Consider the following 219595-nt stretch of genomic DNA (forward strand, 5'->3'; position numbering starts at 1 on the left):
GTTTAGAAAATTCCCAGTTTATTCCCGTTAATTCCCATGGAAAGTGTCCATCTTATTTTCACACTTTTAATCAAACTTCAAGAAATGCAACTATTACAGCTGACATTATTATGAAAAAAAAGATAACTATGTTTGCCTTTAGAAATTGCAATTGCATCATATACTAGGAGTTTTGGCCCTAACATTAGTACACCACAAAACAAAAATACTTGGTCAAAGTTAAAACCACGTGGAGCTCACGCAGATTGCTCAAATGAAATCAAATGAGAAAATTTGGATCAGGTTTTGCTACCATGTTATCTGGCAAGTACATGCAACTTTATATGCCATATTGTTATGGTTTACCCCACAACTAACAGGGATACAATTATTTTAAATAATGAGCCCACACTGATAATCTTTTTTCAATGACAAGAAATGGATCTGATATGCACCATGCCAGATATCACAATTATTTTATTAACCTACATTATTGTTATTTTGATAAAAGGAATAAACATCTGATATCCTTAGGTATTATGTGCCGGGATAACACTAGGCCCTACATTTACAGTATGTTTTGTTTACTGCTAAATCAGAAGCACACTATGTCACATAAATCCATTAAAATACGGGTTTTGTGTCACAGAAGCCATTATGAGTTTGCAAATCAAGACAATAGGACAACACTTAGAAGACTGAAGGTAAGGTGGCAATCATTATGACACACATGTATAATAGTCTCATCCGTCAATAAACAACATCACTTGTTGCAAATTTGCAGGGCATAAACAGAAATCCTACAAAGGGAAACCAACAACCATTTCAGTCCTTATTCAAAATACTCAAAAACGAGTTGATACCAAATCAACAGAAAAAAACAACAAACATGTAAACAGAAGCTGCATCAATAAAAGAAACGGCCCTGCAGACACTAAGGAGCCTCACAGATTGTTCATAAATGCATTGAACAATAAAGATGCAAGACATAAACATAAACATAAACATATTAGCATCTTATCTTGTGGAAGTGAAGTCGTGATTCCCCCAGAGCCTGGAAAGAACCAGCAGGTAAGCCTCCACATCAGAGGCCGACAGGTGGTGCGAGAGGCGGCTGAGTATGAGGCGTTGTTGACGGGCAGAGGAGTGGACTTGCAGCGGGTGTAAATTGGATTCATTTCTCCGTAAAATTGTCGGACTAATAACGACTTATTTTCTACGAAATGATACATGTGAACCCGAATGTTTGCGGGCCAAACAGGCCGGCGGTGAACGAGCAGTTTAAATATCCCGCCTGATTAGAAAGGGTGCGTTTGATTTACGTTGCAGGGACAGCTAGATGTCAGCGTGGGAGTTTAACATCAAAAGACGATATAGGAAGAATGCATGAATGGAGTGGTTGCTTTTATATCATTTGTGGAGATGAAGGATATTCCTTATGGTTATTGATTATTTCTATTTTTTCTATTCTATTCTAACTGTCGTTTTCATAAGATGCAAAATACTATTAATATAATAGCCTACAAAAATAATAACTTACATGTAAATGTGTGTTCTATTCTCTTGTATCTGTATCCTTCTAATTAAGGTTTTACTTTAATGTGTTATGTTTATGTATCTTATTTTATCTCGACTGATTTTGAGAATCAATTCAATTAAACCCATATGTTACTGTTTTATTGCCTCATAAAATTGAACCCCTTTTTTTTTAAGTAACATGTGAAGTTTATTGTGATTTTTTTTTACGATTTCAGAGCAATCACATTTTTATTTCCCAATCCTTTAGTTAAGCAGCCCAGAGTTCGTGTTGCCACCCTTGTGATTTCAGACAGCTGCAGCATCCAGATACACACTGGATGCTATTTGTGGGAAGTGTTGTGCCAGAGGTGAGATGCCAGGAGAAGTTAATAACAGCTGAACCTGTCACTGCCAATTACAAAAAACAAAGAGGGGTGGGGTTCCAGGGATGGGCACAGTAGCACATCACGTAGGCAGATACGGGGGCACCGATGGCCACTTTGGACCCCACAGGCTGCACACGTCTGAGCAGACACTCAGGAATGGACAAGCTTAGAGGACAGATTAAGGAATCAAATAGCTGAGGTGTCACAGAGCTGTACCAGTATGTCATTAAACTTCTACCAGTGGCATGTCAAACAAGCACTCAGGTGTATACTTTGTGGCTCTGCCAACAATATTTCTCTCAAGGATAGTCCCTTCCTTGACAACACAGAGCTTAACGCCTCTTCATATGTTATTTGCAGACCCTACTGTCAATGTCATTATTATTTTAGTATTTTGCCAAAACAAATTAATTATTGTTTAGATTTTAAATTCTTTAGCATCCTAAAACCCCTTCCTTCCATTTTTTTTGTGACAGTTTTCATTATTTGTAAACTTATAATTGTTGTTAATTTACATTGTACTTATATGTCCTTATCTGTTCAACTAAAAAAACATAAAGACAATTTTAAAAAAGCGTTTCTACCAGTGAAACTTGTACTATCACTAAAGAAATAATGCTAAGTGGCACTTGGTTTTGGCACAGTTTTTTTCACATGAATATATATTAACTCATCATGAAGAACACTACTCTGATGTATTGATGTTTGTAACAAAGGACATTAGTCAACTCCTTGAAAATAACCTAAATGATTCATAGTGATGTCATAAGAGTTACAAATCTGGATTATGCAAATGAAGTTTACAAAAATGAGGGTGCCAGCGTTTTCTAAAGCCTTTTATTTTATTTTATTAATTCAATATTTCTATATTCTTTTTGGATTAATAGAAGAACCGATAACATAGACACGGAACGATACAGAAACAGAGAGAGAGGAGTGATATTATTACATTCGAATCATTTAATCTTAAAGAACTGTCTGTCTATACTTCCTTACTGAGTTGCTCTTATCATTAATCACTCTTCTGCTACGTAACCAGAAACAGGTAGCGTTTTGCTCAATAAATCACATTTCATTTTCACTGACATATAATTGAGCTGACAATTGTATCCAAAGCAACTTACAATAGACAGGTTATTCAATTCAATTACCCAAATGATTGTGAGTGCCTTTATAGCCCAAGGTGCCGCCAAGACAGATGGGTTTTTCAGTTCCTGACAGAAGACATGTAGACCTTCTGTCCTGATATCAATAGGGAGCTGTGGCGCAGTGGGATAGTGTGCTGATCCTCGGATCAGGGGAGAGTAGGTTTGAGTCCCACTGCAGTCAGCATGTTGTCCCTGGGCAAGACACGTCACCCCAATTGCTCCTGTAGGGATTGTCCACAGTATGGAATGCATGTAAGTCACAATGGATAAAAGTGTCTAATAAGTGTCATGTAATGTAAAAATTCTGCCATTTTGAAGCCAGAATAGGGCGAACTGGGTTCTGCTCTCAGTGAGAGACGATTGGCAGATGCCGAACAAAGTGCACATGCTGGAGTTTATGGTTTAACCATGTACTGATGTAGATCTCATCTCAGGTGAATGAGGAGGAACTGCATGAATTAAAGCTGCTGGAAACCCTATACATTTGTGTTTCTCAGCTTCGCAGCTTGCAAAACTAAATACGATTTTTAAAAAGTAGCATTTCAATGCCCACAAATATATAACTGATGCACTCAATGATTACATCCATCGGACTCTACGGATGTGAAAAGAGGACCTACAGTACAACACTTATTTGAAAAGAAGATAGGTACATTTGAAATGTAAAATGCATCATAGAAAAGAATCAAACAGGAGATACAGACACTGATAGGGTTTTTTGAAACACTGTAGGACACTGCTAGACTGCAAAAGTCACAGTGGTTTGGACACATCACAAGAACAGATAGATCCCTAGCACAGTGCAGTTGAGGAAAGAAGAGGTGCGGGAAGGCCAAGGGGAGAATTACGAAAGATTGTGATGTTCTGTGAAGGCTGGTGATGTGATGAAAGTGTCCCAAGAACCCTTGGACCACGGGAATGACCCAGGCCTCGCCGGTTGCTGAATCAAATTTCCGAAGTGGCCAAACGGTTGTACTACTAACTTATGTTTCACTGACATGATGCAATTGGGCTTCGTGGATGCAGAAGACTGCTGGATGATACTATGATGGGTATTTTTGTTGTTGAGATCCAGGCCATTTTGGCTTCATGCACCACTTAGCAACACCCAGAGGTTGTAGACCAGTCAGGTTACTGCTATAGCTATTGGGCAAAAAATAGGACCATAAAGTAAAACCCTTTCAATTTGCAGCCACAAGATAACAGAGCTATATTTGTCAAGATTGCAGAAACAAAACATGCAATTGCTTATTAGTCCGCTTTTAATGAGCCTCATTTGATCATTTGAGCTCTGTGTGTCCGGCCAGGATGTTGGAGGCTCGGGCGGGGAACAGGCTCTATCAATCCTGCTGCCACACATTTCATTCAATAATTTCATAATGTGCAGTAATCTGATGTTCTCTTGAGTTTTGCGAGCCATCCATGCTCCACGTCAGGAGGGGCCCCATCGTGTGTGTGTGCAGGAATGTGCCTGCTAAAATGAAAAACATGAATTTTCCATTGAGGAGTTGGAGAACTTCTATAGGAGCTCCCTGCATGTATAGATAGAGAGGCAGCTTTCTGGGGAGCATTTTCCTGAGGGCACCGTATAGTTTCCACCTGATGGTGGGCAGGTTCGCATGTTACAAAGTTCCTCAGTTTCCCTCCACTCTCCCCGCCCCCCTCTGTGGTTGTTTTGTGGCGTTGTAGACATGAGCAGGAAACATTTGTTGTGCACAGGATGCCCCCTAAACGCACCGCTCCCACTCGGCTAATAACTTTAACACTTCTTCTTCCCCTTTGCACACAAACGGGACATGTTCACTTCCTCTTTGGTCGGTCACTTCCTGTGTGGTGGGAAGGCACCACGTTCTCAGTGTGTGTGGTCAGACTCGTAGTTAGCCTCTCCCCAGGGACAAGACACACGGAGTGGTTCTGTTTTTATTTGACTTTTTTCATTCCTTAAATTGGTGCAAAGCATGTACTTATTAATAACCATTGGGAAGGTCTCCACATATTTACCCTCGACTCTTACTAACTATGCTCCAAAATGTTGTCTAACCTTCTCAAAGATTTAGTCTCTGAACATGTATAAATTACAGTTGAAACATTTACATTTGTTTTGGTTATATTCATTGTCATTTTTATTATGTTCTAAACTAATTGTGTAATTTTTTACATTATTTGATGGCCTGATTTAATTTAACTTATATATTTTGGCGTATTCTGTATTTTTATTGTATTTTTGAATAGTTTTTTTATGCTCTATAAATAAATACATTATTATTTGTATTATTATTTGTGTGGTACATTTCCTGTCCCTGCCTATAATGATTATCAAGGCAGTTTTATGAAGAAAAAAGGAAATAAAACATTTCTACTACGCATTGAATACTTACTTTATGTTTTAATGGTTAATCTAATTATTTGCACTTAAATGGCTTAATCATTCAAGTGCACCCAACTGTCCATGCAGCCTGTTGCTCCTTCTAGATGTTTACTATTTTCAACTTTTAGTTTTCTTAATTGAACTTTCCATATTTTTCTGTAAGTAATACCCATACATGTTGTCCTATTGTTTCTGTGTCTAAGACGCCATGTCCCAGTATAGGACATTTATGCTTGAACTTATTATTCTATAAAGATATGTATGTATTTATTTATGAACTACTAACTACGTGTAGTACTATTGTGTTTCATTATGGTCTTTAATGTATGTGTATAACTTGAATTAAAAACCTGTGGTGCATATTACATAGTTTTTGAAGAGCTGCAAAACATCACTTTTTTTAACACTTTTTTTAATGCCGACTCTTATCATTTACACAATGTGCACAAAAATAATTCATAAAGGAAGTAATAACAGGGGAAGGAAGCATGTGAGCTACTGTACGTGACTCCAGAACTACAATATTCTGGGAATTCTCTCTCTATCACACTACCCAAACAAGAAAAGCATCTACACAAATCTTAGTCACACTCATTGTTGTTTTTCAGATTAACGTATAAATAAGCAGCTTTATGAAACATGAATTATTGGAACTGTGTGTGTGTGTGTGTGTGTGTGTGTGTGTGTGTGTGTGTGTGTGTGTGTGTGTGTGTGTGTGTGTGTGTGTGTGTGTGTGTGTGTGTGTGTGTGTGTGTGTGTGTGTGTGTGTGTGTGTCAGCATGAGGTGTGGATGCTGATGAGCAGGGGCCAGTCAGAAGGAAGCACCCCCCTCCCCTCGATCCCATCCTCACACAGGCCCCCACTTTCTACAGAGAGGAGCAGGAAAAACAGCATAAACACTACTGGAATGGGGGGGAGGCGGGAAAAGGAGGAGGAGGGGTGGTTTACAGGATGTTGTTTGAGTTTCAGATCCTGTTTTCATCCCTTTTCCCAAGGAGCGACTATAACGCAGGTGCACCAACAGCCCCCCCCCCCCCTCCACCTTAACGCCAGCCCCCTTACTTCAAAGCCTCATCCATATTCCCGCCCCCCTTTTGACCAAATAAGTACAGATCTTCCCCCAGTTTTTTGTTGTCATTTTTTCCTGAGGACGGAGGGATCAGAGATTTTTTGAGGATGTTTTTTGTTTTATGTAGCACTTTCCCTCTGTTAAAGGGGACATGCTTTAATGTTCAGAAAGCTCTTTATTTTTCTCATACTGTCTGTGCTGCAGCACGTCTTTTCCCCCTCTGTCTGAAACCAGAGCCCAGTCTGCTTTGATTGGTTGGGCGGCTCTTTTGTGATCGGTCAACTGCATACAGATGTCCAGCCCCTTGGCCTATCACATACAATATGTTTGAACGCTACCCAAAAGAAGCTTGAGTGTTACATATTGATGTCACTATGTAACGGAATTAAACAAACTAGTCCAATGGAGGTATTTCAGACAGGGGTGTTGTGTGTCTCCGGATGGGATTTTAGCATTTGCAGAACATGTAAATGCACAAAAACCTATATAATACTGGGAAAGGGAAAACAGAAAAAGCACAACAAGGCCCCTTGAACAGAATAAAAACATCGAACTATCAGTCACACAGTTTGACACTGAGTGGCTTTTCTTTTCACTGCCTGTTGCTTACTGTTAGCTCCAGAGGTGAAACATGCATTAAGGCCCCACATATCTGCAGGAGCTCTTTTTTTCCACCTTACTATAACAACATAAAAGACATTCTGCTGCTGGAAATGACAGGAAGTAATTACTGCTTTGGGTTACTTGGAAACATAAATGTCAAAGGTCTAATGAATAGAAAAACTCCCCGCTCGTGTCCCGAATCCATTGCCGAAACTCACCTCCCCCCCGAAAAAAAAAAAAAAACTCAGGGGCTGCATTTCATTATAAATCATTTTCCAGTTTTTAAGTGTGCTTCTGAGAAAAGTTTCCATGAGATCATCAGCTGTCAGTATGGGGAGCCAGTCTTAGCTTATATTCTGAAATTCAAACCAGCAGCAGCAGGATGGCAGGCGTGCAGCGAGGAGGCTCCCTCTGGTAAAGACGTACCAATGCTACAAAACCGGCAACATGAATACTTTATGAAATGTCTAAGTGACTTGATGACATTTTTTTTTTTATAAATATGAAATTTCAGTTGGGAACAACTCAAGAGGCGTAGGGGGGAAAAAGAGTTTAAGAGGAAGTCACAGCAGCAGGAAAGCAACACATCCCAGAGTAAATGTTTATTGAATTAACAGGTGTGGCTGCTGTTTGTTAATACAGGCCCAATCTGTAATCCAAACATCAAAAACCGAAACTGAAGCTCTTTCTTTAATTTGTGAGTGGGTGCGAAACTGAAAAATGTTTTCTCTGTTGAAGGAAGTCAACACACATTTTGGTGGTTCAAAGTTCAATAGTGATAGTTAGCCAAAAATCTAGACATATTTCCGTGTAAAAGCTACAAAAAGAAATGCAGTAAAATCGTTGAATGGGTAATACACACAGTTATAAGCAGCCAATCTAGCTGGCGCCATGGAGCAGTTGGGGGTTCGGTGCCTTACTCAAGGGCGCCTCGGCAGGCCCAGGAGTGGAGGTGAACCAGGAGGTGAACTGGTTCAAGTCTCTACAGACTGAACCACTTCCCCCCTAAGGCCTTCAATGTCCATTTTTTAATCGCAGAAATATTCTTTTAATTGCTCACAGTTTTGATATATATATATATATATATATATATATATATATATTTATATCTGTGTAATATTATTTGCTATATTTATATATAATTAAGTAGTTTTCGGGATGGTGTACTGTATGTGGATTCACTTAAAATAAGCTACATAGTGTAACAATAAGCAAATATATTCAGTGGTCAGTGGTCGACAGTAAATAAATACATTTACTTGAAGGAAATTGGAGATTGTTTGGACAGCTCGACTGAGTGCGCATTCAAAGTCATCATGAAAAGGGTGTTTACCACTGTTAACAGTATTAATAATGACTAATTACATCAAAGCTGGTCCGTGGAACGACGGACCAGCTTTTCACTCTCGCAAGGATGCTGGAGGGGGCCTGGGAGTACGCTCATCCGGTCTACATGTGCTCAGGGCCATCCAATCTCTGTACTCTCAAAGCGAGAGCTGTGTCCGGGTCCTCGGCAGCACGTCGGACCGATTTCCGGTGAGGGTTGGCCGCAGCCAGGGCTGCGCTTTGTCACCAATCCTGTTTGTGATATTCATGGACAGGATTTCGAGGCGTAGTCGTGGGGGAGGGGGTTTGCAGTTCGGTGGGCTAAGGATTGCACCACTGCTTTTTGCAGATGATGTGGTCCTAATGGCTTCATCGGTCTGTGACCTTCAGCACTCACTGGATCGGTTCGCGGCCGAGTGTGAAGCGGCTGGGATGAGGATCAGCACCTCCAAATCTGAGGCCATGGTTCTCAGCAGGAAACCAATGGATTGTCCACTCCAGGTAGGGAATGAAGCCTTACCCCAAGTGAAGTATCAAGTATCTCGGGGTCTTGTTCTCGAGTGAGAGAACAATGGAGCGTGAGATGGGCCGGAGAATCGGAGCAGCGGGAGCGGTACTGCAGTCGCTTTACCGCACAGTTGTGACGAAAAGAGAGCTGAGTCAGAAGGCAAAGCTCTCTGTCTACCGGGCCATCTTCGTTCCTACCCTCACCTATGGTCATGAAGGATGGGTCATGTCCGAAAGAACGAGATCGCGGATACAAGCGGCCGAAATGGGATTTCTCCGCAGGGTGGCTGGCATCTCCCTTAGGGATAAGGTGAGAAGTTCAGTCATCTGGGAGGGACTCGGAGTAGAACCGCTGATCCTTCGCGTTGAAAGGAGCCAGTTGAGGTGGTTCGGGCACCTAGTGAGGATGCCACCTGGGGAGGTGTTCCAGGCACGTCCAGCTGGGAAGAGCCCGAGGGGTAGACCTAGGACCAGGTGGAGGGATTATATCTCTTCGCTGGCCTGGGAGCGCCTTGGAATCCCCCAGTCAGAGCTGGTTGATGTGGCCAGGGAAAGGAAAGTTTGGGGCTCTCTGCTGGAGCTGTTACCTCTGCGACCCTGACGGAAAAGCGGGAGAAGATGGATGGATGGATAATTACATTAACCGATTCTGTCAGGACGTTTTGGAAAACTGTAGCTTGAAGATTCTCGATCGAGGATGAGACATAAAGAGCAAATATGAGGGTTTGCAAAGTTAGCCGCTGTATTAAGGACCTTAAGCCTCTTTTCACTCTCATTATACCTATAACTGATGCAATAAATTAAGGTCAATAAGCTTTCATAGGATATAACAGTTATCAGGAGCAACAGGCTGCATGCACAGTTCGGCGCACTTCAAAATGAATGATTAAGCCATTTAAGTGCAAAGGGCTCTGCAGTAAAGGAAGGGGAAGCTCAAATGACGTTAAAGGGATCAAGGAGAAAACACATTGTTGAAGCAGAAAAAAGAGCCAGTTGTGGGGTTATTAAAAATAAACACAACATCTCCCGATCCCTGACCTTCGCCTTGAGAGGTGGTCTGATTTGCCTGAAGTGTACAGATTTTATATTACTCTCTCAGAAGGCAGGATAGGGGTTTTCCAAACTGTACTTTGCTCCCTGAAGTCTGAGAGATGGTCCTGAAAGGAAGGAAGACGTTGTGTGGTACAGCATAGATCTAAAAATATCCCCCTCCAGACATCTGAGTCTAAGAATTTACTTCAGAGGAGGAGGGATGTGCGTCAAAACATACTGTGTGTCAGGGCAGGTGGTGTGTGAGAAACCAAGGGTAACAGGTAGTTTGCTTTGTCGGGGGGTCCAATCACATTGTTTAGGTTTTCTTTGGTTTGTTTTGCTTTTCCGAGCCACCCCATCCTCTCATCTTGCATGTGTTTGTCAGAGTTCGCAGGAGATTCTGTGTTTTTATTTTCTTCTTTTCTACACGCAATATCCTCACTGTATGTGCGCGGAAGTTCAAAGGGTCCAGTTCCCAGCCCTGAAGAACAGCGCTTGAGGGATGCAACGCTACGTGACATTTCTCTGGCCTCCAAAGAAAATTTTACGACCCAAACACACTCGTCCCTAGCCAGTAAAAACCCAGAACAAAAACCCAGCAACCTATTTTGTGATATGCAGAACCGAACACATCTAAACGCTTAGAATAAATTAGGTCAAATTTGTGTCATTTACATAAGAAAATCATTTACATGACTACATTTCAACGTGTTCGTGGACCCTGTCACAAGTAAACATGTCACTTAAATGCTGTTGAAAAGACAGAATTTATTTTAAACAAAAATGTTGCCTGATTTTTTACTTCTGCAACAAATTATTGCCAACTTAGTAAGAAAAAAACCTGCTGTTTTTGGCATGATATTGAATCATAGGTTCAGACATCATTCTCTGCAGTTGTCGGATGAAACGTTGTGATATTCTTTAAAAATATGTAACGTCTCCACAGAATAAACCATGAGGTCTATCTTAATCTTAAGACTTGATCCATGTAATTAGTGTTCCAAGAATATGTCTGGACCTCATGAAGGACCTCATGAGTTCTGTCATTTGGAGACGTAGTTGGAAGTTCTTTGAAAGCAATTCGGCTTCACAAAAAAAAAGACTGCAACAACAGAACAGACACGGACCTTGTTGTGTAAAAATACCTCTTTTTTATTGAATTTCCATCATTACAATTGCACATAATCAGTTTGAGCAATCTAAAATATTTATAGAAATTCATTGAGCATCTTAATGAACAGTCATCAGTCTTTAGCAGAGGCTTTAGAGATGTGTAAATATACTGAGAACTTCACTTTACATGGGGCAAGCAGCTGTAGCCACAGTACCCCTTTCCCCAACCCCACCCGACAGCAACAAAAGACCCTCTTCCACGTACAGTAGCATCTCTGGATAACGGATTATTGTGGCAAACTAGCCCGGATAACCCCGGATAAAAGAGCACAACACCGCAACATCATAAGTCACATACAGCTGTGTGTACCAGCAGTTTACCACCTGCGACAGAGAGACAGAAAGCTCCACGGCTTACGAGTCGTTGTATTCGAGAACGCTCCAAGCAAGAATAGACGGGTAAAACTAAGCGTTCAAGAAACCTCAGCACGGTTCACGCACAAACGACAGATTTACACCGGATATGATCTGGCAGAACACGATCTTTAAAGGGCTGTAAGTGATGCAAGGACTTTTTTAGATATTTCTGAATTCATCTGGTGACATATTTTGAGGATGAGGAAGAAGCTACATTTCCTTTGATTCTCTCTAAATCTCAAACGTGTCTGGGACTTCCACTGATGAGGTGTCTTGTTCCAGTAAAAAGCCTCCCGCCGACTGGATGTTACCAATGCATCATCAAAAAATACGACCCCATTTACCTCAGAGGTTAAGAGCAGCATGATGGCGGGATGTGACAATAATCGCCCGCAACGGAAAGTTCCCATTCGGACGTCCTGCCCCTGCTAACCCCCAACTACAGATGTTTACTAAGCAGGTGAGCATAAATAGACTCACAGGCGGGAATTCCCGCATGCAAGCAGACATGTGAATGCTCACACAGAACATGTAAAAAAGTCTGAGACAAAAAATGATGCAGGTTTTGAAGAAGGAGGGGGGATATGCCTTTTTGATCCTGTGAATGATGTAACTTGCTTCATTATCTTACCGGAGAGCAACAACAGGGTAAAGATAGTGCTGCCCTCACACACTCTCACACACACACACACACACACACACACACACACACACACACACACACACACACACACACACACACACACACACACACACACACACACACACACACACACACACACACACACACACACACACACACGACATGTGATAAGACTTTCGTCATTACTCTACAATGACTGAGTCAACTGTGAACAGAAGTGCTTTTTGCTGTCAAAAACATCAGAATCTTTTACTTGCATCTCTTTAAAACACCTTGCTGAAACCGAAACAATGTCTACCTACACTGCAACTTTTTTATAATCCAAATGACAGTAACACATGTGCAATGTGACTATGTGATATGGCTCCTGTGTACAGTGCAAACAATCACAGCAACATGCAGTGTGTCCCAGAGAGGAAATAAAAGACCAAAACAGAGTTTAAGCATCACTCACAAAGATGGAAAAAGTGTTTAAACCACAGAAAAGCATTGTCAGGAACTTAATAGACCTAAACATACTACACATCGAAAACAACGCTACAAGACCATGCAGGTGATGATATTCTACAGGTGGGATATCAAGGGAATCTGGACTAAATCATGTTGCTTATTTAGCAGCAGGAGGGCTGCAAACACTGTCCCCCTCCTCAAAATGTACCATCTCCAAGTAAGCCCTCACTTTTCTATTTCGGCTCTTTGGTCATGCTTGCAAAAATTGTAATTGGAACAAAAAGGACACTGCTCATCATGAGATCCTCAAGGGTTCAACAGGGTCTTTTCCAGGGAAAATAACTGATCAGGACAGACCAGTGACAGGCCTTGCTGAGGAAACTGTGACTTTAATTTGTCTAATTTCATCATGTAATAAAGGCCAATTACAGATCTCAACAGTATATCCCTATTTTTGGCATAAAAACATACTCATGAGGAGCCTGTAGTGTTCCCAAAATAATAACTATCTGACAGAATGCCACCTATCTTCTGACTCAGCTTCATTACTAAACAAAGGAAAGTGGCAAAATGTTCAAATTGCTCAACCACATCCACCGTGTCATGGGCATGGTGTGATGAAAAGTTTGGTAACCTTGATAGGGGAACTTATGGAAGAGGATGAGTTCTTAGAACAGCAAATCTTTGTGAGGGACATGAGCCAAGCAGGGAGAATATATTGGTGTGAGAGGTGAAAGGAAAGTTTGTCTGATACAAAACAGGAAACTACCTGGTGAACGCATTTAAACGACAGAGCGGGCTGAACTGGACTGAGGACACAAATTTGAATGGCGACAGAAAACAGAATTACATTTTTGAATAAACATAAAAGTGCTAAATGCGGAACTGAACCTTTGGGTACAACTTTGTTTAGTTTGCTAAAGGCCCAATGTGCAATCGTTTTATGTGTCGCATTTACTGCGTATGAAAATTGTGCCGATAGTATGTACTGGTATTTGATTTTATGATAATGAAAAGGATAAGTATTTAAATAATAGCCGTATTTCCTGCTGTGACTGTCAATGTACATATAGTATGGTAAACAACCTTTTAACAGCATCAGAAAACAATTAAAGTTGCTCTGATCAATATCTTTTATTTGTGACCCAAGAAAATTCTAGGTCAACCGAAGCTGTTTCGCATTTTAGCTTCTTTTAGCTCTTTGTTTTGGTTTTGCCCAACAACTTCACTGTTTCAAATCAGTGTCGTAGACCGACTGTGGCAAAATTAAAAAATACCATCTGCTTGCTCTTACACTAAGCAGCAAAAATGAAATGTAAGCTGGTAAACGTAGTGGAACATTATGCCGAAAAAGAGAGAGTTTGTGAAGACCAAAACAAAGTTTGGAAACACAACCAAATCTTAACAACTTTAACTTTAAAACTTATCAAATTATAAAGGCTGATAAAATGACAATAATGAAACTTATTTTGCTGTAAAGTGACCATAAAAACATTAATTAATGCAGTTTACATAGCTTGTGTCCCACGTTTCTACTGGAACATTTGTTTTCCATTTGGGGATGTCATTTTCTAATTAGAATTAAAAACAGTATATAAAACCCCTGTTTATTTTAACACTGTTGAACTGCCATGTTTTCAAGGTCCCTGATTTATGATATCTCTGAAAATGACCACGGCGACTAAGACAATTCTGAGCTTGTTTTTGAATTCCAATCAATTAAGTCCCATTTTCACCCATAAATAGAGCCTTTAAGCAATAACCAAACAACGTTGTGCTAAGCTCAGCAAGAAATGGACAGGAGACATAAAAACACCAATGCACAAAACATCAAGGGATAACCGAGTAACAAAATATTTATAGGCAAGAAGATTATCCAACTGTTACAATACCCTGCCATCCAGTTGCTTACAGTATTTAAAGTTTCCCACTTTGTCATCACATTACAACAACTACACGCTGAGCTTTGTGTAGGCAGTCCGACGCTTCCTGCCATCAGACACCACCATGAGAAACAAGGCAACAACAGATAGGAGTAAAGAGAAACACTGACGAGAAACGCAAAATAACAAAAGCAAACAGGAAGTGGAATTATGATGCCATGTGAAGAGGGAGGATATGATGGGAGAGGCTGAGATCCTTGCACCATCCCTATTAAAACTTCCTATTTTCCAAGTTGTTGTTTTTTAAAGAGAGGCACATAGAAGGATTGCAAATTACATTTAAATAGCATTTACGTGTTTGAGCCAAGAAGAACACGACGAAAACAAACACACAAGAGAAGTCTCCAAAGAATCGCTCAAGTTCCCGGAGGGAAAACAGCAGTTGTAATAAATAAGAGAAACTGCAGTAAATATATCTGGGGACAAAACCCTTGGATCTAAATAATAAAAATAATTAATATAATAGTAATAATAGTAATAATATCCAGTTCTTTTCATGTTGAACATGGAGTGGAGAGGGTTGTGATTGGCTCAGTACAGAAAACAAGGAGAAAATGGGCAATATTCTCCCACAACTGACCACAATGTCAACACACACCTCCCATATAAATCACTTTTAAATGTGTGACTAAAGTAGGGCTGCATGATTTAGCGGATTTCCAGAATTTCGCCTCGTACAGGATCTCATTTCACTCACAATGTCTTAGCATTAGCAGGGGCGTTAGCTGCATCAAGCTAAGTGCTGCTATAGTTTTCAATAAACTCATTTCCAGTAGGGGCTACTTTACAAATGTTTCAACACGTAAAGAGTCAGAATTAATCAAGTGAATGTGTTAAACCAAGTTTTTAACCTTTTTTTTTTTACATACATTTGGAAAAACTGAGTGTTTCAGATATTAGCACAATTATCACATGCTAATGCCTTGCTAGCATCAAGGCGCTTCAACAAAGGACAAAATGAAGGAAAACGACGCAACAATTCTGCCCCCTGGACACAAAATCATAAATAACAGGAGCATAAGGTACAACGAAACTGCAGACGAAACATTTAAATACAATTTTATCCTCAAAATAATGAGAGTAAATCCTTATACCAACCTAAAAAATTGCTAATTTACCCAAAATCGTGCAGCCCTACAAACACACACATATCACGCACCAGATCACACACACACACTTGCACACACACATACACAGCCAGAGTCTAAAACATGTAGTATTTGTAATCTAGGGAAAGCAGTTGAAGTGCAGTACCTATTTCGGGCCTTGAAGCAAAGGCCGCACATCTGCATATTTCCAACGGACTCTGCAACTGTTCCTCCTCTATTCCCCCAGGGATATATTCTGTACATGCAGTCAATTAATAAACCGATGCAACACTTGCTTTGAGTATACAAACATTTAGATTATACATAGATAGCATTATATCATTCATCTTTTTTTTATATAATCTGCACCTCTTTTCACTTCTGTTTTTAGCAAAAAGACTGTATGAGCACTGGGGTTGCACAAATCTAACCATAGAGGGAGTTTTTTCGCATACCGATATCTTAAATAATTCCAGATTATGTGTGAGGAACCCATCTCCCCCATCCCTCCCGTGTCAGGTATTGAACAGAGGACATGGTGGGGGCAAACTCCTCTCTCGAGTCAGCGTCTCCCTCTGATACTCCGTCTGGCTGTTTCTGGAGGGAAGGGAGAGAGCAGGCTGCAGGTAACAGGGGCTGCGATTGGTGCTTTTTGTTTGTTTGTATTTCTTCTTCTTATTAACAGTTCTTCCCTTCCTTCTGTGCAAGTGTGACCACTCAGTCCCCCAAGATGATTTTCACAAAGCTAGCTACGTCGGTTTCTTTTGCCTCGTGGGAGGTGAAGAAGGGATGTTTCTGAGGAGGAAAAGGACAATAATTAAAGTAGGAAAAAAAAGTGCTTTTATTTTCACTGATTCACTGTAATTGAAATTATTACAATATGATGAGGTTCTAGTAGGCCTGGATATCTATGCAGCTCCACAATAATTAATTCAAAGTGGTATTCCCACTCTAAATTAGTTTGACAAATATTGTCCCTCCTAAATCATTAAATGTTGCAATAGCATGTATATTTTTCTAAGTGTGTAGCCCCTTATTAAGAATCAATTGCATACACATATGAGAACTGATGCGTATGTATGAAGCATCACAGCTTATTTACTCATTCACGAGATGAGGGAGGAAATGTTGATCCTAGTGCACCCTCCAGTGTCTGATGAACAGAATTACATGTTGCATGCATCTGCTAAAACAGCAGAATCAAAACAATGTAACAACAGACATAACAAATACAACACTCACCATGAGTTCTGTGTAAGTTGGCCGCTCTTTTGAAACTTTCTTTAAGCTGGAGAGGAAAAAAAGAATCATTAAACACAATAAATGTATCAATAAAAAATAAACACATCCATGCATTAAACCAACTATTTCGCCTTTTCATCCCCAAAGGAATACTTTATTCCCAAAATGATCTTTAGTGTATCAATGTTCACTCTTTGGTACCTGAAAGGTTGAACAAAAGTATGTTCAAGGTCAAATAAATCAGAAAAAGAGGAAAAGTCAATGGCAGAATAAGGACAGAAATTTAACAAAAAATAATTTTACAAACTCACACACAACTCGTGCAGTGAAATAAAACCCTCATTTATCCAGTAGTATGCTAACCACTTCCCAAACACATGTATTTTAACTCAAACGTTGTAAACATCTGGACACATACTGTTGATGCGACACCTATTTCAATGACAGAAAATCTGTGTTTAAAATAGAGGCATGGGAGAAAACGAACTTTTATTCAGTATTTCAAATTACTTTTAAAAAGTTACATTTAGGGGTGAAACACTCCTCATACTGTGGAGAAAGGATGTAAGAAATTTCTCAAAACAATGTGGATGTCAGGACAAAAAAAATGTGTACAGCCACAAGATGAGCACCTGCTTTGGAAAGGTATTACAGTTAGATTAAAAACAGTCACCAGGGGATCAAACCAGGCAGCAACAAACAAGATCAATGTTAGTGTTTATAATGTGTGATTTGTGTATCCAAGGCCAATCAGCTTGGTTCTACACACATTTCTATCTGATTTAATGAGGCTTTGTTGTACGGCAAAGTGATTCTGCCCGGCAGCCTTGTGTGTAAGAAAAACTATATGGAACTAAACGTTTTATGGCTAGACAAACACGGAGAGAAAAAGCCGTACCACAGAGAGGAGAAGTCCACAAAATCGGGGGAGAACTGATCTGCAGGAAGCTGGGGCGAGGGTTCCTCTACCACCTGCTTCAGCTGCTGGAAGGGCGTGCCCCACGAGTCGTACGGGAAGCGCAGGATGGCGAGTTCGATCTGAAACAGACGATCATCTCACTGAGAACATGAGCCGTACGAGAACAGCAATATTCTGGTTTTTGGTCTTAGCAAATCAGGTTTGATGGGAACCTGAGAGATCCCACTATTCCTCATAGTAAGTAAATCTAACATTATCAATTGAGAGAAACTGTCATTTTCTGTCATTACAATATTTATCCTTATATCATCAAACAGACCTCCAGTTTTTTTTATAGAAAGACAGACGCAACCATACCGATACAACTTTTTTTCCCATCCATTTAAAAAATAATAATAATTATTATTAACAGTGGTGAATTAATTCTTACATTTTGTGAAAGAGTAATTGAGTAGAAAACCAATTATTAACAATTTTGATAATCCACTAACCTTTAATGTATCTAGCAAAAAAATAAATACTTTCTGGTTCCAGCTTCTATGTGAGGATTTCTCAGTAAAGTAAATATATTCAAGTGTTGAGAGACATTTATCACGAGCATTATAAATGAAATTCTATACTCTTAAAATTAAAAATGCAAATATCTTCAAGTGTAGCAATCAGAAAAACATGACGATGGTGTTCCTAAAAATGTCACACAGTTTATTTGAGTTTTTATCCTGGTTGTGTTTTTCAGATATAATTGGAGACATGAATGTTAGTTTGCATGTGCATCAGATGAACGCACTAATTACTATAATCAGTTTTACGCTTCCCTCAGTTATTTATCTATCAACTGAATCCAATGTTTTGGCATTTACTTTGGACTCACAGCAGTCCTGTATTTTTAGGATATTTCTATATGCAAGATGAATTTGATGTTTGTGTTATTTTGAATGCCATTCATTTCATAATTATTTTTGTTTGTGTGCTGATTGTGCGGAGCTTTCTCGGTGGCCATATTATTATTCAGGTTTCTAAAATCAGTCTGCATGTGAATCCACTCAGGGACTCACAATACGTTTCACTGTTTCACAATTTTACAAGTTTCTCTTATGTTCTCAGGGAGTAACATATGCTGCAAAATCACCGTAAGTGTATTCTATTCAACACATTGGTTTCTGTTGAGCCTAGTTTGGAAGATTTCTTGAAATGAAGTCATAAAAACTTCCATTATTTATAATAACACTGCTCACCCTGAAATCTGAACTGTTCCTTCACCTCTGTCATTTAAAAGCTCTTCTCCTCTGCCCACCAAACACTTAGCACTCTTATTGCCATTCAAACGAGACCTGTGCCGGAACATTCTCTGCTACTAATCAGTCTGAGAAGCAGAGAGGAGGTTAAATGATGGGGAATAGATTGCTGAATCCAAAAAAGTCTCTGATCTGCGTTTGAAATGTGCAAATGAGAAGCTATGATTTAACAACTCGTAATAAAACGTCTAGACATTCCTGGAGCCATGCCTCTTAGAACGAGATTTATCTTTTATTATGAATAATTGACTTTTATACATTTAGAAAAAGTGAGATGGAGGAAGAGTAGAGAAATGAAAAGTAATAAGAGCCGGATTACCATGGTGATTCCCAGACTCCAGATGTCAGATTTGACGCTGTAGCCCTTCTGGTTGGTCTCAGGGTTGATCCTCTCCGGCTGCGGGACAGAGGGGAGGAATGATGATGTCACGTATGGCAGCGGTTGTCAGGGACGACCTGCACGCTTCCCTGCCATCCTGACCTTCTTGTACACACACAGACCGCGATGTTCCCTCAGCGTTAACCTGCCCTAAAAGCCACTCAGCCAACCAGCAGCAGAGCGGGTTAAAATGTAACCTTGCCCAATAACTGTGCGGATAATGAGAGACTGAGAGGGGGACTCTTCACCATCTACTCCTGAGGCTAGTCTCAGTTATTGAAAGGTGTTTATGATCTCCTGGAGTCAGATCAAATCTCACAAAATCCCGCCAAAGTTAGGACTTTTACAAATAAAGGATTTCTGATTCTGATGTGCCAATAAGGCTTTTTTTCTGCACTACAAGATACTGTCATTTCATGTATTATCTATAAAAAAGACTTTAAATGAAATAAATAGCATTTTATTCTGCTGAAGCTAATAGATATTTTTGGCTTATCTGGTTTAGCACTTTTTACTTTTGTTGTCATTTTTCTTGACTTGCTGGTAAAGTATTAAATAACATCTATTATAATCTCTGTAATTTAGATGCCTACAGTCAAGCTAGCAGCATCATTAGCAGACCACTGACTGATCATCTTTCAGGTTGATATGTTGAGAAAAACAACAAAACATTTCGACGATTTTTGACATCCATTTTCAACACATGAAATATGATTCAATCACATCATAAACTATCGCTTAGTTCTTGCCTCTGCGGAAGAAATTATTCACCTAAGAAAATGGTTAAAATTGCATGTTTGTGCCCTTCTCGATCATCACTTTATTAAATAGTGTGTGCTTTGAGTTTAGTACTTCAGTCCATATTATATTTGATTAAATATATGGAGCTTTGCCTAGGGCTGGTCCCCTTTGTACCCAATAACCACACCTTTACAAGATCAGGTAGCCAGAGCTCAGGTGAGGCTGCAGGGCAAACCATGAGCAGAAGAAGACTCTATGAGGGCAATGAGTGTGAACCAGAACAATAAAGATGCAGTCAGTGGTAGAAAGTACCTAAGCATATTTACTCAAGTACTGCACTTAAGTACGTTTTTGAGGTAAAGCTACTTTAGATTTCCGTTTTCTGCTGCTTTATACTTCAACTCCACTATATTTTGGCAGCAAATATTGTATTTTCTATGCCACTACATGTTTTTGACAACATTAGTCATCGTTTTTAAATGAACATTTAATTAACTTAACTTTAATGAATACGTTATGATGTACCATTATAAAGACCTGTCAGAATACAATGTTATTGATCTGTTATTGAATGAGTTATCATCTTTACCAGCAGCAAAAGTAAAATGATTAACACATTGATGCATTGTCAATTATAAACCAGTTATCAAATATGTATTACTAAACATTACTTGTATCAGGGTATTTTTACACTGAGTTTTTACTACTTTTACTTAAGGAAAATATCTGAGAAATTCTTCCCCCACTGGTTGAAGGCGGAAAAGATATTAAATAATCAGAAATCCACTCCAGGACGAGCTTCAGATTCTGCTGCTGATTTTGTGTAGGTAAAATTGAGCTTCAGGTTTTTCCTTTCTCTCTCTCTTCTTACCGCCATGTAGGGTTTGCAGCCGGCGTCCATGGTTTTGGCCACAGAGTCCACCAGGTAGCCGCTGATGCCGAAGTCGCACATCTTCACCTGGCCCTGCGTGTTGATCAGTACGTTGGAGGGCTTCACATCTGCAACAACACGGCAGACAGCAGCTTTAGTTGAACGTCTGCCACTTATAAAGAAGTCACACTTTGCTTGTGTTATATTTGTCATTTGTGGTTGCATCACATAAGGCTGTGATGCAACATGAGTCACACAGCAGTCATGGCGAGGAGCAGAGGTTTGACACAGGAAGCATTACTATTTGAAGAAGCATCATTTTAACTTTGCATATAACTGTGTGCTTGCAAGTTTAAACAACTCGGCTTCAAATAATGTGTTTTTGATCTTTGCTGAACATGTTTAAGTGATGCTTTACAGTTTAGGATTTTTTTTCTATCGCTCGAGGTAGCCATATTTTAATTTATAATGTACACCAGGCATAAGAATGAAGCCAAACTGTTTATTATGACCACAACAAAGTCCCTACAGAGGAACCCTCCCTCCATAAGTAGCTTTTACCATTCTGAAAAACGGGATTGTTATAAATGTTTCAAGATATTAAGAATCTTTTAAATGCATTGTGAACTGTACCTGTAGTTTTATTCAAAAATGTTTGTATGTTTTATGTAAAAGAAAATCAACCCTGCCTTCACAGTTTATGTTATCTTAGTGTTCGAGGATTACACAGTTTGAAAGGTAAATAATTTATAACTGGGGGCCTGTTTTCGTACGTTTATCCATTATTTTTATCAGTTATGATATTGTTGTGCTAACCAAGCTGCGTTAGGTGCACGATGACGGTGAATAAAAAGACAATTTTGGTTTTGATGCTGGGAGCAAAGATTTCTGGAAACGACATGGATGTGCTGATAGGTATCCAAAAATAAAGCTGTGAGCCAGAAAACAAAAGCAATGGGCTGAAAGATTTGAAAGATCTGCAGCTTTTAATGGAAATTAATTTGAAGTCTGAAGTACTCAAAGTCAATGATAATGCAAATAACGCAGGCTTGATGTTCACGGTAATGGATCGAATGACTCCTGCTAAGAGTCTGCTAATTTTAGCATCATGTGAAAATGAATGGAAACCAATGGCTGCCTGAAAGATCAGATAAAAGAGTTTCATAATTATATAACCCAGCACTATATGTGACTCTACACTAATGGGCTAAAACATGACTGACATGTTCTTTTAATGGAGTGAAGAAAAGGAAAGAAAGCCTCTCATTGCAGTGGAGTGATGTAGCATCTCAGTAGTGGATATCGACACAGCCTCTAAGAGGTTTAAAGGCTCTCCACTCGGGCTCTTACCTCTGTGTATGACTTGCAGATTGCTGTGCAGATGCTCCAACGCTTTTACTATCTGTAATTACAAAGTCCATTAATGAGCAAATGACAGTAACATCTGTCACTAAGCTGAGCATTTACAGGAAGTCAGGCATGAATTGTGCTTCAAACTCACGGAGACGGCGATCTTTCCCAGGATGTCCTCCGGGATGGTCATGCCCCTCTCGATCACCTGCTTGTAGAACTTGTCGAGGGAGGTGTCCATCAGCTCCATGCAGATCCAGACATCGCCCTGCAGACAAACGTGGAAAGGGATGAGGAAAACAAAACACCAGGACGCATTCCAGACAGACGGACAGGAAGCCACGCATTTTCCAGTGTTTACAGTCACAGCAAGGAAATCCTGAACATCCACTCACCGTTGCAGGAAGTATTATTTATATATTATTTTAAAGCAGGTTTTTCTATTTATTTATTTTATTCGACACAGCCCTATAGTGAAGCCTCTCATCAGACTAGTTGTCTCCTACAGGTGCAGCCTTGTAAGTGGTTTCCATCTCTACACCGCTCAGCCATAACTTTATGACCCCTGACAGGTGAAGTAAAAAACAGTGATTATCTTTTTACAATAGCCCCTTTCAGTGTATGAGATATGTTAGGCAGCAAGTGAACACTTTGTCCTCAAAGTTGATGTGTTAGAAGGAGGAAAATGGGCAAGCGTAAGGATGTGAGTGACTTTGACAAGAGCCAAATTCTGTTATAAACGACTGGTTCAGAGCATCTCCAAAACTGCAGCTCTTTTGGGGTGTTCCAAGTCTGCAGTGGTCAGTTCCTACCAAAAGTAGTCCAAGGAAGGAAAACCAGTGAACCGACGACAGGCTTAATGATGATGGTGGGGAGGGAAGGCTAGCCCGTGTGGTTCGATCCAACAGAAGAGCTTTTGTAGCTCAAATTGCTGAAACAGATAATGCTGGTTCTGTTAGAAAGGTTTCAGAACACGCAGAGCATCGCAGTTTGTTGCGTATGGGGCTGCGTAACCACAGAGCGGTCAGGGTGCCCATGATAACCCCTTCATGGAGATGGTATTCCCTAATGGCAGTGGCCTCTTTCAGCAGGATTATCCGTCCTGCCACACTGCAGAGATGGTTCAGGAATGGTTTGAGGAACACGACAACCAGTTCAAGGTGTTGTCTTGACCTCCAAATTCCCCTGATCTCAGTCCATTGAGCATCTGTGGGATGTGCTGGATAAACAAGTCCGATCCATGCAGGCCCTACATTGTAACTTACAGGTCTTAAAGGATCTGCTGCTAACACCCTGGAGCCAGAAACCACAGCACACCTTCAGAGGTCTAGTGGAGTCCATGCCTCGACGGGTCAGGGCTGTTTTGGCCGCAAAAGGGGGACCTACATAATATTAGAGAGGTGGTCATAATGTTATGGCTGATCGGTGTACATTACCTCTCTGAACAGTGCTCCGTAGAAGGTCACGGTGTAGAAACAGTCCACTGTCCTCATGGAGATGTCCAGGTCCATGAGCAGCCTCTTCTGCTCCTGAGTGTTCACTGTGGCCCGGATCCGCTGAGGACAGGAAGTATAACAGCTCAGAACAACAAGGGCAACACACAATCCTCATTTAGTGTCTATCAACGCTTTATTTTGTTCTTCGTTTTACAACAGATATTTATTTCTTTGTTTGTTCCTGTTTCTGTTAGAAAGTCAATTGAACAGATTGGAGAGGCAGTAATTTCGATGTAAGTTCATATGAATATGGCTTTAAATGCACAATGTGACTTGATGTGAAATGTTTTCATTCAAAACCCGACAAAAAAAACTGTTTGGTGGTGCGGGGAAGTGGTGTGGGATTATGGGAAGTGATGTTTTCACCACCATGCCTTCATTGCAGTCAGTGTGTCCTAGTTATGATTCATTCAATGTTCATCATTCAGGAAGTTTATAATAGCACCCGAATTATCCACAGAGGTGGCCTTTACTCCAAAAGTAATTGACCCGGTGATTAAAACCCATAAAGACCCTTAATAAAGGACTTTGAGGTTTAAATTAGTGTTTCTTCAATGCAGTTTGGCTGCCGTTAACAGCTTACTTGTCTGATAACCAAAAATCCAGATGCGCAAAGACTAACATCCTTTTAACGGTTAAATAATTAGTTAAAAAACCATGAATTTTTAAAAGTAAATGTTGTACAAATGTGGCTAAAAAGAGGATAAAAGGTAAATAAATGACCATTTCTGGCAGACAACAAGCTGAAAAATGCACAATGGAGACTTTGATTTAATACGATTATTTGAGATGATATAAGTCAACAAAAAATATAACTAGGTCAAGTCGTTTTCAGACATTTTTATGCAGAAATGTTACATGTTATAACTTTAGTTCCTCCATGTTGTTTCTGCAAACTGTAAAGCCCCGAGACAATTGTGTTTACTGATATTGGGGTAAATTAATCAAATTTGATTTTAACATTATTTTATTCATATACCACCTAAAGTGTGAAAGCACTTGTGGAAATGCAGCGACCCCTCACCTTCACAGCCATGATCAGGCCACTGGGCACGTGCCTCATCTTCTCCACCGCGCCGTACGCTCCCCGGCCCAGCTCGCAGATCTGCTCCAGGTCATCTGCCTTCACCTCGAAGTTCTATGGACACGACAGAAGAACAAGGCCGGGTGAGAAGGGGACATGAACACTTGAAGGACACTTTGAGAATTAAAGAAATATTAAAAATGTAAAATGAATGAGGCTTTGATTATAGAGATTAAAAAAGACAGTATCCGTCATCTAGTTTCAGTTGTTGAAAGTGAAATATAAGTTCTGTACTTCAGTAAAAACGTAAGGTACCTTCTTCCCTTTAGTAGTGTCATGCTAACTTTATGAATCAGAAGTAAACACTTTGTTTGTCCTGCAGCTTTAGTTACAGGTTTTCATCCCCTTCGTGTCTGGTGAAAGCCTCTCCAGATGTGTTCATTTTGAATGTTTTCAATTAACTGAATGATGAAGTGTTTCTGTATTTGTTGAGAAAATTGTCCTTCTTCTTTGGCCAAAAAAACTATTCAAAAAGCCTCGTGGAAAAGTAGGAAAAGCATCGTACATAGTTTAAAAACAACTCATAAAAGTGTACTCTTTAATGTAAAATAAAAAAGATAAATCAAGTGACGCTCTTATAGAATACGAGGCATGACTGTAGATTAAACTAACAGTATGTAAAGGAGTGAAATACTCGCAACCTAACAAATTCAGAGTGGAAACATGCATCACACTGATGCAGCCGTAATATAAATCCAGGAACATCATGTAAACATCATCAATACAATTAAATCAGATTCAAGTTTACTTTTAAAATATATTTTTTTCTTATTTCTTTCAGACTTCTTCTTAAAAAGGACATATTATGCTCATTTTCAGGTTCATATTTGTATTCATGGAGTGTGTGGGAGAGAAACTCTGGGATTTTAGCCTTTGCAAACCATTAACATGCACAAAAACCTCTACAACACACTACAGGAAAGAGAAAACCGAGAAACATTATAAGGTGCTTTAAAACCCGTTTTCGAATGCAGTGATTTTACTTGTGACAGTGGTGTCAGGTGTTTTACTGAAGTTAATGATTGGAATACTTATTCAACCACCAGCTTCCTACATTATGTAAATATTTGAAGTTTGAATCCTTAAATGACCCCGAGCAGCAAGACGAGTCCTTCATTTCTTTTACATTATTCAGGCGAACACCAGAAATCTTTCACTTTGACTTCTGGCCAAACACGAGCACAGAAAAACAGGCACCTCTGCCAATGGAAAATTCCACTTATTTGATGAGTTTAAAATAAATATTTTTACTGCCCGACGGGCAATAAAACACATTCCAGTCTCCCCACAATCAGAAGTGTTCAATTCGGCTCTAATGTTCACCCAGGCATTCTTTACGGCTAACAAACCCACACTGGGAGAGGAAGAAAAGTAAACAGGGATGAGTTATATAAGAGATAAAGGTAGGAGAGAAAATGTATAAACCTGGAATGGGATTAGGAAAGGAGCAAAGATGAAATACGTATGAAAAAGGAATCAAATTACCTTCTCTCCGATAGTTACACAAGCTTTGGAATCCAAATCTCTTGGGGGTCTGAAACACACAAAGATATTTTATATTATGACCAGGTTATATTTGACTTCTGAGAAAGCAACATCACAGTGAAGCAAGAAGTAAATGTTAGAAAAATCTCAAACAGGATGATAAATATCTGTTGGCCTTACAGATGAAAATGTAAATGTCTCCACGGTACTGAGGTAGAAGTATGAGCAGCCTAAGTGGATGAACTCAAACTAAACTGTATATCATAAATCAATTAAATTGTTCTTCCATCAGAGTTAAAAAATGATTTATAAAGGCGAATAAATGCAACAAAATACATAAATGCTGTATAATTTAAAAAATGATATAAAAAAACCAAATAATTTAAATAATATTGATCGGATTAAACACAAAGAAAAACAAAATTAAAATTGTAAGGAATAATTAAAAAATAATAAAAAAACTATTCAAAAATCATTTAAAATATATGTTTTATATAAAATAAATAATACAAATAAAAAAATACTTGGGATATAAATTAAATTTGCATTTAAAATATGAATCAAATAAAACTAACAAATGTTATTATTTTAGCTAACAAGGTGAGTAATAAACACAATATTCATACAGATAGTGAAGAGTGTGAAATGTGGATCTTGAATTGAATTATAAAAAAATTAATTGAAAAAAAAATCTGTTTAAAACTCAATTAAAACAAATACTTACAAAAACTTCACAAAAGACCCTTCATTTTAAAATGAAATAGATAAATAAAAAATAAAAGAATAAAAGAATTATAAACATATTAAACACATTCACTTACATTTAAAAGATATATAAAACAATGATAATTCAAAAATGTGAATGTAATGGAAGCACAGAGTGCAATACAGCTGAAAGTCTGACTCTGACACTTCATATGAATTTAGCCTGGAACCAAAACGCCTCTGCTGCTGCAGGTTTCTCAATGAAGATGATTCACTTTGAGACATTTTAGTTTTTCTGTTGCTCTGCAAACAGCTGCAGCCTCGTGTTAACAAGAGTGAGGAGAGGATGTTCATGAAGGAAAAACCAGAAGTAAAAATGTTGTTGAAACTGTGCAAATGTCAGGGGTGTGATGTGAAGATACTAATACTCATTCACGTTTGTGATCCAGTTACAATAAGCTGATGACAATAAACCATGATTTAATTTCCTTTTCTCTTTTGACTGCAGTTCATCAGATAATGATTTCACACACTCAGCAGCTTGGTTACTAGGTTTAATTTTGTGTGTAATTGAAAACAAGAGGAGATATCACAAATCGTGACTGTTAAGGAAAGAGTCTTACACTGCTGTGGGAGGAGGCTGCTCAAACACCTCCTTGGGGAGCTTGAGCTGCGGCTTCCTCTTACCTGAAAACACACAAAGCAGAACATCATTAGAAAACAATGGCTAGAGATAAAAACGTATTAACCGTGTACAGAGATGTTACTGTTTATTCCACGGTAATATCTCATGGTTTGTAGTTCTTCATTGATTGGTCTAGCATGTAATCATCCTTAACTGATTTTTAGGAAAAGATTCTTAGTTTCAGTTATTATTGTCAATAAAGCACTAATGATTATTGATTTTTAAGATGAATCAAGAGCTTGTTTTTTTCTATTGATCATTTATTCAGTAAAATGTGATAAAAGTGTGAAAATTCCAAAACCCATAGATATTCAGTTAGATGATAATTATAGAGGGGGGGGGAATGATGATGGTAACAGTTAGGCTGTCAAAAATAATGACTAAAGTGAACAAATATAAAGTATCTGGCCATGGCCTCAGTATTTTTACGTTATAAACTCATTTTACAATTAATATGGACATGACCTCAATATTTTCTGGTTAACGACTCACCGGAATATTATAGACATGATTGTTTAAGTTTTTGTACAAAATATCGTCCTAGATCATTTTTACGTTTTCCACAATTGTACGATTAATCAAAATCCCAAAAATAATTTGGACATTATCAACATCTCGTACCATATATGGACATGACATGCATTTTTTTTAAAGTATGAATGTCACCGACATTTTATCCAAAATGATGCCATGCCTACCTGATTAAATACAATGAATCAATAATTGAAATTTTGCCAATTCATTTTATGTTGACAAATCGACTAATGGTTTATGCTCAATGCAGGTCAGTTAATAAAAACGCTTGACTAAATCTGAATCCTCAAAACAATAATTTTGCAAATCTGAATCCATTTGATTGCCATATTGAATCACCAATTAAACCCTCTTAAATAACAAAAGTGATGCATTAGGCAATTTTGGGTTACGTACATTGCCCAAGGATACATTGACAATTAGTATGCAGGAGCTGGAATCAAACCCGCAACCTTCCAATTGTTAGACAACCACACTACTCACAGCCACAGTCGGAATTGTGTCAATAAAATGTTATAGGATAGCCAAAAATGCCCACAACAACTTCCAAGATCCCAAAACTGATGCTGCATTCAACTTTGCTTTCCGGACCAACATTTCCAAACATCAAAATATTGACCTTTATATTATGCAAGACAACGAAATGCAATATTTAAGAAGCAGGAATCTGGACAAATGTAATCTTAATTGCTTTAGAAACATTTGCTGTCAATGTTTCACCCCAGCACTAATACAAACCCTTTTACATGACATATCTGTGTGTTAAGCACCTTCAATGTGGTATTTGCACCAACTTCTGTGAAAGTCTGAGAGGGAAGTAATACCAGAAAAAGAGGACTGTCTCCGGAGAGGAGAGGACGGTCTCGCTGGCAGCAGAGCACACCACAAGATGAAAGCATACTTAGCTTCTTAACATAGCTCTGGACGAGAGATCAGTTGATCAGAGTTCATCCTGGTCCACCTATTACTCTTGTTCTCCCTCCAGCAGCAGCAGCAGCAGCAGCAGCAGAGAGACGTCTGTAAACCCCTTAATGGGATTTTTGTTTATCAATTTCCAGACAAGCTGCTACGACTGAAATGAGGACTAAATCTATTTTAAGATTCCAGAAACTTCAATGGAACCTTATAGTGAGTCAGTGCAAGTACTTCTGCTGAATAACTGATGACATGTATCTGCCAAAAACACGCTGCTTTTGTCCGGAGCCAACAGCAGATATCCGGCTCTTTAAAAAACTCCCACTGATGCAAAATGACTCAAACTTCCTGCAGCCATCACTCCAAATGCTTCATTTCTATCACATCCAGGCTAAGATTTCTACATTTCCTGTTGATATAGCAACTGCAATAGAAGCTTTATATCATCTTCGACACTTACGGTTGGATGCAGTAAGTGACTCCAGATCCTAAATGAATGAAACAGGCGCTGAAAGCAAGAAGAAGAGAATGAGGAGGAAGAGGTCTGGCAGATAGGATGTGCTTGCTCCATCTGGAGGTGCAGCACTGTTGGTTTAATAGGAAGACGCCTTGTTATCCTGGCGTCACAGGTTCCTTAGGGTGTGACTGTGTGTGTGTGTGTGTGTGTGTGTGTGTGTGTGTGTGTGTGTGTGTGTGTGGCTGCCTTGTCTCTGCTCAGCATCTGGCTCAAACCTCCTCAGACCGGGTTGAGCTGCTATAAGCCTGTCAGAGTTGTTTTGTTCTGAGAAAAGGTGCCTCTGATGTTTTCTATGTGAACAAATGACTGATTCACTATGCTTTGAGGTAATGTTTCAAAATCACCCCACTGTGTACCGCCCTATGATGTTAAAGGTGTGTATTTGAAGGTGTGTCTTTTTCAAAAGTAGGCTACAACTCTATGAACAAATACCTGTTTTTTCTCACATTGTTGACTTGCTATGTGATATTGGTTGTGGATGAATCGGTCAGTTCAAGCTGACAGGTGTATATTTGTATTTTGTGATACTACTGTGACATGTTCACATGCTTTAATATTCAAAAAGTGCTTTATTTTTCCCATACTGCCTGTGCTGCAGCACCTCTTTTCACCATGGATGTATGGAGAGAGCGTTGGAGGCGGGACCCAGTTCGTTCTTATGGGAGTTGCTCAGTAGCGCCTGTAGCTCAAAATGGAGTAGATTTTAAAAAGTATCTGTTATTTTTGCCCATAGCGCAAGGGCAATTAAGGTCTCCGTAAGCCCCACCTCCGATCTCCTGCTCTTGGCTCAGTCATATGAATAGAGAGAGAAAATAATTCTGGATTCAGCTTTTAGCGCTTTTCACAACTTATAGACCCCAATGATTTAAATAAGGGCTATAAAAGTGTTTGTACTGGGTAGTTGATTTTGCTTAAAAAATAAAGTATACACTGATTTACAGACATCTATTTCCCAATGTAAGTCAATGACATATTGTCTTTTTGGGCCCAACGACGTCACAAACTAGAATGTAAGTGTAGTACCGCTGTGTGGCCACTACGTACATATGCATCAAAGCCGCACTTCCTTGGGGCTTGGTTTTCACCCTCTGTCAAAAACAAAAGTCGGGTCTGCTCTGATTGGTTAGCTGGCTGGCTCTGCTGTGATTGGTCAACTCATTTAACATGTGTCCAAAATGTGTTGGAAGACTAGCCAACAGAAGCGCGTTAAGGGAGTAAACAAAGGAGTCCAATGGAGGCGTTTCAGGCAGAGGGTGGGGGAGGGGGGTGTGTGGGAGAGAAACTCCTTCTGGAGAGAACACAGGGATTATAGGCTTTGCAGACCATTTACATGCACAAAAACCTATATAATACACTACAGGAAAGCAAAAACCCTAAAAGGCATTATAGGGCCCCTTTAAAAAACTGTCACATGGTGGTTCCATAGTGTACTGGTTTGTTCATAAAGTGCAGGGTGTGTCGCTGCCGTGCTATGCGGCCCTCCACCAGTGGCCTCTTGCTGGCTGCCTCCTGGTCTTCACTTTCCAAAGCAGCTTTGTTGCACTAAAATGTCAGTTTGAGCCCCTCCTACACGCATTTACACAGACAACAATAGTAACTGGAAACCAACTCTGTTCTAACAATGAGAAGCAAAAAAACACTCAGAGATAGAAAGAGCACCTGCACGACCCTCTCAATGTGTTATAGAACGTTATGTTTCATCTGCATCAGTGAACTGGAATGATGCTGATTGACTGCTGATCGAAGATTACACACCGATAATGACACATCAGCAACAAGCTAACATCTGCCCATATCTGCCTCTATAGGCCCAGCTATAATTTACAAATCTCCCTTTAAAATCCGAACCAAACCGCATTAAACCAAGCGGATTACTTAGATCAGTATTTCCCATTGCCTTGAATTCACCCTGAAATCACACGTTGGTATGTTGCCTATGGTTTTGGAGCTTTGAGTTTTAGCATTTTGTGTTTTTTTATGAACCTTAATTGATCAAGACATTTTTAAGTACTTAAAATGAAGTTGTGATTAACTTTGATGTGATGGAAAACAAAGACACTCAATGGGATAAAGATGCAAGTCTAAAACACGGATTACACCCAAACACGATTTATGAAACCTGTCAATCATTTATGTTACTCTAGTGTGACCAATTTAACATCTTGTTTGTATTGGAGAAGGCACTAAACTCTCAATTGAGACTACCCCTTTTTCAATTTTCTCATAGACTTCCATACAATCGGATTCTTTTTGTAAGCAGTGGAGTTGACCCCTACTGGTCTCAAAAAAAAAAACCTTTATGGCACTTGGCAATCGATTGTACATGAGCTGACAGCTTTCACTTTCACATAAGTATTGAAACTATAACAGTACTACTAAACGAGTGCTAAGAGGAAAAAGACACACTGAAGGAGATAACTAACGAAGAAACTCAGGGTATGTGTAGGCCCCAAAAGACAGCTGCTAGCCTGCTGCTAAAAGCTTCTTAGCTTACAGGAGTAATTGGAAACAAACCAGCTCCACACCCCAATACGTATCACTTCCTCTTGGCTCACAGTTTTACTTTCCTCCCGTATTTCATTTGAATCTTATTTATGATTTATGACTGACAAACACATCCTCTTTGGCAGAAGTAACTACAGCTTCCAAATGCAGAGAACGGATCAATAAATACTTTGCATTGCATTAACTAGACGGGAAACTTTATCAGATGATTAACCTCAAACAATGCCGGAACAGAAGCTTCATTGTGTGATTACAAAAGAAGCGACAGCATCCTTTTTTCTTTCTCCACAAGCACTGACTGGAGAATCTTCTGCTTTACAGACGCTCAGATCATGAGACAAGATGCAGCATGCTCCTGACAGATTTATTCTCAAACCTAAGCATGCATATTAACATGCACAACGCTTTTCAGTCCAATTTAATATAGCCTACAAACAGGCGAGACACAGCGTGAATCATGTGGGCTGCAGTCACAGATTTGTATGTAAAATCAGGATGACATGCAACTCATGTACAGTGACATGTCTCAGCTAAAGGAGGACACAGTGCCAGAAAAACCTGCTGACCCACAGAAAGAACAGGACAGAATGAGAAGAGCGAACAGAGGTGTAAGAATGAGAGAGGGGTGGGGGGCGGTGGATTATGTAATCGATGTGGTTGCATGCATGTGCTCTGCTTTGTACAGTAGCAAATAGAAGCGGTGCAGGGATGACATATTTTTATAGGCCAATCCCTGGACAAAAAACAATGCGATTTCTCCACAAGATTTTGGAATATTGTCAAAAATAAGATCTATGGAAAACGAACCTGTTTGGTAAATGCAGGTTTTGTTCAGCCGGATAATCTCCACGTCTACCATACTTTCATAATTTTCAGAAAATCTAAATCGCCAGAAGCAAAATGCTAACGTTATGCTAAAAAAGAAGAACAGACGAGCACAGTAGTGTCGCACGACTTCAACGTCAAGCCGTGAATGTCATAGAACAAAACGTGATCTGTCTCTTAACTTTGTGTCAACCACAGACCTTATTTCGAGCTATTTTCCAAAATCCTACGGAAAAATCCCATTGCCTCTGAGACGAGGGAATCAGAAGTGGTAAGATGCTAACTCACTTCAGGGTTTTAGGACTCGTTCCTGCACCACTCTATTTATACCTAATATATACCTAATGTCAAAGAAGCAATTAAGCTGAAACAATACTCCAGTCCTGTGGGTTGACAGAGAAGTTTGATGATTAATCATTTGAGTCAATATTTGAGTAGAAAAAGCCAGCATATTACTGGTTTTGACTTATCACTTGGAAATATTAGACTGAATCTATTTATCTCGTTATAGGTTAATTTGATTTTAGGGGCAGTGCACATTAATTTAAAAATTCCATCTGTATTTGGGATTTGGTCACATTTTGAACAATTTTCTGACATGTATAGGCTAAATTATTATTACTTAGTTAAAAAACATTGGTATTATAAAAGAAGATGTTGCAGCTGGTCCCTTTTAAAGCAACAACTTTCAACATTCGAAGAAATTTGTAATTTTATCAATGTAATGGTCTGTGTCATATGCTCTATGTTCCAGTGTAAACACAGCTTGCCAGAAGTCTTCATAACTAGATATTTTTATCCAGTTTCAAGCTCCACTTTTGAAGACACTTTTTAGATCTTTATCTTTTTTCATTTTATATTTTATAATACAACCCCTCCAATTACAGTCGTTGCAGGGGTTGTACATGATTCAGGGTTTGTTGAGACTTCAATACATTTCCATCCAAAGATCATCACGATTGGTCCATCACTGACTTGATGATTCAATATTATATGCTAAAACACTGCAACATGGTCAAAAATGTGAAGCAATTTATCTTGCCGACTAGGCCTAGAAACCTGATGGATTGACTGAACGGCCACTGTACATATGGTCAGTTTCTTTTACAGAGAAGAAGACCTATGTGGACCATTCAGCTCGTTGTTAAAACCGCCTGAATAATGAACAATAAAGGATTCCTAAGTGGAAGGCAGCTGACTGCGATGACAGCGAGTGGTGGTTAAGACAACACCTCCCATGATCCCACGCTACTTCACGTCACTGTCTTCTGTTATTGCTGCAGTTGAGAGATCCCTAGTGGCAGATAATTACATGTTGTGTGTTTAACTACTTGTTGGCTTAACCTGTACCACTGCACATTCATTTCTTTGCGTAAAAAGTACAATGTTTCCCTTCTGACAGGCGGCAGTAATGCTATTAGTTAACTTAAAATGAAAATACTACTACTAAATACTCAAGCTGTAATAAGATATGTTAAATGTTCCTATTTACTTTCCACCAAGCTGACTAGGAAACATCTAAAAATATCCCATTTCAGAAGATCTGCAGCTTATGTTGCATAACTCAGATAAACAATTCCTTCCTTTATTCTTGCTGAGCTCAGCATCCAACTTGCATACTGTGGCAGGCAGGCAGTGTGGGTTAATTAAAAGCAGCAGTACATATCAGTCCCAGTGATTTGCAGCACATGAGCGGGAGTATGTGGTGAAATGCCAGAGTGAGGCCACAGGAGATGGGTGTCTGTCTATGTTCCCAGTTTCTGCCACACCCGATACGAGCACGCATTCAGCCTCGTCATGTTTATGATCAGTGAAAGGGAAAAATATAATGCTGACAGGAACGGTTTGCAATGCAGTGTGCAGAAAAAAGTGTGTGGAGTATGAGGGCAGATGAAGGCTGGCCTGCTTGATAATGAGCCCTAGATCACGGGAACACACGGCGTCCGCTGCTAACCCACACATGCACTCTGGTTGGAATTCCAACAATGCCAAGAGTTTCTCAATGGAATTCCACAGAGCTAGAGGAAGACAGATCAATCGCAGGCGGTGGGAAGGCAGTGACACAGGGAAGGACAGGAACAAACAGCAGGACAGAAGGAAGGGGGTGGGGTGGTAGCAGAAAAGACATTTGAAAATAACACCAGCCGGAGCTGCTATGGCAGTTTGTTAGATACTCTATACTTCCAAAGATGGCATCTCCTTTAGGCTACAGCTGTCAGAAGCTCCTTTGGGAATCATGTCGTCACTGGCTCACGCTACACTTCCACGGCACTCGGCTCAACTTTAATGAGACTCGCAGAAAGCAGGGATTGAATTAGCATACAGGTCGGCACACAGCAAAAAACGCTGCTTTCACTGAACAAATCCAGAGAAAATACCGGAGAACGCCGTGGCACAAACATGACAAATACTGAGAGGAATAAACAAAAAGATTCTTCTGATTTCTGTCTTAGATCTGCATTTTTTCAAACGGCAGGCAGTGGCACAATTCCACAGGTTGCAAAAAGTCCAATTATATAGAAGTCTATGAGAAAATTACCAGACTCTTCCTTTATTTATTACCTCAGTAAACATTGTAAACATCATGTAATGGTTGTATCTGCTTGTTTCGACTCTTCTTCCGTAAAGTATGATGTTGATTTACTAAATTATTGTCCTTAATGTAGTATTAGAAACAACAAAAAAGGATATGCTTGAGGACATGTGTCTTGTCTGCTTTGTGAATTGTCTTTGCTTTTGTCTTGACCCTATCCCAGTTAAAAGAAACATTTCTGTTGCTGTGGATGTCTTTTTCAGTGTTTGACTGTACTTCACCCTCTTGTGTCATTTGAACAAGGCCAAGGCCTAAATAAAAAATGCAAGGCTTCAAAACGGTGTAAGTCAAATGTCAGAGAGCTTTATAGGAACATTTGTTTCAGACTGAAAGCCAAATATTTCATGAAATGTTCTTCTGATTGTCAAATGTAACTACACAAGACCTCAGAATCTTGCACCACCTGTACCACAACCCTGTACAGACGGCAGCAATCTGAGCTGGATACAGATTGTCTATCCAGCTCTCGCCTGTAAATAATAGCTTGACATGTTTTTTTTGGCAGCATGTCTACACGTCTAATGAGAGCCAATGTGAACTCCCAGTCAAATTCGCTTTATGTGTCAACATTGTTGGTCAATAATGGTGATTCTGATACTGAAACCAATGTAAATGAGACCATGTTCAGCGTAATGAAAACACTGAAGATATTGTACTGCTCAACTGAATTACTGCCAAGTAGAAAACAACATTTAAACATTGCTGTGGCTGAAAGAGCACCCAGGTCACTTTTCTGCAGAAGTCTTAAGGGTTGTGCAATACTGGCAATAAGGTAGAAGCCTCATACAAACCCTGCCCCATTAATAGACAGGCTACATAATGTACAAGGTTCATAGAGTTTCTACCAGTGAGAAACCGAGTTAAGTGACTCTTTGCACTCATGACTGTCAACAAATAGTCCTTCAACCGCAAATCACTCATAACAGTGAGTCACTGAGAACACAGACATTAGCACAAATTATACATTGTGTAGCTATGCGAGGGTGTGTGTAAGGTATACTGTATATCGTCTGCTGCTTGAGTACACACAGACAACAGGGGAGACACCCAATATAGCACAAACTGATAACCACTATAGATGAAGGAAGCAATGCTGTGCGATTAGCTGATTGTAAAAAAAAAAGTTAAAGGGGCCCTATGATGCTCATATTCAGGTTCATATTTGTATTTTGTGTCTCTCCTGTGACATGTCTCCATGCTTTAATGTTCAAAAAGCTCTTTATGTTTCTCATACTGCCTGTATGCTGCAGCATCTCTTTTCTCCCTCTGTCTGAAACCAGAGCCCAGTCTGCTCTGACTGGTTAGCTGGCCGGCTCTGTCATGATTGATCAACTCCTTAGAGATGTCCTGCCCCTTAGCCTATCACGTACAATGTGTTGGAGTGCTAGACAATAGAAGCGCGAGTGGTAAATAGTGATGCCACTATGTTACAGAAGTAAGCAAAGGAGTCCGATGGAGGCATTTCAGGCAGTGGGGGAGTGTTTGGGAGAGAAACCCCAAAATATTTTTTAGCCTTTGCAGACCATTTACATGCACAAAAACCTATACAACACACTACAGGAATGTGTGGCGTCTTAAAAGTACTTTATCAGGTAAATGCAAAATAAATCATAGTTTTTCTGACTTTAATAAATTGATCGGTTGATCAAAAAGGAGAAAAATTGGTACCATATAAACCCACATGCCGATACAATGTCATTATTTTCTTTACTACCACAGCTCTTAATAAGTTGTTTTATGCAACACCAGAACAAAAACATAAAGGACACAGGTGCAAAAACTGCTGACTGTTGGGTGAAGTCAGCATGGAGGTTGCTCTCACATAATAACCGCAAATTCTACCCAAAGGAAAAAGCAGCTGTTGCAGCCACTTTGGTATATAACTATCCACATGTGGCGAGAAATGTTGGAGAAGAATGCATGCAACTTTACTGTAGTGCAAATATACGTTTTCCAGAGAATGTTAAATCAATCTTTCCCTAAATCAGAACCGGGAGAAAGAGAAGATTTGCAGGATGGAGTTACACTGGTGAGAAACGATGTGCATGCATCAAGCAATTACACAGCTTAAATCTATGTTTTCATCCGTCTTCAATAAATACAATTATTTGCATGCATTATTTTGCAGTGCAAGGCTGTGCAACAACCCTTCCTTCCCCTATTCTCATCCAGTGTCAACAGTGACGTATAGGAACCTGCTTATATCACGATCCGATAAGAGGTTACTCCAGGCCGAACAGAGACCTGGATTTGTGTGTCTGTTATTATCAGAAAAAAAAGGAAGTCACAGTAACATCTCACACCTCTGCCTGCATGCAAAGCTGAAAAAAACAGGAATTTGTTTAAAATGTCCTAAAAAATGTATTTCAGAGAGGTTGCTGCAGTCTGAATGCATGCATGCTTACTCAGTGGAAAAGAGAAGTACAGTTAGTGGATCAGGTGAACAATGCTCTGAACAATTCAACTGTTATTGCAGCAAAAAAAAGCCACTTCAGGCCTGGAATCGGTCCAACAATTGTCCAGTTGAAACAGCAAATTTAGTATCTGTGCAGCTGAAAACGCAGCCTCCATTTGCATGACAAACGGGACATTTGTGAGCGGGTTGGAGGGCCGGCGAGGCTGCAGGGGGACACGAGCTGGGAGGGCTGCTGTCACACTGCCACCGGCCAGCCGAGCACACTACCGCAACTCAGCACAGCGCACAATGGTGAGGGCCAAAACGCTCCAGCCCTAACAGGGCAGCGCTCGAGACGCAAGAGTTTACACGCATCTCTAAGCCAAATTGTATGAGAATTGAAGGAAACCAGCAGCAAGGCGATGGGATTTTTGCTCCGTCCGTTATGATTTCAATAAAACGCAGGGACACGGTGCTTATTTTAGCTTTGCAGATTTGTACTCATTTCCTTTAGGAGCTGCAAGTTATACTACACTATTGTACAGTCTGCGAAGGGCTGCTTTTTTTGGTACCAACCAACATGTGTTCACTATACTGAGATTTATAAACTGTGTAAGGTTGCCAGGTTTCTGAGCAAGTTTAAATGTTCTTTGATCAGATAATTTGGTAGATAGGTTTGCCAATTGAAAGCTATCTTTATGGAGTTCTTGTACCATTCCTTATGTTCTGAGATTTCAATTTGGGGATAAATAAAGGTCTAACTACGAACTAAAACCAATTCTATAGTGTTGTTTATAACTACAATGGGTTACAGGGATTTTCCTCGAGATATATAAGTGTTCTTCAGGTAACAATTTGTTAATCATAATACATACGTTGATTTCTTTCTTCCGTTAAAACATCAACCACCAGGAAAAATGTTGAAAAACCCATTTTCCAGCCTAAATTCTATGATTCTTCATTCAAAACCATACAAAACTGAAAAAGCAGCAAATCCTCACAGTGTAAAAGCTGGGATGCCAAATGTTTGGCACATTTCTTTCATACTTTTATACTTAAAGGCTATTTTTTTAAATGCCAAAACACATATTCGTCACACTTTCCTTAAGCCCAAGGCAATGACATCAGATTTTTGTTTAATAAACTTAAAGAAATGACTCCATTAATCATCGCATAGCAGCAGAACCATTAATTGGGCTGGAGTTGACTGACAAAAGTAATTTTATTTCCAGAGCCATTTTGTTTTTCATACCACAAAAAGCCAAGATCAAACTTAATGTAGTAAAAAATCTGCCATTTAACCAATACTCCTTTCAGATATTTATCTTTGTGTGTGGCATTTTCTGCACCGTACATCAATGAACAGAAGCCTACTTCTGCTCTAAGGAAAGTCCCAAACCAACTCATTCATCGACAAATGGAAAAAAAAACATGTCTGTGCATTATTCATCATCCTGAACCGGCTGCAACAAGACAGTTCCTGTGTGTGTGTGTGTGTGTGTGTGTGTGTGTGTGTGTGTGTGTGTGTGTGTGTGTGTGTGTGTGTGTGTGTGTGTGTGTGTGTCTGTGTGTGTGTGTGTGTGTGTGTGTAGGTGGGTGGGTGGACAATTGACTGTAACAGATAAACAATGCGAGCCTCTGACCATCGGGGGCTCTCTCTGCTACCTGTTCACATCCTGTACAGCCTCAGATTGTGCATGCGTGTGTGTGTGTTCTGCATGTTGTGCAATGAACCAGCCTCAGTTTGGACTTCTTGGAAAACACAGTACAGGGAGGAGAAAAACGCCTGAGCTGCTTTCACTGCAGCTGTTTTTCTCTCTGCGTGCTGCATTCACTGATGTTCTGTAAGAGACCTCAGGCTGCAGGTACTCCACAGCTGTTGATAAAGTCGGGGTCAAAGTGTGGCAGCCATGCTTTCATATGAATGCTAAAGGAAACAGCCTACCATCACGCACACAGGGGTTGGACATATCCAGTTGCCAGGACAGAATGCTTGGAGACTTGTTTTCTAATAGCCTAAAGAAGCCCCCTGCACTTGAACTCACCACCACTTCAATGCTTACAACAGACAGGCTTGGGGATTACATATGAAATTACGTAATCAGGATAGAAAAAAATTATTTTATGTATTCCCATACATAAAATAAGTAATCAGATTACTGTTACATAAAAAAAAAAGGTATTTCAAGCAGGATTACATCTAAAAATGTTTATATGATAGGTGGACATACTGGACATTTCCAATGCAGTTGGACATACTGGACATTTCAAATGCAGTTGGTAAACACACCAAAAATTCTATGTTTAATTAAAATATTAAACTAAATCAGCATTTGTTTACTATTCTTTAGGCCTATCCTATAAGAGGAGACATTTCCGTCCCTAAATATCTTATTTTCTACATCCTACATTATTCAGTTGTTTGACATAATACGCTTGAGTAAAAATTCATATTATTGATATTTATTTTATCTTGTATTTATTTCCAGTGCATTTAATATTACGGAAAGTAAACATTACTTTTATATTTGTAATACTCAGATAAGGTTGCATTTGTTTTTACAGGTAACTATTTTTTGTAATGCATTACATTTAAAATAAAATAAAGTTACCCTCCCAACCCTGGCAACAGATACTATTCTTAGATTTTAATTTTCTCTCAAATTGTTCTGTTGTCTTACATAATACGCTTAAGTAAAAAACACCTTGTTGTTATTTATTTTCTCTTTTATTTATTTGCATTGCATTTGATATTGGAAGTAATCCAAAAGGAATGGAAATAAATCATTACTTTTATATTTTGATACTCAGATTAGTTTACCCCGATTACATTTTTTAAACATTAACTAATATGTTACAGATTACATTTGTAAAGTTCCCTTCCCAACCCTGGCAACAGATTCTATTCTTAGATTTAAATTTTCTGTCCCATAAGCAGGAACAAATCAACACCTAATAAACAAACTTGACCATTGACAGCTGCAGGTTGTAACGTCACTGCACAGAAACATGCATATTTACTGCCCTGCACGCGATACTGCTTTCAGTATTTACCTTGAGCAATGGTCACAAGCCATGCATCAAGTCGTGCAGAGTTTCATTATAAAGAGTTGCACTGTCCTTGTCTGTCTCGTGACTATTAAAAGGCGCCCTGTGCACAACATCCCTGCTAACATCGTCAATGTGAGTGAGTACACACAGCATCGTCTTACCAGGAACTGTGCAAAGGGGAAGATCTTTAAACAGGAAATGCAACTGACCCTTTCTAAAGCCATGTAACTTTAAAATGCACCGGCCGTGCTCGAGCTGCAGCGGTTGCATGTTGCAAATCGTGCAGCCGTGATTGCATGTCGCACAGTATTGCACAGATCGGTTTCATATTCTTACCTCCCTTTGGCTGAGACATTTCCCCTTTGCTTTGATGAGGGGGAGGGGAAGCACAAAAGACTTTGCCTTCTTTCTCACTCCCTCCCTCCATCGCCCTCGCAATGGAGCTTCAGCGGCTTGCTTTTGCAACAAGGATGCAAAATACAAGCCTCGATCTTCATGCACTTGGAGCCTTTTTGCGTCCGGAGCGTGCGTGTCCGTGCAAAGAGCGGTGGTATAATTGCACAGCCCTCGCAGGCGTCGGGAAAAGAGGTAATTTTTGCAATTGCACTGCAAAGAATTCTCCGCAGCACTTACATGATGGGCCAAGGCTGGCAGCTGAAAGCTCCTAACTTGGATCAGTGCGAGCCCCTGCGAGAGAACGTTCTTCCTGCTTGGAGCGCAAAGGATAATGGGAAATGGAGTCCAGAGCGTTTAGTGAGCGGCCACATCTCTGCAGGATTTGACTAGCGTGTAACGAGGGTAAAAAGAAGCAATGTGTTGTGTTAATAATACCATTAACTAAAGTAATGCACTTTAATTGAAAATGGTATCAGGTAAATATAATGAGATAAATATATGATACATCAAGATCTTATTGTATTTTAAAGACATTTTAGGATTTCTACACTTATATTAACACCATGTATTAAAGAATAACATGTGAAATCAGGCTATGAATGATAAAAAAAAAACAAGTCATGTGTAAAAACATCCAGAATATGGATGATTTTATGCTGAGAAAAAAAGAACTTTGAGAGAACTAATTAATTACCAATAAAGCTACAAGTCTTCTGATATGGTATGTTATGTTGTATTGACTACTATGCTAATTAGTCAATCTAACACTTACATCCAGCACATTTAGGGTACATCTACATAAGCAAATAGAATAAGTTAATAAAATAAACGACTAAATTTGTGTCTGGGAAGTTCTTTTCCTACTACTCAATCTGTTTGTGTACGGGTTTAATCTTACAATGCATAACATGTTATAAATAAGATTTAAAATATATTGCCTGTCTGCAGTTGTTCCTTATCTGATCGAGAGTACAGGGTATCACATGTTGTACTCTCTTAAAATTGACATGACTTAAATGAAATGTAATATTTTTGCATCTGGTGTTGAGGTGACGATTACATGAAAACACAGGGAAAATAGTCCGTTTACTTTCAAAGTTCAGTAAAAATCTTTATTATCAGGTAACATTGATTAATGCAAAAGTGAAACTAAGCAATTACTTTAATGAATGAATGGACTAATGACAAGGTACTCTGACAGCTACAGTACTCTGGTGTGAAGGCATATATGAGTAGTTTTATAAATACATCAAAAGTAAAAACGGGCCTGTTGGAGCACCTGATGTTCACCACGATTACTTTTGGTGCCCAGAAAGCAGGGATTTAGTGATTATTTTGAAATCACCAAACAGGTGCGTTCAGGGTGATGAATGACAACTGTGAACCCTGAATTGTAAATTAATCATAATAGCACCAATATTAAAAAAATAATACAAATAAAATGTAACAGGAACAGAAGAGCAAACATTAAAGATACAGCTGGTGATATTGCATATTTTTCTTTTGGACAACAAATTCCATGAAAAGATCAAAACTGAAAGTTTTTTGTTGGTTTACAGCACCAAGAACCTTAGTTCTACTCATTTAGTTTGTTGGACTGAAAACTCATGTCTGTACTAATATTGGAATAATAGAATAAAAGAAATAAGAAATATATAGAAACACTTTGTAATGCCCTAAAACAGTGGGGCAACAAACCTCAACCGGGAATAGTGCATTTGTTGGGTCTATTTTTATTAGCGGTTTGATCCATATTTGGTGTTCTGGTGAGTAATTGGGGCAGCAAGAAGTGGATGTGGGCTTTAGTCAAAATGTACTAAAGTGAGTGTGGCTCATTGATGTGTTTTTGATCAGACTTAGATTAATGAGATTTTGAAAATAAAGAAAAACACCAAACTTATCCTTTGAAACATGTTCCATTGTTTAAAATGCTCTCAAGCAGTAGGACATAACGCTTTGGTGCATTAATTGCCCAATGAAACAGCAATAACATGACCCAAGACAAATGATCCAAACATAACACACAAAGAGGTTTCAGATCCCCACGATGTGATATGAGTGAGATGTTGCTTCACATGGTTGGATTGTGTTTGGTAGAGGGTCAGTTCTTGCTGGTTATGAGGGTTTGGTACAGAGGCTTCACCACAATATGGAGGAAGAGGGAGCTGTCGATTAGGTAGTCAGACGTCCGGCGGTACAGGTCGGCCTCGGCCAGGAAATCCCCGTTTTCTTCCGTGCTCTGGTGGAAGTTGTAGACGTGTTTCACCACCACCTTCCCCTGCTGCTGAGCCATCACAATCACCGTCTTCTGGAAGTTAACCCCAGCAAATTCTGCGCTGGATGTGGCCGGCGTAATGATGATGCGAGGGCGCCCTCCCTCTACACGTGTCGGCTGCATTGCGCCTGACTCCGTGTACATCGGCCTCATGCTGAGGGGTAACCAGCGTGGCGAGAACAGGGCATTCCAGGTCACCCTCTTACTGGAGTCATGACCGCTGGGCCCCAGCTGTGTCTGGAAGCTGGTGCTTCGGTCGTCTCTTGAGGGGTTGTTGATGATCCAGGGCGAGCCCCAAACTGGCGACATGTAGTTCCTCGGCATGAAGAGGCTGCAGTTCACATCGAAGTACTTGGCCATTTGCATTGGCGACGCGGAGTGAAACTGGTAGGACATGTAGAGCAGGTCGCGCACTGACTCCTGATAGCGAGCCAAAATGGCTGACTGGGTCTGCAGGCGGAAGAGCTCTCGTGGCGGCATCATGGCGTAACGCACCGCTCTCAAAGCATTCTCAGCTGTCAGACCATCCGGCTCATTCTGAATAATCCAGGCCTCCAGCCCGGCAAAGAGCTCCATCTCGCTTTGCAGGATCAGATCAGAGCGCTGAAGCAGGGACATGAGTAACTGGCTGCTGATGGTCACCCACTCTCCGCTCTGCAACACCGACGATAGGTTCCACGCCATAAACTGAAGGCAACTGTCCCTCAGAGCCAAGTCCCCGGCCTGCACAGCGTACTCATACCAGCCTGCCACATGGCCTGAGGTGGATTCCCGGGCCAGATTCTGGGTCATGTACTGGGTGATGCCCTGCTGGAGGCCTGTCACTTGGTACTTAGTGGCCAGCTTGTGTAAAGGTGTGGCCTGGTCCAGACGCATTGAAATCTCTCCGCAATACAGATACCTGCTCAGAGAGAGGAAGAAGCTTATGAATCAACATCAGAATGAGACTATTTAACCTAAAACAGCTCATTTGGAAATGTTTTAGCCACAGCGAGACCCACTATTCTTGGAATGCAACAGCTACAACAAGCCAAAGAACACAACCTAGCACATATCATCACATGCTAATATGCTAGCAAACAGTTGCATTTCTACATATCCAGAAGGTCAAGCAACTTCATCATCCAAATTCAGCTGTTTAAGTTTTCCTGATGCATGTAAAGCCCCTTCCACACATTGAGTATAACCCTAAAATTATCTAGACACGGTGATAAGAGTCCAATATTTAATCTCTTTTAGCTCTGTTTTGGTCTCAACCAACTCCTGGGAATTAAGTGTGGTTATATAGCTGCTAAATGCTAACTTTGTCTAGGATTTGGTAGGTAGTGTCCAGTGGGTTTATGATAGCTTCTTTGCTAAAAACAAACTGCTTGCCGCTTCTGCAGACAAAACAAAACTGTTTTTGTGATGTTAAACCCAAATCAAAGAGCTAAATGCTGCAGAAAAGACCTACAGCTGCAAAGATAGTCATACTTCTTAGTTTGATTAACTGTTTTTATGAAAATATATAGAGTGCAGCTTTAGCGAATTGTGTTTCTCTCAGACTGAATTCCAGCAAGCAATCTCACAGCGTCCTCCTCTTCATAAAGTTACCTTTGACACTTCTTGAAATTAGGTGAAAAGGTGAATTTCTTTTTTGTTGTTGCAATATGAATGCAGTCTCAGTCTCAGTCTCAGTGTGGCAGATATCATGTCCACTGTATTTCAGGTTTGAGTCATTTAGTCATTAGCATTTCAGATAAAAATAGATTGTTTTATTGATTGCTCCTGCAGCACAGGCTCCTCAATGTCTTACTGCTACACCATAGGAGCTGCTATTGAACAACCCAGCAGTTCCCTGATTGGTCAATTCGTTTTATGTTAGACTCATTGATTGTTTGTCTCGTTGAATGAAGGGCTGCAGTTGCAAATTTCATTCCTCTAGAGGGCATAATGACTCAATCAAACTGGGTTAAGCAGGGGGTGGAGGTGACTCTCACATAGTCTGACATACTGAAATGAAATTTGTCCCCACCTTATGAACTTATCAAACACAGCCGCACAGTCGGAGCTCTCTTTCAGGACCAGCGTGCTGCTGTTGCGGCTCAGCAGGATCTCCTCGAACACGGGGCTCTGCAGGGACAGCACCAGCGAGTGGGCTTGGATCACTTTCACCTCGTCCGCGCTGGGAGTCTCCACCCGGAGCGACAGGTCACTGCCGTTCCCCTGAATCAGCAGCGCCTCCAGACGCTGCACCAGGGTCAGGGAGTGGCTGATGGTGTCTCCACCGCCACCTTTGCCATCCGGGTTCATGTCAACTTTCAGCATGCCTGGTTGAGGGGGAACGAAGGAGGAAGGAATAGAGTTATAAGATTGGAAACCAAGTAGGATTACAGTTCCAAAACAGAATACTTTAATGCACTATTACCCTATTGTGTTTTGGGGGTTTTCCCTTCTCCTGTATTGTGCTATAGGTTTTGTTCAAGGTTTCAAGGTTTCAAGGTTGTCATTGGTCATATGCACAGCATATACAACGTATATGTTGGCAATGAAAATCTTATGTCCCATGCTCCTCCAACAACTCATCATACATGGTGCAAATAAGATAAATAAAACAGTGCAAAATGAGAGAAGAATATTTACAATATCAACAATAAAGATTTGAGGATGTGAAATATATACATATGTGGAATACATTGAGAGTATTTAAACACTTTACACTGTTGAATGAGGAGGTATGGACAGATGCATATATTATGTATAACAGATGTATATGGCAGATTTAAAAGGTCTGCAAAGGCTAAAAGAGAGTTTCTCTCCCACACACTACACCCCTGCCTGAATTCCTTTACTTCAGTAACATAGTGACATCACTATGTAACAATCACACTTCTATTGACTAGTGCTGCAACACATTGTACGTGATAGGCTAAGGGACGGGATATCTCTAAGCGGATGACCAAGTATAACAGGCCAGCTAACCAATCAGAGCAGACTGCGCTCTGGTTTCAGACAGAGTGTGAAAAGAGGTGCTGCAGCACAGACAGGATGAGAAAAATAAAGAGCTTTTTGAACAAGTCACAGAAGAGGGACAAAATATTAATGTGAACCTGAGAATGTGCATGTCCTCATTTTCAAATTGTGTTTTGCAAGTGTTTACACATTTTGTATATGAATATGCTAATATACAAATATAATTACTTTGGCTTAAAGATTAACTAAATTCATTTTACATTTAGCTTCAAGTTATTAACAATAACTGACTTATTGAAATAACTTTGAATTACATTTTTCTTCATTTATCATTTTATATTTTATAAGCATTTTAAATAAAGGTAGCCTGAGCATTCAGATTATTATTGCTAATGACTTATTTTGCATTTGTTGTGAATATGTTAAATGCACAACTGTAACTTGGAAGTTTAAGTTTTATTGGAGCGTGCAGGAGTTGCAAGCCAGTTATAAATTGGAGCAACAGTAGGGCAGTATCACCCAATACCATGCCATTGATCAGTCCAGCTGCACTGTCTGGATAATGAGGCATTGTGGGTCACGTTTAATTAAAGCTTTGTTGTAGCTCACCCCCTCTCCTCCACCTCCTCTCCCCTGCACATTGCACTCTAACTGCCGGGATCAGATTCATGGTTTGTATTAGCAAAGTGTGATTCCTCATCTTTCACGTCCTTTCACTTTGATAAAAACATGACATAAACTCAGTTTTGGGCAACTAGTAAAAGGTTCATATTTGTCTGTCTGCTTTTACGTGTCAATAACCTGAGGTTACCTTATTAGGGATTATGCAGAATTATTTGAGAAAGAATTAATGGTCAATTTCACTGTTACATTTTGTTAAAAGCCCTACCCATAAGTGGTATATTTAAGAAAAATATTGGACATTTTAATTTTAGATTAAAAAACCTTGCACTGCTCTCCCAAAAACAGTCAGGCCCTCCCTTCCTGACCCACTTTCCTTCCAGTTTCATTTTCATATTATTTCAAGTCACCATATATCATAAACAAAATGCAGGTCTGTTGCCTCTATCCATTCTTTTAAATCAAGGCTTCAGACTTGGCGTTATATATGATAATGCCCACAGCTGCTAACACTAGGATGGGTCAAATGCAGAAACGTAAATGTTCCCGCTGTTGGACGAAAAAAGTCATTCTGATGTTTTATTTCTTATCTTTTCTGGCTGATTAGTATGTATATGGTCATCAGTGGTGTGTGGTCTTTTCCGCTTTGTTTGTCTTGTTGCTGTTGATGATTTGATGTGAAGCACTTAGATTTATCTGTTTGAAATAAAAAATGTTATCCAATAAGTGCAATAAACCATAAAGATTCAAACTCAGAATAACAAGAAACGTGCTGATATATTTGCTTTAAACAAACCAGACCATTGTTAAGTGCATTAATTCAACTCTTTGGTGCTACTATTTTGTGTTGAATTGAAATACATGTGGTGTATTTGAACCTGCCCTACATTTGCATTCCTTTAGCAGAAAGAATTCCCCAAAATAGTCATAGTTGGTGTAAAACAACTTCTTCAAATGCTCCACTGAAAATAAACCACATTACTATTCATATGACATGAGTACATCCGCTATTACTATTATTAGTTTAAATGACACATCAAACATTCATTTGCAATGCTGCCTCTGGCCTACACACCCAGACTCACCTCTTCTGCTACACTCAGTAAGTCTTTGTGTAGCAGAATATTAAAATGAAGCATAACTAGATCAGACTGCACATTATTCCTCCTGTTATTGATGTTGGAGCATCTATGGCCCTAACTCACCTGCAGCAGCTGCTCCCATGTGCAGACAGAGAGCCAAAAACAGCATCCCAGCCTGGATCTGAACACCTTGTTGCACCATCGTCTTCTTCCGTCCGTGCCCACTGTGCGTCTGGATTTTGGTCCACTCTGCCGTGGAGGGTGTGGGGGTCTGAGTCTGAAAGTGGGACAGGGGGTTCTCCTCGCTACATCCGGCCTGCCACACACACACAGAACCTCATCGATCGAAACAGGCCTAGGTTGTTTCCATGGCTACCACTTTGATTCTGACTTTCCTATCCTTGGGTATTAATGCCTGCTGCATGTCATTGATCTGATGAGGGTGCCGCAGCGGGGGGGCTCAGTTTGATGTTGAGAGTTTGATTGAGTAGAACATTATTTGATGTACACATAACGCTTTGAGCTGTGGCGAACAGTACTGACGCTTAATAATGAACAAGTTCCTATTTCTTTTACTGCATTGAGAGGAGCCTATTTAGTTTTTCCTTGGCAATAAAGATATTCTGATTCTGTAATTCCATTTCCCCTGCTTAATGCTATGAAAATATTCAATTAACTTCACTACATTAATGTGTAACTATGTGAGTTTGATCATTTATACAACATCCAGAATGATTAACAAATTATCTATCCTTCGTTGTTATAAGTAAGGTCTTCTTTATGGGTTATTTTCATAAGCTGACAGCAGGGCGCTAAATAAGCACAATATACTGTATGTCAGCCTCGTTTGAGTTAAGTTTCTCTTCTTTTCACAGACGGATAAATCAGTCTTATCCCATGACGAAGGTACAGGTACCTAGTGAAAATAATGACAATTTAAAAGTACTTATTAGTCGATTAACAAAAAGTGTCTTCACACCGAAAACACAAATACATAATCCTAAGGACTCTCTTATACCAACTGATACAATCGCAGCCTCATCAGGCAGTATTTGAGGGGTATTTAACCACACGTGAAGAACCATTAATTAACATTTCTTCTATGTGCAATTTTTTATTCAATCAATCAAATATTGAACACAATAATTATGGCTCCTATAGTTACACTATATTTAACAACTGACTATAGAGCATGTACAAAAAATCTTCACCCAAAACTGTGTAACACCCTATTTAGAAAACGTTATTCCAACCTATAACCTCAAGTCTTACTCTTATTTTTGATTTAATTACACAAAATAAAACCACATTTTTGAGTTTAAGAAAGGCACAATTGAGGTTTAAAGCAACATATCTTGATGGATTACTACAGACTATTGGTACTGGTATATTGTTGTGGTTATTAGATAAAATAAGATTCAGAAATAAACACATTTGGAAACGGGTCAATTTCACACAAGGATAATGAAAGGTTATATAATCAATGTTTGGGCCACTTGCTTTTGATGCTTTATGTATCCTTTGATGCCAATCCTTTCATTCTTGTTCAAACTAAAATGTTGTGCGCTGGATATGGTGCAGAGTATTTCTACCCTGTAGGATTACAAATGTAGTTGACTAAATATCACGAGTATTTATTCCACCTCTATGGACTACCACTGTTTAGAAGTCAGACTGTACTTACAGACATGTTAAGTGTGTCAGTGTGTTCACCCAGTTCAGACCATGTGCGTGACACAGCAACACAAGCAATTTATTCACAGCTTCAGGCTACAGCACGCTTCATTATGGGGGGGTTTAGTCATACGATCAATATTCCTCGCTAATTTATTTGGGCTTAGATCCTCCTGTTTCTTTAGGGAAATATGCCTCACAAATAAAGATTTAAGCTCTGTTCTAGAAGAAGGGTCAGCGAGAATGACCCTCAAATTGATATCTGTGCTGCTTAAGTTCACGATCCGCTTTAGTGGGGCCATGTGTTTTAGTGTTGTTGACCCCGCCTGTGAGTATGGATCCCATCTGTGTCAGAGTCGATGGTGATCCCAAAGAATGAGTTCCCCATCCCAGTCTGACATAAAGGATATGTGTGTCTGGGTGCTGGCCAACCGGTCAACAGTTGCCGTTCAATGTGTTCTTTTAACATACACGCCCCCTTTTATATTTCTGTACGCAGTTTACCCTATAAATTTAACTTGAAAAAGAAAAGAAGACATTTTCCAACCAAGTTAAAAGTGACTTTATGGATAAAATAATCGGTTATTTGGATAAAATAATTTGTAATTTGAACCTTTGACCTCTTCATTCTTTAAGAATTCGTTCATCATAGTTTTAGTTTTTTGGGTCCATGTTTCCTATGACATTTCAATTTTGTTTGCCATAGGATTTGTAGTTTCACCTACAAAGCCATCAACAACCTTGCCCCCCCCTACCTCAGTGACCTCATCCAACAGCATATGCCTACCCGTCGCCTCAGGTCTGCTGACGCTAACATACTACACCCCCATCAGGACACAGCTCCGGACCTGGGGTGACAGGGCCTTCGCTGCAGCCTCCCCCTCCCTCTGGAACTCCCTTCCCAGTTATATCCGATAGCCAACACTCCCAATCCTTCAAGAAATCTCTCAAAACTCCCTTATTCACTCTAGCTTTCAATCTATAATCAACACCCCCAATTTTACTTGGCACTTAGGGCTTTTGTTTATGTTGTTTTGGTTCTGATTTTATGTAAAGCGTCTGTGAGCATTAGGAAAGCGCTATACAAATCCTATGTATTATTATGACATCAAGAGTGTAACTTTGTTCTACTCAGGAAGTAGTCCCTATAGAAATGGAGATTATGGAAATTCAATGTTTTTTTTCTGGACAACAATGCCTAATGTACAGAGAATAATACTCTTCTTTACCAACCATTTACCGCCTGAGATACTAGCTGTATTTACATGTCATGTCCACTAAAGGGCAGACAAGCTGCATCTCACCAGCCGTCAGGAACCAAGCACTGAACATTTTTCAGATGATACGGTTGAACTTTTTGAAACAATATCGTCATTTTATATTGCAAAAGTAACAAAAGTGAAATTACATGAAATGTTGACACTACAATACAACTCAAGGATTTGTAAAGAGAAGCTAAACCAGTGAACATAAACATTAAGGATTTGACTGAAAAGTCACATTGAGTTGGGTTAAATCAGGTGTTATATATGCAGTACATCAACATGTGAAAATGGGTGGGATATGCAAATGAAAAAATATTAAAACACACACGGCAGAGTTTTTGTCTTCACCATTACACATTTACTGTCCAAGTTTTAATTTTTAAACAGTAATGAGAAATAATAAGCAAGAGAATACTTCAGTGTTTCCATGAACAAGCTCACCATTTTGCTACAACAATGCAAAAGTGTAGTAGTGTAGTAATCTTCTTATACCCATGACTATCTAAAAAAAGACATTACATTGCAGTTTATTGTTAAAAATGACCCTTTTACCCATTATGTGATTAATTTAATCCAGCACATTCTTCCAAAAGCAAGTTATCTGCAGACACCCCCACATCCTGACACTTTAGTATCTTTATCTCTGATGAGCTTAAGCCTCAGTGATAATGTGTGATTTGGTTGGTACAGTGGATTGAATACTGAGAGTTCATTCTTTAAGTTAGCAGCGGCAGAGTTGACCCACTGAGGTCATTATGTAGGCATTAGTGCTTGTTTGTTTAACTCAAATAAGTCAGGCACTGCTTTGGAATGATTTGAACAAATAGTAGAAAAAACAAGACAACAAGACGACCAGTAGATAATGGCAGTCGGGCCAGGTGCTTTTTATGTTCATTTTAAAACAAAATGTAATGTCTTGCATTAGAGCTCTGGGTAAAGATTGAAACACATACACAATAAAAAAACATATATGGTACCAAGAGAAAGAAAAATGTAAGTTCTAACTTTTATAAACATTTAAAATCCTTCTTTTCAGGTGCAAAGTTTATACCCAAAGAGGACATATTATGTTCATGTTCAGGTCCATATTTGCCTGCCTGCGCTACAGCACTCTGTCTCTAACCAGAGCCCAGTCTGCTCTGATTGGTTAGCTGGCCAGCTCATGTGTGGACAATGTCCCTACCCTCAGCATATCACTTACAATGTGTTGGAGCACTAGCCAATACAATGGTGAGTGTTACAAATAGTCAAATATAATGTCACTATGTTACAGGAGTAAACAAAGGAGTCCAATAGAGGCGTTTCAGACAGGAGGAGGGAGTGTGTGGAAGAGAACTCCGTCAGAAAGGAACTTTGGGAATTTAGGCTTTGCAGAACATTTACGTAGAGAAAGTGAAATCCCTAAAAAGCATAATAGGGCCCCTTTAAAAAATAAATAGTTTTCATGAAACCCTCTTTAACAATTATTTTGTAAACAGAGTTTACCTAAAACTAAAACCCTAATAAGTTCACACATCATAAATATTGAACATTTTTCTAGCAGGATTAGCTGCCAAAGAGAGAGCATGAAATGCTGCTGAGTGCAGATAAAGTGACAGAGTTTGTCTGAGAGCTGCTCATGTTACGGCCAGTGAGACTCTTATTGTGTGAAAGCTGCACAGAGGGACAGTTTGGAGGTTTTGGAAGGCGTCCAGGCTGAGGTGACCTCAGCATCAGTTTATCTCCCTGCAGCAGCTCCATTAGCTCTTCCTCTCTCTCGCTTTGCCTCATCCAGCTGCAGAAGAATCTGTTTTTCAGTTGGGGGTGTTTGTAAAGGTGCGAGCTGAATGGTTAGAAATCGGCTATAAATCTGACCTGCGAATAGACCCTGGGGGCGTGAAATTGACTCCATGATTTATCTATCCTGCAAAGAGATGCTCATTTACGACAAACTGGTAAGATAATCAGACGCAGCATCCAACTTAGCACGTTTACTCAAATATGGTGAATGTTAGTGGAATAGTCATTTCAGTTCTGGGCTACAGACTTTTTTTAAGGAAAGCTAAAAAGGGCCCTATTTAGCTTTTTGGGGGTTTCCCTCTCCTGTAGTTTGTTAAGTTTTTGTGGATGTAAATGGTCTGCAAAGTCTTCATTCCCAAAGTTCCCTCTAAAGTGAGTTTCTCTCACACATACTCCCCACCACCCCCATCCTGAAACCCCTCTAAAGGACTACTTTACTTCGGTAACATAAATACATCACTATGTAACACCCACGCTTCTATTAGCTAACGCTCAAACACATTGTACGTGATAGGCTAAGGGGCGGGACATCTATAAGCTGTTGGGCAGACTGGGCTCTGGATTCAGACAGAGGGTGAAAAAGGTGCTACTGCACAGGCAGTATGAGGAAATAAGACATTTAAAAGCACAAAAAACTAATATAAACCTAAAAGTGCTTTCAGTTATTGAAGTTGTATGCTGTACAAGCTGTCTCACTGACATGCTTGGGTAATAAGGTGACTTCCTCCCGTCTATCAAAGGACGTTTGATTTGTGCTGATCATGGTGATGAATATTAACCTGCGGCATCAAATTCTTGAAGCAAAATCAATTAAGCTTAATCCTCAGTAACCAGCCTGATTTATTCCCCCTGCGTCATCAGCCTCTAATCAAACAGCTCTGATTGATCGCAAGTCATGTCTTTGCATGATCGTTGCACTGAGGTTTGTTATTTTGCCAGACTGACCCCCTGCTGCAGTGCAGTAAGGGGTTTTATGCTGCATGTCAAATAAACATTTAAAATGGTATGCAGCGGCAGGGGGCGGGAAGCCAAATTGGATCGCGGCGAGCTCACCCTGGCCCCAGGTTTCGGTTTGTCAACAGACTGAGCTGATGGATGACTTAGTTCTTCAAATCTGCTCCTTTAATGCACTGTTTGCTTTGCAGCTTGGCTATCTCAACAATTTGAAATCGTGCAATGTGGTCTCTCAAAGGGTTTAGCTAAATCAAGGACACATTTGTCTTGTTCAACCTGTTCAAGATCAACTGATCTCAGTATTTCTCCTGCTTGTGTGTTTTCAACTGCTGTTATACATGCTGCTGCTGGGTGCTCTAATTCTGTGTACCCTGCTTTGTGTGTGTGTTTCTGATTATGTTTTGGTCACGTCCTGGGGCCCACTTACAATTTGGGTACAAAAAAAGCCTGGTCCCCACAAGGTAACTGCTTTGTTAATGACTAATGACCCTAATGGGATGAATATAAGTCAATTCACATTCTTCCTGTGTGTGTGTGTGTGTGTGTGTGTGTGTGTGTGTGTGTGTGTGTGTGTGTGTGTGTGTGTGTGTGTGTGTGTGTGTGTGTGTGTGTGTGTGTGTGTGTGTGTGTGTGTGTGTGTGTGTGTGTTAGTATAATCCCAGTGAGACCCCAATGAGGCTAATGCCGACCTCAGCGCACACAAACACTGTGTCCACATTCCATGTTATATACAATATGTTAAAAATGGACACTGTTCTGTAAAAGGACTGTGAAATCAATTGTTTAGAAAACAGCGACAGGCAGATGCAAACTTCATGAATACGTTTGATACACTGACAACTGAAATTGACTTTAACCAAATGTATTATGTCAACAGATTTCACATAGCTGTATTAGGTTAGTTGAAAGCAATAATGTTAAGATTAAATAAAAAGTATTAGTTAATTTAATTAATGTTAGCGTTTCAGTTTTTTCAGTGTCGTTTTTGAGATTTGAACAGTGTTTTTTTATGGAATGTAATTACTCTTTTTGCATTGCTTTGAGGGACAGTATTGTGTGACAATCACTGGCTTAATACAGTCAAGCACTTTAGCTTGCATATTGACTGTTTATGCACTTACTTACAATATATTGAATCTTGGGATGACTGATGTATGGACTAAAATATTACTACTTAATTTAGTATAGACAGTCATGGTCCCCCTAGTGGATGCCTACTAATTTAGGTGATATTCTGACATTACATCTCACCCTCCATGTGAAAAATATAACTTATCCAGTTAAAAACCCCAACAGCAAATTTGATTTAGACGTTCATGGTTCCCCTGGGATTGATCTTGATGACTTCAGTGATATTCTGAATTTTCCACTGAAGCCACTAGGGGGTTGCCGTTTGTAGTTGAAGTGAAATGCTTCGATTTAGAACAGACACTACACAACTATTGCCAGACATTACTAGATGAGTGAGACAAATGCAAGTTAAATGAACCACTAACAACTACAAACTATTGTGTATATTTACCTGGAACCTTTTGGATACTTTTCCATTTTCTCATTTGTTTTCAAAACCACAAGCACAAAATATAATAATATGTCATTAATTCAAGCTCATAGAGTTTTGGCCCATGCATATAGAACAAAGTCTATGTCAGTAAAAAAGTAAAGGAACAAAAGTTATATTATTACCTCTTACTACAATTCATCAAAGTGCATGGATATCTTTGGAAAACAAATGCTACAATTTGACATTTAGTACTTATTACATATAATGCTTATGCCTAGTATGGAATTTGGGAACATTAATCTGCATTCTGAAAGCTTTGTTTTTATGTATTTTGACTCTTTTCCAGGATATGAACTGGAACCACCACTTTGTTTCCCTTATCTGACTTTATATTGGTTTCCATCAGTATTTCCCTTTCTCCTCTTGGTACTCTCCTCTTTTTCATATTCTTCCTCATTTCATTCACCTATTCCCATCCACAGATCAACCCCTCCCTCTCTCCCGCTCCTCGCCCTCCCCACATTGTCACTCCCCTCTACCTCCTTCTCCTCTCTCCCTCCACTCACTCGTTGCAGTGATGAACCAGCTGCTTGGACTCCACTTCTCCTCCTCTTCCTCCTCCTCCCCTTCTCCGTCCTCCTCCACGTCTCCTCAGTGGGTGTCCAGCAGTGATGTCGGGGACTCTGTAGCAGCATCTGGGGGAAGGACAGAGCAGAGGAACCCCTCGGGCTGTAAACCAGGTGGAAAGCCGCTGTGAAAACTGGATGTGAAGGTAAGACTGTGAGAGTGACTCTAGAAAGCCAAAGACCCTCTTTCCATTCACTGTTTATGCACAAATGTCTGATCTGCTCTGTTGTAAAAGATGAAATGTTTCTGTTTCTTGTGCAATCAGCGCTGTTACACATCATTTACGTCAAGAATGGTGCAAGGTACAGTCTTGTTATAAAGTTATTTAGGGAAGCAGGGAGTCTGGACATTCTCACTTCCAATTGTTTAATAATGGACATTGTCTTGAACTCTGTCTTTTATATTGGCAGCATTTATTTCTCTCAAGTGTTTTCTTGTTATTTGACCGCCAGTGAAAGTCACATTTGTCATAGTATTAGCCTGTAATTTCTGCCAAATGCACTTCTGGATTATGTCTTCCTAACGAGGATCTTGGCCTTATGGATGAAGAAATGTCTTTGAAGCAAGATTCTAGAATTGCCACATTTAGATACATGAAAAACCTGTCACCCAGCTTCCAAAATAAAAGCAAAAGTATCTCCTACTTCCTTGGTAAACAACAATAATGCATCCCTCCTTGCTCCGATGTGAAACACTGATCTGTTTGCTGTATTGCCACGCTTGCAGCACCCTTTATCTCCCCAGCGCTGTTGTTTCAGGTGCACGGTCCCTTGATGAATTATTAAGAGGACTCAGTTGAGCATAGATACAGTTCAGCCTAGCTTCCTGGGCACTGAACCCCCTGCAGAGCCCCGTCCCATGGCCTCCGGCTGCGTCTAAACCCTGGGAAGAATCTTAATCAGAAACATACCTCGGCCTCTGATCTGCACAGAGCGGTCGCTCAGCTGTCCTGGTTAAAGGGACAGTTCTCATGTTTTGTATGAGGAACTTATCCGTTGTCAGTGTATTACCTACAGTAGATGGAGGATGGAACAGCCTAACTTTGGAGAAACAGGCAGGAGTTATCACATTAAAGATTAGCAGAATAATATTCAATATTTAAGCATCCAATTCAAACTCACTTTGACGGTGATGAAGAAGGAAGGACTGCTGCCAGCACAGCTCAGAGTAGAACAACAGTAGTGGCATCATATGAATAATAAGTTTGCTCCTCAGCTTCTCAGATAACAATGGTAAATGCTAAGTACCGGGACAAGGAGCAGTGTGTGTTTATCTTACAGTAAGTGCCTCCAGGGAACAATGTAATCAGAAGTGTTTATGAAGTTTTTATATCGAGTCTTTAAATACGGAGGTTAGTCTGGAAGTCAGGTTAGGGGTTTTATTTTGGGACAAGGCTAACAGGTTTATAGTAAAATGTGCAATGATATTGGATTAGATTCAACTTTATTGTCATTGTACAGTACAAGTACTTAGGACAATGAAATGTAGTTAGCATCTAAGCAAAAGGTGCAGAGTTTGTTCAAGTATAATATAAATATATATATATACACACGTGACAGATATAAACAAACTGACTGTATTTACAGTATGAACATTTAACAGCAATATATAAATTGGAAACACTATAAATCGGGTATAATAATATACAGTATATTACAGACACTATCCACATAATAAATATCAACCAGTATTGATGTTTTAAATAATATGAGGTCACATATTGTTATTGTTTCAGCTGTCCTTGTTTTTTTGCAGGACTTCCGTTTGTATTTTACTTAACTTGGCTATTGGAATTTATAGATTATTTCTTAGATAGGTTTTTTTTAATATTTGATGTCTAGTGCTTAATTGTGTGTTTTGCTTGTTGTCCTTTGGATTAATCAGTCAAGCAATGCTGCTGAGGAAAAGGGAAGTGGAAATACATATCTGAGCCACCTAAAAAAAACATCAGTGTTGCTTACATCGCTAAGTAGATGTGTTTTTGTGTACATTTGGTTATTGCAGGTTCACCAAATTCACACATAAATACTGTAAATAGTCGAATCAACAGTACAACAGCAACTCTTGTATTCTGCAAGTACTGTTGGTAATAAACTGAATATGGATCATTTCCTCATACAACCCAACTAAAAAGATCCAAACTATCCTATTAGAATCTATGTTGTTAAAGGGGGAGTCTTCAGAGGATTCTTCCTGCTGACACTCCACTGCAGCAGTACGATACTATTGCCATGTCAAGTCCCTAATTTCCCTTGAGAAAGAAGACTTTAGTGGACTTAATCAAACACCTCTGCTCCTTTCCCACTTAGAATCTGTAGCACCCAGGGGACTGAACATGGCGATTAGTCTGCACAGGAAACTTCCCCGAGAATAAAGTGTGATGAAGAGTAAGTAGAGGAGACGGATAACTCTCCCAGCTTCAAGATCTCATTTGCACTTTCAGGATTAAGGAGGACCTCTACCGGTATTAAAGAAGTGGCTGCAGGAATATTGATTGTTCAGTGTAATTACTGCTCCCTTCTGCTGTGTTTTTGCTGGCAACCTCACAACCTTCTCATTCATAATGGTCATCTTTCTTACCCCTGGTCCACAGATGAGGCCTGCGAAGAAGCATTTCCTATTTCTGAAAGAGGCAGCGCTATCCTCCCTTTCAGGTCTGCAGAAGCCATTTTTAGCAGTCGTGTTAGAGGCTCATTTTAGTTTCTTCAGACTAGGCTTTTATATTTACTTCCTATTCAATCCTTGCACAACTGCCTATTTACTTGCTGCAGTAGTGATTTATAAATAAAAACCGGAACAATTTACCGTGACTTAAGGACACTGAATTTTTTCTTTTTACTCTTTTCTGACACTTTAAACAACTGACCACGACTATTTTAGTGCATTTCCAAGCTGTCTATAAGGACATTTTGAACTTGTAACACATTAATGCTTTTTTTTTTAAACTGCAGAGCACTTAAGCATAAACTCACACTGTAGAAAACATGGGTAAAGATGTGCGTTCTTCTCTAAGGTCAAACATTGTATACATGTCTGCTCTAAACCTCCTATGGGAATAGCACTCCTATTAATACTGTATAGGATATCGTATCTCAGCACATGTGATGTTGTTACGTAACCAAGAGTGAAATATGAGAATGTCTTACAGGTAAAAAAAAAAAGGCAGTAAAAGGCACAATAATAATAGAAAATGAATAATAACAATAAGTTCCATATGGAATCAGATGCTGCACAATCTAGGTTCATATTGTTTTCCAAATTCTGAAGAAGTGTAATTTGTATGGACTTGAAAGAAAAACAGCTCTACAGATTCATTCAAGTATAGCACATGAATTGGTATTCTCTCCCACCTTATGTTACAATAATGTTAAAGAAAACATATGAAGAATTTTGTCGGACTACAACATCTACTGTACTCTGTCTGATGTCCTTTAGCTAACCCTACACATTTTAGCATCAACATCTTAGTTTTTTGTTCAGCAAAATACTATCTTTCGACAGCAGTTCATTTCAAATTATTGAATTGCATTCAGAAGCTTTTTCTTGAGCTATCATTCTTTTTACATGACCCTTGTCAGCAGATGGAACTTTCCCAAATTACATAGTCCTTGATTTTTCTCCTGAGCAGTTCATCAACTTCTTTGCTGGCCAACAAGTTGAGATGATTTTTTTTACCGAACTTACGGTTTTTCTGAAGTTAAGAATGATCTTTCAAATTGACATTTTCATTTGAAAAGAATAAGAAATTGTTAAATTGCTCAGAAAAATGTATTTTTGTACATCTGCAATTCCATGACAGATATGTAAACTCAATCATAAGTTAACAATCATAACCTCGGGTCAAATCATTTCCATAAAGTTCACATTTTTATTTTATTATTATTTTCTTTACACATGCTTATACAACAACAGGCATATCAAATAAAACCATTTCATTCCACAGTTAACATTGGCATGATTTTTAAAGAAGAAAGACAAACCAAAACTGAATTTCAGACATTTCAGACCAGCTAAGACCTTCAGGTCTGGTGACGTCAATCAAGGAGCCAGATTTAGCAGTTGTTAGATGAGATGTGATTGTCTCCTGTGACAGATCTCCCACTCTTGTCTGCCTACTCTAACATGTGACGACAACAATGCATCATTCTTCCTGATCTCACTTCCCCCTCATTCACAAATATACATCATAAACACCATTAGGCAGTTGTTTGCTAACTAATGGCCTGAGTATTCCAGTTTCTCCAAATAATCCTGAGGCAGTTTGAATAACATTGCCCTTTCTCACTTCAACACAACAGCATACTCAAATTTGCTTTCCTGCTATTTTATTGTAAAATCAAACCAGCCAAACACTAGGATATTTTTCAATTTTATGATCACATTCCAGCTTAAAGTCGTAAAATGCTGCAGTCATATAATCACATGCAGGGATTTTGCACAAACAGCCTTTACTATCACAGTGTTTAAATATGACCAACTGTTAGAAGTAGTGATTGCCCTGCTCACATCATGAGGTCAGCTTCACCGATTGGGTGTTTCGTGGCTCCACGATGATGTTGACGTTGGTTAAGCATCCACAAATGGTGTGCCAGTGAAAGCTTAAGAGATAACACAGTCCAAATACGGCTTAATGGATGAGTGAAGTAAATTAGGAGAGTAGGAAGAGTAGAGAGACACAGAGAAAAACAGGATGGATGGCACCCTGGTGAAAAGGTTGGACAGGGAGACCGTATGATAATGACTCTAGGGAGAAGGAGGGTGACAGGGTCATCGCTGTCAGCCCATCTGTTGTTGTGCACCTGCAGTTTAATTGACTGAGTCCAAATTTTCCCACTTTTTGTTTGCCACAGTTGTCATGAAAAACAGCAACAGCTCTGTAAAGCAAACATGAATCACGCCACTCATAGTCAAATACAAGCTTCAGTAATATAAAGCAGGTCATCCTCTGCAAAGGTTTGATACTTGATATTGTTGGGTAAATAGTATTATAAAGATTGAAAAGCAGCTTCTGATATGATTGGGCCCTACACTACGTTCACACAGTATACAGCACACTAGGTATGTCTATATGTTGATATATTCCTTATACAAGTTTGACCTCTTGACAATTGAATTGATATTCATTTTATTTACGTAAATGAAACTTTATCTAAAGACAAGGAGTATTTTAGAGACTAACAGTCACTTTATTTGATTTGATTTATGGAGCTGAAGTTAGAGCTGCAACAATAACAATAAATCAATTAATCCATCATCAAATATTTTGATAATCAATAATATTTTTTCAAACAGAAATGTTAAACCATTTCTTGGTTGCGGCTTCTCAACTGAGAATGAGGGGATTAGAGGGTTCTTGAAAGAAAAAACACCAAAGTAAAGACAAAAAAAAAAGGTTTTGGGAAACTGAAGATCCTTTTTATTGTTCTGATTTAGTTTTGGACCAAAACCTTACTTGATGTTTAAATATATATTTCAGAAAAAAATATCTTAGTCTGTCTTTTGTTGAGACTTGATTTCTAAGACATAAAGATAAAAACATATTCGTTGTGAACTCAGAATATTATATTTTCAATCCTTCAAAAAGTCTATTTCTTGTACCCAAATCTTAATTTAAATGAATGTTAGTATGAAAAAGCAATTGTGTCTTTCTTTACCTTCTGACGGTGTGCTAACTGCAGATTAAAACACAAATTTCACATACTGTATATGTTGTTTAATGTTTGATAAAGGCTCAGTACAAAAACAGTTGTGTTTTTAACAAACAAACTGGAGGAGAAAAAGTGTATTTGTTGGCGACTATTTTCAGCGGCAGAATAATCCAGAACTAGTGCTCTAGTTAGGATTTCATTGACACAAAATGTATAAACCTATCATACAGTACCCTCCAGAATTATTGGCACCCCTTTGGTAAAAATGAGCAAAACAAGTTGAAAAAAATGTCTTTATTGTTTTTCCTCATTTTATTTCATTCAAAATATGAACAAAAATCGAACCTTTTTACTGAAGTTATTTTTTTTATTATGTTGACTTTAAATAAATACTTTTCTCCAAAACATGTGTGCCACTATTATCGGCATCCCTTCATTTAATATTTTGTGCAGCCTCCTTTAGCCAGGATTACAGCTCTGAGTCTCCTCCTGTAAGGCCTGATGAGGTTGGTGAACACATGACACGGGATCTGAGACCAATCTTCCACACCGAATGTCTCCAGGTCCTTCATATTCCGAGGTTGACGCTTGTGGACTCTCCTCTTCAGCTCCTCCCACACATTTTCAATGGGATTTAGGTCTGGGGACAGTGTTGTCCATGGCAAAGTATTTTTTTCTGTGGTAAGTAAACCATTTTTGAGTAGATTTTGAGGTGTGCTTCGGATCGTTGTCCTGCTGGAAGGTCCAACCATCGCCCATCTTAAGCTTCCGAGCAGAAGCTGTCATATTTTCATTTAATATCTGCTGGTATTTGATAAATTCCATGATACCATGAACCCTAACAAGATGTCCAGGGCCTTTGGATGAAAAACAGCCCAACAACATCAAAGATCCACCACCTTCACAGTGGGTATGAGGTGCTTTTCTGTGTGGCTATCTTTCTGTCTACGCCAAACCCACCTTTGACATTTGTTGTCAAAAAGCTCTATTTTGGTCTCATCTGTCCATATAACCAGGGGTGCACATAACTCTTTCAGTGAGTTACTCAGGTGAGTACCAGGAGATGGTGTTTGGTACTCACCCCATATGTAGCGTGGTCTTAATAAGTGCAGTCTTCCTCACTGTCCTCCTCAGTGTCGCCCCCACTGTCCTCTGATTCAGCTTCCTGCATGGTAGATGATGATGATGCTGCAGATGCACCTCCCTGTCCTTGGTTGAGCCTCCAATTAACTGTCTCCATCCACAGGTCAACAGCTTGCTTTGGGTCAAATGTCTCTGTGGTCTGCTTTGACAGGTGAATGTGCATCAGGGCTGAGAGACGAGCATGTGACAGACGGGATCTGTACTTGGTTTTTATTATGTTGAGATGTGAGAATCCCCTCTCACAAGCTGCACTGCTTAAAGGCAGTGTAAGAGACAGCTTAACCACCTTGTTGATGTTAGAGTAAGCATCTGGGTTACTTGTATTTACTATTTGGACCAAGTCATACACAGAAGAGGCTCCCAGGCGTTTTCCTGCCTGCTTTAAGCGCATCCATTCTGTCACAGTGGTGTCTTTGTCAAGTGCAAGGTGGCCTCATATTTCTTGAGAATGCTGCAAACTGTTGTGTTTCCAAAACTGTGGAGGTCTTGCAGTGGCTCAGTCAGTAGGGGCTTGGACTGGGAATCGTAGGGTCGCCGGTTCAAGTCCCCGAACAGACTTGAAATATGGAAAGTGGACTGCTACTTGGAGAGGTCCCAGTTCACCTCCTAGGCCCTGCTGTGGTGCCCTTGAGCAAGGCACCGGACACCTCCAATCCCCCCTCCCCATTGCTCCCCGGGCGCTGCACGATAGCTGCCCACTGCTCCTAGTACTAGGATGGGTTAAATGCAGAGGACCAATTTCACTGTGTGTGCTCTGCTGTGTGCATGCATGTGACAAATAAAGAGGGTTTCATCATCCGATTCTTCTATCTATCTATTTCCTGAGGCCATGTTGAAGGATCAAATACTAAGAAATGATCACATGACTTGAGGGAGTCGTATCTGATTTCAAACTCTTGAATTAACCCCCTGAGTAAGTTTGTCTTGTCTCTGTCAGCATCAGCATTAGAAACAGTGTGTGCCCTGTGGCCTGCTCCATCAAGTAGAAGTGTGAACTGTCCAATGGCCACCATGAGTTCATCCTTACATTCTCCAATGGTCAGCTTTTCCTTCTGAGACCTAATGGATGTGGTCTTCAAAATGTTGCCAATGTCAAGCATGTTTGACAGAAAGCACTGAAATGGTCTGTGCAGATATGCTGCAAGTCACTGTTATCACTCGCTAGCCAGTTGCATTTTACTGGCTGGCAATAGTCTTGATATTTTTAACAGTGTTTCATGCCTCCATGCAGACCATCTGATATTATGAAACTTACCCAGTTTCACAAAGGAGATCCCATTTTCTTCACACAGCTTCTTCAGTGCAACAGGTTTTTTTGCTCCACCTTTTTGTAAATAAAACTGTAGCAGCTTGACCACAGAGTGATTAAATGTCTCACAGTAAGGAACGTTGCGATCAGCTGATTTTGCACAATTCTCCAGTGTGTGTGCGGTGCACAGAATGTGCACAAGGGAGTCTCCAACAGCAGCAAGTTGCCGGAGTTTTGGCACAACGCCGTTGTACACACCGACGTTGACAGCAGCCCCGTCTGTGCACACAGCGACCAACTTTGTTGTCCAGCCATCCAAGCCTGTGTCCTGGAAAAGTCTCACAAGTCCCTCTGTTATGGCCTGCGCGGTTCGGTCAGCACCCAGTTCAATCAGTCCAATAAAGTCCGAGGTAAACTCTCCGTTGCTGGACACAGACACAATGTAAACGATTTCCTGCTCAGTTTTTGTGATGTCCTCAGATCCATCAAAAAGCAGCCCCTAAAAATCAGACTGCAACTTGGCTCGTAACTCCCCACTGATGGTGAGCGATGCTCTGCATGATCCGTGTGCCCCCTTCACGTGAATGATATGCACCTCCGACATTTACTCCTAGCCGCTTCAGTAAAGGAACATCCTCAGAATAGGAGGACATGGGACATGCGTGTTTAGCTTTATGGAAGGCGAGGAGAAAAATATTAAACAGAGCTTGCCGCTGTTCTTCATTCAGCTTGTCTCGCCATCTGGCAAGTGGGCGACTGGACATTTCGCCTTGGCTAGCTTGTTTATTAGCAATGGCTTGGATCACATTCATGTGCTCCTTGCTCTTTTCATGTTTGTCAAATAAAGGATGGTTGAAATTCTTTGAGCCTTTATAAAAACGCACCTGTTTTGTCTGCTAGATGTGGATGTGAGCGGCAAATCTTGCACCACATTTCAGTGCGTTCATCGTTAGCTTCAAGCCAATGCACATCTTGGAGCCACTTTTCAGAAAAAAAGTCTTATTTTCTTCGGCTCTGGCTCCAGTTTGCGTTTCTTTGTAGGTGGCAAAAAGCCAAAGAAGCTGCTTAATGTCTGTTGCTTTTTGGACATCTCTGACAGTAGTTGACAAGGAACATGTGCAAGGTTAGATAAGATCGATCAAGTACGCAAAGGCGTGTAGTAACACAGACTGGCATTACGCATTCCTGATTGTTGTCGCACATGCGTACCTGCGTACCAGTTATGTGCAACCCTGCATATAACCCTGTCCCATTCGAAGTCCCAGTTACATTTGGCGATGCAATGGTTTTTTCCTGGCAACCCTCCCAAACAACTTGTGGTGATGTAGGTGACGTCTGATGGTCGTTTTGGAGACTTTCTGACCCCAAGACTCAACTGACCTCTGCAATTCTCCTCCTGTGATCCTTGGAGATACTTTTGCCAGTGAACCATCCTCCTCACGGTGTGTGGTGTCAATGTACACACACATCCTCTTCCAGGCTGATTCTTAACCTCTCCTGTTGCTTGATGCTTCTTGATTATGCCCTGATAGTGGAACTGTTTCAAGACTTTCTTATATCCTTATCCTAATTTGAGCAGCTCAGCAAGTTTTTTCGCAGATCATCACTGTGTTCTCTGGTCTTTCTCATAGTGATGAATGACAAAGGGAATTTTGGCCTGCGTCACCTCATATTTATACCCCAGTGAAAAAGGAAGTCATGGTTGACCTCTTAAGAGTTTCTAATCAAACAGGTGAACCTAAAAATGTAAGTTATGACTGGAAATATACTTCAGTTAGATCTTAATCAAATGATTTTGATGGCACACATGTTATGGAGAGAAATATTTATATAAAGTCCACATTTGTTTTTCTTTTAATAATTTTACTTCAGTGAAAAGGTTAGATTTTTGTTAATATTTTGAATGACATATTATGAGTAAAACAATAAAGACAGTTTTTGCATCTTCTTTTGCTTATTTTTACTAAAAGGGTGCCAATAATTCTGGAGGGCACTATAGGGTACTATAGTTTAGGTTATCATGGGATTTATTGAGAATAGGTAAACTACAGAAGATCAAAATTATTAGTCAGTTTTCTCTTGATTCCTGCTTTTCTAATTAAAACACTAACTCTGAGTCTGTGTTTCTTCTTATTTCCCAGGGGAAGCGCCAAGGTCATGATCGACTGGCCCAATGTGACAGCGTCCAGCCAACAGGAGCTGGGCCTGAAACCTGAGGATCTGCAGAAGTCCAAATGTGTCCTGGGTTTCATCCCTGTCATCTACTACAGCATTCTGCTTTGTGTGGGAGTACCAGGTATGTCTTAGTGACAAATGTTTGCATGTTTGTCACCCAAATGAAAGACAATTATTTTTTTCTTATACCTAGTGGTTAATATGCAATGGTTTAAATGTTGTATTTAATTGATGCACTACATGATTGTTAAAGTTGCATTTGCACTGAATCACAATCCCAGTACAGTTCAAATTGCTGCATTGATATCTATTTATAACAGTGGGAACTGCAGAGGACAGAAGTAATCAATACACAAGTGAGTTGGAGGTACATTACAGAGCTGTAACAGACCGGTGACACTGTTGTGGCACATGACGAAGCATGAATGGCTCTTTTCACAGGTTACACAAATCTAATCATCTTGCAATCAGTGTGTTTGAGTTTATGAGTATTCATCTATTTGTCCATCCCTCCCTCCGGCCATGTCTCCTTGGAATGTATCTGCTTCAAAAGGTTATCACCTGATTTAAGTGGAAATAAATGTCACATTGATGGACAGCGTTCACCTCGGCATTTTTCTCATTACTGTGCTTCATCCACAAGTCGTTGGTGGTAATTTGGTATTGAACCAGCAGAGATTTAGACCAAGTGGTTATCAAAAAAAGCAGACGTGTCACCAGACCGTTTGGATGAGTTACTTAATTGTTCCCAAAGGAAAATAAATAGAAAGGCCAAAGGGCAAGAGTCAACAGCTGTATGCCTGAAGGGGTCTTAAAAGAAGGGTGATTTTACAGATGCTACACTGAAAATATCCTGCTGACAACATGTAAAAAACACATGCTGTGTAAAAAAGATATTGTGTGACAACAGTACTGCTGTGGATGCATAACCTTTAAATTGATTAACTAACCTGCTATGCCTACCACACATTTCAAATGACAAAAATCGTGTTATAAGAACGTATCATTTTTAAGAAAGAAGTCGGGGATTTGCAACAACTTCTCAACAGAGCTATACAAGCCAACCTAGCACAAGCTAGCAGAATACTAGCCACCGCAAATTTGGCTACATTTATTACGTTTCCTGTTTCGTAAAATTTGAGATAACTTAAGAAAGACAAAAAAGCTAAACTTCAGTTTTAAAACTTCAGGTTTCATGCTACTATCCACAGCTAACTTTGTTTGCACTTATTAAGTTTCCTGTTTTGTGAAATTTGCATTCACTTCTTAACAGAGCTAAAAACTGATTCTAGCTAGCATGCTACTAGTCACAGCTAACCTTGGCTACATTAAATACCTTACCAGGAGTTGAAAATAAAAATGTTGAGCACTTCATTTAGTTAGTATACATATAGTTAAGATATTTTAGCATAAGCGGAAAATGGCATTCTATTTGTTTTAATTGTTTTCCTACATCTCATTTTCTTGGCATAACTTTTCCATTATGTCTGTTTCTTTCAGTCAACATCCTCACAGCCGTGGCTTTATCCAGGCTAGCATCCCGCACTAAGAAAGCTCTGTACTACTACCTTTTGGCCGTGACTGCGTCAGACATTCTCTCCCAACTCTTCATCATCTTCGTCGGCTTCCTGCTTGAGACAGCAGTTTTTCACCGAGACGTCCCCATACTTCTGCTTCACTCGGTCAGCGCTGCGGAGTTTGCCGCAAACCACGCCTCCATCTGGTCCACCGTGCCCCTCACCGTGGACCGATATGTGGCGCTGTGCCACCCCCTCCTCCACCGCCAGATCAGCTACCCGGCCCGGGCCAGAAAGATAATAGGGGTGGTCCTCCTGTTATCCCTCGTATCGGGCGTGCCCTTTTTTTGGTGGTCGGACATGTGGAGGAATAGCAACTCTCCCACAGCCCTGGACACCGTCCTCATATGGATGCATGTAACTATAATCTACTTCCTGCCCTGCAGCATCTTCTTGGTGCTGAACTCTTTGATAATCCACAAATTGAGGGTGAGGCAAAGGCAGCAGCCATGCCAGGAGGAGGGTGGGTCAAAGATTGCGTCTCCTCGGCTACTTGGAAAAACTACTGCCATGCTGCTGGCCATAACGTCTGTGTTCTCTGTGCTGTGGGCCCCCAGGACAGTGGTGGTCATCTACCATCTGTATGTGTCCTCGGTTCACAGAGACTGGCGCGTCCACCTGGCCTACGACCTGTCCAACATGCTGGCCATGCTCAACACAGCAGTTAACTTCTTCCTCTACTGCTTTGTCAGTAAGCCTTTCCGTGGAGCCGTGCGGGATGTCTTGCTGCTCAGGGGGGGCCCACTTTATCCTCAGAGAGCTCTTCCTCATCCGCAGGCCCCCACCAATGCCTCCATCTCATCTCTGTACAGTGGGAACAACAAGCGTTCACAGCGAGACTTCACCCCCTTGTCACCTCGCAGAGCCAGAAAGCCCTCATGACCCCCGTGCCCCCTTCTCTTAATTCAAAACACCCATCATCCCACGGTCCCCGAGCACTTCTGACCCCAGAGACGTACACTGCATTCCAGCTACGACCGTGGACAGCTGCCAGTCAGCCCGGAGCTTTCTAAAAGGGCCTAAAATGAGCTCACAAGAAGTATGTTTTTTGTATTGTGTCACGGGCTGTTGTTTTTCCATGTAAATCAGATAACATGACAGCACATTTGTTTTTGTTTTTCAGAAGAATTTGATTTGTGGTATTTCTTTCCATACAAGGTAGTAATGTGATTTTTTTTATATTGTTACAATAATGCTGAAAAGAATTACGGCTTGTTTTCCTTGGGGTTAATTCAATAGCTGGATCCATGATAAGGACACAGCATAGAAAAATGGGAGGAAGGAAAGTGATTATTTGCATTCTGCTACAGTAATTGTAATCCGTTCTACCCCACATTAATCATGTAAAGTGGTTGGTTTTAATCTACTTAAATTGCCCTTCTACAATATCCACTCTGGAAGCAGCTAACAGGGAGGAATAAGAGTTTTTAATTTGAACTGGCTGCTATTTTTTTGCAGTTGTGTAAAGATGCTAAATGTCCAAAAGACAATCCGCCCTGCTGAGCATTGCCAATCGAGCAAAGAAATAGCACTCCGCCTCTGCAGCGCGCTCCCAGGCACAAAAACCCCAGCTGCTAAGCCGTCTGTTTATTTTTCATGAAATGCAACTGGATGGAGCCTTAAATGAAAGCTTGCTGTTTAAGCGGCAGGAGTGAAGACCCTGCTCTTCAAACAGCCCCTGCGCTACATCCCCAACATTTCCTCAGCTCTGGCTAAACAAACCACAGATTAGCCTGATGGTCTGCACAAACACACACATGAGCTCACAAGAAGGTACACACACAGTCATGCATGTACTTCCTCACACACACTGACGTCAGCTTGTACATTTCCATTGGCTTCAACGGGACTTTCATGTAATCGTCGCAATTTGATGAAGTTTGATGTTGTATCAGTGTTGTGAAAATATAACAGATCTGCACTTAAGCTTCTAACAGCTACTTTGCATATGTGATTTTTAGGTTTTGGACAAACTAACTATATATTTTTAATTAAGCAAACTTTTATTCAGATTTCTCATTGAGCAAAACCTTGTTCTGTCAACTGGGCTTCTAATGGTATCTCAGTAAAGATGTTGAGCAATTTCTCTATAGTCCTATAAATGCCACTAAATTAACTCCTGTTTTTACATGGAGCAGCCTCATTTTGAACTAGATCAAACCAGGAACTGAGCGTAATTGGTATATAATGTATAGAAAATAGACCATTTACATACTGTGGAGTCCAGTTGTTGTACATTTTTAGTTGTGTTGGTATCTGGCATCGTAAAGATTGTCTTACACTGAACTTTATAGGCACGATATCTAATTTTCTGCCTACTTAGGGTCTCATTCAAAACATTAACAAAAGTGTTTGAGGTATTGTGGATTATGGTTTTTCTTACAAATATTGCCTTCAGTGTTCAGAAGGTTTGTAACTGGAGCCGAGTTATTGGCAGAGCTCTCCTCCTGCCCGTGATTACACTCGGTAAACATGTTGAGCGAAGCGTTTTCATGTGCAAAATCAGTGTTTCCCCAGCTCTGCTCTCTGCAGAAAAAGAACGTCCGAGGGGTCTGTGAGCTGAGTTGCCACTAATGTTTGCTCAGCTTGTTTCTCTGAGAATTTAAGGTCCAGTCATCCAATGACTAAGATCCTTCATCCGGTTACAAAATATTGTAGAAAACGACTAAGTGTATTGCAAAAATGTGTTATGATATGTATGATAGCTTCTGGACAGACTACCACAACATTTACAGATGCTGAAAGGAGATATAACACTTCAGTCAGTATAAACAAGACACACAGTAAGCTTGAAAAAAACTGCTGATTTTTCAAGGTTTGAAATTGTTTGAAACTTTCCAAATTTGAAAGTTGTTAACCCCAGCAGCAAATGATCACTCATCTCTGAAGTAATAACAAAAAAGCTGTAATGTTCAACATATTTGCAATCGTTAGTTTTATAGATCTTCAAAGCTTTTTCTATTTCATGGAGATCTTTCTGAATTATCTCATACATGTTTTAATGCTTCACTCAACAATGCAGTCTCCAGTACAGTATATACATACATCTCCCTGACCACCCATTCAGGTTCAAAGTTTCCGATGTAAGCCATCTGCGTGCTCCCATTCCTTTACAGTCCTCATTGTGTTTACTGTAACGGTGAGAGACACTGTGTCCGTTCCCCTGTGCGTTAGTCTCTCATGTCGCCCCGCCGTTGTCCCACACTGAGTTCTGAGAGTCCGTACGCAGATGTAGATGCAGATGGTTACTTTGAAGATGTTTCCTGCTGCCTGACAACAGCAGAGGGGTGTGTGAGAGAGCGTGTAGTGACGGCGACCTTACACTGGTTAAAACACTGGGGGTCAGAATAAACAGTTAGGACCGTAATATGATGCTAAGATGCAAGAGCAGGCTTTGATTAAACTTTAATGGAGCTGAGATGCAGCATCTACAGAGCTGTCATGAGGCAGAGTAAGGGAAGACACTAAAGGTTAATAGTGTGGAAAACTAAACTAATAGATAAAATAATGAAGCATCTCCAGAGTTGATTACTTGATTTTGTAATACATGTTTTCTGAAATATTATGTTTAATTATGAAAACAACCTTTCGGTTATGAAATATGTGTTAATTTGCCTTCATTTCCACAACAGTTAACATAATAAGGCTACACTTGATGTTGACTTTAATGAAATGTATTATGTCTACACAATTCACTTAACTGTATTGTAGCTTAGTTGAAAGCAATAACACTAAATAAAGTTGAACTTAGTATTCATTGCTTACCTCAATATGTTTGCTTTCAACTAATTTAATACAGTTTTGTGAGGTCTGTTGACATATGACATTTAATTAAAGTCAACGTTTCAGTTTTTCCATATGAATCATATAACAGCAATCCCCCTAGCTAAAAATCTTCAAAAGATAAATAAAACTGGAACGTTTGATAGTGCCACAGAGTTTAAGAAAAACAACTTATTCTAGGAAAACTACAAGATACACATAAAACTACAAGATACACATAAATATGGTAAAACTAATTATATAACAGATATCATTATTACACTTCCCACTTGATTACTTACAGTGAGATAACTTTCGTTTTGCATGTTGTGTAAATCTTCAGACATCAAAAGATAAACTTGGTAAAATAAACCCCTTATTGGAATTATTGATGTTTTCTTTCCCCTATTCCGAAAGAAACCATGTTATGGAAGCAAAACAGCTCACAATTGTTGTTTGTTTTGGCCTGTAGCCTTTCCTAGAAGAGCAGGTAAACCCCTCTGGCCACACGTCCCCTGTCTGCCTGCCACCTGTCCTTTGTGCCTGTTTAAACAACTGCTTCTGTCTCCTGACTGTTTCTATTCAGTCTGCCTGCAGCTCAGCAGGTGTCAGGAGGCATAAAAATGAAAAGACAGAGCACCACAGAGAGTGACAAGTGTACTATCAGATGCAATGTCTCGATACAGAAAGTGCATACCCTATGGACAGTTAAAGAAACTAAAAGATGTCTTGGATGTTGCTTTTTCTAGAAAATGGAAAACACAAGTCGTGGCTCAAACATGCATATTTCTTGATTTGTTTGGGTTTACTACATGAGCAGATTACGCATTCATCTTTACTTATGTGCATTTACAGAATGATCAATTGTATCATATTCATCCACTGAAAGGGTTTCTGGCTTAAGCTATTTCTTCAAAATGTATTTTCTAGCTGCAACACTCAAAATTCCAAATAAGTATTTTGTTTTAATGTTCTTGGATGTTCATTGTTAAAGTCCTAAAAAGGAGTGTGTCCAAGTTAAAAGTACTTTTTGTTCAAATAGTGACTGAGTTGTAAGATTTCTCAGCAGGTGTGAAAAAGTGAGGGTTGATAACTGCCATTGAAATGTACAATATTTTGGTAAGTAATTGAATGCAACAGTTCCGAACATTTCATGTGAATAATGTCTGAACTCTTCAAAAACATGAAAGCACTGCTTGTTTGTTCAGTAAGTTTAAAGTTTCGCTTTTAACATGGAACATCTGTTTCTCTTGATGTACAGACAGAAAAGCCTCTTGTGTCCCTGCTCCAGTGATAAAGGTTAAAAGTCTTGTTCTCCTGCATGTTGTTGAAGTGGCTTCATGTGCATTGTTTACATTATTTCTTTTGGCACACATGTAACCGTCATGCAGAATGATCCTGTCTGTAAGCACTGAGAAGAGTTTTATATGGGGGGGGGGGAATAAATGTTTAACATGGGATTGGTCCAGTTTATTTTGTACAAGCCCAGAGACTTTGTACATTAGGTGGGTCTGTTATGGTGTGTGGATTTTAAAATATCAAAAAAGGAAGAAATGTACATCTGCAGATTCACAGCCGAGTATAGGAGTGGAAATAAATCATCTTAAAGCACATTTATGTAGAGACACAACATATTTTTATTTTATTTTATTTGCACACACACTGCATACAAATATATATAAAATAAAAGACTGAAGACATTATGGAACCTTATTCAAAGGACCACCCCTTAATTTGAGGAGGAACACATTATATCAAAAATCGGACTAGGCTTTGAACATTTGTAGAACAAAAACAATTTAATATAATGAGAAAGAAAAGTACACAAAATCTGTAGACAAATATCCAGTAAAAAAGTCCTCCTATACATTTTAGGGAAAACTAATAGTAGCAAAATTGGAAAGGGGGTCTTCACTTAGATAAAAGAAAAAGAAACAAAACATTTTTGAATAAGAAGCACACCAACAAAAAAACAATCAGTAGACAAATCACCAATACAAATTAAGAAAGGCATTATGAAAATGATTTCTAGAAAAAGAAAAGGAATATAATTACAGTTTAAAATGTATTGAACCTCATGAAGTACAGTCAAGCTGCTGGCCACTTTGAAGATGATCATCTGCCTACTGAAGGAATTCAGGAACTCGCCTACTGAACTGAAGAAGTTGCTTAATGAGGATTGTTGGAGAAAAAGCCAAGAACCTTTATTTAAAAGTGAAAACAAATGAACAGATAATGCGAAGCCCTGAGATTAATGATTTAGCCCTTGCAGAGTAACAGAATGAAGGACTGACTGCCTCTCTAATGTGTCTCTGGGGTTTTGGTTCAAGGAGACGGTGATTCGGTCAATAAGAAATCAGCCTTAAAGACCCCCCTAAGTGACGTAATGAAGGATGGGTTCAAGGATGAGATGTGGTGGAGGTCAGACTTGGAGCCTGCAGTGACAGCTGACACTGATCTATATCTGGAAACAGACAACTCAAAATTGACCACCACAAGGATCCCGATGAATAAAAACCATCCCCTGTTGTTGGAGGACTTAATTACAAAGAACGGAGAGCTAAAAACCTGATGTCCCATCACTGAGAGCCGTATGGAGGAGCTGAAGAGAGAAAATGAATGTCCGAACAAGAAGCGGTCCATTCTGCAGAGGTCAGCCCGAGGCCTCACCGAGGGAAATGAAGCAGGAATAATCAGCTCTTGAGCAACAAGTGTGAGTGAGAGTAAACTGGAGGAGCATATAAAGAGCAGGGGGAGCTTTACTGTGGGTGGACTGTTCCTTTAATCATTAACTAGAACCCCATATGCACCAATATATTCACTTCTCACTTAATTTCAGGAAAATAATTCCTTATAATCCTGACTTTATGGTGGATACGATTCGGAATTAAAGACTTATATATATCCAGTTTTCAGCGGGAAATCTCAAACATAATGATTTAATGGACTGACTTCCAATTAGCCACAAATGGCACTATACTATTAATTTATGCTTTTATTTTCATATTTTTGCAACTTGATTTTCTTGTTCTAATATTTCCTAAAGATAAAACATTTAAACACTAGAAAAACAGATTGATGGAATACAGAATCCCAAAAAATATTAACAATATTTAGAGTGCACCTAATGTATCTCCTCTGTTTAGAATTGTGATCTTTACAAAAACTAACTTAGTATTAACTTTGGCTGTAAAAGCATGCCTAATGAGGTATGTACTGTGCAAGACATTTTTATTGTACAACAATCTCTCATGACATGGAGTAAAGTGTATTTATAGTATGTAGGATTTAGATTCTACATTAACACTGTTTGCTGCCACCTTCCTGTGGCTCAACCTCTCTAAACTGCTGCTGACTGTACACACATTCCACCACTAGGTGTCAGTACACCACCTAAACACTTTACATTCTGCTTTAATCAGGTCTGTTTCTGACATAAAGGTCACGTGCCAAGTTAATTTGATATTTTTAAAAAACACTGCAAGATTATTTAAGAAAGAAATCATAAAAAAAGTAGTCGTATTAGATATTGAGTGATGGCAGTACATCCATACATTGCAGTGTGAGTGCGTGCGTGAGTGCACGTGCATGCGTGTGTGTGTGCGTGAGTGAGAGTGAGTGTGTGTGTTTGTGTTTGTGTGAGAGAGAGAAAGAGAGAGAAACCATCACAGGAGTCAGTTCGCTAGAAAACGCTCGTGAAGGATTCTTTATCCTGTATTCTAATTTGTATTGGAATAAAGTGAGCTTTGCAAGTGCCAGGTTCGTGAAGAGTTCCACGAGATTTACCGAAGACTGGAAACTTTTTAGTTGACTTCTCTTTTTTTTTCTACTCTCGATGATTTACCGTCCACTGTGCTGTGGCAGCCGGTGGAGCAGGTGAAGCGTTTCAGAGACCAACAGCCAATAACTCAGCGGTGAAGTCTTCACAAAGGTAGTTACAAATGTATAAACCAGACCCTAGTGTGTTGAATTTTGAAATAAGGCTAATTACATCGTTTAGAGTTGTAAGATTTTGATGTTTACAAAACCAGTTTTTCTATTCAGTGTAACATACTATAGGTTCATATTTCATATTGTTTTTACACGAGGTTAAAGTCAATGGTACTGTCCCTGTGAACAGCCTAAAGTGTGCTACTATTCATATTTTAAACGTACAAAAACGTCTTATTCATATCGATATGAGAACAGGTCTGCTGTAGGCTAAATAGTGACGGGCTTGTAGCACAGGTATTCATTATAACACGACTGTTAAAGGTGATATTTATTTTATTTATTTGTGTTAGTTCTCGATAAACATTACTCAAGCTGAGCTTAAAAAGAATATAAGATAGAAAATATTATAGACAAGGTAGACATATTGACAATGACAACAAACCCAAGTGAGTCATTCCTTCCAGGGCTGGACAGCACTTATAGAAAACCCTGGGTAAAGTTTTAGCTGTGAGCTCCCCCAACACCACATTTTATAGGACATTTAGGGCAAGCAAACAATGAAAGCAACATTTTGACACCAGAAATGACTTATAACATTACACTTAGAATATTTTTGTTCCAGTGGTTCACATTGGTAAATATCCCATGGTAAACTTTGGAACCTCGGGGGGTCTGTTGTCCCCAAAAGCATTTTGTTGATGTCTTTTGTTGTCATTCAACACATTTAAGCTGTTGATGGGAAAACATTCTCACCTGAAGTTCCATTTAGTAGCTGTTGATGAGCTTACATCACATCACATTATCAATGGGTGGAGTTTGCCTAGTGATCATGGAATTGTAGATTCTCATTGAATTTGGCTCAGAAGCTTTGATCAGCAATTTAACAAAGCCATGATAATTGGACAAATGCTTCCTGCTGATGACGCCCATGTGATAAGATTGAAAGTTCCGGAAATGCTATGGACCTTTTGGTGAGTTAGTTTTGTTTCAGAGATTATGAAAGATCTTGATATAGTAGAGATAAATACATGATGGATAACATAGTGGAGATTCATTGTTTTTTTTAAATGTTCTGTTTGGAGCTTGATAGAGTATTTAAGGAATCGGGGGTTTCCCTTTCTTTGATTTATCTCTGTACAAAGTTTGTATGGAAAGACAAAACAAAAAAAGTTCTACCAGCCGGGAGTCTTTGTCTCTTACTGGAATGAAAATGTGCCTTGTGTTCCTACTTTGAGTATTCAGAAATCGCACACATGCCACAAAACAGTTGGTCCTTGAGCTTTCCATGGTAACGAAGGTAAAAATATCATTGACGTGTTAATATAGTGTCATCACAGGCCTCGGTTACTCAGTTCATGAAAAGTGACTTGAATTCTGTGTGTGTGATTAGAAGTCACACCCTAAAGTTAAAACAAACATCATTTATTAGTCTACAAAAGAACTGCCAGACCTCTTAAAGCCACTTTGAATGACCAACCAAATCATTAAAAGGTTAAAACCTTGTTCCAGAAAGATCCTTTTTGTCATTGAGTCACAGAAATGAGGAAGACTGAACAACCGCCAATAGAAGTTAATCGATCTGGCTGAGAGACTGTCCTCAGTTCAGAGTAATTTAATCTGACGGGGGCAAAAAGAACCAGCCAGACACAGCAAAAAGCAAAAACAGGCACTCTGGAGATGTTCATCACAAAGCAGATACATTTTCACTCTGATTTTATGTGTTTAAAATAATCATAAAAAGTACCAATGATTTCAATTTGATATGAGTAGTGTTACTAAAGCTGCATCCATTGCTCTTAAGGTTTAATGAACTTTCACCTATTGATCCAGGTCCAATCGCAATGCACAGAAACAATATTTGTTCGCAGATCCATCTAATGATTAACGTCAAAGTAAGGGAAAAGTCCATAGTTGGACATTCAGCTTTCTGGTTATTTTTAGTTCTGAAAAACTGTCAAATCATTTATTATGACAGATGTTCTATTTACACATCCTGACAAAGCTTTGAATCACATGTGCTGAAGTGTGTAAACTAACTCACGTTGGTGTAATATTTGCTTAATTGGGTGTAGACAACAGTTTCCTAATCCAGTATTGGTGACGAATTTGAGTCCTTGTTAATACTCAACAATCCACATAAGACGTGTTTCAGGCTCTCCCTGTTTGTCCTTCTGAATAGGTGCTGGCAGGATCACAGAACAACCCATCCAAACTAAATTCTGGTCTTTACAAGTAGCCATGGCTGCCAACAACACCCCTAACGGTTGTGGCCCAAATGTGGACTCCCTCTATTACAACTTGTGTGACCTTAATGCTGTGTGGGGCATCGTACTGGAGGCCTTCGCGGCAGCTGGCATTGTCTTCTCCATTGTGCTTTTCATCGCGCTGCTGGCCACCATACCCTTTACGAAAGACAAGAACCGCAAGATCTCTGTGGGCCTCCACGCCTGGTTCCTGGTCTTCACGATGGGTCTCTTCTGCCTGACCTTCGCCTTCATTGTAGGAAAGGATTTTTCAACCTGCGCCTCCCGGAGGTTCCTCTTCGGGGTGTTGTTTGGCGGCTGCTTCGCCTGCCTCCTGATGCAGAGCGTTAGGCTGAACATCCTCGCCAGGCGGAACACTGGGCCCAGGGCTTGGGCCTTGTGTCTGGGGGCAGTGGCGTTGTGGCTGGTGGAGGTGGTCATCAACACAGAGTGGCTCATCATCACAGTAGTGCGCCACCCACAGGGGCCACTCAACGACACATTGGAAACCAGCAGAGCCACGGCTATTCCTTGCAACATCGCCAACGAGGACTTCGTCATGGCGCTGATCTACGTGATGACCCTGATCCTGGCTGTGGTGGTGGCAAGCCTGGCCATCATGGCGGGTAAACACAATCAGTGGAAGAAAGACGGCGCCTTTATCATTCTAACCAGCCTGATCTCCGTGGGGATTTGGGTGGCTTGGATCGTCATGTACATCTACGGGAATGAGAGGAGAGGGGGGCCCACATGGGATGACCCCACCTTGGCCATTGCCTTGGTGGCAAATGGATGGGCCTTCGTCATCCTGTACTCCATCCCTGACATATGCAGTTTGGCCAGTCATGATGACAGCCAGCAAACCTTCGGAGACGATCTGTACCCCAACAGAGGAGTCGGCTACGAGACCATTCTGAAGGAGCAGGGCTCCCAGAACATGTTCATGGAAAATAAAGCTTTCTCTATGGACGAGCCCAACCAAGGTGTGTACCCTGCTGATGTTTCAATTCTGAGGATCAAATGCTGTTTATTTCATCTTTCAGATATTTTTATAGGCTTTACACGAGACTTTGAAATGTTTTTGTCCATTTCCTATTTAAACTTTAGCTAGTTAGGGTTATCGGTTTTTGTTGATATATCATTACAATACTTACAAAACTCAATACACACTTATAAGTAGCAGAAATTTGACTGCACTATTAAACTCTTCTACAGAATCATGATTTTATTAACTGTACTTCTAAAAAGACATTTCTGAATGCTTGAAATTAAATCCATAATTTAAAATGAATTCTAGATCTGGACACACCAACTTATAGAAATATTGCGTCCTGTTTTTCTTTTTCTTTCTTGTTATAGCATCACTATTGCCTCACCAAAGCTCAACTTTAGAAATTTTAGGGTTAAAAGCACCCAGACATAAACTTTGCATGTGACATATTAGTCACACAGCTACCTCCCTAACTAAATAGCAATCATACCGATAACTCAATAAAATGTTTGCTGGGCAAACGACTAAGAACATGGATTTAGTTTCTGTCCTTTGACTGAATGACCTCAAACGTTTTAGCCCCTTAAAAACATCAGGAACCATTTTCCCTCAAAAAGGTTGTTTTGCATCTACGTGATGACCCCACACAATTTGATATCCTGAGCCGAGCAGGATGATGTTGCAGTAAAAAACGCCACAAAGATCAGAACATAAGTCTGCAGCTCTTAGGCAGAGAGCGCTGATCATCAGGGCTGGTTGTGGAGTCACTGGATTATCATAGAGGATGAGGTAGATGGTGTAAAGTGGCTGCTAATGTCACTAGCTTGTGTCACTGTGGTCTAGAGGTGGAAAGCCACTAGGAAAACGAATTGTTGCCATGTCATCTTGTGAGATCAACACAGAAGAAGAGCGATTTTTCGAGTTAAAAAAGGCCCTATGTATTTTCGGCAAGGTATATATTTAACAACCTAATCTGTATTGTTTATTTTACCAATCATCAAGCTGACGTAGTGTATTGCCATTTATGTAAGGTAAGTGTAAGGGACTTTTTCTAACTATAATTTCAGGGGGAAAATCTCACTTTTACTATATCACATATCTTAATCACTTATAGCATTTGGAGTTGATTTAAAGATTCAGATTTTATGCTTAACATGAGTCAAAAAAATCTTCTAAGCTTCAATTTGCCACCTTTTTAGAACTGTTACAAACTGTATTTTTGACATATCATCTAAAGAGTTTTTTCCATAAAAGTACAATTTTGTTTTTGTTTATATTTTCTTTCCCTATTTCTCCTCTCAGCTTTGCTATACTCCCTCACTTAATCCGGAAGCAAACCATCTTTTTACACCTTATTGGATCCAAAGATTATTTTTCACATATTGATGAAGTCTAAATGTTGTTTGCACAGCTGTTGTGTGATAAGAAAATGCTTTACAAAGCAGCATCATTCGACTTCATCCTCTCCCTTATTATAGATAACTTCCTTCTATGTATCATTAGCCATGATTTAAAAAATCTAAAATAGTCATCAGTAGCGGGAATGGAAAATGTGACCAACCATATGTACACATTGCATTCCCAGTCATGTATTCAGAGTGTCTGAATCATTCCTGTTAATGAGCGTCTAGTATCTAACTGCATCCCTAACCACTGTATCACACGCAAACACTCCCTCTGATTCCCACCAGAACCATCACGCCTTGTGTTTGTATAGCGTCCACGGCAACGGAGGTGTGGCACCAGTTTCATCCTGGGGAAAACATTTGATTTGAACAAAGTCATCTCTCACATCAATCTCTTTCCTAAGGATGCAAGCACAAAAGAGATTATGGACAGATGCATTATGGTCTGTTGATTAAGTGCTTTGTATCTTTAGGGGTTGTAATATAAAGAGATGTTTGCTAGGGAAAGATAGCATTTAAGAGGTCGAGAGATATCACTCAGAGGGCTTGATATGTGACAAGATTATAGCGTTTGTTGTCTCTTTGCATTACAGGGTCCAAGCCTGTGTCTCCGTACAGCGGCTACACAGGTCAGGTGCGTGGGTCAGTGTACCAGCCCACTGAGCTGGCCATTATCAGCAAAGGAGGTGGAATTGTAAGTACACACAACCTTGTGATTTGCTTACAGAGAAACTCATTTGAATGTGGCATAAATAGCGTTGAGGCTGTAGAGTAGCTTGTTAACTTAAACTGTATGTCCTATGTTAGGTAAGTATTAATGAAATGAAGAACATTTGAAAGGGGCACTTTCATAAACCGCAGAAGGGTCAATGTTAATGGAGTTCTGAACGTTTTCAGCTGAATGCCTAAAATAAGGCCTGTGGTAAACTCAAGCTTAAATAGTTTACATTTTGTAATACGACATGAAATACGTCAGTGAATACTACACTCATGAATGTCTAAGGTTTTATTTGTTTTAGAAATTGTGGCTGTGAACGACTAGATAGGACAACTAAACGCCATCATGCAGAATATTAGCCACCTTTAGCGACTGCGCAGCCATGCGACTGTAATGTTATTTGTTTATAGCCTCACTTGAGCTTTGAACTTCTTGAGATTGCATTTACGCTTCAAAAATCATTATAACAGTGTTAATAACTGGAGACTATCCTGCTGAACAAAACATGTGTTCCCATTGCTTTTTGGCAAGGGAGCCCTTGCCATATTAACTTCTGTATCATCCTACAAAAATGTCATCACTACAGCATTTTACTTACTTACTTTATAGGTTCACAAAACATATTTGACAGGTAGTGGAAAAAAGGTTAAGGATTATATTTAACAAGTACAAATGTCAATTAAAGATGTGTTGTTAAAGTTGTGCTCATAACCAGAGGAATGTTTTAAATGTATACTTTTTCTCCAAATTTCACTCACTGGTCACCCATAAAACCTTGTGCTTCACCTAATGGTGAGCCATTCTTCGATGATTTTGTGTACGCCGATCAATGTAGTAGTAAGACACTACAGCATTAAAGCAATAGTGATTAGAGAACAAACAAAACAACGTTTTCTCTTACAAAAATGCAAGGAAGCAATATTCAGGCAGGCAAACAGAGTACAAGAGCGCTAGGCTTACTCCAAATCCAGGAAACAGAGGATAAGGTACAAAAAAACACAGGATGCTGGTACAGACAGGCTCAGATAGAAATGCTGTGATGCTGAGGGGTTCGGCACAAAGACAATCTAGCAGCATACTGGTAAATATACTAGGGAGCTGATTAGGGAATGGGGAGCAGGCGAGTGGGGAGATGAGCAGGTGATGGGAATCTGCTGAGAGTAGGGCAGGCAAAGGGGGAGCGGCCAGGTCCGAAATGTCAGCAGAGTGAAAACATTAACAAGCAAAACTGAAACGGAATAATATAAGTATAAACAAGTTAAGTCAAAACCATGAGGTAAATAGTGACAGACAGTAAACAACTTTCAGGTGCTTCATATCACAGATCAACAAGCTGCTTTACCTAACTGTGCTCTGAGGAGTGGTTTACAATGGGTTACCAATTGTCAAAATCATGTGTTTGCACACCACGCAGAAATGTAGTTTGAGAAAATAAAGTTTTGAGGGTTTTATTATAAACCATATGCTATACCATGTGGTATGTACTTTGCTTGAAGGAACAGTTTGACAGGCTTAATAACAGTAAGTTGGGATAGGCAATGCATTATCCAGCACAACATAGACAAGAACAGGAAGGAGAGGTATTATAAAATGATTTGAAGTTGAAGTTGAGGTTGGAGATACTTGTACACAGTGAGTATATTATCTACAGAAGATGGCTGTCAGCACGACCCCATTTTGGAGAAACACGCAGGAATACCAACACCGAAGCTAAGCAACAGTATTGTGGACGGGGTCAGCAGCAATATGCATTTTGGACAGTTAAAACTTAAATCAATATCATAGCAAAACACTATAGAACCTTTGGCTTTACCTTGTTGTCAGATAACCCTTTCCAGTGAGGAACTGAAGCGGTTGTCTTTGCTCTATTCAAGCCAACTCTTTGAATAAAATAGAACAGTAATGGATAACAGTTATCTTTGCAGAACATGGAAGTCGGGGGTGTTACGCTGGCTCAATCAATAGTATTGTTTGTGTTTTTGTATGACTTTGGATTTACCAAAGTAACCAAACAATCTAACTTATTGAGGCAGTGGTAGAATGGCATCGCCTTTGTTCTGCATGGTTAAATGATCCCTTATATTCAATGGACCCCGGTGGCAATGGTGAGAGTAATGATGGATGAAACATCTTTATACTGTCAGCTCGGTAAAAACAGTACACATTTTATAAATATAGCACGTCATAATTTGTGTTGCTTATGCCTGAAAGCTATGAATCGCTTTGCTTCTGTGCCGGTACTCCTGTCTGCTTCTCTCAACTGGAGTAATACACCTCAGTAACTGGCTCAGTACACCTTTTTTTGTGGAGGTCTTTCCAAAAAGCAGCTTCCTTCCCTTCCTCATTCCTCAATGTTTCTGTCATGGCCCTTGTTGTGCAGCACCCTCCGGACGTGTCCTATGACATGATCATCCCCAGAGCTTCAGCCAGCTCTGCAGCCAACAGTGGGAGCAGCACCCCCTCGACCCGTGCTGAGAGCGGGAGCACTGCACACACAAACGGAAATAGCGTACGTCGTGCCCTGAACCCCCTACGCCTCTCTTAGTTTCTCCTTATCAACTCGCTCACCTCCAGATGCTTTCTGTTCCCCTGCGTCTGTGCATGTCCACTTCTCAGTATCCATAGCAACTTCTCCTACAAGTTCACTATGAATCACCTCTTTGTCTGCGGTTTCTTTTCTCTTACCTTGTGGAGCTCACTCTCTTAAGCCCTCTTTTCTTTTACCTCATCTGCTCAATATGCTACTTGGACTACATGTACTTTTCTATCTGTTTCCTGACTGCAATGCAAGACACATGTTGGTTAAAAGTCACATTTGATTTGACATGTTTTGCACTTACTGGTCATATTGCAATGTTTGTGTCTCTGTACATACTATTTTACTATTTACTATTTTTTTTACGGTCTGTTTATTTATATTTAAAGCTGAAAAGCTACATTTTGAGTTTTAAACCCTCAACATAATACTTTAAGGTGGCTCTGAGGTAGTATCTTATTTCCAGAGGACAGCTGTAGTAAATTTTAAGCAGATTCCAATGTCCCAGATTTATACTTTTTAGATATATTTGAATAGATAACTCAGAATTATTACAGCTGATGTTATGTTTTAAGCTATCCACACACGGAGGACCGACATATTTAGCCAAATCTTTCTTAAAGAATTAATCAAACATAACAATGAACATGGATACTTTTTTCCCCACCAAACTCACCATTCCATGTATAAAAAACAATAAAGCTTTACTATATATATCTGTATATGAAAAAATATATGTATTATTTTCACTTTTTTACATCATTAAAATGGAAGAATACGGTGATTTTGGTATAGATCAGAAATTAGATTTATATCTACTCAAACAAAAAACGACTAAAATATGATGTTACCGTTGCCAAAGGAATTTCAAAATAAAAGTGTTTCTAAAAAGAATGTTGATGTTTTCTCTTTGAATCAACGATAATGGATCACTGATCTTTGAATTAATATGTTCATTCAGACCAATAGATCGTTTCACAGCTAGTGTTGATACAAAGGGAAACTACATTTTTTGCTAAATTAGTAATAATTATAAATGTGCAACATCAATACAGGACACTTTGATATCAGACCCTTTGTATCCACTGTGACTTGTTTGACTCCAAGCTGCTGTACTCAAGCTTTTCAGAGCCAACTAAATAATACTGTACACTGGTTTTCAGTGGCCTTGTCATTTGAATCTCATAATGCTGCTGTTTGATTAACAACCGTTTCTCCTTCCTTCGGCAGGGAAATGGTCTGCAGAGGACGTCCCAGTGGTGAACACTCCCAATAACCCTTGAGAATAACTTGAGTTCATGTCTTTTAATTTGTACCTGTTGGCTGTATTTATGCCATTCTCCATGGTTCCCTAAGCTGGTTCTAAGCGGAACCCTCAGCCCAAACATGTGGCAAAAACGCTGCCTCATCCCCACTGATGGAAAACAGCTTATATTGACAGTTTTTTTCCCATGAGCCACGGTGTCAGAAGTATAGAGCTTCATTTGAAAGTCAAAGCGAGGGGATGAAGCAAAACAAAGACTTTTTGCAATCGTCGCCTTTCACTGGGACTGGACTGTAAGCTCTCTGCTGGAGCCAATCACACAGATAAAGAGTGACGGGGCTGACGATGCTAATATGATATCCACACACACACACACACACACACACACACACACACACACACACACACACACACACACACACACACACACACACACACACACACACACACACACACACACACACACACACACACACACACACACACACACACGCACACACACACACACACACACTTTAGGAATGTCACTGTAGCAGCACCAGTAAAACCATCTTCACTCATATTTAACATATTCTGCACATGTGAGTTGACTTATAGGATCCAATATCTTTTTTTGAGCCTCTATTTGTGAATATTGTTAATAAGGACACATAAAATTGAGCTTCTGGTGTTGGATTAATGCAAATATGTTATTAGTATGTCAATGATACTACACTGCATGAAAGCATTGTATGAATATGTGTATTTAATACTATTTATAGCACCGCTGTGTGCTATCTAATTATTATAGCTCACTTTAATAATCAAACAATCATGTCAATAGAGAGCCATAAACACGCCTGGGATTAGCTTGTTTCACCTGCTTATTATGCTTAACGTATTTTCATAAAAACATGATATTTTTATCTCCATAAATAAATCTATCTAATACATTACAGTACATACAGTTTGAGGACCTTCTCACAGAGATAGTGGGTTAGCCTTTAATAAACATATAGGTAGTTCTTAGCTACAGAAGTATAAAAGCTCCATGGGATTTGTAGTTCTTGAATGTTATATATCCAAAAGCTTTATCCATACTCATTTCCTGCTCACTATATGTAATCCACAGAATGGTGAGATTTGTTATACCCATATGGGACTCAAGTGGTCCTACAATGCATCATAAGGAGTAGTGTACAATCTATGGTCCCTAACTTAAAGCTAACTAGCTTAATGCAAGAGCTGCAATGATAAGTCTTGAAATGAGTAAATTCACAAAATAATTGCCAAATGTTTTGAAAAGGAATTAACCTTTAAAGTAATTATTTATGCAAAATTGTAGAAAATGCTGTTTTCAGCCTCTCAAATATGGAGATTTGCTGCTTTTTTATTTTTGGACTGATAAAACAAGACATTACCTTGGAATTTAGTCTTTACAATCTCGGAGCGATGGCTTCTCTGTGCTGACTTTTTTATGGTTCCTTCACACTTTGTAAGAAGACACAATTGTTGTTGATGGGAATGATATCACACAGGTGACGGACCTTCAGATTTTTAATTATTGTAATTGATCCTAATGTTGTGTTTTTCTACCAAAGCCACCATGTGAAATCTCTTCAATATACATCAAATAAAATGTCACATGTCAAGTTATGAAAAGTCTGTTTTCTCATCAAAATGTGTATCAGGAGATGAATAGGGCAGTCAGAGAGTGACTAAGATTTACTTTTATATTGCTATACTACGGATAATACTAGTTTGTCACGTGTAATGGAGCAAGGTAAAGCCAAGCATAGGAGAAAGGACTGTATAACAGAAATTATCTTCAGCTGTGGCTTGGTCCAGCCAAGGCAAGGAAAATACAAAAGAACTTCCTGAACACGACAAACGAGAACCCAACAAAGACTAAACACAAAAGCAAGACTGAAACACGAGTAGAACTAATGAGGGGATGAAGTGCAGGTGTGCAGAAGGGCAGGTTAATTGCAGGGCTAATGAGGAACAGGTGGAACCAATAATGCAATCAAAAGAGGTGGGGAAATACACAGAGACAGGAAGTAAAGTCAGGCATGATATAGGGGAAGAACACTTCTCATAATAAAACAGGAAACAGATTCCAAACTGGGATCATTATATAGTTAGCATTTGATGAGGATGTTAAGGATTAAACATCCCCTAAAGAAGTGCAAAAAAGGATAAACATGCAAAAAGTCCTGCTGCAGACAAACGTTTGATACCCTCTCTTACATGTATTTTGCTTGGAATTGTTGTATTTATCTATTTGAATACCTTCCACCCTTTGTTATTTAATCCACGTGTATCATGTCTGGCGGAGGTTGGGTGTTGGGAGAGGATTAACAGCAGCCAAACAAATTCAATGAGGTTCATCAACTGGTGCAAACACATTTATTGATCCAACCTCATTGACATCCGAAGGCTGAGTTCATCAAAGTCATCAGAGGAGGCAGGAATAATTGATTATGGTTCCAGTTATCTGTTTCCCACAATGTCAAACTGTCTTCAGCTAGAGAGAAAGACACTGCAGCATGCTTTATTTTAACCTCTTACATCCCCTAACTCCAACACTGAAGGGGAAGACCACAGCGTCACATATCAAGAATATACTGTATTGTTTCTTGTCATCAAACTGCCTCTCAGAGTGTCTGTTTTATAAGGTTGGAGTACACTGTATAAGCTTTTAAAATGTCAGAAGCCAGCTCCCCAAGTCCCATTACTGAGAGGCTCTTAAAGGTGGACCATTACCCGCAGCATTGTATATCCAACTGATGTCTCATGTACAAAATGTGCAAGGGATATTTCCACAAATAGTTATAAAATGTTAAAAACATTACAATTTTACTAGTGATAAACTTCTGGACAGAACAATCTTGACTGAAACGATGTGAACATTATCAAGCGCTTAAAGGTGAACGTTTTGAAAAAGGTCTTGGTACACTTGGTTAGGAGGTAGTTAGCTTAGCAGAAAGACAGCTAGCATGGTTCAGGATAAGTAAAAGCGCAAAGATCCTTCTTCCAGAGGGGGCTGACATGCATAATGGTGTTTGCTGTAAACTGAGAAGTACAATTACAATGTGGAGAAACAGAGTAGCAATATTAAGGAAATACAATTTTAAGAATCATATAGCTTGTTATAAAGTGTAAATATGTTGACAATGAGGGCACATTTTTAAACATTCAGAAACCTCCAAGAGCTGTTAGGTTGACATCATATCATAATAATAACTATGAATGCTTCTTTCTCATCAGACTGACTTTTGTTGTGTTTATTACTCAAATGTATCAGAATGACCTGCAGTTTTACAACATTACATTACATTCATGCTAACAGTTGACAATTGAATACTACCAAAATGTATGTTGAGAATAAAAAAGACAGTAGAAAGAAAACTAAACATGATTGTACATCATAAAGAAATAGATCATTAGGACTCTTATCTATACACACATGCACCCCTGCATTTATACTCCTACATGCATAAAAACATGTGTACGAATGCAACCATAGGGCTTTGGCTCAGGAGGTTGATGGTGGTCTTCCAATTTGCACTCTGTGGTTTGAGTCCCATCAACTTTTTGACTGCTGTCAAAAAGTTGATGCATCCTTGGGAAAGATATTTAATTCAAAATTGCTCCCGATGGCAAGGCCAACAGTGTGAGAGGTGTGTGAATGTTAGTTCCCTTGAGCAGGTGGCATGCCTCTGTGAACGTGTGAAGATGCTGACTTTTATATGTACAAACGCTTTGAGGGTCACAAAGACTGGAAATATAAATGCAGTCCATTAATCACAAACACACTCACAGGGGAAATAAACACAAACAGAAAAAAAAGTTATCCATATTTTTGTTACATTCATGATCGGCTGCTACGAGGCCTTTTGTCTCTTTTGTCATGCATCCCTCTGAAACACTCACACACACAGACTCAGATCTGGCCTCCACTTCCCCTGCTCATATTTCATGTGTCTTTATTGACCTGGCTCTGCTGCTTGCTGCTGTGGTCATGAGGTTGTTCTGTGATTTATAAGCGCTCCAACTGCTGTGGCCTGATAACCTCCAACTCTCCTGAGGAGGTGCACCGAGGTCACATCCAGATCTATTTTAGGCTCTGCAGGCCCTGCTATCACATGTGTTTTATCAGTGATTCTGTATTTAACATGATGGCTGTAGCAGAACAAAACCACTGCTGAGGGCCAGATAAGACATTTGAAAAGATAAATGGAAAATGCATCAACATATGCTTTGTCTTTTTCACCTTCTATGTCCAGCTACTACTGTGATAATGTCATGTTACTAAAGCTCCAACCTCTATATATTACAGAGGATACCAGGAGCAGGAGTAATAGATCAGGTTTGCAAGGGGAAAAGAAGACATGCAGCTCTTTATTTTAGGCCTCATCATTATACTCCTCGCTTCAATCGTAGCCAAGTGCTCATGACTGTTTGATGGAGTTGCAGAAAATGCATGATGACTGTCTCCTTATAGTGCCTAAAACATGGTACATAGTGCCTGTCGCAGCAGTCCTGAGTCGTGGATCCTGAGTAGGGGCTGTGCCTGTCGCTGCGGTCCTGCCTGATGTTCACCTTACTACTTCTTTGATGGGACTCCGTAGGACGAATAAAGGGATTCTGATTCTGATTCTGATGGCTCCCTCAGGAGTTGTTGACATCCAGCTCGATTGATCTTCTTCTGATTTATAGACACATGCATTCTCCAGCATTTGGACTACCTATGTTGTAAATGTATTACCTTTTTAGTTTACACACAACATCTACTTCACGTCTGTCCGTCCTGGGAGAGGGATCCCTCCTCTGTTGCTCTCGCCGAGGTTTCTTCCATTCTCCCCTGTTAACTGTGAGGGTTTCTTTGGAAGTTTTGCTTTGTTCGATGTGAGTGGCAAAGGACAGAGGTGTCGTGTTTGTATTCCGTACAAACTGAGACAAATGTTTGTTTAGCAAGCATAAATGGTTTTTTTTCTATGGTTAATCCTTTTGTGTTAAGACTATTGCAATCAGTTCATAAAACTTTTTAAAAAACTCCATCACTTAAAAACACACAAATGCCATCATTTGCAACTTGGCCTTTATTGGCACACAGTCGACTAAAGAAGATCGTAAAAATGTTACCCCTAAGTACTGAATTCAGAATTATTTTTTTAACAATTGTGTTCATATTGTGAGATATCAAAAGATTCACACTTCAAACCAAACCATTCAGAAACCTGTGACATCTCTGTCCCTGTATGAGCCTATCCCAGCAGGCAGAAGAAGCTGTGGGAGGCTGAGGCTGAGTGTCCAGGGGGAACAGCAGCTCCAGCAGAGTCTCACTGAGCGCTAATTGCTGCTGGAAGCCAGCGCCTGCATCCTGCTGATAGTGCATGTATCCCAGGCAGCCAGCGCTTTGTCCAATTAGTCAGTGACACGCACACAAACACAGAGTGCAGTCGTGCTCGGGAATATACTGCAGAGAGCCGTCTGAAGAAAATGACCAGAGAAAAAGCATTTGATAATGGCACTCAGGTTCTCTCCACATAGAGGGCATAATGTAAAAACCCAGAGGCTGCTTACTGAGTGAAAGCCAGTGTCATGTGGTGAGACAAAACAGTCCCCACACAGAGCAATGCAAAAGCAAGTAACATAACGTCATATATTTTGCCTATTTTTATATTGTTGCTCTGTGAAATGAAAATATTCCATTGCCTGTCCTGCATTCAAGATTTGCTTTAGTAAAAGAACACAGGTTTTATGATTAAATGATGGTGAGAGCAGAAAACAAAGGTGCAAATTTGTTACAACAGCCCAAAACATTTCATAAGCATAAGACGATTTGTTTGATTTTAGGATGAAACTCTGCAAAAACAAAAGTAAAAACACTGTGTGAAGCTCAAAACACAACAGAAAGGGGACACTAAAAGGTGATGCACACAACTGACATGCACTGCTGGTCCCCTGATGCATGTAAGTCAAATACTTATTTAGCTACGTTAGCTCTGTTTTGGTCTCTAATAACCTTTGTTTGTATTGCTTTGACAAACAACATACAAAATATTCCATTACCTGTCATGCATCAAAAAATTAGTACAATTACAAAAGTATTAGAAGTCAAATCATTCAATTATGTTTATAGCTATTGTTAATATGTACGGTTCTTTAATGTGATCAGCATTTCAACGTTACAGCAACAATGCATCATATTTTCTGTGACTACATTTATCTCTTTGTTTACTCCCGGCAGGGCATTGACCCTGAACAACATAGTTGGCAGGCAGACCGGAGCCCTGAGCTCTGACACTTCACAGCCACATCTCTGTCCAAAACAACACCCACCAACTCCCATGCAAAACACCAGAGGCTCAACACACTGCGGCGCAACACATTGCAGCCATCGATGAGTTCACATCGGAAGCCAAAGCACACACTCACAGCACTTTATTGTTTAATGCTCTTTATTTGTTGTTTTTTTGTAATAATTACTTTTGCTACAGAAAAAAAAAGACAAATGACAACCTCCTTGACCCCAACATACTCAAAAATACAATAGAACATTTTTAATGAAATAAAACAAATTAAACATGAATCTTGACGTCTAATCATTTTTATTACAATTAGAATACTATTTATTATTATTATTATTATAACTATTATAAGACCCAACTAAAATCTGTTATTATTATTATTAGATATTTAGGTCAATAGGTCACAAAAAGGGGAAGGAATAAACAAAAACATACAAATTAAATTAGATTTTGTTTAGGTAATATCTTACAGTATATTTTGGGATTCTTTGTGTATTTTTGTTTTGTGTATGCTTTCCCACATAACATAAAACAGTATCTAGATTTCTAATCCTGTTATTTATTATAACAACTTTTCTGGTTCTTTTTGCCCATCCTATGATGCACGTTTTATGATTCTCAGAGAGTAAACCGACCTGTTGTTCATTAACAGCTTTACATCCTGCTGCTAACTTACAGAGCTGCTTCTCACTCACAGTGTAGGTGTTTAGTGAGTGAGGTGTTTATATCCAGGGCCGCTGATTGGCCAGTGCACCTTTACTTCTCATGGCAGGAACACGTTGTGCATTCAAGCCCCTTCATTTAGAGTCAATCAGCTAACGCAGACCTTCATGTGACCTCGCAAACTGAGGAATGATTTACCAGCAGCTTGACCTGGACTGTACTCAGAGTAAACACTGATGGAATTCACCAAATGGTTTGGCTAGAACATTCATTTTCATGCCATGCAAAATACATGTTCTTACAGGTTGGAGAGGTGCCATGGCCCACAGGTTGAAGCCACTGATGTACTCTGGAGTTTTACCTGGAACCCTTCTCTGCTCATTTGTACTTAATTGGACTCTTCCTCTGTTGACTCTCTCTTGTTTGCCTCGTTACTGACACATCCTCTGAGGGAGAAGCCTTTGCTGTGTTGTGGACGTCATTACAATGATAATTTTCTACTGTGTGAATCTAATCATGCTGTGTTAAACCTTCAAACACTAAAAGTTGTGTGGGGTTTGAAGTAGGAATACTCAGTTTATTATAAAAATAAATATATCAGCTTTAAATTCAAATGTACTGCCATTCCCCACTTCCCTCTGCGAGTGGTTTGGTTTGAAAAAAACAATAGTGCTCTAGGAGGAGATCCAGGTGATAAAGTGGGAGGGTGTTACCTTTGTTGGTTATTGTCTAATGTTGCACGACCCAAGAAAAAATTGTGACATCACAAAGTGGCCAACATCTGATCAGCTGATTTTCAGACAGGTTTTTATAGCGATGGTTCAGGACAAAGAGAGAGAGAATATTTTAATCCTGAAACTTTCCAAATCTCCTAACACAGAGGGGGGACACAAATGTATGCATAAAAGACATAAAGAAGTGGATTTTGCCTAATAGGTGACCTTTAAGGGAAACTCAAATGCCCGGCTCTGACCCAGTTCTCTCTATACATCCATGGACGTCATCCATAGGTTTGTGAAATTAGGTTTATAAAGCCTTGAGTTTGGCATTTTTGCCTTTGCAGTTTGTTTCTTTGTCACCAGAAATGACAGGTCATTGTGAAGCGAATGTCTAACTCTAAGATAACAAGTATTACAACTAAAATGTTACAACTTATGTTCATGGAATTAAACCTCAATGAAAAGGTTAAAGTTAAAAAATGGATAACAACACATTAGCGACCTGTCTAGTCTACAAGTAAGCTAGGCCCTAAAGCATATTACGTTTATCATCGATTTTACTCTAAATTGAACCATAATTTAGTAAATGACCATCATGCTGCATTGAACAAGACCTGAAACCAGCTATAGAGACAGTGAACTCTTCATGAAATGGTTATACGGTTTGTAAATCAAGAAGAATAGAAGTAGTTCTATTTTTTCATAGACTTCTATACAATCAGAGTTATTTCTGCAACCATATGCTGGCCATTTAAAAGTATGCATCAGTGTGACTACTGAGAACTGGAGTTTGCCTTTTAGTTAAAACATTTGATATTTCTGTGGTATGAATGGAATAGCAATTGGCAAGTTATTATTTTAAAAAAATGTTCATATCAGCAGTGCAACATTTACAAAATGCTTGCCATTAACAATGTTTACACATATACATCTGTTTTTCTGTTGATTACTAAATATATATATATATATATATATATATAATTATAACAGTAGGACACACAAAAACGCACAGGTGTTCCTAATAATGTTAACAACGGCTCTGTGATTACTGCGACAGGGAGCCAGCTGAAACAGAGGCAGTTAAATGGAGCCTTCATTTATGTGTTATCATCTACCCCTGTGTTTCTTCCAAAATGTCAAAACTATAGATATTTTTATTCCTAATTCAATATTTCAATCTGAGTCAGATTTTTTTTTTAATGGTTTTCTGAGTATTATCTATCTCCTGAGCCTGCATCCTGACAGAAACATAAACATGTTTCTGTTATTACTGGCAAGTTCCCATTTGAGGTGTGTCATTGACATGTCATTTTTGGTCAGTGGCGCGGCTGCCGTCCACTCCGGGTAAAGGAACAGTGTGGTCTTTGTGTGCTCGGGACAAGGCTGGTGCTGTGAGTCAGCCAGGAGGACCTTGAGGAAGGACACCTGAGCACCAAAACACCTCCCTGCTACCTTTTCACCGCAGGCTGGCTGTCACAGTGTGAGCTCATCCTACTACCAGATACCACAAATGGAAGAGAAGCATGGTTATCAGAGGCGCCATTGATGGTGAATTTCAGCATATAAAGTCAGCACAGTGAAACAGAAAAACCTTTTTGCTCCTTTTTCACAGTTTTGAGAGGAACTGGTTGCCCATTGACACAGCTGCAACTAGAAACACTGTTTTGAACTGTTTGCACCATTAGTGTATCAGATGTACATCAAAGAAAGCCAGATAACCCAAACTCTGCAACCTGAACCTTCCAAAAGTCAGAAAACATATACCTTTAAATGCTTTTGTCTCTTAAGCTGATGCTGTTAGGTTCAAATGCGCTACAACGGCCCAAAAACACTTCCATTTGGAGATACGCACTGCAGTTTCAAAACTGATGCAATTGAAAAAATAATAAAATGTGCTAAAACACATGCAAATGAAGAAACAAACATCTTCACTAACTTGACAACCAGTGGTGTAAAGTAGCTACGTACATTTACTTAAGTACTGTAATTTTGAGATACTTGTACTTTACTTGAATATTTTAATGTTATGCTACTTTGTACTTCTGATCCACTGCAATTCAGAGGTCACATTTATTAAATACCTGTAGTAACTTTACAGATCTGGATTAATGATGGTAAATATAATCAGCCCTTAAATCAGACTTTAGTTCACCTGCAGTAAATTCAGCAGCTACCCTGCAGTATACAAAGCCATTCAAACTAGCTGCAACTTTACCAGCTCTGAGAACACTTTAATGATCAATCATTATAAAACATATCAGAGATATTATTCTGAAATGGACCAATCAAACAATGACTACTTTTACTGTCGCTACTTTAAGTACATTTAGATGAGAATACTTTCTACTTTTACTGGAGGAACATTTTGAATGCAGAACTTTTACTTCAACAGAGTATTCCTACACTCTGTTACTATTACTTTTTACTCAAGTACACAATCTAAGTAGGCTACTTCTTCCACCTCTGTTGACAACACAGGATTTAAATTAAAAAAATTAAAAAGCTTGACGAAACATGCGCAGCGTTTACTAAAAGCTATCATTACAAAACTTTGCAAATAAAAAACGCTGCAAGAATCTCAAATCACAACGGAAACTGATTATCTTTTTTTTCGTGTTGCTATCCTGAGAACTTTTTTTTCCATATATACAGTGGGAACGTTTTGTAAAGCATTCAACAAGATGGAAATACTGCCAGGCCTTTTTTTATGCACACAAGGTTTCACCAGGATTATGAAACTAATCCCTCTCATGCAGAATGCCAGCAGCTAGAAAAAAGCAGTGTGTTGTTTATGTCAGACTGTTTTTGTTTTTACATACTATATCAAGTATCCCTTTAACATTTCTTCTTTATAAATTCCTCAAAGATTGTGCGGCTGTTTGTTGGCACAGATGATGTTACTTTCAAGAACAATCCAATTTGTTAGCGCAACTCTTTTGTACTTCCAACCGAACGTAGTCACCGACACAGAGGTGGGGGTGGAGCAGAGGGATAGCATGCTAAAAATGTGCACCATAAAAAGTACAGTAGAAGCTGATGGCAATTTTGGGTAATTTGGCATAAACCAATTCTATCTTGGAAAAACATACGTTGACAAGATGATTGTGCAGAAATCATCAACTGTGTGTAGACCGAGAATGAGTTCGATATTCACAAAGCCAAACATAACCCGTAATAGATCGCTACCGCTTAGAATCACACAAATGTTCCAGTACATACAAAATCACCACGCGGTACTGTTTTAAATTGCAATACAAACACATTTGGAATTTAGAAAAGGCACTGCTGAGATTCGAACTCAGGATCTCCTGTTTACTAGACAGGCGCTTTAACCAACTAAGCCACAGCACCGTGGCAGTGAACGTAGAAGTTTTCCATATATAAAGATAACTTCAACCTTATGGTGGCGCTCAAACCACGGTATCATAAAACTCAATAGCTGTCATTGTAGGCACTACAAATATCTATACCAAATTTGATAGCATTTCAAAATAGTTTACTGTGTTGCACTGAGCGTTTTTCAATGCGATATAACAGTTTCAACATTTAAAAGATGTTAAAACACGCAACAAAAAAAAAAGGCATCTTCACAAATAAAATCATCCTTTTTGCCAAGTTCTATAAAAAATAAAGTTTATATTTTGAACCTATCATTACAAGTCCTCTGGGAAATCCCTGAGAACTCATGGGAGTCCACAGGCTGTACTTTGGGAGACATCTGGGTCGTGTGAAAAGTTTTGACTGTATCAAAAAAACTTTCCCCCCTTAAGCTTATTTTCTTTAAGTATTAGTCATGTGTCAGACTAAATCTATCTTTCCTTCAATCTGCAAGCCTTCAGGAAACGGCTGCCGGAGGTAATGAAGGTGTTGAGAGAAACCTAATCCAGCAGCGAGGGCTGTGGGGGTGGGGGGTGGGTTGTGGGCTGTTTGTGAGGAAAGTCTGGTGGGGGTCTTGCAGAAAACGGACCCCTCAGCCTCCTTACTGCTCACATACCTGACATACTTAAGAGTTTCTGTGAGCTGACCTACACAATCTGAGACCAAGCCCTGCGAGATCATTAACCATGACCTGTATATCAAGTCACATTGCACATGAAGGGAAAGCCTTTTTCATACAATCTGATTTTTTTTTGTTGGCCTGTCATCGTGATCAATGATCAATCCTTGTACATATACTAAATGGAGACAGTATAATGTGTATAGTATTGTGTTTATGAAAAGTAATTGTGTTTTCATATTGAAGTTGTTGCTTTGCTTCTTATTTATAATAATGACTTATTATTCCCCAATGGTATATGCATTCAAAAAAATAGAAAGTAGGATTTTAAATAAATGTATTTGCCAACAGGTTTCCATGTCATTGTATTAGGCAGTTGAAAGCAATAATGTAAAGTTGAACTTGATATTTTTTTCAAATAGACTAATACAATGAGGTGGAAACCTTTAGACAAAACAAAATTAGTCAAAATTAGTCAAAAGTCAACTCTGTAGTATATCAAATGCTCTGTGTTATACATTAAATATAATTGTTGTGACTTAAAACTGCAGAGGTGTCTCTTAAAGTGACACAGCTAAATATATAATTTCTACAGGTTTTAGTGTTTTATTATACTCTTTATCTGTCAAATTGCGATCCCTTACAGTAGGAGAAAATATCTACTGTCAACCCAAATCAGAATAGTTAATTGTTTGCTAATTGATTCACTTTTTCACAATCTGTTCATATCTCTGCATTCTCACTATATCACTGTAAAAACTATACATCATCAGTTGGGTATCTTTCAATAGACTGAAACACCTGTACAACGCTATTGTATTCCCAGTATGATGTCACCCTACGAGTAGAGTAAATGCTATTATGTCCTTCTTACATACAGAGTAAAATATGAAACAGCAGGCACGCCTCATGATAACAAAAACCTCTGTGGAATGGAATTTATTATGATAGAGATAAAAACCATTATCATAACACTAATCCTGTATCCTTGCAGCTATTGAAACTAATGTCTTTGTTCAATCAGCTCTTTATTTACTCATGCTACCGTGCAGGGCTTGTTTGCGATTCATCAAGATAATATTAGCAGCCTTTTTATTGTGGTTGCTTTTATTTATTTGCATAAATGTCTGAGTTTCTATGAAGCGTAAATGTGACAGAGGCAGAAGCTCTCCTTGGGATAAAGTAACATTGTGGGCCTCTGGTGAGATAACATGCCCCACCACACACCTGGTATCTCATGCCAGGCCGAGCAGCTGCCATGTTTCCATTGCACGTTACCATGGACGTGGCTTGCAAACATTGAAGTCTGTGGGGACTCTCAATCCTTCTCTTTCATATACTAAACACACACACACGCGACACACCTCCTCATGCATCAGCGAATGGGTCAAATAGTTAAGATATTGCCAGGGTACGGGACAGAATCACTGAACACACAAAGAAAAATGACATCAAAGAGGGTGTACTCTCACTCATGAGCATAAAGGAGCCGTTTCACAAAGCAAATCTGATTTACTATGGTTCTAATGCTCTTTCAGTGCAGTGCAAATACCTCAAGGCCAAACCTTTTTTTTACGTTTTATTATGGTTTCTGCTTACATTTTGTAACAAAAATATGATCCCAGCTTCCTCACCTGGAGTAGGAAACACATAAGTTTCCTTCAGAGTTTAAAGAAGTATTCATTTCCTTTACTTAAAGAGGCCCTGTTATGCCTTTTTGGGTTTTCCCAAACAGGGCCCAAAAAAAAGCCTTGCAAAGTCTTAAATCCCTGTGTTCCCTCAAGAGGGAGTTTTTCTCCCACACACTCCCCAACTGCCTGTAAAGCCTCCAACTCCTTTGTTTACATCCATGACAAAGTGACATCACTACGTTACACTCACACTTCTATTGGCTAGCGCTCCAACAAATAGTACATAATAGGCTATAGAGCAGGACATCTCTGAGCGGCTGACCAATCACAACACTGGTTTCTTCTACCTGAGGAGGGCCCAAGTCGTTGTTTCGTACATCACAAGAAAGTTTCAATCTTCAGTTACATTTCTGAGCCGTGATCACATCACTTTTTTTGTCCTCATGCACAAAGAGTAACAGTTATGGGTTATTTAAATTAAAAAGGAATGTTTTTGACCCAAGTGCTGTAGAGTCATTTGTAATTCCTAGCTGATTTTTTTGCATGCTGTCATCTGGTGTTTGTTGACTACAGCAGAGTCTTTACATTCACATGTGATAATCTGAGGTGTCACCTGTTGTCTGTCTGCTGTCTGGCTCTGCTGGACGCAGCTTCACCATTTGCATAGGCAACCCGAGTGCCTGTTGCAGGAAAATGACAACTGAATTTGTTGTAATTATAATTGATAAACTAAATGCTAAGGGAAATCATAAGGTGCTGTTGTGTTAGAGAAAAATCTAAGTTGCAAATGGCAAGTGAGTGACATATAATCTCTTCTTTTTGCTATTGTTAGTAATTGAGTAAAATGATAGATCATTTTGATGATAAAATACAATACTGACACGAGGGGGGAAAAACATGTTTAAAAGTACATTTCAACACATAACAGATCCAAGGCCAACATCATACAGTTGATCTGAGCAGTTAAATAAAAATTGGGTTGCTCTGTCGCAGCAACTGATGACATCTCTCAGAAGCAAAACGTTTAGTTAAGTGCAATGAAGGTGTGCTTGGCAACAATATAAATATAGACATGAACTTAAATTACAGACACTTCAAACCACAAACCAAACCTCACTTACAGATAATAATGGTATTGTGTAATAAGCAAAAATATATACATAGATATGTTTTTCTGGTCCTTTAATTTGTTTGGTGCTTCTCTCTTCCCTATCATTTAAGGCTTATGAGCTTTTTGTTGTAAAATAAAATGTAAGATTACTATATAACTCTCTTTTGGACGTTTACATGGGACAAACTGATGAAACACCGACATCTGCTGGACAGAGATTGGAAATGCAGCTAGTCTTGTGGGAACCGCCCAGAAACTACTTCTTGTTTTCCATTGGTTTACATCTTTACAAGCGTGCTATCTGATTGGTCATCTTATTTCCAGTTGGCCAATCCTCTATTTTGTTTACAACCACACGCACAGGTCATAGTTCAACAAAAATGCAGTGACGCAACTAGCTTGCCAGGCTGCTGATGCTATGGATAATACGCTCAGGAGGGAGGACATATGTTATACTGCAGCTCAGAAAACATTAATTATACCGACATGTAACCAAGCGTCGTAATTTCTGCGACAATGCTGTGTTTGGGTGTAAATGCGGCGAGGTCGTTGCAGTCTTTGAGAAAGGTTGGTTGCTAAGCTAATGGTAGAGAAGCTAACGTTAACGGTATTTCTATTCCTAGCAGATATGACAGGCTGACTTTGACCTAACCTTTCGTTTTTTACACCACTTTGTATTTACATGCATTATTCTTTTTAGTAGGGTATTTTACTCAAGTTTAAATGTGTCCCAAGCTCTGCAGTTATTAACTACCATTCAATGTTTACACCATGTACTTTCATTACATTACACAAATTAAAACATCAATGCGTCATATTCAGTACAGACTAGGGCATTATCCTTTCAGTGTTCAGTAGATAAGGATGTGTGTTGAGGTTACAGTTGGAAATATCTGGGGGAAAGGGCAAACATGTACCAAATTTAAGCCATTCCCCTACAACACACAATAAAGGGGAACATATTAATACATTCACATTGCTAAGTTTCACTTCTTTAACACAGGTGTTGCTATTGGAAGTAGTATTTATGGCTGCATTAAATGTTAGTGTACCTGGGCCAGAGCCATTCTCTAAACAGCTGTGATTTTTCCAGTTTGGACACATGAAGCCTATGGTTAAACTGAACTGTATAAGATACACTTTCATAATACCACTGTTAGTTTAGAGTCTTCCTCCTGGAGGTTTTCTCTTAAGCATAAGATAACGAATCCAAACAAAGATATCACAGCTGTGTTTTTCATTAAACTGACTCTGTCCTTCTTATCTCAGTCTCATTCGCTTTGGACATAGACAAGGAGTTGCTTCATTCATTTCCTATGATGTCTTCTTACAAATAGAATACATTAACTTTAGATTTTAGTCTATAAAACGTAAGTAAACAACGGTGAAAATTGTCTATAAAGGTTCTTCAAAATCCAAAGACATTCTCTTCAATATGATAAAAAAAAAAAACAGAAAAAAGCATGAAATGTCTACATTTGATCTAAAGACAGCATTTTCTGCTCTTTCTGAGTATAAATATGACTTGTTTTATTTAGGTTTATGAAAAGCCAGTCAACTAATTGATAACCCATCTAACCTGTGCAGCTTTTCAGTAGATCTTGCAAAATGATAAGATTGCAGTCCTTAATTATGTAATCAGTAGAAGAAAATGGTTTCGAATAGAAAAATAATGACGGAGACAAAAAATGACTGCATGGAATATATTTTATACATTTGACTATAACTGATCATATCACATGTTCCTCTACTGTGTTTCAGCTGTCCCCCCTCTCCCTGATCCACATGAGACATCCGTCTTGTGTCTGCCCTGTGAAGTCGTCAAGGATACGACACAGCGGTGCCGCTTGCTGCCACTCTACCGGACCACCTGCTCCCCCCACACTGACTGACCCCTCCTCTGAATGCACTGATACTAAACCCAGCCACAGCACCGCTGCCTGGACACCTGACCAGGGCCCGCCAGCGGCCCCCACTCACTGCTGCATGAGCGGCTGCCATAACTGTGTGTGGATAGAACACGCCGAGCAGCTGCTGGCGTATTACCACGATGGAGGGGAGCAGGCTCTCTCTGCAATCGAGGAAAACGTCCTCGATGAAAACCTCAAAACCTACCTGAAGATGGAGATAAGGCTTTTAAAAAAGACGTGAAGGACATATACTGTATGTTCACAGTGTCGACATGAATGAGTGTTGTGAGACTCCTTAGTAAGAATCTGTTAAACTATACGCACACTCCATGCACTGAATTTACCTCTACATTTTCACTTCCTCCTCACACAGGTCATCTGCACCATTTCATTTATAAAAACTACCGGGTTAAAGTGTGACAAGAAGCTGCGGATTTCAGGAATCCTCTTGTCCTCCTGACGAAAATCAAACATGGCTAACATTTAAACGTTCAAATGATAATTCCAGTTTATTACAAGTGAATCTTCTTATGCAAACCAAATAACATTCTTTGTTTTAATAACATAACATTCTACTTGACACAGTAATATCTGAGACCCGGCGACACCTGGCATCACTACAACAGGAAACAAGAACAAACTCAGTTCATAGATGATCACATTTATTAAGAAACAAAGCCAGGGTCTGAAATATATTCTTTAGATACATGAAAATTGTTGGGTTTAAACGTTACCAACAAGCCAAACCTTTTCCTTTTCAGGAATGATTGAATTGTTGTGCCGTTTGGACCTTGATTTATATTCTATTGAAAGTGAGATTGAAAGTGTGTTTTTAAAGAAAGATTATGTCAGTAATGATTTTGGCTTCATTTGAAAATGAATTTGGTTAAAAATGACTTCTATTTTCTTCATTTGTACTGCTTGATTCAGTAATCGATTCACAGTCAATCGATCCTCCTTTCATCATAAAGCACATTTGCACATATGCTTTATTTATTATAAGTTTGAACTGAAGTGTTAAATTATATTTGTATGTGTATAATGATCGTTTGCTTGCATTTTATTTAAGAGTTTATTTTGAATAGTTGTTTGTTAAATAAATGTTGATTTTGTGAGATGACATGAAGATTTTTGAGAACTGTTTTCTTTGAAATGCTTTAGTTTCTGATTTACAATAGTGCATACTTCATGCAATTTATTATTTTTTCTTTAAGAGTTACTCAAACCAATTAATTGATTTTCAAAATGGCTTTTCAAACAATTAATCAATTATTATTATTAAAAATAAAGTTTTGGGCAACAAGTGCCTTTAATACAGTGACAGGTGAGAAATGGGGAGACAGAGGGGATGACATGCGGCAAAGGGTCTCAGGTTGGATTCAAACCTGGGTCCACCGCACGGGGATCAAATCCCAGAATATGGCTGCCAGCTCTACCCGCTGAGCTATACGACACTCATCAATCTGATTTTTGGCTTTATGTACAAAATCAAACATGTTTTTATATATACATGACTTATATTTAGCTAGATATAAGGGGCTTCTTGGAAAGCATAACTAATGCCCTGATGGATCACATCAGAAAAGAAGCACTCAGATGGAATGACGTGTTTCTGTGAGCCGAGGTGAAAACACCTGCTGTCCGTGCAGCTGTCCGTCTTTCAGTGTGCGAGGTGATGCTGACCCTGATCTGCATGACCTAGTCAGCAGTAGTCTGTTAATGGCCCTGAGTAAGTCCTGATTACACAGAGACACACACATGTATCTGATCATGTACAGAACACCGTACCCAGTGACTGAGTTGTCTTCACTTAATTGCAGTCAGCTCCTCTTGGTTGGAAATCTGTCTGAGTCCATCCTTCAGCATTTTCCTGGGAGCCAAATTATCCAAAGAGGTCTCTCAGAGAAATGAACCTGGTAATTTAAACCAGGAAAAGCACTAATTAACAGTGCTCAAGTTAGTAAAATGAGTGTTTTTCTGACGTTGTTCTGCTGCTAATGTTCGCTCTGCATCAGACTTTCTACTTCCTCGCTGCGAGTATGAACCAGGTACTTCTAAACAAAAACCTGTTTTTCAAGCTATCAATGTATCAGGACTGCAGAAAAGTCTCCATATCTTTCGTCGCAAACTGAAAACTCACCTGTTCGGCTTGCACTCTGGGAATTAAATTCAACTTAAAAAATTAAAAAAACACTTCCTGTATTTATTGTAAGTAACTTTGGATAAAAGCATCAACTAATGTAATGTAATGCTCTGCTTGTTTCTGACCATGCAACATGTCTGATGACTACAATCCCTCATTCAGTCAAAAATAAAGGATTAAAAATGACATATCTACTAAATGTAAGTTGAAATAAAGCTTACAAATAGATTAAAAGTAAATGTATAATGCTGCATGCTGAGGGACATATAGGCTACAATGGGTTGCTATCCATTAAAAAATACAGATTGCTCTGTGTTTGTAAATGCATTTAGGTAGTTCCTACCAAATGAAAGTACTTAGTTAGCAGAATATTTGAACTTAGGTTTAGCGGTTTCGAGACATTTCAATGTACGTAACATATTATATTGTTTAGACTGTATAAAGAGCATGTCAAATGTCCTATGATGATTAAGTGTAATTTCAGAGATCACCATTGGCAGATTTAAATGAAAGTAAGGAAATCTATCTTTGCTAGATATATTTTGAGCATCCTGTTTACATTTGTCTCAAATAATATCTCAATATAATGAAACTGCCATTCTTCATCATTGGACAACGTGGGTATATCCATCTGATTTACTTCAAAATAAGTGCTGATACAGTGATTGACTTCTGTTTTGTGGAATGTAGTCATGTGATAGTGTCCATTAACACATCTGCATGTAGTCTGGTGTTACAGGTGAGCTGGCTGGTGTTGGAGTATTGAAGTACAAATAAATGGCTGACACTCTCCCTGAAAGAAATGATGATTGACCTGTAGGACAAGGTGATTGTAGAGACTTCTGCAGGATGGAGGATTGAGGAGTTTTGCCTGAAGCAGATGGTGAGCAAGTGAATAACAGGGAGGGAAAGGGCTGCTAGGCCTATAAGGAAGCTTCCAGATGCTTCTATTATCTGAATCAACCTCTCCCGGGCTGTATTATCTCATGTATCTTATTTTGTCAAACCAGTTATTTGATTAAGGGTTGGTTATTGGTTTCCTTTATTTTTGGAGCTATACGGTACATAAATGCTTTGTACATCTCAAAGAAAGCTTACATAATCAAACTGAACAGTTAGCATTTTTTTTATTGCACTTTTTATATGGAATGGGCCGTAGCTCAGTCATGTCAAAACTTGTTAAACAATTATTTGTATTTATTGTCTTACAATAACAAATTGTAATCAAGAATCTACAACAAATATTTAACCCTCATGCATATCTAGGGATATTTGTGTCATTGTTTTTGGCTGTTTCAATGCATATGGCACACATTTGGTAGGGTGAGAGGTTTATATTTCAAACTTTGGATTCAGTTCATAATGGAGAGGCAGTGTAACCCAAATACAGACAGTCAGATTTTTAATGACAAACCCTCTTTGAAAAACATATACAAACTTCCGATGCTGATCCCATGGCCATTGCAGAATTAAATGAAATTTAAAGTCAATGTAGAGCTCTATTTTCCACTAGATTGAGCCATGTTTGAAATAACACTTTTGTTCATTCAAAGAAATGAGTTTTGACATCTGTACATCTTAACCATGACCTGATTCCCCCCAGATCCCAAACATGTGAAGTGTTGACACTAGAGCAGCGATTCAGTACATTTATAATCTTCTGTGGGCTCAGCATATAAGAGGGGCCCTAAGCTCCAACTGGCCCTCACAGCAAGCCGAGCATAGAGCTCCTCAACACAGCAGTGCTGTGCTCAGATTCACTTCTCTCATCAGCTGGTGAGTAAACCCACTATTTCATCACCACCAAAACCACAGATATATTGGGATATATAGAGATTTAAAGTTGTGTGAGTTAAATGAGTAATTATTGATGTTGGTATTCTTGAAATGAATGCAGGTCAATGGTTATTGTCGATATTGCAATCATTGTTTTTTGACCTGAAATGATCTGACTGGAACTGAGAAGATGGAAATGTTACATAATTATAATATATTATGTGAGGGAACAGATTATTATTTACTGTTTTTATCAGGCGTTTGGTTCTTCTTTGTCCAGAAGATGTATCAGTGAGGTGCATTGTAGAGAGGGTATTACTCACCAAACGATTAGAGCCAATAAATGTTTGTAACGTTGTGATACTGACGTACATATGGGGATGAATGCTTTTTTTTCACATTGAGAACAATATTTTTACCAAATATTTTTCCTTCAACAGAAGAAAATATTCTGTAAAACAGCTGTACATGGATGGATATCAGTATCTGATAAAAGATGTATACATTTGAAGTAAAATCCAATACCAGCAATTCACCCTTAACAGTTTTTTAACTGCTGCAGGCTGTAGTACTAAGGGTCCCTGTATACAATTTGTAAATGATGCAATATATTTTAAACATACAGTACAATATGCCTGAAAGATATTGTAAGAATTTTTAATTGGTTACAGCTTTGGCTACGGTCTTCAAACTAATTGAAAGCACTGGACATAAAAAGAATGGATTATCTTACAAACTAACCACAGTCTAAAGTCTATAAACTATACATGCAGTCGCTATATTGTGATCTAAATCGACTGCACACTATGATGAAGCCTTGTTCAAGACTGTCAGTGTCATTGAGCAGATTGATCACTGAGACCCTCAGAGCGTGCTCAGCATATCTGCTGTGCTGTCCTTGCTATAACGAGATTACATTTGGAAACAGAGAGGGGGAGTACTTATTAACTTGAGCCAGGGATTATGGGAAATTGGATCATCCTCAGAGAACATGCTGCAAGGTGTAGTCCATCTCACACATTCAATCAGTGGGAAATATGAGTATAAATCCTGCCTGCTGCTTGTTGATCAGTAAGAGGATTAATGTTGGTAATGTCAGACAGAGGTGAGAGGCTACATGCTAATTCTAACAAGATGTTAATTGTTAATTAATTGTATATATTGTAATATCCACGTGATTTATTGTAGTACAATAGAGTAGTTTGACTTGACCTTCTTATGATTCTATCAATTTTTGTATAGTTTATTATTGTATTTTATCTTCTACTGGACATTTTACTTTAATGTCATATGGTAATATGGGTTTCCTATTTAGAATGTTGTTAGACATTTTACTTTAACTTCTTATTTTAAAAATATATCATAACTTTTTTTATTTTCTTGTATCTTTTGTTGCACATTCTTACTTTAACTTCTTATGTTTATACAATTTTAAGGCAGATGCTATTTTCACCCAGGTATCAATAGTCAACAATGCTATTCACATAATAAATAGCCAATTATTGTTTTTGTTTTTTGATTTCCTTCTCAAATAAATGTCCCCTGAGATAAGTAAAGTATTCTGATTCTGATAACATATTTTGTTTTGTTTTCTTTCTCCTTTCCAACAGAAAAAAATATCATTGCGACTACTATACTTCAGAGAGGTGTCTCTAAAGCCTGCACACAGGTACCATAACTTCTCAAAATGAATCTTGAGGTGCCCAAAGCTGAGATCAAGTCTGCTACTCGTGTCACCGGCGGCCCCTCCACCCCACGGAAAGGACCACCTAAGTTCAAACAGAGGCAGACCCGTCAGTTCAAGAGCAAGCCTCCGAAGAAGGGAATCCAAGGGTATGCCTGGAATGATGCACATTGTTTCTTCAGAGGCTTACAGTAGATATAATGACCTGTTTTGGTGTGTAACTTTTTTCTTCTTTTTAGCTTTGGTGATGATATCCCTGGAATGGAGGGCTTGGGCACTGGTGAGATCACTTTAAAATGCATTTTGTTTGAATTTCTATTATTTACAGAGGCTTAAATAACCTCAATTTTGTTTTCTATTTCTGCAGATATTACTGTCATTTGTCCCTGGGAGGCCTTCAATCACCTGGAGCTCAATGAGCTGGCCAAGTACGGCATCATCTGAGCCACCCTGAGGATTACAGGCTGCATCAATAAACTTCAACTTCCGCCTCAGGCTTCATCTTCTAAATTCAAATGGAACCATTCCTAAGAAAATACAATAATGAACTGTAACAAACACAAACAAATGAAAACTACTACTACTACTTTCTCCAACTATTTTTCTCACGGATAAAACATGAAATTTGTGGAAGAGAGGCAACATGAAATTGAGTGAAAAAGAAGTGGTTGGACCCCCACTTCATATGATCCTTCGCCATCTCAGAGGCTTGTCCATCAACACTGATTATGTAAAATACAAAATCTGAATTCTGTAAAGACTGGGAACCTGTTTTGCATTTCTGATCGTAACCCTTTAAGTGGAATCATTTGAACCAATCCTAACCCTTTTTCTCTCTGGTTTGATCATCACAAAATAACTTAAAATACTTTTTTTTCTTACCATGGTGTATTTGGAGATGTGTTCTCAGAAAAGAAAAAAAAAACACCTTTACAAAAACCAGAAGAACAGCAGCTTATATTATTGTATTACTTGTATTGTATTATTTATATGTCACCCTTGTATAATATGAATGCATATGAACATTTGTGATTTGTGTTCTTCCACACCACAATGTCGTGTCCTGTGTGTTCAGTATTTAATATCTATAACTTAGCAATTTCATCTTTCATCCATCATTTATCTACTTTTCTTTCATTATCATTTCACCTCCATCACTGATTCTTCCTTCTGTTCGTGTTTAAAAACTGAAATATCACCGATCTGTTTTACATAAGATCAATGCATGCACACATTGAGTTTTATTTGGCTTTTTTGTCTTTCAAATAGTTTTTCAAATAAAGATAAGATAGGATGTAAGTTAAGATATACTTTATTGATCCCAAATGGGGATTTGTTTTTCTTTAAGCAACATTTTAAAACAAAGTCATTGCACATAATTAGAAAAATAAAAAACAAAATAAATAATGATAAAATAAAGAAGATATTAACAAATAAGTTGTTAGCTTTGTTGTGGTGATGCAAAGCTGGTAAAGGAAAATGGGTAACACTTTACTTGAATGGGCGTTCATAAGACTGACATAACATTGTCATAACCATGACATGACACCTGTCTTAAACATTAATGAATACTTATGACAGTTGTTGTTAAGTGTCATTCAGTAAGTTATGTCACTTTTGATGCAAAGGTGACATTGTTTGAGATGTCCTTGTTATGACAACTTCACATAAACCAAGACAACAAAACCTGTCATAGACATCCATATATGACGGTTTAATGTCGCGCTAAGTATCAAGCTAAACGTTTTTCAACTACTCAATGTCACCTTTGCATCAAAAGTGACATAACTTACCGAATCACACTTAATGGCAACTGTCATAAGTATTCATTAATGTTTAAGACAGGTGTCATGTCATGGTTATGACAATGTTATTGTGAACACCCATTCAAGTAAAGTGTTACCGGAAAATGTTATGTTTTTTTCTGAAATAACTTGTTTTTACAATGATTGTACTGTAGTAGTGTTGGATGGCATAGGGATTAAAAGGATGGATGTTTCAGCAAATGTTCAGATCTGAAGTAATGTATATAAAGCTTTGTAATTTCTACAGCATGAACAAAATTAAAGCTTGAAAAATGTCAAATGAAATTGGAGTTTTATCTATTCTCATATAAAAAAAAATCCCAGATTAGCTTGTTTTTATCAGCCATTCCATATCAGAAAAAACTAAAGTATACAAATATACAACAATGTGCACAACAAATACACAATATATTAAAGGAAAGGGGTGACTTTGAAAACATAACTACATTAATCTCTCTATGCAATTGATGAAACTTTGTTTATCAAAGTGAATAAAGCAGTGTTACTAATTGAGGATTTCATACAGTACACACAAAACTATCAATTGCTGCTTCATTGAAATCCCAGGACCAAACCATTACTGTGCTAGAAGACTGCTTGGTTTGTGGTCATGATTAAATTGTATTTTGTCGACAAATATACACTATAGAAGCTTAACTAAATAGGGAGTTTGAATCAGAGTCCATCAACAAGTGTAAGCCACACATTTGCAATTAATACAATAATGTGCAAATAATTGAAATGCAGCTGGGTCTTTGTTGGTTTGGTCCCCTACAGTTGGTAATCAAACCTGCATCGATCCTTGCATACATATTTTTGTAATATTTTACATGCTTTTAAAGTTGTAAGGTGATATTTTGCACAGCATGGATCCTCTCAATTTGATTTGAAGGACAATACTGCAATTTGAAAAAAAAGTGGAACGTGCCGTTTCAGTTTGAAAAAAATCGTGTTTCCTCCGTGGTCTCTTCGGTGTAGGACCGGTGGGAAACAGTCGGTCGCTAATGTCTGCAACACCCGGTGTTTGAGTTGTGGGATGGAGTTTCGTTGACAGACAGTAACAATACGTGAAATTTGTATTTATTGTCTCCGTCTTCATACGCAGTGACATCGGGAGGACTCCCAAGAGCAACATGGCGGATAACATTGTAAGCATAACGGCATGTTTTATTAACGGCAGTGAGGGGTCGATTCGGCTAACGTTAGCTAGCTTGTTAGCCGAAGTCCGGAGTGATGAGGCAGCAGAATTAGCTTGGTAGCTAACGTTCGCTGGCTATCATTAGCAATGAGTGACTGGGGCCTGTTTAGCTAACCGGCTAATATTAGCTCATTGGCTAGCTGACGACATTTGAATAATAAAAGGCTTCATTGGGTAAAATGAAAGCTAGACGACTGGCCCATTCTGGAATACAACTGTATGGCATCCCATTAGCTACACATTAGCCAGTATATGATTGTTGTATATAGTGGAAGCCAAGATGTTGTTGTTTCATTAAAAGTTGACTGTGAAAGACTCCCCCACACCGTGACAGCTTTAGTTAACGTTGTCTAGTAAAGAGTCGACATCTCTTTGTCGCTATTCAAAAGCAATTTTATGGAAAGTAGAGGCTCCTAGGCTAACGTTAACATTACTTTTTTGCACTGTCATCGCTGTCATAGTATCCTGACACTGACACCACTGTAAAGAGGGGTAGAGGAGGGGGATTATGGCCGTTGTTTTCCTGACCGGTGATTGTAATCATATTGCAACTGTATTAGTCCCTATATTAGTTTTGACTGCAAGTAACTAACAATGAGGTGTCCTATCCCAATTGCATGACATGGTACAGCTTATGTCTTTGTGTTTTTTTTTTTTATAGATCATCAGGGTACAATCCCCAGATGGGATGAAGAAAATTACTTCTACCAAGAGGGAGACTGCTACTGCTTTTTTAAAGAAGGTACTGTATGAAAAACACAACCGTTTTCAAGGAATAATGGGTTGAACTGTCAAATCACACAAGCCACTTTTGCTTTCTTTTTGAAACCACCAGTGTTTGCTACGGTACAACAACACACCATAGACTCCACCTTTTTATCATACCTTTTCTACATTAATGCAGTCACCAACAGGGGAATTGTTATCACAAAGTAAACATGCGTTTCCCTGGCTTGTGGGTATGCCTGCTCATTGTTCATTTATGTAAGGAGCTATGCAGAAAGTACCAGAGTAGGTCAGTCCTGCAATGCCTCTTTGTGCTAAGCTGCCTCCTAGAGCTGCACGATATGGGGGAAATATCTGATTACTTGAGGATCGCAATATCATTATTTCTTGCAGTTCTGTCTTTCTACTGTTTTCATTGCACTGCTCCAAAACAACTAATGATTTGTTGAATTACTTATACAATTAGAAATTAGTTTCAACATTCTTTCACTCACTATATTTAGCATTAAATTAAACACAAAAGGTACCAATGAAAAAATGAATAATTGTTACATTTTAAAGTGTATTTTTCAAATGGAACTCTCGGTAAGCTAATTAAAAAAATCGCTGTGTGGAATGTCATTGCTGTTCACGATGTGATAATTGTGAAAGTAACCCAGTGACAATATAAATACCCTACTGGTTTCCGCTATCACGTGCCTTACCAAGGAGATTTGTGTACAATTCATCCGATTACCATGTTGGGATTACAACCCAGACACAACAGAGGATAAAAAATGCATAAAAAGATAATTTGGCCCTAAATTGTGATATATTTGTAACAACTGTCCCCTTCACATCTGAGCTATATTCACACATAAGCACTTACAAATAATTACTGTTTCAAATGCATTTGAGTTAATGGACTTTAAGAATGTAAAATAGAACCATATTCCAACAGCAGACCAGTCACAGTGAAGCGTGCAGCAGCACCTCATTAAAAATGTATGTATCCATGTTGAGGCAGGATGCAGTATTCTGCGGATCAATGTGGGGAGATGGGTTCCTTCCCTGCGGATGTGCAGCCGTTGAGGGTTTGAATAGAAAACCACGGTTGTGAGGTAGACAGTGCAGAGACAGTCTGAGCCCTGTAGTTTTATTTCTGGAGACGAAATTAAAGGAGATCAAAGTGATGTTGTGTCTCATAGAGTCAGTCAACAGCAATATCTTACGCTGTGTTCTTTCTTGTGGCTTGAGAGGAATCATGGCTGCTGCTGTGACATGGACATGAATATTTATAATCAACTTGTTGTTAAAACCATTCCCGTTTTCCACAAACTTGGCATAACGCAATATCGCTTTTTTAGAAACACAAATATGCAAGCATAAAGAGGACATATGATGCTAGTTTAGTGTGTGGGAGAGAAACATGAATTTACAGACCATTTACATGCACAAAACCTTATAACACGCTACAGGAAAGGGAAATCCAAGAAAGTAGATCAGTTCGTCTCAAAGTAATCCAAAGGAAACCATTATACTGTTGCATGGAAAAACCTTAGCCCAGTTTTCGAACAGCGCTTACTTTCCACATCAGCACAGCTTCAGCCGGGGGACGTTAGAGAAACACAAACAATGGTGACGGCAACAGAAACGGAGTCTTGTCTTAGGGGTTATTAAAGATGCTGCTTAGCTATATCCACGGCTCCCCTGGCCTATGTAGTGACAGTTACCGGTGTTGAGGTACATAGTGTAGCTGCTTTCAGGAATAGCTCAGTGTGTAGTGTGTGTGGTTGAAAAAGAGAAAGAAAGGGTCAATTCCCACAAACAAACAGCTGATGGTGAGCTAAAGCGGTTACAACAACAATGAAATGTTATTATAAGCTAACTTAGGGCTAACAGAGCGGTAAATAGATTAGCAATTAAGTGGAAGTAAGTCTGTAGTGTAGTGTTCCATATTTCCTGTCGCTCTCATGTCTGGCTTGTTTTTGTCAACATCACAGCGCCTGTGCAAATGGAATGCAGTTATCAGTAATCTGCCTACCAAAATGTATGTTGTTTTCTTGAGGAATCAATAACCTGATTTATTTTAGCACATAAAATATTATTATTATCAAAACAGGATCATAACCAGGATGATTATTATATTATTATATATATGTCCATTGCTGTCCATGGCTTTATCCTCAAATAACCCCAATGCTTTGGACTGCTTAGTTATAGCATACACACTTTGAAGATTAAGGAAAAAGCCCTGTTGGATGGTTTGTGATGGTTGTCATCGGGTCAAAGCAGCAGTCTGACATCAAAGTGTCATCCTGATTTCAGTTTTTATGCCAAGATATCTGCTCCGCTCTTACAAATGCTCATTACTGGTTCACCTGAAGTGATGAAATGGAGGATTATGGAGACTAATTTTCCTCCCGATGCGTGATGTGGTGATTAAAGTACCACAGGATACTTTGCTGCTCGCCCAGCTCAGTGTGCTCTTAATAGCTTAGTTTGGCTACATGCTGAGTTTCTCTCGTTCTAAGAGGCTCTATGCTAATCTGCTTCTGTAAGGTGATTGGTATTGTTCGAAGAGAGACACCTTCCGTTACACATAATCATTTGAATTCTTCCCAAGAGTGGATTTTAAGGATACTTCTGAGGTACTCACCATCTGAGGCTGATTTGAGAACATTGTGTATTTTGATCCTCTGAATATTAAATGCATTTCATTAGATTGTATGCGATATGAGTCATCCAGTCTAATCAGCAAACGTATCCCTCTCTCAGGTGGCCAAAGAGTTTGGGTTAAATTCCAATGGGTTTTCTGTTTACCTGAACCGCAACAAGACCGAAGAGCTCCTTTCCCAGAACAAAACCATGAGCCTGCTTAAGATCAAGTAAGTAAACGTATACATCAGTGGAGTCTAGATCCATCCTTTATCAAACTTAGTTCTGCGAGTTATTGAAACGACACGGTTGTAACTTTTCAAAAATATAACTCAGGTGGATGTATCTTCTAAAAGAAACTAAAAAACAATCATACAGTATAATGGTGGGAAATTCATAGTATAGGTAAGTATTACAACAAGTATAGATAAAGAAAAAATATATTATCATAATTATCTAAAAGTAACATGGGTCACACGCTTCTCCTCTGTAGGCATGGCGACATGCTGTATATGGTCCCTTCAGGATCCCCCTCCACCTCGGGGGAGGTGATGGACACGGCCACCCCGCACTCATCTTCATCCCTACCATCTGTCTCATCTGCCTCATCCTCCTCTTCGTCCTCCATGATCCCCCGGTCCTTCTCAGCGCCCCAGGTCCAGGAGGACGAGATCGATCAGTATCTGTCCAAACAAGACGGCAAGATCTACAGGAACAAAGATCCACAGCTGTAAGGGAAATAACGATCCGCTGCAAACTAAATCCAAATAGAAAGGAATGTCAGGGACCTAACGACTCTTCTCTTATTGCAGATGTCACCACGGGTCCCTTGGAAAATGTGTTCACTGTGTACCATTAGAGGTAAGATAATTATTTCTCTTAAACTATTCAGACTATAATGCTAAGATAGATTTATTCAGATTTAACATATCAAAATTTGCCCTTTGTTGTCAGCCTTTTGACGAAGACTACCTGAATCACCTCGACCCACCAGTGAAGCACATGTCATTCCACGCATATCTTCGAAAGCTGACTGGTGGAGCTGATAAGTAATTAATTATATTACTTTTTAAATACATTCTTAACATTGTTGTCAGCTTCTGACACTTTTTTCATCTCCTTCAGAGGGAAGTTTGCCGCTCTGGAGAACATCAGCTGTAAGATCAAGTCGGGCTGTGAGGGCCACCCTCCCTGGCCAGAGGGGATCTGCACCAAGTGCCAGCCCAGCGCCCTCACACTCAACAGACAGGTATGTGACCATGTCTGGGGATGAGACTTTCAGTGAGGGCAAGAGTAGAGGTGATGAAAACAAGCAAAAGCAAGAAGAGTGTGCTTTGTTCCTGTTGGTCTTTAGTCAGTTGTTTCTGTCTTACTGTGTAAATCCTCTATCGTCTGTTTTTGTGACCCTGTCCTTGTCTTTACCTGTCCTCTAATCACTTCATAAAGAAACTAAGAAGCATCAGGCTCAGTCTTAGATTACCTTGGCCACATTTTGATATTATTATTCTAATAAAGTTTATGACTTAGAGTGCTACAGTGAGGATCTTTGGGGCCGAGGTCTTGACATAGTATTTGAAGCCTATTATTTATTTGGTAGCTTTATTAATTAATTTAACCACTGTCTTTTTAGATTATTCTATTTGGACTCTTGTGTCACTGTATTATCCGACCCAAGCCCTTTGCTTTCCTGCATGTTGTTTTTGTTTTTGTTCCCTGCCTTCAAATTGAGCAGAAATGCCCAAAATATATTTTAAAATACATTTAAGAGACAAGATTACTCAGACTCTGGCTCCGCTCCGTAATTATCTCCACTGCCAGCGGAGCAGTGTAGCAACAATAACCCCAGTTCTGCCTCCATTAAACAGAACAGTGGGGCAGAATAATGGCAAAGAGCAGCGTTGAACAGGCTGCATATATCTTGTATGTTTTGCATCACAGCTAATGCTGCTCAAATGTCCTGTCTTTGATATCCACATACATTTTTAAAGATATTTAATAACCGGTAGTAATTGCTTGAGTATAAAATGATAATAATTACTACTATGCAACTACACTTTGACAGGTGGAGCTGTGTTGGCTTGGCACTGAAAGAACAATAACCTGCTCTTGTGTTTGGACTCTTGTCTTTTAAAATGTCCTATGGCAAAAACGAATCTCAAATACTGTAGCATTAATATATCTTTCTCTGTTCCTGTCCCAGAAATACAGACATGTGGACAACATCATGTTTGAGAACCACACCATCGCTGACCGCTTCCTGGACTTCTGGAGGAAGACGGGCAGTCAGAGGATGGGATACTTGTACGGCCGGTTCACTGAGCACAAAGACATCCCTCTGGGCATCAGAGCCGAGGTGGCTGCCATCTACGAGCCGCCACAGGTGAGGAAATAACTCTAATTGTTTCACAGTTCATTTAATTATTCTTTTCTATAGTTCTCGCTCATTATTTCAGTTTTAATGTGATCGTAACCTTTGTCCCTGCTGTGTTTCAGAACGCCAGTCAGAACAGCCTGGAGCTGGTGGACGATCCTAAAGCTGCAGCTGTGGACGAAATCGCTGCCAAACTGGGCCTGACCAAGGTTTTTTTGGCTTGCTCTAATAAACACTACTTTGCAATTCACTTTTAGACAAGTGTTTTTGTTTTTGTTTTATTGAAACCAACTTCAAATTCAAGACAGATTTCTGCTTCTCTGTCAAGGTGGTCCAGCTCTATGCCTTGGAATTGATTTCTAAATTTTGAAATAAATAAGCTTGTTAAACGTTGGTCTGTTCAACAGTAATTACAGGAATGGCGATTAGAAACCCTTTATTTCGTCCCACAAATTAACATTGTTAAAACAAAGGGAACAGTGGAGATAAAAAGCAAATACAATGACAAAAAGATATTAAATTGTTAATAAAAAAAGTGTAAATCCAAGTCATAAGAACAAGTAGCAGGTTAGAAAAGGGTCATGCAGGATGGAGGTGCTGTGTGTAACTCTTTCTGTTTAAGTATTTTTGGACCTTCTCTCCTTTTGTGGACAAATTAATTTAGATGATTCATACCCTTATTGTTTGGCTCTAACTAATAATAATTTCCAATATTAACTAATCTGCTGATTATTGTTACAATCCAAGATTTGGGGACTAAAATGTCAGAAAATAGAGAAATAAATGTCCACAGAAATGTTGACTATCTTATAAGACTGACAAAAACCAGCAGATATTTACTTTTGAGGAGCTGCAAATGACATTAAGGCATTTTGTTTTTCAAAAATACTGAAATTTGTCATTTTTAATGATTTTAACTGATCATTTTTACTAATATATTATTTGTTTTTCAGGTAGGCTGGATCTTCACTGACCTGCTGTCTGAGGACACGAGAACAGGCACTGTCCGCTACACGAGAAACTATGTGAGCTCACTTAAAGAAAACCTGTCCATGACACTGAGGTGCTCCCTTGTTGTTGTTTAACATGCTCCTCTCTGCCGTCAGGACTCACACTACCTGAGCGCAGAGGAGTGCATCACAGCCGGATACTTCCAGAATCTACATTCAAACCCCTGCAGACTCTCCAGAGACGGATATTTTGGCTCGAAATTTGTAACCGTGGTGGCAACAGGTAGGTTTATATTCACTCTGAAGGGAAGGCTTATGATAATGTAATGCCTAAACCATGACATGTGGTATGCTGCTCGATAATCTAAGCTGAAATCCTCCTGTGCTAAAGAAGAAAAGAAAAGTTTCCTGTTCTAATGTTAATACTTCAAGCAGGAGAGGTTAGAGGATTAGAATGCCTGTCCAAAAACCCCAAGCTATTCAGTTTAATATAATATATCGAGAAAAGCAAGTCTTCTACATACTTACGCATTCTATCTACGCATTTTCTGCCATTAGTGCATAAGAAAATACTTTTAAACCCTAAAAAAATGATCTAAATATTTGTTTTCATCACAGCTTGAAACTACTAACTTATCTGTGGGTGCGGTATACACCCTGCTAGCTCACCAGGTAGACTACAGAGTTGCGAATTACCCTGTGAAAAGGAGCCTTATCTAGTGTCTTAATCCCTCTCAGGTATCTGCATTGCATACGTAGTAATGTAGAGCCCAGTGGAGAAGTTTAATCCAGGCCAGATGCTCCCAGCCCCGTAGGATCAAGGACACATGTTTACAACCTTGCCCATTGACTCAGTTATTTGTTCCAGAGTAGTACAAACGTAGCAGTGACCTCATCACTTTCCTTTGCATTAATGAGGCGCTGACGTCACGGCGTCACATCTGAAGCCAGAAATGGAAAGTCCATCTGTTTTTATTTTCCCTTGTGTAAGACGTAGTGTTCGCAAATCAGTTTCATGTGTTAAGAGCTGTTAGGTTAGATGCAAAGCACACTCACATAAAAACACTCAAGAAATGTCAGCAGTGTGCCAAACTTCTTTGTTGGTATTTGAATTAGCTCTACACATCAGGCTGGCTTTGTTTGTATTTGTGTTAATGGCTGTCGTTTCCTGTTTTGTGGAACACATTAATTTATTACTTGATGAATTAACTTGTTGATAACTATTTAAACATTGCAGGTGTTTATCAAGTACAAGTAGTCTACATGAACTGCTTATAGCTAGTCAAATGAGAAAAGCTGCTCTCATATCATCACTAATACAGGGCTACATAATAATAATAATAATAATAATACATCTTAAGGTGTTACCTACTGTCATCAGCATTTCAAATGTTTGAACTTGTTGAAGAAGAATACAAGTGGTAGGTAAATGACAGAGGTTTATATTCTCCTTGACAACCTGTGTCACGAGTGCTTTGAAAGTTTGACAAATAGCAATGTTATCAAAGATATTAAATTAAAACCACACCGAAGAGGCTAAATTGTAAGAGAGTCAATGAAGCAAAGGAGGAAAGTAAAATAAATAATACTAGATACGTTCACACAATGTTCACTTGTTGATCTTGATAATTGCACCTTTAATGTGTAACACTGTGCGCTGAAAGAAAAATATGAATATATATTTAATGGCTCAGGATACAAAACATTGTACTAGATGGATAGCACCTATGGTATTGCATTGTACTAGAAAAAAATCACAAAGTATATGAATATGATGAGACAGGATCACACACGATGATGTCTTTTTTTAATAACCAAGAACAATTTAAAGAAAAACGTTGACCTTTAACCTGAATTGGTAAACTCGTTTCTGGGTTTTTGGACTAAATCCTGCACCACTCCATTCAGTCAACAATTAAAAACACTGTGACGTGGATTCTTCTTCAACCAACTAATGAATCAGTGTGTGTTTCTGTGTGCAGGGGGTCCAGATAACCAGGTGCACTTTGAAGGATATCAGGTGTCCAATCAGTGCATGGCTCTGGTGAGAGACGAGTGCCTGCTGCCCTGCAAAGACGCTCCGGAGCTGGGCTACGCTAAAGAGTCCAGCTCCGAGCAGTACGTACCAGACGTCTTCTTCAAGGTGAGGCTTCCTGCATGTAGAAACCACCCGTCGTAACCGTCCATACCGTATTACTGTGTAGGGTTTTATGTTGAACTACTTCTCTCTTTAAGCAGAATAACTGACTAGCACTTTGTTATTACGACCAGGTGTTCTGAGTCTGAGTTTGTATCCAAATGTTAAGACTGTTTGTTTACAATCCTTTTATTTTGTCCTCCTTCCATTCTTAAGGACAAAGACAAGTTTGGAAATGATGTCACGTTTCTAGCTCGGCCTCTTCCTGTGGAGTATCTTATCATAGATGTGAGTATGACTTTTCTACGGTCAGCAGCTGTAAATGTTGATTCTATTCAGCTTCTTTTCTGCCATTACAATTTAATTTACTCGCACTTATTATTCAGAAAGATAAAGTACCTATTTCTTTCTTATACAGATTACGACCACCTTTCCAAAGGACCCCCAGTACACCTTCTGCTCTACACAACGCTTCCCCATTGAGAACCGGGACATCCTGGGAGAGACACAAGTAAGTAATATCTGCATAAACTAAACCCGATACTAGAGGCTGGAAACCTAGTTTATACATTTTCTTGTTAAATATATTTATCACTTTTTTCAACCAATTTTAAAGAAATACTCTAACATTTGGGAAATCTACCTTAACTCAAATAAAAAAATACAGAAGGCTGAAACTAATTTAAAAAAGCTCATAAATGTGTTCTTCAGGAAAGTCTTTAGTCAAATCTCGTTTCGATCCCAAATGTGTGAATAAACCATGGAATAGTTTGCACCTGTGTTCTTGTAGTGATGAATCCCAAAATGCTTGGGTTGCTATTAGTCCGTGTGTTAAAGTCTTAGCATGTTTTATTATTGAAAGGGCCATGATGCTTTGTAAAAGGCTGAATATAATGATGAAAACGTATTCAAAATAATATAAACACTATTGTAAATGAAATCCTATATTCTTATTCAGAATCAGAAACAGGTTTATGCCAAGTAGGTCAACACGTATGTGGAATTTATCTTGGTGTACATGGTGCATACATAAACACAGCTAAAGAAGATAAAACTACCAAAAAATGAAATAAAAACAATTGTATTATATGTTCAGATTATTTACAAGAAATCTGGATATACTAAAAACAACAACATGCAGTATACTGATGCAAAGTACTTTGAATAATAAAATATGTGCATTATCATTATTGAAGTGGATGAGAAGTAGCACAAACGTGCAACAAATGTTGAGGGTTGTGCAGAACAGGCAGCTATAGAATTGGAATACATGTATTTCTCTGAACATGTATGCACTAAAATGCACATGTGAGATATAGTATGTTCTGTCCATCCAAGCATCAGTGAATGGAAATGTTTGTTTTAGATGTATGTACAGTACATGTAAATCCTCCTCTCCTCATGATAGAGGTCACACCCGGCTCCAGTTTGGTGTTTGAGAAAATAAGGGGTGGCTGACCTTTTGAATTCCATAACCTCCAGAGGTCAGAAAGAGTTATACATCTTACTGTTTTGTCTTTGTATTTCTGCAGAATTTCCACAGTTTAGCAACATACCTGTCCCAGTGCACCTCCACGTCGTTCCTGGACATCGTGTCGGACTTCCATCTGCTCCTCTTCCTTGTCACCAATGAGGTCATGCCTCTGAGTGTAAGTCGATACTCCCCCTTTGATTTTCCATTTGTTTAGCAGAAAACGGGTTAGAGTAAGCCCTCTTTCTTCTCCAGTCTGGAAACGGTTACTGCTGTGAGGATGTTTTCACTCATGCTGACAGATTTTGAAACTGGCGCGCCGCCCATCATGACGATCAAAGGGGGATAAAATATTGTTTGATGAATTTTGATGTTTTCTATAAAAACCAGACTTGGAAAAAAACAAGCAGCTGGTGTTTTGTTTTTCCTGAATTTTCTCGTGGATTCATCAGAGTTTGTGTTTGTTTCTGCAGGACAGCATCGGGTTGCTACTAGATGCTGTGAGGACTTCCAATGAGGATCTGGCACAGACCTGGAAGAAGTCGGAGCAGTGGGCCACCATCGAGCAGCTGTGCAGTAAGTCACTGAGGGCACTTCACACTCACTTATACCCGTACAGACCTTACATTAGGTTGTGCACTAATGACAGAAGTCTTTAATATCTTTTGGGGTTTGCAGTTTAAAAAAAGTCAAAACTGACACATTATGAAACATGATATTCTTTTGTGTCTGTCTTTGATGACAAGCATATACTACTACTCTATCCATGTCCTATTTATAGGTGTGGCAAAAGGTTGAAAATGTACCTTTTGAATGTTTGAAAAGTGGTTGAATTTTGTAAAAGGTCTCCAAATACTGTATGGAGAATCTCTATTGTCAGACTTAGACACGCACTAGAACCACTGTAACGGCTAAACAAAGAAACAAAATAACACTTCATTTAAACTGATCTGCCGGGGCACCAGAAAGTGAATCTTACGCAGCTAAAATATCGTCTAACGTCCAGGCAAGAATATCGTTTCGTTCATTTATTTGTTTGTATTCCAAATAAACAAAATGAACAAGGTTTCACCGGTGGCCTCTCCTGCTGGGTTCTCCCCGCCACCACCTGTGTCCAATATATACACTAGTCACTGGGTACCCAACTAACCCAGTGCCCAAGACCTCCTTCAAAATAAAAGCCTAAAGAGTTATTCAAACTAAAGTAACTAGGATAAATAATGAGTTATATAATACCAACATAAACAGCTAGAAAATAAATATTGAATGACTGAATAACATAAACCCTTGTATAGGGGGAACCACCATAAGTAGAAAGCTAACGTTAGGCTATAAACTAAATTGCAGTTGCTGACTCGACTCTAAGCTAAGCTAAAGGCGGCTAATGTTTGGGGTGATGACATTTTGTCCGTTAGTTATTCGTCCGCAGCCGCTTTTGTGACCCATAGAAACTTTCACTAGTGACGTATTTGGTGTTGTGTAAACCACAGACCTTATGTCTAGCCCAAAATACGACGAGGGAACTGGAATATCAGTTATTCAAAAGTAGCTAACCTTTACTCTCCTCCTCTCCTCAGGTACAGTGGGCGGGCAGCCCTCCAGCTCTCAGGGTTACGGGGCCATGGGCGGCCCCTCGGTCCCCGCCTCCTCCTCGGCCATGTGGTCCTGCCTCCACTGCACCTTCATGAACCAGCCCGGCACAGAGCTCTGTGAAATGTGCAGCCTCCCCCGCGGTTAAAGAAAAACCCCTCCCTGCCCCCCACATCCCTATGTCCCGCCCTAATCTCATCCCGCCCAGCCAATCACATCGCTGCACCAGGACGAGCTGCGAGATATGGATTCCCTTGTTCTTTTTTTTTTTTGTTCTTTCGCCTCGCTCCGAAGCCTTCCCGTCTCACCGGCTGCTGATGAAAGGGATGCACTCGTTTACACCCAATTCAATGAGTAAATAAAATAAAACCAGACTGTGTTTTTTGTCTGTATCCCTCCTCACAGCGGCTCTCGTGAGTCTCGTTAAGGTAAAGCACTTTTTTTTGGCTGAGGCCCCTCTCCTTCAACCCCCCCCTTCCCTGAATAATCAGCCCCTCAGATGAGACTGGAGTGTTTGGATGTTCTCTCACATCAGTGCCCCTCTCACTCTCACAACGTCCTCTGGAATATCTTGCTGTGTATGAAACACCTTGAGGAATGATACTGTTATTTAAATCCTTTTTTTTTATCTGATTGTAGCGATACCTTCAAGTTCTGAATCTTCAGGAGTGGACTCTACTCACGCAGGTCTCTTTGACAAGCCCCTTAAAGTACAATCATCAGTCAAAGTTTAGACCTGAAAACTCTTGAATAGCTCCGGAGTAAATCCACGCAAGTAGAGAGTTTATATTTTCAGTATTAATTTGCTTCACACGTAAGTCCCAGAGTGGAAAAGGCATACACAAAGAGCGTTTCACCCCTTACTCAACCTCCACAGTGGTTTGAACCTGAGCAAAAATAATATGTAGCTTATTTTATCAGCTGTATGTGCCGTCTCTGATAAAACTCCCCCAACTAAATGGCCGTCGTCATTACAGACTTGCACTATATTAGCCGCGAGGTGCTTCTAGAAACAACTGGTGCTCGCCAATTTCCTCTCCGTTGAACCTGGGCTTCTTTTGCTTTCTCGCTGACGGGGCCACGCTGCGTTTTCCAGGACTCATCCTTCAAAGACTCCCAAGTGTCAAGCAGGATAACGATGATCAGTGTTGGGAAAACCTTGAAGATGGCATCGTCTGCTTTTGATCTTCAAATCATTTTTAGAGCCTTGCATTTAGCCATACACACACTTTATACGTCTCAGAGTCTGCCTTCACCCCAGTTGATGCAAGAGATTGTGCTAAGGGCATTGCAATGTGGCAGGAAGAATGTCCATATAAGGAGGCAGAAATCTCAGAGAAAGAAACAAAACAATCTCCATTTAAAGATGCTGTGAGTGGGAAATGTTTTGTAGTAAGGAACCCTTTCACATATGACCGTCAGCAGTGAGGATATAAGGACAGCTGGTTAAAACTGGTTCTTTCTAATAACAGTTTCATGTCTCCTTTCGTGAGACGAATATTAGAACCAAAACGTTTGACATCATTTGAAACTCAACATCTGGCAACAAAATGTTAAATGAAACCACCCCGCATAGATACTCGTAGCATTTAAAGCATCTGTTTGGCAAAATGGACCACATTCATATGATGGGAGTCTTGGTAAACTAATGCGTTGCCAGAATGAAGTTTTTTAATACTATCAACAATACTCTACAGGACTGTACGTCCAAATTAACAAGCTTTACAGCATTTTGAATATTAAATGAAAAGCCAGTGCTGTTTTTAAGATCGTATTTGATGTCTGCCACAAAACTCATCTTGTTTTGACTATACAAATGCCTAACTGGTTGAAAAAATATGACACATGCTAAAAACAAAAATGCTAACAAGCTGCAACTCTTTGTTGACTTATTTTGAAAAACAGAACCTCTTTCGATCCACGTACACCATGTTTGCTGCTGACGGAAAACACCCACATCGCTACTTTTCTTTTTCCTCAAAACCGTTGTGCACTTCTCCATAAAATAGTTCCCTGTCATTATCACGCTAAAAGGCTCTGACAGTGAATCAGTAATTACTGTGGCGTTCTGACGGGGAAACGGACCTCTTAGTTGGGACGAGAGGCGCTGTTTGCTATTTATAAATGAATGAGACGTGTGCTTTGTAAGAGCTTGACAGTGATTCCATTGAGATGTTTTTAGTGGTAGGTTAATTTGAAAGAAGCTTGTGTGTTTTTCTTTTTTCTTTGCCCGATGATATCATCCTTGCCCCCTCCCCCCCCCCTCTCCCCCGTGTGAGTTCTTGAGAGCGATTTCTCTGATGTCATGCTAACGGACGGCAGTGACCTTTTCCTTTTGTATTGATCCGGGGCCGTTTGCTGAGCGAGCATGCTCTTGGACTTACAGCCGGTCCTAACCGAGGACACAGAAAGTTGTATGCTGTTGACCTGGATTTGAAACAAAATAATAATAAAAAAAACAACAACAACAAATTCCTACTGCTGTTAATGTCTTTGATTTGTTGGCTGTCAATTGGAAAAGCAAAAAAATAAGGCAACAACACTTTTTAAATCATAATGATGGTCTTTTGTTGTCCATTTAGGAGAATAATGAACAACAAATGAGAATTCAAAGAATAGGAAATGCTTTATTTGTCTAGATTTAGATCCCATAACTTGTTTTAGGACTTTTATTTGGTTTTAATGCTATCTATTGAAGGGAAGTCTTAATGTTGCAGCACAGGGATACTTTAAAAAATATAAGTTAGATTTGGTTTTCTTTCAGCAGTTTGAAGGATGTTCTTTCCTGTTTCATCATGACAATTACAGACACACATTAACATGTGAGGAAATACTAAAAAATTAACATTTTCAGTAGAGGTCAAGCAAGCATTGGCTTTTAAAGTGGACATCCCATCAGCTGTAGAAAAAGGCAAAACAACTAAAGCCCACATCATTAAGAAGAATACAACACAATAAATAAATTACAAGCACATAACATTAGTAGAAAACAACAAATCAAATAAAGACATGAAAAGAATGAGAAACAAATCTGTATAACCACAATACCAAAATTCATCCTTAGCAGGGTTTTGTTTTTTACAAATCAGCGATCTCAAACTGTTTTTAAATGACCTAGTTTGGTTTTTTGTACCACAATTTGAAACGAGTGTTCCATTGTGCTGTCCAGATACTTCTACGAACATCTTACAATTGCTTTGATTGATAATTATTCTATTGATTATTTAGTTTGTTGATCTATATGTAAAAAGAGTCCAAGATAACGTCTTCAAATGTCTTTTGTCCTCAACAAGTAATCACATTTCCAAATATGGAGTCAGAGAATTGAACTTTTCTTTTCCTCAGAAATGACTCAACTGATTTATCAATTATGACAGAAGTTGACAAATGATTTAATGGTTCACAATCATCTCTATTAGTTTAGTTTAATACTTGTGAATCCGTAAAAAGAATGAACAAAGAAAGAAAGCGTTCTTTTTATCAGTGGGGGGAATTCACTTTTATTGTTTCTAACACATTACAGGCTACTGGAAGTGCACATATGGCAGTTTTATCACAACAGCAATACTCTGTAAAGGTTTGATAGTTTCCAGGGTACATGAAGAGTTCCCTGTAAGTGAATCAGCCATAACACATGTTTTACAAGTGATCAGGTGGAGTCTGGCTGAGGTGATCCTCGACACCACGCACAGATGGACAACAGATGAAGGACAGGAATGTGTAAGTTAGACGTGACCGTAAAACTTCCCGCTCCTCTGCAGATCATATTGCAGTTTTTTACTCTGCAGATACATTTTCATTTCTTTTATCTGGACATGTTGTGCATTGTCTCACTCGACAAGAGGCAAATTGACTCTGACAAGATGCAAAATGATCAGAAAGAGATATAAAATACCCACAGAAGGTCTTATAAAGTGTTGACAATTGAGGAATGATGTTTTTAAGAATGAGAGTGTCTGATGTCTGATAGGAACCAGACTGAAGGTGCAGGTTCGAGGCTGACTTTGAAGTGAATCCTGATATATGGTGCTCAGTCTGATGGGAGTGGAGACTGAAGAAGACCCTCCCCCTTTCTGCCGAGAATATACTCTTCATCCTGTTGCACTTCACTGGATTACTTCACTTTGGACTACCACTGCAGGTATGTTTTCCACATTATTATTACCTTTAGCTCTGGAGTTGTGGATGTCTAATGTGATTCAGCAGTTTTGTTCATAGTTAAATAACCTTTAACGTGTGTGTGTTGGTGTGTGGGTGGGTGGGTGGGTGTGTGTGTTTAAGGATGAAGAGTGCTGGAGTTCTGCTCGTCTTATCGGTGGCCCTGTGTGCCATTCAGATAAAGAAAATAAGTGGGAGACAGGAGTGGGATTTCAGAAATGAAGGTGAGCAATAAAGTACAGTCAGTATCATTTCTAATTTTTCACTGCTTTTTAATTCACATCATTTGAATTGAACATATTTCACTCCTTAATCTCTCTAGCTGAAAATAACTCTTAAACCTGGAGCCTTTGCTTTAAACACAAGTTCATGTAACTATGTTTTAACAGTATTGCACTCACTATTTTCCTTTGAGGCCAGTCCTAAATACACATTTTATAGATATTTCAGAAATACTGTCCAGTTATTAGTATATGTGGATTTATGGGACCCTAATTCTGACGCAACCTACGACACAATTATTTCCTAAAATGAAGTTCCCTAAATATTATTTTAACTTATCTTTTTATATGAAAATGCAATCCTGTTTTATGGTATTTACCCGTGATTCATTGTTTATAATAATTGGCTTTTATGTAAAGCACTTTGTGTTGCATTTGATGCAGGAATGTTGACCACTATTTTATTATTGTTGATATTATTATTTTAATGTTGTTGTTTTTTTTAAAAGATGATACAGATGTCTTTTTAACATCTCAACTGAAAAGCACAGTTTTAACCCAGATGTCTTTTAACTGCAAATCACTAAATCTGATATCTGGACTTTCAGATGCAGATGATTTATTATAGTTTACATTAAGTATATAAATCTCTGCTTATATCTAATGTTATGTTGTTTCACTACTATGATATCTTCCTTTAACGGTCCTTCTTTCTTTTCTCTCTGTTTTTCTTTGTTTTGTTCTATGTTTCTTCCGTCCTTCTGTCCTATTTCCCCCCTCGATGCCAGTTTCTGAATTTTGCCAATTTGCTATCCTTCTTCATTTAGAAAATGCTTATGTAACTTACTTTAAGAGCTGCTAGTATTTAAATACTTGAATACATTTAAATGTGGATAATTCAGATACAGATACAGAGCTTTTACCCATACTGCAGTCATTTTCCATTGTGTGGTAACTTATTAGAATTAGATATTGTTCCACCACCGAGGATTATTTAAATAATTACTTTTTAATAATTTCCCAAGCAATCATATTCAAAAAGCATGTTTTTAATTATCTTCGTTTGCTTTGTGTTTCTCTGTTTTGCTTTGTGTGTGCAGCGGAGAAAGTGAACACCAAGACATGTGCGAACCTCACGCTGGTGTTAGACAACTGGAAATACGCCATCATGACACAGGTCAAAGATCTGCTGCTGCACGACCACAGCACCGTGCTGCCCGACTATGGACGGTGAGGACACTTTCTGTTTTTATTTAACCAGAACACATGGATGGGTTAATGAAGGGGCCCACCAAGCCCACGCACAGGGGCCAAAAGGGGACAGCTGGCCTTCACCTGCAAAATGTTACTCAAAGTGATATATAACAACCGAATACATATGAAAAATTGACCTTAAAGAGACATAAAGTACCTACACACAAGAACAGCACATAACGGCTCAAAAGATAACAACAATTACAAGAAAGAAATACCAGACAACCAGAAATAGAAACACAATGATAACAAAATACTCAAAAAAGACAGAAAATTGACTCAAAGACAAAAATTCAATCATAAAACAATTGACCACAACAAGTAGACATATTAAGACAATTACAAAAAGGTACAAATATATAGAATGAGACACAAAAAAGATTTGAGTCGCAAATGACTCAAAAGAGACATAAAATGACCACAAAAAGGGACAAAAACACACAAAAAGGACCAATATGTAGACCAAAACCAGAGAGATATGTTACGATTACAAACAGACACAAAAAGCAATAAATAGATGACAGGAAATCCACTACAAAGTATTGCGTCTTGCTCCAATGTTGGAAAGATGGTGGGAACTCGTGTCTGTGAAAGGGGCCCATTTCCTTATAATAATGTGATTTAGTTTTATTTATTTGTTCCTCTCACGTCCTCATTGTTGGTGAAAATTGCTTTGATTGTGAGTAAGGAACGTTCATTTCGCTCCCTCAGGATCCAGCCGCTGTCCGATGCTCTGGGAGATCTGTACGGGGAGTTCAACGCCCTGAAGGAGCGTCTCTCTGAGCTGACCGTCAAGTTTGAGGGAGTGGAGGGCTTTGTGGACGACGTGCGGTCAGGAAGGAAGCCTTCACTGCCCCGAGGTGAAGCCAGACCCCTGGGGTGGCAGCCAGGGGAGGGAGGTGCTGCAGGCTACAATGGTGGAGGTCAAGGAAGGAGGAGGAGGGTAGTTGTTCGGAGAATCAAGAAACCTGTAGCTTGAGAGTGTGAACTAAGGATGATGAAGCTTTGAGACACAGTCTTGTACCTGGTGTGGAGCGATGTTATGTCTAATGCAGGATATTGCTCTAAGGCCTCTAAATGTTAAGAAACTATTATTTTTCTCTGATGCAATTTAAATTGTAAAACATGAAAAAAAATCCTAATTAGAAAAACAATGCAGGAGTCAAAACCCTGAAGAGAACAAGTGAAACTGTTAGATTTACAGTTTACACGCTGCCTATAATCAATTGTTATTTCTGTGTTGAGCTTTGTAGTATTTTGACTTTTTAATGTATTTATTCCTATTGCTCATTGTTTCTCATTGGACTGCTTCTGATAACCTGCATAAAGAGGTGTTTTTGTATTTATATAGCGATATTCTACTTTACCACAAGGTGGCTTTGCAGCATCACAAGGATTTTTATCCAACCTTGATGGATAAAGTGTGTCCTCGGAGTTTAGTCCATAAACATGTGTAAATACTGTATAAATATATAACACATCTTGTGACTGAATCAACCATTGAAGCTCTACAGTTACTCTTCAGCTTTTTCACTTTAACATTAAGATGTCTTACATTTTTGACCCGTGGTGTAGTGTGTTTGGTTATTCTGTAGAAAACTACTTTTCAAAAAATAAACATTCATTTCAACAATCAGCGTCGCATTAACACAATACCACTCCAGGTGTCACGTTTTATATACTCAATATTTTATTTTGTGTTCTTCATCTTAGCCTGGTCTCAAGAATAATAACTTGTTTTTGAAATGCCTTGTATATTTGTTTGTCTGTTTCTACTGAATAAAATTGAAGTATATTTTCAAAATTGAAGTGCATTTTTAAAAAGTCATCATAAAACAACAGCAGCAAGATTTCACCAAACCTCATATTAAAGAAAAACTTCATTAATGCATATAAATTGTAACACAACTAATACAAAAAAAAGCTATTCATAACATTGGATTGACCTTTATTTCAGCAAAGATGATCTTAAATTATTTAAAGTTTTGCAGAAACTTTCTCATTTATAGATCATTGGGGAATTATTAAGGTTGCAATCATCTGTGAAATAGAATAATTTGGTATGAAAGTGGTAGATTTTACACAATCTATTTATGTGCAATCTGGTGACAGGAAATTGCATATAAATGGCAGTTATAATTAAGGAAATCTGACAGTTTTTCAGCTTTCAAGTAGTAGTAGTAGAAGTAAAAAGTTGCTGTATTGTTCGGCCAACAACAGACTTTTAGTAAATATAGAAATAAAAGCAAATGCTGCAGAAATGTTAAAAAAAATAACATGATTACAATATTTAATAATATTAAATAATACATTAACATGTAAAAAGAATGAATAACATTAACAATATACCTGTGAGAAGCAATCTAGAAAAGTAGTTTGGACTTTCTAATGTAAATAGCCTACACAAGTACCCCAAGTGTGTACTGTAATGAAATACTTAATGTGCACTAAATTACATTTCACCTCTGTTATATAAATGTATGACATACGTGTTTAGATTTGACTTTAAAACGCACTAAAACGTAAAGCATTGAAACCTGGACAAATCATAGGTTTCGTCACTGACCATATCGTGAAATGAAAGTCTGCAGCGAGTATTTGAACGCAGCATAAGTTTCTTATTTGATGAGATTCAGAGAGAAATGAAACTGAAACCAAGGCTTCTGCCGTAGGGGCTGTCGAGAAGTAGTTAGTAAATCACGACTGAATACAGTGTTTTATTTGGCAAAATGTTAACCAAAAGTGTATTGAACATGTTTAATACGTTTACTTATGTTTTGCTAATTAGCACGCTAGGTTAGAAAGAGTTTACGTAAAAGGAAAACCTCCAACACTAAAGTAGGTGAGTAATTTCGCGACGCTCCCTTGAAGTGAAAAGTAGGGAGGTTGCAGCAGATATAAAAACATTTCCTCAACATTTGTTCACCAGTTGTTGTCCGACATATCAGCTGACAGGCCGTGCCAACCTCTATCTGAAAGGTAAGTAAACATAGCATAAATATATGACATGTCCTTGGCCTTAAATAAACTGCTTCACTTGTACAGTATAGCTACATTTGGTGCAGTTTCTTGTTTTTATCTTTTTACAGGTAAGCTACATATTTACCTGACATAGTGGAAGACTTACAAGTTAAGTTCCTGAATTCAAAATGGTAGCTAAATCAAAGTAAAAAAGTACAAGCATTATACTTTAAGTAACGTGCTCCTGCAGAATGGCGCATTTAATCACCATACTTAAAATATTATATATAATAAAATATTATATTATATTGATTGGCTCATTAATATTTTCACCACTTCAATGTTGCACTTGGTAAAGGTGGGGTTTATTTGGATTACTTTATACACTACTGGGTAGCTTAACTTAATAAACATAATAATGTGTTAGTTGAATTACATTTTGTTTTAATAACATAAATCTGCAAAGTAGCTAATAACTAAATCTGTATAACAAAATGTTGTGAGTAAAAAGTATTGAGTAGCATAATGTGAAAATACTCAAGTACCTCTTTTTTTACTTAAGTACAGTACTTGAGTATATGTAATTAGTTACATTCCTCCACTGGATATAAGTGATGCATTATTAACAGGGATTTTAATATATTTTGTGTGATTTAATAACCTTTTTTGTTTCTTTAACAAAACGTCAAACAACCTGAAATTACAGTAGCTCAGACAAGAACAGTCAGTAAGCTAATATTTATCATATTTGTATTGATTTATAATGTATTATTTCTATTGACAGCAACAAAACTTGGTATTTATAGCCATTGTGGTGTTATATAACAGACTATGTGACATCATTTGTTTATTTTAGTTGTATAAATGAGTTATTTTTATGAAGAGATATGCATTTCTCATCTTGCCACTCCCTTACTGGCAGTTATCTGAATAGTAAGTGTCCCAGAGAGATGTGCAGACATGGAGGATGTAAAAATGTGATTTTTATATTCACGGACAGATATCAGGGGAACAGGGACTCCCTTCAGAAAGTCCCTACAGATGGAGGGGGGAGCAGGAAACCTCCCCAGCACCTCTGGATCCCAGCAAGGGGAGGGTGTTGTAACCAAAAAACGCCGGAAAAGAAATAAGGTATGTTGTGTTCCCTTTCAAATCCACATTTTTCACACAAAGAAGGGTATACAGCTCTTAGCTATTAACTGCAAGTGATGTAACAGCATATTCAATTGAACACATTAACAACATTTTAATTCCCCTGTTATTGTGTTAGAGGTGTTGACATCTTAAAACCTCCGGACAGACATTTGAAGCTTTATATGAAAACCTCAGTAGAAGCTTGGAATGTAAAATATATCAGCTGTTTTCAATTTGTGTTCTGATTAGTGGAGTTGTTGGTTCAGCATCTATTTATAAAATTAATAAGCTGTAAATTGCCCAGAAACAAAACAGGAAAGTCCTAAAAACAACATTTTACCTCACACCATAGAAATAAGGTAGAAATGCAGTATGAAAACAAATCCCACACATTATTTGAGTCACCATTAGATCATTTCAACCAGTACATCTTTATGTTGATGTATATTCCAGGAATTAAGGCCAACATATCACAACAAGAAGGCCAAAGGCAAAGAGAGGAGCAAAAAAAGAAATCAGAAAACAAGAAAGAGCTCCTCAAGTGTAAAGAAAGATGCCGATGCTGAAAGTGAAGACACAGATGAAGGTGAGAGGGAGGTAGTGGAGACCACAAGCAGCCAAACTGAGGAGACTCTGCCCGTAGAAACACAACATGTGGATCTACAAGCAGAAGACAATGTGCAAACTGTGGAAGAACAATGCCACAAAGATGCTAAGATTGTGCAAGCTCACACTCAAACGAAGAAACCAAAAGGTACAACTAAATGCACACAAACTCCAGTTGTTTGTCAGAGGAACCAGGAAACACAGACTGACTTCTCTGAGACAAAACAAGACGATGAGAAGGCTCAACCTGACACGAAGGAGAAGAAACAAGACACGCCAGAAGCCAAAATGCAAAGCGATGCTCAGACTGAGTTAAACGCAAACCCGGACAATGACAAAGCAGCGTCAGAGTCAGCCGAGAAGCAAAACTCTGAGAAAGAGTCAACGTCTAAAGAAGGGAATCCCTCTGCAGATGCCAAACCCGTGTCTTATGCCAAAGTAGTGTCTGGAGAGGGTGGGAGTCAGAAACAGTCCAACGTGGAAGCCTCCAAAGCAACGGATAAAAACACAAAAACACCCCAAAGCACACAGTAAGACCGATACAAGCAGCAACATCTGATACTGTGGTTGTCGGTGGGATTGTAAACGTGTATTCTCCCCTCTCCACAGTGATCGCAGCTCAGTGAGACCTCCACCCGCTGCTACCATGTTCACCGTTCACATCTATGCAGTGATGGACAAAAAGTTTCGATTCAACCAAGAACATGACACGCTTGTGATGTGTTATGACCAAGGGCAAATACCCTTTAAGATTAATCATTTTGTGTGAGTATTAACTTTCTACCCTGAAATGTATACATAGATACATAGAATTGTCCTAAACTGTTTATCTGATGTAAACATTAACACCAGATAAACAGTGTAGGACATGTTGCCTCATTTTATACATTCTCAGACTATTAGATAATGTATAAATATATATATATATATATATATACGTATGTGTATATAGTTAATATTATTTAAATCATCGATGAAATGTAACATCTATGTAGGAACTGTACTTGTACCTTGCTTAAGTATTTCCATTTCTTTTTACTTTCTACTTCACTACAGACAATACTGTACTGTTTACTTTACTAGAGTTATTTCCCTGCCATAGAAACAAATAGGACTCTATCAAATATGTAAATCTGCCGTCTTTTTTTATTACACTGACATTCAAATAATATTTTTAAGCTCATACTGAATGTTTGCACTGTAGCATCTAAAGATCAGGCTACATTAATGTTATTAGTCAAATATTATTTGTTGAATATCATAACTCGTTTGGTCGGCTGTCTCATGAGCAAATCCAAAAGTTTTCAAAAAAGATAGATCAAATCATTTCTAACACATTTTCTTTCTTTTATCCATATTTCTTTGCATTTAGCTTCTCAAAATTGTTATTTTTACTGTGGTCAAGAAACAGCTTTCAGTCTTCCTTTTTATTATTCAGTTAACCACCACAACATAAAACACATATTTTCACTTATATTTTGTTGGGTCATAAAATATACAAAATACAGACATTTGAAGCCAATTTAGAATTTAACTTACTGAAGGACTCAAACAATATATCTCTGGCCTTTATGGCTCAGTATTAAACAATCGAAGAGATGTTTTGGTACACTATTGATTATTTTGTAGTTTTAATCAAGCTAGATCTTTAATTATGACTTTTACTTGAAACAGAGTACAGTGATTATTCTGCTGCGGATGACAGGATGCATTTAGCCTCTTAAGAGTCTGTGTTAATGAAAGTGTCAACCGTGAGTTGCCCCAACAGTGCCACATTGTTAATTTGACATGATAAATTTGCCTTGATTAGCAAGAGCAATATCCAATCCACACACACCATTGTTCTGATATTCCGACTTCACTGCAGTTTTTGTAGCTTCAGTAAAGATGTCACAACAGATGTTTCAATATGTTCTGTGTAGTGGACTACAACAACAAGGATATCTGGTGGAAGCAAGTCTTTCCGTTGAAGAGCGGGATTTGACAAGAGGCGAGCGGTGGACATATTGGTATGGTGTGACGCAACGTGCCAAAGATATAAAGACAGGAAGCACTACAAGACATATTCATATCCCAATGGACCCAAACATTAAAGGTAACGTAAGAAACCTTTTAGCTCTAGCATGCTAACACATATCTTTACATTTGTGTCTTGAACCAAACCTACCTGTGTTCTATCTAGAGCTGCACCTTTATGAAGGCTTCATTTCTCTTCATGACGGGCGAAGTCTCTGGCAGTCTGGCCTTCAGATGATGGGGTGGCAGAGGTTCAAAAGTGTTGTATGTTATGTATCAGAAGCCTGGCAGGCCTCAGCGGGGCATCTGCTGAACAGAATCTTCCAGAAATGGAACCCGTCAGACAAACAGAGCACTGACAGGTTGTGGGACAGCTTGTCGTATTTTACGAAGACTCTCGGTTCTGCACATGCAAGAATGGATATTCTAAACAACTTACACCCACCGATGATCAAGGTTGGTGCAACAAGATTCATAATTCAAAGTATTCATTATACATTTGTCCGCCTCTAACCACATTTATTTTATTCACAGACATCTGAGCTGATTGCGGAGACATTGGTTCAGATTTTAAAAGGAGAGCCAAAGGAGAAAGTCCCAAGCAGCTGGAGGAGCAGCAGTCCTCTCATTCAGGGCCTGTCTGTGTTTGAGGTTTCCCAAAAGTTTGAAATCAGCCTTGGAATGAAAGGATTGGCTGAGCTGTGTCTCCTCGTGTCTTCAGAGACTGCGATGGAAAAGAAACACCTTGACGAGTTTCTAAGTTATTTCCAAAATCCACATTTGTAAGTCTGGAAAAAAATCGAGGTCAATTTACTTGGTTTCTCCCCACTATCTTCCATATCTTCCTTTACTCATTACACTTTGTGAAATAGTGCATGTATCGCTACTGAAACACATTGTCTCTTTATCATTGGTTCCCTTTTTGAAATTGATTCTGGATTCAGGACAGTGCTAATATCAGGATCTACTCTACTCCACTCTGCGCTCATAAAGGTGGTGTGGCCAATTACTGCATAAAAGACACTTTTTTAAGAGGACCCACTATGCTTTTTTCCCTTTTCCTTTCCTTTCCTGTGGTGTGTTATATAGTTTGTATTTCATACAAATGGTCTTCAAAGGCTGAAATCCCTCAAGAGGGAGTTTCTCTCCCACAAACTCCCCCCTCCCCCTGCCTGAAACGCCTCCATTGGACTCCTTTATTTACTTCTGTAACATAGTGACATCACTACTTAACACTCATGCTTCGGTTGGCTAGTGCGCCAACACATTGTACATGATGGGTAAGGGGTGGGACATCTCTAATCGGTTGTACCAATCAGCTAGCCAGCTAACCAATCAGAGCAGACTGGGCTCTGGTTTCAGACAGAGGGTGAAAAGTGGTGCAGCAGCACAGGCAGTATGAGATGAATAAAGAAACAGTTTGGTTATTTATAAAAAGGTTTTAAAAATTGATTTTCAGAAGTTGTGGATCGTTTTACAAACTCAATTCTTATATGAATGGATTTCCCTCTCCCTATTTCATCTACTTCTCTCTGTCCTCCCTTCAGTGTTGTGTTGGGTCTGATGAATCTCTGTGCTAAGAGCATGGTGTTGGAGTTCATCCTGCTCCTTCCACTGCTCTTCAGGCTCAGACAGCCGGGAGCAGACGCAACCAAAGTGGGTCCGTCTGTGGAGGAGGAGAACTGGTCGGGACTTGAAAGAGTCCATTTCAGACAGTTCAGGGAGAACTTACAGTCCTACCCTGACCAAAGGAAGTGAGTGTGTCTCAAGGCAACCTTTCTTTCCTTTAACTTTTTACTTCAATAACATTTTACTTGTTCACAGGAAAATGCTGGGTTTGATCCAGACAAACCTTAAAAAGGCTGAAGAGATGCCTCTGCTGCTGGTGAGCTGGCTATCTTTAGTCGCATTTGAGGATCTTCCGGAATTTTCAGACATGGCGGGAATACTTGCAGAACACCTGATCCAGAGTCTGCTCTACAGACTTCGAAGATGTGCAGAGTTAAGGGATAACAACAGAGCAGAGGAGCACGTAAAGGTGGAAAAATGGAATACATTTAAATATTTAACATTCAAAATACTGTTGTTTTAACAGCAAAATAATCCCTCGTAATATTGTTTTCCTGCATGCAGCACGCTCAGAAAACCCTGAACCATTTACTGCTGAAGGTAGACAAAGAGAAGGACAGGTAAGGGCTGAAATATTTCCCATGATGCATTCTAATGTTGTTTTGCTCATTGTAACTTTTGCTTTGTGTCTCTAGAATGATTGACACTGGTAATATAAAGCTGATCTTCATGAGCAGCATCAGTTTGTTGTCAAGCACATCAAGCATAACGCGACTCGTCCAGTCGTACCACGCTGCAGTCCTTGCCTACCAGCTGGTGTTGAAATTGGCAGACATGATGAATGCCAAACTGAAGAAAGAGGTAATCATTTCTTTAAATTGCGTTCTGATTGCCTTATTTTGGAGTAGTAACTTTAATTCATGGTGTCTTTTGTGCCATTCAGACCTCGGAAGATGAGTTTGAGACCTTAAATAAGAAATTCTTGGAGGATCTACACTCTGTGCAGAAGCGAGTCAGTGACTGGAGAGATGAATTGCTGCAAAACCCCCTTCTGACGGTGTCTAAAACACTCAGCTATCCAAAGGAAATTGAGGTACACATTAAAAAGAATATTGGCAAGTATTTAGTCATGATTCAGTTCGCTTCTTTCTTGTATGCAGTTTGCGGCGAACAGAAGTGAAACAAAAATAAATGCTGAAAAGGTAAAAAATGAACCTTTTTCTTTTCTGAAAAGGAAATGTTTGATTTTTTTTTAATGATCAGATGTGGGACTCGCTGCTGAAGGTGGAATGCTCTCTTGAAGAAGTTTCATCCAGTTGGAGGCTGAGCCTGAAAAAAGACCTGAAGAAGAGGATTTCTAAGGTGATCATTTATTTATAAGAGTAAAAAATACATTATTATTATTATTATTATTATTATTATTATTACAGACATTATTAAACATAACCATGTGTAAGCCTGTGGGAAGAATATTTAGAGTATCAGCTAACAGCTTATCTCTTATAATACTGATTTGTGCCAATATATGACTTTATGCTAAAAGAAGGCCTCCAAAGGTGTTGTCATATGTCACCATTTTTGGAAAAATGTTTTTATTGACTGTTGTATCACCTCATTGAATTCTGGCTCCTCATTCATGTTACCTTTGACTAGGGACTGCAAGTGATTAACACCTGCTTTGTATCAAAAGGCAAAAACAAGCCCCTACTGTAGCTAGTCTGTAACAGGCTTTATTTTCACTCTCAAAAAAGTGAAAAAGTGTTGGTGTTATCTGAAAGTGGAGCATCTGACAATTTATTCTATACCTGATATGCTATAAACCACTTAATTTTAGGCACAATACAAGATACAAAAATCCCTCTTTGTTATCTTAGCTGCCATCTCGACTGTAAGAGATCTTATGTGACAATTACTGAGTGACCTTGTCTAGTTAGTATTCCGTTAGACATCTGCAGATCAAACCAGGAACAGTCACAGGGATCCAGTTCCAGCAGGATAATGCTTTCCTCTTTACAGAACATTTACAGTGTTTTTTTTTGCTAGGCCAGTGAAGGGGACCAAGTCTTGGTCTGCTGCCTGGAAACTTCAATGGCAGCCATAAGAAAAAGTGATGAAGTGGTACAGACATGTTTCGACGAGCTGTGTCGGTCTGCTATCAAGGAAATCTGCCAGGTACAGTTCATATTAATAATCTACTTAAGGTGCATCCTGACAGCGAAAGCTCTGTATTCATACGGTGCCTATGGGTGTTGATGTACGTAACGACTATGCATGCTAACCCATGTAATAATTGAGTCATAAAACCCAGAAACAAGTTAGCATTTCAGACTTCTTGTCTCGTTTTTGAACGTGTTTTTGTTTTGATACCTGAAATAAGATCTGTGGTTGAAACTAGCTTAAAGAAATTTCACTTTTCGTCAATAAATACCCCACTCGTGAATGTCTGATACTTAAATGCATCATTTAAAGCAGAGTTTGCTAACAAGAATATAAATGTGACTGCAAAACGTTGTCATGCCAACCCTTAGACGCCTTTAGCTTAGCGCTTAGCATTTCTTTATAGCCTAACGTTAGCTTTTTATTTCTTGCAACTGCATTCACGCTTCAAAAACCAAAAAATGAGTGTCATATGTGGAGATTAACTTTTTAAACAAAACGTGTAAATATCATGAACATATTGCAATACTGGCTTCCTGGTCGGCCTACAGTACACAAATACGTCATCACTGCACCACTCTGTCTGTTTCAATGACATCCTCCAGCGTGGTGTTCACAAGTTAGTTCTTCTCAAACCTTTAGATCTTTCCTTTCTAACAAAGCAGGTCAATTAAGAGTGAAATAATGACACAAGTTAAATTAATTATCATACTTTCCTGTTTTCAGAGGAAGCAGGAGGGAGACCTGCTGAAAAGCCTCTATTTTAAGACGAAGGAACCACCCGTTGTTGTCTTGTCTGCTGTTGTGATTGAATCAGCTGCACGATTCAGAGACGACCCGGTTGTCCAGCTGCTAGATCCACAGTCCGCCATGAACCACCTGCTGTCTCACGGTACTCAATTTCATTTTTCATCATTCATTTATATTCTATTTTGTTCTTAAAGCGTGTTTACTCAGCGGGTATTACAATGGTTACAATGTCACTGTTTCGGTGCAGGTGATTGGCAGTCGATCCAAGTGGATGATGCTGCGGCACAAGTTTTCGACAGTTGTGTGACCACTCTGCGTCATCTGGTGGAGTCGCTGCTTCAGGGACACGTGGCCCTGGGAAACCTGCAGACCTGCCTGAAATACAGAGACCAATTTAAGAGACTCTATCAGCAGTGTATGAACCTTTTCATTACAAAAATCCCCCCAGGATTACTACATTAACTTCCCCCTTATTGGAAAAAATATGTTATTTAATAATATCTGCATTATGTCATCCACAGACAAGAAACACACTAAATCTAAGACCGTTCCTGTCAGTGCAGATGTGGTTTTGGATCAGAGAGAAAAGGATTTGCAGTCTTTCCAGCAACGAAAACTGAAAATTGATACACTGATAAAGATGATAGCAAAGGTGGCAGAAAGCATCACAGGTAAATAAAAGTGGAAATGTAACCCATTACCAACTTGTTTTATGTTAAATTAGAGAACTTTTGCATCACGTTGGTTATGTATGTTTTATTTGGTTCTTATTCAACCAGCTCCTGAGATGTTGAATCTGGAGAAGCAACACAGTGTGGATCTGCACACAGTGAGCCTGAACAAACTGGTGTTTGTTCAGACCTTTAATTCTGAGGGGAAGCTGGGAAAGACGGGCACCTCCCAGGTCCTCTGGTATAAAGTTGGTATGAATGTCCTGAAAATGTCCAATGAGATGCAAAAACTGCAGCACAGCAACCTGATGCTGTCCCACTGGGCCAGGGAGGCTGCATCCCTGGCTTCAGCGAGGCAACACGGCACAACTCCTGTTCCAGTCACCCTGACACAGATCTATGAAATCCTCTGGCAGCCGCTGCTCACAGAGTTCTCTCGGCTCGGTGTGAGCATGGCAGATGCAAGCATCACTTTCGAAGAGCTCAATGAAGTTTGGATGGAATCCGGTGACCAGGGCGATGGGAAACTAATGAAGAAGGAGCTGAGTCTGATGTCTGAGATACTTTGTGAGTCGGGAAAGCTCAAACCTGAGAAGAAGTGGGTGGATCAGAGGCTGGCTGAGATCCAGGGGTATCGACAGCTCCAAGAGGCGGCCGCTGCAGCCAGTGCAATGCTGAAAATCGCAGAACAAATGAACCTTTCAGGGAACTTTGCAGAAATTGAAACTCTCATCCAACTGGTAATTGTCTTGTGATCTAACATAATTCAGTTACAAAGGAATTAAGTTGCAGTGGGCTAGATAGAAGAAAGAATACTCTTATTATTCCTTACTTTTTATCTGTCATTCAAATTAAGACCCCATTTTAGAAATGTATTTGAATGGCAGGTAAAAAGTGACAATTCATTATTTAAACTATGGATTTCAAATTGTGCAAATGTGGAATTAACCCACACACATTTTCCTTACTTAATATCCTGCTGCTGGATATCTTGACCAATAATTATATATAAATGTTTTTTTATATTTTGTTGTTGCTAATCTGAATCTAGAAAAAAACAATATTGGCTTCTAAAATATAGAGTATAAATTTAAAATAAAATGAAAATACCTCAGATTAAGTACAGTTCTTGAGTTACTGCTCTTGGCTTAGTTTTAGATTTTCCTAAAGTTGTGTTACAAAAAAAACTATTTTTATTAATCATAACATCATATTTGTCCCATTTTGAAGAGTATTTCAATCTTAAAAAATATCTCTTCAAGGTACATTTTAAACTGAAAAAAACCTGTGATTAAATTGCAAGTGCACATTTTTGCAATTAATCTGAAGTTAACTCTGGCCATTGTGCGATTTAAATGGAATACAACCATTTTGAAGGATTATACACAGCCTCATTATGATATTTGTATGATCACTCCAGCAGAAGTGAATGCACATCATAGCTTGATGATCTTTTTAAGAAATTGGTTTGTTTTGATGATGTAAATGTCGGTTTAACAGGAAGAAGACACATTTAAACAGAGGCCCCTGGGGTCCCTTACTGCTGACCTGTTTCAAGCCAAAGAGCAGCTCTCCGAAGTCACCAAGCATCACACGGCCTGTCTGGAAGAGTTTCTTGTGAGCCAGACTCTGGTCAGCTGGGTCAGAGAGAACCTTAAAAGTGAGCAAAGAAGTCAGTGCAAAAACATAAATGGTCTTCAGTTCTGGAGAAGATGCCTGCTAACTGCTGTCTCCCCTCTGCAGATATGAGCGATGTGAAGGTGTATGTGGACCTGGCTTCCATTTCTGCTGGAGAGAATGACACAGAGATCGACCAGGTGGCATGTTTCCACGATGCAGTGATGGGATACGCTCCTCTGCTCTACTCCCTCTCCCCTCACGCTGGCTTTCAGGAGTTCCTGAAGTGTGCTAAGCAGGTGTGGGAAACCCAAAACAGAGATGAGAAGCTACCGGACAAACTGGTAATTCTTTATTTATCTGCAGAATATATAAGCCCTGTTACAGCGGCTCGTTGACAATGATGCCACTGGTTTTGTTTCCCAGAGAGAGTCCACTCGCCTGCTGAACTGGCTGAAAGCACTGAAGGAGACGCACGGCTCTGTGGAGCAGTCCTCGCTCTCCCTGGCTTCTTCTATAAATGCTGATGGAGTTTATCACATAGGATGGTCCGATGAAAACACAGAGAAGGTACTTGAACCATCTTTCATTAAAGAATACACTTTACACTCTGAGTGTCGGTACTCCGAGTTGATAAGCTGGCACATGACTTCTTATGGTTATATAATCATTTTGATTTTATCTTTACTTTACATAATTTCAATTTCTTATGGTCATTTATTTGATTGGATCTTTTATTACACATTTTAATAATATATTTCATTTTGTTTTATTTATTCTATTTTGTTCATTCTGAAGTGGAACAACTGCCACAAAATAATAATTTCCCCTTGGGATTATTAAATTATTTCTGATAAAGATCAAGGTTATGATTGAATGAACTCTGATTGGCACATGCTTTGTTATTTATTTGATCAACAAAAGCATGAACAATATTTTCAGCATCTTTCTGGCTTAGTAGAGGCCTTATTACGTTGCACAAAAGATAAAAGGCAGTTTTGGTCAAGAAAATGACAAACATTCAACGTCTAAGATACTTAGATGAACAGCCTTGCTAACTGCATGCATACACGTTATTTAAGATTTTTATGATTTTCACTTTTCAGAGATGTCTACAGAACATGATACAGGTCACAATAAAAAGGGGCACAGAGGAAAAGAGCTACAAGCTTGAAGACCTTCTGGAGCTCCAAAATAAACTCATGCTCATGTCTTCGAAAGGCGAGCATGGCAGAGAGCAAGTCAACAGATTTACAGAGGTCAGTGTAATTTATAGAAAATAAAAAAACACATTATGTTACTTTCTGCACAACGTACAGTGGCAAATGTTTTTCAGACAATGAATAAACTACATCATAAACATGGATTTAGAACGCTATTGTAGCCTATAGCCTACTGTAATAACAGCTGTCAAGATAGTTAGTTTAAATGATCAAACCTAAAAGATAATTTGATCTTTGTAAGTTATGAAATAACATTTTAAGTGGAACAGGGTGTAGATTGTGTGATATAAAGTAGTTTTGCAGTTGTGAAAAGTAACACGTGGTTGTTGTTTTTTTAACATCACAAACTTCTGAATTATCTTGCTACTTAGCTGCTAACGCTAACGGCTCAAATAAATTCAATGAGTCACCATAACTGACACCTTTCTTGTCTTTATTTTATAATCATTTAATCCATTGTTAGTAATGAACATTTAGCTTTAGCTTTAACCAGAGAAAGCTAAAGCCCAATGTGTGTGGTCTACAACATCATCAATTTTAACTGTATAAATCCCTACACTCCCCTTCTGTAGGTTTTTGAAGGGGTTCAGAGACTGGGGACCATCCTTCTTCAAATGCAAACATCCGGCAACATGCTCTTCAGGGAATGGCATGCTGAAGTCCAGTGCTGCCCACAACAGCAGGAGCCATGCATCAAAGCCACCTTCCTATCGCTGCAGGGTAAAGAGATGGTGTACCATGGCGAGGTGACCGAGCAGCTGCAAAAGCTGAATCACTCCATGGATGGCTGCAAAGACAAATGGCGCTCCTTTATCAGCGAGATGCGCTCCAGCTTTAACTTGCTGAACCACTACACCTCAGAGCAGATAGTGTACCTGTGCCACTGGATACATAAAGTGTGTCATCGGCAGGCGCCAGTTCCTCCACAGTTATGGTTTTTACTTTTCCCCATAAAGCCTCAGTGCACTCTAACTGATGTCAGAGACGCTTTCTGTAATGCAGCAAGTATTCATTCGAAGAATGATGAGGAAGAGGAATATATTGAGTTTGAGAATGAAGATCAATCAGTTCTTTCTATGGACTCAACCCCAGCTTCACCGGGACAAAGTGAAGATGACATTGAGGAGGCCCTTGATTTGATGGATTTTTCCTCAGAGGATGAAGATGCTGGTGTCTTGAAGTGTGATGATGATACAGCAGAGGGCTCACTGCCTGGACACACTGATGACAAGATGAACTGCAATGAGGACAGTCTTGAAAAACTCTGGTGTAAATTCAAGAACGACATGCCACAGTACCTCGACGATTACTTGGACATCCCATCTCTGGCCAATTTCCTCTCATGCCTTTCTGAAATGAACCAGCAACAGACGATGAGGAATCTTCCACTGGTTCTCCAGGAGGGAAAACCCAATCTTGTGATTTGTCCCAGTGCAGAAGTGTTTGCCACTGTCCTGTCTTTTTATATGCAGAGTCCAGATCAACCTCTCCCATCTACTGATGAGGTTCTTGTCTGCAAAGAGGAAACCACAGAGGAGGAGGTGGAGATTTTTCTCCGCCGAGCTCTCGGTCAAGGCTCAGAAGGAAACTGGCAGAAGATATACTCTCTTGTCAATCCAGGGCTACTGGGATATGATGTCAGTGAGGCCTCTGGGGAGCTCTTTGAGTTTCTTGAGAGAAGTACAAATCCGCATTATCGCTTGATAATAGTCAGTCCGGTTGAGCACCAGCACAGATATGTACCCTCTTTCTTCAGCAATTACAAAGTACAGGCTGGCATGAGTCTAACAGCAGAGACTGCCAGGAAATATCTACATCACCACTTCACTCAAAACAGCCAACAAAACCCTGTCACACAGGTTTCTGCTGATAAGCTCTCAGTCTGGATGGTGTCATCTGCACGCCCTGCAGTTGGTAAGGATGTCCCTAACTGACATGCCAGTATGAAAACATTTATACAATAGAGGTACATGTTGAATCAGTTTATGTACAAATTGTTTGTTAAATGTTATAATTTACACATACACATACAGTTACACTATTCAAGTTCTTTCATGAAATATCTTTTCTAACTGAATACTTTCTTTTTTTTTCAATAGGAAAATCCCTTTATGTGGATCGTTTGTTCGAGAAGTTCAAGCAGAAATCTCCCAGAGCAAAACATATCAGGATCAGAATGATTGAGCCATGTGTTGATATGGACTCCTTGATAAAGACTCTTTCAGAGAAACTTGTCCCCTTGAGAGAGCAGGACCCTTGTCTCCTGCACATAGACATCGCTGGAGTAAGTATGCACAGCTATTTATCTTGGCAGATGCCTTGTTCTGTTGATGTTTGTACTTTAAAGTCTGTCTTTTTTGTTACCCTTTAGGTTCGTTCAGGTCTAGAGGAGCTCCTGTTCCATCTGTTGGTACTTGGCTGTTTGAGCGACAGCCATGGAATGTTGTGGAGAAGAAATGTTGCTCATTTGATAACAATTGAGGTCCTGAGAACATGCAAATCAACTCAGAACCAACCAAAAGAGGTATTAACTGTCAGGAAAGGCTGTATTAAAACGTCATGTTATATGTATTCTTAGACATTAAAGGGGCCCTGTTACATTTTTTGGGTTTACCTTTTCCTGTACTTTGTTATATATGTTTTAGTGCATGTACATGGTATGCAAAGGCCAATATTCCTGTGTTCCCTCCAAGTGTCTTTAAGCTATGTGAAGTTACAGCTTTTAATGACAGGACATTTCTATAATTGGTCCTGAGCAGATAAGAAAGTTTTACATTTTTGATTGTTTTTTATTTTCTCACACAGATGAAGCTTGGACTTCTTGACATTCTGCCTACCATCCAATGTAGACCTCCAAAAGAGGTGAAGCAGTTGTTGGCCAGTAAAGGGGTGTTGAAAAAATCAACCTTTGATCCACTCATGGATGAGCGGGAGTTTTGCAGTGAGGGTATTCAAAGACCCTATCAATACTTAAAGGGCTTCAACCAGAATCAGAATCTGGATCGGTTTAAATACCAGGAAGGATCCCGCATAGGAAATCACATTGATTGTGTCAATATTTTTCTGTTATATTGTGGAATGCAAGATCCATCTTGGGCAGAGTTGAAGAACTTCTCCTGGTTCCTCAATGTTCAGCTGAAAGACTGTGAGAACTCAGTTTTCTGTGATCCAGATTTTCTAGCTGACCAGCTACCTGGTTTCAAAGGCTTCGTTGTGAAGTTTATGATCCGAATGGCAAGAGATTTTGCTTCTCCATCTCTGAACACATCTGATGAAAGTTCCACAATGCACAATAACAGTGTGGAAGATGACATTCTTGACATGATGGAAATTCGCAAGTATTGGGAAAACGAGTCTCATCCATACATTTTCTTTAATGCAGACCGATTCTCAATGTCATTTCTTGGCTTCAATGTGCAGCAATGTCAAAGGCAAAACACATTCAACGCAGTTGATCCTCGAAGCAGCAAAGTCCTGATAGAAGATGTGATGTCTCAAAAACTTTTTGAGGACTTGGAACGGCAAACGATCTGTCTCACAGAAGACTTTGATCAGTTGCCCCGGGCGGACAAAATCAAAAGGATTTCTTGCGTTGTTGGTGCAAAGAAAGGAATGATGGAGAGAGACTTTGATCCAGACCCAACATATGAACTCACTGCGGACAATGTGATGAAGATGTTGGCAATACACATGAGATTCAGATGTGGAATTCCAGTTGTCATCATGGGAGAAACAGGCTGCGGTAAAACCAGATTAGTCCGTTTCCTTTGTGCTCTGCAGAGGGAGCAAAAACCAGTGGAAAACATGGTACTTGTGAAGGTACATGGTGGAACAACAGCAGAGATGATCTACAGAAAAGTGAGAGAGGCAGAGATACTTGCTGTAAATAACCGAAGAACGCACAAACTAGACACCATTTTGTTCTTTGACGAAGGCAACACTACAGAGGCCATTTTTGCCATCAAGGAAATCCTGTGTGACCAATCAATGAAAGGGGAACCTCTGAAAGCCGACAGTGGCTTGAAAATAATTGCTGCATGCAATCCTTACAGGAAGCACTCACCTGAAATGGTTGAACGTTTGGAACGTGCTGGTTTAGGATACAGAGTGAAGGCAGATGAAACAGAAGACCGTCTTGGCAAAGTCCCCCTGAGGCAGCTGGTGTACAGAGTTCATCCCCTGCCACCAAGCATGGCTTCCTTGGTGTGGGACTTTGGTCAATTGAGTGATTCAACTGAACTATCCTATATCAAACTCATTGTGCAGAAACAACTCGATGAACATCGATTGCCAGCAGCCTGCAAGGACGTCATTTCAAATGTGCTGGCAGCCTCCCAGGAATATATGCGAGGTCGGAAGAATGAGTGCAGTTTTGTGAGTCTCAGAGATGTGGAGAGGACTATGAAGGTGCTAGTTTGGTTTTACCAGCATAGCGAGGTCCTTTTCATCAACTGCTCTCCCCTCAGTGCGGCTCATAAAACAGTCAAGTGTTTGATTCTTTCAGTTGGTGTCTGCTACTACCCATCTCTGGTGGCCAAAGATGAGTACCTCTCTGTGATTTGTAGGTACTTTCCAGACCCTTATTGCTCTCAAACAGCATTGCAACAAGAGATTTCAACCTGTCAAGACTTCTTCCTTCAGAACATACAGACAAGAGAGACCATAGCCAAAAATGTTGCTCTCAAAGAGAATGTGTTTCTCATGGTGGTTTGCATTGAGCTCAGGATCCCACTCTTTGTGGTTGGTAAGCCAGGCAGCTCGAAGTCGCTTGCTAAAACAGTGGTTGCTGATGCCATGCAGGGCCAGAACTCACACTGTGAACTATTCAAGAATCTCAAACAAGTTCATATGGTTTCCTTCCAGTGCAGTCCTCACTCAAGTCCAGAGGGAATCATAGGGACATTCAGGAACTGTGCCCGTTTCCAGAAGGACAAAAACATGGATGAGTATGTATCTGTGGTAGTCCTTGATGAGATAGGACTTGCAGAAGATTCTCCTCAGATGCCCCTGAAGACTCTTCACCCTCTCTTGGAAGATGGTTGCATTGACAATGACAAGCCAGATAGACACATGAAGGTTGGCTTTGTTGGCATATCCAACTGGGCACTTGACCCAGCAAAAATGAACAGAGGTATATTTGTGTCAAGATGGGATCCAAGTGAGGGTGAACTTGTGGAAACTGCCAATGGAATTTGTTCCTCCTCCAAACAAATTCTTCTGAAAATCAAACACCTCTTCCCATCGTTGGCAAAGGCTTTCTTGAGTATCTGTAATGAGACAACAAAGAATCAGTTCTTTGGTCTAAGGGATTATTATAGCCTGGTCAAAATGCTATTTGCCATTGTCAAATCAACACAACAAGAACCAGATGGTGAACAGATGGTGGAGGCTATCTTGCGTAACTTCAGTGGACAACCAGAGGGTTTTGACCCCGTCATGTTGTTCCAAGAGTTTCTCCAGAATTTAACAGAAATTCCAAGACCTAGCACCTTGCAAATGGTGAAAAAGAATCTTGACCATGACACCAACCACGAGAGCCGTTACCTACTTTTGCTGACCACCAACAATGCTGCTCTCCATTTCCTTCAGCAACAAATCTTCGCCAAAGGAGACTGTCCACCTCCTGAAATAGTCTTTGGCTCAGGATTCCCGAAGGACCAGCAATATGCCCAAATCTGCCGTAACGTGAACCGTGTAAAGACTTGCATGGAGACCGGGCGTACTGTCATCCTCCTCAACATGCAAAATCTTTACGAAAGCCTGTACGATGCCTTGAACCAGTACTACGTTTACCTCAGTAAGCAGCAATACGTGGATCTTGGTCTTGGTTCCCACAGAGTCAAATGTCGTGTCCATACACACTTCAGACTGGTGGTGATAGAGGACCAGAAGAAGGTCTATGAGCACTTTCCCATGCCCCTCATCAACAGGCTTGAAAAACACAGGGTGGATAGGAGTACTGATCTGGAACCATGGCAACACAGGGTTCTCAACAAACTGAAGGAGTGGGTGAAGGATTTCTCAGGTGAGGCCTTGAGGGATTTCAAGCTGTCTGATATTTTTATTGGCCACCATGGAGATGCCTGTGCCAGTGCTCTCTTGCAAGCACTGGAAAGAAGAGCCAAGCAAGGGGAAGACAGTGCAGTAAGACAACATCAACAGATTGATCAAGATGACCAACTGGAAGAAGATGAATCAAACATATGTGATGATGAGAACAAAGCGATGTCTGAGCGTGATGAACCCATGGAAACAGAAAACGCTGTTGGGCCTCCTGGAGAAAATCAGGAAGAAGAAGTGTTGGATATAGCAAAATGTCTCTTGTTGAACTGTGCAACCCCGGACGCTGTTTTGAGGCTCAAGTTTTCAGAATTGGCAAACCAAGAGAAGGAGAAACTCCAGAGATTGTACTTCCAGCAACAGCATCATCACTGCCTTCGAGATTTCCTGAAAGATTTCCTGAACAAGCATGAGGGGTCCAGCAAGTTTCTAGAGGTAGGTCAAGCACTACTGCTCCAATTTGTTTTTTATTATTTTGTTGCAATCTTTACACATTTTACATTACTTTCCTCCTTGGGGTTTTGCTCAGATAACTACATTCTCCGGCTTGCTAACAAGATCAGATATCAGCGTTGTAGCCAAAGCTCTAGGACTGCAAACTGACAGGATCCTCCTGCTCTCACTCCACCAGTTTGACACTGAGGTTTCCTTCTGCAACAATATACGGTACCAACTGTTCAGATAAGCACAACATGGCCTTCCTTTACTTATTTCTTGTCTTTTAATCTTCTCTTACTCTCCTTTCTGTTTTAGGGCCTTCCTTAAAGATGCTGACAACTCTCTTCATGTCATGCTAATCCAGATGGACCTCGAGGAATCCCACTGCAGCGATGAGCTCATAGCATCAGCAAAGTAGGGTTCCATTTCAAGATCCAGATTGAAACATGATTATACGCAGTTTCAGACGAAAAAATGACATTACAGGCAATTCACGTGTGTTATGATTTCATCTGCCTTCAGGTATTGCACCATGAATTACTTGATGACACTGGAGCATCAGACCTGTTGGGTGATTTTCATTGTGAAGGTTTCTAGGATCCCAAGTAAATCTCAGTACATTGGTTTCCAAGGAGGTGAGGACTTTATGGAATGTGGTCACTATTGCCGAGAAATGTGTTGCTACTGCATTATACATGACTCATAACAAGATTAAAGCCATTCTCTTGCATCGAAGGTGTCTGGCAGTCGGTGCATATTGATGACTTGAGGGATTCAGACGACATGAGCCGGAACCTGTTGGTTTTCTGTGGAACTCTCATTAGCAGCCTAGTCAACCCTGCAGGTAGATACTGCATTCTTTGGGTATTAAATGTGTGTTTCTGGGTATCTACATCGAGTAATTTCATTGTTCTCTCTGCACTCTTACCGAAAATAAATTATATTGTTGATCTTCAATAGAACATGATGAAGATGGAGAAACATTGAAGAAAACGAAAGACTCTCAGGTTGGTACAATGTATATCAAACCAAATGTTCCTTCTCAAAACAAATCTTATGTTTTAATGTAGCTTAAATTCAACTCAAATATGTTTGTGTACAGGGAGATACAGCCCATCTCCACAGCCTCTCCTTAGTGAGATCATGTATCCAAAAAGCTGTGGGTCTGCTGAGGGACCCCAATAGTGTGAAATCGCGAGGCATGCAGCGGATGCACATCCTTCTGACACTGCTGAGAACTGGTCACACGCAAGTAGGAGGTAAAAATACTCATCAGAAAATGTTTTTTATAGGTTAATACGATAGAATTGACCTAAATGATTGGGTTCGTAGTTCACATTTGTGATTCATTATGTCTATTGGCTCAGTCTAAATACGTTCAATCAGAATTGTTTCTGATTAATGTCGACTATGTACTTTGTTAAAGCTCTCTTTCAGGAGGTGATGTTGAGTAGACTGGCAGAGGCTTTTGCAGAGAGAGAAAAACTGATGAATTCTCCTAAGGAATGGGTGAGCAGAGAAGCCAAGAATCGCCAGGCTCTACAGGAGGGGGGAACTTTGAGGTAAAGTTAATTATCAATTTAACTTGAAAAGTAAAGAAAAGACAACTGAAAAGGAACAAAGGATTTGATTTGAACAACCATTTAGTCACGTTCTGCTTTCTTTTGTGTCTTCAACTGACAGACATACCCTGTGGCGCTATCTGCAGTCCACAGTGACTCCGATCTTGGCAAACATGTTGGAAGTTATGGACAGGTATGCAAATCTGGACTTGCTCTCTGGAGACAGGCTCAGTGAGCACCTAATAAAGCTTTGGTTGGACATCCTGTCAGATTCACAGGTTTTGAACTTAACACCCGTCCAAAACCCGAGGTATTGTGGATTACGTCTTCAGTATAAATCACAGAGTGAATTTAAGCAACAAAAGTCTTCATTTATCTTTGATTATCATATTTTCTAGTGAGTCAGACCAGGAGGTGCTTGTGCATAATTTCTTCGTGTTGGATGGTGAAGAACAACCATGTGCTGCCCCGTTCAGCTGGCTCATCAGAATGCACCTTGAAAGCTTGTGGGAAGAATCAGAATTCATGCCAGGTTTGCCTTAATCTTGGTTTTGTATACTATGGAAAATGTTTTTTCAACAGCTTCGGTTTATGCCTACTTTCATTCAGTTGATGTCCTTCTCATTCACTGCACCAGGAAATTCACTAAGCCACAATTAGAATGTTTACGTGTGTAACTGTGATCTATTTCGAAATGTGTGAAAGGTTTTTTTGTGGTTTTATGACTGTTTCTCAGTGAGAGAGGATGGCACAGGGAGGATTCTCCCGTTTGTGAGCACCTTCACCAACAGCAGGCTGGGCAGTCACTTTCAGAAACTCTCGGAAGAAGAGAGATTGGAGTATGGCCACCACTTTCTACAAGACTTTCTGCTGCTCGCTTTGAAGATCAAGTCTACGGACGAACTGAGGGTATGGACATCTTGAGTCTTACATATAGACAAGAAATGTAGGAAACAGCCAGTAATATTCTTGACTTTTTAAACAGGTGTTCACCAGGGCCATGTTGGGCTGTGTGTCTGAGCTTCAGACGTCTATGGGTGCCGTCACTGAGCTCTCTCCTGCTTGGATAATGGCGGCAGCCAAACATTTTGCCCCGAGACTGGACACTCTCTGCCACATATTTCTGCTGCAGCCCCAGCTAACCAACAAGGTTCAAAAGCAGGATGGAAAGAGGGAGCCGCCAGAAATGGTGAGAATATCCTCAAAGAATCTCTTGAATGTGACTATTTTATTTATTTGTTGAAATAGGAATTGGTTTCAACTAGGGATGCACCGATACATCAGTGAGACATCGGCATCGGCCGATGTTAGCCCTATTTACCACCATCGGCACACCGGTAAATAAGGTGACGTCGTCGATGGCAGTCGCCGATGTTTACATTTTGCTACGTGACCGGGAGAAGTCGCATTAGCGTCGGTTTTTTTAATCTGATGGACCAAATCTGAAGTCAGGGCATCATTTTGAAGGATTAGCTATTGGATTGTTTTAATGGCGTACTTTTCTAATGCTGAATAGGCTGTCTATCAGTGAAGGAATGCTCTGTAATATAACTTGTGTTTAGGTCTTTACCGCGCCACCTTCCTATGAGATTTGTAATTTATGACTAAAATAATAATCCGAACTTTAAAGCAAACTAGTTTTCTTCACCTAAATGAAGTATATTCTGAAATGTATATGTGTGATAACATGTCAACTTGTCATTATCTTCTAATGTCTTTTATTTCTGGCAGGTGGAGGATATTCAAGCTCTTGGTATCTGTGTTGAACAGACCAAACTGCTGACAGTAACGTCCCAGCAGGAGTGTGAGACCTTCGTGAGCAGAATGAAGTTCCTGCAGCCGTGTCTGGATCGAGTGTTCAGTCAGAAATACAGAACCCTCTGCAGCCCCAGCTGTAGGCAACATCTGGACTCTATCAGGTGAGTGCGGTAAGATAAACAGTGAGGAGAAAAAAAAGGTTATTCGACTTTGTATTAAAGACCTCATTCGCCATTTCAGGTCACTGTGGCATGGGATGCTGGTTGTTGCATCTTTCATACAGCACATCATTTTAAAAGTCAATAAAAATGACTCAAGATTGAAAGAACTGGCTCTCAAACACTGCAACCTTCACCTGAACGTAAGTAAAATAGCTCAAGGCTCTTTGATTCATCTTGATATGAATGAAAAAAGGAGGATTTGAAGGAAATTATTTGACAGTTGACACATTTTGATAAGCAGATAAAAGTGTAAACAACACATTTTTTATGATTCATTGACATTTGTTATTTGAAATTGCATGGGCATTATTTAATCTGAAAGACAATGTTTTTTTAATTTATTAAAGTTTAAAACATTTTTGTTCTGTTTGCAAAGAAAGCCTTTATTTAAGGTGTTGTGTCTGGACTCAACTAGTAAACACAATATAAACCCCCAGCTAAAGCAACTTTATAATTAAAAGGAACAATAGAAATAAAATCATAACAAGAACCTAAAAGTATAATAAGGGACAAGAACAGGAAACATATTTGCAACAGTTACCATTATCAAAAGGTTTTTTTCTGTAGTTGTCAGCAGTCAGATTGTGGGAAAAAATAAAACCTGTTTAAGGCTTCCTTTTCATATTTCCTAACAGTTGATGCAGGAGTCTCCGGATGTCAAAAGCGTGGACACATTACAACAGCTGATCCGGATCCTCAACTCTTTTCACGATGAATGTATCAGCAGGGACCTGAGGTCATTATCATACACATACAATTTGTATTATGTGTTTTAGTTTAGTTTAATGTATAACAATAAGCTTAAAATGTTACAAATTAGCGTAATATTTAACCACATCTTCACTGTTTAATTATTAGTTCTTATTTCACAGTGCCATATAGTGGTGCAGGAATGAGTCCTAAAAATTGTTAGCATTTTAGCACTTCCGACTGCGTGTCTTGGAAGTTCTTTACAACGTTTTTTTAAATGCCAGAAATAATATCTGTGGTTAACACAAGCTTGAGGAATTTTCCCTTTTCTCCTACGAACGAAAATATGGCATTAAATACCCCACTTGTGAATGTCCAAAGCTTTAACGCTTCATTAAAACAGAGGTTGCTAAAAGGTGACTAAATGAGAGTTCTAAACTTCATCCAAGGAACATTAGCCACCATTAGCTTAGCGGAGTTGAAATTCCTTTTAGCCTAACGTTAGCTCTATACTTCGGGAGTAGCATTTAGGTTTCAAAATCATAAAACTGGTGGTAATATGTGGAGATTATCCTACTGAACAAAAGTTATTATAAATATGTGTTTCTTAGTTAGCTCCTGCGATGCTAACTTCCTGGTTGGCCAACCTGAATACGTCATCAATGCAGCACTCTATAATGATTTTTTTCATGATTTCTTTTGCACAGGTTAGGCATTTCTTGCCCAGTTTGCCTGTTGGAGTTCAAAGAGCCGGCCGTCCTGCCCTGTCAGCATGTGTTCTGTTTGGCCTGTCTGCAACGCTGCATTCAGGAACACAGTTACTGTCCAAAATGCAGGACAGACCTGCCACCTAATTTCAAGCCTGCTGTTTCTCCCGACGTCAAGTGAGTTCAGAAAAAACACTCATAGAAATGATAGGAAAGGAATCAGAATTCTATTTCTCTATGAATTAATGAATGGGTAATGAAAATAATAGGAATGGTAATAAAAGAGATCATTATGATGAGAGAAAAATATGCTTCTGCAAATACATTTCAAATTGTAGGCTATAGCTAAGGTTAAGATTTAGGATGTGTAAAGCAGCTGTTGACCAACAAGCGCAGCATACCATCAGATAATAATGATGTCATGGTGTGTTTACGACTTGTTTCTAATGACCCCCGTTGTTTTACATTTAACTTGTAAAACAAATTATGCATTTGTGAGAAATAATGTAAGGGGTTGTGATTTTCAACGCTACGTTTTCGGGTACATCAGTAGGGCACAATTCAGAAAAAGAAAAAAAAATTACTAAAATGATCAAGGTGTGTTTCTGTTAGGGGATTGTATCTCCTAAACAAGGATGTATTACAAAATCTGAAGAGTTCCATTTAATGTTACTATTTAGTATTTTTTTCAGAATGAAATGTTCAAATACTTTGCCTTTACCACATTTGGTGCTTACTGCAATTTAGATTTTCCATTTCAGTACAATTTGTAATAATTCTGTAGCCCTCTGCATCAGTCTGAGACACTCATAAGGAACTAAAGTGCATGGCCACCTGATTCTATTGTCTGGTTAATCCATCAGCTTTCAGTAACCTTTGTTTCCTGGTTCAGGGCAGCACTTGTGCAACAGGCAGCGATCAGGGACTGCTGTAACTCCTTCTTCCTGGAGGTGGTGTCCAGGTTCTGCCTATCAGAGGGGCAGACACCAGGAGATGGGTTGGTGGAGCTGCTCTTCTCCTTACTGGTCTCCGCTAACGGTCAGTGAGACAATATGTTGATGATGATAATAATAACCAGATAACTGATGATGCTGTGCTAATGAGGCATTTACTCTTTAACTTAATCCTCTGTGTGCTGTAGGAGACGTGTACAAGACCAGAGAGCTCACTCCCTTCCTGGAGTGTGTGGACAACAGTCCTGTGGTGCGCTCTGTGCTGCCCAAACTGCTGCTGCAGTACAGGTGAGCGCACGGATCCAGAGAGCATGTGCAGAGAAATTACTCAAACCCTTTACTCATTCACGTACAGTTACACAGCATAAAATGATTTGGAGTACAATATAGTGTCTATATATATAAGTATATGAAACATTTTTTTTTTTAGATGTTGAAAAATGCACCTGATTCCATAATTGAATCCCATTAATAATGCCAAAATTGACAATACCAATGGAACTGAAAATGTCTCAAGTTAAGGGTAGTGATGGGTCATATGTATAGGGTTATTGCACAGCAGATAAAGTTTTTTAATGTAAGATTTCTTTAAAAAACAAAACAATACGTTTATTGTGGGGAATATATATTATAATAACCGTGATTATCCTCACACCACTGACTTACCATAGTCCTCTACTTCACTATCTTGGTAAAGTGAATAAAGAGTGAATAGTGGAAAAATAAAGCCTGATTCAAAACATAAAGAAATTAAAATGTAAAAAAATGGTTTGGAAGATTTATTTCGTGCAATAATGGATGTTCATAATATACAACAAAATCTTATGTTGTCCAGGACATTTGTTATATCCTTCATAGCCTAGTTTCTTATTTAAAATGTTGAAGATTTTCATATTGAGAGATTGTTTGAGCCGGACACTGATGTCATGAAGCTGTTACAAGTTTGACTTTTTGGAACTTTTCTAAAGTATAAATACCCCAAATGAGTTCTTCTTGTATCTACAATAACTGGTGGTGTATTCCTCAGTTTTGATCAGGTGAAGGCTCATATTCAGACCTACCTGAAGAATCTGGAGGAGAATCTTCTGAACAGAGAAGACCGTACTGAACTCTACCTGCTGTTTGTCAACTGCTTCCAGGTAAAGGACTGAAAGTCTTTCATGGTCTTGTTGCTTGTGAATTTTGACTTGTTTTACTGTGATTTTTTGCAAAGCATTCATTAGCACACAACCAGATACTATAACTACCTTTTCTTGAAAATGTTCCCTTTCTTCTCAGGACTCTTTATTGTGCTCGGAAGCAAGAGAAGTGGAACAGAGCACAGAACAGCTAAGACAGGCAGAAATCAGATTCCTGAGCAGCTTTGCTGAGAAACAGACTCCGGACCGACAGCAGGACCCGGTAGAGTTCCTGCTCAACACAGCCAGGCTGAGGGTCAACCTGAGCACTGCTGCTGAGCTACTAAAAAAAGTCCCAGTTGAGGGTTTGTAATGCTCTACTTTGCTTGAATAAAATCACTGAAATGTATTTATTTAGAGGAGTACAGGATAACTTAAGCATTTGCCCACACATCGCCTTTTTTTTGCTGGGCTGAACGCCCTCCCATCGCTTTTTCACTGTTTATTTGAAAACAATATCTCACAACGTATCATCACTTTTATCAGACCGACTAACCTGCTCTCTTGGATGTTATTATCTGTTAATATGAATTTTTTCATCATAACAACCAACCAGAATATTCTTGCTCTCACACTTTGTATAAATGAGCTTTTTCTCGCTCAATCTGACAGTTGTAGAACGGTGAGGAAGATTCAGGTACGGAGATTAAAGTGGAAGCAGCATCCAGTCAGCCTGGCCAATCTGCTCCGACAAATGGGCTTTTTCGATTTCTGTTGTGGTCGTTTTAATCTGAAAGACGAGGCCAAAAACCAGCTTCTCCTTCCATGTTCTACAGTGAAGCCACTAGCACTAGAAATATTTTCAACTGACAGCGCTTGGAGCGGACTCAACAAGAAATTGCGAAGCGCTCAGAAAAACTGTGCTCTGTGATCACAGGCCCTAAGATTTTTAATGTGTTTATGTTCCTTTGTGAAATGCAGGCAGACCTAAGGACATGGAGGCTCAGTTCCTGCAGCAGGTGAAGGCGGTGTGTGAGGGTGGAGGTAATGACTGGCAAAGGGTTTACCTGCTCCGGGCCCTGAACAAATGCTCAGGTATCGAAAGCATCCTGTACCTGATGAACAGCCCGGCCTGGAGGTGGATCTTCCCTGCAGAACTCCCCCGACTTCAGGTAAAGATATCTTAGAGAAACAAAGATCTGGTAAAGTGGCCCTGAAAATAATTTGGATAATCTCTAACTAAAAGAAGAATGTGTGGTGTAGCTTTAAGAAAACATTTATATGCTCTCAAAATAAAACACACCTTATATTTGAGTAATTTTCTTTTGAAACGCAACTAAAGAGCATGTTTATTATTAAAGCATCTGTTTATTGTTAACTGGAATAATGGTTTGGAGGATAAAATGTCTGAAACATATATATTTTAGTAAGTATTATATGTTTCACACAAAATAAAAAGGTGGAACCTGAAGATTTTAAGAACATTAACAAGAAAAATATACAGTATAACAGTTAACTGATTATTAACTTGACCATCAACTTATTTATTTACTAATAATTTTAATTCTACTAATTTTCTCTGATAAAATTGATAAGCAAATTAACTAAATTCCTAATAGCACCATTGCATGGAACTAAATTGCTACCTAAAGTTTTTACTGCTATGACCTTCTCTCTTGTCTTCTTCTTGTCATATAAAAATATGATCCATACAGCTGGAACTATTAACTGTGTAAAGAGGAGTGTTGACATAGTGTTTTTTTTTTTGTCACAGAGGATTACGCCATCTAACATGGACCCGTTCCTGTGCTGCGGGGCGTCTTACAGAGCGGTGAGAGAGGCCGTGGGCCAGGTGCTGCTGGAAAACAACTCTGACAACTTCATGACACAAATAAAGGTCAGATGAGTCCAGAGCTGAAGGTTCAATGGTTTATTTCAATGTGTTTATGAGCCACGGTCCTGCTTCAGTGCAGGCTGCGGTCTGTCATTTCCCCTAATAACCACTAGAGGGCAAAGACAACTCTTTATTTTATCCAGGCACTGTATATTTTATAAATATAACTTTAGTGAAGTTTAACAGTATATGTGAAACTCATCAACAGTGTCTGCCAACATTAAAGTTTATATTATTATGTTTTTAATCAAATACTATTAAGCTTTATTTTGTCTTTATTTCAATTATTTAGTACTTTTTAACTATATCTTCAATTGTTGTGCTTTTAAATATACAACTGGAAAAATAAACAACCTAACATAATATGTTACACTTAGCCTCCAATTATACATTTCTAAAGTAGGACATTGAAACGGTTATTTATGATAACAACTACATTATATTGTGTTTTAAACAATTTATTAAATGTTGCACATACATAACTAATGTGGATTCAACTAAATTATTACTTTTTGTGTGTGAATGAGTGTCTTTATCATTTGTGTAATTTCCCTATTGAAAAGTAACTGATGAGGTACAGTAACATGGTGCTAACAAACCTTCAGAAACCTGGTCATATTACTGATTTAATTGTAATCACATAAACTGTGGGATTTCTAAACTCTGTTTTCAAATGTCTGTTGTTTTGTGTTTCTGTAGAAGCTGAGAGATCCTCAGATGGGCCTGTTGGCCTTGGCCTTGTACAGACAGGTCACCTGCCGCTACAAATGCCCTGACGTCCGCACGCTTCCCTCCCCGCAGGTCACTATACATCCTCACTAATGTTAATGGAGTCTATTTTAAACTAAATGTATTTTTTTTAACCTGGGCTCCAAATGAATTTTAAGGAGTTGGCGAGACTGGAAGCTCTCCTGAAAAACGTCAAGTCAAAGGAGATGAGGGACTTCTGCGTTGCGCTCCTGTCCAATCACATTGGTGGACCGGGCTCAGGTCTCCAGATCAGGAGTGATGTTTCTGCCCTGAAACAAAACCTCCTGGAGCTACTGCTCCACCTGGACTCTGTGATGCTCAGTGGAAATCCTCTCCTGCTTCCTCTTCATCAGATAGCCTTCCAGCATCAGAATGTCACAGTAAGACATTTCTAGACATTTTAAAGGTCCATTAGGCCCCCACAAACGTCTTGTCTGGCTGTGTAGAAGAAAATAAGTGATGTTGTCATAGTGATATCCCCTCATCTTGGAGACTTTGCAGAAAAAGATGCATCACAAACTGGAGATGTGGAGTTAAGAAACAGTGGTTGTTAACCAGACAGAGAGAATTAACAGAAAAAAGGAACCAATATTGCATTATTGGAAATGTTAAGTCTTTTGTTTTTGAGTAGCCCTATACTAGGGACTAGGGTAAGGGTTAAAAGGTCAAATATGTTTCGGGTCACCAAAGAGATATGATTTGCAAAACTGTACTTTCAATATAATGTGACTCCAAATAAAGCATAATTATTATGTTTTTAATAATAATACTTTAATTTTAAATGTCTAAAAATAACTTGTTCCGTAGTAACACTATCCCAAATGTTTCCAACAATTTTCAAACTAAGAGAAATTCAAACCTAGCGGCAAAAATGACGTACTTACAAACTTCCAACTTTATGGATGTGCAAAACTAAGTTTTTCCACATGATTTATTTATCACAATGTAATAAAAAGACACTGAACACCATAATTAGTATACAGAATTCTCTGGAATTTAAGCACAGTTAAAATCAAAGAATTTGTGTATGAACAATGAATAACTGAAAATTATGAACTTTTATTATAATACATCTTCCCCATACTCTAAACTATTTGCACATTAACTTAATTCACTCTTTCCTCTCAGAATTCCTTTCTGCCGACCATGCCTGATGATAATACGAGTGAAGTCCTACAGTTTATGGGAAATAAAGCACAAATGTACTGTAAGTATTTTACATCATACAAGTTTAGGTTATTTTTTATTATAAATTCTATTAATTGTCATAGAGGATATATATTTATAGTGTATTTTACATCATTCACAGATTGTGCTAATGGGCATCCATGGGTTGTGACTGAGGTATGAGCTGTTTTTGTATCCCTCTTTCAAAACATTCTTTAAGAATACAGATATAAATAATACATGTTATGCTTCTCTATCATCTCAGTGTGGCAGACCGGTGGTAACAGCAAAATGTCCCATATGTGGGGTCCTAGTTGGTGGGAATAACCACAACCCAGTGGATGGATTTACTGCCAGACAAAGGTATTATTCCCTACAGTCTTTGTGACAGTATCTTTTGTCAATTATTTGTGTGGCCAACAGGCCAATCACATTGTTAAAATAAGCCGATTAAACTAACATTTTAGTTAAGTACTGTATCCAGGGACAATGATTGTTGGCCAGCTTTATAATCCACGATCCCAACAAGCCCTCCGATCACTGGAAATGTACCAAACAGATACGTTTTAATGGCTTAATTTAAGAATGTGTTCGCATGATTCTTTCCAATATTATTGCAGATTTACTTTAAGCTATGTAGCTAACGCAGCTTACATGATCTTTTCAAATAAACTGACAAACACTTTTTAATGTTTTAATCATAAACAGTAACTGTTGGCCACCTTTATAATCCCCAATCTTCAACCAGTGCTCCGGTCCCAACTGTGTTCATCACTTTTTAGTGTCCCCCTCTCTTTTGTGTTTTGAGCCTCTATTTGCCGCGTTTAATGCAGTGCTTTTAGTAAATGTTGCATTTGTCAAGACAAGTCAAGTTGATGTTTCTGTTTTGGCACATTTGTGTTTTATATTTACATCGCTTTAAAAAAATGCAGCCTGTTTTCCAAATGGAAATGTTTTGGCCGTTTGCACCTGTCGGCCCGTGTACTCTCCTCCTCCCTGCACTAATTTTTTATTTATTTGTGGTATTTATGTGCCAACTAAAGAGACAAAACGCTCAAGATAACTTTGACTGTCAGCATTACATTTATATTTTATAACAATTTAAATAGATAATACAAATAACGTTTTCAGGATTCTTTTGGGCTACACTGATTGTGTAATGAAAATCTGCTATTGTGACAGCCTTAGACAGATTTAACTAATGCTCCTCCTCGTCTCTATAAAGTGTCGGAGATCAAACTCGGACAGGACACATATTAGGAGAGGCTCACCAGAGGTCTGAAGCCCCTGAGAGACAGATGACCAGCGCTCAGTCCTGCATCCTGCGGCTGCTCACACACCTCGTCATGCTTCAGGGATCCATAAAAAACAACAGAGTGAGACTTCACTTCAATTTGCACCAGATTTTAAATATCCGTGGTGTTTAACAGATTGCACAGTGTAATACTCCTGTGGGTTTAATCTGCTTATTGTAGGGAGTTTCTGACATGATCCACCCCAGGACCAATAATGTTTCCAACTTCCTGTGGAAACACCTTGAAAAGGACATGAAACTGCTGGGGCAGACCCTGGATCAGAACATGGACAACACAGTCGTCACAGTTCATTTGATCCTCAATACCTGCAAAGGTGACTTTACAACTACTTTCAACTTGTTGCTCTTTAAAAAATACAAACATGTAATTTTACTTTGCTATAATCTGGCGATAGGTTCCCATGGAGCAAGACAGGATCTGTCGTCCAGACAAGGACGGCAACAGTGGGAGAAGTTTGTCTGTGTTTCTGCCATCAACCCTGTGCTTAAAGTAATGAATACATGTTATTAAAACCAGTGCATTGATAAGGTTGTAACTGGAATCAATACCAGGACATACTGTAGGTTTGTTCTCCTACTGGAACATTTGAGTGTCAAACACTTCATTTGCTAGATGGTGGCAAAAGAACAATGAAAGAAACACAGCATTCAGGTGCCAGGTGACTCAAAATGTATCAAATGATTACAATATATATATATATACTGTATATATATATATATATATATATAATGGAACAACGTTATATTATTTCAGGAAAGATGTTATTTTAATTTAAAGAAGTCATTTATAATTCAATTACAAAAGCTGTAATTGAATCCTAATAAAGTCGTATAATTTCAGGAAGAAGGTTTTAATATTAAGATTATATTAACATTAATTCAATGAGAATAAAGTAATATTATTTGAGAAAAAAGCTTGTCATACTGTATAACATTAACAATTTAGTGAAAAGAAAATCATATTATGAACTTTTAAAATATTTGTTATGAATTTATTTTGCAGGAGTATGCAAACATTTGTTGAAATGTGGACATAAATCAATAATTTGATCAATCAATAAAACTTTACAGAGGAGTTAGAGAAATACACAAGAGGCTGATTGCCACATGCAGATAACCTGTTTGTTCTCAGGATTTGAAGAAGAGTCTGTCCGAAGCTCAGGACATAATCGGTGCTGATGACGGACTCGCTGGAAGCCCCTTGAGGATTCTTCTCTTCAAGGACCCCGGCTCCATGCTGTCCCTCCCCTCCGACTGCCCCACACACCGTTCCTCCTTCTGGACTCTTCCGCAGACACTGACTGTGAAGCGCTTCTCTCAGCTGGTGGAGGAGGCAAATGGATGCAGGCCCCTCCCACTGCTGAGCCTCTTCATCACGAAGGTACCGAAATGTTTTTGGCAGTAATATTACAATGTTTTTCTTGACATGCTATTACTTTATCCTCATTATTTAAATTTGAATTTGAATACAAAAAAAATCTTCCCAGAAATATCTTGGTTTTGAGAAATCCAACCAACAAGAGCTTCACATTTTAGAGTAAGGAGAGAAGACGACCAGACCTTAGCTGTGTAACGTCATTCAATATCGTGTGGATTATTACTTCCTCTTCTATTTTAGCTGACTCAGGTCTGGGCGTCTTCTCTTGTTACTCTAAAATCTAAAGCTCTTGTTGTAAAGCTCTCCAAGTAAATACAAATAAAGTAAAAATAGAAATAGTTCAAGAAGAGTCTATATACATGTAAATAGAATATGATATATAGACAAATTGTAAGATGCAAACAGATGAATGTTTTACCGAGGCACTTTACAGACACTACATCTTATTATATGATTGTGAGCGGGATGGCTCAGGTAAAAGGCAAGAGACGGAAGCGTTCGGGGTTGGGCAAAAACAACAGCGTTTATTCCTCAAGAAATGTGCACAAAACAGACAGCTCCGCGGTACTTTTAGGACGGGCAAGGCCAGGACGGGGTGTGTCGTCTTCCCAGGATCCAGCCTACTGCAAGACAGACCAGAACCAGGTTACCAACATGCTTTATATTAAATGCCTGATCACCTGATTCCGATCAGCTGTCTGGTCTCCGGCTGAGCCACTCCCCTCACCCCAGCAGCCGGCGCTCTAACCACACCCGGCTGCCACATACCCCCACCGCCCGACTCAGGCCGGGATCCCGCCGGCCGACAGCTGACTCCCCCCCCCCCCCTCCGCCGAGCGGGAGAGGAAATCAGCCACGACCATCCGGTTACCCGGCCTGTGGATCACCTTGAAGTTAAACGGCTGTAACGCCAGATACCAACGAGTGATCCGGGCGTTGGCATCCTTCATGCGGTGGAGCCACTGGAGCGGGGCATGGTCCGAATAGAGGGTGAAAGGGCGCCCCAGGAGGTAGTAACGCAGGGCGCCGACCGCCCACCGTATGGCGAGGCACTCCTTTTCCACCGTACTGTAGTTCACCTCCCTCTGAGCCAGCTTACGGCTAATGTACAGTACGGGGCGGTCGACCCCCTCCACATGCTGGGACAAAACGGCCCCCACCCCACTGTTCGAGGCGTCGGTCTGCAACACAAAAGGTAGAGAGAAGTTAGGGGTGAACAGCAGCGGCTTTCCACAGAGGGCTTTCTTAACCCTCTCAAACGCCAGCTGACATTGCTCCGTCCACTGGACCGGATCTGAAGCACCCTTTCGGGTCAGGTCGGTCAGAGGGCCGGTCAGCTCCGAAAAGGCGGGGATGAACCGCCTGTAGTAACCGGCCAGCCCCACGAACCTCCTGACCTCTTTTTTCGTCTTGGGCACCGGACAGGCAGAAATGGCGGCAGTTTTCTCTATCTGTGGCCGCACCTGCCCGCCGCCCAAGTGGTACCCCAGATACCGTACCTCCCTCCGCCCAACCGCACACTTCTTCGGGTTGGCCGTGAGCCCCGCCTGCCTCAGGGACTCGAGCACTGCCCCCACCTGCTGCATATGCTGCTCCCATGTCTCACTGTGGATGATGACATCATCCAAGTAAGCAGCAGCATATGCAGAGTGGGGACGCAGCACTTGGTCCATGAGCCGTTGGAAGGTGGCTGGAGCCCCGAACAACCCGAAAGGAAGTGTGACAAATTGGTACAACCCGTACGGAGTGGAGAAGGCCGTTTTTTCCTTCGACTCTGGAGAAAGGGGAATCTGCCAGTAGCCCTTGGTTAAATCCAGTGTCGTATAAAAACGAGCAGTGCCTAGCCGATCCAGGAGTTCGTCGACCCGGGGCATTGGATAAGCATCGAATTTGGACACCTCGTTAACCCTGCGGTAGTCCACACAGAACCTGATTGACCCGTCCGGCTTATATACCAGCACGACAGGGCAACACCAGTCACTGGTGGACTCTTCTATTACTCCTCCTTCTCCTTCTCCCCCTTCTTTTTCTTCTTCTCCTCCTTCTCCTTCTCCCCCTTCTTTTTCTTCTTCTTGTCGCCCTCCGTCTCCTCTGGTGGGGGGGGCACGGCAGCCGGCGCCTCCGTCTCCATGGCAACAGGCTCCGGCGTCTCTGAAATCGGTGACGCGACCTCGGACGTTTCTTCCGGAGTCTGAGCCGTGGCCTTCTTCTTCCTCTTGTTTCCGTAGACCGGCTTCTTCTTTGGCAGCGAGTCGTCTTTGGTTGGCACTTCATACCCTGGGCCTGCAGCAGCTTCAGAGTAGCCTCGGCTAGGGCTCTGGCGTCCTTCTGAGCTTTAGTGGGCAGCTTCCCCCCCTTCTTCAGACGCTCCTTCCTCTCCTTCTCCTTCTCCTTCTGCTTCTTCTTCTCCTTGCGCTCCTGCTCCAGACGCTCCTGCTCCTCCCTCTGCTTCTCCATCTCCTCCATCCTCAGCAGCTGTTCCTCCTCCTCCTTCCTGGCCTGCTCCTCCTCCTCTTTCATTTTGGCCAGCGCCTCCTGCATGGCCTTCACGACGGCTTTAATGGGTCCCTTCTAAACCGGGGGAGGCAACTGGCGGTCCCGCAACCCGGACCAACTGTCCGACCTCCATCATGGGAGACTCCCGCCGGAAGTGGCCGGGCTGCCCGCACCGCCAGCACTCCTGCCCTGGCGCCTGAGGAGCCCCCCGTGGTGCCGGACGACCAGAGGCGGAGGCTGGATCCTGGGGAGAGAGAGAGAGAGAGAGATGAGGTAGGGCTTGGGTGGGAAGGGGCTCCTCCTCGGGGCTGGAACGGGTCGGTCCGCGGGGACGACAGGTTGTCGGGGCTCCTCCTTCATGCTCCGCCGGGGAAGCGAAAGGTGGTCCTCCGCGAGTTCGACGGCTGCCTCCAGGCTGGCAGGGCGGTGACACTGGACCCAATTCGCCGTTGACGATGGCAGCCCGGCGACAAACTGCTCCAGTGCCACCTGCTCCATGACGTCCTCGGCGGAGCGCATCCCCGGCTGAAGCCAGCGCCTCGCTGCATCAAGGAGCTGCTTCGCGTAGGCAGGCCCGTAGCCAGGGGGGATCGAAGGGTTCGTTCGATCCCCCTCCCGCACTCGACCCCCCCCCCCCCCCTCCCCCCATACACAGACACGCCCCTCAAGATATGTGGGCTATTCAATGAATGAATTGTTCATCTCCGGTGAATATACATGATTCAAATCTAAATTTACAATATCAAAATCCAGACTAATAAAAAAGAAAAGTAGACTCAGAGAAGTGACGAGTAAGAAAAATGGTTAATATTTCTGTTTACACATTTTGTTCAGACTGTTTTACACCAATCCAGTCGGTGGCGGTAATGCCCCCATTTCTGTTGGTAGCTAGCCTAATCGCCTATTACATAGGAACAAAGAAGAATCAGAAGAATAGCGAAAATGGGTAAAAAAGAAGACAAGGAACGTAAACGAAAGAAGTCGGCGGCAACATTGTCCCAAAACATTGGTGACTTATTCCAGAAAAGGACCAAAATCGGTAAGCTGCTGAGTGCAAGGCTTCTATTTCTTTACTACTTAGCTGCTAGACCTAGCTGCATCTGAACACTCACTGACCTAGGCTACTTGTCAGTGGTTGCCTAGCTCCATTAGGCTATATGCTAGCCCCATCCCTCGCCGAACACAGAAAATACCACTGTCAATTTTGTAGGAAACATAGCGAACGTAACAGTAACTATTTTCGGGATTGTTAAAAGTGTATTGCTTGGCGTGTTAACGTGACTTCGGTGCTTCAATGTCTCCCCCCCTCCATCTCGTTATGCTTGTGCTCTGCAAGTGCCACATAGCTGACAGTTCCCCCCGTCTGTTTTAGACTAGTGTCTGTCTCCTGAGTCTACTGTCTTGACGCAGAGTGTTACCATTTTGTGCTCGCGGCTTCAGATGTCTATGACAGAACTTATTATGTGCAGTTTCGACCTCGGTCTCTATTGGTGCCTCTCCACCTTTTCCTGAAAGTGAAACGGATTTTATGAGGGGTTCCCCCCACACTAAAGCCAAATTATTTTATGCCCATTAGTTGATTTTTAAGAAATGTAAGTGACAATAACATTCAGTAACTCACTTTGCAATGCTGATGATCAAGCTAGGCTGTATTTTACTGTCACCATGCCTGTTGCTCCAGCTAGGCTGTATTTTACTGTCACCATGCCTGTTGCTCCTAAGGCCATAGTAAATAAAATACAGTATAGAGGTGTAAAAAAAAAAGGGGGTTAAACATGGATAGGGTGTATGTGAGTCAATCAGTGTAGTTTCCCTGCACCTGATGTTTGTGTTTCAGGTGCAGATGTTTGTTGTCAGACGTTTGTTGTGTGTGCTTTTTGTTAAAACCGTTTTATGACAAATGCAATATATCTGCTTGATGAAATTACCCAAACCCTCACAATTCTATGTGCACAATAGAAAATAAAATAATTCAGAGAATAAAATTATTATTATGTCTGGTTTGAAATACTCTAAAATTGACTTAAATGTCTTTCTTTTGCTGTATTTATTTAGTGAGTCAGCATGTGGAGGGTGAGCTACCAGCAGCTAGTAGTAGCAGCAATGAAACAGCCTTGCCAGGTAACAGTGCAGTGGAAGAGCAGAGAGATGCAGCAGCTCCTGAAGTGGCTGAGGATGTGAGAGTGAGACAGGCAGCAGAATGTGAGGTAGCCCAGCCGAGCTCTGTACTTGACAGTGACCTTGGCTTCTTCATAGATGCAACCAAATCTATTGAGGAAATAGCACAGGCTGTGTGTCAGATGTCTGATGGCCAAAAGTACAATTTGGTGAAAAACCACGTCAGACCTTCGAAACATTTCATTTTCCCAACTCCATTTATTGGTGGGTGCAACAGGGCATTCAGGTATGATTGGTTTGAGGAGCATGGATGGTGGCTGGTTTACAGCATGAAACTCGATGGCGCTTTCTGCATATGCTGTGCTCTCTTTCTCAATGCCACAGAGAGGAAACAGTCAACTTCACTGATAAATGCGCCCTTCAGTAAATGGCATAAGAAAACGAAGATAATTGGAAGCCACCAATCGAAAGCAAACCATTTAGTGGCATTTGAAAGAGCAAAACTGTTTCGACAGTCACATGAAAACCCCAATACCCGGATATCAGTCCGTATGGACAGTGCAAAGGAGACCAACATCAAAGAGAACAGGCACATTCTCAAGTGCGTTGCAGAGGCTGTTCTCTACTGTGGCCGTCAATGCATTGCACTGAGAGGATCAGCTGAGCAGCAGCATTGTAGTGGCAATCCTGGGAATTTCTTGGCCCTATTGAAACTGCTTTCAAATCACGATGAAAAGCTGAAGCAGCATTTGGAGAAACCAAAGCTAAAAAATGCCACATATCTATCACCTCAAAGCCAAAATGAAATGATTGATGTAATAGGGAAGCACATGATTCAGGCCAAGATCGTGGAAGAGGTCAGGCATGCTCAGATGTACACAGTCCTAGCTGATGAGGTCACATCCCATAATGAAGAGCTGATGCCAATGTGTGTTCGCTTCGTGGACAAAGACTTAAATATCAGAGAGGAGTTGCTTGAGATTTGTACTTTGCCACGGATCACAGGTCGCCACATTGCAAGCGCGATCAAAGATGTGCTGAGTCATCTAAGCATAGAGATTGCTGACTGTCGAGGCCAGGGGTACGATGGCGCCAGCAATATGAGCAGCGAAAATGTTGGCGTTCAAGCTTTGATAAAAAAGGATGCGCCTAAGGCAGTTTATATGCACTGCAATGGGCATTGCTTGAACCTTGTCATTGCACGCTCTTGTGCTCTTCCAGTTGTGCGCAACATGATTGATAAGATGAAGTACATCGTCATGTTCTTCACCTGCAGCCCGAAGAGGGAACACCTTCTCAAGGAGGTTGTAGATAAGGAGGCACATTCTACCGGAAAGCGGAAGCCCCTGATTGACCTCAGCCGCACAAGATGGGCAGCACGGCATGATGCCTACAGTCACTTCTACAGTGCCTTTGTCGCATCAAGGCTCATGGGCCTAATTCCATCTGTCCAGTGCAACTCAGATGTAACGGTGGACATCTCTGAAGCAGTCGCTCTGTACCAAGATGACTTGCCATCACCAGAGGTCATTGACCAGGAGCTGAAACGGTGGAAGTTGAAGTGGCAGGTCAAAGCATTACACCAAAGACCAAGCTCATGTGCCTCAGCTATCAAAGAGTGTGATGAGATGATGTATCCGAACATCTTCAAACTCCTGAAAATTGCATGCACCTTGCCAGTGACCTCCTGCGAATGTGAGAGGTCTGCCAGTGTTCTCCGGAGACTCAACACATTCATGCGGAGCAGCATGGGAGAGGACCGCATGTCATCCTTGGCTCTCATCCATACCCACTACGACATGGCTCTGGATCTGGATGAAGCTGTCGATCTATACTCAAAAATGCACCCAAGACGATTGGAGCTGATGAGCGTTCTGATGCAATAGAAGCCATAGAAGAAGAAGAGGGAGACATGGGGGGTGGGTCATTTCACATGAAATCAGACACTTTGGGGCCCAACCGACACAGATTTTAATCAAACTTTGTGTGCCTTCTTAGTGGTAAGGTAGAACCCCAGAACTGCATTTGCATGAATCTGGCACTAATATAAGGGAGAAATGGACTAAGAATGTTTTAAGTAAGAGGGTAGGGCACTACACATTCAACCTTGATTATGTCAATTTAAATTACAAAGAGATGGTTTTGATGCTGTTTGAAAGCTCTTTTCTGGAACACTTCAATTTATATCATTATTAATTCATGTTTAAGTTTTAATGACCATACCGATAGTGTACTTCATGAAGTAATTCTTATCTATTTATGTCAACAGTGGAGAGATAGACAATAAAGGACAGCAACAACAGACAGACAGAACAACAACAGAGACAGACAATGGAGGGCAGCAACAGACAGGCAATGGAAGAAAGCAACAGACAACTGAGGTGAGCAACAGAGACAGACAATCACAGATGTAGGAAGTTTGAGTAACACTTACATTTATATCAAATTCTTCATTCTTGTTAAAGTTTTAATGACTATAGAGATAGCTCAATTGAAGCAATTCATGTCCATTTATGTTAACAGTGGGGAGCAACAGACAAAAAATGAAGGACAGCAACAACAGACTCACAACAAACTTGACGATGAATAAAATATGTCTAAATTAAAAGATTTGAAGTGTGCTGGTGTATTTAGGGGGCATTGGAGTAGGGAGCCAAATGAAGTCCACTTTCGGGGGGAAAAGATCCCCCCCCACCACAATGCTGGCTACGGGCCTGGTAGGAGAAGGGGCGGCCAGCGTCCTCGGAAGGGAAGGGCCCTGAACCGGCGGCGGTGTCCCTCTGGCGTGCTGCCGAGCCGGTCCAGGATGGCCCTCCGCAGCTGCTTGTACTCATGTCGATCGGACGCTGGCAGGCTGTGGGCGGCTAGCTGCGCTTCCCCGGCCAGCAGGGGAAGAAGCCGCACAGCCCACTCCTCCTCCGGCCACCCGCACGCCGCCGCAGTGCCCTCAAATATGTCCAGATAAGCCTCTGGGTCGTCGTCGGCTGACATCTTCTGGAGGGCAATCTGCGGCGGCCGGGCGGGGTTGGTCACCGGCTCGGCCTCCCGGGCGGCCGGACGCTGCAGCAGCTCCCGCAGGAGAGCACGGTCCTCCCGCTGGCTGGAGGCGATTTCGAGGAGAGCCTCGCTCTGCTGACGTTGCAGGGCAGTGGTGCTCTCCTGCATGAGGGCGAGACGCTGGAGGGCCTGGCCCAGCGGGCTTTCTCCTTCCGTCATCTGAGGGGTTCAGGTCCCTGTTCAGGCGCCACTGTGAGCGGGATGGCTCAGGTAAAAGGCAAGAGACGGAAGCGTTCGGGGTTGGGCAAAAACAACAGCGTTTATTCCTCAAGAAATGTGCACAAAACAGACAGCTCCGCTGTACTTTTAGGACGGGCAAGGCCAGGACGGGGTGTGTCGTCTTCCTAGGATCCAGCCTACTGCAAGACAGACCAGAACCAGGTTACCAACATGCTTTATATTAAATGCCTGATCACCTGATTCCGATCAGCTGTCTGGTCTCCGGCCGAGCCACTCCCCTCACCCCAGCAGCCGGCGCTCTAACCACACCCGGCTGCCACAATGATATACTGTACATTCCTGTTATAAGTGTTATATTATTTTGCTTGTGTTTGTCCCAGATACCCTGTGTGAGGCAGTTACATCACCTGCCTGAGCTGGCTGCTCTACAGTCAGACCTGCTGAGGGTGTTTCCTCTGACATCAGACTCCACAGCTAAGACTATTGCTCAGATGTTACAGCAGATACCAGCAGGTGTGTCAACATTTCATTTTTAATTGAACACACACACACACACACACACACACACTCACTCACACACTCACTCACTCACTACCTCACTCACTCACTCACTCACTCACTCACTCACTCACTCACTCACTCACTCACTCACTCACTCACTCACTCACTCACTCACTCACTCACACACACATACTGAGCTTTCTCACTGTCCTCATTAGGGTACCAGAAGAAGATGCTGAATGAGAGAGTGAATAAATTCATGAAGGTGTGGAACTGCCTCAGAGCAGAGGTGGCCAACGGTAAGCATGTCTCCAATTACATTTAACTCTGATGTATGAAGGTACAGTTATAGAGGTGTAAATATTCCTGTGTTGCTTTCACTGCAGTCATTCACACCCCAGCCTGAATCGCCTCCATTGGACACCGTTGTTGACATCCGTAACACAATGACATAACTATGTTACACTTGTGCTTCTATTGGCTAGCGCTCCAAGATATTGTACGTGATAGGCTAAGGGGTAGGACGTCTGTTATCGGTTGACCAATCACAAAAGAGCCAGACAGCTAACCAATCAGAGCAGGCTGGGCTCTGGTTTCAGACAGGGTGAAAAGAGGTGCTGCAGCACAGGCAGTATGAGAAAAATAAAGAGCTTTCTGAACATTAAAGCATGTAAACATGTGAAAGTAGAGGCAAAAACACACATATTAACAAACACTCAAAGCATAACATACTATGTGATATGCATAACAACATCATATTTTAAATGAATAATATTGAATTGTGGGTGAGCTATGCAATAAAAGTATTGTTTTTATTTATTTTTTGTGACTTCAGCATAAGGCAAACTTAGGTTTTCAATGTGACAATCTGAACATTTTAATTTATTTAATGAGTGAAACTGCTAAAGAATCACATTTTGATGTGCAAAATCTGAAAATGCAAACAGGTACGGCCAGTGAGGAGGTGACACCTGAGAGCTCTGGGGAGTTTCTGACGCTGTGCCGACATGGACGGGGGTCGTGTCTCCGAACTCTCGTGGACTTTCTGTCGGAGGCTCACAACAGCCTGGTGAGAGTCAGCCGCACAGAGGACAGGTCAGTACCCCAGCTTCCAAAATCTAGCAGAGTAGCATGAAATGAAAATACTCAGTTGTAATATAAATACATTTTCTCACCTGTACCTGTAACAACACGTGCAGCCTTGTGTTCTGAAGCTAAGAGTTATACAGTTGATCACAGACGTCCTCCTGTTTTATTTCCCCTTAGTGAATACAGTGTGCCTTTAGAGATCATATCAGAAACCCAGCTGACCCTGTGCAGCCCGGAGAGAGAGCTGCTACCGCTTGTTTTATCCCACTGCCACTACACCTTGAAGAAAGGTGGGGAGATCGACAGCAGCTACGACCTGCCGGGCATCCAAGGACAGCTGGCCTGCCGCTTCCTAGCTGGAAAACCACTTATCCAAGCGGTAAAAATCAACAGTTATCATACTGTCAGGCTGGGAAATACTGAAATGCATTTAAACTGTACCACTAGTTCCCCTAGTATGTATTTATTACATCTTACCCATTATAAACAGTCCATGTTTAGACAGAGGACAATAAAGTTTGGTTGGGATTAGATTTGTTTTAGATTATTGCTTTAGATTAAGAGTTTTTAAGCTTGTAAATCTTTCTGTATCATACATGAACCTTCACATAGCTTAGTGTCTCATATCACATACAGCTCCGGAAAAAAATAAGAGACCACTTGAGCCTTACCAGTTTCTCTGGTTTTACTATTTATAGGTTTGTCTTTGAGTTAAATTATTATTATTATTATTTTTTAATTTTTTATTGTATTCTATAAACTGCTGACAATATTTCTCTGTGTTGGAATTCAACAGACTCTGGAATGGCTGCCATACATGTAGAGACAACGATTTAAGAAAAATGTGGAGTGGTCTCTTAATTTTTTCTGGGGCTGTATTTCTATTGCCTATATTTGTTTGCGTATAAAAACATTAACTAAAGAATAGCAACCGTTTGCCTAACGAGCACTGTTGTCATTTCTGATCAAAATCAGGACACCTCGAGGTACTTAAACAGACAGCGGCAGGACTTCTCTGTGATTCTAGCCGAGGTCAGAGGCAAGATTCCTCAGGTAAGACCTTTTCGTCACATACTTTTAAAAAAAACATTTCACGGTACCAAAGGCTTCATCTGGAACTGACTAATGCCAGCCGAAGAATGTTCACAGTAGTTTTCCTGCAGGATTTTGTGAGGCCACTTTGTAGGGGGTCAAATTCCTTCCGTTACACTTTACCTGACTGTACCACAGGAACCGCTGAAGGGTTCGGTGAGCAGCGCCATGAGGACGGTGCTGCGCTCATACACAGATGTGTGTGACGCCGTGAATGTGGTGGAAATTGGCCTTCGCTTTCTTGGCAAGACAGGCAGGGATCCACAGGGTCAACTCCTGACCTACCTCACTGATTCACTGCAGATGGAGCAGCAGATATCCAGCCCTGTAGCCAAGGTAGAAACCACCAGACAGAGATATTTACATCCCAACATGGCTATTGTTGTGTCTTCTGAGGCTGAATAAATATACACACTGACCGTATCTATTCCGGATAACTTTAAAGGGGCACTATTATGATAATTTTCTGATTCATATTTATAATTTATGCCTATACTGTGACATGCCTCCATGCTTTAATGTTCAAAAAGCTCTTCATTTTTCTCATACTGCCTGTGCTGCAGCATCTTTTTCCACCCTCTGTCTGAAACCTGTGCTGGCCGGCTCTTTTATGATTGGTCAATCACTTAGAGATGTCACGCCCCTTAGCTAATCACATACAATGTGTTAGATAAAAACAGAATGTGACATTATGTTGACATTTTCTATACAATGTACCAAAACAACACATTTGAGTACAATACTTAATTTTTTTAAACTTATGGGTGGTATTAGGTAAAATAAATATATCCATCATGCCATACTTGAACTTAAAACCACATCTGAATACATTGGATTATTGTTGTATTGTATTACAATGCAGATTTTGAAATTCAATTTCCACCTAAAATGCATTTCCATGCAAAGGTAATGTTACTTTGGGATGCAGTGTTGGGTTACACAAGCAAGTTTCACCAGTTCACAAAAATATATGGGTTCAAATATCTGTGGCAGAATTTCTTTTAAATACAGTAGCTATAACTTGGCATGGTGTTTTGACATAATGTTAATATTTTTTTATAGGCTCTTGGAGATAGCAAACTTGAACACAGCATATCCACCTGGCAGCTCCTGACCTCTTGGAAATCTGAGCTTATGCTAAGCAGAAAGCAAGTAAGTATTTAAAAATCATAATGATACATGGCTTATTAGGATTGGGTGGAAGAAAATAGAATTGTAATATACAATAGTCGTATTTTGAAGTCATAACTTTAAAAATTTGCAAACCCCTTTAAGACTTTAAAACTACAAAATGAAATATCCATCAAAGAAAACTCACGGATGGACCACGGTATTTCTCTTTGAGTCTTTACTCTCCCTCCTGACCTCCGCCCACTGCCGCCAACTGACCGCACACACCATGCAGAGTTAAATGTCCTGGGCTGTAATCCAGTGAAAGTGTGCTGCCTGACACGGCAGGCGCCCACACTTTGACCCCAATAAAAACAGAATTTGTAGAACCCTGACTCCACTGCAGTATTTAAATTTTTTAATTACAGAATTACAAATTCCTGATCATGTTTCAGGACCCGTTTCAGAAGCTTCCCGCAAAGTTCCAGCAGAAGCTCTCAGAGAAGGAGAGGAAGGGGCTAAAGGTTTTCCTCACTGCCACAGATGTTGAAACGTTCTGTTTGGAGCTGCATGAAATTCTGCTGCTGAAGATCAACCACGACGTGCCTGCAGAGGGTTACCAAGCCCATTGGGAGTAAGCACAAAACCATTTGCATTCACAGTGAAAACACAACCATTTTACCATTTGTGAGGTTAGAAGGTGACACACCAAATGGTAAAGCAATCCCAAAAAATTTGCACTTTTGCATTTTCTCCGCTATTTTAACCAAAAGGTGTATTTAGGAATGTTTTGTAAGCTCCTGAATGTGAGAAGTGTGTCTCTTGTCAGTTCAAAGATTACCACCCTAGTCTAAAGGAATCCATTGATTTTTTTTAGACAGTTTGAATCAGAGTAAAGTGTGGCAGTCTCACCCAAGGGCTGTCCCCTGGGATTTGGAGCCTTTTGACTTCCAGGATAAGAGCGTGACCCCTCCAGGCAGCCATCTGTCAGGGGAAAGGAGCTTTAGTTGTATCCACTCGGCCGCAGGTCATTTCTATTGAAGCAGCAGCTGGGCAGGGAAGTGAATAGGCATGCTCATGGTGAAAACAATGGATGCAGTGCTAACAGTTGTTTTGTTTGTGTCCTCCCACCCTCCCTGCTGTCTTCAGCATCAGGTCCACTCTACAGATTCATATGGAGCAGAAAGGCCTTCCAGATCTGCTAGAGCTTGAGTCTTTTTCAGAAGACACTACACTGGGACAAGGGGCTGATGTGTGGAGGGCTGCTGTGGAGTTCAAAAGAAGATAATTTATTATTACAGTCTGATCTTTTTCTTATATTGTCATTTATTGCTGTTGTTATTGTTATATCCTTAATGGGATATCTGGATCAGGATTCAATGTCTAAGTTGAGGATATTGCATGTTCTGATGAGTCTAAATATATCTGTATATTTTGAGATGTCTGAAAGTGACAGGATAATGCAGTATATATGTATTTAATGTAGGCCTATTTTGTATTCATTATGTAATGTTAAGTGTGTTAGTAAGAAATCAGGGACTAATACTTAAGTTGATTATTAATTAATCCAAATTTTCTTAATGTCTTTCTTTTTGAGTTAAATTGTTTTCTGGTGTTTTTTCAATTTTTTTCCTATAATAAAGACTTCTTACATTTTCAAATCCATTTTGAAATCCATGTTACAAGACATGCTCTTGATTTATCTCTCCAAAGACAACTTACAAGTACATAACATTTTGTCACAGTACATACTTTATTGTTTGGCTTTAGGGGTTAAAGAGTGTTGAATTGAAATAGTGTATTGTTTGAACTGATTGCTAAAACAAAGCTTATACATTTTACACTTGGGGATATGTATTTTGGCACTTAAAATAATAGGAATAACTGTTTACACATCACTAAAAACACATTCCTCCAGAGCAAGAGCAACTGTCATCAATATTCTCAGTAACATTTATCACATAGGTTTTCTCTACTCAATTGAGCAATGCCTGAATAAATGGTCAACAGTTTCTGGATGTCCATAAAATCAGTTGACCATCACACCTCCCTTTGCAAAGTCAACCAAACCGTTGTCCGACACACGCCCCTTGGAATCCATCTCAGCAGACCGACAGCTCTAACCAACCAATCAGATGTAAGAACAAAGAGACAATGATCTCCCTGCACCAATCACAGATGTCCAGAGGCGGCAATGATGTGTGTTGTTACCACAGAGATGATGTTACGCGTTATTCGGTTCCCAGTGTTTGTCCAGTGAGTCAACGGAGTACTTTCACTGGGCATCAGGAGGATTGTGTTGGGAATTTAAACCGTAACGCGTACTACAGCTTAACAGCAATGGTGCCAACGAGCTTTTAAAGTAAGTAATTACATTGCTTCTTCAGCAACCAAAACATTTTGGGTTAATGAAGGGATAAACGTATCTAGAGAAACGCTTGCATTGACAAGACTTCATCAGAAACACCGCTGTTATTATTCCAACCAATAACTGTTACCGTTAGCTTAGTGTGAAATCTGGAATAAGGCAGTGATTTAACAAAGATAGTGTCTTAACATACGTACAACATAACGTCAAGTTACATCGCAAAACATCCAGTTGCGAATTATCTGTAGCAGTCAACAAGGTAACGTTACTACCAGCGTTATTCTTATAGTAACCGTTAACGTTAGTTGCGGTATAATAACTGCTAGCTTACCGTAAGAGTAGCATACAAACAGCTAGCTTGCAATTATGTTAACTCACACCAGCTGCTGTGTTTTTTTCTGTAGCTCGTGCCGTTTCACACGTCACGATGTGTATCATACCTGGCATGCTTAACAACCTTGTGTTTGTGATGGGAAGATGATAACGTTAGCCAAAAGAGCTAACATACACCTGCTACAGTTAAGCAGCAGCGGAGTAATGCAACTAAGAACATTTATTAAAGTATTGTAGTTAAGTAAAAAAATGAGGTACCTACTAAAGTATTATCTCATTTTGCTACTTCATACTTTTAATACACTACATTTTATTGGCAAATGTTGTAGCCTACCTTTACTTACATGTATTTTTGAAATTGAGTTCCTAATTATTTTGCAGATCTAGAACTAATACATTATTAGATATCTAACAGGTTGAGCTAGCCAGTAGTATATAAAATAATTCAAATAAACCCCCCTTTTTCCATGTGCACCATTGAAGTTATGAAAACATGAATAATTATAATACAATAATTCTGCATGACGAGTACTTTTACTTTTGGTACTTAAAGTATATATTTTTTAGGCTAATACTTTTGTACTTTTACTTAAGTACAATTTTGAATGCAGCACATTACTTGTAGCTAAGTATTTTAACACTGTAGTATCACTAATGTTAAGTATTAAAGCAAGTTTAAGTAAATAATCTGAGTATTTCTTCCATCACTGCTAAGCAACAATTGTAAAATGTTGTCAGGAGCAAAAATTATGTTTTTAAAGAGATGCTTTTAAAAGGCTTACACTTAGCCAGGGTTATATTAGCCTCATTGCTTCATCATCATTACATTGTATTTATTTTACACGTTACCTAGCTTGTGTCGTAGCCAACAAAATAAACATTAAGCTGTTAAAGAACAGAAAATGTCATGTAACTGTAAGTACTGTTAGTTGGACTTTGATTCGCCTTTTTCTCCACGTTTTCACCCTATCCCAGCTGTAGTATAAATAGAGAGGTGATTTGTTGTTTGTTACCCTGGGAGAGAAACAGTGAAGGAAAAGGGAAGTGACTGTGACTCCCTCAGTTGTTGTGGTTGCTTCTTCTAAATCCAAATAGCCTGCGGGTCCTATTGTCTCTCAGACTCAAGCCTTTTTGACTCTATTTCAGGTTTTCAAAGGATGCATACAACACGAAGCCCTTCATCCATCCCGACAGGTGTCTCAGGAGATGCCTTGGATCTCAGCTTGTCAGGCTCCCAGCTTTCCATGTCCAAGAGACCCAGCAGTGCATCCCCTGGGAAATACTTTTCTCGGTCTGTGTCGGTTTCTGTGGCAGGGGACAGCAGAGGGAAGCGCAACACCCTGGTGAGAAACTGTGATGGCTACAGAATGGATTGTTTATGAGTTATAAAATAATCTAATCTAATCAAGATGCAGGGGCAAATCAGGACAGTGTTCTTGGTTGCTTGTCTCAGAAAACGTCTTATAATTCATTTACAAACTTTTTTAAATCCACAGAGCGATGTCGGCTTTGGTAGCTCCCGCTCCATCAAGAACCTCCGCCGGTCTAACAGCACCACCCAGGTTAATCAGCAGGCCAACATCAGTTTAAGGTACAAAAACAGACATGGTGATTTATTAACACTGGAACATTTGTAACACATTTACATGTGAAACAAAAATATTGCAGTAAGAATCACTATCCCCTTTTTTCTCTCTGGGCCAAACTATTTCATTCAGTCTTTATCACTGGCATTGACACACTAAACTGCATAAAGAACAGTATGTGCTGATACATGAACTGTGCAGAGCCTTAGGCAACATTTGCTCTTAGTTAGATCATCAAATGACCTTTACAGCATCGTACATGTAACTGAAAAATGAAGGACGTGTTTTTAGAAATGGCAGAAAAGAATGTTTGCATTTCAGATAGTGTGCTTGACTGTTTTGAAGTTGTGCTCATGTTGCAACAACAAGGATGTACTTCTTTTTTTTGGGGGGGGATCTTTTCAGCCTTCTATGCACCTGTGTTGGAAATATGAGTTTCCCAACAATAAATAAACCCAGGATTCATGTATGTTACAAATCTAATGAAATTGTGATATCCATATGAAGTTGCAAAAATGCTAACCAACTCGCTCAGCTCTCGTGCATGGAGTATATGCTCTTTAAAGCAGAGCGTCTCTCTTCAGTGAGCAACAGCTGGTAGCCCTGAAGCCTCAGCAGTTTGGACAATGGCAGTTGTAGCGCGCCAGCTCCTGCATGATAAAGAGTGGAGGAAAGCTGGGCGGCTGTTGCTAGGGTCGCGGGGTGCAGCAACTTTCTTTGTCCCAGGTTAGAGGGGGAGGGCCTGGATCCTGGGGTCAGGTTACCCGCACTACCAGGAACAAGTGTGTGTGTGTGTGTGTGTGCGTGTGCGTGCGTGCGTGCGTGCGCGCGCATACACTCTGGTTCTATTGTCCGGCAGCTGCCGCCATCGCCCCTCCTCTCTCTGCCTCTGAGGATGCATACTAGAGGGGCTTTAAATTTAAAGACATTCTATATACACCCCCACAAATCTCGGAGTCTTTCTGGGCTGTCACTCAGCACCCCTCTCCCTCTCTTCCCTGCACCACTTGAAAAGCAAAAAGTACAGGAATGTGCTGCCTGAATTGTGTTGTCAGATCGCTTTTCATTGGGCCAGCTGGCTCTCCCCACCAAGACACACATGCTCACTCACATTTCTATACTTACCCAAACAGAAACACTCTGCACAGCACAGATACTAGAGGCCGGACAAGAGGTCACCCTGCATCTGCGCCTCATGATGAAGGTGTTTGGTGTGTGAGGCTATTTGGAGGGCAAATGACAGGCCTTCGGGATCAACATATGCATGCTCGCATTTACATGGAATCCATAACGGAGTTCCCCCTAGCAGACGGTCAGCTGCTACATACTGAATTCCACTACAGATGGGGGAGAAGAGAAGGGGATGAGTTTCATTTCTGCAGCTGTCATTACAACATTTAATCACAAAGGCTGCTTCTAAAAGCCATGACTCCGGGTTCCTGCTCCATGTCGAGTTGTTTAATTGTGTTTAGTGAACTGCTAAGCCCTTGTTACGTGAAAATTGAGCCCGGAATGTGATTTTACTGCACTAAATAGGACACGTTAGAATTTGTTTTGTCTCACATTGAGCACGACAGCCTTTTAAAGAGTCAGTTCACCCAAATTACAGAAACATGCTTCCTCAACCCACTCTACTGAAACTAATTCTCACAAATACATAACAGGCAGATCGTTTTTGTTGCCACCAGTAACAACATTATACTTCATTGTTCTACGTAAACAACGTAACTAACCTGCGGCCCGCTTGTCTTGATTTCCCAGTCAGGAGCAGAGTGAGGACTACCTGGCTCTGTTTGACAGCAGCTCAGATGGACGCAAGAAACTGGCCAGCCTCAGCAAAGCCTCACCGGATAGAACCACATGGAATATCCTGGTAATTGACATCAACCACTCATCACCCCCCCTCGATTTAATATAAGTTTTGACAATCATATTATCTATACTTAGTTCAAAGGTATATCCAGTTGTATATCGAGTATATCCTGTATTAGGGGTGTTGCGATAAACCGACTTTTGCGATAACCTTGATATTTGAAAAAATAAGAATGTTCATGTTAAAATACAAATGCCGTGTGATTATGTTGTCTAACTAACCCAGCACCTTTTAACTTCACTTCCATTTATTTCCGTACATTTTCCTCCATCTCCCCAGTGAAATTAATTTGCCATTAAAAACGACACACAACAAACTAAGCTAAAGGGGAATTTGACAGAAAGCATTATGTTTTTATTGTTCTATAGAAATCCTAATAAAATTGTTTTATTGATCCTTGTGGTCATAAAAATGCCCTGCAAATTTCTTAAATTGATCAGAATATAATAATCAGAAATATACAGAAATTTGCCACATAATTGAAGTTTTTTCAATGATTTCAAATAGATAACCAATCTGTCCCAACCAATTGATTCTTTAAAACTTCAAAATCAAAACCAATATCCTCTAAATCGGCCCACAAGGAGATGAAACATAGCCACTTTCTGATTAAAACTGCCATCTTGGATTCTTAAGGACTAAGAAATGGATTCAGCATCCTTAATAACTCCCGGAACTTCTCAAATATTTTCCAAATTGGCCAAGCCATTGTTGAAAAGGGATCCATAATGATAGATGATTTAGCTATGTATTGCAAATAAACGCAACTTATACTAATTGTGCAAATTCCCCAACACATGCAAGTAATCATCTGGCTGTTGCTAAATGCTGGATACCCCTGTTATACATCAAACCTTGGGGTAATCCACATTTCCAGGGTTAACATGCTGGCAATTGGCTATTATGGGACAGCCCTATTCAGAATCAAAGAGTTGTTACCAGATATCAATTTCAACTGTGTCAAAGGTTTCTATAATTTATTGGGTAATAAGTGTGTATTCCTTGCTTTAAGGATGATCAGCCCAGAACATTCCCCCTGCCCTCGAGCTCCCGCAGCACTGACGGTGTGGTCTCTCCCACCGGCCCGAAGAGAAGAGAGCCGGGCATCACTCTGGCTGCCACCTTCACTGCCAACAACAGGTGGGCAGCGTCTCTGACACACACTCACAAAAACACACAAACAAAAACACAGTGCAGGTAGTCCACGGGTCCGGTGACTACCTGCACTGCTGCATTCTGGATTTCTAGCTGCTTCTCATGTTTCATACCTGTTGATCATGGCAGCTGATACTGCCTTCAGGAATTCCTCCCACACACTGAGGACTTCTTCTTTCATGGAAATTGTGTGCATAGGCTCAGTTTGTGATAGGCGTGAAGTATTTGTGTCAAAGTATGTACGGTATCAGTTACTTTCATGCCTTAGGAGGGTGAAGTCAAAAAAAGGGGCAGTGGCATTCCCAAGTACTTTTTCTCACGTACAGTGTCATGGAGGGTGTCATAATGCCTTTTTTTTTGTCTTTCAGGAGCAACAAGGGAGCTGTGGGGAACTCTGTCACCACCATCTTACACAACAACTACTCTGAGATACCCCTCACACCGAAGAGCTCCAACCAGAGGCCGTCCTTTAAGTATGAACTCAAACTCACATTGCTTGCCTCATATGTGTTTGGAGATTTTATCCAATGTGTTGAGCTGATAAAGTATTATATCAGTAATATAAGTGACGGTGATATGGTGTTTTATTAAATCTCTTGAATGTTGTTTATGTGAACAGAATTGCTACCTTATATCTCTCATGTCTGAGGTTTACATTATTATGATCTCACTTAATTTGTTTTGTTAATATACTATTGTCTAAGTATAGTGGTTTCAGAAATTGGAGCGTTATTGAATGATGAGAAATTTCAGAAAGATGGACAAACCTGTACTGAATATCTGCTCAAAGTTAGATTACAATCTTGTTTTTCAGAATATTAAGCATATTTTGCTTTGGTGAGACAGCTTTCAGTTATTATGCTCCGGGCCTGTTGAGCCGTCTGCCTGAGGATGCGAGAGTTACTGGAAATGTTGAAATCTGTAAACCTTACCTTTAAAAAAAACCTACCTGTTCTGCCCAACCTGAATAATAATGGCTTTTTTTACATGATTTTGTTGTATTTAAGGAATAGTTTTGTTTTGTTTTTAACTACTATTGCTTTGCTAATGTCCATTATTTCATTGGTCTCTAGGTAGTTAAATTGAATTGTCTTTTTGTTTTTACAGCCCACACTTGTCCGATGTTCTCGGTCCCTGCCTGTCAGTTATCTGTATGAAAGGTGCCATTCCAATTAAGTTTGATTGAGTGATCATTTTTTCGTCTTTCAGCAATATCCTGAAGGCCACAGCAAACGATGAGGTGTTACAAGACAACAGCTCCTTGACAAAGTCCCAGAAGAATTTCTCTTCAACTGCCTCCACCTCAAACAACAACTCTCCAGCGTCGGCCCAGGGGGGCAGCCCCATCACACCCCGACGGAGGGAGGCCACTGAAGAAGAGGCCGAGAGGTCAGACCCACTACAATGAGTGTTGTTCTATAGATGCTGTTATTAGTCATGACACTTATGGCTGTCTCTTGTACTTGAAGGTTTATTCAGCAGGTGAATCAGGCAGCAGTCACTATACAGCGCTGGTACAGGATCAATGCCAAGAGACGACACACAAACCAGACGGCGCTCAAACGCATCCTCGCCAGTAAGAGAAAGGTATCCATCTGTGCCCCAGGCTGCCTCTATCCTCACCCTTTATTCTTCATGGCCTTAACTGGGTTCATCTCTCTCTCTCTCCACTGCTACTGTAATAAGAGTTACATTGTCTATGTTCTGCCCTTTTAGGAGTGGGAGGAGAGAACAGAGGAGGACAGTCGCCTGGAGCAGCAGCAGAAAAGGGACGAAGACAGAAAACGGATCCGAGAGGAGAAAGCTCGTCTGGCCCGCCTGGCTGCCATCCAGGTGCCCCCATTTGATTTATTTCCAGCTGTATTAGCGTTTCCATAAAGTGTGGTGACCTGCAAGAGACATATTTTTAAAAGAATGGTCAAAACTGATGTAGACTGTGATAGACTGACCTCCTGGCTACCTGGTTTAGTGAGTGCCAAAGTATTTGTCCAAACGATCAGCAATAAGGGGCTTCTGTTGACAGATCTTGCCTGGGAAACATTTTTAAAATCATGTTCCCAGCATAGGTTACATAGCTTACAAAGGTTCTATAAAACAAACAAAGAAAATCTGGTCTTTATTGGACATTCTCCAGTGACACTATGTAAAATAGTCTGTAGAGATTAGATTTGAGTTCATGCATTTATGACCTTCATATCTCTATTTAAACATTTGAATCAAGCCCTTTTTCCCCTCCCCATGATTATAATGGCTTACAACATTATCTTGGGTCTCCCTCTGGTGGTGTGTGACAGGAGCTGCAGCAGAAAAGAGCCCAGCGGGGTACAGAGGTGCAGCATGCATCTGAGGTGGAGCAGGAGAGCCGGAGGCAGGCGGCTGTGGGCGGACGGAAAAAGCCACCCAGGATTTCTCTGACCAACAAAAGCCCAGCATCACCGAGCAACAACAGCCCGATGTCTCCCATAGATGTGAAAGCCAAGAACACAGGTCTGTGTTCCTTTAACTTCATATACATCATTCATTTGCATTCATCCTTCTTATATGATGAGATAACTCACTTTAACTTATCAGGGAAGAAATCATTCTTGTGAATGATTTGTGGATAACCAAAAGTACTGCAGAAGTTCTCCAGCAGGAGTGAAGAAGACATTAAGCTTGTAATTTGTAACACCGGCAAGTCAAAATAGGCTTAGAGGAAATCTACTTAAACATGGTAGATATAGTGGTAATGTACGAAAAGTATCAGAAAGCTTCAGCACTTTTATTTTGACATTTGAGACAAAGTCAGAGATGTCCTGTAACTTTCTGCAACTCGGTCTAAATAATTTAATATGTAATGTTTTATTATGGACAAGATTCCAAATGGTTTGGGCTGGCTGTCAACTATTGTTCTTGCAAATAAAGCATAACCGAATCACTGCATCTCCTATTTTGAAAATAGTTCATTGGAATTGTGTAATAAATGTCTTTTTATGTGTTTCCACAGACTCCAATTTGAATGTTGTGTCTGACTTGGAGCTAAGCTTCAGAGCCATTTCCCCAGCTCTGTCCAATCACAGAGACTGTCAATGTTCCCAGGTAAATAACTGTGTACCTTCACAGCTTAGCACTCAACTTCCTTCCTTCTCTACCCTTTCCTTTCTCCTTATATTATAAATCCTCTCTGTTTCCCTCTCAGGATCAGGAGGACAGAGCACAGGTAGACCTGGAGCAGCAGCAACAGCAGAATGACAGGAGATTAATCCGTAAAGAGAAAGCGCGTCTGGCCCGCCTAGCTGCCGCCCAAGCGAATATTTCAGAGGTTTGTACTTTGTTGTACTTGAATAAAAGGTTAAAGCAATGATTGGTCACAACTCTTGATTGACTGCTGTCTCCCTCTGGTGGTGTGTTGCAGGAGCTGCAGCTGAGGGTTGCAGAGGCTCAGCATGCAGCTGAGGTGGAGCTGGAGAGCCTGAGGCCAACAGGTGTTGTCGGACACAAAAAAACACCCAGGATTTCTCTGACGTACAAAAGCCCAGCCTCACCCAGCAACAACAGCCCAATGTCACCAATAGATGTAAAAGCTAAAAACACAGGTGGGCCTTATTAAACGCCAAAATATCCACTAAAGGTTGCAAAAAGAACCCTGTAAGAACTGTAAATGTTTCCACAGACTCCAATTTGAATGTTGTAACTGAGTTCGGGGAGCTCTCCAGCTTCAGAGCTGTTTCCCCTTCTTTGTCCAACTGCAGAGGCTCCCAGTGTTCCCAGGTAAATTATTAAAAACCTCCATCTTCCCTTTAATGATCAGAGTTATTTATAAGTAGTCCATCAGCTGAAGCAGTTATTTCGATGCTCCTGTTCTAAGCATGTTTGGTATTTCAAGGAGATCCTGCAGAGGTCGGTGAGTGTGGAGGACCAGCGGCAGGGTGCTCTGTCCAGCAGGGCTCCATCCAAAACCACGCTCAACGAGCTGCTGGACACCCTGAAGCTGCTAGAGGAGGAGCCACAGAGGCTGTCGGAGCCAAAGTGCTACAGTAAAGAGAAATACGCCTGGATAGATGAGGTGAGAACTCATCAATACAACATGTTCATAAGGTATCAGAGTGCTGACTATGAAGGTAGAAATTGTGCAAAATGCGAGAGCTTGTCAAACCTGATGTGAGCACCTGTGGAGTACAATGTGAGAACTTGGTCTAACGATAGTCATCTGCCCACCACCAGAAGTCCTATTCTTACCTATGTAGCTGACAGTAACGTGTTAGCTCCCTCCAACTATACCGCAACACTTTGGTACAGCTCCTGTTGATTTGTGCTATACAAATATAAGTAAGTTAACTTAAACTACACATTACAAATTCATAGCCCATCTATCTCTAAGTTTTACTGTTGCGTGTAAAATAGGCACACCGCATTTGTACACCGCTTCATTGGCAAACCACACTATGCAATCATTAACAATAACATTGCAATGGTTTATTGGATTGGTTCATTTTACCGTCAGTCTGTCATATGTCCCTTTCCCACAAAACCAGTTCCAGTTCTAGCTCCGTGCTAGTGCTCTTGTGGTTCTGAACCGGCTTTTCTTTTTAGTCCCAGTTGTGTTTTCACCGCCCGCAGCCCGACTGGTGCTGCGTCATGACTTCACTGATTACGTCACTGATTTTCCCCCCAACGCCCGTTATGCCGCTCACATTAACAACAACAATGAGGCACTGCGTCGGGTCGATGCTTGTGTTGCTTTTAATCATAAGAAGCCAGATCAATTAAATAACTACTTCGCCAATGTTCTTACTTCTCTCCAGAGTGCCGTGGTTCATTGTTTATTAAAGTGGTTCAGCGGAATTTACCGCCCGCTCACGGGCGTTGGTCTGCCGTTTACTCACGGCAGCGGCTGCTGGACAGTATTCACTGTCTGACTGTCACACAAGCAGCTGATGCATACCCCGGTCCTGAATGTGTTTCAGTCTGAATTGTCGCTGTTTGGCATCACGACGCTGTTATGAAATTTTCTCTGGTATAAGATGGGTTGATTTTATCATAGCAACCGAAACTAATCTGACTGTCTTGACTTCTTGCTATCATATTGTGGCATAAACAGTTAATAAGTAATAAGGCATATTTTACCGGCATATATTTAATTATGATTTTACTTGTGATAGTCTGACATGGCAACCTGTGTAGCCCATGTATTGATTCAGTATGATAGCTGCTATAATGCAAAACATGAAAATGTCTGCCTGCTCTTCACAGTGATCAATAAAAGTGAACGGAATATTAGAATAAGGTAATGCTTGTTACAACTTGTGTTTGCCGTACTCGCCATGAACTAACTATATGGGCATATGACTGTGGCTGTGTGACTGACCCGACCTTGCGCCTCGTCGTTCTAAACCCCCTCCCTCCCCCACATCTACAAGTGAAAATTACTTTAGGGACACATTCATTCAAGAAGTGTGGCAAAAGTCAAGGCTGCAGATTTATCGATTTATACTGCCACAGTGCAGATTTGTGAAGTTCTAATGAGGGATTTGAGAGGTTGTAATAACCAAGTTGCAGTTGTAACGGAAAATATTGTGAAAAAATATATATGTTTCTGCAAGTGTAAATGTATGCATACAAGCTCAGATTTTTTTCCTGCAAGTTCTCACATTGTACTCTACAGGTGCTCACATCAGGTTTGACAAGCTCTCGCATTTTGCACCATATCTACCTTCATAGCTGACCTTCAGCCAGAGAGGAACTATTTATTTTTCTCTCTCTAAGAAAGACTATATATTAGGATCCTTCCGAAGGAAGAACCGGTTTTTCAACTTAAACATGTCAATTAGAGGGATATCAATTATTGATTAAATGTAATAAAATATAATCCAAACTTTAAAAACAGAAAAGTAGGAAAACCTTGTGATCTCATCACTAAAAACAAAAGATAATTAAATACAAATAAAATTAAGTAAACAACTGTAACGTGCGTCTCTTCTGTGTCTGAATAAAGGATGGGGACTCCAACTCTCTGACCACTGATAACCTGGAGCGGCACGGTCAGCTGAGCCTTCACCCTGCACTGCCTGATGGGGGCGCCCTGCTCTCTGAGGCCAAGCTGCAGAGCATCATGAGCTTCCTGGATGAGATGGAGAAGTCTGAACAGGAACGACCTCGCTCCGTCACTTCAGGGTCGCACAGAGAGGTCAGCGTCTGGTACTAGTCTGATGATGTTCATCCTGTTGTGGATGGATTTCCTGAATCATTTGAAATGCCAAAAGGTGTAAAAAGCCCAGACGTCGTGTTGAATGCAGCCTGTGTGTTCTCAGGCTGTGTTGTCCGAGGAGGAGATGGTTGGAGTGGAGCAGGCGTCTGCCACAGCTGCTGAGGTCACTGGCTCCATGATGCGAATCAAGCTTGAGCTGGAGGAGAAGAAGCGCACCGTCAACATGCTGCAGACCGCTCTGGTAGGTGTCATGAACAGGCATAACAGCGCAGTTTAAAGGGGACAATCATTTATTCAAACATGTTATTATGGTCCTAGACAGTCCAAACTCGGTAGCAGACTACTCTGGATATATTTCTTCCAAATTCTAGCGTAAATTAAAGCCTTCATTTTCCAATATATATTTTTAATGTATTTAAACTAAACCGTTTGGTTATCCATATAGTAGTAGTACACTCTGTTTCTTCAAACAACATGCTTTCAATTTAATGTAGAGCCCCCGGGGTGATGAAACTCAAAGTTATGAACTAATCAAGTGCAAAGTCTGGAACTGCTCTTTAGAAAATGAATTGCGTAAGATGATTTAGATGAGATCACCAAGTGGGAGGATGTATGGGTACATCTTCTGTTTCACAATTGGGAAAACCATAATAGAATAAAGTTCCCCCTGCAATCCATTGTCCAGGGAGCAGCTCCTAATTTTATGCTTGATGACGTCACAAGTTTGAGTAACAAAACATCCAAGTGGGGCCAGCTACATTGTTTCCAAGTTGTTGCAGGGTGATGTTAAATAACACTGGCTGAAACTGGATTTTTTTTGTTGATGAAAAGAACATGGTAATCCACAATCTGATTAGTTGATGTGTCCGCAGCTCAGCCTTGATTTGTTGTGTGTCGAACCCCCACTAGTGTGTGTAGCTTAATCTAACCGGCTTTCACTGAAATGACTTGTAGCCTGTTGCCGTGTTGTTCTGTGAACATAGCATTACTTCTCTGGTTTCTGGCTTTGAAGGACTCTGAGCTCATGTTCACACATATTGATTTCCCTAGGCCATGGAAATTACATTTGGGAATTTGTTAATTGAGGTGGTGTTCCCTGTTGATGTAGAGAAACATGTTAGGACCTAACATAGCTGCTGCAGATAAAAACTACTTTAACAGAACTCCGGTATGTTAATCTCCTTCCTCTCCTCTCCTCACATTCAGGCCCAGCAGAGGGAGCTCACAGTGAGACACGTGAAGGAGACGGAGAAGGAGCTGAACAGAAGCTTCCAGCTCCAGAAGGAACAATATGAAGCCACCATCCAGAGACACCTGACCTTCATTGATCAGGTAGGAGTGCACACACAATCTGACCCCAGCTGCATCAAACTTTATTACACCTTTTATGTATTGTGGTCTTAAGTATGTATTTTTTTCAGCTGATTAATGACAAAAAGACATTGAGCGAGCGCTGCGAAGGAGTGGTGGGAGAACTGAAACAGGTGGACCAAAAGTACACCAAGAAGATAGCACAAATGCAGGAGCAACATGAGATGGTGAGAAGAGGTTTCAACAATGAAAATCTAGTGATCAAATGAATGGCATGTGCAGGGCAAGCTTTCTCTGCAAATATCTCCTGCCTTTCTGCTCTGTATCTTGTGTCATCATGTTGCTTTCTTGCTGTGCTGCTTTTGTTTAACTGTCTTTTCTCTGTTTTTCCCTCGTTTTTTTTGCTGCGTTTCTCTGTCCTTGTCTATATATCTTTTTTTCCTGGCTTTTAGGTGTGGCAAATTCTGGGTCCCTTGTGCGAGGTAACTTTTTTCCTCTAACAGTCATCCTTGGCACGATCATCTGTCTCATTCTGTCACTCCTTTCCCCTTTCATTTGTCTGTCCCTCACACATTCTGGTGGACAGTCTGTCTGCATGTGAGTCATTCTTTTTTCATTGATGTTTAGATTTGGATACAAGTTGTTGTTGTTGCCCAGAATTAGTTTTGACTCTCCTATTCCACTTATGACTGATGTGGTGTTTTTCAATTGGAATCAGCCTTGAATATATCACTGTTTGTCTCTGTGTAAAGCAGCTCCCTTCCTTAAATAACACAAACACCCTTCTGCTAGTGTATCTGTGCCGCCTTACTGTGACACCAAACCACCACCTTAAATTCCCCCTCCTTCTATCACAGGAAATCAAGAAGCTAAAAGAGCTAATGAGCGCCACAGAGAAGATCCGCCGGGAGAAATGGATTGACGAGAAAACCAAGAAGATCAAAGAGATCACTGTTAAAGGTACTGCACAGCCTCGGCTCAGAGCGGAAATCTCAGATTAAACCATCAGGGTAGGGATACAGTAAGCAAACATGGGTAATTAAATGCTTGGTAATTCAACTTAACTTAGGGGATAACACCCTCTTCACAATCCTCTTCTGTGCAGGTGCCATGCAACCTTTAGCAGGACTGTGACATGACCTCAGATTCTTTTCAGGGCTCACATTAGCTCTAAGTGTCTTACCTTCCAGCGGCTGGTAGCTTAACATGCCAAGTACAACTAAGTATTGTATATTTATCTATTGTACTAGCTGTCAGTTGTTGCATTTTCCAACCTCATACATTTATAGTTTGGATGTTTTGAAGTGGGGTTTGTATGAGATCATCCATAGTCAGTCTACACTAAGGTAGTTAAAACTTTTTTTTTTAAACCTAACACTTTAGTAGAGTTCTTTCACTGTGTTACTTTGGTTAGTTAGTTAAACAGAAACAGACGAACCAAGGCTGCTTTACACCAGCAACCTTGGCAAGTCAGTTGTTTTTTGTAAGAGCAAAACATATACAGTTTAGCTATATCAGTTGAAGGATAAGCAGTAAAGTGAAAATGTTGAAAATAGAGCATGTACTTCACCAGATATTGATATTTTTTCAGCCATCTCTGGTTGTATAAAATGGCTTTTGAAGCTGTACATTTCTTTGCTGGTACTCGTGTGTATTTCTCAAAGCTGGGGAGTAGGGAACATCTACTGTAGTCACATAAATACCTTGTGTTAGGGAATATTTTGCTTAGGTGTTTAACCTTTGAGCTATTTCATCATTTTTTCCTTCCTCTGTCTGTATTACCATGGCATTGTTTTTCGGCCTTGGAGGTGCTGTTATCTTCATTAAGTAGGGGCAGCCTGGGCTTCGTGAGCCCTGTTGTTCCCATACTGGGTACGAGCTCATGCTGACCTAAGATTGGTTTCATTGCTTTGGGAAAGCTGGGCGCCAGTTTATCTGGCACCAGTGCTCTTGTACGCATATTCTATTGACCTAAATGACAGTTTTAGTTAGACGTAGGGTCAATATTTGTTTAGTCTGGGGAACGGTGATTGTCCATTCGGAACTGGTTCAAACCTCGTATTGTTGTAAAGATCTTGAGAATTGTTCGGGCATCTGCTCTTTCAACTCGTGGCTGCAGCAAATGTCTTGTCAATTCTCCGGCCGTTAACTTCATAATAAACCTTCAGCGTTTGCCATCAAAATTCCAGCTCTCCCGTGTCTCTCTGACTCTCAACTCCATTGCTCCAGAAGTTTCCATCACACCATGTACAACACCCTTTCAAAAGATCCAAACGGTCCCTTTTAAGGGCAACATCAACAAACATGTACAGTTTTGATGCCTAAATGTATAATGTTCTTTCCCTATTTCATGCCTGGGAAGTGCTGAGTTAAGTCACAGACAGTTGTCAGCCAGTGCTGATGAAGTGTTTTTACAGTCACAAGGCTGAGAGCCCAGAATTGTTTGGTTACAGTGGTCTCATCAAAAAAAAGTGAATCATCCCAGTTTTTCCCCAAGCAAATGTTATCCAGTTTGCCGTGATCTTCATGCAGGCCCTGGCCTTCCACTGAACACAAACTATATTCTGTTCCTGCTCCTCCCTCAGGTCTGGAGCCAGAGATCCAGAAGCTGATTTCCAAGCACAAACAGGAGCTGAAGAAGCTGCGGACGCTCCATGAGGCGGAGCTGCTGCATTCAGATGATCGTGCCGCCCAGCGCTACGTCCGGCAGTGTGAGGATCTCCGCCAGCAGCTGGAGAGGGAGAAGGAGGAGCAGTGTCAGCGGGAGAGGGAACTAGCCAAACAGAGGTAGGCATGACACATCACCAGTGCAGGCCTTTTTACTGTAACACATATCAGACACTACTATACTGGGTCTTTGTATGCCTCTGGGGACAGTTGTACAGTAGCTGTAGCACAATGTCTCCGTGTAATTATAATAATAATAATAATAATAAATGTAGCCATACAAAAACAATTGACAATATTATTACATTGAGAACACCAATAAATCAAAAAACAAAACATCAAAACCTCATACCCAGTCTTTTGAATTGGAAGCTAAAAAAAAGAATTAGGAAACCACTTCAGACAGGAAGCATCTTTAGTAAACATCTGACATGGCATTTCAGTATATTAAAACAAGATAAATGAGTTAGTGTTTGCATGCTCTGCTTGTATGTAATACTTCTACATTGTTCCTTTCTATTTTAGCAGCCAGTGTACACATTCAGTATCAGTGATGGGCAAGTTACTTACAACATGAAATTCAGTACATATTACTTATTACTGTCTTTTTAAAGTAATAAGTAACATTACATTATTACTGTCTCTGAACTGTAATGTGTTACACTACTTTTGAGTTACTTTGAGTTACTTTCACCAAAAATAACTGCAAAAGTATGACTTTAAATGCTGAAATGTAGTTTATTGCAGCTCATTAATTAAAGCTATCTATCTATCTGGCAGTATGCTGAAAATTTGGAAAAGAGCTAGAAACTAAACTCATGCTCCGTTTAAGAGGGCTGAATAATATGTGATACCGGTAACATGACGTCTCTGTGTGTTATTAATAACCTGTTAGTGGAGCCTCTGCACGGCCCTGTGACCTGCTGTATATGAACGAGTCTCTATGGCAACGTTAGCTCACCTTGTCATTGGTGTGTTAACGGGGATTTGGCTGACAAGCTTTCTAAAAGCCGGCGATTCCACAGAGGACAGAGGCTGCAGATCTTCAGCACTGTGCCACGAGTCTCTGAACTTCTCAGGGTTCAAGCAGCAGACCCAGAGAAAGTGACCTTCTGTTGCTTTGTCCTGCGCGCACTCCTGTGTTTCTCTTTTCTTTTCTCTGAGCCTGCAGCTCTGCATTGCGAATCTGTTTCTCCAGCCCTATTAACCAATAGTAAAGACGCTTACTGAGTTACTATTCTACCTGCACAATTATTGCTCTGTTGTCAGAATGTCTCGCGATGTTTGTGAATTCTTAGAAACAAAACACCACATCATGTCGGGTTAAAATGTGTTGTAAACTGCGTTACTGAGAATTGTAATGGGTATTATATTATCCACATTTCATAAGTAATGTGTTATATTACTGCGTTACAGCAAAAAGTAATACATTACTGTAACTCCGTTACTTTTGTAACGCGTTACACCCAACACTGTTCAGTATAGATGTGGTTTTCTTGTTTCTGTGTGTCAGATATGACAAGCAGCTTCAGGAGGAGGAGCTGTCCCTGCAGCAGCAGAGGAGGCGGCTCTACAAAGAGGTGTCTGACGAGAAAGAGAGGCTAGCTCAGCTGGCTGCAAGGTGAGAAAATCTGAAAAAACCTCCGCCAGAGACATCCCCACAGTGCTCCAGTAGTTGGTCATCATAGAGGTCTGCAGAAGAAGCTGAGTCAGTGGGAAATCAAGACAAACTGCAGCTAGGTTCCAGTCTGGCTGGGTAATGCTGGAACACTGTTGAGAGGAAACATTGAACATGCATTAGACTGGAACTGCTTTCAGGTTGTGTGTTACAGAACACACAACTGTTCTTATACACACATATACACAATATCAATATACAGAACTGACTTCAGTGTACACTATGATAGGCCTTCCTACAACTAACAAAATGTGCAACTGCTACCAAAAGGTGCTTGTCAAGAACCAAGAACGGAATTTGCCAGGCTTATGTGAGAGATTAACCTGAGCAATAACAGTTCATGGGGAGTACGGCGAAGAGAACTTGTTGCAAGCAGTAGCGCTGAGCAAAGTGATTAGAACATGACCACACACTTATAATAAACACATATATAAAGTCAACCTTACTCGTATTGACCATCAGTTCACTATTATTTCCCGTTGTGAAGAGCAGTACACTGCTTCAGCAGTATTCCTTTTCCTGTTGGTTTGTATTATAGCGGCTACTGGATGTTATCAATACATCGGCTACACAGGTTGCCATGTCAGACATCACAAGTAAAATCATAATGAAAAATAAATGGTCAAATAATCCTGTAGAAAACGGCTTAAGCCACAATATGATAGCAACAAGCAGTCCAAGTTAGTCAGATTAGCTTCTGTTGCTCTGCTAACATCACCCATCTACCAGAGAAACGTTAATAACGGCGTGATGATGCCAAAAAGTGTCCATTCGGACTAAAAGCACATCCACCTATGGGGATGGGGGAATGCCTCAGTGGACGTTGCTTGTGTGACAGTCACAGGGAGTTACTACTGTCCAGCAGTCGCTGCCATGAGCAAACGGTAGACTAAACGCCGAAACGATTATTTTGATTCTTCTTTTCAATGCTCTTCTTTCTGTTTGTGTGGCAGGCATCGCAGTGAGCTGGAGGAGCTGCGGAGACAGCTGGAAGAGAACAACTCTCTGGCTGGACGAGCCCTCAGAGAAGAGCTGGACAAGACCAGAGAGGAACAGGAGAGGAGACACCAGGTGATCAGCGACACGGGGCAGAATAACAGTATCACTAACCTTAGACTTTAACAGAATCCATAAATAAAGTTTGTCTAGTATCTGCTAACATCCATCCAGAACAAGGTAAAGCAGCAAAATAATTGAGTGTTGTTTGTGTTCCTAGTTGGAAATGAAGGCATTACATGAACGCATGGACATCGAAAAGCAGACCTGGGAAGAAAACTACAAGAAAAAAGAGGTTTGTTGACGTTCTGTTCTGTGTGTAAACTCTACCTGCTGTAGTGCACACTGAGGTGTAACAAACCACTGAATTTCCTGCATTGTGCTCATAAGGCTCAAATATTTCTGGAGCTCCTATTTCAGTTGTTGTTAACAAACTAATATATTTTCCCTAGTGACTGAGGCAGGTGGCACATGTCCAGCTCTATGGAGTGCAGGAGAGTGAGACCCACCTGACTACTTAAAGAGTACTAATAATAACTTTATTTATACAGCACCTTTTTGAAAAAGAGTTTACAAAGAGGTTTGATTTCAGGTTTATTTAGAACACAAAAACACTGCAGAGAAAATGATAAAAGATTTGAAAAAACATTAAAGAATATAAAAGTAAAGCAATAAAATGACAACATAAAGAAAACTCTGTTGTTTGTGAACAAAGGAGTCCAATGGAACTTATATTACCCAAAAATGCGTAGTGGGGTCTCCTGGAGAAATGATTTCAAGAGATGTTACTGATTCTGCCAGCCTTATCACCTCAGGCAGGTTGTCTAAAGGCCGAGGGGGCCCTGATGGCAAAAGAAAGGTCACCCTTAGATATCAGCCTCAGCTTTTGAGCGTCCAGAAGGATTCAAGGCTGCGATTTGTATTGAGTTAACATTTCCACCATGTAGCTTAGGTCCAAACTAGACAGCTGACTAAAAATCCAAAATGATCAGGGAATGAATGTTGAGAAACCAATGAGAAGCCTCGCTGCTGCAGTCTGTGATTTGGATGAAACCGTCTGGGTGTAAATCATATGCAATGAGGAAGAAAACATTGAAGGAGTCAGAGGCCTTCAGTGAGTTGTTAATAAAAAGTAATTAATCAATGAGGAAAAACGTCCACATTCATCTAAACCTGTGTGTGTTATTACCTTTTCCCCCCTGTATGTGCGTCAGGTCATAAAGCAGCCAGGACAGACAGCATGTGTGTTTGTGCATCCACAGGAAGCGTGGCTGCTGAGCCGTGAGCGTGAGCTCAAAGATGGACTGCGGCGGGAGCGCGACAAAGAGATCGAGCTGGCCATCTGGACTCTGGAGGAGGAGACCAGCAAGGACAAAGAGGAGTGTGAGAGGGCAGCTGACAACAGGTGTGTGTGTGTGTGTGTGTGGGGGTGTGTGGGGTGTGGGGTGTGGGTGTGGGTGTGGGTGTGTATGAACTGGTGGGATGTTTAAGGGCTAGGAAATAAACAGGGCCCTCACTACAGTGTTAACCACTATTCACACCTCTGTTTTAGGTTTTAAAGTTTAATAAATGCAGTAAATCACAGGGAATGCAGCTCTTATGTTTACTTGTGCAGTACTCCTGTTACACATACACTGCAGATTGCTAGTGGTGCAAAACTGTTTTTGTGTCTTGACATGAACACATGACTGATCTTGTGGCTCAACATGTCCTGCATATAAAGAGGATGTTGATCGGATTCTTGAAGACTTAGAGATGTTCCACATTTTCCCATTTTTTTTGTTCCAAATCTTTGTTGCACAACTTTTCTCCTTATTTTCACCAAAGGTCACTAAGGTTGTTTTAGGGCATACATAACAAAATGAGCTAAAGTTAAAAGTCATAAAAGAGAAGGATAAAAAAATGTGTTTTTCCATATATCGTCAAAGATGTTACATTGATTTCTACTTTCAATATAGTTTATATTAAATCTGTCTGATCTTTCTTCAGACAGAAAGAAGTACACTTTAGACAAACTGCTGACATGTCCAGATTTTACAGACAAAACACAAAAAAAGCACACAGATTTGTTCATCAGGGCTCCCTGATGCTCACGGTCAGTTCATATTTGATAGGAGCCATAGTTTTTGAACAGGAGGCAAATTTGTCAGAGATGAACCTCAATGCCCATTTGAGCTCTCCCAATTTTAGTCGAAATCATTTCACTTTTCTGCATGTTTCCACTTAGTTCAGCAACATACCTACTATGTTTCTGTAGCTAAAAGCAGCTAGTCACCCTTCAGCTATACAAATATTCAGCTTTTCTGCATTTTCAGCTAAGATATTGCTTCTCTTATACAATAAATAAGGATCTTTCTTTTCTATTTCTCCTGGTACTTTTCCATGTAGTAGGATTCGTTTTGTAGTTTTTTTAGAAAAAATAGTCTTTTATAGATATTTCCAAGAAGTCAGTTTAAAAATAATTTCCTCTCTTCTCAGGGTGAAGCGTGTGAGGGAAAAGTATGAGACTGAGCTGAGGGAGCTGGAGCGCTCTGAGAGGGCAGCCATGGAGAAACAACAAGAGCTGAGGAAGCATCAGATGGAGACGGAGGGAGAGCTCATCAGACTGCAGGGCGCGCTCAGACAGAAGGAACAGGAGACTGAGGACGTCACACAGGTAAGGAGCAAAATGTTCTCAGTCATTTATAAAACCCTCTGGTTCCATCTTGTGTCCTTTCATGTTAGCAGCTTGTTGAATGAGTCGGAAAGATTTCATATGAATTCACTCCTGAACGTGTCTATTCAGACCAGGGATAAGCTGGTGGAGGAGCGCCGCAGCCTGGCGGAGGTGATCAGGCAGGAGTTTGCTGAGCGGCTGGTGATGACGGAGGAGGAGAACCGCAGGATGAAGGTAGAGGTGTCAGAAGGGCGAGCTAGGCTACGGCTAGAGGTGGAGAGAGTCACCAGGGAGAAGGAGGAGGAGCTGGCAGAAGTCCACCAACGGTAAAGTGGAGTGGGACAGTACGATAACAACTTTTTGACTTAAATAATTGTATTCTGTATAAGAGCCTGCTAGGTAAAATGAAAATGTCAAAATCTATTAAAATGTCTAATCACCATGTGACAGTATGAGGCTCATAGATGTGTTTTTTGAGACTCCCCTGATGTGTGTATATATATATTTTTTTTAAAGGTAATGTACAACATTTTGAATTCAACTATTGCAACACCTGCTTTGATATATAGCCTTTGCCATTTATAAATGCAGTATAAATGTGCTGAAGTTGTCCAAAAACATGGCCACCATTAATTCAAATCATCACAAAGGGCAGATCATTGTCATTACTCTGTTTTCAGATATATTAAATATAAGTAGACATCTTCTGTTTGGAAATATTGCATTATGACTTGACCCAAAGAAGATCTCAATAACCGTAATGTTATTAAGCACAAAATCTCTCTTTAAGTTTCCCTTGTTAACGTCCTTTTGTCTGTGACTTGCCAGAGTGAAGTCGGCTATCTTGAAGAAGGAAGAAACTGTCAATCATCTCCGGAAGCAGCACGAGGTGAGTGCCCTGCCGACACACAGAGCATGATGGATCAGAGAATACGGTTGTGCAGAGATGATTGACAGCATTTCTAAATATATGGCCCTCTCCTCTGAAAGGCTGCCCTGAAGAGAGCGGATCACCTGGAGGCCCTGTGGGAGCAACAGAGGAAGCAGCTGCTGGAGAAGTGACTGACAGGAGGACTTCATCCGTCTGGACCTCTCCCCCCCCCCTGCTCTGAGCTCTACCCTTTGTGTCGCACCAGCCCTCACCTGATTTTCTTTTTTCTCTTGGATGTTGTTCCTGCCAGCAAGACTGAACCTGTTGAACTACAGAAGGAAAATGGATACAGAATGGGGAAATCCTGGCATGAATGAATGTGTTGTCTTGGAGCGTCCCTAGTTTAAATGCCACAAACCAGGTGTCACCTGATGAATAGACAATTGTTGGACTTCTCTTTCCTCTTTGTTTGCTGCAGCTTTTTGTGACTGTACCCCCCTTCCCCCTTCCCTCTTGAGCAGGAATGCTTCAATGTTCCCCACAGAGCTGCCACAGAGAACAGTTCCAGATGTTTGTGGAACCAGCCCGGGCCTGTGCTGGTGTAGAGTGGGAGAAGGACCACTTAAAACAAACCAGTCGGCATCCACGCCGCAGTGTGAGCCTCTGTTTGTACTCACGGTTCCCCCTATTATCTGCCGAGTCATGCGTTTTGTCTCAGTGCCCCCTAAAGGCGAGTGCTAATTACAGGATCTATGACATGGCCCCGCTCTGTACAGCTGTGAACAGTTTGTTCTGTGTGTCCCATCCAAACATAGGAACTAACCAAGACGTAGGAAGTGATTTCCTAACACTGGTTACACAAGAGAGAGCATGGCGAATGTTGAGAGGAGGGACGAGTATGTCACTGAAAGGAAAGAAAAAGGGCATGTGCGAGCCGGAAGACGGAGGATTTTAAGAGAACGTTTCTGAACGTAAAGAAGGAAGAGGACAGAGGATCAGGGGGTGGAGGGTAGAAGGAATGCGCAGAGAAGATGTTTATAGGATTAGTAGAGCAGAGCTGGGACAGAGCGGGTGGTAGGAGGGTTTGAGGGGGCACAAGTCATGTGACCAGAGGTATGTTAAAAGCCATATAGCTTCCACCCCCTCCGATCTAGAGGCTGCTCTGTGACAAAACGCATCAAACTCAACTGGCCAAAGGGCGGCCTCGAGTCACACACACACACACACACACACACACGTAAACTATCTGCATTTTTGATACTGTTTCGTAATCTTCTCAGGAGATACCTCCCCTCAGCACTTGCAAATCTTAGTTTTTCTAATTCCTTTACAATGATTAAGGGATGAAGCCAGGCACAAAAAGTCTTTGTGGATAAGATTTCAGCGAGAACGGTCCAAAGCATGAGTTAGCGAGGGGTGGGGGTCTGAAACAATTGTTTGTTCTTCAGAGAGAAAGTCTACCCCTCGAGGTAAAGCCTGTTATTTAGGTGCACCATGATTAGAAATTAAAATCAGACCCTCACATCGGAAAATATTTATTCTGCTCCTTTTTTTCTTTATTTATTTTCCAATTTAGCACTCTTACATGACCTCTTTTAGTGTTATCGGTCCTCAGAAAGGTCGAGGATTTGAAGGTTTTTTTTCAAAGCTATAAATGTAAACTATAAGTGTTTTACTGTAACTTTAAAAGTGCTTAAACTTTATAACTATGCCATTAGTAGATGGTTTAAATACAGTATGTCAGGTTTTTCTGACATGAAAGTCCTCCGAGCCACAATGTAAAGGGTGCATATGAAGTGTAATGTAGTGGAAGGGTCGCAGTTACGTAGTGCAGCTTTATGGGTAATGTAGTTTCTGACCTGAGGTGTCACATCTGATTGTCACAAGAGCCAAATACCACTTTGAAATCAATTACAACCCTCCTGAATACAGGAAAATACATAATAAATATACATTTTTATATAAATATATCTTTTTGCAAGATAAAAGGACGATATGTGTCACTGTGAGTGACACATATCGTACTACAAGTGCTTATAAGCCTTGCCTTTTGTATGTATGTGGGCCACCATTCCTCCCATTTTGACTTGAGATGACACTGTCAAATACACACTCATGCGTGCACAAGTACCTTCTTTTTTATTTATTTATTTTATTTGTAATTTTGTATGCAAACCATTCCAGATGTCATCGGTTACCGCTTGTTCAAGTTATACATGTACCAGTATCTCTTGACCTCAAGGTTTTCCTATCTTGTTTAAGTTTAGTTTTTATTGTTAGTAATGGCGATGGTTCGAAAAACTGTGAAGAAGATGGTGACTGAAAGGAGAATAAAAGGCAAAGACTGCTAGAAAGATGCACTGTGTTCCTTGTTTGTGTTCGCTGTGTGAAAACAGACAATTGTTTGCTTGTTTCTGACCCCCGCCCTCCCATCATCCCTTGCTCTCTCAGACCATAACTCACGGGTTGGGAAAGACGGAGAAGAGTCTCTAATCACATCTATCCACCAACACCCTGCAGAATCCAAACTGAGAGCCAAAATAGCTGTTGGTTTGGAGAATCAAATTATTTATTCACTGCGTTTAAATTCATTCCTGAAATATCTGTAAACCTAAATGGATTTTTAGGCATGTCCTAGATGCCTTTTTTTGCCATGTTAAAACCACCTCAGGGATGTGTCAGCCTATACATCTGGAATAAAGAGCTGACCCACTTCTTCTCCTCCGTCTTCCTCTTTTTTCTCGCCCTCCAGCTAGCTCACTTCCTCCAAAACTGCCAAATCAACCGGTGGTGCGTACTGAAATGTGTCTCTCCTTTCAGAGTATTTCCTTTCTTTTCACTCAGGAACCCACACCGTTGACTCTCACTTGGCTCCGAGGGCGCGGGCTGACTGCTGGCTGGAGTGAATGTAACTGCTGATGTGCAGAGAATGTCTTTAAAAAGCTGTCAGCTGTGTGCTGAAAATTCAGCCTGCATGTTCCTGCTCGTCACCTAGCAGTTCCTCAGCAGTTATGTGTGTGTGTGTGTGTGTGTGTGTGTGTGTGTGTGTGCGTGCGTTTCCTTCCTGTTCTGTGATCAAGCATAGCAGAGATCCTTAGAGCTGTCTGCTCATGCCTGACTTTATTGCAGCCTAGAGTGGGTTTCTCTTTCTCCACCCCTCCCCTCTCATGCTGTGGAGTTGAGGGTTGACCAATTGCCAGCAGCTGTTGCTCATTTCACAATGGTCCCTCCCATACAGTGCTGAGGCTGGCAGTGCAGTAGCTCCACACTAGATGAGAAGCAGAGCTCCTAACTTAGAGGACTACATGACCATGCGAGAAACACTGAGACTACAGAAAACAGAGGATTTTCTACTGGTAAGAAAATTCATCTTACTCTAGCTGTCTGTTTTCTCTCTGAACGGCTTTGTTTTATTCAGACCGGAACATGGTGACACGAGAATCCTCTGACTAAAGGGGAACCCATGGTTTGTCAGATTTTGTATGTTTCCTTTCCTGTCTTTTATTTTGCTTGGACTCCTTTTCTCAAACACTTTAAAGACTTGTACGCCACTCATTTAATGTTGGAGTCTCTGCTGAAACTGTATTTTTTTGTGTGGAAAAATATGAATCCCCCCACTGGAGTTTGTTTCTCTTGTCTCTCGTGTCTGTTATCAGAGACATGGCAGCTGAGTTTATCTCTGGATCCCTACAACACATTCTTTCCATTCCCCATGTACCCTCAGCCAGGAGTCCCACAAGCCTGGGAAACTGTACCACTCACATTGTCATCAGCGCTGTTATTATTTCCCTGACCCACTTATCAAGTGATCACTCTCTGAAGGACTTAAGAAAAGCAGCTGGAGACTTGACTTAGTTTAGATATTTATCAGAGAATGGCCCTGGGCTGTGTTTAATACACTTACAAAGAGGTGAGAAGTGGAGAAGAAGGTGGTGCTCGGGGGTCTATGCTAATGTCGTCAACTTCTGCTGGGACCTCCAGAAGCATACATTTACAGTCAGAGCGAGAGTTTCCTGTTAAGGTAGAACTTCTGGTTTGCTGAACTCCCTGCCAAACAGCTTTCAGCTGACACCTGTTTGACTAACTTCCTTGGATGTGTATCTTTTAAGTATTTGGTTGTGTGTTTCAGTGAACGTTTTTAAACCACAGCTAAAGACACATCCTTTAAATGGTCTTTTTGTCTTTATTTTGTACTTCCTTTATTTTGTTTTATTTATTTTAAAGGTCTTAAAGGGTTTTAACTTATATTATATATTTAACAGTTTTATTAGTAACTTTTCCTTTTAAGTAGATATTTTAATCGCTCACCCTTTACTATAATTTTGAAGGTTTTATTGCTATTATCTGTATTATTTTATTACACACACATTTTTACTTTTATTTTATAGGGTTTCATATTTTTCCCTAAATTCACTTAGTCTTGTGTCTTGTTTTTGGAGACTCATTAAGGAATCATTATTTATTTGTATGTGTCTCTTAACCTTAAAATTAAAAGTTAAAATTATATTTGTAGTTATTATGCTGCATGTATCAGTACAAGTTTTAAACATCTGATCAGAGGGGAATTTCTTGTGTCTTTTTAATGTGTGCCATTTTTTTTAATGCACTTAATCTGCGCGTGCTGTATGAAAAGTGCTATACAAATAAAGCTTTGATATTGTTATCTTTTTAATCTGTGCTTGATTGCCAAGTATGTTTACACGTAAACTATGAAGAATTTGCTGTGACGGGTTGAACGTGTTGCAATTTATTGTTAAATTCTTTCAATATATGTCTTTGGTGATATTGAAAATCTGTGAGGCAAGAAACCTTTCACACTTGATCTGACAATAAATATTTGATTCATGACATAAACACATAAATAAAAGATAAGAAGCCACACGGTTTCCATTGTCTTGCAAGAACAGAAAGGAGATAAATGAAAGCACCATGTAAAAAATTGGTGAGATTGAAGGTTTCATTAAAAAGGGATTACTTCTGTTGACGTACTTCTTGTTTCAACTCTCTCTTTCTGTCTCCCTCCCACTGTAGTTTTGCTGAGAGAAGCCCAGAGTGGATCCTATTGTGAGCTAATTAAATCCATCAACCTCCAACTCCTGGTTCAAAAATCCTGAACACAGGACATTAGCCTCCTCCGCCTCCATCCTCCAGGAGAGGAGGGCACGGCACACGCACACACAGACCTCCGGCTGAGGATACACACTAACTGACGGGAATGGTGCGCTCGAGGAAGCTGGTGCTTGGATTTGGCACCGCTCTCTGCTTGCTTGGCATCTACGTCCTGTGTTTTAACCAGGAGACACCTCTATCCAGCTCCAAAGTGCCTATGAAAACTTTCTATCACTTAACACACAAACATAACAGGTGAGGAAGCTGACAATACATGCCCTGATCTGAATACCAGGTGAACTGGAAGTATGACAAGTGACATGTTTTTATTGTTCTGCGAGTCTGACATAATGTATGGGGGAAAAAAATGCTGACTCATGGCATTAGTGTTCACTTCAGTCACATGACTTATGTCTAGCTGATCATGTGCTTAACCTGCTTAAGGCAAAAAAGAAAGGACCCCCCCCCACCCTCACACACACAAGCAGGAAGTGAAACTGGCTGACATATAGTGACCTGCAGTTCAGAAAAACTCTTACTGCAAATGATCTGAGACCAAATATTAAATGTTAGGATATTTTCCAAAGCATTGCACTTCCATACAAATTGTAAATTAGCTATAGAAAGATTAAAAGGGAAGGCTAAGTTATCGGAACAAAGGCCAATATTTATAGGCTTTAAGTCCTCTGTATGAGTCAAGCTCAGAAAACTCTTGATCCTACACTTCCCATAGTGAGTTGTGATTCATTATTTTATTTTTTTAAAGAGTTTAATTACCTACACTGTTTATCTGATTTAATTATCAATATTCTCAATTTAAAGTTAAGGACGGATCTAGTCTTCAGAACTTTATGTTCTTTTTTGCTAAGTAATGAAATTATCCAACAGTAAATTATCCTGATTGTTACTTAAAACTTATTCGCCTTGTCTGAAAGCTATTACTTTATGTTGATCATAATTTGGGAGGATTTATTCAATAAAAAAAAGACAATGTAAATAATGAACTAAATGATTTGTAATGTAGATCCCCAATTTGATTAGAAAAAAAGCTAGTTATTATTTGTTCTAAAATCTAATGGATAAAGGAGATTATTAGGGCAAGGTAAAAGGGGAGAAAATTATAGGATTTCTTTATTGCATTTTGAGTTAAAACGTAGATGTTAACAATAAACTAGACATTCCAAGATTGAAGTTGAACTTTTTAAAATAAATGTAAATAAGATTGTTTGCTGACTAACTGAAAGTTTAACAAAAAATAAAATATTTCTATTTTCCTTTGTCCTTAAGCCTTGCCCAAATACTGAAAGTACATAAAAACCAACCCAACAAAACCATCCCATATGTTGTTTTGAACTATCTAAATCAGAGACACGTGAGGAGACAACCTTGTCCCTTTCCATCAGTATTCAGCTGAGAAAAGGGACGAGGTTGAAGGGTTAAACCTTAAGATCGTGGTATAAAAGGTTCCATGGTTTTTGTGTAACCAGCACTTATTCCCCCTCTAGTTGTATCATTGTGGTTTTAACAAAGGAGCCACACAGCGCTCGGGCTGCACTAATGGAGGTAGTCTCTTACACGCGTATGTGAAATGTATGCTTTGTTATATTGGGCAGCGCTCCAGGTTTAAAAGCCAACCGGTCCAGATAAAATACATTAAGTCAGCGGACATGGGAAAGATGGCTGTTTCTAAAAGGTCTGTTTCAGAAACTAAATGCTAAGTTTGGGCATGCAGAGCTCGCAGGTCTTTCATTTAGAAAGCTGTTCTTTAATTTGAATGCCTTGGTAAAAATAAGGTTGTGAGTTTCCTCTTCCACTACCCCTGCCAGGCATTTTGATATACTACACCATGATTTTCTTTCACTGTACTGTGGGGCCCTTTTTGCATTTAAAAAAATGTAACAAAATAAATTAACTTAATGACTGAAAGTCCTTTTTTTATTCACAATTATCTTTCAAAATACTCAAATATAAAACAGTTAAATATAAAATCCTAATTTATTTCTTTATTATACTTCATACCATAACATCTTTTTTTAAATATTAGATGTATTTAAATGTCCTGGAAATGAACTAAAACAATGTCTTTATTATTTTCTTTTTTAATTGTATTTTTTATTTCAATGATCTGTCAAAAGAATCATTGTGTGTGTGTGTGTGTGTGTGTGTGTGTGTGTGTGTGTGTGTGTGTGTGTGTGTGTGTGTGTGTGTGTGTGTGTGTGTGTGTGTGTGTGTGTGTGTGTGTGTGTGTGTGTGTGTGTGTGTGTGTGTGTGTGTGTGTGTGTGTGTGTGTGTGTGTGTGTGTGTGTGTGTGTGTGTGTGTGTGTGTGTGCGCACGTGTATTTGTTTAACATGAAGCAATTATGTTGTAGTTTCACATTAAATGGAGTGTCCGTATCTACGCCTCACACCCCGGCTTTATGAGGTATAATTGTTCGGCGTGACATCCGCGGCATCTGAAGATTCAGGGTATAGATAAGTGCCCTGGTTACCTCAAGCTAAATCTGAATTGCCGGTCTTGTATTAAAGGATTTATTAACACTGTGTTGGTTGATTTTACCAGATTTTCAACCATATAACCGTAACTCTAAGTCCATTACTAGCTTTTTTTTAAGCACCTTTGAACCCTATCTTTCCTTCTTCCTTATCTCCTATCCTCATACACAAGTCCCATATACATGTGATGGCAACTAAGCGTTCTCCTTTCCACTGACAAACACAAAAATAGAGTTTAACAGCTCTGGAAAAAATGCTTGAAGTAGACCTCAAGTTAATTGCCAAAGTCACACAAATGCAATCTCCACCCGGTTTCATGATGGTAACATGTATTCCATGCAGTGTGAGTTATAAATCAACTCATTTTTTGAAATAAAAGTTTGGATCCTCCCATTCTCTTATTACTCATGCAGAAAACGTGTTACTGCCACAGACACATCCTGTCAACTGTTTTCAACCTTAAAATGTAACTTTCTTTGGTTATTTATGTTTCTGTGTCTGACAACTATTTAATAAAAATCATTTACGGTGATAAATTAATGTTCTTTCTTGGTTTCTTGCATTAGGCAATGGATACCTTTTCGATATGAATCTGGAGTAAACGGCTAGTAAGCTTAGCATTAAGCCTTGAAATATATATGGCTAAACTGCTCAAGGTCCTTTAGCATCTCTAAAATCTCTTTTTGTGTGTTTCATAGAAACAACAAGATATGACATGTAGATTAATGAACTTTCTAGATAACCTTTTGCCAGAACTTGCGATCTGTTTCAAAGTATTCCAGTTTCTATGCCAAGCTGAGCTAACTAGGTGCTGGCTCTAGCTTCAAACTAGTCGTATCAATCTTCTCATATTACCCTCATCAAGCACACAAATAAGCATGGTTCCTACAAAGTTGAACTATTCCTTCCAGAGTGAAGCTCATGGGGTCATGTTGAGAGAGTGAGAGGGTTCAGCTAGTTTACTTCCTGCTGCGACCTTCGGGGCTCATTACCAAATCTTGTTCTCTCATCCACAGCGATTTACCAGATTCTGAGGACCTTCTTGACCAAGAGGAAATCAACGACCAGTCGAATACTTTCTCTACCTTAGACTCAAAGCTATCGGTTGAACCAGAACCAAAAGAGGACAGCATTGTCCCCAATGTCCCAGATGTCCCTAAAGTCCCGGATTCCTCAGATGTCCCAAAGTCCAGTTCTAAGTCTGATGGCGTAGGTAAAACCAGGACCAGCACCAAAGGCCCCCCACTGCCCCAACCAAACGCAGATGGACCGACGGAGCCCTCCTACATCGGAGACACCTACATGAGTGAAATCCTCCCACCACAAACAGTAAGTTCTGCATGTGCAAAATGTGCTGGTGTGTCAAGGACTGACTATTCTACCCACAATCCTCTGTGCAGCAGGATAAACATGACATTGACTGAGTTTATAATTATTGAGTTGAGTTGCCAAGAGAGCACAAAAAGTTGACAGATTGATACTAGAAATATATGAAAAAAGTGGTCAAAGTTATGATGTCGGTACGTGGATTTGTGGGGTGCGTTCCAATAGCCAAACTACAATTCTATTAGGTATTTCAGAAGATTTCCTATGTCCCTATACGTAGTACGTTAAATGAAGTAACCTAAAAATACAAGGATTTCAAACCGCATCCTGTTTAATTTTGCTGTATTTAATACTATTCTTTTATTTTTACTGACTATTCTTGCCCACAATCCTCTGCGCAGTGGGATGAACATCACATCCACTGAGTCACCGAGAGTGCACAAAAGACGACAGACTGAAACTAGAAATATATGAACAAAGGGGTCAAGTTGCAAAGATATGGTGTTGTTTGTCCCAATTGTATGCATACTGCCTCTGACAGTAGCCTACGTACTTTGCAAGGGCAGCTGCAGTACGTACTAAAAGTAGAAGTAAGCCATTTGGAATGCAGCCTTAGTTGTTGTTTTTTTAAGAAATCTCTTTAGTTTTTGGGACAATATTGGTGCTCATTGGCACAGAGAAATAAAATACTATATCAGCATCTGATACACAGGTAATGGCATTTCTCTATACTTGGATCGGATCAATTCCTTATTGTTTTTCCATGTGATTTGATGGAAGACTAATGAAATATCATCAGTCTTTTTGTCTTATTCTTGACTTATTAATGACAAACACAGTGGCTAGAATAATAACAATAGAATAATTCCTTATTGGGTGAAGGACTATAAGACTTAACAAGTTCTACCGCACACAACGGGAAGGGCAGGTTGTAATGAAAGCATTTTTTATGGTTCACATGATCTGGTCACTCATATCTTTGAATAACTCATGTTGTGGATAACTGGTTATATGGCAGGTGCCACAGTTGTACTGGGTGCATCTGTTATTTCAGGAAATATTTCATAAGAAATCAACAGTTGTCGACTTAGGCTCTGTTTCTTCTTCCTCGTATATTTTTGAACACAAGATAGATATGACAACTCAAATCTGCCTCAACATCTTGGGATTGAACTGCAAAATAATTTAGCAATCCCAATCTTTCTATGGGAATTACCTGCCATGCACATATTGTCATTTTCTATGAATCACCTTTCAAAAATAAGCTTTAAGATGTTACTTAAGAGCGCACACAGACTGAATTCACAATTTATTCCATAGAGAAGCAGTGTCATATAACACTATTACCTAGATACATATAAATGCCCTAGTGGATAAAAGCTGTTGTTGTTAGCTACTACATGGGTCAATCTTACTATTCGGTGCCATTTCAGCATGGTAACTTTCAATCAAAAAATACAAAATGTTTGATGTTTTTAACATTTCATCTGAAAGAGGGATTTTCAAACTATAAGAAAAATGTATTGGTCCAGCTATGGATATTATACTGTAATGTTTTTTTACCAAATTCTTCACACATGACGTAAGCCAAATGTCCACCCTGTTATGGGACATTCTCATTCCTCTTGATAACTGTTTTGAATGCACAGTTTTAGTAATATTTACATTTTCTAAGAGCTACAATGTCCCTCATTTCACCCTGCAAGGATATTTTCAGAAAGTATGCATAAACAAGCATTATATTGAAAGAGGCCATGTTCAGTTTAAGGCACAATGTAATTTCAACACATTTCTTTTAGATTTAAAAGGAATATAAATGGAATTTGAACCCATTTTTAAGTACATTTATTTTGCTGATTCATTCCCTTCAAATAACCACAGAGACATGCATTACATTTGTTGATTTGATTTAATTAACATAAAAAACACACACAGGTAACAGGATGGACAGAGGAGAAACAGGGTGGACAGGAAGTAACAGGGTGGACATCAAACCAGTGAACAACAAACATTCAAGAAACATTTAGCACCTCTCAACAAACTCATGTAGATGCATGTCCACATTGAACAAACTCTCTGTACACCAAAAATCACTCACACCTCTCACCTCTCAACTATGCAACAACAAGACAGACAGAGACAGACACAGACAGAGACAGTTATGGAACAGACCAGCAACCCATGTGTTTTCCAACAAAATCCCACACCATCTTCTCCAGCTGAACTGACCTCTTATTCAGAGGTTGTGGCTCTTTCATTAGACACACAACCTGGTCATCCCTGTACCATGAAATGTCCTCTCGTGGACTTGACCAGTAGAACTTGTTGGTGCCATTCTTGTGCATGCATTTTACTTGTACATCATCCTCAACCTCCAAGATGATGCCTGGGTAGGGCTCACCATCATAATTGATAATGCACCACTGACCAATGTTGCCTTTTGAGATGTTCTCAGGCCGTGATGGTCCTTCGGTGCAATGCAGGCTTGCCTCTTGACCCATGCTTGCCTCTTGACCCATGCTAAAACACAGAAAGCATACAGTATCGTCACAATTAACAATCACTCTTTATAGATAAATGTCTATGCACCAGTTCAAGGATAGAAGACCATTAGACAGAGACATACATACATAGAGACAGATAGAGACACAGACACAGACACACACACACACACACACACACACACACAGAAACACACACACACACACACACACACACACACACACACACACACACACACACACACACACACACACACACACACACACACACACACACACACACACACACACACATTGTAAGGGCAAGATCATGTTTGATCATTCAAATTAGAATCTACCAAATCAACAAAGCATTTACCTATCAACTTTCTTCTAACCTTGAGGGTCCGGGTTGTGGGGCATTTTCTGGCTCTGGGGGATTATCTGGACTTGGAGGAGGAGTGGTCATTGCCTCAAATGCCGTCCTGCCTTTGGCACTATCCCTCTGCTTTCTTTTCTTTTCTCGCCATTTATTTCTCTGTGCTCTCTGATGTCTTTCACTGAGATCTGCCACTTTCTTTTTTCTTCCTTCCTCTCTGTCCTTTCTCCACTTCTCTTTCTCATTATTGAGATATTTCTCTCTTCTCTCAGGGTCAGTGTCACGACGTGCCCTGTAGCGCCGCTGCTTTTCAGCTGCAGACAATGGCGCCATTCCCTGACAAATACATGCATACTATTTCAAATCATCTTTTTTGGAAGTATACAGCAAATTAATACATAATACGTTAATAATACATACCAATTCACACTTAAAGAAACAAAATGTAAATCTTATATCGACCCTGTTACTATGTGTCCCCCCTGTTACCGTGCATTACAGTAACAGGAGGGACAGTAACAGGGGGGACATTTTATGCTAAAGTCAGCCATTACTGCTAATTTGATGAACAACAAGCTAGTACATGATGATCACTGACAACGATTTTTAACATGTTTATTAACCATATTATCAAAATTACAAACAAATATTAGTTCCCACTATAAACAAGCATAACAGGGTGGACGTGTTATGCTTGACCTCATCAGTAAACCTTTATAAAACATTGAAATAAATGTTGAGTAAAGAGTGGTACTTACTCTGCTTCTTCTTGAATGTTTTCCCTCCAAAAATATTGTTACATTAGAGAGTCATGTGACTAAAAGAATAGTCAGATGATGCGTTCTATGGAATTCTCATCAGAGTAACAGGGGGGACAGTTGACTCAGGGACATAACATATTTGAAAGATTTTAAGCATTTAAAATGCATTAATAACAGAAAATAACATCTGGTGAGAAATACTTTAAATAAGACAATACAGAAATGATGAAAAACCTTGAATTTATTAGATTTTCCTTACTTATATATGTAACTGAAGTCACGCAAACATGTCTGGGGACATAGTATTTTAGTGTACTTGTGCTAAAATCAGACTATTTTATTTTAAATTCATTTATCCTGTGTACATATAATTGTGTCCTATGGTAGAGGGTGGTTAAGCATACAAGAAAAGGGTTTAGAAATAAGTAGAAGCCCATTTGTACACAAAATATACCATATTATGTCAATGGGACTCAAATGGCACCAAATACTAGGAATGACCCACATAATTGGTCCCAGGGAGAGTCCGGAGGTTAATCTTGAGGTTGTGCAACGACTTGTTTTGTGGAACTATTTCTGCTGGCTTTATTATGATCATGAGGGCCACAAATCTATGTTGCTGCTAATTCACAAAGAGTAGAGAAAGTACTGTAAGTGTGTGGTTAGATTTTGAAAATACACAAACGTAACAGATAATAATCATTTTAACTTGGGTCTACCTTTATGTCGTTCACAGTTTTATAGAGAAAGTAAGATTGGTATACATCAAATAATGTTAATTTAATATTGTTGGCAAACTTTTAGAACAAAATATAAATAAATATTGTGTAAAATGAAAGGAAATGTAATTCTAAAAGAGTTTGAGAAGTGTGTATAAATGGAACATTTAGTTAATTAACAGCAGCTAAATTATATTCAGGATTTTTTTGTACTCTTAAGCAAAAAAAAGTGATACATTTAGTGCAATGAAGATCTAAGGATTGACAAATTAGGATTGGAAGTGCCAGGAATATTCCCTTCACCTGAAACTATCATAAAACGATCTACTTTTTTGTAAGTGAAATAGAAGAGCTGTTGAGATGTGTGATGATAACAACCAGTCTGTACCTGTCTCCCTCAGAACTGCACGGATGGTATCCAAAGACGAGTCGCCGAAACAGAATTTGGTCGTCGGTTTCTGAAATACATTCCAGTCGTGCAGTGGCACCAACACGTCACTCCAGAACGATACCAGCGCTTGAGCAAGTATCCAGGAACACATGGCTGGGGGGGGATCGATTACAAGAGTAAGTTTTTGTTCTTCGATATGTTTTTTCTCTCAAGAGGACATGTTATGCTCATTTAAAAGGTAACATTTGTATCTAGTGCCTCTACTGGGACATGTCTCCATGCTTTAATGTTCATAAAGCTCTTTATTTCTCTCATACTGCCTGTGCTGCAGCACCTCTTTTCACCCTCTGTCGGAAACTAGAGCCCTGTCTGCTCTCATTGATTAGCTGACTGGCTCTGTTGTGATTGGTCAACCGCTTAGAGATGTTTCGTCCCTTAGCCTATCACGTACATTGTGGTGGAGCACTAGCCAATAGAAGCTTAAGTATAACATAGTGCAATCACTACCTCTGGAGGGAACACAGGCATTTTAACCTCTGCAGACCATTTACATGCAATAAAACCTATATAACACACTACAGTTTAAATTGTTTTCTTTAAATGTGTGTTTAGGAACAAACTAACCCTTAGAGTTTAAGGCCGTTGCTTTAATTATATTTTTCTTCTTTTTTTTTTATTGAGTGCAGTGTTTTACAATAATTTATGAAGACTTTTAAATCCTATTTGAGATATCCTGTCAACATGACCTCCTTTTAGACATGTGTTGATACAATCCACAATGTAATACAAATTACGTTCATATTAGACTTGCTGTGTAGACATCAAAGGTTATATATAGCTGTTTGTTTTCATACCAAATGTATTCAGACCGAAGGCAGAAACTATTTTGGATAATATGAGGACATGTGGGCTTCATCACAGCTAAGATGATTATCGTGTTGAGATAATTGTTGCTTCCTGTCTCTGTGTACTACACATGCAGCCTTGTGGGGGCGGGGGTTCAATTCAGATCAATCACAAATAACTGAATCTGTTGGTGGATGCAATTATATAAGCACCAAAAAAAACTGTGTTTCAAACACTAAATCTTTTTCTCATGAATCAAGGATTTTTGAAAGCCTTTAAGACTGTGTATAATAGATCTCATCGTAATCAACCGTTTTTTCTGTGTCCACAGCGTTGGTGGAAACCATGTCCTTTCTCAACTCTTCTGCTAATCAGCAGATGTTGGATGACTGGAAGGATCGCAGAATTAAATCAGAGTGTATCCGCTGTGCTGTGGTGGGGAATGGTGGGATATTGAAGGGTTCAAATAAAGGGAAGGAGATCGACAGTCACCACTATGTCTTCAGGTACATATCCTACATTGAGAGTTTCCTAATTACAGCTTAATTCTACAGTCAAATCCATTTCAGGCAGGGCCACTTTGGTCAAAGGAAGTTTAATTTCATCTGCAGTGCAATGTCTTTGGTCGCATGGCTCTGTACCTTTAAAAAAAAAAAAGGTCTCTATCCTCTAACGTGTTTTATTATAAAATGAAACTAAAATCTTCCTATAGCCTTATGAATATATCAACAGTTTTATCTTAATGAACACAAAAAAATATTATACCATCCACCCCCTATATTTAAAAATCTTAACATACCTCATTGGTATTTCAATTCCCTAAATGTGTCTCTTATTAAATTAAATTTAGTACAAATTCCAAAATTTGGTAATGTGTAAATGAATATTTATCTGTTATAAACCACTAAAATATTGAGTGAGCAAAATCTGAGTCTAAGTACAAAAAGAAGAGCATGTAAGAGCATGCCCAAATCAAAAACATCTCATTCTTCTTATATCACTCAACTAAATCACTATTTTAATAATCATGACATTAGCTTTCATGCCCCACAATCCTAAAAATGAACCTCACAGTAGCCCCATATTTATAATTGTAGGCGTATTACCTTTGAAAATTGTTTATGTAAAACTTGATCACAAAATAATGAAAGTGAGCGGCAAAATCCTAAAAAGAATTGCAAAAACAATGTTCCCTGAAGCAACTAGCTCAGCGTGTATTTCTCAAGTCCTGTCGCATGCTGTGTGCCTCGGGCTACAGCGAGCAGGATGTAGGAGCAGGATGTAGGAACAGGATGCGTGAGCTGGATGTGTTTACTGTATGTTTGCACACTAACAGCTGGTGTTTCTGCATTACCATTGATTTAGCCCTCAGCAACAGTATTTAGTAAATCAATAGTGACTTTCTGTGGTGACTATTTAGATTGTTGTTGTTTGTTGGCCTTTTTTGTACTAAATGCAATGTTTGCGTTGTTGTAGGCTTCAACGCTGAACAATTAGTAACCTGCAGTTTATCATGTATTTGTAGCATATTAGTCAAGCTTTTTGAATCTTTCCGTAGCCTATGCTATAGTTATAATAATAATAATAAACATGCTTTTATTATATATTTTATTATTATTAATAATCATAATGATAATAATAAAATAATAAAAACAGTTATACTAAAATGTTGTTATTCTATAATATTTATTTAAAATATTTTGTTATAATTATTATTTTAAAAAATGCTTAAAACATCCAGTCCCTGAAACTCCCTGCTCTGCAGTATTGTTTGTTTGTAGGTATAAATCATTACTGTTACACAGATAAAAAGGTGTTGTGTGTTACAGGTCTCACAGGCCGCCTATGATTATAGTATAATAATGTGTTCAGCCTTTCCTTGATTAATTACATATTGTGTTATTTTACTGCCTCTGCAGATTGCCCTGTAATAACTACAGTTTTTTGATTACATTTGTGGATGATTGTGTTCTTCAGGACCAATGGGGCAATCATTAAGGGCTTTGAGCAGGACGTGGGTTCTCGGACCACCCACTACACGTTCTCGACCAACACACTGATGAACTCCATGAGGACCTACTCTGGTGCTGGGTATAAAAGCCCCCCTAAGTCTGATGTGAGAAATGATCCTCCAAAACCTGCTCAAATGTCGACATACCAGATTCAGGCACCTCACACTCTGTTCTTCTTCAACAGGAAACCCGATACATTTTCCTGCCGGATCATGACCGCGATTACCTGTTGATGAAGGCTGCGGCGACACACACAAAAGTAGAGAGAGGGCGTGAGAAGAACAAAGAGTAAGCAACGCTCTCATAATGATGATGCAGTTTGACTCACAATAATGTGAGTTTATTTGATGTTCTGATAAACTTTTACTCTTTTAAACTGGTGACTGTTTGTATGGTTGTGCGTTTCCTTCTAGTAATTTCATATTTTATTTCCACAGTCCATTGATGTACTTTGGAGAGGATGTGTCAGCAAAAAAGCTGAAGATTTACCACCCTGATTTTGTCCGTTACCTCAGAAACAGGTGAGTGAATTATTCACGGAACAGGTGAGCAGAATGAAAGGAGGGCTTGTAGTGACTGTAATACACATAATTAACCTCCTTCTAAAGTGTGGTTCTACACACTGTTGTTTCATGCCTGTAAGTATGACCGTTGGTTTATGCTCACATTTCAAATAGTTGGAAATTAGATTAAATGAGATGGGTGGGGCGGGGGAGCTGAAACCAGAGTGAGCCTCTGATGGAATTTCCGACACAGCGAAGAAAAGGGAAGGTCTTTTTATGTGTCATTAACTTTTAACCACTGGTTTATATTTGTCATGTTGTCTTTGTTTCAGATTCCTTCGATCTCATACCATGCAAACCAAATTTATGAACATTTACCGTCCGTCAACGGGTGCTGTAATGCTGTTGGCTGCTCTGCACACCTGCGACCAGGTGGAATTCAGTATTACTTTATGAAATAACCACTGTCAGTCAGCTGTGTTTACTATGGGCGAGGCTGCACTTGCCTGAAATGATGAGAATGTTTTGAACTTTGGCAGTTGGCTTGGCCAATCCTGTTATCTCTAATTATATGCCACCATTGACTCACTTCAACCATAGTTCTGTGTCCTTTATGTAAGCCGTTTGATTGAAGATTGCACATATTTCCTTCACAAAAGCTTATAATCTCTGTCAAAACCTGTTTTTCAACCTGTCTTCAGGTTAGATGGAATTTAAAAGCGATGATAGTGAGTCATTTCAAGAATTTGGTGTCCTAACTTTTGTGCCTCTTTTGTTGATTAAGGTGAGTGCATACGGCTTCATGACCCCGGACTTTAAGAAGTACTCTGACCACTACTTCGACAACGTCTACCACCCGGTGGGCTTCTTCGTCAACCACGACTTCCGTATGGAACTGTCCTTATGGCAACAGCTGCACAAAGCGGGCCTCATTAAACTCTACATGGGTTAGTGGATTCAATGACTTGAAATCACATGATCATGCCTGCATTCTGCAGCATTGGGAAACAGGAAGTCCCACCTACCTGTGCTCTAAATGACTTATTCAAGACTCTCTGAACTGAGCTGAAAGATTTATTTTTATGAAGGAAAAAGTGTCTTTTTAAAGTCGAATGCTGTGATGGTTCAGCATGGGGAATTTGGGATTTCTTAATAATCATGTTTTTCTTCCAGGACACATTTTTGGGGTTAAAATGAAACAGACTTTGGTTAAAAAGATGTTGTGCAATGTTGTTAGTCCACTTTCATTCACACTCAATGCAAGTTCTGCAAATGGTGGATGGATTAAAGTCAAATATGGCACCAATATTCAAAGGGGATGTAATGACTTTGGATTTGGTCTCGTTGTCAGTTCAAAAATGTTATTTGTGCAATACTTTATGACAAAGCAAGAGACTAACCCATTTACCTCAAAACACTGTCACTCATATTTTTCCGACCGTGTTTACAATCAATTATTTATGTCATCCTCTTAGTTTTAATCCTAGTCAGGGATATCAATAAAATAAAATAAACATAATATATGATTCATTAGAGTAATTTAAAATAAGCTATATATATTCAGTTGAAGCAGATTTACTCACCACTGACAATGAGCATAAGTAGCATAGATAGACTCTTTACACTGTGTCAATACAAGAATAGCAGTTATCAAACAAGAAATGATCAAAATGATCGCAACCCAGGTTCAATATTTTGAGGAAAATTATTGCATGTCATTACCAGGACAGCAAACACGCATTAATCCAAAACACAGGTTCAGGTCTGTCAGAGGGTGTTGAATATATTTTGCCTTGTTAGCAGATAACATGAAATATCATCCAAGCAATGACCGTACACATTGTTTTAATAGATTTCCTTTTTTTTCCAAAATTATTTTGGTACTTATTCTATTTCAAACTTAATTTCTTTAATGAATGTTACGGTATCTCATATCTAGTAGCATTGCTGTGGATGACATTTTTGCATACAACAGCATTTCAAAGTTTACAAATTTGTTACGAGCTGCAACAAACTTTAAATATTGATGAAATGTTGTTAAAACACAATTTGCCCACCACCAAAATTGAGCAAAACGATGTTTACTAGGCTGAGTTTAGAGCGTGTCATACAATCAGTCTCTGGCTGAGTTGAAGTGGTTTCTAACACTGTGTAATGCAGTGCAGGGAGAAGGGACAGGACTGCAATTGAGTTGGCCACTTTAAAATATCCTGCCTCCCTGCTATAAATAGACGGTCAGAGCACTGCTGGCAGTGGCCAAGGTCTATGCTGACATTAGCTCAGAGGATGATCTCTCTCTGGGTCTGTGTGTGGGGTTTACTGTGGAAGGACACACTGACAGCCTATAGCTCACTGGGACACATGTTTGAACCTGTGTATTTACTTAAAGGGACTTTATTTATTTTCTATTGTTCTTTCCTTTTTTTAAGCACAGACATGTACTTTCTTTTTTCACACTGTCATGACAAGAAAACTGTAAGTTCTGAGTGCCTTTTCTTTGAATGTGAACCAGCAGTTTGGGTTTAGCATTGAGGTGGACATTTCTAAGGTGATTTAGGACGTTTCCACCACAACACAAACAGTACCGATGGCAATTTCATTCAGTTTGGATGTTTTGTGACGGTCGCCATGGACTCCTTTGTGTTTACTGCTTGATCAGCCACCACACCTCTACTGTAAGCCATGGAAATAAAGGGCAAAGTCCACCTCTAACCCAACGAAGGCATTGCACCCTTAAATTAGGAAAAGAAACCAAAGACATCAGCAAATCAGGGAATGTGTGTATATCTTTATGTAATATTGAATCTCAACATATCCAGATAAAGTGAGCCAGTCATTTGATACTGGATTTTATTTTCACAACAGGGGGAGAGAGAGACCTTTTTAATTGTGCAATTTCTGACTCTTGAGTTTGACTTTTTTTACTCTGTATTAAATCAAACTGTGATTGTCACTCTGAGTTTGTTTTTCTTTCTTGGTTAGTTGCAGAAACGTACTGATCCAACAGTGCCGCTGCTAGCCATTTTGGTGCCCTAAGCATAATTCCTTCATGATGCCCTCCCCCCCCCCCCCAATAAAAAAACATTCGCGGAAAAGTTTAACTTTTTTATTACCAAACATATAAAACAATAGCAGCAGCAAACACACAGCAAAACAACAAACTTTTGACATTTGAAACCAATGCACCTCTTCTTGGCCTCGTGCTCCCGCTTGAACGTATTTCAGCATTGACCCTGCATTAATTTAGAAATACGAAGAAAAAAGATCAGTATAGAAAGAGACAAAATATTCAAATAAAGAATCTTATACCAAAAAAGAAAATAAAGATTTAAAACTGAAAGCATGCAACCAAGGAGCTCTCCCCCTTTATTACTTATATATCAACTATTTGATCAATCTTATCTAATCTAATATAAAAACATTATAGAATGAGTTGCAATATTGTACACAATTTAATAATAATGTTTGCTTTATATCATTCATAATGGATATTTTATATTTATATCTTAACAACAGGAATAAAAGGAATAAAAGCAAAATGATACACCTTACACAAGACTATTAAACTCTACATTTAATTGAATACAATATGGTTAGGAGGGCATTTTGTTTACTACAAAACGTTTTTCTATTTCACCGACAGATGTCGTCCATGCCTTTGCATGATATAAATGCAATCAAAACGCCAGTTAATTTAGTCATGTATCTTCTGTCACTCTCAGATATAGCTAAGCTAGCTGTAGCAGTAGCTACAGGCTTCACATTATCACGAACCCTTTTCTGTCCCATTGCACATAGAACACCTAACCTTATTTATGTGAGACTGTAGCCTATTTTGCTGAATTCTACCGAATGACAATCCTAAAGATGGCCGTGGGTTTATTATGCATTGGCATTGCAAACTCCAAAATAAAATATACTTTCTCAAATGCTATGTAAACTTTTCTAAATGCCTGGCTAAACACTATTAATTTCACGCCACACAGTGATAAATGGTCTGAAGCCAGAATTGTTAGCCTACCTAGTGCAATGACTGCTAACTGTTACTGAGAAAGTATTGGCCACCGTCACGTCAAAATAAACCATAAACTGTCTACTATTCAATATCTAAAGTAAAGTAACGGCTAACTGGCATCAGTTACTTGCAAAATGCAGTTATAATTTTTAACAGCAAAATCTCAATTTAGCTTGCGCCTAAGTTATAACACATATTTGAGTTTGCTAACATTAGCAATAACGTCAGCTAGTTCAAGGTGTATGCATAGGCTAAGCTTTACACTAGCTGCACATATTTCCCGTATTTAAGAAAGATTAAACGTGGACACTTACCTGCAAGTGATGCACGGGCATCATCTCGCTGTTTCCTCTTTTTTCTGCTCCTGACTCCTGTTGCCTTTTCATTTCCAAAAATGTCGAGTAATCCAAAAGACCACTGACAGCAAGGGCACCCACAGGGCGCTTGGGACGCAGATTGTGCAGATTGTGTTTTCGTTTGTGTTTGTGTGAGTGGGGAGGGGAGGGGGGAGGGGAGAGGGGGGCACCATCGGTACCTTTGAGTAGTATGCCTAAAAAGTGCCTCATATTTCTATAGTCTACTGAAATAATTTCGGCCTTATAATTATTATGACGATTTTTCATTAGGCTATTTTTGGTGGTGCCCCCTCGACACTTGGTGCCCTACGCACAGCGCGTAATGCGCGTTATGGGAGCGGCGGCACTGTGATCCAAATGGTTTGGAGAATTTCCAAGAAGGTAAATGTTTTGTGAATGTAAATGTGTATTCCTAGAAAGGAAATAGAGAGTGATCAGTTGGCACACTTACTGTTCATTCTTAAATTGAAGCATATTTTTGGGAAGGGAATGCTACGGTGGCCATTAGGTCCAAACACACTACAACAGCCGAACATTTCCATTTGGAGAAACGCGTTGCCGTTTCAAAACGCTGCAAATATGTGCCAAAACAAGTACAATTATGAAACAGACTAACTCTGCCAACAGTGACAGATGGTCAACTTTATAATACCCGAATGTCAACAAGCGATCCATTTGTGTTTTTATATTTGCAATAGTTTTTTGCAGCACATTGGAAGCATTTTGGGCCGTCGCAGTGTGTTTGCACCGATTGGCCACCGTAGGAC

General features: G+C 39.8%; 11 protein-coding genes and 1 non-coding gene across 20 annotated transcripts; 9 read left to right on the forward strand and 3 right to left on the reverse strand.

The window, feature by feature from the left end:
• Positions 1-11063: 11063 nt before the first annotated feature.
• On the reverse strand, positions 11064-41871 carry map2k6 (mitogen-activated protein kinase kinase 6). Its single transcript, XM_063893612.1, has 12 exons — positions 41514-41871; positions 27781-27844; positions 26453-26501; positions 24908-25021; positions 23824-23943; positions 22539-22655; positions 22388-22439; positions 21038-21165; positions 19366-19443; positions 17731-17870; positions 16833-16878; positions 11064-16385 (listed from the first exon to the last, which is right to left on the reverse strand). The coding sequence occupies exons 1-12, from the start codon at positions 41602-41604 to the stop codon at positions 16308-16310; spliced, it is 1077 nt and encodes a 358-aa protein (XP_063749682.1). The 5' UTR covers positions 41605-41871; the 3' UTR covers positions 11064-16307.
• Positions 41872-42739: 868 nt separating this feature from the next.
• btbd17a (BTB (POZ) domain containing 17a) lies at positions 42740-48811 on the reverse strand. Its single transcript, XM_063893555.1, has 3 exons — positions 48627-48811; positions 45863-46157; positions 42740-44749 (listed from the first exon to the last, which is right to left on the reverse strand). Exons 1-3 carry the CDS (start codon positions 48703-48705, stop codon positions 43675-43677), a joined length of 1449 nt encoding a protein of 482 aa, XP_063749625.1. The 5' UTR covers positions 48706-48811; the 3' UTR covers positions 42740-43674.
• Positions 48812-66503: 17692 nt separating this feature from the next.
• gpr142 (G protein-coupled receptor 142) lies at positions 66504-68980 on the forward strand. Its single transcript, XM_063893556.1, has 2 exons — positions 66504-66642; positions 68022-68980. The coding sequence occupies exons 1-2, from the start codon at positions 66504-66506 to the stop codon at positions 68978-68980; spliced, it is 1098 nt and encodes a 365-aa protein (XP_063749626.1).
• A 6495-nt stretch (positions 68981-75475) lies between these two features.
• On the forward strand, positions 75476-91441 carry gprc5c (G protein-coupled receptor, class C, group 5, member C). 3 transcript variants are annotated; one of them, XM_063893974.1, is made up of 5 exons: positions 75476-75791; positions 77973-79019; positions 81027-81127; positions 83532-83660; positions 84918-86582. In XM_063893974.1, the coding sequence occupies exons 2-5, from the start codon at positions 78032-78034 to the stop codon at positions 84948-84950; spliced, it is 1251 nt and encodes a 416-aa protein (XP_063750044.1). In that variant the 5' UTR covers positions 75476-75791; positions 77973-78031; the 3' UTR covers positions 84951-86582. The 3 variants fall into 3 exon arrangements, with proteins under 3 accessions (XP_063750044.1, XP_063750045.1, XP_063750046.1); XM_063893975.1 differs by lacking the exons at positions 83532-83660; positions 84918-86582 and adding an exon at positions 91187-91441; XM_063893976.1 differs by lacking the exon at positions 83532-83660.
• A 4465-nt stretch (positions 91442-95906) lies between these two features.
• trnat-agu (transfer RNA threonine (anticodon AGU)) lies at positions 95907-95980 on the reverse strand. Its single transcript has one exon. It is a non-coding gene; the product is annotated as a tRNA-Thr (tRNA).
• A 3752-nt stretch (positions 95981-99732) lies between these two features.
• Positions 99733-102369, forward strand: oxld1 (oxidoreductase-like domain containing 1). Its single transcript, XM_063892575.1, has 2 exons — positions 99733-99935; positions 101130-102369. The coding sequence occupies exons 1-2, from the start codon at positions 99885-99887 to the stop codon at positions 101517-101519; spliced, it is 441 nt and encodes a 146-aa protein (XP_063748645.1). The 5' UTR covers positions 99733-99884; the 3' UTR covers positions 101520-102369.
• Positions 102370-105044: 2675 nt separating this feature from the next.
• pde6gb (phosphodiesterase 6G, cGMP-specific, rod, gamma, paralog b) lies at positions 105045-107935 on the forward strand. Its single transcript, XM_063892659.1, has 4 exons — positions 105045-105197; positions 106808-107030; positions 107121-107161; positions 107249-107935. Exons 2-4 carry the CDS (start codon positions 106885-106887, stop codon positions 107323-107325), a joined length of 264 nt encoding a protein of 87 aa, XP_063748729.1. The 5' UTR covers positions 105045-105197; positions 106808-106884; the 3' UTR covers positions 107326-107935.
• A 1735-nt stretch (positions 107936-109670) lies between these two features.
• Positions 109671-124238, forward strand: nploc4 (NPL4 homolog, ubiquitin recognition factor). The gene is made up of 17 exons (XM_063893794.1): positions 109671-109834; positions 110546-110626; positions 113368-113477; positions 113741-113977; positions 114060-114108; positions 114202-114296; positions 114373-114496; positions 115448-115627; positions 115741-115827; positions 116572-116643; positions 116725-116851; positions 118551-118711; positions 118922-118993; positions 119124-119216; positions 120238-120354; positions 120650-120752; positions 121754-124238. Exons 1-17 carry the CDS (start codon positions 109820-109822, stop codon positions 121912-121914), a joined length of 1884 nt encoding a protein of 627 aa, XP_063749864.1. The 5' UTR covers positions 109671-109819; the 3' UTR covers positions 121915-124238.
• A 6090-nt stretch (positions 124239-130328) lies between these two features.
• On the forward strand, positions 130329-175418 carry rnf213b (ring finger protein 213b). Of its 3 annotated transcripts, XM_063893513.1 has the most exons (65): positions 130331-130378; positions 131361-131491; positions 131948-132630; positions 132710-132865; positions 134023-134195; positions 134283-134572; positions 134651-134898; positions 135664-135870; positions 135941-136154; positions 136250-136305; positions 136381-136546; positions 136629-136778; positions 136949-137047; positions 137729-137857; positions 138569-138734; positions 138840-139007; positions 139114-139263; positions 139372-140003; positions 140764-140923; positions 141007-141224; positions 141307-141450; positions 141987-142139; positions 142676-144017; positions 144203-144387; positions 144475-144627; positions 144909-148598; positions 148693-148829; positions 148917-149015; positions 149124-149236; positions 149338-149445; positions 149562-149608; positions 149704-149860; positions 150028-150163; positions 150285-150473; positions 150562-150695; positions 150900-151072; positions 151149-151352; positions 151895-152082; positions 152162-152282; positions 152778-152878; positions 153540-153716; positions 154432-154577; positions 154681-154780; positions 155520-155631; positions 155771-155975; positions 156592-156782; positions 157385-157507; positions 158204-158305; positions 158392-158634; positions 159383-159461; positions 159564-159598; positions 159687-159784; positions 160647-160797; positions 160897-161050; positions 161132-161226; positions 161869-162117; positions 170346-170478; positions 170685-170765; positions 171414-171561; positions 171733-171934; positions 172531-172608; positions 172786-172983; positions 173710-173799; positions 174213-174391; positions 174907-175418. In XM_063893513.1, exons 2-65 carry the CDS (start codon positions 131402-131404, stop codon positions 175043-175045), a joined length of 15237 nt encoding a protein of 5078 aa, XP_063749583.1. In that variant the 5' UTR covers positions 130331-130378; positions 131361-131401; the 3' UTR covers positions 175046-175418. The 3 variants fall into 3 exon arrangements, 2 of the variants coding, with proteins under 2 accessions (XP_063749583.1, XP_063749582.1); XM_063893512.1 differs by having other exon boundaries at positions 160897-161226; XR_010166622.1 differs by lacking the exons at positions 161132-161226; positions 170685-170765; positions 171414-171561; ... (4 more) ...; positions 174213-174391; positions 174907-175418 and having other exon boundaries at positions 130329-130378.
• On the forward strand, positions 165677-170339 carry LOC134870963 (52 kDa repressor of the inhibitor of the protein kinase-like). Of its 3 annotated transcripts, none has more exons than XR_010166623.1 (3): positions 165677-168647; positions 168998-169995; positions 170096-170339. XR_010166623.1 is itself a non-coding variant. In XM_063893518.1 (2 exons), exon 1 carries the CDS (start codon positions 166638-166640, stop codon positions 168612-168614), a length of 1977 nt encoding a protein of 658 aa, XP_063749588.1. In that variant the 5' UTR covers positions 165677-166637; the 3' UTR covers positions 168615-168647; positions 168998-170339. The 3 variants fall into 3 exon arrangements, 1 of the variants encoding a protein (XP_063749588.1); XR_010166624.1 differs by having other exon boundaries at positions 168998-169109; positions 169252-170339; XM_063893518.1 differs by having other exon boundaries at positions 168998-170339.
• Positions 175419-175968: 550 nt separating the features above from the next.
• cep131 (centrosomal protein 131) lies at positions 175969-199795 on the forward strand. Of its 3 annotated transcripts, none has more exons than XM_063893514.1 (30): positions 175969-176119; positions 177605-177801; positions 177955-178049; positions 179806-179917; positions 180930-181057; positions 181441-181545; positions 182282-182461; positions 182542-182659; positions 182789-182905; positions 183367-183559; positions 184059-184150; positions 184251-184373; positions 184467-184647; positions 184725-184822; positions 184938-185117; positions 187047-187238; positions 187363-187500; positions 188466-188591; positions 188681-188797; positions 189023-189052; positions 189428-189530; positions 191156-191357; positions 192751-192858; positions 193869-193986; positions 194132-194206; positions 195174-195316; positions 196390-196567; positions 196697-196893; positions 197396-197456; positions 197558-199795. In XM_063893514.1, the coding sequence occupies exons 2-30, from the start codon at positions 177616-177618 to the stop codon at positions 197627-197629; spliced, it is 3768 nt and encodes a 1255-aa protein (XP_063749584.1). In that variant the 5' UTR covers positions 175969-176119; positions 177605-177615; the 3' UTR covers positions 197630-199795. The 3 variants fall into 3 exon arrangements, with proteins under 3 accessions (XP_063749584.1, XP_063749585.1, XP_063749586.1); XM_063893515.1 differs by having other exon boundaries at positions 180939-181057; XM_063893516.1 differs by lacking the exon at positions 189023-189052.
• Positions 199796-200562: 767 nt separating this feature from the next.
• st6galnac (ST6 (alpha-N-acetyl-neuraminyl-2,3-beta-galactosyl-1,3)-N-acetylgalactosaminide alpha-2,6-sialyltransferase) lies at positions 200563-217410 on the forward strand. Its single transcript, XM_063892991.1, has 10 exons — positions 200563-200794; positions 202470-202802; positions 206057-206369; positions 211107-211272; positions 212274-212448; positions 213920-214058; positions 214139-214242; positions 214392-214475; positions 214790-214889; positions 215242-217410. Exons 2-10 carry the CDS (start codon positions 202654-202656, stop codon positions 215407-215409), a joined length of 1398 nt encoding a protein of 465 aa, XP_063749061.1. The 5' UTR covers positions 200563-200794; positions 202470-202653; the 3' UTR covers positions 215410-217410.
• Positions 217411-219595: the final 2185 nt, after the last annotated feature.

The sequence above is a fragment of the Eleginops maclovinus genome, chromosome 10 (assembly GCF_036324505.1).
Source record: "Eleginops maclovinus isolate JMC-PN-2008 ecotype Puerto Natales chromosome 10, JC_Emac_rtc_rv5, whole genome shotgun sequence".
Lineage (NCBI taxonomy): Eukaryota > Metazoa > Chordata > Actinopteri > Perciformes > Eleginopidae > Eleginops > Eleginops maclovinus.

Bases quoted from the DNA above. Each gene is read 5' to 3' on its own strand.
- map2k6 (XM_063893612.1), bottom strand. From the start codon at position 41,604: ATGGAGGGAGGGAGTGAGAAAGAAGGCAAAGTCTTTTGTGCTTCCCCT. The intron at 16,879-17,730 runs GTACGGCTTTTT...TTTCCTCTCCAG, and splicing joins GTGGACTTCTCCTCTCTGTG to CTTAAAGAAAGTTTCAAAAG. The intron at 16,386-16,832 runs GTGAGTGTTGTA...TTTCCTCCTCAG, and splicing joins CAACTTACACAGAACTCATG to AAACATCCCTTCTTCACCTC.
- btbd17a (XM_063893555.1), bottom strand. From the start codon at position 48,705: ATGGTGCAACAAGGTGTTCAGATCCAGGCTGGGATGCTGTTTTTGGCT. The intron at 46,158-48,626 runs GTGAGTTAGGGC...CCCCTCAACCAG, and splicing joins CATGGGAGCAGCTGCTGCAG to GCATGCTGAAAGTTGACATG. The intron at 44,750-45,862 runs GTGGGGACAAAT...CTCTCTGAGCAG, and splicing joins GTGTTTGATAAGTTCATAAG to GTATCTGTATTGCGGAGAGA.
- gpr142 (XM_063893556.1), top strand. From the start codon at position 66,504: ATGATCGACTGGCCCAATGTGACAGCGTCCAGCCAACAGGAGCTGGGC. The intron at 66,643-68,021 runs GTATGTCTTAGT...TGTTTCTTTCAG, and splicing joins GCTTTGTGTGGGAGTACCAG to TCAACATCCTCACAGCCGTG.
- gprc5c (XM_063893974.1), top strand. From the start codon at position 78,032: ATGGCTGCCAACAACACCCCTAACGGTTGTGGCCCAAATGTGGACTCC. The intron at 79,020-81,026 runs GTGTGTACCCTG...TTTGCATTACAG, and splicing joins TATGGACGAGCCCAACCAAG to GGTCCAAGCCTGTGTCTCCG. The intron at 83,661-84,917 runs GTACGTCGTGCC...TTCCTTCGGCAG, and splicing joins CACACACAAACGGAAATAGC to GGAAATGGTCTGCAGAGGAC.
- oxld1 (XM_063892575.1), top strand. From the start codon at position 99,885: ATGCTGTGTTTGGGTGTAAATGCGGCGAGGTCGTTGCAGTCTTTGAGA. The intron at 99,936-101,129 runs GTTGGTTGCTAA...ACTGTGTTTCAG, and splicing joins CGTTGCAGTCTTTGAGAAAG to CTGTCCCCCCTCTCCCTGAT.
- pde6gb (XM_063892659.1), top strand. From the start codon at position 106,885: ATGAATCTTGAGGTGCCCAAAGCTGAGATCAAGTCTGCTACTCGTGTC. The intron at 107,031-107,120 runs GTATGCCTGGAA...TCTTCTTTTTAG, and splicing joins CCGAAGAAGGGAATCCAAGG to CTTTGGTGATGATATCCCTG. The intron at 107,162-107,248 runs GTGAGATCACTT...CTATTTCTGCAG, and splicing joins AATGGAGGGCTTGGGCACTG to ATATTACTGTCATTTGTCCC.
- nploc4 (XM_063893794.1), top strand. The intron at 114,109-114,201 runs GTAAGATAATTA...CTTTGTTGTCAG, and splicing joins TTCACTGTGTACCATTAGAG to CCTTTTGACGAAGACTACCT. The intron at 115,628-115,740 runs GTGAGGAAATAA...GCTGTGTTTCAG, and splicing joins CCATCTACGAGCCGCCACAG to AACGCCAGTCAGAACAGCCT.
- rnf213b (XM_063893512.1), top strand. From the start codon at position 131,402: ATGGAGGGGGGAGCAGGAAACCTCCCCAGCACCTCTGGATCCCAGCAA. The intron at 149,016-149,123 runs GTAGGGTTCCAT...ATCTGCCTTCAG, and splicing joins GAGCTCATAGCATCAGCAAA to GTATTGCACCATGAATTACT. The intron at 151,073-151,148 runs GTATGGACATCT...CTTTTTAAACAG, and splicing joins AGTCTACGGACGAACTGAGG to GTGTTCACCAGGGCCATGTT.
- LOC134870963 (XM_063893518.1), top strand. From the start codon at position 166,638: ATGTCTTTCTTTTGCTGTATTTATTTAGTGAGTCAGCATGTGGAGGGT.
- cep131 (XM_063893514.1), top strand. From the start codon at position 177,616: ATGCATACAACACGAAGCCCTTCATCCATCCCGACAGGTGTCTCAGGA. The intron at 185,118-187,046 runs GTGAGAACTCAT...GTCTGAATAAAG, and splicing joins AATACGCCTGGATAGATGAG to GATGGGGACTCCAACTCTCT. The intron at 194,207-195,173 runs GTTTGTTGACGT...GTGCATCCACAG, and splicing joins AAAACTACAAGAAAAAAGAG to GAAGCGTGGCTGCTGAGCCG.
- st6galnac (XM_063892991.1), top strand. From the start codon at position 202,654: ATGGTGCGCTCGAGGAAGCTGGTGCTTGGATTTGGCACCGCTCTCTGC. The intron at 211,273-212,273 runs GTAAGTTTTTGT...CTGTGTCCACAG, and splicing joins GGGGGGGATCGATTACAAGA to CGTTGGTGGAAACCATGTCC. The intron at 214,059-214,138 runs GTGAGAAATGAT...CTTCTTCAACAG, and splicing joins AAAGCCCCCCTAAGTCTGAT to GAAACCCGATACATTTTCCT.